This window comes from Lemur catta, chromosome 1 (genome assembly GCF_020740605.2).
Source record: "Lemur catta isolate mLemCat1 chromosome 1, mLemCat1.pri, whole genome shotgun sequence".
NCBI lineage: Eukaryota > Metazoa > Chordata > Mammalia > Primates > Lemuridae > Lemur > Lemur catta.
Window position 1 is genome coordinate 8,218,525 of NC_059128.1, and position 288,358 is coordinate 8,506,882.

At 40.9% G+C, this 288,358-nt stretch overlaps 6 protein-coding genes and 1 pseudogene across 16 annotated transcripts; 2 read left to right on the forward strand and 5 right to left on the reverse strand.

The window, feature by feature from the left end:
- Positions 1–812: 812 nt before the first annotated feature.
- On the reverse strand, positions 813–60,637 carry PAPOLA (poly(A) polymerase alpha). 7 transcript variants are annotated; one of them, XM_045561118.1, is made up of 22 exons: positions 60,412–60,637; positions 46,620–46,793; positions 45,945–46,011; positions 42,040–42,121; positions 40,346–40,455; positions 39,837–39,890; positions 37,266–37,377; positions 35,771–35,860; positions 35,542–35,680; positions 33,934–34,006; positions 32,504–32,624; positions 31,513–31,597; positions 26,292–26,345; positions 25,643–25,762; positions 23,933–24,042; positions 19,826–19,947; positions 15,102–15,244; positions 11,932–12,029; positions 11,483–11,703; positions 7,630–7,692; positions 5,760–5,834; positions 813–2,982 (listed from the first exon to the last, which is right to left on the reverse strand). In XM_045561118.1, exons 1-22 carry the CDS (start codon positions 60,417–60,419, stop codon positions 2,887–2,889), a joined length of 2,217 nt encoding a protein of 738 aa, XP_045417074.1. In that variant the 5' UTR covers positions 60,420–60,637; the 3' UTR covers positions 813–2,886. The 7 variants fall into 7 exon arrangements, with proteins under 7 accessions (XP_045417074.1, XP_045417064.1, XP_045417094.1 ...); XM_045561108.1 differs by having other exon boundaries at positions 11,932–12,032; positions 60,412–60,635; XM_045561138.1 differs by lacking the exon at positions 7,630–7,692 and having other exon boundaries at positions 60,412–60,635.
- Positions 60,638–68,252: 7,615 nt separating this feature from the next.
- On the reverse strand, positions 68,253–126,538 carry AK7 (adenylate kinase 7). 3 transcript variants are annotated; one of them, XM_045561177.1, is made up of 18 exons: positions 126,395–126,538; positions 122,242–122,430; positions 118,485–118,593; positions 114,847–114,941; positions 110,828–110,938; positions 100,339–100,419; positions 98,076–98,164; positions 94,881–94,971; positions 93,626–93,703; positions 93,041–93,190; positions 89,161–89,289; positions 88,315–88,447; positions 81,187–81,315; positions 80,337–80,405; positions 75,654–75,851; positions 71,883–72,103; positions 69,296–69,454; positions 68,253–68,989 (listed from the first exon to the last, which is right to left on the reverse strand). In XM_045561177.1, the coding sequence occupies exons 1-18, from the start codon at positions 126,497–126,499 to the stop codon at positions 68,951–68,953; spliced, it is 2,175 nt and encodes a 724-aa protein (XP_045417133.1). In that variant the 5' UTR covers positions 126,500–126,538; the 3' UTR covers positions 68,253–68,950. The 3 variants fall into 3 exon arrangements, with proteins under 3 accessions (XP_045417133.1, XP_045417142.1, XP_045417152.1); XM_045561186.1 differs by lacking the exons at positions 80,337–80,405; positions 81,187–81,315 and having other exon boundaries at positions 126,395–126,524; XM_045561196.1 differs by lacking the exons at positions 68,253–68,989; positions 69,296–69,454 and having other exon boundaries at positions 72,016–72,103; positions 75,635–75,851; positions 126,395–126,524.
- LOC123644861 lies at positions 72,977–73,132 on the forward strand (annotated as a pseudogene).
- Positions 126,539–130,017: 3,479 nt separating the features above from the next.
- On the reverse strand, positions 130,018–144,706 carry LOC123644867 (GSK3B interacting protein). 2 transcript variants are annotated; one of them, XM_045561234.1, is made up of 3 exons: positions 144,623–144,706; positions 134,255–134,513; positions 130,018–131,775 (listed from the first exon to the last, which is right to left on the reverse strand). In XM_045561234.1, the coding sequence occupies exons 2-3, from the start codon at positions 134,510–134,512 to the stop codon at positions 131,614–131,616; spliced, it is 420 nt and encodes a 139-aa protein (XP_045417190.1). In that variant the 5' UTR covers position 134,513; positions 144,623–144,706; the 3' UTR covers positions 130,018–131,613. The 2 variants fall into 2 exon arrangements, with proteins under 2 accessions (XP_045417190.1, XP_045417180.1); XM_045561224.1 differs by lacking the exon at positions 144,623–144,706 and adding an exon at positions 144,294–144,425.
- Positions 144,707–145,180: 474 nt separating this feature from the next.
- Positions 145,181–218,035, forward strand: ATG2B (autophagy related 2B). 2 transcript variants are annotated; one of them, XM_045561248.1, is made up of 43 exons: positions 145,181–145,403; positions 157,489–157,651; positions 159,445–159,597; positions 160,149–160,251; positions 161,554–161,716; positions 163,168–163,347; positions 167,977–168,073; positions 168,592–168,777; positions 169,890–170,044; positions 170,138–170,243; positions 171,138–171,399; positions 172,659–172,809; positions 173,888–173,980; positions 174,505–174,693; positions 176,491–176,764; positions 178,916–179,018; positions 180,655–180,847; positions 181,140–181,282; positions 185,787–185,944; positions 186,364–186,536; positions 187,019–187,169; positions 188,151–188,350; positions 188,507–188,587; positions 189,981–190,087; positions 190,252–190,344; positions 190,924–190,994; positions 191,459–191,535; positions 191,808–191,978; positions 192,248–192,298; positions 195,034–195,175; positions 196,983–197,185; positions 198,020–198,246; positions 199,002–199,110; positions 200,400–200,594; positions 201,585–201,686; positions 207,004–207,082; positions 207,389–207,596; positions 210,451–210,520; positions 210,856–210,938; positions 211,566–211,687; positions 211,953–212,107; positions 212,731–212,880; positions 216,792–218,035. In XM_045561248.1, exons 1-43 carry the CDS (start codon positions 145,242–145,244, stop codon positions 217,020–217,022), a joined length of 6,285 nt encoding a protein of 2,094 aa, XP_045417204.1. In that variant the 5' UTR covers positions 145,181–145,241; the 3' UTR covers positions 217,023–218,035. The 2 variants fall into 2 exon arrangements, with proteins under 2 accessions (XP_045417204.1, XP_045417213.1); XM_045561257.1 differs by lacking the exon at positions 192,248–192,298.
- Positions 218,036–232,809: 14,774 nt separating this feature from the next.
- BDKRB1 (bradykinin receptor B1) lies at positions 232,810–242,925 on the reverse strand. Its single transcript, XM_045561269.1, has 2 exons — positions 242,840–242,925; positions 232,810–233,894 (listed from the first exon to the last, which is right to left on the reverse strand). The coding sequence occupies exon 2, from the start codon at positions 233,882–233,884 to the stop codon at positions 232,826–232,828; it is 1,059 nt and encodes a 352-aa protein (XP_045417225.1). The 5' UTR covers positions 233,885–233,894; positions 242,840–242,925; the 3' UTR covers positions 232,810–232,825.
- A 9,464-nt stretch (positions 242,926–252,389) lies between these two features.
- BDKRB2 (bradykinin receptor B2) lies at positions 252,390–280,657 on the reverse strand. Its single transcript, XM_045561284.1, has 3 exons — positions 280,549–280,657; positions 257,976–258,088; positions 252,390–255,954 (listed from the first exon to the last, which is right to left on the reverse strand). The coding sequence occupies exons 2-3, from the start codon at positions 258,047–258,049 to the stop codon at positions 254,859–254,861; spliced, it is 1,170 nt and encodes a 389-aa protein (XP_045417240.1). The 5' UTR covers positions 258,050–258,088; positions 280,549–280,657; the 3' UTR covers positions 252,390–254,858.
- Between the last annotated feature and the right edge of the window lie 7,701 nt (positions 280,658–288,358).

Sequence of the window (288,358 nt, forward strand, 5' to 3'; positions counted from 1 at the left end):
AACAGTCTTAAAAGTTAAATTATACTTTTATTAAAAAGTTGTCCCACATTGCAGCCATATATTTTTATATATAGGGAAGGTATTCAAATTTGGAATTTTACAAATGAAATATGAAGGACTACATGTCCCTCAGAATAATGGTTTCCACATAAAGAGGGCCATCTCCCCCCCCCCCCGCCCCTCCAGCTCAAGAAACTTAAGATATCCAAGAGCTGGCCATCACAAATACAAAACAGTTCATTCCTAACCCATTAGTTAAGTTATGCAATGTTGTACATTTCAGGGTTTAAGAAAAGCAATGTCTGATTTGGATTTAGTAAAATAAGAAACAGAATCCTGGCTGGTTGAGGGCTATAATTCTAAATTTACTGAAAAACAACAGTGCCACCTGCTGACATCGGAGATACAGTGCCAAATGCTTTGAAACCCAATAGCTTTGAAAAGGAAGCATACTTGTCTACATGCACAGAATAAATACATAGGTAACATACAGTGTCTACAGACACAAAATAAATATTTTGGAGGTCGGAATAGCTAAAAGTGAATTAACTATATTCATGTTTTCCTCCCTAAAGATTACATGCAAAACAAATACCTGATTATTATGTGACATATAAATATTTTGCTGCTGCTAATGGCTTAGGTTAACCAGAAACCAAACTTTTCCAAGGTAACCAAAGTAAAACCAAAGTAAATTGTTTTGCAAATCTTCACTCAGAGCCAACTATAAACTTCTAAATAGAACCAATAAAGTCACTAAAAAAAAAAAAAAAAAACCCAGAATAGTCAAAAGAAATCAGCCAACTATGGGATTGTGCTGTTTTTTTTTTATTGTGTTTTCAATGGAGAAATACATCATCTGTTTACAAAATAGCTCTTGAAAAATACAAGGAGTACAGATACTATAAAACAAAGCAAACTCCAGTCATGAGACACTACATACATCATGCGAAAGCAACAGTCTGATCTCCAGGTTATGAAAACTAGAATTAAAAAGTCACTACACAGAAAAGGTCCAAGTTTCCAGCTTGGCAAAACTTGGGTGCAGTTACATGAAACGTTTAATAAACTGAATTGTTTTCCCCAATGTGTAAACAAAATGACAAGACTAAATCTGTGCCTGGTAATTTCAATCTAACTCTGAAGCTACACAAAACACACAGACACCTTGTACACTTCACCTGTTAGTATGACCATCTTTTCTCATAGGTGGTGGGAGGAAGGGCAAGGTGACTGTGCAAAGCGTGGATGTGGGAAGCAGAAAGACTGTGTACTAGACATCATAAAATCATGGTGAAAAGAAAGCCTCAATTAATGCATAGCCTAAGGGGGGAAAGACTACACTCCAACTTCGGAAAATTAATTTAGAAGGATGGGGAAGAGTTTAAGTAATTGCAGTTTAACATGAAAAATGCACATGTGATAGAATGGAGCACAATGGAGGATTCATAAACATGCTCATCAGAAAAATCTGTTAGGTTTATTTTGTTCAGATTAAGAAAGAGTGAGTAAGTTTATCAACATCTGGCATCCCTCATACTTTGTAAAGATAGATGTTCTGCTTAATTATGAGAAATTATTTTCTTTAAAGAAAGTTCCTAATCTTTTGATAAAATAAAAAAGTAGTAGAGAGCTGATTAGATGTCAAGTGCTTGTTAGAAATGATTTTTTAAATGCTTCTATATGTAAAATGTACTGACAAACTTTGGTAAATCATTTAAAAATAAAAATTAGTTTTAAAATCTTGGAGAAAATGCCTTTTTGCCCACATGTTTAAAATTGAAAATCAATTTTACTACAGACAGGAGTTCTGTGGAGTGTACAAAATTCCTCTTACTTAGAGATCAAACAGCCATCCAAGATAGATATCATGTTTCACAGGCATTACTTTTAGTCACCCTAAAGTTTCAGCCACGGGACCAAGATTTAGTGTTCTGTGCCATGTGGCCACAGGGTCATTGGTTTTACATCATGGCTTAAGAAAATACTGGCATTCTGTTTCTTATGAAGTAAGTCCTACCTTGTGCATACAAGCAAAAAGAAAAAAGAAGAAAAGGTGGGAAGAGGAGGTGCAAAAAGCTTTTTTTGTTTTGAAGACAACAGATTGAAGGCAAAAGAATACAGAGCTTTCACAGCTCAAAGAAAAATATCTGCTGGCCGATCGCTGATTTGTATGCACTATAAAACAATTCTATAAATAAAACCAATATATCATTTCTTAATCATGACCCCATCAAAACCAAGTTATTTCCTAATTATTCTTTCAATGTCAAATGTACCCTAAAGTTGACATTTCATTTTTAAAGGTTACAGCTACCCCATAGGGACTGAACTAGATGTACTCTTATCCTTTCTCTGAAGTATAACAGTACACCACTGCACAACGGTATCCAATTTGAAGACTAATGGTAAAGGAAATTCTTCAGGAAAAAATGAAAATCCATCAAGCTGAAAATCTAAAATTAGTTCTACTTTCTAATAAAAAATACATAAAAGTGCATCATCAGAATAAGTAATTCTTATGCCAGTTTGTATTGCAAATTTTCTAAACAATGCATCAAACATAAACCCAATCCAGATGTCAATTATGGATACAAATATAGCTTGAGGTGTTTTTTTTGTTGTTGTTTTCGTTTTTTTAAAGGCAGTAATTTTTTGAAATTGTTAATGCAACTGTTGCTAACACAATAATAATAGTACTCCTGGCTTCACATACTAACCTGGACTTCCGATCAAGTGCTGATTAGCCCAGTAAGGGAGGTCACCAAAAAAACCCAAATCCATTTTCAGTCATGTCTAGTCTTGTACCCTCCATTCTCCTTTTTTAGCATTTGAAGACAACAGGTTGAGTTGGCAGATATTGTTTATGGACCCCTGAGGTTGTTTTTACCGATTCAATCTCAGTTTTATTGAATTCTTGATAACAGGAATAGGATTTGCAGGGAGAGCAGGGATATCAGAAAGGTCTGTACTGGATGTTTTCTGAGAATGAAAGCAAAGAACACAACATCGTTCAAAGCACTGTAATTTAATGATGAGATGTATTTTCCATTGCTTTACTTCCTAAGAAATGATGGAACTTTATAATGAGAAAAAAAGTATTAAAAATTTAAATAAAAATACTTTAAAATGTTCTCAAAAATGGAATGCAAATATGACAATTACTACATTTGTTCTATAATTGTAGAAATTTAAGTATGAATATTTTAATATTTTAGCAATATTAAACACTCCTAAGTGATTTCAAATATAGCTTTTAAAAATACATTCCTCTAAGAATCACCTATCATATAATTAAGTTAATGCTAAACTGTATTTACTTATTATAGCACTAATAGCTGTAATATTAACTGGTATTGGAGCACCCCCGTGTGGGAAAATACTTAAAGTTCACCTTATACACAGAAGCAGCAGTAAATTTATTAATTTTTGACACTGTAAATTGTAAAATTAAATCTATATAGCTGACCAATAATTTAATTACTCTACATTTTTAGGTGGGTTTTTATTGTGTTAAATATATTAAATCACAAGATTTCTTTAACATTTAAAAAGAGATGTATTTTAAAATGTTTTGTTATGGAAAATTCCAAACATACCTCAAAGTATAGAGTACTGTATAATGACTCCCCATGTATTCATTACCCAGCTTCATCAATTGTCAAATCAAAGCCAATCTACTGGCCTCCCACCTTCAATCCCTGTATTATTCTGAAGCAAATCCTAGAGATCCTATCATTCCATCTGTAAATATTTCAAGGTTTATCTCAAAACAATAAGAACTCTTTGTTAGATATAGCCACAATATTATCACCTTCCTAGAAATAAGTATGTCCCTAATATCACCAAACACAGTGACATAGTTTTTTAATCAATATAATCATTCTTTTTTATAACTGGGTGGTTTTTCTCCCAATGGCTCTAGAAATCCTTTCTTTAGCAAGAAAATTCTATCCAGGCATGGTAGTTCATGCCTATAATCCCAGCACACTGGGAGCCCAGCACTTTGGGAGGCCGAGGTGAGAGGATCCTTTGAGGTCAGGAATTCAAGCCTAGCCTAAGCAACATAAAAAGACCCCATCTCTACAAAACAAAAATAAAAAAAAAAAATTAGCTGGGCATGGGTGGCACGTCCCAGCTACTCAGGAGGCGGGAGGATCATTTGATCAGGAGTTTGAGGTTGCAGTGAGCTGTAACTGCACCACTGTACTCTAGCCTGGGTGACAAAGTAAGACCCTACCTCTAATAACAAACAAACAAACAAAAACCAGAGAGAAAATTCTACTCGCTCATAAAAATATCTAAGAGGCAAGTATCCATGGATACTAATTATTATAGGGATGAACTCAAGAAGACAAAACAATGAAAATAGTTCTAGAGAGAAAGGCGGCAAACCAAAAGACATGCAATCACAATCACAGGACAGTTTAAGTTTGATCAACAGGTTTGTCTATGTATCAATATTAAGTGCAATACTTCCTAATGTTATTTTAGTTACCCCTCCCAAAGTTTTATTAGATAAATATTATGGAAATAAAAAACACTCAAGAAACTAAACATATTTATGTATCTCTAAAGACTGAAAGTTAACATCCAGCAAAATCACATTTTAGATGATCACAGTAAAGTAACTATATGCCACAAAGTGGCAAAATGATCATTGTATTATCAGTACAGCAGTATTACTAGGCAGCAGTTAGTTATCTCAGTTACTTTGTAGAGGTTAATCAGTTTACTATATACTTAAAGAAAATATTTACTTTGTGTCAGAGTTTGACCCAGACTTTGAGGTTTATTCAACTTGAAAGGATTCAAGAAGAAAACAATTATTTCATAAACAAAATGAAGGTTCACAAATCAATGAAAAAAGATTCCAGATGCCTGCTGTATACTGTAAGGGACTGTTCACAAGTAGAATTGCTCGGACAAGTGAAAAAATAATTCTGAATAACTATGGGTTATACTAAATAACTAACTGAAAACTAGTAGTGAAAACTGAGGCAGAAACACATTTTAAAAATAAAAAGGTAGGCCGGGCGCGGTGGCTCACGCCTGTAATCCTAGCACTCTGGGAGGCTGAGGTGGGTGGATTGCTCGAGGTCAGGAGTTGGAGACCAGCCTGAGCAAGAGCGAGACCTCGTCTGTACTAAAAATAGAAATTATCTGGCCAATTAAAAATATCTATAGAAAAAATTAGCCGGGCATGGTGGCGCATGCCTATAGTCCCAGCTACTCGGGAGGCTGAGGCAGTAGGATCGCTTAAGCCCAGGAGTTTGAGGTTGCTGTGAGCTAGGCTAACGCCACGGCACTCACTCTAGCCCGGGCAACAAAGCGAGACTCTGTCTCAAAAAAATAAATAAATAAATAAAAATAAATAAATAAATAAAAAGGTAATATTAACCCTACAAAAAAGTATACACAGAATGGTTTTCAGTTCTTTCCTAGTTTAAATTTCATTCTTTGACCTATAAATAAAACCTCTATATGAATCCTGTATACATGAGTAGTAAGGATTTAAATGATTTGCAATATTAAATAATATATAAGGGAATGAGTTAGAAACTAGACAGCACAAAAGAAAGATTCCATTAAATCCAGTGCCCTGCCTTAAAACCACAATAAATAAATTTATAGGCCTAGCAAGTACTTACTTTCACAAAGATAATTTTAATAGTCTTCTATGAATTCTCATTTTAATTCAAGATACCACACTAACCTTAAGAACATTTACAAAACTCTCCTTGCTTTACACTTAGTACCTGAGAGGCCAACAGAGAAGCCGCTGTCTGAATAGTTTCTGATTGAGTTGTACTTGTCTCTGTATCAAGCTGTTCCTGTGAGACAAAGAGGATGGGGAGGGGGAAAAGAGACTTAAAAAAAAGAATAAAAGAACATAACTGGGTTTGGTGGCTAATAAAAAAAACAAACTGGAAGACAGGAGGGATCAAGAGAAAGATGTGACTAATTACAAAATCATCTATTAAGCCTCATTATGGGTTATGTCACCATTTCGGATATTTGAAAATTTCTATTTGCCTATTTAAATCTTATAAGGCCTGGTCAAAATATCCCATGACTTTCCAACTAGCTCCAACTTAGACAATAAGCAAACAATAATTAAAGACACACACAGGCACATTATGAAATGTTGCCCAGATGATAATTAACAGAACCTAAACCCAAGGAAAGCTCTTAGCTATGTGAAAAAAAAAAAAAAAAAACCCATTTAATATTGTTAAATAAAATTATCCAGAAGCACAAAAATTGCCTCATGCCTTTATTTAAAAATGTCTCTAAAAGATTTCTCTCTCCTTATGGTTTTTACTCCCCTCCCTCAAAATTAGTGCACTGATTCCACTCTAAGTATAATCAGAAAACACAGGGTAAACCATGTCATTCCATTGCTCAAAACTTGTTTAAGGCAGTGCACAAAAGAATATATAATACACACAAATGAAAATAAACATACTTTAAAACTTCAATTTCTATAAAATACAAATAAAAATAAAACAATGAAATATCAGTTTTCTCTTATGAAACTGAAAAGGGTAAACAAGGTATAAGGAATAGGAATGAAGAAGCGCAGCCTTTCTGGAGGACAACTTCGTAGTGTGTATCAAGTTTTAAATTAAGCATACTATTTTTTCATTAATTTACCCTGAATAAACAAACATGAAAGGATGGCAGGTATTTAGCTACAGTTAATATTACAGCAGGAAAGCACAACTTTCTTTTTTAAATGGAAACAATTGCTAACCATAGGGAATTGGTTGAATAAAATATGATAATAGCCTTAAGATAGCATTCTATGAAGCCATTAATAATAATTTTGTAGATTACATAATGACATTTTTTTCTTTGTTTACAAAGTGAAGCAAAATTAAAAGCAAAAGGCATTGGTGTGTATGCACATATGAGGGCACACACAAAATCTAGAAAGATACAAAGAGAATACATGTTAAAATATCCATCATGGGAATATGGATGACATGGGAAAAGGGAGAGGATATCCAACTTTTCTAAAACAAAGGGGAATAAAGTTAAAAGCCTTCAGCATCTTTCAATTTCTGAAAAAATGAGTCTTTCACATTTTGGAAAAAAACCAATCTACCTCATTCAAGCCCCATGCAGCCCAGCCAAACCCTTCTGCCAAAAACTGCTTCTCTAACTAATCATACCATACTCTTAACCCAATAGGGAGATGGCCTCATCCTGGACTGCCAAAAATCCTACGTATCCTTCAAGGACCACTTCAAATGCTATTTCTTTCTTCCATAAAAACTTTTACAGTTTCTGCAGTCAGAAAGAACATCTTTCCTCTCTTGCTCCTCAGAACCCCAACCCTCAATTGCTTTAATTTTCTTTGATAATGTAATTAATTACATCTACATCTTATCTTCTCAAATTAATCATAAGCTCCTTTAAAGGTATCGAACATGTCTCACTCACCACTATATTCCCTTCAGATTTCAGCATCATAAATTAGCATTAAAAAGGAACAAATACTTCCCTAAAAAGCAATACTGAAAAATATCTACAAGCTATAGCACAAAATACAATCTTCTAGAGACATTTCTATAACATCTTCCGCACTCTTGTGTATGTATTCTAAAGGCTAAATTAGTATACCTTTGTTTCTGTTTTATCATGTCCACTCAAAGCAAGACAGTTAGCATCTTCACTTGTTTCATCCTGTTTTTAAAAAAAAAAGCTTTATTCTCTAAAATGAAAAATTTAGATTATTTGCCAATCAATGCTTTAATTTATATATTTTTTAACTATAAAATGATTAAACCTGTAAGATCAAGTACAGTCTTAAAATTACTGGTTCCTTTTCAAAAATGTTTTTTCAGATTAATAAATTTAATATGGCTTCACAGTAGCTACTAAAATTAAAAAGAACATTAGGAAAACTGTTACTGTAGATCATCACCACCTAAAGTACATTGCTCAAATCACTAAGTTTATAAAATATTTTTTGTAAGGGGGAAAAAAAAAAAAAGAGTTCCCTGATCAAGCAAGTTTAGGAACTTGGCATACTATCACTCTCCCGTTCTGGGAGACTCCATACATATATTAGCACATAAAAAGTTCTGAGAGATTCTATAAACAATACCACTTTAACTTTCCTGAACATAATTAACCACAGAATCTCCCTTCTTGTTAAGACCTATTACCACCCTGAAGAATACAAGATTTGAGAAATGCCTGCCTTGGGTCTCAAAAATCACTTTGACACTATTTTTTCAGAACTAAAATTTAATTTTTAATGTGGCTTTCAAAAAAAAAAAAAAAAAACATAGAAACTGCAGACTAACTTATAGATTAGAGAGAGTTAATATGATATCATCCAATTACAATAAGAAATTTATGTCATGCAAATAAACTTAGAAAACAGTAATATTAAGTCACAACTGGGCAAATCTGAATACTGACTCGATATGTTAACACTGGAATTATTGTTAATGTTTCTGCGATAAATACACTGTGGTTATGTTTTTTAGAAGTCTTTATTTTTAGATACACAGTGAAATATTTATAGTTGAAATGGTATGCGTGGGACGTGCTTCAAAACAATGGGGGAGTAAGTGGGCAAGCAGATAAAACAAGGCCGGTCATCAGTTGTTAAATGTTGAAGCTAGGTGAGGTAAACATGACAGCTCATTGTACTTTTGTACATGTTTGAAATTTTCCATACAAAAATTTTAAAATGTATACAGCTTACTTTAGCTATATAATCTAGGAAATAAAGCAAGCTTTTTTCCTATTTCTCTTTTACATTACCATTATATTCAAAAAGCTTCAGGATATGATGATCATTAAACAGAACTAAACTACTTCACATTATCTAAAACTCTCCAATCTATATACATGTTAGTGGATTACTGAGTGGGACAAGTATTTCTTTCTACTTTGCTAAAATTTCTAATATCAAGTATTTGTTAACAGAATAAAAGGCCCAGTTTAGAAGGGCTTCAAAATTAGGCTATTCATTATATAAACATGATATAATATAGATATTATATAATATTTATGTTATATATAATAAAATTCCTCAACTTTAGTACCATGGGATAATTAAGCCTGGGTTCTAATCCTGCCTCTGACTCTCTGACTGTAATTAGATTTGGAACTGGAAAAGCCCCTAAGCAGCACATTCCTCTGCTGAGAAATGAAGATTAGCCTATGAAATAACCTGAGATCTCTTCTCTACCTTGTAATTCTATGTGCACCAAGGAAATGCCATAAACAAAATCCAGTCTGAGAAATTATACAGAACAAAAAAACTACAGGAAAAAAAGGGACAGGGAGAATCTATATTTTAAAGGAGACTTAAAAAACATCAAACAATTACAAGGTAGGTATCTTGTTTTAGTTCCAGATTTGAACAGATTATTTTTTTTATAAAAATCAATCAGGGACATTTGAGCACAGAATAGATATTTGATGATACTAATGAATTGTTAATTTTTCTAAGTGAGCTAATTTTATCATTTATGCTTTCTTTTTTAGATACGTAATTTTAAAAATTCTAAAAAAATGATATGTCTAGATTCTGTTTTTAAATAACATAAGGGCAAGGGGAAAAGGAAGAAAGAATTAAGGGTACATAGTTTGCCTGAGAGCTCATTACAACTGAAGCTTGTGTGATAGGTACAAAAGGACATTAAACGACTCTCTTTACTTTTGTATTTTTTTAATTTCTATACTAAGTTTTAAAATTCTATATTCCTATTGCTTCTCTAAATCAGATAAGAAACCCAAGTGTCATTCTATCAGGATAAGCACAAATAAAATTGCAAACATTGTGCTGATATAAATTTATTTAGTCAGAGCTTTCAGTGTGCCATCTATAACATTAAGGAAACCAAATGTTAAAACATCTAGAGTTATCTTTACACGTACTTTACTAAGGTAAAAAGAAATTCGAATTCTGAAATGCTCTGACAACTTCAAACAAATATCAGTAGGCACAATGTGTAATTTATACCAAAACTAATACATTCTTAGGTTGCTGTACAACACAATCATGTGCCAGCAGGGCTTTTAATAAGATTCCCAGGCCTAACTCCCAGAAGGTCTCTGATTCAGTGTATCTGGAGGAGGCCCTAAAATCTGTACTAAAAACAAGAACAACAAAAAACCTGAAAAAGTAATTCTAATGTACAACCAAGGATGGAAATCACTGCCTTAAGAGGTAATTACACAGACACAGAAGGGTTTTCAGAATACATCTTCTAAGATAACAGATACAGTAGGGCCCTTCCATATCTGTGGGTTCCAAATCTATGAATTCAACCAACCACCACATATCAAAAATATTTGGGGGGGGAAACAAAAATAATACAATAATAAAAAAATAACACAAATAAAGTACAACAATTACTTACACAGCATTTACACTGTTTTAAATATTATAAGTAATGATTTAAAGTACTATAATATATCCATTTTTCATTCTCATTTTGCATAAGAGTAACAAAATTCATCAAATTATTCATTTTTAGTTAACAGTAGCTATTCCAAAAGCCTTCAGAATAAACTAAGTAACAGAATACTTATAAATTAGAGACAAATAATTTTTCACCGTTACCAATAAAAACATTATAGACTCCATAAGAAACCTAGATTTTTTTTTTCCATTCTAAAAAACCTCTGGTGTGATAAGTAAATTCCTAAATTCTCAGGTAGAAATTACAATGAAATGGGTGCTTTTGGACTATCATCTCTGGGGCAATACGGGATGCCTTGTTAACATGAAAACAACATAAGAGTGATTCCAGGGAGCAATGAAATTGTGTAACAAGACTACTTCTATTTTAAGATTCACACCAAATCAACGTACATTTTTAATGGTTTTCCAAAAATTGTTTCAGACTGTGACAAGGTAAACCAGCTACTATAGAAAGTGCAAGTATTGCTACCAGGTTTCCTGAAGGGCTGAAGGAACTAATCATTCAAGGTCCCAAAATAAATCTGACTTTACAACCTTATTCAGTCATCCATTAAGAATTCCCTGAGATCCTCTAGTATTCAGTGATCCTGTAATACCATATACAATACAGAAACTCCAAAACGCCATCTGGATCACAGAAGCAAAAAACCGTCCAAAGGTGCCATCAAAAAAATCAGTACAAATAAAAGATACAGTCATTAGAGAATAATAAAGATGACATGTAATTCTATGCTAAATTGTGTTACAGAGTACATATGTTAACTACACACATACTTAAAACACTTAAATGAAAGACACAGCTTTATGGAAGAGGTACTTACTGAGAAGAGACAGAAAGGTGAAGAGAAACTATGGCACCAAATTATTACAGACACATCTAAAAATTTTCTAAAAGCTTTGCTGCCTGATCCTTCTCAATTTTGGCTCACAGTTTTCTTCCACTGGACTTAAAAATAAGCAAGCTGGTATTGGCATAGCTAACTAATATATTTAAATATATATATACACATATATATATATATATACCTCTTCTGTTTTGGTTTTCTTGGGACTCTCTTCTTTATGAGGTGAGGATGTCCTTTTGATTCCCACTATAGGATTAGGTATTTTTGTTGCTGCATTTCCTGAAGGTCTAGGTGGTGGGTTTACCAGACGTATTGAAGAAACAACTCTGGAGACCGTAGGCTTTGGTGGTGGAGAAATGGCTGGTTGTGTGGCAGTTTGAGGAATGCTTTCACTCGATGTACCTAAGTAGCAAATATATGAATAAATTCAAAATAAATAGTTACAACATCAAATTGTAAACTTTTTTATTTCTCTCAATTTGATTTCATGAATAACTTTCCATGCAAATAATAAAATGGCATTTAAAAAACAATTAAACCTACTCAACAAACTTATTTTTCAAAATGAAGGCTGAACCAAATATACCTTAAGAATTATTAATATCAAATCTATCAAACCAATCTCCTTACCCCCTGAGCTTTCACTGGAATTTACTTGTGGCACAGAAACTTCAGTAGCCTGTATGTTGGTCATGGATGCTGCTGTTACAGCTGGAGCAGGACTGTTTCTGCTAAAAAAAAAAAATTAAAATTTTTTTTAAATTAAATTTAAAAGCAAATAAAAAAAAAAGTGAAAATAAAATTCAATAATACTTGATATGTGTAGAAGTTATTTTCTAAAGTAAATGATTTAGTTTTACTTCCCATACATATACTTCAGTAATGAACTTTATCTGATAAAATATAACCAATAATCAAAAGCACACATTCTAAAGCATCACTGTCCAAACAGAACTTTCTGTGATGACAGAAATGCCCTGTACTACCATATGGTAGTCACTAGAAAGACAGAACTACTCTGCACTTGAAATACAACTAGTGAGGAACTGAATATTTAATTTTATTTAATATTAATTAAATTTAAATTGCCACATATAGTTACTGGCTAAAACATTGGCCGGAACAGTTATAAAAGATCTATTCTTTTTTTTTTTTGAGACAGAGTCTCGCTCTGTTGCCCCGGCTAGAGTGAGTGCCGTGGCATCAGCCTAGCTCACAGCAACCTCAAACTCGTGGGCTTAAGTGATCCTAACTGCCTCAGCCTCCCGAGTAGCTGGGACTACAGGCATGCGCCACCATGCCCGGCTAATTTTCTCTATATATATTTTTAGTTGCCCAGATAATTTCTTTCTATTTTTAGTAGAGGCGGGGTCTCGCTCTTGCTCAGGCTGGTCTTGAACTCCTGAGCTCCAGTGATCTGCCCGCCTCGGCCTCCCAGAGTGCTAGGATTACAGGCGTGAGCCACTGCGCCCGGCTTAAAAGATCTATTCTTAACTGATTTTGGCTAACAGGCTTACTGATTTGGGGTGTATCAAAAATCGTTTTAAAGTTACCAATAAGAAAATGGTCAAAAAAACAGAAATAAATTTTTATATACAACGTCTAAAGGTTTACGAAACCCTAAAAGACCATACTATAGTCCAGGTAATCAACAAAGATTCTTAAGTGACATGCGGATATTTTAATATTGTACTTTAAAAATAAGTTATTTTAAAGCCTCTGTACTTGCCCCAAGTCTCTCCCCCATTTCCTTTGATTTCACATGCCAATCTCAGCAAAGGAACTTGTTTCCTACTTCACAGTCAAAGCCATTAGCCAGGAATTATCCCAAGTTCTAAGTATAAATTTAAAACAGACACACCTCTTCTTCTCTATATAATGGAATTATTCTTCTCATCATATACCAAAGCCCAATCTATGTTCTAAATCCCACTACCTCAAACGATCACTCCTTTACTGTATCTCTTCAACTGTTCTGTTTTAAATAAATCCTACACATTAGCACTTAAATAAGCTCAAGTTTTTATTACCTCCTGAAAGAAAAATAAAAACAAAAAGTCCTCTGGTTACTTGCTCTCCCCCTCAGCTATGCAGCCCACATTCTGAAACTGGTGAATGACGACGCCATGACAAGGATGAAAACACATGAAGAACTTTGATTTTTTGTACCTAGGCAACTTTCATCACGTGCAGCCATAGAGCAGTTACCTTACTGAAGCTAAGTAGCTCACTGGTACATGAATGTAAATGAAGTCAACAAAGCAAGTGATACCAGCAGGGACAATATCAAGATGGGATAAAGGGATGAAGGGGAGAGAACCCTCAAGGACACAAATATTTAACCACTAAAAAAAAAAAGGAGAGTTGGCCAGAGAACAACCAGATGCAGGAAAAAACCTGAAATAGCTAGCAAAGTGCCTAGTACATAATAAATACTCAGTATTTGTTCAGCAAATATACAACCACATACTTAAAATTCAGTAATTTTATGTACAGAAGTTATTTAATGTTACCTCAAGTAACTAAATTTCAAGACTAAGTTTGTGAAATTACTTAGTACAGTTCGTATGCATATTTTATATACATATGCACAAGGTCAAAGTACAGAAAGGGTTTTACAAATCCCCAAATCCTTAATAAAATGTCTGCTTCTTCACTTAAGAAAAAAAAAAACACTAAAAATAAAAACATAGAAGTTAATGCTCTACAAATTGGAACTATTTTAAAATTAAAGGACTTCAGGGCTGAAGTCTTCAGATTATGCACGATTGGCCTAAATGTACCTCATGTACACAAAGTCCAAAGGGAAGAAAACTGAAATCCATGACACCTCGGCATTTGCTATTTCACACTCATCCAGAGAATCATCCAACCTGTACCTCTGCCATTGGTTATACATTAACTGACAATCCAATTTTTAAAACTGATTTTTAAAAACTGAAATACACATATATTAATAAAGTGCTCAAGTTGATTAACAAAGTAATCAGCATAACCATCAAAGTTTAAAACACTACCAGCATCCCAGAAGTCTACTGTAAACAGTTCCCTATGAAAATACGGTAGCATGTTCATAAAAAAATCCTAGAATACACTATAAAGACTTACAGAAACTATATATGAATATGGCTTTATTGGGTTCTAATTTTTACTGCCACAGACATGTATTCCTTTCATAGTAAAAAATTTTAACTGCTTTATGCTGGGCACGATGGCACGCACATACCTATAGTCACAAGCTATTCAGGAGGCTGGGGCAGGGGGATCACTTGAGCCCAGCAGTTCAAGGCCAGCCTGGGCAACGTTGTGAGACTCCGTCTCTTAAAAAATATCTATATAAATAAATACATTTTAAGTGCTAGTTAAATGCTAAAGAGATACTTAATTCCTCTAAAACAAGTCTAACTAACCTTTACCTTCTCTAGAAGATCTCTAATAGTTTCACAGATACGTTCCCCTGCCACACAGGTATAAGCAATTCTAGGACAACAAAGTGGTTTTGTCCCTTTTGTCTATTCTCCTTAGCACACCATACAGTTCACTGTAGCAGTAGGTGTCTAAATATATAAATTTGGAGAAGTTACAGCACTAACATTCATTCATATCTGAATCAAGACATATGAGTCCCAAAAATAAAACTATGACACATTAGGAAAAACTAAAAAGTACTGCCCCCAAATAGGTATTTTTTTAAAAAATTGGAAGTTGGAATAAAAATGACACTCTTAACAGCAACAAGAGAATATAGCTAATGGGTTTGGCATACAGCCACTCCTCTTCCGTTTCCTCTTCTTCCTTACCCCTGAGAGCTGCCAGAACTGTTCAATGGACTGGTCTTCATAGCACTAGTAGGTGAAGGCACAGACATGCTGTTATCACTGTCCATAGACAAGTCAAGGCTGCTGTCATTCAGAGCTGTCAATCTGACACCTTCTGTTGAATGCTGTAATTAATAAAATATTCAATCAAATATATCTTTATTTCATTCAGATCTCTGAAACATGAAAAACTTCTACTTAATATAATTTCTACTAAAAAACACAAATCACTAAGTTTACGAATATTAGAACTGCCATAATGATTGTAAAAGGCAAAGACCTTAGGAGTCACACATGTCCTAACTTCTAAGGAGGCTTCAACATAACTACAGCTCTTATGTGGGAGAAAAAAGGAGAAAGGAATGGTACATTAAACATACACACTGACTATAAGATACAACAAAAATTAAAAAGCAATGTAATATGAAAACATGTATCTTGAATCAGAGGACTATAAATATATATATACATATATATGATGAAAAAAATAAACATGATACTAACAATGACTCCCTCTGGCTAGTGGGATTAAAAGGATGTTTTTAGATTTCTAATTATCCTACAATGAATATAAAAATTATGAAATTTCAGAAAGTTATGAAGTACAATTTATTGCCATTCCTTACTATTTGTCAATAAAATGAGCCTCTCTCAAAAGCAAGAGATTTCTAGCACTCTAACAGCAATTTAGGATTTTAAGAGAGTACACTTAACAGCATAAATTATCCTGTGAAAATTAAAGCAGAAATAATTTTCTGAAAATTAAACCTAATACCCACTAATGTTGGGTCCTCCTCCTTAAAAACCAAAGCACTCCAAAACAGATAATGTAAGAAAACAAACAAAAAACTATGAATGGTTTTATGAGATTAAAGTTGATTTCTATAGTGACAAAGTTTTAATTTTTGCTATTCAATACTACAATATTACACTGATTCCTTCGGCTTCATTGTTTTTTCAGAATATTCACTTACCTACACAAACATTTTAATGAAAATAATTTACACTGTTGATAAAAACTCATTCCATACATGTGTGTGTACAGGCTCTGCTCTCCAGTTCCCCAAATGACAAGATACTCTTAATCTTTGACTTAGCACTAGAGACACCATTTATGCACATAAATCAAAACTGAGTAAGATGAGATTTGGCAGAAGAGAAAGGAGGAAAGAGTAATGTCATTTGCTTATGAAGTCAGTTGTGAAACAAAAGTATCTATAATAATATTCTCAATGAATATCTCTCTTATTCAATGATGCTTTCCACCAGATATGAGGATTTATTCAGTAAGTAAATTATATTCAATTCTACATAGTTACCTGCCTGACCAGATGACTAAACACCTGTTAAGATAACAGGCCACCGCTGCGGATATGAATGTGAAAGTTTTAACTGGTAGGTCTAAACACAAAACAGCAATCAACTGCTTTGCTTACCTCTGTATCTATATACTTTGGTACCAAGAGATCTTAAAGTCAAATAATCATAAACATTCTACCAAAATTTTTAATAATAAATAAGACAAAGAGCATACTATACAGAGAAACAAACACATATACTTTACAGTCAGACCTAGGTCCAATTCCCAGCTCATACTACATGATGTTGGGCAAGTTTCTTAGTACTCCAGTTTCTCCCATTAGAGATAATACCCACAGGTAGCTGGAACATTAAATATAGAAAAGGACCAGTACAGTCCTTTGCAAATAGCAGTTATTATAATATAAAGAAGCTATTAATGAGAGTCCAAAGAAACCATTCATGGATCTAGACTCCTAGATATTTGTTACTTACAAAAACAAGAAAGTGCTACTTTACTAATGCAAACTTGGAAATAATCTATTAGGAGGGCAGATTTAATCGTACTATAGCCATACAAAGAAATATTAAACCACCACTAAAAATGTAATTTGGATAGATGATCATACTATATTAAGCACAAAAAAGGCGAGGTCACAAAATGGTAAGTTTCATCAAAAACCTTTTCACAGGCCGGGAGCAGTGGCTCACGCCTGTAATCCTAGCACTCTGCGAGGCTGAGGCGGGTGGATTGTTTGAGCTCAGGAGTTCGAGACCAGCCTGAGCAAGAGCAAGACCCCGTCTCTACTAAAAATAGAAAGAATTAGCCAAACAACTAAAAATATATATATAAAAAAAAAAATTAGCCGGGCATGGTGGCGCATGCCTATAGTCCCAGCTACTTGGGAGGCTGAGGCAGGAGGATTGTTTGAGCTCAGGAGTTTGAGGTTGCTGGGACCTAGGTTGACACCATGGCACTCTAGCCTGGGCAACAGAGTGAGATTCTGTCTCAAAAAAAAAAAAAAAAAAAAAAAAAAAAACCTTTTCACAATACATATTATATGTGATAACATGTATACTGAACACCCTGTGCAGAAATAAGCTAAAATGTTAAGAATAACTATTACTCTATTACTGCAAGGTAAGATTATAGTTGCTTAATTTGATATATAAAATTTTTGCACTAAACATTTCTAGTCATTAATGATTTGCTTTATATTCTGGATGATTATAGATACTCCTTTAAAAAATAGAATAAAGAACCTTGCATTAAAACTTACTTTAACTCTACGTAAGGTTGTTCCAAATATCAATACTGTAAACAGTAAGAGTTTAAAAAGGTAATCTAAATCTAGGATTCTGGGAAATCTAACTGCCTCAGTTATTAATGGCTATTTTAATAAAACGGAAACAGCAAAGTTCTAAAGAATATAAACATCTATTTTATATTCACTTCTGAAAACATAAAAAATGTTTATATATTTTTATATGTAGTAAATCTACGTTTAAGTACAATTGCTTTAACCCAATCAAGGACAATAAGAAGGCAAAATGTTTTGACCTGACACTTTAGTTTAAAAATAAAATTGTTTGATGGCAAATTTTACAATAAATAAATGAAATTCCTTGGGAAAAGAACAGTACATTTTTGTCACTTTTTTACATTATTTAGTTAAATCATGAAACCATTAGGTTAAGAAGAGAATAACAATTTTTTAAAATAACATATTTAAACCATTAAAAATTGCATTTTAGACCTTTCCCCACCCAAAAAAAAAAAATCTATGTACCTATCCCCAAGTTGTGAATAATGATGGTGATAATAACAGAAGCTAATGTGAGCACTTACTATGTGCCACGAACTAGTCTAAACCACCCTTTACATCTGTGTTGGTTCACTTAATCCTCACGATATACCGAACAAGACAGGTTAGTATTATTGCAATTTTAGAAATGAAACAAATCAAGAACAAGACGTTTGTTATATAACCTGCCCATCTCACAACTAGGAAATGGTGGAACCTGAGTTTGAACCGGGCAGTCTACTCCAGAGTCCTCGCCCTTAACTTCAATGCTTTTGTACCATATGCCCTCTGTTTTAAGAAACATTATAAAGTTAAAGCCCTTTGTGTATTGATTTCATTCTTTTCCTCCCAATTCCAGACCCAGATAACCCACTATTATCCTGAATACAGTGGTTATCAATTCTCTAAAATACACTTATTTCATATTCTCTACTAATTATACTGTTTCATAAGTTTTTAAACTTGTAAAGTTTACATAACACTTGAAAATGGTACATATACACCTGTACTTTTTATTCAACATATTAATAGATGCAGGCTGGGCGTGGTGGCTCATGCCTGTAATCCTAGCACTCTGGGAGGCCGAGACGGGAGGATCCTTTGAGCTCAGGAGTTCGAGACCAGCCTGAGCAAGAGCGAGACTCCATCTCTACTAAAAAAATTTAGAAAGAAATTAGCTGGACAACTAAAAGTATATATAGAAAAAATTAGCCGGGCATGGTGGCACATGCCTGTAGTCCCAGCTACTCGGGAGGCTGAGGCAGAAGGATTGCTTAAGCCCAGGAGTTTGCGGTTGCTGTGAGCTAGGCTGACGCCACGGCACTCTAGCCTGGGCAACAGAGTAAGACTCTGTCTCAAAAAAAAAAAAAAAAAAAATAGATGCAGCTATAATTCACTTACTCTTATAAGGTATTCCATTATAAGAATAAACCATCTGTTTTTGAAATCACTTAAAGAAAAACTGTAATTGTTATCTGTGCACTACAATTCTAATATGCCCACTATAGTAAGTCCAAATAAAGAAATAAATGGGTCTAAGTTATTCAAAAGGAAACACTAATACTAGAACAACATACTGCAAAAATATTAACTCTGGTAACCTATACTCAGTAATTTTTAAATAATAAACATGTATATTTTATACATTTACCAAAAAAAGTCATTTTTATTTCTTTAAAATTCTCACATAGGGGAGATAAAATAAAAAATAAAAAACTAAAAAAAAGTCTCATAATTTAGTTAATTCGCATATTACCTTACTAATTTAATTTTATTTGCTTTTTAAAGGAAAGTATATTACATGCTGACGTGGAATTTTTAAATGGATAAGAATAAAAGGCTTTTAAAAGAGAATATGGGTGTATACAAAATAAGCACATGAAGTATCACCACTAATCCTGGAGTCTAAAGCAAGTTGTGTCCAAGAGAACTGATCAGAGCAAGATTTCACATAATGGAACTGCTCCATATAAAAGATTTTTTAAATGCTGTCATCTATTTCAAATATAACTTATTAACTGAGACTAAATTCTGAAATACTGATACTCAAGATGCATAAAACATTATGTTAGTAATGCTTTTGTAAGTACTTTCTAAATTTACCTTTTTCTTTTTCTGAAGCACATGATTAGGTAGTAGTTGATGGAGTTGCTTTCTTTTTACATGCATTGCAGCAATTTTCATATCCACCTCAAACATCTTGCTGTTTATTGCTTGCCTATAAACTACACAATTAGGAAATTGTTACAAAAAATAGAAACATTTTAATAAAGGCAGTTAAATTCACTCCAGAGAAACTATTCTAAGTAAGGATCCTTTTGCCATCAATACTGCATATCTGTGAATTTATCAGGTCAAGACCCATCTCTAATCTGACATAATTCAATGCCTGAGCAAACTCTCCTTCTAGCACAAGGTGTACATAATGAATAAAAGCACAAAATACATTAATTTTTTCAGTATAATAATTCTTTAAAAGGCTCTTAAAGTAGTAACTTTAAAGAGTAACTCTTTATGAAATGGCAGAATTGGAGAAAAAGGGTTTCCTAAACCCAGACCCTTTTAAGCTACCATTATTATTTAAAACTTTATCCAAGTATGGAACACATGTCATAAAATAAGTCAAACTTACTAAACTATCTCCAAAACCACCTTTATAAGAATCTGCAAGATAAAATTTTAAGATAACTAATGACATATTTTCTATTATAGAAATAACTCAAATAACAGAGGTCACAGGTACAAAAAGAAAATGCTACAAATAAATCAATCCAAATTATTTAGTTCCAGATGGTGCAAAAAAGGAAAAATTCAGTCATACAAAAAATATTTACTGCATTCACATTGTTCCAGACACTGGAGATATAGCAGTGAACAAGGGACACCAAAAGAGCCTCCCAAAGGCTACATTCTAGTGGGGAGAATAAAGAAAAAAATAAGTAAGTAAAATATAATCTGTGTCGGATGATGATTAAGCACTCTGGAGAAAAACTCAGTAGGGAAGAGGATAGGAAGATCAGCCTAGAAGCTGTATTGACATGTGACTAAAGACTTAAATGAACATGAAGAAGTGAGCTAAGTACCAGGTGGAACAGCATTCCAGGAAGCGCAAACATCAAGAACAAAATGCCCTGAGCCAGAGAACATGCCTGGACTGCTTGAGAAACAACAAAATCACAAATGGGGAAGAGGAAAAGTAGAGATCCATAATTCCTTATCTGCAACTCTAAATTCTCACAAACTCCCAACACCGAAATTTTTCCTAAGAATGGCAAGAACACTCATCAACAAGCCCTGTTCTGAACTATCTGTAGCTATTTTAATGTGAATATCAACAGTTCCCTGAATAAATACTGGTTTTGATAACCAAAAGCTGACCAAGGCCTCACCGGGTAGATTACTTACTAACTTTATTGCCTTTCTAGCTCCAAGACGTATGGATGAAGGATTGTGAACTTATAATAAGAGGTGAGGTCAGAGACATGAGAAAATCAGATCAGGTAGAGGCTTGCACACCACAGTAAGGACACTTGGACTTTTATTCTGAGTGAGATGGGCATCCATTATAGGTTTTAAGCAGGTGAGACATAACCTAGTTTAAAAATATTATTTGGATGCTAGGTGAAATAGTTGAGGGGCATGGGCAGAACAGAAAGGCTATGGCTACAGCAATAATCCAAAATGATAATAATTGTGGCTGGGGCTAGGGTGAGAGTGGAAAAACCAGTAAGTAGCAAAAAATCTCAATGTGTTCTGAAAGAAGAGACAAAAAGATTTTATAATGGATTAATATCAAGTAGAGGAAAAACAAGAGTCAAAGATGACCCTGAAGTTTCTAGCATGAATAATCAGAACTAGAAGTTAGAGGGAACTAGGGGTAAAAATTTATATTCTGAACATGTTAAATGTTTTATTTTAAAAAATTCTAAACGGCCAAGCGCGATGTCTCAGGCCTGCAATCCCAACACTCTGGGAGGTCAAGGTGAGAGGATCGCTTGAAGTCAGGAGTTTGAGACCAGCCTGGACAACAGAGTAAGAACCCATCTCTACCAAAAAAAAAAAAAAAAAAACTTCCATGAAGTATTCCATTAAAATGTTTCAAGATACAGGACATCTAAATATTTCCTTTCTAAAATACCTAAAAGATCCTTGAAAAATCTCGATGGTTCATTAGTATACTCTTTAATAAACAGCTCAACTTTGACACAACGTACAAAACAAATTTTCTAATTCAAATATCTCTCCATGACTTGTTAGTTCATAAATAAAGTTGACACGAGAATCTTTACTTTAGAAAAAGACACTTCGGTGGTGTTTAAGCAGGTGGTACATCATCGTACATATGGCATTTTAAAAATCTATGGGGGTATTTTTGTTATTACATTGATTAACAGTTGCTACTGGCTAGAGACAACAGGTATCCCTCAATGTGGACAGTTCTACCCAGGGAAGAATTGTACCATGTTCTACATTCCTAAACATAAAAAATCTACTTTGTAATTATTTGAACCAAGAATTCAAGTTACATAAAAAATAATGTACTTTAAACTGAAATTTCTAGGAACACAACTCAAATGTGTATCAAAATTAGATCACCTTTTGTTTTATTTGCAACTTTCACTTTTATCATGTCATCTCACCAAAGCCAACACTGCTGGTGCTATCAGAATCACTAGAAGTAACACCTGTATCAGTCAGAATTCACAGATGTCACATTGCTAAGTGATTCTACATAAAGTACAATCACCTGACACTTAAATATGTCTTCTGATGTCATACCTTAAGCACTGACACACTCAAATATATGTTCTTTTCCTTTATTTCTCCTTTATATTACAGTTAGTATGTGACACTGATTTTCTTACAAATTATCACCAATATTTTCTCTCCTTCTCTAAGTAGATAAAAAATTTTTAATGTTAAATCTGAATGTTCTCCGGGGAGAAGTCCTCATAGTGGACAGATAAAAATATCACTTTTAGAATTTTTTAAATCAGAGAGGAGGAAGACAATGCTAGAGAGAAAATGGGGTTAGTCTTTAAGGAAAAGGCACAGATGCATATTCATTATTCTCTTGAAAAGTTGTGCATCTACATATAGTCTTAGATTCTCAACTAAATCCATCAGTTGGTCTTTAGTTAAAACATACTACCTTTTATTTATCTCAGGGTACAGGTCAATCTGAAATGTAGACTCGATCACTCTAATCCCTGCCTATGAATTAACACTTGAATCTGTATTTGACACACAGGACAAATTTCTTCAAGTCACCATAAGTTCAGCTTTATCAATTTCTAAAGTTCAAGATGATTAAGGCAGGCCGGGCACGGTGGCTCACTCCTGTAATCCTAGCACTCTGGGAAGCCAAGGCAGGCAGATTGTTTGAGCTCAGGAGTTCGAGACCAGCCTGAGCAAGAGCGAGACCCCGTCTCTACTAAAAATAGAAAGAAATGATTTGGACAGCAAAAAAATATGTATAGAGAAAAAATTAGCCGGGCGTGGTGGCGCACGCCTGTAGTCCCAGCTACCTGGGAGGCTGAGGCAGTAGGATTGCTTGAGCCCAGGAGTTTGAGGTTGCCGTGAGCTAGGCTGACGCCATGGCACTCTAGCCTGGGCAACAAAGTAAGACTCTGTCTCAAAAAAAAAAAAAAAAAAGATGATTAAGGCAGTCAGACATACACTCAGTCTTTTAGACAACCATATACACTCATGTTGTTTCTAATTTCATAAGGAAATGTGGACAAGCCAAGTTTAAAATGGTTCTACTTAACTTTAAGGTCTATCACAAGAGAGAAAAATCATTTATATGCAGGTTGAGTATTCCTCTAATCCGAAAATCCAAAATCCGAGTTGCTTCAAAATCTAAAACTCTTGAGCACTGACATGACACTAAAAGGAAATGCTCACTGAAGCATTTCAGATTTCAGATCGGAAATGCTCAACTGGTAAGGATAATGTAAATATTCCAAAATCCCAAACAATACAAAAAAATCCTAAACACCGATTCCTAAGAATGTCAGATAATAGATACTCAACCTATATTTGACATTATTGAAGCTAGTAACTAATACAAAGCCATTATTTTGATGATCATTTTTTAATATTCCCAAATAATTTCAACAGTTATTACAAACATCACTATGATGTACATCAAGACAAATTCAAATATGCAAACAACTTAATGTTTTCATTACCCAAGTACAGACATACCTGTGTCTGTGAAAGACTGAATATCATAGGTGAGATCAACACTGAGGTTTTCAGAGTTTTCCGTTTTTTTAAACACTAACCCAATCACCCACATTGTACGAAATTCTTCCCTGAAAAGAAGAAAATTATCACAGTTTATCAGGATTTCATGAAAATATAATCATCAACAAGGCTGACAATCTAAGCTACGTGGGAAAATTTGCAATACAAATATATGAGCAAACTCAAGCTTTAAGCCCAAACTCCATCAAAACTTAAAGTCCTTCCCAACAACCTATCCTCTATATTCCTATTACTATATAAACAATCAGAGTTCCAGGACAAATATCCTCTTACAACTGTACATTGATGGCCAATGTTCTTAATGATTTGAAAGTACCAAAGGCACTGCAATCAAAGAAAAAGTATATTCAAACTACGGAGGGGAAAAGAATAATGCTTTTTAGAAAACTCTGAAACAAAAAAGGATCTTCTAGATATAAAAATTTAACTAGAACTTTATATTTCTTAAACTTTTAAAATCCGATTTAAAAGTCCACATGAACAGAAGCACAGAGCAATTAGTGATTGAGCTACTTCTGGACATTTAATGGTTTATCCCCTGAATGGAGCAGCATATAGTATTTTATAGTAATTAAGACTGCAATAACTGGGCTGGGCCCAGTGGCTCACGCCTGTAATCCTAGCACTCTGGGAGGCCGAGGCAGGAGGATTGCTTGAACTCAGGAGTTCAAGACCAGCCTGAGCAAGAGCAAGACCCAGTCTCTACTAAAAATATAAAAATTAGCCAGACGTTGTGGTGTGCACCTGTGGTCCCAGCTACTCGGGAGGCTGAGGCAGGAAGATCAATTGAGCCCAGGAGTTTGAGGTTGCTGTGAGCTAGGGTGCTGCCACAGCACTCTACTTAAGGCAACTGAGACTCTGTCTCAAAAAAAAAAAAAAAAAGATTGCAATAACTAACAAAATTGTAAAAAAGCTCAAATAACTTTTTTACATGATTAGAAAGGAAAAATTCTTTATAAGAATAGTTATTCCATAACAACACAAACTTAAGGGATCCCTTCACCTACATTTTTAAATCTTTCTTTAATGCTGTTTTTTTTTTTTTTAAAAAGCTCATTACTAATATTCTCCAACCTCTCCAAAGGCAACACAGTATAGGTAGAGTCTCATTAATAATAACAGGAACAATCAAACCAGCAACTGACCTACATAAAGGACCCTGAAAAGGTTAAAGTAAGCCTGCTTTTATTTTATATATTTTCTCAATGGTCCAGAATCAATCACAAATCGGATTTTTGTGGGGTCAAAACAAAATATGTTCCCTTTTTTTAAAAAAAACTAAAAGCAGCAGCAAAGACTGATGTATAGTATACAGCAGCTAAACCAACAACTATTGTACAAAAAGTAAGAAGGAATGTTAAGAAGCAATGCTAAAGATAGTATTAGAGCAGATGAGCAGAATTTGAACTGTAGTTAATGGAATTAGAGACTATTATCAGAAAAGGTTTATTTCAGTGCAAATTCTTCTCAAGAAATAGTCTTTCTCTTCAATGCATCTGGTCAGGAAAAACTTATAAATTCCAAATTTTTTAAAGCCGTATGTAATTAATAGAATAGTGATACTAGTTATAAAACTTGTCTGTAAAAGCTTCTATGAATAAAAGTTGAAAAAAGGAAGAGATTAGATTGAATTAGAAGAGTGCTTACTTGTCAGGATTTTCCTTGGGTGCTGGAAATGACTGGGGATTCACATGAGCCAGTGTAATAAATTCATTCTTTTCCAAGCTTCCAACTAGGATTCGAATTTTTGATTCCACCAAGCCCACCCTGAACAAATGTCACTTAGTATTAATGAAAAGTTTTGGTTAACTTTTAAAAAAAAATCAAATGCACAAAATCAAATGTCCATGTAAAAAAGTAATATGAAGATCATAAATAACTTAAAACACACACCAGGGCAGTTCAACTCGCAGAACTCCCAAAGATAAAACCAAAAGCTTTACGCTCTACCCCAAAATGCTGAACTAGACGAAAAAGAGAACCAAGATACACTTCATTCAAACCAGCAAGGTTATAAAAGTTATTCCCAAAAATATTTAAAGAAAAATCAGTAAGCTAAACCAAAGCACTATAGTTAAGAAGAAATGATACATGGATCTCTATAAAACAAACAAAAAAACAAGTTATATATGCATATGAATCTATACTTCCATTATAAATAGTAAAGTTCCAATTAGGAACAAATCAAACCAAACTGGATGTTTTAAAGACTTCCTCCCATCTCCTATGTGTATTCTGTGGCTATCTGATTCATTCTGATGTTTATTTTTTCTGTAAAGTCTAATCTTATACTCACCATTCTAGGCGTTGTTTTTCTGTTGGTGCACTTGCTAGAAGTACAATATAATGCCTTTGAAGATAAAGACAACATGCTATTTATTTTATTTACGTGCTTTGTGCTGGATATTAAACCATAATGTAATAAGCTTCCTTACAGTTATAGATCAACATCAGTTTAGCAAGGGGGACTAAAATGTCAATATGCAAATAAAATCACATGCTATATTCCACATATTTCTAAGTACTGGCAATTTTAATTCTTCTCAAAAAGACAGTGATTTTGTGAATAATTAGCAAATAAAGTAGCTTAATTCAAGAACGTTGAATAAACAATAACTGTTCAATGACACCAGTAGAGCGCTCTACCTATAAGATTAAAGAGTTGCTCACTAAAATATAACCTATAAAAAATGCTTCAATGGAAAACAAAAAGCCAGGGTTCTAGCCACAAAAACATATAACTAAATATATATATTACAACAGTAACTTCCAAAACAATGTGAAACACATCATACTTTTCAATTCAAATTAAATGGTAGGGAAAATTAAACTGAATACTGAAATTAGGCCCCATGATTTTTCCCAACGATAAAAATTTATTTCTACAACAAAAAAACTGACATCACTAACGTGAGAGCAACAAATCTGAATTCTATCAGAAATTTAATCCCATTCAAATTAGAAAAAAGGTAAGTTTTCAATTGAGAAAATACTATCATGACCAAATATCTAAGTCTTTCTAAAACAAACTATTTAAAACTGAAGTGTAATTAGTAGGGTTCAATTTCCTAAGATGAAAAAAAGTTCAGACCTATATACTCTCCTACAGTATCCATTTTAGAAGAGTTGGAAGATAAACTTCACACCAGAAACTTTTACCTCAAAATGCAAACTGACATCACTAGTATTTAGTATAGATACTAATTTGGAAAATGGCAGTATAACCAAAATTTAAAATTATTTTATTCTCTTAGAAGTCTGAAATCTTTCCTATATTCTCAATCACGTTTTAAAAAGTTTCACAAAAGTCTGACCTAGATTCAGAGAAAAACTACAAAGTATAGTTCAAAGAAAATTCTTCAGCCAAAAATAAAGGACATTTTTAGGTAAGGTTACTAAAGGTTTGGCAACTTCAAGCATTTTTTAACCATATTCCCTTAAAATAGTCCAACTGATTATTTGAAAAATGCTTCCAATTCTTCAGAGCTATGTAACCATGTAACCCTAAACAACTTTTAAGATTTGCGTAAAATGGGATGGACAATAGTACCCCTCTTATTGTGAAGTTCAACTGAGTTAACTTAAAATGTATAAACTTAAGGTAACACAGGTAAATATATAAAAACAAGGTATACACAGATAAGTGAATATGCAGTCCAACTCCATACACCAAAACTTCCTTTACCAGTTTAATTTGTTCAGCATTATTTGGAACAAGCCAAATACAGAGAAAACACAGATGGCCCAAATAAATAAGTCAATAAAAGTCACATAAAAGCACTAAAAGCTCATGCGTCACACATATAGATAAACCCATACTCAGAGTCCTAAATCAAACAAAATCCTAAAAGCTCAGTAACCTGACTTCTAGGTCCCTGAGACATTAAAAACGAACTGACTAAAATTAAAAGGAAAAAAAAAAAGTAAGGGAGATGAGCTTTCTCACGAAAGTATAGCAACTTATAACAGGAGACAACAAAGTATAAAAATCAGACATACATACAAAAACTCAAAATGAAGATTCTTAATAACGACCTGAGTCTTCAACAAAAGCTTAAATGATATACAATATTCTCCATTTATGAAGGGTAAATAAACAATCCATTTGCATCTAATTTTGCTGACAGCCCAAAGTTTAAAGACTTGAAGCCTATACAGTTCAATTTTATTTCTTGCAGAAATCAAAGGAGGGGGGGAAGTATCTACTTTGTACATTTTTTATGCACAAATGTATATATTTACGTATAGGTAAAAATGTTAAAGAAGATCTAACAAGTGTTTATGCTGAGGTTAAATGTCTTTTACTCAGCCACCTTTAAGCAAACTTGAATTGAGAGACATAAAATGCTGTAATAGAAATAACCTACAAATATGAGTGGCTCATCCAAAAAATTGAAAATAAAATTCCAACTTCATTCTGTAAATTTCCTAATTTTTAAGTTTTAAAAATCAGGATTGGTATTCAATTCTTAACATCCCTATCATACCACAGAAACCAAATAGAAGTACATCTAAATTAAATGTTATTTTGTTGTTATACCAAAAAATGTGATCCCCTATTTCATAACTGCCATGTCAAAAAACTACCATGCTGAAGATGTTCCAATGTCTCCATGAAGAGACTTTGAAGTCTTAAAGCAACTGTCATTACTTTTTCCCCAAATTTAAAGTTTATCATATAGTAAATTTACTAAAATTTAACCAATAAAATTTAATGATATAAATATATCCCCAAAGAATCGAAATAAAGTCCTAAGAACACTTAACTTAGTTGCTTTATTACCTAATAGCTATTTACAAAAAATTCTGTAAGTGGGTCTCTGTGCCATTTCATGTTAGTATTTTACCTGGGAAGATCATAACTAAGATGTTGTACAATGCCTGCAATTCTATCTTAATTCAGGACCAGGAGTTACAGTACAGTATCTTAAAATTTTTAAAACAAATTTTAAGGCAAAATTATTTTATATATACTTGAAATGAGAACACTGTGATTTTCCTAAATACCTCTCCTTGTTTCCTAGTAAAAGGTAACATCTGAAATAAGTATCCCAGTTCCTAATGTTAATGATCTTACTGCTACTTATTTAAGTGTTAACTTGAATATCTTGAAGGAGAAATACAAAAAATATTTTCTTAGGACTCCTTAAAAACTTCGTGAAACAACGTTACCCTTTTTTCTTAAGGAACACTGATAACTTTCTAGAAGGTGATTAGTTTACTTTTAAGACAGACAAAGTTTCCTCCATGGTTCTCTCCCTTTCAAGAATGGCAGGTGTATCTCACATGATTTAAAATCCTACACAGGCTGGGAGTGGTGGCTCACGCCTGTAATCCTAGCACTCAGGGAGGCCGAGGCGGGAGGATTGCTTGAGGTGAAGAGTTCGAGACCCCATCTCTACCAAAAATAGAAACAAATCAGCTGGACAACTGAAACAGAAAAAATTAGCTGGGCATGGTGGCACACGCCTGTAATCCCAGCTACTGGGGAGGCTGAGGCAGGAGGATTGCTTGAGCCCAGTAAGTTTGAGGTTGCTGTGAGCTAGACTGACGCCATGGCACTCTAACCCGGGCAACAGTGAAACTGTCTCCAAAAAAAAAAAAAAAAAGAAGGAAAGAATAAAATCCTACACGTAACAAATGATAGTACTTTTAGCACATGCTTCAAAGGTTTAATGAACTTTGACTCAAGGGAAAACTAAGGATTTCAATACAGTTGTATAGCCAATCTTCAGGGTATTTCTTATGAGGGTATGTCTTAAGAATTCAAATTTGTGAACACCTCCCAAAGCCAGATTATAGTCATCCCTGTATCTTAAAGAGGAAAATTTCTGGAGAATTATAACATGGTATGGATAAAATTAGTCCACCGTCATATTTTCAAGTTTTACCAGTATACACAGCTGAAATTCAAATTTTCCTCATATAATTTCTTCTATTTGTTGCTATTTCCTTATATCTAATATGTTTAATTAAAGTTGTTTTTGATAACCTAAGAAGATTTGTTTCAGGAGACGTCAGTAAAGATTAGCAATATAACATCTTTTAATCAGTCAAAGACTGTATAGGTACCATGTGGCAAAGATCAAAGCATAGTTTTAAAAGAAACACTAAGCAAGCTTTTTAAAAGGCACAAAGTTCTAATAATGTGAATTTATTCCAATGAAATGACAAAGTCAAGGTTTGTTCAATTTCAACATTAATTTTTCTTAAAGTGAAGGAAGCCTGTAGGTATTTTCTACCCATCTTAGTCCTATAAAGAAGTGAGGGAGGAATAAGTATGAACCTAACTTTATCTTTGATCCTCAGGACTGAAGACATGCTGATCCTTTTCTGTAAGACCAATTTCTTTATTCTCCTTAGATGGAAGTAATTATGTATTCTTTATATCATACTTTTAAAATTATCAGTATATGTTTATTTAAATGCTCAAAGGTACTTCCTCAACCCAGGTTAAAATAAAAAACAAAGAAAAATTACCTGCCAGATGGAAAGCAAACTTTATGGGGAGTAAGTAATAAATCAAAAGCATTCAGTATTACGCTATTTTACTTTTTACTGACAACATAATGCTCCCAGAACACAATTACTGGCTCCATTATTGCTTTTTCATGCAAAAGATACAGAAACAAAACACAGAGACATCATGAAGGTCATCATTCTTGTTTTTAATTGGGGAAATAGCATAAAGCAATCTTGTTTAGATCACAAAACACAATCCAACACAAGATCAAATGGTCAGGAAAGTTTCAAGCATTAAAAAAATTTTTTTAAATGGGACTTCTGCAAGTTTCAGCCCAGGGCAAATAAGTATGCAAGTCCGTTTTTTTTTTTTTTTAAATAAGATTTATTAAACTTACATTTTTCATCAAAATTAACACAATAAGGCTTTTAACCTGTACTAAGGTATTAAACCATTATATTAAAACCATTAATAAAAATTATTATACCCATTTAAATCCCAAGAAAACTATTTGTAGAAATATTTGAAGGGGCTTTAATAACATTAGAGGAAAAAGGTAAGCCAATAATGTGCTGTTAAGTATTGAAAACATTTAATTGGCTATATAGTGACGTATTATTAGCTTTCTCTATGCTATAAAAAATCTTAATGATAAATAAGTTTCCAGAATTAGATGAAAATATTTAGTTTCTTAGTAGAGAATATTAACTACAGATTTTAACAGTTTACCCATTAGCCAATGTATGCAGACTTACTGTTTTGGTCACGAATGACATATGCCTACTGAACTGATGTTGCTACAAATGTAGTAGGAGTTCAGTTAGATAAGGCAGAAAAATTGTAGGGGCTTCACATTATCTTAACCTCCACCCCCCAAAAAAAAGAGTTTACTAAAACAGTAAGTATGTCCTTTCTGACAAGAAGGAAAAATCTATAGAAGATGTTTAAAGGTAAATACAAAAGATTAGTCTAGCAAGAAGAGGTGATAATAGACACTACCATTAAATCATTACTTAAAGAGAGCAACATGTCCGACATGCCTTAAAATACATACTTGTACTTTTGAAAGAAGTTTGGAGCTTCAAAAAGTTTGGACCACTCTGCCTTACTCAGCAAAATTTCATCTGTGATAGCAAGACCTAGATTAAAAACATATTAAAATGTTTGCATGCTTCAGTCTAACCATCTAGAATTTTAAATAATTTTAATCATACCACATGCACTCACTATAATCCTAAAATGAGAATTTTAACGAAGTTTCATAGAGCATTTTCTCACATAGGTACACACATTTCAAAAAAGCTGAAAGATAGCCAGGTTTCTTCTCATAAAGTACCATTATTCTAAAATGCCATGCTCATGGAATGACTTTTCCTCAAAACTGAAACACTGAAGTTACCTAAGAAAAATTTCCCATATACTTTGTTTACTGCCTTTCTGAAAAAAGGTTTCCTGTTGTTTCTAAAAGTATAGAGGCATCTTCCCATGAAAAGCCTCTATTTAGGCAATAGAAAGAATTTTAAACTTCTAAATTTAAAGCTGGTGGTTGAATAGCTGATTCAGTCTCCTTGACTGCTTTCAGTCAAACCAGTCTTGTTCTAGTTACTTCCCTCAAAGAACATTTGGAATAGCTACACCTTCATATTAATAGTACAACTGGAGTTCAAAAATGGCGAAAGTTTCTTCCAAAATAATGGACAATCTGGCCTCAATCCTGCTCAAAACTCTTCCCAGGATATACAGTCTGCTAAGCATCTGTCACCCAGTGTAGACAAACCATTATTTTTAATTTTACGAGACAATAGTATGGCACTGAACCAGCCTCTGGTGGTTTTCAGTGTTGGTTAAGGTTCCAACTTAAAAAATAAATTGCCTAAAAGGAATTAAATTTTTTTGAGTCAGTTCTCAAATATACCATTATAAATAAACACCAAAATCCACTTCAGTGAATGCCTCTTCAATTTAAGTTGCATAGCTGACTACTGGATCTACAATGGTAGGTAAATCCTTCGTGTATAAAGCAGAGCATAAGCATAAACACTTACCTTGTTTAAACTCCTCAACCATGACCATCCGTGTTGAAACGGACACATTGTACGTGGAGTTCTGTTGTGGGTATGCTGGTGTAATTATAGGCATAAGATGGTACCTATCACTGGGGTTTACCTACATACAACAACAGCCAATCAGTTTCTTCAAGTACATATGCAACAGATACTTGGACTTTTTACCCCTTGTTAAACTGAACCAATGATTAAATTTTATTTCACTCATAGCTGGAGTTAAGAAAGAAAAACCATGTAAGGAGACACTGTTTTATAGGAAATCTTCATAGAATCAGAGATTTGTTCTAAACTAATGATTTGTTTCAACCATGGGCATGACTATTTTGGCAACCTTACTACAAACAGTGTTGTCTGCTGAGCAAAAAAAGGTTCTCTTGGGAAATTTACTGATGTTTAGTTTTTCTTTATTCAACAACAGAAATGGGGGTGTACACACAATTACACTTTAGAGAAATATCATGCTACAAAATGTTCTGTGTAAAACTAATTTTAAACAAGATGAAAAGCTAAATTTTTAATATACCCTTAAGTTATAAGGAGTTCAAGCTTATTGACACATGGTGAAACTACATTATCCATGTTGACATCATTTTAAAGAGATACTGGAATGGTTTATTAACGGTTTATCTGTATACTACGCAAATTGTAAACTCCCGTTCTCTAAAATTAAATGCCCTGAGGTTTGGAAAACTTGAAAAGACATAGTTTGATGTAATTCAAACAGAACTTAAATTTTTTGATATTACAGTAAGATAACAAATTTAGAAAATTAGAATTTCATAAACCTAGAAAGGCTTATTCAAATCCAAATTTCTCTTTATCAATTTATAAAGTACATGTTGTTAATATTTAAAATGAGTAAGCTGTAAATGTCATAATTTCCCAAGAAACAATGGAAGCTCTTCTTTAGCCCAACCTTGTTTTTATAATCTCTGAGATATCTAAACCAATTTTTACAATTACATCATGGTAATTAAAGTGATACTGCTTATAGGTTATCTGCCACATGTAAACATTAGGTAAAAGCTTTCCTAAAACCACCCAGTTTTAACAAAATATTTAGATAAAATAAAAAAAAAAAGCAGGGATTTTTAGTATCCTTTTATTTTTTTTTTTTAGCACAAATGCCCACACAACTTTGACTTACAAGGTAGTTCTATATAGAATAAATTAAAATGTTAGTAAAATTCATATTAAAAACTATGTACAATTAAATGTGGTTTACAGGGTACATAATTATGCTTCTCACATCGGAGGACAATTATAGTTGAGGTTATCTAAAAGAAAGTGTCATATGGACATGTCCACTCATACATAAAAGGGTGGGAAGTCTCCCTAGAGTTTATGTAGATGATTTTTACTTGTTATTGCACAGTGTGAATTTGTAGGGGAAAAAATAATACACTAACCCTTGGGTCCCATACAGGCAAATTAAGATTGCATTCTTCAGGCTGTTTCAATAGCACTGGATTTGGCCATTCCCTGTTTAAAAAGATTGTAGCACTTGATAAGACTATAGGATATTACCAGCTAAACGTATTTTGTTAAACATAAAGCATTTGTGAATGTGATCCTTCTTCATTCATCCTGCCCTCAAGGTACATATAACCTTATTCCTTTCTGTCAACATTAGACTATTCAAATTACTTTTCCCTTAACTAAGAAATTAACTTACTTGCTAGCTTTCTCATACTGAAGTCAAACATGTTCTCTGCTTCTCAAAGAACTGGTAAAGGACTATTTAAACAAAGAAGCACTATCCCAAGATGTCTGATGTGTTTACCTCAACCACGAATAGAATAAATTAAATCCCGCTTGAAAGACAAAATTCCTGTCTTTATAATACTAGTTCCACCCAAAGCCAATTGAGAATTCAAAGATATTTCTGATTATAGTCAAAGGGATATGAATAATTGTAATAATTAGGAAAATAGTTCTCTATTTCATGACTTTAAAGTTTTAATATGAATTAAGTGTAATAAAACTTTGTGGTGTGAACACATTCTCAAGACATGTTCCATAAATGAGCTGATTCAGTCCTTTACAGAAGAGATAAAAACTAAAAAACATTTGTCATCCTTTACATCAAGGTTAGCTTCTCAAAAAATATCTGCTTATGTATGTGTAGCATTAAGAGAAATTCTGACATTCTTTATCACACCTGATTATAAGTCCTACCAAATCCCAAAACACCAGAATGTGTACTGAAAAGTGTGGCACAGTTTGTTCTAAATTATAAATTGTCTCCAATAACTCTAATTTTTATAAAATTAATAGAAAATAACTCAAGCAGAGGGAGGAAGGGCAAGAATAGGAATGGAAGATTTAAATTTTTAAGATCAATTTGAATAAAACCCAAGAACCCACACCTTTTAAGCCAAACCGACTATCTTCTTTTATCTTACTTTTCTTAAAAGAAATCATGGTTGACAAATGTGGACATCTTGAAATGAAGGAATTAAAAACAAAAATCTCTCCTGGGTTAATGACTAATCTCAAAAGGATCATCAATTGCAAGCACATAATGTTAACTTAGTCTTTAAAGGCTTTTTATGAAAATTTACATCTTCAATATTTTACCAAATATAAATGGACAGCTGAAAGCAAAAGCAAAATACAATCACAATAAACTAATGGCCTATAGATTTAGAAGAATTCAAAGAGTGAAAGAAGTGATATGTAGAAGTTTTATGCAAAAGTAACTGACATTCCTGCCCATCAATAAATTGGATTTTATCAGATGTTACAGCTAAACTTCAGAATTTATTTAGAGGGTAGATTTCTGCAAGGAACTACAAATAGAATCTGTCTTACTACTATCCTGGCAGAACTAGGGAAAAGAAATGGAGTTTAGATTGTCCTTTTATATACAATGTGATCTCCCCGCCAAGGCTACCTGAATGGCTACACCATGAACTAAAATTTGAATCTGAAACCAGCTGCAGAAATGTCATAGAAATAAGACTAAACTTCAGTGTCTACAATCAATTTTATTTTAATATAATCTAAACACATACCATTTAGAAAATACCAAGAAAAATTTATGTACAAGAGTTGATGCTATTGCATTTGGATAAAGCTGGCAAGTTCTTGCTACTAGCATAGCCCAGGAAACACCACCGAGGAAACCTAATATATTGGAATAGATGTTGTGGCCTGTTGATAAGGGAAAAGCAAAAAGATAAGTTAGTGTTGAACAAAAGTTTGAATATTTTTAATAAGCTAGCCAACAAATTCTGAACTCACGTTTGGCCCATAGTTTGATAGCTCTCAGAGTTAACCTGAAGTTGTCAATGTTTGGTACTAGATGTAAAATTTCATCGGTTACCCTGCAACCTGATTAACAGGGGTGAAAAAACAGAACATTAAATCATCAAAAATTTAATAATAATATTTCTAAATTTTCTGAGATTGACATCAAAATTAAATAAAATTTTTTACTTGGTAGAATCAGTAATGTTAACTCCATAACAGGCTCCAAAAAAAAAAAATCTAAAACATTTATTTTCTATCATAAACATTGCCCCAAACCAAAGAAAATGAACTATAACCTGCCTAATTTCAAACTTTAGACCCATAACCAAAACTTTCCAGTCCAGAAATACCAAGGAGGGCTCAAACTACTCAAGTTTCCAAGAATTGTTCTTTAAGATCACAGTAACAAGCTATGTTAATTAAAATTGCAAAGTAGTCCTTTTTGAGGCCGGGCGCGGTGGCTCATGCCTGTAATCCTAGCACTCTGGGAGGCCGAGGCGGGTGGATTGCTCAAGGTCAGGAGTTCGAGACCAGCCTGAGCAACAGCAATACCCCGGCTCTACTAAAAATAGAAACAAATTAGCTGGCCAACTAAAATATATACAGAAAAAATTAGCTGGGCATGATGGCACATGCCTGTGGTCCCAGCTACTCGGGAGGCTGAGGCAGTAGGATTGCTTAAGCCCAGGAGTTTGAGGTTGCTGTGAGCTAGGCTTATGCCATGGCACTCACTCTAGCCTGGACAACAAAGTGACACTCTGTCTCAAAAAAAAAAAAAAAAAAGTAGTCCTTTTTGGCTAGGCACGGTGGCTCACTCCTGTAATCCTAGCACTCTGGAAGGCTGAGGCGGGAGGATCGCTCGAGGTCAGGAGTTCCAGACCAGCCTGAGCAAGAGCAAGACCCCATCTCTATCAAAAAATAGAAAGAAATTATCTGGACAACTAAAAATATATAGAAAAAATTAGCCGGGCATGGTGGCACATGCCTGTAGTCCTAGCTACTCGGGAGGCTGAGGCAGTAGGATTGCTCGAGCCCAAGAGTTTGAGGTTGCTGTGAGCTAGGCTGACGCCATAGCACTCTAGGCGGAGAAACAGAGTGAGATTCTGTCTTAAAAAAAAAAAAAAAAAAGTAGTGCTTTTTCACTTAACAACTGATGATATTACAAAAGAGTATCTGGATCAAAATTAATTAGGCTTATATAGGGAAACCTAAATCACTAGCAATAGAGTACAAAGATCAGTCTTTTTAAGTGTCCCAAGTACTATTAATGACAGAAGAAAAGCAGTAACAGTGTAAGATACTAATGAGCAAAATAAACTACCAGACACTTCTCTGTAGTCTCTTAGGTAAAGCACATTTTATTTGACTCACAATGGATTAACAATATGGACATTAAAAGCTCCATTACAAAACTTGAGGTAAAAAACAACTCCTTAATATATGATAAAAAGTGCAACTACACAAAAGGAAGTAAGCTTTGACATACCGTTAAGACTTCTTATGCATCTTATATCTAAATTTTTAAGCAAACTGTCATCTCGTAGATCCAAATCTTCTGGAATAGTCTGCAGTGCTAATCTTGCAAACAAAATATCAATCTAAAACAAAAACAAAACTTAACATTCCATATTTGTCAAACTACTTTTAAGGCATTTCTATTTAAAAAAAAACAAAACAAACAAACAAACAAACAAAAAAACATTTAATTCTCCTTAAAGCCAGAATCTTCTCATCAATTATGAACGTGACAATACCCCTCCCAAAAGCCTAACCTATATTAATGCCTATCACAGGTATTTTAATCAGATAATGTTAAAACATGGTAACATAAAATGGAACTTGTACACCTAATCATACTTAGTTTGATTTATGAAGTTTGTTAAATACATCTACTGAATTTAGTAAGTTTGCTAAATGCATATACTGAATTACTTAAAATGAACTGTTTAGTTTTTTTCCCACCCTCCCTAGCCCTCCAGTTTAGTTCTCTATGAATTATAAATTGATTATATACTAAACAGTACCCAAATATAAGGCAAATATCCTTATATTTAGCCCAAAAATACCTCTCAGTAAAAAGGATCTCCTTATATGAGAACTTACATGTCTATAATACTACAGTATGTTTTTCAAATTTAGTTTTTTTGTTGTATTTGTTTTTTACCCCCAGAACTTAACTTAAAATAGCACCAATTTAGTTTTGAATAGAAACAAACAACAAAACAAAAACACTGGGAACGCTGGGTGTGGTGGTTCACGCCTGTAATCCTAGCACTCTGGGAGGCCAAGGCAGGAGGATCACTCGAGGTTAGGAGTTCGAGACCAGCCTGAGCAAGAGCGAGAACCCATCTCTACTAAAAATAGAAATAAATTATCTGGACAACTAAAAATATATAGAAAAAATTAGTCGGGCATGGTGGCGCATGCCTGTAGTCCCAGCTACTCGGGAGGCTGAGACAGGAGGATTGCTTGAACCCAGGAGTTTGAGGTTGCTGTGAGCTAGGCTGACGCCACGGCCCTCTAGCCTGGGCAACAGAGCGAGACTCTGTTTCAAAAAAACAAACAAACAAAAAAAAAACACCACACTGGGAAAAGCACAATTTACATCAGCCAGAGTTGAGGCTAATTTAGAAGTCTTCTAGAATTCAACTGACAAAATCATTTTTCTTTTTAAAAAGAAAGGTAAGAGGGCAAAGGAACTCAGCACAGATTTGGCAATTATTTCTGAGAATATGATGTCGTGTTTCTAATTTGGATGTTGTTATATAAACAAGCCTTTTACAAATTTACAAAATCACTTTAAAAAGCAGTATCTTCAGAGCATATAATGAAAATCATTTAAACGTACACCTACATGATAGAAGGAAAAAACTGTACAATTATAGAAATAAGTACTTACAGTGTAGAATAATGTTTTCAATTAAACAGATTTCAAAATCTAGTATGTCCCTCAATTTAGACAGAAATAAAAATTAAATGCTCATAAAACTAGGTAACACAAAAAGCAAGTCAGTGATATTAAAAAAATTCTAGGACAAATTATTTTAAAATTTCCTAAAGTATTTTTTAAAATAGCTATTTTCTAATAGTGTTATTTTATATATATATATATACATATATATGATAGAAAACTAACACATTAAATATTTTTAAGTAGCTATGACTTGCATCTCCATCCTGTAAAGTTTACTAAGTTGAGCTGGGTCTCCTAACAAAAAAATTTCCTCTGTATCAGTAATGTTCTTTCTGGGAAAATGAGGCATCACCTTATAATTTATAGTAGAGATTATCTTACATTTATTTAAACATTATTTAAGCCAAAACTATATGAATTTGATAATCTTTTATCAATGTTAACATTTAATGTCTACTTACTAAGGTTAATCATTTGACTTTTCATAAAAGACACAGGTGAGCATTTTATGCAGCAATCCTAGAATCCCATCTTTTTTTTTTTTTTGCAAAACAGCAAATTATTATTCTTTCAGTTTCCAAAACTTTATAATCTTCACTATTACCATCAGTGACTTTCTAGCACCATTATGTACAGGAAAGGAAACAAAGTTGCTTCACTGCCAGTTTTGTTCCAATTACTTTCACTATACACGCTAAAAGCAGCAAGGAGAAATGCACAACACCTCAGCAATTTAACATCATAAATCTTCCCATCAGAAAATATTTCAGCACACATACTCTCAGTGTACACTGTTATCCCAACTTTCAAATGAAGTTAAGGCAAAAATATATTATGTTATTGCCTTAACTGAGACTAAAACTACAGAAAATTTGCATATGGAAAAACTACCAAGAAAACTGTTTTGTAATAGCACTTCAGTCCAAAGTTTCATTACTTCTGTTTTAGCTCCAAATTTCAATTGGTGTTTTCTAAAAAAGACTAAAAATGGTATTTCTACTAAGAACAGTCATTTCCATTAAAAAACCTTGTTATTAACATCACAACCAACTAATTATAAACTTTAAACCAAGTTTTTGCCCTACATCAATCAAAATTAGTAACACCACATAGCAAGAACTGTCAATTTAAACTACCCCTTACCTCTATCCCATCAAAACAGAGTTTGATAACTGGTACAAATGCCTCTTCAACAGCCTGTAGGAAAAATAAACAAATTTAGTGTCTCTGGAACTACACATTAGGCCTCTACTAATTTTAGTACTTTTAAATGAATGTGATACTTGAAATTGTTTAAACATAATTTAGCATAATACCTGACACAAACATACGTTCTCAGTAACTACCTTAAAAACACTAGGCTCTGAAATCAGACCAGAAATCAAGGCTCAAATTTTTGATTTCTGCCACTCATCAGATGTGTGCCTATGGCCAGATGACTTTATATTTATTTTGTTTGCCTCAAATTCCTAATCTGTAAATGAGTTTATGATTTTAGGCTTGTTTTAAAGAAAATGAGAACACACATTAAGTGCTTAGAAGGGTCTGGCAAATTACAACAGCTCAATAAATTATGGCTATACCATAAAATTCACTCAAATGACTAAATAAATTTTATAACTCCTCCCCTTTCACCCCAAACATTTACGCACTCTTAAATCTTTTACTTCTTCCTGTAATTTCAACTTATCATAGAATGAGGTGAAAAAGTCACTTCGATCAACATGTCTTGGTGCAACACACAACGCATCAATATCAGCACCTAAAAAAAATTAAGCCCATCAACCACTAATTAATATTACAAGAAAATTATTTTGCATCTTATCATGGCAATATTTGATGTTGAGAAACTGTATATTATTATACTTGTGAGCCTATAAAAATGCATCACCCTTTAATAAAAATTACCAAACAGAGGAAAAGCATGATTTTAAATGATGCGGTCTGTTTTTTCCTGTAGCATCCTATATTTATAGTGACCTGAGTAAACTGGGAGTCCAAAGAAAGGTGGCTCAGATAGTACTTTCATAGTGGAGAAGGAATTATTCAAGCACACACCCAACATCCAGATGTTATTAGTCATTGCCATATTCATTAGTTAAACAAAAAAATACAGTTTTCCTATATACACTAGATGACTTTTACTTATAGGGTGCCTAACTGACCCTTAAATGGGACCTACAGAATCCAAAGAGGCAGATCATGGTAAGACAACTATCATTAATTTAGCACTTGATAAGAAGACAGAAATGAATACTTCATAGGAAGAATACAAAAAGGAGAATTAAAATCAATTATTTGGGATCATAAATGGGAGAGATAAATGTGGAATCAGGTCAACATAATCAAAAGACAAGGTGCTAAAGCACTACTCTGAAGGCTATTTATTTAGAATATTAATGAATGGGGAGAAGAGTATACAGTGCACAGGACATATCAAAAGCAAACGTACCACTAATGGGACAGAATAATGGAAGCTGGGGAGAAGGACAGACACCAGAACACAGAGAACACTATAATAGCAGATATTTTTAAAATAGTGGTTAATGGGTAAAGAGTACAGCCTCAGACTGCCTGAGTTCTACTAGTTCTGCCATTAGATGCCTGGGAGAAACTATTCAAGCTTTATTGCCTCTTTAAGTCTCTGACTCCTATTTGTTACATGAGAATGAAAGTACCGTGAGGAATAAATAAGATGATGAAGATCAAGAGTTCAGTGCCTGGTAAAGGGAAAGTGCTCAATAAATGTTCCTTGTATATTTTTTATTGTGTATTTATTTGCATAGAGAAAATAACAACAAGTGTAAATAAGAACATAATCAGTGATTATCAAGGGCTGTGGATACACTTTTTTTGGTTTGTTTTTTGCTTGATTGTATTTCACAATTTGTCCATAAAGGAATGGGGGAAAATCCACAAAGTTTTCTTAGAAGCTTTAATTCATTTTTGTTCTGATTTCCAGAGTGATATTCTTCTGGTAGGAAATGATATACAGATAGTGGCACTGTCCAATGTACTTTCCAATGGGAAAAATGTTCTATTTCTTTACCTGTACTTTCCAATGCAGTAACTACTACTCATATGTGGCTATTAAATACGTAAAACGTGACTACTTCTACTAAGGAATTTAATTTTTAATTTTACTTAATTTGAATACTGCTTTTGGACAGTGTAGGTATAGAAGGTGGCATCATATTACCTCTCTCCTAACAAATTCAGACTCCTTGAAGTACTCTCTCTTCCACATCAAGCTAAACTATATGATACACAAGTAAATGGATGGGTAGGTTGTTATAATGTTTAATAAAAAACTATCCCTTTCCAAGATAAATAAAACAATACTTACCTTTTGTATGTACTCCTAATCTGTAAGATCCAAAGGTAAAAATTTTTCCTCCAACATTTTCAATTACAGATTGTGGAAGATTCTGTTGAAGCAAACAAATAACGGTTATTTTGCCAATGGAGCACAGAAGAACTATTTAATACTGTACTTCTTAAAAAAAAAAAAAACCCAAGTAAGATTACAGTGCAAATTTATATAGAGGGCATTCAAACTCTCTAAGTTCTAAAAATACACTAGCCCTTCATATCTAATTTGCAATTCAAGCAATTTTGAAACTTTAAGGAAGTGTTCTTTAGTGAAGACATACATACTATTTTAGAATTTTGCCATATTTCAGGAGACTGCTATAAAAAACTGCTATTTCAGGTAGAAAAGATCTGTAATCCCATAGGAGTAATGTTTTAATCAGGGACTTTACTCATGACAAAGATGTTGCATAAAATAAGTCACAAATGTTAGAATTAACATGTTCTAACTGCTTAAAGAAAAAGATGTTTAATGATTATGCCAAATATCCCACAGCACATTAGAGTATAATTTTATCATATCAAAAGTGACTTGAAAGCCATTACTGCCCAATAATACTTTAGTTTTTAAGATTTCCAAAAGGCTTTGGTTGGGTAATTTCAAAAAGAACTAAACTTACAAATGGTTTGTTACTCAGAAAGAGTAAAACCATCAGTGAGAGGGAGAAAGCAAAGTATTCAAAATTTGTCTTCCAGGACCTGGAACTACTATAAATTACTAAAGTAGGTACTTAATGGCCCTGGTCATAAGAATGATGCCTGCTGAAACAAAAAACAATTTTAATGAATGGTCAATATTTTCTTTTACCTTCTAATTCCTCAGGATACCAATACTTAAGTCTCTTTTCAGTACCAAAACATGTAAGAGGCCACACTTTCTCTCCCTCAAAAAAATAACATAAATGAAGTATTACTTCATACTATAAAAACCCCAAAGACAGGCCAGGCGCAGTGGCTCATGCCTGTAATCCTAGCACTCTGGAAGGCAGAGGTGGGAGGATTGCTTGAGCTCAGAAGTTCCAAACCAGCCTCAGAAGAGTGAGACCCCATCTCTACCAAAAATAGAAAAAATATCAGCTTGGTGTTGTGGCAGTTGCCTGTAGTCCCAGCTACTTGGGAGGATGAGGCAGAAGGATCACTTAAGCCCAAGAGACAGAGGTTGCAATGAGCTACAACAGCACCACTGAGACTCTGTCTCAGCAAAAAAAGAAAAGGACACATATAAATTTGAATAGGACTGAGCACTAATGTCATTAATCTAAGCAATTTTTCTTATCAGGAAAACCAGCAAAGAACTATATGAAGAATTACTGGCCAGGCGCAGTGGCTCACACTTGCAATCCTAGCACTATGGGAGGCCCAGGTGGGAAGATCGCTTGAGGTCAGGAGTTCAAGACCAGCCTGAGCAAGAGAGAGACCCTTTCTCTACCAAAATAGAAAAAATTAGCTGGGCGTTGTGGTGCGCCCCTGTAGTCCCAGCTACTCCGGAGGCTGAAGCAGGAGGATAGCTTGAGCCCAGGATTTTGAGGTTGCTGTCAGCTAGGCTGATGCCACGGCACTCTAGCCCGGGCAACAGAGTAAGACTCTGTTTCAAAAAAAAAAAAAAACGAATCATCAGTTCAAGGAATATACCAAGCACTCAAATCTGAAATGAAACTGTCTATGAGACAGTAATCTGGTTTCACATTAAAAAATTTAAGCTCTGGCCTTGTGTACTTGCATAGGATTTTAAAGTTAAAACTAAACACCTAAGAAAAGGCCTTAAAACATTTTTGTTAACATTTCTCACCCAAGCCAAGGTTACTACCAAGTTCAATAAATGATTAAAAAATACTTAAGCTTAGACATCTTTTGCTCAGCTCAAAGAAATTTCCTTTCCAAAATTTCATTTTCTATCAGAAAGTCTATCAATAAGAAACATATAGTGCATAAAGTCCAAAATTTAGAACACTCTAGTTGCTAAAGTTTAATCAGCTGTTTGACAATATATACACATATTGTTTTAATAAAATATTATAAGTCTGACTAATACCAGAAGACTGTAACTTTTCCTCTAGGTTGACACCCTCTCTTCCTGCCCTATGAGATTTTCTTCTACACTTGGTTCTCTTTCTGTCAGCAGCTAGATTATTATTAACATATTAGAGACAGAAATGATTTCAGGAGTTTTGCAAGGCTTTGTCCTGAAGGAATATGTGAACTTCTTAGTTCACATATCAAAAGCTGCCTCTCCTCAGGAGGGTGTCTCAATGGTCAGTAGCAGCTGCATTCCAAGGTCTCAAGCCTGTGGTTCTCGCCTGCTTTGAATGACAAAGCAGGTTTGCACGGAGCCACGGGATGGGAAGCCCATCAAAAAGACATGCCGCCCAAGACAGATACCTACAACTAAAGCCATTAGCCTAAGGGACAGCTCTCGCTTCACTTCTGAAGAATCTGTCTCAACACACAATAACTAGAGCCACTATGTCTCTGTTTGGCCAAAGTGATAGTTTTATCTTAAAACTTAGAAGTTTGTCCTAAAAAGAATTTGTAACCCTTTGTTCACATAGATAGAGTTAATTAAGGGACCTATAGAAGCCTTTTGGTTGACTTTGAACCTAAAAGGAACTACCTGTTATTATGTAAATCTGTTACCCCTAGCAACCGATCGGTACCTATAAATACCGATGTAAAACTTCAGTCTTCACCTCCAAAATTCAGGGGGATATTCTGAGGTCCTCTGAGCACCCCCCCTTTCCTATATTCATAAACCTATTCTTTATAAACTACATTTTTGCCTCTGCATATTGTTTTATTTCTATTTTCTATTTCCTACTATTTTTTCATCCTTTGCGACCACCCCTGCCTGAGGGACCCAATTCTTTGCTGGAAGACTAGCTAGCTCCCCACATCTTTCCATCAATTTTTCAGTTGTATTATAGATGAAACATGTACTTTGCACTACCCCAAAAAAATTACCACTTACGGTACTTTTTAAAAATGGGTGAAATGAATTCCATATACAACTCTTAAGAATACATTTCTTTTACTAGCCATGGATTCATGAGTTGTGTATGTGTATTCATAAAAAAGTTATTAGAAATTCAGAGAACAATGTCATAAAGAACTAAATAAACAGATATTTAGTTTGAGAGTCTAATACCTGAAAACCTAGATAAAGCTCATTGTTGTAGGATTATTTAAAACGTAACAACATGCTCAAAGATATTAAAACACTTTTAAAGCACTTTTTCAAAGAAACATCTATTATTTCTGTGAAGAGTATAAGTAGTTTATAATTACTAAGTTGCAGCTTTGAAATTTTGCAACCAAAGAGTACTACACTTAAAAAAAAAAAATCACTAAATTCAGATGAGTTCTTGCTTTAAAAGTAACTAGAAACAAAATATAAAATCTGTTACAGGCCAGGCGCAGTGGCTCACACCTGTAATCCTAGCACTCTGGGAGGCCGAGGCAGGAGGATCGTTTGCGATCAGGAGTTCGAGACCAGCCTGAGCAAGAGCAAGACCCCGTCTCTACTAAAAAAAAAAAAATAGAAAGAAATTCTATGGACAACTAAAAATATATATAGAAAAACTTAGTCGGGCATGGTGGCGCACGCCTGTAGTCCCAGCTACTCAGGAGGCTGAGGCAGGAGGATTGCTTGAGCCCAGGAGTTTGAGATTGTTGTGAGCTAGGCTGACGCCACGGCACTCTACCCTGGGCAACAGAGTGAGACTGTCTCAAAAAATAAAAAAATAAAATCTGTTACCACCAGTCTAAACAGGACTCCACATTCAAGACTCTAAATCCACTCAAATAAGAATAGGTTATGTAAGATACTTGTGTTTGGTTTGCAACATACAGCAAATTATTTCATATATAAAAAAGACACCTTACCTTGCTTTCACTGATTTCTCGTATCCACTCTTTTACCAGGTTATTTAATTTTCCCAAAATTAAAATCCTGTTGATAAAGCAATTATCAATCAAGTATCAAGTTGTTATTCCAGGTCATTACTGATTAAGTGAAAAAACAATATTTTAAATAGTTGGCTTCCTAAATTTTAATTTTTAAGTGATTAGAAATGAAGTACACAGTTAGCTATACATAGGCACTGTTACACTGGGTAAGGCATTCCCCTTTGTCCTGACAATTCAGTACTTTAACTACATTAATAAAAACTTAAAAAATTAAGAAACAGGGGGCAGGGGAAAAAAAGAAGGAATAAAAGGGAGCCAGGCAAGGTGGCTCACATCTGTAAACCTAGCACTCTGGGAGGCCAAGGCAGGAAGATATTGCTTGAGCTCAAGAGTTAAGACCAGCCTGAGCAAAAGCGAGACCCAGTCTCTACTAAAAACAGAAAAAAATTAGCAAGGCACGCTGTTGCGCCCCTGTAGTCCCAGCTACTTGAAAGGCTGAGGCAGGAGGATCAATTGAGCCCAAGAGTTTGAGGTTGCTATGAGCTAGGCTGACACCACAGCACTCTAGCCCAGGCAACAGAGTGAGACTCTGTCAATCAATCAATAAATAAATAAATAAATAAAAATTAAAAACATATATATCATATTTACCTGCGCTGCAGTTCCTCTTCCTCTTCAAAAACCCCAAAGGGCTTCAGAGTCTCAATTAGTTTCTGTGTAAGTATGCAGTCAGTCTCCTTGGGGGCTGCTAAGCTGATAGGAGAAGTAATGCCATAGTGCTTCTGTGGCGGCTGTGTTTGTTGTGATCCCTGTGTTGTAACTGGACTATAAATGGAATTAGATAAAAATTACTGCCAAAAATTCTGCAATTTGAAACAAATCAGCATGATTAGAAAAACTACTTTAGTAAAATACATTTCTAAACATAGTTGGTTCCCTCCATACCTAAAACATTTTTAGAACAAAAAGTGACCAAGAGGGCCAGGCCTGGTGGCTCCCGCTTATGATCTAGCACTCTGGGAGGCTGAGGCAGAAGGATTGCTTGAGCCCAGGAGTCTGAGGTTGCAGTGAGCTATAATGACACCACTGCATTGTAAGCCCCAGACAATAAGAGACAGACTATATCTTAAAAAAAAAAAAAAAAAGTGATTAAAAATAAAACAATCCTGCCCCAAGGATTTTAACTTCAATGCCTAAGTAAACTAACCATAAATAAGTATACCCATCAAATATATTGCTAGAGAAAATACAATCCAGAATACAGCAAACTTCTTAGAAATTTTACCTCTTGAAAAGCAGCCAAAACCTGTTATATTAGTATTTCTAAAACACTGATAAACATATTACAAAAATGCCTTTTTACCAATACACAAGACTTCCCAAATGGAATTTGGAATCTGTTTCATAATGAATAAAGCTCACAGATAACGAGGCAAATAGCATAAATATAACAAATACAATTTGAGAGGAAAGAACTATGTTCACCCTAAGCTTGTTACTGATTTTTGGTAAAAGACTTACACTTCGACAAAAATACTAGTCTAACAGGCTTTTCCATTTTAAAAGAAGTTCCAGATCTGTACAACCAATAGGATTTTAATATAACTGGTAAAAAGGCATAGCATGCTTTAAATGCTTAGAAAATTAATTTGGCTCAATTATTTTTATAAAAAAAATCCTGTTTTAAATAATTAACTTTATGTCAATGGACAAGGACTCTAAAAATAAATAACACAATTATTATTTAGAAACAGTTGAATAATATACAAAACCAGCTAAGAGATAAGGAAAGACCTTAACATCTAGATCAGAATTTCCTCCAGATTCCATTCCTTAAGAAAGTGTTTATGGACCAGGCTCTGTGGCCTATATGTAAACCTACCACTCTGGGAGGCAGGAGGATTACTCGAACTCAGGAATTTGAGACTAGCCTGAGCAAGAGTGAGACCGTCTATACATAAAATAGCAAACTAGTGGTGGTACATGCCTACAGTCCCAGCTACCCAGGAGGCTGAGGCAGGAGGATCACTTGAGCCCAAGAGTTTGAGGTTGCAGTGAGCAATGATGACGCCACTGCACTTTAGCCAGGGCAACAAGAGTTAGAGACTGTCTCAAAAAGGGGGGGGGAGGGTTATTTTACATACACACAGAGCTATTTTTCTCCCTGAAGTTCTAAATACACTTTTCTACTTTAAAGTGTGACAATCCACTTAATAACATGACAAGTCTAAGAATCCTAGGCATTGTAAGCCTTGCAACGCACTTACCATACATATCCACTGGGTTCTGGTCTACACTATAACTACTAGACAGTTTTTTAACCTGTCGGGAAGCCCATACTGCTTGTTACTAACTAGCCATTGGCTGTATACCATCTAGTCAATGTTTCCGGATCTAGTTATGTACTGTCTCAATTATAATTCATATTTTATGTTAACATTTACTGAACAAATATGAATCAGATTTATCTCTTGCAGAAATAAATTCACGTCAGATCACTTTCTCCTGCTCCTTTAATCTAAACTGCATAACTATAATTGTAACCGAATTCATAACATCTTGATTACTACATATTTTCATTAATCAACAGTTAACATCAGAGTTCTGCAAAACTGACATTAAAAAAGGTGGCCCTTGGCCAGGCGCAATGGCTCACGCCTGTAATCCTAGCACTCTGGGAGGCCGAGGCAGGAGGATCCTTTGAGCTCAAAAGTTCGAGCCCAGCATGAGCAAGAGTGAGACCCTGTCTCTACTAAAAAAAAATAGAAAGAAATTAGCTGGACAACTAAAAATATATAGAAAAAATTACCCAGGCATGGTGGCGCATGCCCGTAGTCCCAGCTACTCGGGAGGCTGAGACAGTAGGATTGCTTGAGCCCTGGAGTTTGAGGTTGCTGTGAGGTAGGCTGACTCCACGGCACTCTAGCTAGGGCAACAGAGTGACATTTTGTCTCAAAAAAAAAAAAAAAAAAAAGTGGCCCTCAAACTGTCTAACCACATGAGAGCCCTCCTTCGCACTGTACACTAATAGACTGCAGATAATTTACTTAATTATTTTTTGCAGAAGTTTTTTCCCCCAGCTTTATTATCACTGGCATACTGAAATAAAGTATATAATCAACATGTACAATTTGACAAGTTTGGAAGTATGCATCATACACTTGTGTTTCCATCACCTCAATTAAGGTAATAACCACATTCATTGCCTCCAAAAGTTTCCTTGTGTCCTTTTGCTTTTTTTGTGGTAAGAGCACTTAACATGAGGTCTACTCTTTTAACAAATTTTCAAGTGTATGACACCTTATTAATTACTAAAGTATTTAAATGTGAAAAAGACACTCACCACATAGCCTAACATAAATGTATTCTCCTAGGTTATCCATTGCTTTATATCAGTTTTTCCAAGTAAACTATAATCTTTCATGATTATCCAGAGATTATGAATGCTTTTATAAATGATTTAACATGAATAAAGCCATAAATGAAAACAAGTGAAGTGTAAAGTTCATTCTGTCTAGGCTAGACTTGGTTCAAGCAAGGAGAGCTTTCAAGTGAAGTGTAAGCTGAAATTATGTTTTTGCAGCTGCAAGTAATAAACAAAATGTTTTACTCTGTGCAAATAATATGTTTCTCTGCAATTTTTTCCATTATGAAGGAGTTAAATTCATTGCCAGTTCAGTCTGGATCATTAAAAAAATGAGTACCCACTCTCTGCAGAGTTAAGATTGCTCTTATCTTTCCTGTTTTTTTCTTACTCTAATCTTCATTGTCACACAAAAAACAATGCTTGGAAAGCTCCTGTCTACTACAACTATCTCACCAGAATATTAGGATACAGGCTCTGATTTCTAAATGTGCATGTTTTTTTCATCCTAATTTGGCAAAATACTGATGACTACATTGGTTTCCACATAAAAATTTTGATGGGGAAATAAGTTATATGCAAGTTGGAAATTTTTACTTTACTTAAAATGCAGGCACATCATCAAGCTTCAGTATTACTTTTATTAAGATAAAACCACATTTATTCCACCTAATTCGAGAAAGAATATATAAAACATATGTTATATATATGCATAGATATATTCATACAGAACATATAGGTAATTCAAGAACACATATAAAGATAAAACACACCCAAATAAGAAACAAATACATATTTTGAAATTTACAAGACATTTGTGCCTCCAATAAAAATGGCTGAGTGTTAGCCTAAGTGGCTAGACTAGGAATTCCAGGTTGCTAGATGCTTTACATGTCCAAAGTGGAAACATTAAAACTATTGTTATATTTTAAATGGAAGTCAAGTTTTCAAATGGACAAAGTTTTCCCATTTAACTTTAACATTAGAAATTAACTACAGTGATAAGGAATATTTTTGTTGCTGTTCTGTTTCTAACAAAACAAAAATATACAGTCCAATATCAGGCAATTTGGAACATAAGCCTCAGAAGAATAAGGATTCTGGTTTACATACACACAGACCGACTCTCTCCTGGAACCACACACCAGACAGCTATCATTCCCAAGAATGCAAAGCTCTTCCTCCCATTCTTGAACATATCAGACATCTGCCCATGTCTATAATTTTCTAGAAACATTTTTATCAGTATTTAATTTTCTTCAGACATTATTTTACTTTGAAAAATAAACTTCTACAATTTATGTAAAACAATGGAGAACTACACATAGAGCTACAAAATATATGATTCATTAAAATTTCCTTTTGGTCTTCATTATCAAGAACACTTATGAGGCCGGGCGCGGTGGCTCAAGCCTGTAATCCTAGCACTTGGGAGGCCGAGGCGGGCGGATTGTTTGAGCTCAGGAGTTCGAGACCAGCCTGAGCAAGAGCGAGACCCCGTCTCTACTAAAAATAGAAAGAAACTATATGGACAGCTAAAAATATATATACATAGAAAAAATTAGCCGGGCATGGTGGCGCATGCCTGTAGTCCCAGCTACTCGGGAGGCTGAGGCAGGAGTTTGAGGTTGCTGTGAGCTAGGCTGACCCCACGGCACTCAACTCTAGCCCAGGCAACAAAGTGAGACTCTGTCTCAAAAAAAAAAAAAAAAAAAAAAAACAAAGAACACTTATGCTCTCCCTGAGCAACTGCTTTATTGTCACCTCATGAACATAATTTGTATTTACCTTTAGGATAAGGCCTGAATTCTTAGAAGTTCTCTACAAAAATAAAAAAAATTACTGTATTTCCTTAAGTAGTAGTTTAGTACCCTAATTTCCTGCTCTGTTTTGTATCCCTATCCTTATTCTTCCCTTTCACCTACCTCTACTGCAAACAGCTTGCTAGTTTTTAATAGATGACTAAAGCATTCCTAAAGTCTTAAACCTTTCTGGATCAGAGTAAGAGATAAATAAGTACCTATGCATAAGAGTACATATATGGGCCGGGCGTGGTGGCTCATGCCGGTAATCCTAGCACTCTGGGAGGCCCAGGCGGGCGGATCGTTTGAGCTCAGGAGTTCGAGACCAGCCTGAGCAAGAGCGAGACCCTGTCTCTACTAAAAATAGAAAGAAATTAACCAAACAATTAAAATATATACAAAAAATTAGCCGGGCATGGTGGCACATGCCTGTAGTCCCAACTACTCAGGAGGCTGAGGCAGAAGGATCACTTGAGCCCAGAAGTTTGAGGTTGCTGTGAGCTAGGCTGACGCCACGGCACTCTAGCCTGGGCAACACAGTGAGACTGTCTCAGACAAAAAAAAAAAGAATTACAGAGGTACTAAAAGAAAATGAGTAACATTATTTTCACAACCATGCAAGGCACAAAACACAGAAACCATACACAATAACAAATGTGCTTAATTAAAGTATTCTAACTTTTATATAATAAATCATAAGGAAAACTAAAGAAAATCATAAAATGGGAAAATACGTGCAACTTAGGTCAAAACAGTAATATTCTTAGTACATAAAGAATTCTTAAATCAATGATTTTAAAAAAAATAAAAGTTTCACTGCAAATCAGGCAAGTAAATTAAAACAATCATATCGGAGGGAAAAAAAACAAAGTTGATATAATATCTGGTAAAAATGAAACAGGCCAGGCGCGGTGGCTCACGCCTGTAATCCCAGCCCTCTGGAAGGCCGAGGTGGGTGGATTGCTCGAGGTCAGGAGTTCGAGACCAGACTGAGCGAGACCCAGACTCTACTAAAAATAGAAATAAATTATCTGGACAACTAAAAGTATATATACAAAAAATTAGCCGGGCATGGTGGCACATGCCTGTAGTCCCAGCTACTCGGGAGGCTGAGGCAGTAGGATAGCTTAAGCCCAGGAGTTTGAGGTTGCTGTGAGCTAGGCTGATGCCATGGCACTCACTCTAGCCCGGGCAACAAAGTGAGACTGTCTCAAAAAAAAAAAAAAAGAAAAGAAAAGAAAAGAAACAGCTGTGAGCAGTGGCTCGTGCCTATGCTTTCAACTATTCTTGAGGGTGACTGTGGGGATCACTTGAGCCCAGGAGTTTGATTCCTGCCTGGGCAACATAGCTAGACCCGATCTTTTAAAAAGAAAATAAAAGAAAAAATACATACACCAATTTAAAAAGTTTATGTCTGGCAACTTTACTTCTAGAAATCTATCTTAGAGAAACACTAGGACAGAAGATTCAAACTGAAAGCCCTACAGTTCGAAAATGTATTCTCTTTAATCCACAACACATTTTTAAAATATGAAATATTACATAAACACCCGTATTTCCAGCCACTCTTTGGGTATGAGTGCAAGAATTGAAATACAGGCCAAAATAGGGCCCAAATTCCTATACAATTAACAATAAGCTTGAAATGAGCAGTGTCTACCCTAGGGCTATCCCCTGGAAAGCGGGCATGCTTGGTACCCACTCTAATCCTTTGTATATTACCTTTCCTGACACCAGAGATTCTGGAGTTTGACCTTTCTCATAGAAATAACACAGAATGATATTCAAGGTTGTTCACTAAGCACTGTATGCAATGAAGTAAAACAAACTGGAAACCACCTAAATATCCATCTATACAGAAGTGGTTAGTTATAATACATGCTTTTAACTTAATACTATGCCAAATAAAAAGATTGAGGTAAGAGGCCAGGCCTGGTGGCTCATGCCCCTAATCCTAGCACTCTGGGAGGCTGAAGCAGGAGGATCACTTGAGGTCAAGGAGTTCAAGACCAGCTGGAGCAAGAGCAAGACCTGTCTCTACTAAAAATAGAAAAAAAAGAGGCCAGGCATGGTGTACGACTATAGTCCCAGCTACTTGGGAGTCTTCGGAAGGAGGCTCCTCTGAGCCCAGGAGTTTGAGGTTGCAGTGACCTATGATGATGCCACTTCCTTCTAGCCGGGGTGACAGTGTGAGACGGGAAGAAAGGGAAGGAAGGGAAGGAATAAAGGAAGAAAGGAGGAAGGAAGAGACAGACACATACACACAGAGGCTTAAGACAGTCTCTGTTCTCAATGACAGTCTCAAATTTAGTCTAGGATTTTAGATCCTTAAACAACAAATAAGTGCAAAGTAAAAGCTTGAAAAAAATATTAAAGAAACAAAGATAAAATCATGACTATGCTAGGAGAAGGTTAAGGTATACAAACTAAACGACTGGAAGGGAGAAGTCAGTCTAGCCAGGTGACTAACACACAAAAGGAAAGGACAACATCGTTATCACCAATGGTGTTTCCCAAATAGTTAATATTTAAGTATTTTGTAACCTAATTAATACAAAGCTCAGACTCTACTGAGGAATCCCTGCCTTCTAATATTAAGCATTTGGAACAAGGCACTGTCTATGCCATTAACAGGGTCAACTACCTCAAAATTTACAGCTACTACTGAACAGAAAATGCTTTATTTTTAAAACTGAAAGCTTAATTTGCTAGACATTCTTCTTTGGAAGCAATCAGAATAAACTGCAAACTACAATTAATATAATTTATTTAATGTAACAATTCACCACAGTATAATTTGCTGTTTAAAGGTCTTAACCTTAAACATAATGTGCTCCCCAGAAACAGGAAAAAGAACATGGAAGGAAAAGGAATAAGAGATCTCTCTGAAGTATCTCAATGTGCATTAAATATTATTTAATAATTCTTAGCAAAATAATACAATCTTCTCTTTCACAAGTGGTTTAGTATATAATGATAGTAGCTTACAGGCAAGCATACAGCTCCCTAAGATACTATTCTCAGGGTGGTTAATTGGCCCATCACAACATGTTCTGTGTAAGTGGTACTAAATATATTCCGAACTTAGCTATATTCTTTAATACATATTCCAAGTGCACCATCCAGCCAATATTTAGTAACCAGCAGCAGAGCCTCAAACACAGATGATGTAATAGTTTATGCTTAAGGGAAATAAAGTATGATAAAGCCCAAAGTCAAACTTTAAAAGTTCAAGGTTGATTTTGCAGGAAAAGGGTACTTGCTATTCAGTTACTACAGTGGCAGGTTATTTCTCCCCTTCCTAAGAGTACTTTCAACTGCCCCCTTGCCTTCTCTCTCCCACTTGGCTGGAAGAAGTAAAAAACCAGCCAAATTGCAGGACTCCTACATCAACTCGCCATGTACAACTTGAAAATGAAACAAATATAAAGTGCAGAACCTGAAAAAAAGTATAAAATGTATCAGAAAAGAATAGTCAAAAATATACTAAGTCATATACTATATAAATTAACTCCAGGAAATAAAATTTAAATGTATTTAAAACAAATAATACAATTAAATTTCTAATGATCAAAATGACAGTAACACTACTCTTAATCCACAAACTATAAAAACTGTCATAAAATACAAGAAGCCGGTTTCTGGATGAAACATATAGGGAATATAATTTTGGAAGACAATTCTGAAAAAGAAGAGAAGATAGCTAACAAAATCCCTACAGTTTTTCTTTCTCAAATCCTTAAATTTCCACAGATAAGAAAGCTAATAAACAATTCAGCAGGCCTACAATCCAAAGATTTTTTTTAAAAAACAACAAACTACCTTCTAGACATAAGTGGCAAATCTGTGCATGGCTTTAAATAAGTATCTGCACACAAATAAAGGCACTAAAAATACAGACATGCACCACATAACAATGTTTTGGTCAATTACAGACTACATATACAATAGTCATCCCACAAGGTTATAATACCATATTTTTACTGTACCTTTTCTGTTTAGATACACAAATACTTACTATTACGTTACAACTGCCTACAGTATTCACTACAATAACACGCTGTACAGGTTTATAGCCTAGGAGCAATAAGCCATACCATATAGCCTACGTGTGCAGTATGCTATACACCTATGATGTTCCCACCAAGTTTGATGTTCCCAAAACAAGTGTGAGGTAAAACATTACATTCCAAAACTATAACCAACATTTATTGAGCACCAATTCACTACATCATCTCCAAATCTTAAAATCTGACAATCAAAATCTCCCACATGGGTGGGTGTGGTGGCTCACACCTATAATCCTAGCACTCTGGGAGGCAGAGGCGGGCGGATTGTTTGAGCTCAGGACTTCGAGACCAGCCTGAGCAAGAGCGAGACCTCGTCTCTACTAAATTAAAAAAAAAAAAAATCTCCCAGAGTTAGCAGTTATCTTTCCTAAGGGTTATCTACTACACTGGTTTTCATTAACAAAAAAAAAAATTCTTAAAAGGGGCGGGGGGAGTCCATCCCTCCAGACTGTGTTCAAAAACCACCACAGATGTTGCAAAAGGACAACTTACACCACCACTCTTGGAGCAGCTGTTCTCAAGAAGCAGTTCTCAAAATGCAGTTCTCAAGTTTTCAAACTTTTTAGTCTCAGGACTCCTTTGCAACTCTTAAAATGTATTGAGCACCCCAATGATCTTGTATGTATATGGATTACGGCTACCAATATTTACTGCATTGGACATTATAATCGAAAACCTTTTTAAAATATTTATTCATTTAAATAACTAGAAACCCATTACATGTTAACATAAATAACTTAAAAAAAAAAACAACTGTTTTCCAAAACAAAAAATTTAGTGAGAATAGCATTCTCCATTTTTGCAAATCTCTTTGATTCTCCCTAAATCAAAGATGGCTGCATTCTCATAGCTGCTTCTGCATTCAATCTGTTTTGATAAATCATCTTGGTTGAAGCATATGAAGAAAACTTGGCATCAAATTGATATTATAAATGGAAGAGTATTTAACAGTCTTTTCAAATGACTGTGGACAGTCTTCTCTGATATTACACCAGAACTCTGTAAGTGGTAGTTTCTTATATATTAGTCACAATATGAAAGCTAAAACCTTATCAACAAACCCTTTGTACTCTGTTGCATTAAAATCTGGTTTACCTCGCACTTCGAATGTGCCTTTTACCCACGTTTTTATTACATCATGATTCATCATTTGGGAAATAAAGAGTTCACTGAGTTACGTATCTTCCAAATATTAGCACACATCATACAATATCAACAACTATATTCATTAATATCAGAAATATCTTTAAGTATTAGGGAGTTGTCAAGTTCAAAATGAAGAAACAAACTCCAAAATTCTAATTTTTGCTTCAAAGCTCAAATTTTTCACTGGCCACAAATACTGTCAGTTGTTTTCCTTGAAGTGAGAGGCTCACTTTATTCTCAAGTAAATACTCAAGTATGAATATCCACAATTCATCACTTGCGCTTTCAGATAAAATTGGAGCTGCGTGAAAGAAAACACTAGTTTAGCTCACAAATCAAATCATACAAGTCATCTTCCTCAAAACCACTATTCTACTTTGTACTTTCATATTACATATACTTTCCACAGCATACTAAAACGACAAACTCAAGGGTCAAGACTTAATAAAATTAATATTCTCTTACTGCTTCATCAAGGATCCTTTTTTAACTGTGTGCTTCCGCAGTAGTGAAGAAACATAATGACGATGTACATTATGGGCTCTCTGCCTTGATTGTTCCTAAAGCACAAGCACATTACCCACCATTGCTTTTCCATCATCAGTGTAAAAGTCAACAGAATAAGACAGACAAAACATCTCAGGTATTATGAAAATAGTCTGAATCCTTATGTACTCTCGGAAAGGATCTCAGTGGCTCCCTCTCCAAGCATCCACAGATCACACTCTGAGAAGCACTACTACACGGTATAACACCCACCAGCAGGCCCCAGTTCTACCAGTTATGAATACAAGAAACTACTCCAAATTCCTCTTTCTTGTGACAACCCCCACAAACATTTGGGAGGAAAGCTACTGTCTCCCATAAGTCTTGCTAAATATCTTTCAGTACTTCAACGACATTCTACAAATGTGGCATAAATGCTAGACCACTGATTGATACTGGTTACTCTCCTTTATGGTTTTTTTTTTATTACAAGTGTGATAGTCAGAACTGAGTTGATGCAAATAATGATCTTACCAACAAAGTAGAGCAGAAATATAAATATAGTTTCCATAAGGGCATGACACTTTGTATTAATGCAGTGGTTCTCAACCAGAACACATCTGGCAGTATTTGGAGCCATTTTTAGTTGTCACTACTGGGGAGATGGAGGGTAGGGCTTCTGGATGTAGTATAGCAAGTAGGCAGAGGCCCAGGACGCTGTTAAACAGCGTACAATAACAGTGTAGCTTTAAACAGCCTACAATACAAAGGACAACCCCCTCCAAGGCATTTTCTGACCTGTCAAGGGTACCTAGGTGAGAAACTATGTATAGACAATCAAAATCTTTGGAAGCTTCACCACCATGACTCTTAAATCATATCAGCCTTTTCAAAATTATATATGTAGTTACATATGAAATTTAGACAAAATATGGATACTTGATCAAAATGTTTTGTTATACCCTAAACTTCAATAATTTTTATTTAATTGATCCTGACAACTCACCTATGGTCCATGCCACAACCTCACTCACTCATGCATATTTAACAGGACAGGCATACTAAAAATGAAAGTCAAACATAATATAGCTAGGAAATCATAATTTGGCACATTAAAGAAACAAAATTAACGACTGTGGCACCAGAACATGATAGTAAATTAATGAGGAAGTAGGTCTACTTTTCTTTAGGTAGGATTTTGTTTATTGTTTACTTTAAAGGAATTATAGTACACTTAGTGTTAAAAATGAGGAATATCTCAAAACTTGAGTGAAAAAAAGGATAGCTAATGAAAAACTAGCAATATGGTCCAAATTTCAAAAAACACACAGGAAAGCACATATCTGTGTGCAAATCTGTTCTATGTCTTCCATTTTATACATCTGAGCTAACTTACAAAGAATTTGAAGTACTTTCAGTGTTTAATGGAAATTTATACCTTCCCTCCTCAAAGAATGTTACAAAAAATTGTATACAAAAGTACTTTTAATTCCTAGAAATAAGACACATTACTTATGTTATTTCTTCATTGAAGCCTTTTCTTTCTTTCTTTCTTTCTTTTTTTTTTTTTTGAGACAGAGTCTCACTCTGTTGCCTGGGCTAGGGTGCTGTGGCATCAGCCCAGCTCACAGCAACCTCAAATTCCTGGGCTCTAGCGATCCTCCTGCCTCAGCCTCACAAGTAGCTGGGACTACAGGCACTTGCCACCATGCTCGACTAATTTTGTCTATTTTTAGTAGAGACGGATCTTGCTCTTGCTCTGGCTCATCTAGAACTCCTGAGCTCAAGCGATCCCCACCTTGGTCTCCCTGACTGCGAGGATTACAGGTGTGAGCCACCTCATCCAGCCTTAAGTCTTTTAAGGTGTACGTTTCCTATCATTTTTAATACCAACATGATTATCAGAAAGACAAGTCCCTTCTCAAAACTGCAACAAAATGTGAGCTAACAAGGTCAACACGGCATCACTGCAAACATTTAAGTTTATTTTAAATCCTGAGATATGCCACTAAAATCTTTAGATTCGATTCTCCCTGTGCATCTTCTTACCGTTCCATGAAAGGATGACTCAATTAACAGGAACCTTGTAAATTCTAAGATTGTAGATCTGTATATTTAATTAAGCCTAACAAATGTTCTCATCACAGAAAGAATTAAGTGAATAGGCCTCTTAACAAAATGACAGGGGTGGGTGAGTGGGGCTGAGGCATGAGAAGGAAGGCGCCATGAAAACCCTTTTTAAAATACGTAACATTTGAAAGATGTCATTATGGCCTGTGTCAAAGTTAAGAGTCTCACCGGTGAGGAGACACATCCACACACATAAACACACAATAACATAGATGTTATTGTAAAACTAACCCATGATATTTGCAAAAAAGAAATTGTCTTCAATTAAAAAATAAAATAACAACCGTGAGGTACTACATTAAGTGTCTGGAAGGCTTATATAAAGACCTTTATTTTGGATTTAATTGAAGCAAAAGTTTGAGTGTCAATTACATGCTTCATTTAGGGGCTACGAAATGAAGAAAACTTGGTCCCTCCTCTCAACAGGGCACTCTTACACTTCAATCTTTAAAAAACGGAAGAAATGCAGTCTCACTATTTAGGCCTCTACACTGCTGTGTATATATACACAGCAAAAAAATGTGTAATCTACTTTTTGATCCCAACAATGAGCTATCAAATTACATCTCATTCTCAGAAAGTAGAGAGAAAAGAAAAAGACAAAACTTTTTAAAAACCCTCTAAGGAAAAAAAAAAGTAAAACTATAGGCCTAGTGGGGTTAGAAGGCATAAATGTAGCTTTAAGCTACAGAAAAAGTATCACTACAGATGAAGGAAAGAAGGAAGAAGCAAACTGAAACCCAGACACCTCGTCAAAACAAAACGGGGAGAGCAATACGTACAATACGTTCCGGAGGAGGGGACCCCGGGATGCGCCCTCTCCCCTGACGCTGAAACGGCTGGGGAGGACTGGGGCGGGCGTGGGGATAAAGAGCTCAAATTGTGGGGCTCGACTCTCCAGACTGGGCTTCTACCTCGTGCTTATGCACATTCGAACAAGGAAAACAGAAAGTAGGCGCACAATATGGGCATCCTGGAAATGGGCGGAAGAGAGGAACCAGGCGGAGGCAAACCAAGACCAGAAGCATCGAAATGGGCCCGAGAGGCGCCAAGGGCGAGACCGAACCCTGAGTGCGGATGCCGCGTGTAGCCAGGCCTTCTTTCCTCGCCCCCCAGCAGTGTTTTGCTTTTTGTTGTTTTTTGGCTTTTTTTTTCTTTTCCACGGGGCGGAGAAGCTGTAAAATTAAGTAGGGTTAGGGGTTCCTCCGGCGATTCCGGAAGGGGAAGGCCCCGGGCCCGACGGCAGCTGGAAGGGTGGGGGAACGCGGGAACCGAGCAGAAGGGGGAAGTGCAGCGGCGAACGGGCGAGGAAACAGGAGGGGCCTCGGCCCAGCCTGCCTTCCCCCCCGGGGCGAAGGCCTGGCTCACGCGCGCCCCCTCCCCCTTCCCGGACGCCCCCAAGGCCCAGCAGGCGTGCGAGAGAAAACAGAATACAAATCACTTACAACGGCATCGTCTCCTGCGCCGGCACCGCCCAGTCACTTCCCCCCCGCAACCGCCGCCGCTGCCGCCCTGGGCATGATCCACTGAGGCGGGAGGGAGGGGGGGGCCTGCCTCAGCCCTGGGTCCAACCCCACTCCCGCACCCGCTCCCGCCGCTTTAAGCGCTTCTCCTCCTTCCCCTTCGTCCTAACATGGCGCCCGAGCGCTACCACAGCAACGTTCTAGAACCGGTGACGCCACCACGCACGCTATGCGTGCGCCTGCGCACCAGCCACCCGCCGCCGCGAAGCCTCACGGGAAGCGTAGTTCGTGAGGCGGCCAGCAACCGGGCAATTCCCACCGAGACCGTCTCACTCTTCGAGGTGGGTGTCGGCTGAAGGGTGGGAGTGGTCAGGGGGTCTCTAGGCGGCGAACTGTCCCTCCGGCAGGGACGCTTTCGTGGGCGACGCAGCCTGGACGGCGCGAGGGAGAACGCGGAGAGACTCCAGGCTCACGAGGTCCGCTTCCGGTGCATTGTGAGGTCCCGCCTTTCTGCCACCTGAGGTCGCGGCGGCTGCTCTGCATAGAACCGCGTCTGGGGAGGCGCTTCCAGGGGGCTGAGGCGCCCACGCGTCCACTGTGGGCCACCCCGGAGCGCGGGGCTTAGAACGGGGTCACGTGGGAACAAGTTACTCAACCGCTTCATGCTTTGCCCTGCAAAGTAGGAGTAATGCCTACTAGGGTTGCGGTGTCTGTTGGAATGTGATAGTGCAAGACAGGTGTTTAGCACACAGCCTGGTGCAGAAATGTTGCTAGGACTCCCTCTATCCCCACCAGACTGAGTGCCAACGAAAGGAAGCTTTTCGTCTGTTTCATCCACCAGTGTATTCCTGATGTCTTGTATGTAGGCGCTCAAATATTTGTTGAATGAGTACATGTTCAGGATAGGACTGTGATGACAGCGAGTTCTGGAACACGAGCTAATTCTACTTTTTAACAAACGGTGCACTGGAACTTCTTGATAAAGCTGTCCCTTCAATAGAAACATCGATGGCAATAACCACTGGGATTTTAGCAAAGGCTGTTTGGGCCATAATTTACTCGGGGCTGTGTTTCCAGCCCTTAATCTATCTCGGGTGGGACCTGGGAATCTACCTCCTCTCCTCCCCGCCACCCCCGGAAAAAGTTTAAGAAAGTCCCTAAGGCAGAACCTCTACTCTCATATTCCTTCCTTCCTTCTAAGTTCTACAGTGTCACACAGAAGGTTAATGGAGGGGAGTGGGGGAGGAAGGAGTCATAAATATGGGAAAACAACGTTAACCAAAGTTCAAAACTCTTTAAATACTTATTTTATAAGCCTGAGTTCTAAGCCAACCTTAAATCTGTTATTATGCAGCTGTAAAACCTCAGGGAATTTGACAAGGATTTTCCTTTTTTTCACAAAATATCTGGCAGCACTAGCATTCTAGGACTAATGGCTTAGAGTGGGAAAAGCACAGGATCTAAGCCTGTGCTATCCAGCAGTGTGGCCCTTTACCGCTTTTGGCTATTGAGCACCTGAAATGAGGCTAGTCCCCTTAATATGTGCTGTAAATGCAAAATACTCACATATTTTGGAGTTGTTAGCACAAAGCAATGTGAAATACCTCACTGATAATTTTTTATATTAATTACAAATTAAGATAATATTTTGGATGTGTTACATTAAGGAAATTATATAAAATTAATTTCTCCTGTTTTTTCTAACATTCATATGTGACTACTAGAAAATTTTCAATTATATGTGTGGGCCGGGTGCGGTGGCTCACGCCTGTAATCCTAGGACTCTGGGAGGCTGAGGCAGTAGGATCGCTTGAGTTCAGGAGTTCGAGACCAGCCTGAGCAAGAGCAAGACCCCGTCTCTACTAAAAATAGAAATAAATTAGCTGGACAACTAAAAATATATAGAAAAAATTAGCCGGGCATGGTAGCACATGCCTGTAGTCCCAGCTACTCAGGAGGCTGAGGCAGGAGGATCACTTGAGCCCAGGAGTTTGAGGTTGCTGTGAGCTAGGCTGACGTCACAGCACTCACTCTAGCCTGGGCAACAAAGTGAGACTCTGTCTCAAAAAAAAAAAAAATGGTTATGGTGTGCCCGCTGTACCCCATTACTGTGCTAAGCTGGGGGAATGACTTTTCATTATGAAAAATAAAATCTCTGATCCACATAGGTCTTACAAAAGGGGAGGTGGGAGGGTAGATAAATCTATAAGCAAATAGACCAAAAGGATAACAGATTTTTGGCTGGGCGTGGTGGCTCACACCTACAATCTTAGCACTCTGGGAGGCCGAGGTGGGAGGATCGCTTGAGGTCAGGAATTCGAGACAAGCCTGAGCAAGAGCGAGACCCTGTCTCTACTAAAAATAGAAAAAATTAGCTGGGGCTGATGCCACAGCACTCTTACCCTGACCACAGAAGGAGACACTGTCTAAAAAAAAAAAAAAAAGAAGAAGAAGAATGGATTATGATAAGTGCCATAAGTAAATTAAACCGAGGTGATGGAATTATGGGGGAGGTCAACCTCAGATAGAGTAGTGATATCAGTTAGACAAGGCTTTTCAGAGGAACTGACCTTTGAACTGAGACCTGAAGCTAATCCTGAGAGATTTTATCTTTTTGTGAATGGGGTAGGCATAGAAAGTTTTAAACAGGAGTGAAGTTACATTTATAGTTCCAGAAAGACCACTCGGAAAGTGTAGGAAATGAATTTGAACCACGAGAGGTTTTGAAGCTGGAAGATAGGTGAGGGGGCTCTTGCAGTAGTTCAGGTGAGAGATGATGAAGCTTGAAATAAAGAAGTAAAGAAGGAACCAATTTGAGAGAGATTTTAGGAGGCACAGTTAATCCTGGATGTGAGAGGTGATGAAGAGGAAGAAAACAAAGATGATTTCAAAGGTCATGGGAGTGCAGTGGTGACAGTGTATGGAGCTACCAGTAAATGAAATAGGAAGCAGAGGAGGGTAGCTGGGTGAGTGGATGTGATCAGGAGAGTAGTTAGATATGTCTTGATTTTGAAGTGCCTGTGGGACCTTTAGAAATGTCTATAAGGTAGATGAAAATATGCTTTGGGGGCTAAGGAGAGAAATCTGGACTGGAAATAGAGATTATGAACTCTGAAAGCAATAATCATGACTTGGAGTCATATTTCAGCTCTGGAAGGACCACACATAAACCTAGCAACTATTCCAACTCAAATTTCACAAATGAACAATGAGTTAGGGCCAGGCACGGTGGCTCACGCCTATAATCCTAGCACTCTGGGAGGCCGAGGCTGGTGGATTGTTTGAGCTCAGGAGTTTGAGACCAGCCTGAGCAAGAGCGAGACCCCGTCTCTACTAAAAATAGAAAGATATTATATGGACAGCTAAAAATATATATATAGAAAAATTAGCTGGGCATGGTGGCGTGTGCCTGTAGTCCCAGCTACTCGGGAGGCTGAGGCAGGAGGATGGCTTGAGCCCAGGAGCTTGAGGTTGCTGTGAGCTAGGCTGACGCCATGGCACTCTAGCCCGGGCAACAGAGTGAGACTCTGTCTCAAAAAAAAAAAAAAAAGATAAAATAAAGCTAAGGGTGATGATCCAGAAGTGAGAGAAAAATTAAGCTACAAGAGAGAATGGGCAATTATAGGAGCAGAATCTGATTATGTGGGAAGGGGTAGGCTCCAGGGCACAAGTTGGGGGTTGACCTTGGACGGGAGCACAGACAGTTCTCTGTAGCAGAAGGGAAGGCAGAGGTAGGTTTCTAGTCGGAGGATGTAGAAGCTGTCTTGTGATTGCTTGGGTTTTTTCAGCCAACTAAGAAGCAACGTCATGAAATGAAGGCATGAAAATGTTAACTATTATAAAGACTAATGATTTTAAACTGTTCAAAATACATTCTCATTATTTACCTGGAATTTTCAAGTGAAATATAAGGTTCAAAAACAGCGCGGTGAAACAAAAGGAAAAATAGGTAGGTTGGACTTCATCAAAATTAAAGGGCACCATCAGCAGAATGAGAAAACCCACAGAATGGGAGGAAATATTTGCAAGTCATGTATTTTATAAGGGTCTTATATCCAGAATACATAAAGAATTCTTATAATTCAAGAACAAAAAGACAAATAATCCAAATAAAATATGAGCAAAGGACTTGAATATACAGGCACACCTCATTCTATTGTGCTTCGAAGATAGTGCATTTTTTACAATTTGACAGTTTTTGGCAACCCTACATCAAGCCAAGTTTATCAGCACCATTTTTCCAACCACATGTGCTCACTTCATGTCTCTGTGTCACACGATACTTCAATTGTAATTCTTGTAATATTTCAGACTTTTTCATTATTATATCTGTTACAGTGATCTGTGATCAATGATATTTGATGTTCCTATTGAAATTGTTTTCAGGTCCCACAAACCACATCCATAAAAGATGGTGAACTTAATAAATGTTGTATGTGTTCTAACTGCTCCACCATCTCTCTCCCTCTCCTAAGGCCTCCCTACTCCCTGAGACATGACACTATTGGAATTAGACCAATTAACAAGCCTAGAATGGCCTCTAAGTGTTCAAGTGAAAGGAAGAGTTACATGTCTCTCACTTTCAACCTAAAGCTAGAAATGATTAAGCGTAGTGAGGAAGGCATGTCAAAAGCAAAGACAGGCTGAAGCTGGGCCTCTTGACCCAGTTAGCCAAGTTGTGAATGCAAATGAAAAGTTCTTGAAGGAAATTAAAAGTGCTACTCCAGTGAATACATGAATGATAAGAAAGCAAAACAGCCTTATTGGTGATATGGAGAAAGTTTGAGTGGTCTGGTTAGAAGATCAAACCAGCTACACCATTCCCTTAAAACAAAGCCTAGTCCAGAACAAAGCCCTAACTCTCTTCAATTCTGTGATGGCTGAGAGGTGAGGAAGCTCCAGAGAAAAAGTTGAAGCTAGTGGAGTTTGGTTCATGAGGTTTAAGGAAGAAAGCTAGCTCCGTAATATAAAGTTGCAAGGTGAACCAGCAAGTGCTGATATAGAATCTGCAGCAAGTTATCCAGAAGATCTAGCTAAGCTCATTGATAAATGTGGCTACACTAACAGATTTTCATCATAGACAAAATAAAAACAAAGAAAATGCCATCTAGGACTTTCAAAGCTACAGAGGAGAAGTCAACGCCTGGCTTCAAAGCTTCAAAGGACAGGCTGACTGTCTCGCTAGGGGCTAATGCAGCTGGTGACTTTAAGTTGAAGCCAGTGCTTATTTACCATTCCAAAAATCCTAGGACCTTTCAGAATTATGCTAAAGCTGCTCTGTAAATGAAACAACAAAGCCTGGATGATAGCACATCTGTTTACAGCATGGTTTATTGAATTTTTGTCTTTTTAACAGACAGGATCTCACTATGTTGCCCAGGCTGGAGTGCACTGGCTATATTCACAGGCATAATCATCATGCACTACCAGCCTCAAACTCCTGGGTGAATTGATCCTCCTGCTGCAGCCTCCCGAGTAGCTGGGCCTTAAAGTGTGCACCATGATGCCCGGCTTAATTTACTGAATATGTTAAGCTCACTGTTGAGTCTTTCTGCTCAAAAGATTCCTTTCAAAATATTACTGCTCATTGACAATGCACCTGGTCACCCAAGAGCTCTGATCAAGATGTCCAAGGAGATTAATACTGTTTTTATACCTGCTAACACAACATCCATTCTGCAGTTCATAGGTCAAGAAGTAATTTTGACTTTCAAGTCTTATTATTTAAGAAATACACTTCATAAAGCTATACCTGCCATAGATAGTGATTTCTCTGATGGATCTGGGCAAAGTAAATTGAAAACCTTCTGGAAAGAATTTACCATTCTAGATGCCGTTAAAAGAACATTTGCCATCAGTGGAAGGAAGTCAAAATATCAACATTGATAGGAGTTTGGAAGAAGTTGATTCCAACCCTCATGGACGACTTTGAGGGGTTTAAGATTTCAGTGGAGGAAGTAACTCCAGATGTGGTGGAAATAGCAAGACAACTAGAATTAGAAGTGGGGCCTGAAGATGTAGAACTGAATTGGTGCAATTTCATGAAAAAACATTTAATGGATAATGAATTGCTTCTTCTGGATGAGCAGACAGTGGTCTCTTGAGATGGAATCTACTGGTGAATATGCTGTGAGCAATGTCAAAATGACAACAAAGGATTGAGAATATTACATAAACTTGGTTGATAAAGCAGCAGCAGAGTTTGAGAGGACTAATTCCAATTTTGAAAGAAGTTCTAATGTGGGTAAAAAGCGATCAAACAGCATCACGTGCTACAGAGAAATTATTTGTGAAAGGAAGAGTCAATTGATGCAGCAAACTTCATTTTTCAATTTTAAGAAATTGCCACAGCCTTTAGCAACCACCACCCTGATAAGCCAGCAGCCATCAACAACGAGACCTCCACCAGCAAAAAGATTACAACTCATTAAAGGCTCAGATGATTGTTAGCATTTTTTATCAATAAAGTATTTTTTAATTAAGCTATGTACATTGTTTTCTTTAGACAGTGCTATTGCAGACTTAGAAGACTACGGTATCATGTAAACATAACTTTTGTACTGACTAGGAAACCAAAAAATTTGTGCAACTCGCTTTATTGCAATATTCACTTTATTGTGGTGGTCTGGAACCAAACCTGAAATATCTTTGAGGTATGCCTGTACATTTCTCCAGAGAAGATATCCAAATGGCCAGCAAGCATATTAAAATATGATTAATCACCATATAATATTACTGCATACCCACTATGATCGCCATTAAAAAAAATAACTAGTATAGGTAAAGATGCAGGGAATTGGAATGATAATGTAAAATGGTGCGGCTACTGTGTAAAACAGTTTGGTGGTTCCTCAGTAAGTTAAACATAGAATTATCATAGCACAGCAATTCTACTCCTAGGTATCTAGCCAAAAGAATTGACAAGAGGTGTTCAAATAAGAGCTTGTACATGAATGTTTATAGCAGTTCTAGTCACAGTAGCCAAAAGGTAGAAACAACTCAAATGTTCATTAACAAATGAATGATCAAACAAAATGTGATATACTCATACAACGGAATATTATTCAGCTATAAAAAGAAATGAGGCCGGGCACGGTGGCTCACTCCTGTAATCCTAGCACTCTGGGAAGCCGAGGCAGGAGGATTGCTTGAGCTCAGGAGTTCGAGACCAGCCTGAGCAAGGGTGAGACCCCATCTCTACTAAAAATAGTAAAAATTAGCTGGGTGTGGTGGTGCGTGCCTGTAGTCCCAGCTACTCAGGAGGCAGAGGCAAGAGGATCCCTTGAGCCCAGGAGTTTGAGGTTGCTATGAGTTAGGCTGACGCCATGGCACTCTAGCCTGGGCAACAGAATGAGACTCTGTCTCAAAAAATAAAAAAGAAAAAGAAATGAATTACGAATACATGCTATAACATGGGTGAACCATGAAAACATCATGCTAAGTGAAAGAGGTCAGACACAAAAGGCCACACATTGTATGATTCCATTTACATAAATATTTAGAATAAGCAAATCCATGGAGACAGAAAGCAGATTAGTGGTTGCTAGGAGCTGGGGGTAGGGGGAGAGTAAAGAGTGACTGGTTAATGACAAGTTTCCATTTGGGGTGATGAAAAAGTTCTGGACTAGATGATGGTGGTGGTTGCACAGCACTGTGAATGTACTTAGTGCCACTGAATTGTACACTTTAAAATAGTAACAGTGGTAAATTTTATGTTATGTGTATTTTACCACAATAAAAAATAGGGCAGTTATATTAGGTTACATTATTTAAAGGGATGAAATATACATGCCATTAAAATAAACATAAACTAATTTCTCATTCAAGGTAATTCTATGAATTTTATTGGATTTTTTAGAGCTGAAAAAGACCATACAGATTGATAATTTATGACTATATTATAAAGTTTGTTGAAAATATTCAGCAACTTTCTGATTATTACAACTATTAGATTTATCCTATTACATGAATTTTTCCACCTAAAAGTTTACAGTTCTCTCTGACTCATTGGCTGGGATTCTGACCCTGAACTCGAAAGCAACCTTGCAGAAACAAACCATGTCTGAGTTACTGAGACTCAACAAAGCTTAAACTGTTCTAATTTATTTCCATTTCTAACACCATTGGTATTCAGACCATAAGTCATGTAAATTAATTAGCCTACATGTTAGAATAATATATAGTCTGATTTTCTTCATTCTGTAACTTAAATTTCTATAAACATTAGTGTGCAGAGGCAGAATACTTAAAACTGACCAAAGAATAAAATATCAAATCAGTATTTGTCTCATGAGCTATACACAGATGCCTTATCAATTTATCTTTCAAATATAGTTTTAATGAAGTAGTTATTCATTGCCATATAGCTTTTTATAATGATTCTACTTTATAGATTATTTGTTTACAGCAAAAAGGAATTTGGCAAAAAGTTTAAAAGCATTTTTAAAAGCACTTTTTCAAATTACAATGTTACAATGATCTCTAATTCCGTAAAGGTATATGACACAAGATCTTTAAAGTTTCACTGCATTTCAGGATTGTTCTTGAAGAGATATTCTGCCTACAGGTGAAAGAAAAAAAAGAAAAAAGACAAATCAACAGTTTACAAGTTATTATTAGTCATATATTTGTGCTAGTAATGTTTGTAATTTAAAAATAAAAGTACATAAATTTTTTACTTTCAAATGAGTAATAAAAATTTTACTAATTTTTAGTGTGAATGTATTAACTAAGACTGTGAATGTATTAGAAACTATTTCCCAAATAACTAGACATACAGTTTTTATATCTCAACTGAGTTTTGGTTAAGATTCAGGCATATTTTATTTTCACATTGTTAGTTTTTTTAAAAAATTCAATCTCTTACCAGAAAATCAATGGGATCCTCTGGTCTGACCTTACAACACTCATTCAGACCCTGCATAAGAGTTGGCATAACGTAGGTCATTAAATAGTTTCTCAGGGGAACAGACTGAGCCTCCAGCAATTCTCTTTCTTCCCTTTTTACTTCCTCTAGTCGTTTATTCTACAAATAGAACATTTAGGGGTAAAGTAAATGTACAATCAGAAAGGGGAGAACATCGTCACGGAATTTACCCCAGACATATTTATATACTGCTAAAAATGTTCACCAACTTATGATAAGGATGGCATTTTCAACCCTTAGAGAAAAGATGTAAAACACAATAAATAATGTTACAAGATAAACGATGAACTGAGAAAAACTTTGCAACATATTATAAAAAGCTAGGGTATTATAAAGATATCCCCTCTGCTCCCTGTTTTTTCTAGTTGACATTTCTGACCTTGGCCCTACTGGACAGTTCCCTGTCAAGCCCCAACACTGGCAATTACAGTGTCAGAATTCCTTGGGAATTCCTGGAATTGCTTGGGTAGGTTGAGAGGGGAGGAGTTTGTTCTAATACTGGCACAGTGGTTAAATGACAACATGATGCAGCACAATATCCTTCTATCATCTCATTGTAATTATTGAACAGCCATCATGTTCAAGATCCGTATCCCTGTCCTTACACTGATTAATGTATATATTTCAGTAATGTAAGCTTGGGAAGTTAGAGAAATTGATCTCTGAAGCTCTTTCCAGGGTATATAACTATAATTTTTATATTATACCTTTATAACCTCCAGACTGGAGTGCAGTGGCTTGATCACAGCTCTCTGCAGCCTTGAACTCCTGGCTCCAGCCATCCTCCCTCCTCAGCCTCCTGAATAGCTGGGACTACAGGCACGTGCCACCACAACCAGCTAATGGAATTTTCCATGTAGTGGTCAGGAAAAGCCTCACTGGAAAGATGACTTTGAGTAAAGATGAGAGATGGCTGAGGAAGTTGGTCAGGCAGATGACCCACAATACCATTGGAGCAGTATTTGAAGTTGGGAAATACTAGGAGCAACCAGGTCACAAAGGACCCCATGGGCCACAATGAGGAGTAGGGACATTTGTCTAATGGTTATGGACAGGCTGTGAAGAGTTTTAAGCAGGGAAGAGTGGTGGTGGATCTGCATTTTAGAAGAATCACCCGGCAGCAGCACAGAAACAGATTGGAGATGAACAGGAGTGGAGATGGGGAGACTGCCTAATTCCAGTGAGAAACACTGACCCTGATCAGGAGCAGTAGAGAGCTGTGGACAGATTTCAGTGCTATTTTTGGAAGCAAAATCACTTACTAGACTCAGTGATTTGGGCACCAAGGAGAGGTGGAATGAGGCGGAACCCCCAGGTTAGATGGGTAAATGGAGGAAAATCAAATCACAAGGTCAACATGTAAGAAAATGTTACATTTACAGGGATGTGTATGATTATTATTAATATTACTATTTTGAGACGGGGTCTCTGTTGCCCAGGCTGGAGTCCAGTGGCATCATCATAGCTCACAGCAACCTCAAACTCCTGGGCCCAAGTGATCCTCCTGCCTCAGCCTCCCAAGTAGCTGGGACTACAGGCATGCGCCACCATGCCTGGCTAATTTTTCTAATTTTTTTTTTAGAGATGGGGTCTCACTATGTTGCCCAGGCTGATATCGAACTTCTGGCCTCAAGTGATCCTCCTGCTTTGACCTCCCAAAGTGTTAGGATTACAGGCATGAGCCACTGTGCCCAGGTTACAGGTGTGTATTATTATACCACTGACAATGGTTAGTTTTTGTTGTGAACTAAAATAAAATCTTAAGGCTTACCGCCCCCCCACCAGCTGACTGAATGGACCCTCTGGTGGCCAAAGGAATATCCTAAAACTAAATTGCCTGCCAGGAGGAGGGAGGAGACATGCCTCATCATGCCGCCCTCCCTTCTTGGGGACATCCTTTGTAACCCATTAACAGGCGTAAGGGTGTGCAAGACAAACCTACCAGTCCTCAATTTACACAACAAATACATGTCCAGGGTGGCTTACCTCTGATAAACAGCTCCTTATGTTAAAACATTCCAAGCCTTTAGATAAAGCTTCATGTCTTTAATCAATTACAAGTCAAAGAATCTTTAAACCCACCTATAACCTGTAAGCCCCCCCACCGAGATGACCCACCTTTTATGACCAAACCGATGTATGCCTCCCACATATTGATATATGACTTTACCTGTAACCCCTGTCTCCCGGAAATGTATAGAACCAAACTGTAACCCAACCACAGCGAGTCCACTTGCTCAAGACTTCTTGAACATGGCTCTGGTCATGGTCCTCAAATTTGGGTCAGAATAAATCTTTTTAAAATTATTTTACAGAGTTTGGCTTTTTGACATTGTTATTGATACTTAGCAAAAGACCATGGATATCATTTTTAAAATGGCACATATGACCCACCCCCCAAAAAAAAAACTTGTTTCGGGTATTTCCCCGACATTTCTCTGCAGCAGGATGGGAAGTGGAAGTGGCCTACGTGGCTTTGCCAGGCGCCCCTCCCCCAACACAGACGCCCACTCACTCTCACACTCACCCATTCCTCCCAGCGAGCCAACTTCTCTGCCATCTCCACCGCCTCGTTGTGTTCGCGTTGTGCTTCCTCAGCGGCCTCCCTGGCCAGGCTTTCCTCTGCAGCTTTCCGCTCCTCTTCTGCCTTTTCTTCATCTGTTAAACCATAATTTCGAGGCTCCCCAATCTCTTTGATGAGCTGTTTGATAGCAAGTCTATTCTGAGCATCTTCCAGTTTTCCTACATCTTTAAATACCAGGGGAGAGGAGATCAACACATACTTATATTCTAGGGCTGCCTGCAATTGGGAAAATTCTTTATTACTTACTATAAACTCGTGATAGTAAATTATGTAAATTACATTGGGGTTTTCTTTTCTCATTGCCAGCATGGTTCAGAATTTCTTCTCTCACGGGCAAATATCAGACCAGAGTCTGTCAGTCATGGGTAGGAAGATTTGGACTTGTGTCTCTGGGTGCTAACAATCACTGTTGATTGGAGTGGATGGATGGAGGCATGGGTCACCTCAAAAGTAACGAGCTCTCCATCCCTGGAGGTACTCAAGCAAAGACTGGGACAGTTCTTTCACAGGTTTCTACAGAAGAAGGTTCTGCACTGGCTGGAGGCCAGGTTGGATAACCTTGAGTTTCCTCCTGTTTTCTGTATCTGAGGCTCCGTGATTCTGGGATACATTTTCAATTCATAAAACATTAACCATATTAGTTAGCCTACTTGAATAGGAAAATGTCCAAACTCCAGAATATGTGACTAATGTTAATATCAAGATCAAAGAGAAGAAGCAGAAAAATGGCTTATTCATAAACAATGAGATTTCCACAAAGTCACTGGCTTTGCCTGGCGGGTGTCTGCAGAGGACCTTACAGCAGAAGCATTTGAACCGAGCCCCTCCAGGCTTGCCTCTGGGGAAGTGCCTGCCTCCCCCCCACCCACAGCCACTGTTGTGCCCGCCCAGTGTCTGTGTGGCCTTGACCTAGGCTAGACGCACCACCAGGTTCTAACATGGGAAGAGGAGAGGGGCAGAAGCAAGCCCTTAAAAAAGCAAAAAACCTCTCCCTTTCTCTGTCATCGTGGTGTGTGTGGTTGGCTCCATTTCTCACCATGTCTTCTCATGAGACTTTCAGGATCAAGTGATTCCTGGCCGGGAAACAAAAGCAAAATCGTCCCATTCCCCAGTGGCTTTAGATGAAAACTGGCAATAAAATCAGGTACAACTCCAAGAGGAGACACTGGAGAAGAACCAAGCTGAGTCTGTAACGAACTGCACGTAAGATGGTGCGTGTATTTATGCTGCATCAAGGTCACTGTCATCTCACCATCAAGCTGAAAATGTCACCACTATCTGGACAGCTGGACACATTTTATTGGGAAAATGTTATTCTCATTGTTTATATGCTCTGCACTAGTAAGCTAGCTCAGTAAAAAATATGTGAGACCTTTTGTTTGGAAGGAAAAAAGCAAAGAAAACCTTCAAAAAACAAAGTCATATCTGGTACCTTCTTATTACCTGACCTGTGATGGTTAAATGTGTTTTCTCTCTGATTCCTCTGAGTAACCACAAACATGAAGTCACTAAGTGCCCTAAAGTGTTTTGGGAAAGGCTCTATTTTTGGAGAAGGGGCTCGTAGGGAAGAGTTTTCCCCCAGCAATATTCCACCCTGACACTGGAGTGGAGGACCTGCTGACCAGACCAGCGTGGGCACCTGAGCAAACTGTGACCGGCAGAGTTGCCCTTCTAGGAATGTGGAATTGGACAGAGAGAGTCCAGTCCAGCTCTGCGCTAGGCTCCCAGTATAACATGGCAACTCTGGGTCTGTGGGGTGGCCTCAGTCTGCCAGAGGGGCTGGAGAGGAGGGAGGGAACGCTGGCCCAAGGAGAGGACGAAAGAGACACTGACAGAGAAGTGGGGTCTAGATGCAGAGAGAGAATGTGGCTCCCAGGATCTGTCCAGGGCCCCATTCCAGACCCTTCTGAGACCAGCTGCATTCCTGGCCTTGAGACACCCTCCCCCCACTCCTATCTTTGTGACACATTTCTCCCCTTTGTTTTCACGTTATCTCTCAGTTGTCACTGTGGAGATGAGGCCAAATGTCATGAGCACAGGATGAGACAGGAACACAATGGCCACTCATTCATTCCTCCCCGTCATTTCTGTTACTCTCAATGTTTCTCCCTGGGACTGTACTTATCTTTCTTTAAATAATTTTTTGGGCTTTACTGAAAAGGTGACAATCACTACTCTTCTGAAATTTGTTCACAATTCTTTCCTAGTTCTCTAATTGGTGTAAACTAATTTCCATATTAGGAGGTGTAAAATCCTTAGCTTTTACATATAAAACATGTTCAACGTGCAGAAACATGTCCAGATGAGGACAAAACCGAATTGCTGCTGAGGGTACAAAACAGAGAAGAATTTGCAAATTTATAAATTGTTATTTTTGTATTTGTTAATAGCATATCATTTTATAACTTAGTATTGGTAGTAATAACAAAATTACCACTTGTTGAACTCCTTCAATGTGTCAGGCACTTGATGAAGTGCCTTTTTTTTTTTTTTTTGAGACAAAGTCTTGCCCTGTTGCCAAGGCTAGAGTGCGGTGGCGTCATCGTAGCTCATTACAATCTCAGATTTCTGGGCTCAAGCAATCCTCCACCTCAGCCTCCCAGGTAGTTGGGACTACAGGCACATGCCACCATGCCCAGCTAATTTTTAAAAACTTTTTGTAGAGTTGAGGTCTCACTATGTTGTGCAGGGTGGTCTTGAACTCCTGGGCTCAAGCGATCCTCCAGCCTCAGCCTCCCAAAGTGCTAGGATTACAGGCATGAGCCACCAGCCCAGCCCATATCTTATGTCCATCATACGTAGCAACCCTATAAGCCTGCTTCGTTTCCTATTTCACAGATAAGAAAACCGAGGCAGAGCCAACATGGAATCAGCTCTCTTGCCTCCTGCTGGCATTATCCCTTAGCTCTAAGACTCCCACTGCTTCAGGGTCCTCATGCTGTCCCATCTGGCTGCTGAGGGTAGAAAGAAGCCCTAGGAGGCCCAAAGGGTCAGCCTGGCCAGTGAGCTTCCACCAGGCAGGGGCTGGTTGTTTCTCACCAAACCCTGGTGAGGAATTAACATCAAGATCCAGAAAACCAGAAAGGAAGTTCAGGGGTTCACCAGGCCAAGGGGAGTTTTAGAAACAGCTATGTGCCAGGGCACAGGAGATTTGGACCCAGGAACGATAATGATGATGAGGCTGATGCAAGATCATATTTACTGAGTGCCTGGTGTGTGCTAAGCTCTGAGTTCTGTGTTTACAGGAAACAAGGAGGAGTGCCATGAAGCGCTATTTGCTTTTCTGGGTAGCTATGGGGGTGGGCTGGCCGGTCTAAAGGCCAGGAGGGCATCTGTGAAGAGCACCAGTAATCGGCAATATGATAGGGACAGAACACTGCCCCCAAGGAACCTGCAGGAATGGCCCAAAGCAGCCGGCAGCAAAAACACACTTCTTTGAAGTGTCCTTCAAAAAATATGCCAATTTGTCTTACGAATGCATAATATATCTGTGTGTTTTCATTCAATAATAACACCCTCCCACCACCAAATCCCCATGTAAAATGACTCCCCAGGAGTCATGCTCTGTTCATCCTGTGGTTTCCTGTGCCCTGGCACATGGTGCGCTCCCCACCCTCCCTCAGCCCCACGATCCCAGTTGCACATGCACCAGGGTTTGTTGGGGGAGGCGGTTCTGGCTCTCACATTCACCTTACCCCGAAATTCATTTCATACCAATGGGTATCGGGTGGATTTCAATTTCATCAAAATAGTTGAACACAGTCTCATCTTCAGTATTGAGGTCCCGGTAGTTGCTCAGAGCCCGGAGGAATCTGTCCTGGCTGTAGTGGGTCCCCGCCACGATGGTCTCAGGAAGGTTTATCACCCGCTCCTTCAGAAACTCGTCAGAGGCATCCAGCGCACAGACAAATTCTGGGGACAAGGAGAAGCTCCAGAGTTGGCACAATACAGTGGAGCTAGCTAGAAGGGTGCTGGTGAACCCAAACGGTGAATGTCTGGTTACCAGCTGGGACCTCCTGTTGCCACAAATGGCCTGTCAAATTGGCCTTGCTGCCTCTCCTGGACAATAAATACATGCAAATCAGCACATTTCCGCAGACCACCCTATGAAACCCAACCAACTGGTATTTTGTGCAATCTCTTTCCCTCCCTCCCTCCCTCCCTCCCTCCCTTCCTTCCTCCCTCCCTCCCTCCCTTCCTTCCTCCCTTCCTTCCTCCCTCCCTTCCTTCCTTCATTCCTCCCTTCCTTCCTTCCTTCCTTCCTTCCTTCCTTCCTTCCTTCCTTCCTTCCTTCCTTCCTTCCTTCCTTCCTTCCTAATAAAAGCAGCAGAAATCATAAATAGCAAATTTCTGACAACCCTGTGATATCATCGGCTTCCTGGTCAATCCTTCCAGTACAATTATCACAGGCTCCCAAAGACAGCCATGGCTACGAGCAAACTGCCTTGACAGCCAGTTTGCCAAATTAATAAAAGAATGTTCAATACAACAGGGTCAGCGCTTATCAAATTTAACACAGAGATCATATTAATGACGGTGATCATTATACCCACCTGTGATTTTCTTTTAAACTATAAAAGCAAATGTTTCTCCAGCTTCTAGTACAAATTCAATGGGTATTTGTTGAGTGAATGAGAGATTAAAATGTGCATGAGTGAAATGGTTGGTATTCTCAGGTGTTCTCAACAGCAGGACCAGGGTACACTGGTGCCTAGATCAGTGTCCACGTGCGTTGCAAATATCTTGCTACCTATTAGAGCCCAAAAAAACTTGGGAATAATTTGATTTTTACTCTAAAATTGTATTGGTTGAGCACATACTAATGCCATTCTCACTTAGATACATTCTAATAAGCTTTCTTCAGGAGGTGAGAAAGGTAAGTGTACTACTGAGAGCCCAGAGAAGGATGCACCCGTGAGGCATGTGGAAAGCATGTGAACATCATGTGTGTTAACAGGGAAAACAAGGGCTGAAGACTGAGCATGTGGAATAAAATTCTATAAATCCATAATGGTCTGACCAGTTCTGTTCATCTTTGACCACTGGATTTTCATGATTTTCATGAATAGCTACATTTTGAAGAGGAAGAGAAACATCTGAACCCCCAAATGCTGGTATACTACTGAAATCAAAATTATATCAATAAATTCGCTGAAAATTGAATTCGTTTAAGCTCCGTGATGTCAGACATCTAGATGAAAATTTATTTATTTATTTTTAAAAGACAGGGTCTTGCTATATTGCCCAGGCTGGCCTCAAACTCGTGGGTTCAAGCAATTCTCTTGCCTCAGCCTCCTGAGTAGCAGCTGGGACTACAGGTGCACACCACTGCACTCTACATGAAAATTTATTAATTCTGTTAATGACCTAATAATTTCAAAATATAATATTATATCTTTTTTTCCAGAGTGATTGGGAGTTGGAAGATTCCAGTTAATCAAATATTGCAAATACAAACATCTTTGGCTTTCTAATTTTAAAAGAATTTTAATATGATAAAATATACTTCCCTCTAAATGATTTTTTTAAAAATGTCCATTCATTCTCTTTGTGATTCAGAGAGAACTTCAGGATTTTGAATTATTCAGAGTATCTATTGTCGTTGTACTAGCTCACTGTAGATAGCAAGTAATAGATTTCTGCTTGGTAACATTGTACGTAGCAAGGAGGTCCCTGTATGTGGCTATCTGGAGTCACATGAAAGTCTACATTTTAATGAATTTTTCCATATTCGTCACGTAGATATAACTTTAAACTTGTCTCCTTCAACTAGGAGATCTGAAAGAATCAAACTGGATATAGGCTAATAGCAGTGGCAAAATACAATGACGGATCAAGGACAGAATACCACCTGGAACTGGATTCTAGGAATCCAGTGGAATGTTTCATCACTCAAATCGAGCATGGATGCTTGTGTTAATCATATTTTTTATTATCTTGAGGAGGGCCTTACAGAACTGGGGAGAGACTACCCCTCTCAGGGCTGGCTAACACCTAAAGATAGTAAGCAAATGTTTGGGAGAATGCCTCTCGTGTGCAAGCCACCCACGGCCTTTACCTAACTCTCACACACCAAGCCAGTACTTCCCTCGCCCCAAATCATCCCGGGACTAGGACCAGGCACCTAGAGACCTCCCACATAGCTCACACTAGCTGGTCCTAAGCCGTTTTCTCTGGCCTGGCTTCCCTTCCCTGCAGAAACCCCAGTAAAGGCTTCCGCATAGACCTTCCCCACGCTCCAGCTTCTGCCTCCTGAGCAAACCGGAGCTCCCCACGTGGCCTTCATGGCGTGATGTTACCCCTTCTCTTGGGAAATGTAAGTAATAAATTCTTTCAATGGCATTGACCTGTCTGTGTCCTCACTCAGTGACCACCATCAATTAAAATGCAACAGGTACAAATGAGACAATGCTCTGATTTCTTTTAGGAAGATTGAAAATAAAGACAATTTCTGGAAAGACGGTGATTTATTAACAACAGACTGGGGTGGGGAACCTGCAGCCTTGGGGCCACATATAGTCTTCTGGATCCTTGAGTGCAGGCTTTTGACTGAATCCAAATTTTACAAAACAAATACTTTTAATAACGGGATTTGTTCTGTGAAGTTTGGATTTGGTCGAGGAGCCGCACTGGGGGATCCGGAGGGCTACATGTGGCCTTGAGGCCGAAGGTTCCCCACCACAGCGACTCTGTCCAACAAAGAGAGGGCAGCCCAGTGGACTGTGACTGAGAATCATTGATCACCTTACCTGTGTGTCTCCATCTCCTTGTCTTTCACTAACGCTGTGTTCTGGAGGCAGTGCAGTGCGGAGACACACTCGCTGCACAGTGGGTTTGAATTTCAGTTCTCCCGTTTACCAGTGAAATGGACTTGGATAAATCCCTGGGCTTCAGCTTCTGGATCCGGTAGACACAGGTGTAATTCCTGCCTTGCAGGATTGTAGAAGGGCTCAGTGAGTGCCTGGCACAGGACACATTGTTAGTTGAGCCGAAATGTATCATTACCTCAGAGGGAACCTCATGGTTTACCATGGAGTCTGCAATGAGTGAATATTGCCTAGAAGTCATAAACTCTCATAAACTGGACAGACTTGCTCATTTAGAGTAATCAACTTTACTTTTTTTTTTTTTTTTTTGAGACAGAGTCTCACTTTGTTGCCCGGGCTAGAATGAGTGTCATGGCGTCAGCCCAGCTCACAGCAACCTCAAACTCCTGGGCTTATGCGATCCTACTGCCTCAGCCTCCCGAGTAGCTGGGACTACAGGCATGCGCCACCATGCCCGGCTAATTTTTTCTATATATATTTTTAGTTGGCCAGATAATTTCTTTCTATTTTTAGTAGAGACGGAGTCTCACTCTTGCTCAGGCTGGTCTCGAACTCCTGACCTCAAGCGATCCACCCGCCTCAGCTTCCCAGAGTGCTAGGATTACAGGCGTGAGCCACCGCGCCCGGCCCAACTTTACTTTTTAACTTAGTCTGAGGCATATGTTTAAATTAATGGGGGAAATCTGAGACAATCCAACCCTTTGACATTTCACATTTCTGCCGCTGGTTGCAGAGCTCACAGGCAAACAGGCACTGTCCATCCCCAGGGATGACTGCTATCTCAGTCTCAGTGCTTCCAGAAGCTTTTATGCAAGCTGTGTCTGGACCAAGAGGAGGAGATGATTACAGCCACAAACTTGACAGCCGCGAGCAGACCCTGTTAGTTACAGTCTTGTGCTAAGTTGCTGAAAACAGCTGTTCTTATACTGACCACATGACTCAAGATAAACGATGCCCTGTGAGTATATTTCATGCAAACTGACTAAAAACAACGCTTTCTAACGTTCATGGGAAGGTCACAAGAAATGCCTGCTCAGCACCTACGTAAATCCTGTTGCGTAGGACAATTTGTTTATGCTTTGCTTTCAAGAGTACTTTGTGATATACTCTTGATAGACCAAAACTACTGCAGAGTTAACAGTGAAGTGGAAAGCTTCTTAACTGCCCAGTTTCAGTTCAGAGTCTGAATGTCTTCTGGAAAAGATGATGGCATCGCTAGCACCAAAAACAGGGCAGGGAAGGGGCTGTGGCGGCCCAGGCCCTGGCAGTCTCGCCAGCGACCCAGAAGTCAAACCATCAACAGGTTTGCTGCCTTTTGCTTTGTTACAGGACACAGCAGCAGAAACAAATGCTCTCACAGGGATTTCTGTTCATCCCAGAACTTTAATATCCTTGATGTGTATCCCCAGTGCATTATCTAGTTTGCAAGTTTTGTGCCTAAGTGTATCTTTTTCATGTTTTTCTAAAAAAAGAAAAATCTATTTAATTCAAAAAGATTGTTTTGCACAAAAGAAATATTGAACAGCATTCCTCCTTTAAATGTGATCTTGGAGAAATACCTTGAACTTACCAGGTATAATTAACTTATCATAAGGAGACACTTTGCCTCTGGCTTCTTCTTCCTTCTCCTCATCTTCCTCTAATAAAACAAAATATTCATCATCATGTTTATTAACATGTTACTACTATGGATTACAGCAAAATATTCAAATATCTCAAGTAGCAATCACTAATGAAAACTAGCCATAAATAGAACATGTATTTTAGAAATAGCCCAACAACCTAAATGTGCATTAACAGATGAATGATAAAGAAAATACAGTATATACATCCGACAGAACACTATTCAGCCTTAAAAAAGAAGGAAATCCTACCATATGTGACAAGGATGAATCTTGAGGACATTGTGCTAAGTGAAATAAGTCAGTCACAGGACAAATACATGAGCCCACTTATGTAAGGTACTTAGAGTAGTCACATACATAGGATGAAAAGAGCAAAATGGTGGTTGCCAGAGGCAGGGGGACGGAGAAAAGGAGAATTACTAATCAACAGGCACAGCATTTTAATCCAGAAGATGAACAAGCTCTCGAGACCCGATGAACACTGCACCTTTGGTCAGCAATGATTTATGTGCACTTAAAAATCTGTTAAAAGGGTAGATCTCATGTTGTGTTTGTACCACAATGAAATAAAATAAATTTTAAAAAATTTTAAAGTCCAGGAAAAGGAAAAGGAAAAATAGTTTCACATCTGAAAACAAAAAGAAAAAAGACGCACCTAATAAAAGGTGAGCTGAGATTCAAAACTAGTCTCTCCAAGTATTTGTTTATTTTAATTGAGTGACTATTTCTCTGAACAATAGAGTTGCAATTTATCTGGCTATAAATACTCAAAATGAAGGGAACACTCAAACTTACGACTGAAAAGATCTTTTGCTTGATCATAGGTCTTTGGGAATCCATCCAAAATGTAACCTTGATTCCTGCAAGGCATTGATTTTAGCTTTTCTTTCATAAATCTAATTATATATTGATCTTCTATTCGGCCTGATGAAAAGAAAAAATATATTACTGTGAAGTCACATTCTACATAAGGGCTATGTTCTAAAGATATCTCAAAAATTGTTGCGTAGTCAAAGGTACTATTGGAAATCCCTATTTTGCCCTTAAAGTAAAAAATATGTGATTTTGTATTTTGAACATGACATGTGAATTCTAATACACAATAAAGTAGGAGAACACGACAAGCTTTTCTACAATAAAAAATACATGAAAACACTGACGCCTGCACTTTCCAAATGTTCTTCCGGGCTGGGCCCGGTGGCTCACACCTGTAATCCTAGCACTCTGGGAGGCCGAGGCAGAAGGATCGCTTGAGGCCAGGAGCTCAAGACCAGCCTGAGCAAGAGCAAGACTCTGTCTCTACAAAAAATAGAAAAATTAGCTGGGTGTCTTGGTGCACAACTGTAGTCCCAGCTACTCAGGAGGCTGAGGCAGGAGAATCACTGGAGCCCAGGAGTTTGAGGTTGTAGTGAGCTATGATGACACCACTGCACTCTAGCCCCAGAGACAGAGATTCTGTCTCAAAAAAAAAAAAAAAAAAAAAAAAGCTAGAAGTGTCAGTGCAGTTGTTCTTTAGGATAGTTAAGAATGAAACACAGTGAGTGGCTCTTCACTCAGTTTATGGGAGCAATGTGTGAAATTCCATGTGTTTGCTGAGGTATAAAAGTAAAAAAATCTACATCTCATCCAGGCAGTTTGATGTTTGGGGTAAGTGTGGCTAAATCTGAGCATGCATCCTTAAACAGATTAGGAAGGAATAACATAAGCAGCAGCAAATGATGGCTCTTGGAGGAAGAGAATTTCTTGGAAGAAATTTTGAATCTTCAATTTGATCTGATATGGATACATGTTAATCTTCCAAAATCTTTCATATTACACTAATTTATTAAAACTAATGAGTACTGGATTTTGCAATTTAAAGCTAAGTAAGGCATAATAAACTTGTTTAAAATATTTTACGTGATTATATACATATACCCTTTCCAGAATTCACATGTAATCTCTAGTGAACTTTTAAATGGTCAAAACTTGTGTTCCTGGGAATCTTTTCATCTTTTTTTTTAACCTATGTATCCACAGCTACAGATATTCTCTGTAATATTTTGAGTTGCTGAGTGTTTGCTTTGGTTGCATTTTTTATTGTGCATGCAGAATGCACATTGATGCCTACAACCTTAGGTCTATTAGAGGCTAGGTTTATTTTTGCAGTATTAGAAAAAAATATCCTAAATCAAGAGATAACTTTCAAGAATTTTAATAGGGCCCCCAAAAAAGTTGGTGATCTGTAGGCTTATTAGTGATGTGGAGTTTCTACATGAAATTCATGAAAAATGAGGTTTATTTTCTCTTAAATAGGTAGGTAGCTCTGTCCAGCCTAATGTGGATTTTTCATGCTAATCCTGGCAACTCTCTAAGCAGGTAGTCATGGCGAATGCAGGCAGTTAACAGCCTACCAGGAATGGTTCCCCTGTTGTGTATTATTTAGTTTCTCTTACTTACCTACTTGAATACTTGGATAAACCATTCACCAGTTTTAATCCTTTGACATAAATAATTTGAACACTTTGACAAATTACACAGTAGTTCCTTGGCATTGATCTAATTTTAGTGTACTGATAAAAATAAACAAAAACGCTTTTCCTTTATTTTGATGAAGTGATGTAATTTTTACTTTATTTTGTATTGAATTTCAGCAGTTAATTTGAACATTATTTATATGATGTTTGTATTTTTAGGTCTTTAATACAGTGTTTCTACCTCTTATTTGTAACTGCATGCATTATTCTTGAAACTAGGTAAAACTCACTGAATTGCTGTGTAATAGCCTTCTTATTATTGCCTCTATAAATGTATGTTAAGGTAAAAAACAATAGACACTGGTGTGGGTGCAGAGAGATAGAAATGCTTACACACTGTTGGTGGAAATGCAAATTAGTACAACCTCTATGGAAAACAGTATGGAGATTCCTCAAAGAACTAAAAGTAGACCTACCATTTGATCCAATAATCCCAGTATTGGGTATGTACCCAAAGGAAAAGAAGACTTTTCATCAAAAAGACACCTGTATTCGCATGGTTATTGCAGCACAATTCACAATTGCAAAGATATGGAATCAACCCAAGTGTCCGTCAATTCATGAGTGGATTAATAAAATGTGGTATATATATATATGCCACGGAATACTACTCAGCCATAAAAAAAAAGCTGAATTAATACCTTTCACAATAATCTGGATGGAACTGGAGACCATTCTCCTAAGTGAAGTATCTCGAGAAGGGAAAAACAAACACCACATGTATTCACTATTAAATTGGAACTAACCGATGAGCACACATGCGCACATGGGGAAGTAAAACTCAGTGCAAATCAACCAGGGGGAGGAGGGAGGAGGGAAGAAGGGAGGGGAAAAAAACCTACGATGAACACTATTTGGGTGCCGGGCACACCTACAGCCGGGACTCAAGCATTACAAAACCGATCCATGTAACCTAAAACATTTGTACCCCTTAATATTTAGAAATTTAGAAAATGTAAATTAAGGTAAAATAAAACTAATAAAATAGTTCTAGGGTACAGTTGGATCCACATTAGGCGGCTTGTCAAGCCAGATACTTCCTTAGTGAGTTTGGAGACTTGGTCATGAATATCTTTTGTCCTGCCCCAGGCTTTAGATTCTTTGTGACTGTCATGCAGCCTTCAGTGATGATTCCTGCTCCTCCCTGTTATTAGTGATACTGTGTATTATATAAATTTTTAGCATTTACAGGGCACTTTCATTCATGTTCTCTCTGTTACTACCCAAGTTATCTCAGTTGATCCTCCAAGTGGGGGGCAGTTGTTTGTTTATTCTGTCCTTTCCTCCTCTCCCTTTGTTTTTTTTTCTTTCTTTCTTTAGAAACAGGGTCTCCCTCTGTTGCCCAGACTGGAGTGCAGTGGCATGATCACAGCTCACTGCAGCCTCAAACTCATGGCCTCAAATGATCTTCCCACTTCAGCCTCCCAACGTGCTGGGCTTACAGGCATGAGCTACCACCTCCCACCTCTCTCCCATTTTTTAAATACAGGATGAAACAGGTTCAGACCAGATAAGTGATTGGTCTGAAGTCAGGCACTAGGCAAGTGGTCAAGCCATGCTTTGTGACTTCCAGGTGCATTCTTCATCCTCTGATATAACAAAGGTCTTGCAGTGGCTGGTGTATGTGAAACAGTAAGTCTCAACAGCAGAGAAGAACAAACCATAAATTCATGAGTAATGGTTCTGATTACACTTCCACTGCCAAGGCTCTTTTAAGAAATTTTGCCTTGATTGGAGCAATAATAAACAAATGCTTTTTGTTTCCAAACAAAAAAAAAATAGCTTCAAGCCAAGGGTTTATAATAATCCGTGCACAGTATAGACACTAAGATGTTGATACATTTATAGACTTTTCCCCCTAACTTTTTATTTTCAATGTCACAGAAAAGTTGAAAGACTAGTCCAAGGATCACCGGGAATCTCACCAACTAGATTCAATAACTGCACAACACTTTTGAAATATATAAAGTGAGCACTAAGAATCCATAATTAGTGCACTCCATGGTTTAACAAAGTCCTTTTTCTGGCAACACTGTCGGGGCCGATGGATGGGAGTGGAATTATGAGCAGGATGTGGGAGGCCACACTTGGGACTGTGAAACTTGTATTGCTGGAATCACTGAAACCATATGGCAGCAAATGCAGTCTTGGTCGGGAAAGGTGCGCTAACCTCTATGCAGCGGGTTCAAAGGTCTTGTTTTCTTCAGACATAATCAAGGTCCATGTTCTAGCTTCAGGTAAATATGAATAGGAAGGATTTTTGGACAAACTTGAGAAAGAAAAAAATACCTTCTTAAGGTTAAAAGGGATTGAATGAATTATTCCAGTATCATAGGAAGTGGGTGGGGGTGGCAAGGGACGCTCGCTGTTCTAAAGACTTACTTTCTCCCCAAAGACCACTTCCTCTGCTCCCTCCCTCCACCCCTCTTATGTCTCACTGGACAGAGGCTGTGAGCCTGTCTGGCCTCTCTTGCACCTGGGGGAAGAACAGAGTCTCCTGCCAAGGACAGGCCCTTCTTGAGCTTGGGGGACTCCATGACTGTGCTCAGCTTGGCACTGTCTCTACTATAATTCTTGTTCCATGTGATCACCCCCCTGGGCATGGAAAGAGTTCAGTTAGTACTTCACACCACCTTGTTACATTAACTCCTTGGATAAGATTCTTTTCTCTATTAATATTAATAAGTAAGGTTCAATGTTTGCCTGGTCTCGTTAGCCTGAATATCAGAGGTTCTTGCCTCTCCTCCAGGGGGTGGCTTGGTTCACTGCCCCGAGGCCCCTGTTTCTAGCTTTATGTTCCAGCCGTGAGGTTTATGTACATATGGCCATGTACACCTGTGGAGTCCCCTTTTTAAAAATTTTTTTTGTAGAGATGGGGTCTCACTATATTGCCCAGTCTGGTCTCAAACTCCTGGCCTCACGCAATCCTCCTGCCTCGACCTCTCAGAAGCATTACAGGCATGAGCCACCAGGCCCAGCCACACTTGTGGATTCCTAAAAATCTCAGTTCCCCACTCTTTAATGTGGCCTTGAACAACTTCCTGCCACAGGTGTCCTCACAACAGAATGTCTTATCTTGGTTTTCTTGTGCCGACTCCAAAGGTGGGTGCCGAGGCTCTGTTAGACTCTCTAAAACCAAAATCATGACTCCCAAATGTCTTATAGGGGAGGCAGAGGAAATGTATCTCCAAGCATTCACCTGTGCTTTCTATGTACTTCCCTCCCCCTCTGGGAAATCTCTCTGGGATTCTAAATTCCATTTCCTTCCCACAGAGCCCACACCAAAGCAGAAACCAAGACTCAGATAATCGGCTGGTTTAAGTGGACACTCAGGTGTCTGAATACTAAACCATTCTGAGCTACTCAGGAGGTTGTGGTGGGAGGATCACTTGAGCCCAGGAGTTTGAGGCCAGCCTGGGCAACATAGCAAGACCCCTGTCTCAATATTTTAAAAAACCCCAAAACATCAACAAATAAAACCCTCCAAAACACATTTTCTCCATCTCAGGAAACTAGATCAGACTGGCCTGGGGGGTCAAAGAGAAGTACAGGGACAGCCTGGACTTCAGAGGAAGGCGTGAGGGACTAAAGGCCTCGAAGTGGAAGGGGAGAGTGGCAAACTTGGGGACTAAAAACCAGGGACCAGTGTGAACCCTCCTAACACTGGCCACTGTCAAACAGCTCTGGACAGCTGCACGTCCCCAAGTGGACACCGTGGAGAGGGTGGGATGAAGTTAGGAGGAAGAAACTAGGCCCCCAACCACGGTGGAGATGAGCAGCTGGGAAGAGGACCACCTTGAGGAGCAAAGGGTGGAGGCCAGAAGACCAGGGATGGCCGCGGAGGCAGGCACCAGCTGTGCCCCCAGGGTGTGCAGTGGAGTTTACGGAGGGGATTCGCAGTGGGAGAATCTGAAGAACCCATGGAAGAGCAACACAGGAAGGAGCAGCAAGCAGGAGCACCTGTCACCCTACATCTGAGCCAGTGGCATGTGCCTCTGTCCTTCTCTCCTAATCCCCACTTCTCCACCCTGACTCTGGAGGACCAGAAACAGCCACCAGCAAGACGGGAAGAGGAAGGAGGAGGAAAGAAAACAAACATGGTCAAGAGGACGGCAGAGGGAGAAACTCTGTGTTGGGCAAGAGTCCAAAGTACTGGCATATACTGGAATAACCAGTCTGATGGAGGATCTCAGCAGTCTAAGCGTAAAAATGAAGCGGTTTTATCTTTCTAATAACTGCTACAACTTTTTTCCTACGAGGTAGCAAGCTCCCTTAGAGACTGCAGCTCAAAACCCAGTTTGTACGACGGTCAACCATAAGTTAGGGTAGATTTTAAAATAACTAAAAGAGGAATTGGAATGTTCCTAACACAAAGAAATGATACATGCTTGAGGTGATGGATACTCCACTTACCCTGATTTGGTTATTACACATTTTATGCCTGTATCAGAACATCATATGTACACTATAAGTATATACGACTATTATGTACCCATAATAATTAAAAATACAAAATTAAAAAATAAAACTCAGTTTGTAATTATTTGATTGTAATGGACTTCTTCAGCCATGTATAGACAAAGGGGCTTCTCACTTACTATCTCCCATCCAAGTACTAACCAGGCCTGACCCTACTTAGCTTCTGAGGTGAGAAAAGATCAGGCGTGTTCAGGCTGGTATGGCCACAGACGGCTCATTTAATATCTAAGAGTAGCAATGGGACCAGCCTGAAATGCTATCCAAGGGCTTGGAAAGAATGAATGCAGACCTTGAATTTAAAGGGACACCTTAGTGTGATTGTTTGTTCAACAAACTGGTTACAATTAATTATCAAGTGAGTAAGAATATTTTCCCGTTTATTTATATTTCTTCCTGCATGAATTACTGGTCCAATGTTACTCATCCATTTTTTTCCTTTTAAGGATTTAATGATTTTCTTATCAATTTACCCAAGTATTTCGTATACTAAGGATATTAACTTTATCATTTTGGTGGCAAGTATTTTTCTTTCTTGGCTTGTCCTTTATGTTTTAATTAATGATGTTTGACTCTTATAAAATACTTATGAACATGCATTTTACTTTTTTTAGCTTAGGAAGTTCTTTCCTATTCTACCATCAGAGTCACCAAAATGTTAACAATGATTCTTTTTTTCTGGGGGGTGAGATTATGAATGAAATTTCTTTGTTTTTATTATAATTTTCATACTTGCTTTGAATAGCAAACAAGTAGTGTTTTATAAGCATATTAAAAAAATGGCCACTGTTCAAAAATATTGGCACACAGGAGTTCAAGGTTACAGTGAGCTATGATTATGCACTCCACCCTGGGTGACAGAGAAAGACCTATCTCTAAAAAGAAAAAAAGGGAAAAAGGTCAGCGCAGCTCCATGCTATGTGTGCGTTACCTGCATTCTGTTCCATGCTTTCCTTGATGCCGTCTAGGAGCTCCTGAGCATCTTCCACGTTCTCCTCCTCTTCTTCCTCTTCACCTTCTTCTTCTTCTCCTTCTCCTGCATACTTAGGTGTGACAATCGACTCCTACATGCCACAGGGATATTCAAACTGGATGATGTCCTGCTACTAACAAATCATCTGGCAAGTGATCCTGGAAAAAGTCTGGTACCCAAATAAGGAACGTACCCAATGCCAGCTGTCATGCAAAAGTTTGCAGGATGCATCTATATACAAAGATGGATGACAGCCTCAGGTTTTTCTTCCTCTGTTTTTAGGAGAATAATATATTTCTATGCTAATGCCAGCACTGCTTAAGAAGCTACACTTTTCTAAGATATTACTAATACATTGTATCTTAAAGGAAACATATTTTGTAGAAATCAAGAGTTTTAGTAATCATTTATGGAAACATACCTCAGTATTCACCATTCTCAATAAAATTATAAAAAGCAGTTCACAAATAAACATCTGATGATATCCTGAGAAACATACCTCAAGGATAAAAAACCTGAAAACGCTCCAGTCAACAGAGAAGTTGACTCCAGAGCTAGCCCGCATGCTTTAAGCAACAGCTGCAGGTAGACTCAATTCCAAGGGCAACCTATGAATGCTTCTGTCTCACAGAGGCAGCCCTGCGGGGGTCTGTGTTTTCATAACTGGGGCCAATAAGAAAATCCCATTAAAATAACAAATCTGTTTATTTACCATCATGTAGAACTAGTTACTTGTTTATTATAAGACCAAGAAAAGCATTTCTAAAATACAAAACTTCCCAATAAAGTAGTTAAAAGTGTTACCAGTTTGGCTATGGCTTCGGAAATGACATCCTTCAGTTTGATGTGATGCAGTTTGTAGTACTTGGACAGGGCTTCAGCAATAGTGGATTTCCCCACAGCGGGAGGACCCAGAATACAGATCTTGATCGGCTGAAAAAGAATAGGGAACATGTAGCGAGCTCTGAATGATCTGTACATAGAGTGTTTTTTATGTCAGGAATGTGTCTTTGTTAAAGTCTGTGGACCCTGTAGCTAGCTCTCTCGCTCCTTGGGCAAGAGTTCAGAGTCACGGCCCCTCTCCTGCCACCACTGTGGCTGTCCCGGCATCCTGAAACCGCCCACTCCCTAGTCGGATAGTTCACACGGTGGTTCATGGTCATTCTTCAGTAGGTATTTAATAAGTGTGTGCTGACCTGGGCCTGGGGGGTACAATGTGCTCAGGAGCACCTCAAATCACTAATGCATAGCCGGGCTGGTGGTGCATGCCCGTAGTCCCAGCTACTCGGGAGGCTGATGCTGGGGAATTACTTGAGCCCAGGAGTTTGAGGTTGCAGTGACTTATAGTGACGCCACTGCACTCTATCCCGGGCAACAGAGTGAGACCCTGTCTAAAAAAAAAAAAAGAAAAGAAAAAAATTAAAATATTACTAAAGAATAAGTGCTCAGGCATCACACGCTACCAGTTTCACAATGCAGTGCACAGTACAGTGTAATGTACTCGCCTTGTAAAGATAACAAAGAAACAGAAGAATTTCTGGTTCAGCATACAAAGGGCCTAACTTACTGTCTGAGCAACATTGTTTCGGTATTGAACTTTTAACACAGATTATTCTGATTTTTTTAAAAATACTCATTTCTGGCTGGGTGTGGTGGCTCATGCCCATAATCCTAGCACTCTGGGAGACCCAGGAGGGAGGATCACTTGAGGTCCAGAGTTCGAGCCTGAGCAAAAAGCAAGACCCTCCAGCCTGAGCAAGAGCGAGACTCCATCTCTACTAAAAAAATAGAAAGAAATTATATTGACAACTAAAAATATATATAGAAAAAATTAGCCAGGCATGATGGCACATGCCTGTAGTCCCAGCTACTCGGGAGGCTGAGGCAGGAGGATCACTTGAGCCCAGGAGTCTGAGGTTGCTCTGAGCTAGGCTGACGCCATGGCACTCTAGCCTGGGCAACAGAGTGAGACTCTGTCTCAAAAAAAAAAAAAAAAAAAATTAAATTAAAAAAAAAAAGCAAGACCCTGCCTCTACTAAAAGTAGAAAAAATTAGCTGGGCATGGTGGCGGGGGCCTGTAGTTCTTGCTACTCGGGAGGCTCAGGCAGGAGGATCCCTTGAGCCCAGGAGTTTGAGGTTGCTCTGAGCTAGGCTGATGCCACGGCACTCTAGCCCGGGCAACAGAGTAAGAATCTGTCTCACAGAGAAAAAAAAAAAAAAAAAAAAATATATATATATATATATACACACACACACACACACACACTCATGTCTTTTATTTTTTATTTTTTTTTTTTTTTGAGACAGAGTCTCACTTTGTTGCCCGGGCTAGAGTGAGTGCCGTGGCATCAGCCTAGCTCACAGCAACCTCAGACTCCTGGGCTTAAGTGATCCTCCTGCCTCAGCCTCCCGAGTAGCTGGGACTACAGGCATGAGCCACCATGCCCGGCTAATTTTTTTGTATATATATTTTTAGTTGGCCAGATAATTTCTTTCTATTTTTAGTAGAGACGGGGTCTCACTCTTGCTCAGGCTGGTCTCGAACTCCTGACCTCGAGCGATCCACCCGCCTCGGCCTCCCAGAGCTAGGATTACAGGCGTGAGCCACCGCGCCCGGCCACACTCATGTCTTTTAAAAAACACCATTTCATCTGCCAGAAAACCTGCTTGAATGCTAAAGAAGCTCTGTGGCACACATAACCAGTGAGTAAATGTTTATTTCTATCAGAAATCAAAATATCAGTAACAAATGGTCATTTCTCTCAAAATGGCCCAAACAGCTGTGAAACTGAGGCCTAGAATTTTGCAAGGCAAATTTAAAAATTATGCCCATGGAGAGAATTCCCACTGGCAGGGCGTCCACATGCTTAAAGAGTACATCGTCTCATCAGCGAAGCTGCTTATCATCACTGCCGCCATCTGACAGACATGGAAACCACGGCTGCCCAGGAGATGAGCCGGCACGCGGGGGAGGCTCCGGGCGAGGAGTGCTGGCCGTGACCGGTCCTGTCTGATTGGGGATTATGGCGAGGAGGTGCAAGGAGGCAGGCCTGAGATCCAGCTGCCAACTGAGCAGGTTCACCTGCCTCATTTTGTCCGTAGACCAAGGGCGGAGCCTGTCTCCTGGGGTGGGCTCACTTTATCCAGGTACAAAAGCAGAATGCCAATCTATTCATTGACTTATGATGAGAAGTATGACTGTCACTGAACTCGGAACGCTCCAAGTCCACGCATCTGGTACTTTTGCTCCCTCAGAACAAGCAGGTACGGGGAGCCACGTCCACGTCGCTACATGAGCTTTGGTCAGAACAAGGGGAGTTAGATGAATCGACTGCTTAGTGGCAACAGGTGAGTGTCCCTGTCTCTGGAGCATGATGACCTTACCCTGCTAAAGGAACTGGGGTCATGCAAGTACATGACCCGAGACTCCATCTTTTTGGGGTGTCACTGGATGACACTGCTATGTCTACACTGGCCTCGGCAGTGTCTCCTAGTCTATGCTGCTGTGGCTAACCAACACCCCTAGGGATGGACACTCTGTTTAGGTTTTAGATAGACGATTCCTTCTGTCATGTTCTTGTCTGGTTTTGCTAATCAGGAACCATATGATCTCTCTAAAGTCTTGTCATTTTGTCTGCTCTCACTGTGTGTTCTTTACAGTTGACCTGCAGAGGACAACGCCAGCCTGACCTCTGGAGTTGGGTTGGTGTGCCTCAGGCACAAGTACAGCCACCATGAGGATCTTAGATGCTTAAAGAGATCATTGTTTTTTTTTTTGCTAAGTGGTATACCCTGTACTTGTTCTTAACTAGGCATGTTTTTCGAGAAAACATGGTCCTTAGGACACGATAGTGACACTATACTTGCTTATATGGGGCATTCCCATGAACGACAGTAATTACAACGATGATGACACCTGTTACTTATGCTACTTTACAGTTTTCAAAACACTTTCTCATGTATGACCCATTTTTGCCTTTAGAATGCGTCCCTGGCATAAATCTAAAGATGTATGCAGGTGCTGCATCTATCTGACTTCAGAGAGGGAGGTGTGGAGGCCCTGTGGTTAGAAGGGGCTGTTCTAGTTAAGTCTGCATCCTAGCTGGCTGGAATCCCTGAGTAGCTGTGTCACTGTGCGGAAGTTGCTTCATCTCTCTAAGCCTCTGCTTCCTCATGTATAATGTGGAGATGATAATACCTACCTTTCACCATAAAAAATGATAAGTATGTGATGCAATGCATATGTTAATTAGCTCAATTTAGCCATTCCACAATGTATACAGATTTTAAAATATATTGCACATGATAAATACACACAATTTTTATTTGCCAATTAAAATTAATTACCCAGGGCTGAAACAGGCAGTAGGGCACTAGATATAGCCAACTTATATCCTTCTATAGACAACTCTGTGACAGTCACTCTTGAGCTTACTGTCATGTTCAATTTGCACAACAGTTAATACCTATGTTAACTTTAAAATTTCTAATATTCAGTTGACCAGTATTGATTTAATATACATGTAAATTGTTAGACCAGGATAAATTTGTCAAATTTGAAAAACAACCTGAAGTTAGAAATTTGGCCTTTTGAAAAAGAAAATTTTTCATTGGCATAATTACACTAAAGTTTTTATTTACGTTGCTTAAATCAGAAGTTTAAACAGGAAATGGTTATAGTTACCAGTAATCCTCTGCTTTGCTTGTACTCTTTGAGGATATTGTTGATATTTTCCACAAATCCTGTTTGGGCATTCCATCGAATATTAAAATTCTCCTTCACAAAGAGCGCTTCCATTCTTAAGTTGACCAGTAAATGGTCAAGACAATCTTGCTAAAAGATAGAGGAAAGTTAGAGATTTATCTGTTTTGTTTCACTCTGACAGTTGTACCAGACCAAAATCACTAGGGCTATTAAAGGAAAATGATACACATTCACTAAATATGAAAGTCAATCCAGCATTAGGTATTTACAGAGCACTCATTGTGATACTACAATTTGACCTTCAGAAAGAGGCCACAGCAAACAACCCCCAATGTTTGCATAGCATTTTCCATATCAAACAGCTTTCAAGTACATTATCTGACCATGACCTCTGAGAGTTTTTCAGAAAAGAAAACTGCAGAGAAGGGTAGGTTGCCTTAGGGTAGATCTGGTGGTACAGTAGGAGCTGAAGCCAGGCTTTCTGAGTCTAAACCCCTCAGGAATCAATATTATTTAGGAAAACAGTTAAACAACATCAACAACAAAAACCTCTTATATACTGACTGTTAACTCCTTGGTTAGGGCAGCATTTTCTCTGGGTAATTTGTGGATTTTCCCAGGGCCGGTACTTTTACTGATGCACTGTTAGGGGAAAATAGAAATATCATTTGGTTTAGCTGTAAGGTTTTATTTTCTATAAATTTCAAATGAATGTGAACATAACTAAATACAAAATAAAAAAAAAAAAATCCCATCATTAGTGTCAGGTAGTGGACAGGGAGATGAGTGTGGCCCAGGCTTTGTCCTCCAGGAGCTCCCAGTTTGAAAAGGGAGACAGAAGCACACCTGAATAATTACCATGTGGAATGTCTGCAGCTCAGCAAAGGGGATTCTGTGCTATGGTCTGAATGTTTGTATCCCCGTCCCCCAAATTGATATGTTGAGATCCTCACCCCCAAGGTGATGGTATTAGGAGGTGGGGCCTTTGGGAAGCAATTGGGTCATAAGGGTGGAACACTTGTGAATGGGATTAGTGCCCTTATAAAAGAGACCCCAGAGAGCTCCTTTGCCCCCTCCACCATGTGAGGACACAGTGAGAAGGTCCTCACCAGATGCTGAATCTGCCTTGATCTTGGACTTTGCAGCCTCCAGAACTATGAGCAATAGCAATAAATGTCTGTTGTTTTTAAGCTACTCAGTTTATGGTATTTTGTTATAGCAGTTCAAACAGATTGAGACACACTGGGAGTACAGAAGAGAGGCACCTGTCTGTGCAGAAGGTAGGAATGAGGCGGGGAGGAAGGTATCTGAGCTGAACCTTAATGACAAGTAGGGAGTGCCCGGGGGAAGGGCAGGAGAAGGCTGCTCTAGCCGGCTAGCTGGGCCACACGGTGGCGGCTCCAGTCAGAGCAGCCTAGACAGGAAGAGGTAGCCCTCGCAGATCCAGAGCTCCTGGAGTTGGCCAACAGGACTGGTGAACTTGACCATGTCAGTACTTCAGGGTGAGTGTCCATTGACACATGTTAGTATTTGGTGTGTCACTGGTATGTGTCCGAGGTACAATGATCCCCACCTTCTCAATCTGAGCCCTAAGGTGGTGACCTTTCTTCTTTCTGTGCATTTCAAAGAGAAAGTCTATTTTGGTAGTAATTTCTCAAAGCATATACTGCAAAGGCAGATATCACGTTTGGACTTTAAGGATATTCTATTCACATTTTAGGAGTCCCTGTGTTGTTAGCACAACTGATTCTATAACTCCACGTCAGGGGGTAAAACTATGTAAGATGTGTCATCGAAGCCTGGGAGGAAACCACTGTACCTTGACTATGTCTTCCAGGGTCTGAACAGACTCGTCCACAGCAACCAGGTAGTGAACCTTCGGCGTGTGGTCTATTACGTTTTGTATCACTCTGCAGACCAACAGATAAAATGCTCACCAGAGGGAAAAAGCAAAAGAGATGTAGTAAACTAGAATTCCCTGAACACCACCCCCATGGGACAGGCACAGTGTTTGGTGCTTTGATAAGTTATCTCGTGTGACTTCCAGCCAGGTCAGGGTTGGGATTATTTTCTGCACTCCAAAGATGAGGAAGACGTGAAAAAGGTAAGTGACATTTCTCTGGCTGAAGAGCTAGTGGGAAAGTCAGAGAGCCGGCATTTGAAGTCAGACCCACCCAGCTCCTGAACCTGGCCTCTTTCTAGCAACCTGCACTTCCTCGCAACAAGACGACCTGACTCCGAGAGGAATGCAGAAGGAAACCCTGCCCACGCCGTGGCTCTTTTGAGTCTCAAAACGATGCTCTGCGGTAGGTGTTTTACAAAGTAAGACACAGTTTCAGACAAGCTGTGGCTCTTTTAAGGAAGTCACGTAGCAACACAGCGACTGAGCCCAAGATTTCCTGTTGTGAATTGCTAACACTTCCGAGTGCTCACCTCCGTGCCAGCACCGTGCTAAGGGCTGCACAGGTTTTACCCCACTGAATTCTCACAATAACCGGATCATGTAGATATTGTTGCAATACCCCTCTTACAAATGAGAAAATCAGACACCGCGAGGTTAAGTAACTTTCCCAAATTCACGCAGCTGGTGGGAGGCAGAGCAGGGATTGGAACACAAATTAAAGAATTTTGGAGAGCAACAATAATGCATAGAAGTCTAGCATAGTGACCTTATCGATTCTACCTCCATTTTAGCTCCCTTTTCAGTAAAACAAAGATAAATCAAACACCACCTTCTAAATGTCCATCTCACATGTATATTAATTTCTCAGAACACTTTAACTGTGCATATCATATTTGACCTCAAGGAAGAAGTGCTACTTAAAGGGGTCTGTCAAAAGACAAAATTACAACAAATTTAAAGATCTCAATTGGCTTTATTTGTGATTCTAGAATGGCCAACACTTCATTCCATAAAATAGAATAAGTGTTTGAATGAGTTGAGCAGAGGGGATTGGTTTTATAGACAGAAAGGGCTGAAGAAGCAAAAACAAGAACAAAAAGCAAATTGACCATTGCAAAGTTACTTTCCTTGTAAAGCAGGGACAGGGAGAACGATAGAAAGATAACTGGCTGGTTAACATCAGGTTACTTGAGTTTACTTTTTGTTGTGAGGATTAAAACACAGGGACCTTCGTTATCCTGCCTGTTGAAGATGGAAACTGGCCTGTTTGGGCAATTGGCCATCGCTCCTGAGTTCTCAAACGGTCAGATGACAACTAAGTTTCAATTTGGTGACTAGAACTGTAGCATGGGTGACTCCACTTTGATGTCTTGTGTGTTGGAGCCTCGTACGGGAGCTTCGGCCAAAGCAATGGCCTCCTGTACTTTTTGTTTAACAGGCCCTGAGTCCTTCTGTAATGGGAGTGATTTCACCCTCTAATTTATCTGTTTGGAAGTAAGATGTTAAGGACTAAGGCTAAGTACGTCGTTCTAATAATGTAAAAGACATTTTTACATCTTTGAAACCTGTAAATGTAATAATGTAAAATCTCTGCAAAAAAGGGCACATTTTGGCCCCTCCAGGCCCAGGGTTAATGTTGGCTTGAGCAGATCTAGGTTTTGCAGGATCTGAAGCTTATACAATTTAGAGGAAAATTATACAATTTTTAAAATAATAAAAATTAGGTTCTGGGCCTTGGAAGGGACCCCCACAGGTGTGTGGCTCTGAAGTTTAAGCTTCCTTCCTTTCCCGGTAGACCTGTATAATCATGTGAGATCGAGACTGATTTACCAGTGGCCAGTGGGTAACGGGAAAGGTGGGAATCCGGGAACCAGCCCCAGGGAAGCGCAGCAACTGCTCCCTTTCGGGGCGTCAGCCACAGGGGCGATAGAATGAAGTCCCTGGAACCCGAAACGTGGAGATGAGATGGAACAGGGACCTCTCTTAGGGGCCTGCTGCCCGCCCCTTCCCCCTACCAGATAAAGGAAAATCTTGAGTCGCTTCAAGGGAAATTCCAGGCATGCAGCTAGCCTTGCAAAGTAAATGAACCACCTGATAAGCAAGAGGACAGTAACCAGAGTCTCTCAAGCAAGCCAGGGTCACAAGGTGTTTTGGTTCCCTAACTAAAAGATAACAACATATGTTTTTGAGTTGTTTTTCAGAATCCTCCACCCGAAAACTACTATCACATGGACCTCAGATAAGGGGCAAGGAAGGACTGAACTATGACCGTTCTAAATATCTTCCTGGGGGCCTGGAGAGAGTCACACCCACGGGCAAAACCAACGTATAACCTCCTTGGAGTGGTTTAGCTCGGCCTGCAACTTCTGCTTTCCCGAAATGTGCCTCTGCTTTTAAAAACCCTTCTTGGGAGCTAGCAGGGAGTCCAGGTCTTAAGCATTCACTGCTCGTTCTCCTCTCTCAACGCCACGCAGTAAATGTCTCTTTCTCTCATGTCGTCGGTGTCTGGCTTTACTGCACTGGGTGGGCGGACCCCAGTCCAGTTCGGTAACACGGATGAACCACAGACACAGTGAACCGGCTCGTTGACCTAGTGTTTAAGTCGGGGTCTTCAAAGGAGGAGAAAAGTCTCTGGACCTGTCTGGACATAGGGTTTAGATGCTCTGTGTGTATAAAAAATATGTGTCAACTTTACCTACAATTGTCAAAAAAAAAAAAAGCTTCAAGTTTAGAGTTTGCCTTCTGATTTCTGGAGTTTAAGTCTTTAGGCTGGTCTTAGCACTCTTATATGGGACAAAGGAATAAAACCTATGTCCCCAGAATGTACGTATCAAGTTCTTTCTTTTTTAAAATTGGAGGGCATTGCCATTCTGCTGATAAAGTTTCTAAGAGATCATGGACTTGTCATCAGGAGCGTGGACTTTTAGATAGTAGGTACTGCTTTATTAGATGCAAAATGGAGATGATAGTACCTTCCATGCAGGGTTGTTGTGAAGCATAAACATGATAACACATGTAAGGGTCTGAGCACTTAGTACGTGCTCAATAAGTGCTAGCCCACAAGCACATGAATCAATTCTAAGCAGGTCATATCTTCGGGAGAATGCTTACCCTGCCAGATCAAGAACATGAATTCCTGGAATTACATTTGTTCCATCTCCAAAAACTGGTAATGCAGGCATCTCACCCAACCAAGCCATCTAAAAGAAAGAAAAACAAAAGCATCCCACCCCCCAGTTATATGTATATGGCTGTTATATTAATAGCTCACACACAAGTCTACAGTCAGAGGTATCCAAAAGATGTATCTACCCGCTCAAGTAATTCCCTCTAGGAGATGTTTTGTGAATCAGTCCTGATGAGATTTAGGATCAAATTCTACCAAGAGAAATAAAGTGTAACCTTGGGACTGAAATGCTTTTTGAGAAATCTATAATCTCCTCAGTTATATGTAGTAGTCATCTACCTGTTAGCTACATAGAGAAAAAATGTTTTCATATGCATGATCTCTTTAATTCTCACAAAAAGAGAATCAAGTTAACTGGTGGGGGTGAGGGTGGGGGAATAACGACCATCAGTTCTCAGATGAAGTATTTAGTGGATAAAGCATCTGGCAAGAGTTTACACTTGTAGGGAGGCCCCAAACTTGCATTGGGACCTCAATCTTCAGAGTCCAGATCCTTGTCTTTTCTTCTCATTAAGTATTTCGGTAACCAAACAGACACACTGAGTACTGTTTAAGTGTCACATATTAGATTATTTTAAATTGCTGTTAAGAGTGAAAGAAGTGGCCAGGCACGGTGGCTAATGCCTATAATCCTAGCACGCTGGGAGGCCGAGACGGCAGGATTGCTCAAGGTTAGGAGTTTGAGATCAGCCTGAGCAAGAGTGAGACCCTGTCTCCTTTTTTTTTTTTTTTTTTTTTTGTTGAGACAGAGTCTCGCTCTGTTGCCCAGGCTAGAGTACTGTGGCGTCAGCCTAGCTCACAGCAACCTCAAACTCCTGGGCTCAAGCAATCCTCCTGCCTCAGCCTCCCGAGTAGCTGGGACTATAGACATGTGCCACCATGTCCAGCTAATTTTTTCTATATATTTTTAGTTGTCCAGATAATTTCTTTCTGTGTTTTTAGTAGAGATGGGGTCTCTCTCTCTCTTGCTCAGGCTCGTCTCAAACTCCTGAATTCCAACAATCCGCCCGCCTCGGCCTCCCAGAATGCTAGGATTACAGGCGTGAGCCACCATGCCCGGCCCACACACTACCTTGACCTGCTCCTTCATAGTCTTCCTCATCTCAGCACATGGCAATGCCATACTTCCAGCTGCTTAGACCAAAATCCTTGAAGTTACCTTTTACTTTCTTTCTGTCACTCTTACAGCCACGCTTTGAACAATCCCATTGACTCTCCCTTAAAAATATATCCAAAATCTGAACAGTTTTCAGCATTTCCCCACTTCTACCCATGTCTTAGGCGCTACCCTCCTGACAAGTCTCCCTGCTTCCTGCTCCTGCCCTTGTGCTGTGTAGTGTGACCTCAACACGGCAGAAGAAGAGAGTTGTCCTTTTAAACTTAAGACACATTACATTGCTTCTGTGCTCAAACAGTCTAAGAGTTTCCCAGCTCGCTCAGAAATAGAGCCAAAGCTCTCCCGGGCTACGAGGGCCAGGCTCGTGCTGACCCTCCCCTCCCTCGTGGACCTCATTGCCAACGTCCCCCTCATCCTTCAGTCGCATTGCTCTTCTTGTCCCTCAAGCTTAGCCGGCACATTTCTGCCTCAGTTCACTGCATTTATAGTCCCCTGCCTGGAATGTTCTCTCCCCAGAAAGCAGATTAGCCAACTCCTTCACTGCCTGTCACTTTCTGCTCAAATGTCACATCATGAGAAAGACCTTTGTCAGCCTTCATGTGTAAGACACAACCCCTGCCCTCCAACCCTAGCCTGGTACTCTCTGCCTTTCTCCGCTTTATGGTTTTCCATAGTATGTTCAGCATCTGAAATACTCAGTATTTACTGGCTTATTTGTTTATTATACGTGTATCTTTCTCCACCCCCATGAGAACACAAGCTCCACAAGAGCAAGGGCTTTATTATTTTATTGAATCCCTAGTACCTACAACAGTTTTCTGGCACGTGATCAATATCTGTTTCACGAATAAAAGGAGATCCATCTTTTTCTTTATTATGCTGAGTGTGGTGAATACAAATTGCCAATAATGGGAAAGAAATGTAGGTGGTCATGGTCAACATCCATACCTTCTTTCATTTTCTGCTCTTATACTGAACTAGCCACATCCCAAAGCAATCAAAAACACCTTCAAATGGTATATCCCTATGGTAAAACACTTTTAAAAAATCCAGTCATTGAAAAGTCATACCTTAAAAAAGTTGTGCAAGATGCCTCCTTCTGCTCCATACTGAATCCCAGCAGCAACTACGTAAATTGCGAATTTTTTTGCCTATTATATAAAATACAGAAAAAAGGCTGAATGTAATATTATTAATCATAATGCACCAGATTATTTTAGTAGTTAAAATAAGCACTTTAGGAGTTTCAGGAACTCTTTCAGGTTATTAAGGTTATTGTTTAGGATAGAAATAGTGTTCCTTAAAGGGGGAAACAATATCCCCCACACTATTTAGGAATGCCTCTGACCACTAATAAAACTTAATGGAGACTGTTAATTAAATTGAAGCAGAAGTTGTTATTTGTGAAAACTGAATACCTGGAAGCTCTATGCTGAGCACTGAGGGGAAAGGGAGACATAAAAATAGGTCCTTCCATGAGGATCGTTAACTTTTTTTCAGTATAATTTAAGGTTTCATTTAACAGCCACTTTTCCTCATACTCCAGCACGTACATTGGATTACAATAAAAACATTCTCTTTTCACGTAGGTTCTTAGCTCTAAGTTGACCATTCAGCCAAAATTCTTCCCAAGGAAATTTTAGACAGAACTTTCTCACGTTGCAACAAAATTTTAAAAACAAACAAACACAGACAGTATAGGGAATTCCCAACACAAAATGCCAGCCAGGCCTATCAAACAAATGGGAATCCAAAGGGGACAGATGCCACCCCCAAATGTCCTGCCATAGGGCTCCAAAATACTGCCCTGCCACAGGGCTAGAAGGTTCAAAACCCTCCCCAAATGGTGGTCTAGCTCCCCCCACCCCCATTCCCTAGGAACCACAAATGAGCTCCAAATCCAAACCCGATTCCCTAGTTCCACTCAACCTCATTTCAGTCCCCCAAATGGTGTGCCTCTAAACAAACATATATAACCAACAGGAAGGTGTAAAAACCTCCAAAATGGGTAAAATCAGGGGTCTTGGGGTGCATCCTGGGGAACTTACCAAACAAACAAATGGCCATGGTGCCCAGACACTTCCCAAATCTGTTTCCTTCCCCTCAAGGAAATTCAGGATGGTCGGAGCCGTGGCCATTTGGAGAGAAACAGGACTTCCCCAGAGCTACATGGTCCCCAGCAGCTGCTGGGAGAATCCCTCTCTTTCTTACCCAAAAAGATGATGCTCCTGCCCATGGCTTGACCCGGAGCTGTTCCCTGCCTCTTAGCAGTCACAGGGCGCCATTCTACTGGGAAGCTGTTGGCCCACCCAGGGATGCCAAATCTCTTACTGAAAGTTCAGCACTTATCCTGGAGGCTACATCAGAAGAATGATGACAAGTGGTTTGAGGAGAAGGACAGAGGAGTTTATTAATTTGCCAGCAAATGAGGAGGATGGAGACTCCTGTCTGAAATGCCGTTGTCCCCCCAAGGATCTTTAATTATGTAGTAGGAGAGGCAGACACACATAAAACCAAGGAGTTTGGTAATGGGCCTTAACAGAAGGATTTTAATTGACATGGAGTGTCCACTTCACCCTGGAGAAGTAATTTAGGCACTAAAAGAATTTGTTTCAATATTTAACCATTTTTTAAAGTCATCATGGTACTAGCAGATATGCTGTGGGGAAATGAGCTTTCTGACATGTTGAAAAGCTTAAGGCAGAGATAATAGTCAGGGATACCTGGGCACTGATTCTTCTTCCTGTAATGCTCCCCCTACTCATGATCTAGGAATGATGTGGTCTGGATGATATCTAAGTAAAAAACCCAGAGACCTTGTATAATGGTTGGTGCAAATTTTTGTGGATTACTGATATAAGGTCTAAGTATAAGAACGTTTCTTTAAGTTCTACTAAGCATTTGACTCACACACTACTGTAGGCTGCCCTAATTCAGGTCAGATTTTTAAATCTTTGGTTAATTAAATCAGGAGTTTAATCATACCTGAGAGAGAGTGATTTGTGAGAGTGTGTGTGTGTGAGAGAGAGAGAGACTGGCCTCTTCTTGTTAGTTCATCACCAGATTAAAACACTGCAGTTGGTGCCAACAGTGGGATTATTAAATAAAGACCCCTCCCTCACACCATTAGTAGATTTTGGAAGGTTAGATGTTGGTAAAATGAAAAGAGGGAATGATGAATTGAGTATGGAGCCCAAGTAGAGACAGGAAATGCCAGTGTGGGAGAACTGGGGTCACTGAATGAGGTTTCGAGGAGAAATTATGTCATTGCAATTGATCTACATTCTTCCACATCTTGACCAGTGGATAAGCTAGGCAAAAGCCAGGTGACCCAGTTCTTTGGCTTTTCTGAACTGTACTAGGTAAAGTGACAACAGAAGATTCCCAGAAGGATTTTCAAAGCCTATGAGCTTAAAGTAATCCTGCAGATCCTCCCAAACCCCAACCAGATGGGCATGCAGTGGCTTTCCCAGAAGAAATTAGGTAACTGCTGAGGTGTAGGTGGGGGAAGGGAGAGTGTAGCTGAAAAATTGGGAGGTGGGGAAGGGGGCTACAAAACAAGAGAAATAAATCAGAGGCCAAAGATTTTAAATGTGGGTGAGGGGATGGGTGATAAAGTTAAGAAATGTGTCTTCACTCACCTTCCCCAATAAAATAGTTCAGGAGGAAATTGGTTCCAGTTGAAAATTGCTCATTGTAAGTGGCTTTGTTTTAGGATGCTTTGAATCATTTCCCTTATGCATCACTCTGGCTTGAGAATGAAATTTAGACAAATGCACTGGGAACTAAACTGGCTACAATTAGGGTTCAGACAATTCCCATTTTACTTAAATGGGTACATACAATTGTTTTGCTTGTACCAAGAGCTTGAAGGAAGTCTACTGAACGTTCTCACCCTGGGAGACCAGGGATTCTTTAAATAAGTGGAACAGAAGACTTAAGAATGAGACAGCAGGAAGAACTATGCCCCAAGCAAATACCTGAGCAGTTAACTTCCTGTGATTTATGCCGGCGATTAAGAATAACATATTGACATCAACCTAGACCAGGTTCAAGAAGGAGGCCAAAGTCTGGTTGGCTTGTGTGGATTTCGGTGAAACCATATCCCACATCTGGGGATCTTACTGAGCCATAAACACCAAGTTACAGGGAAGAAACTTATTCTTTTGTGTGGTAAAGTCATCAGAGAATGCAAAATTGGAGACACATATATTGAACTTTTTTTTTTTTAGAGACAGAGTCTTGCTCTGTTGCCCGGGCTAGAGTGCCATGGCATCAGCCTAGCTCACAGCAACCTCAAACTCCTAGGCTCAAGCAATCCTTCTGCCTCAGCCTCCCGAGTAGCTGGGACTACAGGCATGTGCCACCAAGCCCGGCTAATTTTTTCTATATATTTTTAGTTATCCAGCTAATTTCTTTCTATTTTTAGTAGAGACAGGGTCTCACTCTTGTTCAGGCTGGTCTTGAACTCCTGACCTCGAGCGATCTTCCCACCTTGGCCTCCCAGAGTGCTAGGATTATAGGCGTGAGCCACCACGCCCGGCCCATATTGAACATTTTAGTCTAATTAGGGTTACAAATATCTGTACTAGATTTTTCAATGGCTATCCTGTACTTGCTAGAGAAAAAAACCTCAAAAGTGTACAACTCACTGATTGGTTATAGAAGGTGTACAAACAAAACATAAACATAAAATTGCAATTCCAACGTGTCATAATTCATAATCGACAGACACGGACATCTTCCATGAGTTGGGTCTTGTGGAACCCAGACAGTGTGAAAACTGTGAGGGCATCAGAAATTATTCTACATGAACAACTCATTGTAAAGTCTCATAATTTTTGGTATTAATTCTTAATCGGCTTTTGATAACTTAGCCTGGCAAATGACTGAGATCATGAATATTATATTCATCTAAAGATATAAGAAAATTGAGTTACTTTCTAAAGCTGCCAGTGACTAAAGATAACTAATAACACTGACACTCAGGAAAAGAGTCTCCCTCTTTTGCTTCAAACAATATTGTGGATTAAAAAATCTACAATTTCTCCTACCACAAATGCTTACAAATGTTAAATAAAATGTCACTAACTTCCTTTCACGTATGGCAGAATTCTCATGAAAATAAGGGATACCCCCAGGGGCCAAAAATAAAGAGAAAACTCAAAGCAAGGGTGCTAAGTGAGAAAGCTGATAGAGTGTGGCAGCCCTGGAGGTTGCTGGTCTCCGTGAGCCTGCGGTTTAAAGTCCACATAAACAGAGGAGGAGAAGCTTTTGACCTTGTCAGGTTGGAAGTTTGAACCACCATAAACAAGGGGCGTTGGACCACAATAAAGAAGGGTTTGTCTACAATGAAATGGTGAACTAGAAAAAAAGGCCCCCTGTGGCAGAGGGAAACAAGGAGACCTCTCAAACTCAGCCAAGGCTCTGGAAGGAGAAAAGAAAGCCCACTTCATCCAGGGATTCCAGAGCCAAGAATTTAGCATAACAACCAGTTTGGGGCAGGGAGAAACCTGGGGCATGTTATGGAGGCAAATACAAAGCCCCCTGGAGGGACCTTCCCTGCCCTGTAAAACCCCAGCAGAGGGGCACCGGCTGGGACAAAGGTGGCTACTTCATGGAAACAGGTGAATGTGAGAGCCCAGTAGTGTCTGTTGTGCCAATTCCCCAAGTGTAAGGTGTGTTCCCAGCGTGATTTCCCATTTCACGCTGACCTACATGAATCCCGAAGGGCCTCCAATTTATCAAAATACTTCAGACTTCTGTAGTAGTACTTTTGAAAGATAGAAAAAAAGTGGGCTAGTGCAAAGTCTAAGAACTCATTTAAATGAGTTTTTTTAGGAGAGATGATGAGTTATAAAGAGATGGATGTTAACAATTCAAAGACATACTATTTTTAAAAATCCATGTAAGAGCCAGATGCAGTGGCTCACACCTGTAATCCCAGCACTTTGGGAGGCCTAAGCAGGAGGATCACTTGAGGCCAGGAGTTTAAGACCAGCCTGGGCAACATGGTGAGATCCCTGTCTCTACAAAAAATTTAAAAATTAGCCGGGCATGGTGGTGTGTGCCTGTAGTCTCAGCTATTCAGAAGGCTTGAGCCCAGGAGTGGAGGTTATAGTGAGCTATGATCATGCCACTGCACTCCAGACTGGGTAACAGAGTGAGACACTGTCTGTGAAAAAAAAAAAAAAAAATCCATGTAAGATTACAAGCTATTTTTAAATTGGAGTTGTATAAATCACAAGAAAATATAATTATGTTGATTAAAAGAAATAAATTTTTTGTAATTAAAAAAAGCCTGCTAAGGATGAACTCACAAACCAAAATTACAAAATATGTGGAAATAATCCACCATAAGTAAAATTGAACTCGAATTGCCTTCAGAAAATAAATTAGCAGAGATTATGAAGTATTTGTTTAAATTGTTGAAAAATGACAAAATGGGAAGCAAGGAAAAGAATGAGATAATAATAAAAAGGAAGAGGCAGGCGGCTGAGCAAGGTAGGCAAGGAGGAGAAAGAATTGGCCATGCCACAGCCGCCCTTCCTGCTGCATGTGTCTGAGCGGAGTCAGGCACAGCTGGGAGGAGAGAAGTTTAAAATTAAATGATAGACTGACGCTTTAGTGTTAAACTGGGCTGAGCTTTTTTAAGAATTGAAAATGCTTTATTAATACCCGAGAATGATCTGAAAAGCTGTGGACTTGGCTGGTGATATTGTCTTAGTGGCAGTTATCGAGAAAAAGAATACTTTTTAAATTTCATTCCTACAATGTCTAATATGTAGAATGGTTACCAGAGTATGCCTCAAAATGTGTAGGCCAAAAATTTAACATAATTTAAAGGTGAAATGGATAAATTCACTTAACGGTGGGAGATTTTTAGTACTGTATACACCTCTCAGTAACTGATAGACTAAGGAGACCCCGAATGAGTAAGGTTTGCAAAATACCATCGAGTAACTTGACCTAAGTAGACACACACAGAACTCTGCATCAAGAGTTTGAAATATACAGGTTTTTAAAGTCCATATATTTTTAAAGAAAAACCTCAAAAAACAACTGGTCTTGTACTATGCAGCAAAGCACCAGACCTGACAAATACTCTCTCCTTTCAGAGACTCAGGCTCCTCGGAGCTCTCTGCTCTGCTAGGCTAGTCCTTGGGCTTCCCTCCTAGCCCTTGCAGAATCCAGTTTGAGCAAGAATTCTTTTTTCTTTTTTTGAGACAGAGTCTCACTCTGTTGCCCAGGCTAGATGCCATGGCGTCAGCCTAGCTCACAGCAACCTCAAACTCCTGGGCTCAAGCAATCCTTCTGCCTCAGCCTCCTGAGTAGCTGGGACTACAGGCATGCACCACCATGCCCGGCTAATTTTTTATGTATATTTTAGTTGCCCAGCTAATTTCTTTCTATTTTTAGTAGAGATGGGTCTTGCTCTTGCTCAGGCTGACCTCGAACTCCTGAGCTCAAACGATCCACCCGCCTCGGCCTCCCAGAGTGCTAGGATTACAGGCATGAGCCACCAGACCCGGCCTTCATGTTGTCTGTTGTAAAGTGGGAGGTAAACAATGTGTACACATGGGCATGGAGTGTGGAAAAATAAACATTGGAGACTCAGAAGGGTTCGGAGGGTTGAGGGGGGGTGTGAGAGATGAGAAATTATTTAATCTGTACAACATACATTATTCAGGTGATGGTTACACTAAAAGCCCAGACTTTACTATTATGCAATATAGCCATGTAATAACACTGCATGTATATCCCTTAAATTTCTTTTTCTTCTTCTGTTTTTAATTTCATCCCACTGTTTCAGGGAACCCCTTAAATTTATACAAATAAGAAAGTTGGCATATTTGCAAAAAAAAAAATTGTGGGATGAAACTAAAACTATAATTGGTGGCAGATGTATGGCCCTAAATGCTTATATTAGAAATAAAGACCAAATATTAATAAACTTAGCATCTAACTCAAGAAGCTAATAAACAAAAATAGCATAAACCTAAATTGGAAGGAAGAAGTAATAAAGGTAATAAACATAGAGAAATTAATGAATTAGAAAACAAAGATACAGAGAGAACTAACACAAGCACAAGCTACTTCTTTGACAACAATAAGATAGAAAAATTGGTTAAGATTGATCAAGAAAGAAAGGGATAAGACCCAAGTAAACCAGTGTTGAAGTTGGAGGGGATTTAAAAGGGCACCCGTTTTCTCGTAGGAGTTCTTAACTGAGTGAAGAAAAAAAGGCAGATAAAGCTCAAAATATCATCTTTATTACTGATAGGGGTTACGCTGGAGGACATGCCTTACGTGAGCAGTGATGATGGGTTTCCTAATCCTGAACTTAGGTCAGATAAGAACTTGCCCAGCCAGTCACAGGAAAACTAGGGACCGCTCCACATGCGGGTCCGCCCCTGTGAAATTTGGGGTATGAGGAAGCCACAGTGCACGACAGCTGCAATCAGTGGGATCCTGGAGGGAAGGGGGCCAAACTAACACGGCCACGCCCCCTAACCCACCAATCAGGTAACTCACCTGGGCTCCTGAGGCGGAATAAGGGGTGGGGCAAGAAGAAAGGAGTATTTAGGGAGAATATTAGGCCCTTCCTGCTGGAGAACACAGGAATGGGAAAACAGTGATTCCACTTCTCAAATATTAGGCTTGAAAAAGGGGACATAACTACAAATACAGCAGAGATTTAAAAAACTGTAAGAGAAACTTATGGACAGCTTTACACCAATTAATTTGAAAATTTAGCCTAAAGGGCTCATTTCTTGCCCGTAAGCCACTGTTAACTCCTTTCCCACAGTCCAAGACAGTTTTGCAAGCAAATTCTACCATTCAAAGGATAAGCTTACTTCCACACAAATTCCAGAGAATAGAAAATATTGTTCCCAATTAATTTTATGAGAATAGTAAAGCCAGGATACTAGAACCAGAAAAAGACAGTATGAAGCAGGGAGATTATAGGCCAATCTCACTTGTAAACTAGAATATAAATGCAAAAATCCCACATATGACATTATTAAAGCAAATTTAGAGCCATTTTAAAAAAATTATAATGATCAGAAAATATAAACATCAAAGGCCAGTGGGATAATTATCTACTACAACAGATTTCATAAATTGCCACTGGAACTTGGTAGATCTTTTCCCCCCAGGGATCATACACAGTGCTCACTGACCACTTAATGGTTTTATTTAAGTGACTTTTGCAAAAACAGATTGATAATTCTGGTTTATTCAAAATACTAATTTAAAAAAAACCCATACTAATTAATGTCAAAATTATTGTATTTTGCATTTTTCTTTTTTCATTTTTTAGGCATACATGAGATTTACAAATAACTGTATTTTAAAATACAATTTTTTTTAATATTCTAAATAATCAGTGTAACATTTCAAGATGGAAGCCAAGTTTGGTATTAGGCAATTCAGAACAATTTAGCAACTTGTATAATTATTAGGGACTCCTCTTTGCCTCAAAATACCAAATAAATCCACCTTTTTGTCTATATAAATATAAATATGCTGGCTGCAGACATCATAACAGTAGATAAAGCCTTGACAACCAGCCCTGGGCGCACAGAGACAGCATGTGCTTTGTTCACAGCTGTGAGGCCAGCTCTCGATCAGTGTCTGACACAGAACAGGATCTAATCAGATATTTGTTAAATAAGTTAAATGATTATTTCCAAGGTTCTATCTACCAGATGAAACATTAGGATCACTGATCAAAAAGGATCCGTGGGATGCCCAAGTTGGCCCGATCAACTTTATCTTATGAATTGTCCAGAAAAGAATGATTAAGAAAACTGGGGAGAAAAGAATAGATTTTCACAGTGAAATTTTGATTTTTTTTTTTTTTTTGGTAGACACAGGGTCTCACTATGTTGTCCAGGCTGGTCTCAAACTCCTGGCCTTGAATCATCCTCTCTAACTCAGCTTCCCAAAGTGCAGGGATTACAGTTGTGAGCCACCATGCCTGGCCTCAAAATTTTGATTTTATCACTTAAAGGACAAGTATAATATTTTTATAATAAAATGGATATTAAGATGATAATATTTACCCATTTTAGACTGTCATTCACCTAAATTAGTTTTGTGTGTGTGATCATACGTTTACAATCAGTAAATTAGACATAAATGATCAAGAAATTATATATTTTAATACAATAACATAGTTATAGAGTTTGGAACTGAAAGAAATTTAGACCATCTAATCTAGTCCCTTTTAAAATTTATTTTAACCCCACAAGTTTAATGACTTGGTTAAGGTCATAAGTTAATGAGTAGAGAATGGGGCAGAATTCCTAATTTTATGTTGTTTTCTTCAAATATTTTATACTTGTAGTGTTTGCACTGCCGAAGAAAATGCTTTTTATAGCAGGGCAGAAGAACTTGGGCTATTCTGAGTTCCTATTGTAATATCCTCTGAGACCACTAGATGTCACCTTAGCACTATTATTACATATCACTGGTCCACTCATGGGAAAGGTGTAATGGAATCTTTAGAAGTTTTGGGGTCCTATGTAAGTTCTATATAAGTTAAATGGGGATAATGCTAGTAGTATCTATGTCATAGAATTTTGAGGATTACAAATGAGATACCTGAGGATTACACGAGACACCATAAGTAAAACATTTAGCACGATCTGGGCGTACAGTAAGCAAGCCCTCAATAATTTCTCAGCTGTTACCAGGGCATTCCCATCATCTCTTCTGATGAAAGACAGGAGAAATGAAATTGTTTTATAGTAGACGTAGGTCAAAATGATCAATTTTGCTGCAACAAAAGGCCAGTAAGCTATTGTTATTGTTTATATGAACTTCTCAGCTATAGCTATGTCTTAATAATCGGTGGCCAAGGTTGTGTCAGGATAAACCTATAGTGAATGATGGGGTTTTGGAGTCAGGAAGAAAATGTAAGAAAACCCCCAGGCTTTGGTGGCTGAGGGATCTCAGTTTGAATTGTCGAAAGGACCAGATCAGACAAGGCTGAGAAGTGCTCAGGACAGTGCTTGGTGGGTCCTAGTTATGTCACCTTGAGCAAATAACCTCTGGAAGCCTCTGTCTTCTTATTTGTAGGATGAAGTTAATATGCTCTTTTCAGACTTGTTTTGAGAAACAAATTCTGGGATTCTGGGAACAGGGTAAACATGGTCCCCTCCTCCCCCATTCCAGTTCTGAGTTGTTTGCCTCTTCTGGGCCAAGTGACTTTCGGGACCCACAGACCCCTTGGTAGACGAGGGCTTGAGTACTGATCAGGGTACTCAGCTGGGTACTGATAAGGGCTTTAAACCCACTGGGCTGGAAAAGAACCTGGGCCAGGACATCCTGGGGTGAGCCTAAAGCTCAGTGATCTGTGTGTGTAAGTATGATGTTTAAAGAGCTGAGATAATGTACGGTAAATCTGGGAGCAGTCCTGGCTATGCAGACAGCCCTCAAAAAAGAGGAAAACGATTACATACCTTGATCAGAATTGAGGAGAAAGAAGCCATTGCAAACTGTTTCAGAAGGAACTTTCCTACCCTATATGCTTTGTAACTCTGGACTTACGTTTTTTCCAAATTTGAGAACCTTTTTTTCTGCATTTATGTGATCCAGAAAATTAGGATGAGGCTTTCTTCTTCGATAATCCTCTTCAGTAAATGGAATCTCATTATCATCCTATAAAAGAGAAAAAGTGCCGACTGGGTGCGTTAGAGCTATGTAAAACTTCTAAGCCCAAAGATGTGTTCTTTTAAGCTCAAATAAAGCTTAAAACTACTGCTTATCTCAACAGTGTGCTACTTTTCTTAAAAATACTTTAGCAAGCCAATTTTTATAATTTAAATTTAACCTAAACCAAATTAAAAGTTTAAATGGAGATACTTTTATTTTGCAGAGACGGAGGCAAGTTTTCACTGTGATTCCATAAAGGTATTAAATAAACAATTTCTTAACAGTTTTTGCAACGTATGTAGTTTTATTTTTATTTTTTATTTTTTTTTTATGTTTTGAGACAGAGTCTCACTCTGTTGCCCGAGCTAGAATGCTGTGGCATCAGCCTTGCTCACAGCAACCTCAAACTCCTGGGCTTAAGCAATCCTTCTGCCTCAGCCTCCCTAGTAGCTGGGACTACAGGCATGCGCCACCATGCCCGGCTAATTTTTTTCTATATATATATTTTAGCTGTCCAGATAATTTCTTTCTATTTTTAGTAGAGATGGGGTCTTGCTCTTGCTCAGGCTGGTCTTGAACTCCTGACCTCGACTGATCCTCCTGCCTTGGCCTCCCAGAGTGCTAGGATTGCAGGCATGAGCCACTGCGCCCGGCTTTTATTTTTTAATTTAAATCATGTTTTTTTTTCCTCTTTTCTACACCGGATCTCCCGATCAATCACATGTGAAGAAGAACATTCCATGTGTAAGTTGTTTTAAAAACAGGTTTCACCAGATAAGATGAAGTATCTGTGGACCCTGGGAATCAATGATGAAAAATATTTCTTGCCAGTCCACTGAGCTATACTTATTCACTCTCTCCCCGGCTCACCCTGCCATGCAGCCCCATGGAGGGATGCATCTGAAACAATTAAATTAAAATTTACTGAAGAATCAAAGGGAAAATTTGACTCTTCCTACCGGGTTATTACATGTGACAACCACAGCCTGTCAGTTCTTCTTGCTCTGGACTATTTGGCTGAATCAGGGTCACCTGGTAACCCCTCTTTACTCACACATGCAGAAACAATTACATAGCAAGGCTTTAAAAACAGATGGATACCAAGGAAAAAAAAATCCATATGTGTTAAGATTCTCCTACTTACTGAAATTAATACAAATGAAAATATCCTATTATATTGACCTTTCTTTTGTGTCAAAGCTGATTCTTACACAGTTTTACGTCTGTTTGGATGCTTTTGGCTACACATATCAGAAAATCAAACTCAGACATGACCTAAACACCAGGGGATTCATCATCTCCCATAGTGACGTCCTCAGCAGGTGGCTCCGGGCATCGGGGGCTGGCCTGGCCCTGCTCTTCCGATGCCCTCTGGGCTCTGCCTCGCTCTGGGTGTGGCTTTCCTCTGCAGGACTGTAGCAAAACTGGCAGCAGCTCCAAGCTTCACATCCAGATGTGACAATGTTGAAGTCTCAGGGATGAACCCTTCCTGGAAGTCTCCTGGCCAACTTTCCTCTGTGCCAGAGACTGGACCAAGCTTGTCTGCTGGCACACAGCTAGGCCACGCACCCCAGGCTCCCTTGCAGTTGGTGTGGCCATGCTTTTAGTAGAAGGAATTTGCAGAGGTGATGAGCACCTCTTCTAGGCCTGGTTCATAAAACTTCCAATGTGTGATTGTTTTGTGTTTCTCCCCTCTCCCCAGGATCGATGAAGGGGTACACAAGAGCCCTGGAAGGTGGCCAAGCCATCAGTGGAAAGAGCCCGGTTTCGAATCAGAGTTGGGAGGAGACTTACTCGATCGTCAGGAACACTTGTTTTATATTTTACATGAGTAAGAAATAAACTTCCACCATGTTTAAGTCACTCCACATTTTGAGGGGTTTGCTACATTCTCACCTCCCAGAGTTGGGTTGTGTGCCCACCCCTTAGCCAATCATTGGCAAGAAGAATGGGATGTCACGGCTGGTTTGGATCAATTAGGATTTTCCCCTGGAGCTGGAGACAGAGGCTTCCTTCCCTGGATCTCACGGGCAGTGTGGATACCTGAACAAATCAAGTCTCCGCTGGCAAGGAGCACAGTGGGGCGGCTGTTAGACAGGAAACCAGCAGCATCTACAAAAATCGAGCATCCACTTTTCTCTTCTGAGTTGCATTATGGAGTCATGGCTTTAAATAAATGTAACTGATCTCACATAACCATATGTAACCATGATGTATCCAAGCAGGAAAGAAACAGCATACCCAGGGTGGGTAATTTGAGGAAAGTTTTAATAAAAGGATTATTTACACAAATGTGAGCAGGGTGTAGGGAAACCACCTGGAGCCAGTAATAGTGTGCTCTGTACCACTCCTAGGTCTGAGAGTATTGAGGGAGAAGGCTACAATCAGAATCTAGAGGTAGAGACGGTGCCCAACAGAAGTGGCTTGGGTTGAGGGACTCAGCCCACCAGCAGCAGAAAGTAGCTGGGGGGATAAATATCCTGACCTCACACTTCTCGATTCCCCCATCCTCTCGCCAGTGCTCCCATTGGCCAATGGGGAGCAGAGGACAAGGTTGCTTGCTGAGCTAGACTACAAGGTTAGAGCAGGGTGGAGAGATCGAGAGAGCTGGGAAAGAGAGCAAGAGGGCAGTGAGCTCCAAGGACACTGTTCGAGGGCTGGGTCCAGCTGTGCCTGAAGTCCTTTACTGGACTCACCAATTATGTGAGTTGATCAGTTCCCCATTTTGCATTAGTCAGTGGGGACAATTAGTCAGGAAGCCAGCACAATGGTCAAAGGACCAGTGATTGCTATGTGTGGACACGTACCTAGACAGTCCGAGGGAAGGGACTGTAACGGGAAGAAAACGACCTGGCCTGCTCCTAGAGATGATGGCACCCAAATGGAGTAGGCGAGTGAACTTTACAAAAACAACGTGAAACCTGCAGTCCTGCCCTAACGGATCTCTCAGTCCATCGGGGGAAAGACAAACAAATAGATGACATTTGGGATAACAAGCGTGATAAGTCCCTAAATATTTCCTTGTTATAAATAATGGATTCCATTGATCCTAACATGCATGTTTTTTGTCACATTGAACATCTCTGAAATTAGACTGTCTTGTAATCAATGGCTTATTATTATTACAGTCAGCCAGGAAGCACTGACAACGTCATTGCTGCTGCACCAGTGACCTTGAACACACTGTTCACATTGTTATCAATTCTAATTGAGTTAGGTACTACTTTTGTTGATTAATGGCCTTTTAAAAATGTCTTTTAAAAGAGTATACTATGATTCAGCACTGAAGTGAAAAGGCATGAATCAGCAGCAAGGCACCAGAACAGAGTGGCAAATGTCAGTGTGATATTAGCAAAGAGAACAAGCAATGCTGGAAGAGTGGCTACAGTCTGTATTTTCTTGCAACATAATGACTGTATGCTTTATAGGAAAGTATCTATAAATAAATGACATTACTTAGGTTTTACACTGAGTTATTGTATGAAGAAAGAAAGGATGTAGGTGTGATTCAGAGACAGACTGAATATGAAGTAGTTTCGAGAATACTATAACCACTCTATTTTGCTTATATTTTCCTTTTAATGTATGCACAAGATGTAAGTGACAAAAATATAGGTCTACATATGTTTAAAAGAGAGCTTTTTCAATATGTTTAAAATGAAATGGATAAGTAAGCATTGCTATAGTTTAATAGGCAGCATTTTTTTTCTGTCCCTGTGACATACAAAACAATGGAATTCCTTAGAATTGAATGTGCTTAGTCCATAAACTCTGTTTAGTGCTTATTATGGGACAGGGCTCAGGAGTGTAAGAGTACACAACTCATTGCAGGAAGTTCCCTCTGCATACAGATTACAAGGTATTCAATATTAAATGTCAACCGTTACGAAAAGGAAAGCTCACACTCTACTTACAGGGTCCAGAGGTTTGGATCGCGCCCAAGTCATCACCGTGGATAGTAAAATAAACACCTTTCGCTTTTCAAAATGGACAGCTTCTTCATTCAGTGCTGTGGAGCCAAGGAGCAGAGGAGTTATTTGCATCCTTGCACAACTTGCTTTCGAAATCATGTATATTGTTAGTTACCAGTAGGGCCTGAAGTTACCCCTTCTTCAAGGAGCAACCAGGAAGATGTCACCCATGATGCTTCTCCTGTCCCCACCACGGTTCTTCCAATTCTCCCTCCAGTTGCCCCATCCCTTCTGAGCTCAGCTCGTAAGTTTGGCCCCTTCCTGTTTCCTGGCCTGTAGATGTGAGCTTTCCCTTTTTTGGAGAGCAGGTGATAGTAATAATCATAGTTGACAAGAATTAGAACAACGCATGGGCTTTGTTGAATTTTCACAACTATGAGAGAGGCACCATTATTCTCTCTGTTTTACAGATGGGGGAACTGAGACACCGTTTGCCCAGAGCCATAGAGGGCAGTGGTGGGGCAAAGAATCCAATCCAGGCCACCTGGCTGCCAGGCTTGTGCACCCCCTGCCATGCCATCTGGCCAGCTGCACAGGGAGGGGAGCTCCTGGGGATGGGGATGACAGAGACCCCAAATCTGAAGGTGAGGCCCTCCTAGGGGTTCACATAAGGCAGCCCTGTTCAGGTAAAGCCGTTGTGGAGTAGGCAATTTGTGGTGGACAGGAAGGTGAGCATTTGATTTTCAAAGGGCTTTTCGCTTTGCAGGAGGGCTACAAGATTCTCCTTGAATGCATTCAGCAAGTCATTCCATGAAAATATTCTTCATGATGTATAATTTTCCAGAAAAAATATCTAAGCTATAAAGTGAAGTCTAATTGAATTGTCAGAGGGTCTAGGTGATACAGTTGTCATGGTATGTTTTTAGGCTCATGAGGTGATTCCCTAAACAATAAGCAAAAATATGAAATGCTGATATCCTGGATCTAATAAACATAATGGATTTCTCCCCTAAGATGAGAAAGTATTATTGAATTAAGTCTAAGAACACTATGTTCACATATTAATCTCAACTTCGAATGTCAATTTTAGTTTCTATTTTTATTCTAATAACAGAAATTGTCTCTTCAATTTAATTTTGCTCTTTTAACCTCTCCCCTGTGCTGTGCTTCAGTTTGGCCTATTTTGTGAATACTTGGCACATTTTGAGGTCCTCTAATTGGGTTATCCGTTTTTATTTATGACATTTATAATGGGTCTAAAACGATATGCTTATTCTATTTTGAACACACCTTTTATCTATATATGCAAATATTTTCTCTCATTTCTAATAATTTATTCCTTTTGCCTGTGTCATCTTGCCTTCCTTTCATTGTATCTGTGAAAGGCAAGTTAAGAAAATTCTACAATATATTAAAACAATTTAATAAAACATGATTAAAATGTAATATATATCCATTGTAATAAAAACAAGATCTAAAGAATGTGCATCAGGTAAAATGACAAAGTCCATACCCCTGTTCTTCACAATCCTACCAACCCTGTGCCCCCAGGTGACTCTGATGGCAGAGAAGGGTCCCTGCCTATACTTTCTTGCAGACACAAACACTCTGTATCTCAAAAAACAGTGCGATTCAGTTAAAACATTTCCTCCAAATAGAGAAGAAAAATTTCCTTAATTATTTAAAGCTCTTTGTTAGAATGAAGAAAGAAGCAGTAAGACACACTCTACATTTTAAAGCTCATGAAAGGAAATGCAATATCACAGTTCGAGGAACGATCAAATTCCCTTGAGGGACCATGGGGTGGTCCTAAGAAAGGGCTGATGCTCATCCGGTACAGCAGGAAGTCGGTGGTCAATGTCTGAAACTCACAATCAAGGGCACCCATGTAGGCATTTTAACGTATTAAATGAGGTTGCTTTTGGGAAGTAGGGATAGAGTAGAAAGGAAATGCAGGGAATTGTTGCTCTTTCCAAGAGGCATTCACGTAGACATTTTTTTTTTCTTTAGAGACAGGGTCTCACTCTGTTGCCCAGGCTGGAATGCAGTAGCTCGATCATAGCTCACTGCAGCCTCCGACTCCTGGGCTCAAATGATTCTCCTGCCTCAGCCTCCCAAGTAGCTGGGATTACAGGAGCATGTTGCTGTACCTGGCCAACTTTTAAAATTTTTTGTAGAGACAAGGTCTTGCTGTGTTCCCCAGGCTAATCTTGAACTCCTAACTTCAAGTGATCCTCCTGCCTCAGCCTCCCAAAGCACTGGGATTGCAGGCGTGAGCCATCATGCCCAGCCCACGTAGGTACTTTCATGTATTAAATGAGGTTGCTTTGGGGAACTAGGGACAGAGTAGAAAGGAAATGCAGGAAATTATTCCTCTTTATTCTAAGCCCTACTGTGCTCTTTTAATTTTCAAGAAATGTCCAGGTTTTATTACAGAAAAAAATATTAAAAACTTAATGAAAATCGCAAGTATACATTACAAGAAAAATAAATTTTCAAAGCTTTGCATGAAACAGTGCTCAGTAAACATTAGCTCTAATTATTATTGTAGGTGGTGCAATTATATATTATCTGTAAATATTTGCAAAGGGACAAAATGCAGAAAGTAGACTTTAAATAAGCTCTTTTCCAAAAGATGACAGTGTTCATGTTTTTTGATTTGTTTCTTACTGAATGAAATTTAGGCACAAAGTTATAAATGAGAAATCAAACATTCTAAGCTCCCAAAGAATCCACACATCCATAGACACATCTGTGTTTCTGTCATCGTTTCCCTGAATATGGTACAGTCATTCCTGAGCCTCCATTCCATTTCTTTGAATTTAAGCCAAAATATAGCTTTGCTGCTGCTCTAATTTAAAGGTTGGTAAAGTACTGCCTGTTTTTGTAAATAAGGTTTTATTGGAACTGAGGGCATTGAGATGTACCGTGCTGTGTGTCTTTTTTGCCTGTTCTGGCTTAAAATGATTATTCAAATAAGCTGATTTGCTTTCCTTTTTGCTCCAGACATAAGGAGGAAATAAATCACAAAAGCACCAAATTGCTAAATACCACCTTGTTCTCTTAGACCTGAGGTCCTTAGTTAGAGTTCATCACATTTTTCAAAGCATTTTCAAAATGCAGGCATTCTCTGCAATCCTTCCCTCACCTTTGCCCTCAGAGGATTGAACTGAATCCTTCCAGTTAGAAATAATCCTTCCCCTCTTAAAGTCACACCACTCTTTCACGTACTTTGTGATGCTGCCCACTGTGTTGCAGTAAGGTTTCCCCTGAGAGGCTTAGGTCTCCTGTCTGACTGCAAGTGCCTTGAGGGTATAATCCTTTCCTTGTTAATCTCTGTATCTCCCCAGTACATTTCGCCCTACCTCCTTAAGCAGTGTCCGTGGAATGAATCAAGGTTGAATGATTGAAAGTAAATGTTTCTTTCTTTTTATTTTATTTTTTTGATGATTAAAACCATTCTCTTCTTCAAAAGTACCTATCCACAAGCACATCCATTAGGATGGATTTCATAGTACAGGTAAGTCTCAGACCAGTTCTTCCACGGCCCTAATTTGCCCAGTGTTCATTAAATGACTCTTCAGCAAAGTAAGCTGCACAAAAATATAGTCCTTGGAGATAAAAGAGTGCACCCCACTGACCAGAGACTGCCCACGTGGCTTCCTCTGCTTGCTGTGCATTCTCAGTGATGTTGTAAATGATAACGTCACACTCCAGCAGGCGCAGGAGAAGGTCTTCCCGAGAGATGGTCTGGAAAAGAAAAGTGACAGTCATTGGCAGCAAGAAGCTAACAAGGTAACCTTAATATATAGATGAAATGACAGTTCCCAAAATAGATACAGTACATTGAAGAGTCCCACAGGAAACAGTTGTGGAAGGATTTCTATTTAAAATGAAATTTTGCTGTCGTCTGTGTATAGTTTACAAGTAACAAAGAAGGTTATGCAAATAGCCTGGAACAGGTGATTAGAAATATTGCATAATGATCTTAGGTAGTAGTTATGCACGCTGTTTAAACTCCAATGCAGAAGGGAAGAATTAGAACACACTGGAAGAAAATGAGTGAAGCATTTATAACTTACTCAAACTCTATGCAAGATTATTTGAGTAATTATATATCATGAATCACTTAGAAGTGCTGATGAGTGATTAATTTGGATAGTTTCACAATCCTCAAGACAGAATTAATCTGTTCTCTTTCTAGATGTAAGGTAGCTTATTACAGTTGACTCTTGGGAATATTTTAAAAATATAAAAACTTTTAATGTTTAAAGATGTAAAGTTTTTACATCAGACATAAGTAGCTTTGGGGATCATTGTGTTTTAACCAGTTTTTCCTTGCTGCATGCATGCCAGCCCATTTCCTAACAGTACAATACTACGGGTGGGTGTTAAGATAATCATAAAAGGACCCTGGATTTGCAAACCAGGTTTGCATTTGTTGCTATTCCCATTGTCCCAAGCGTCAGATATTCCTCAACAGTTTCTTGACCAGTTGCATTAAAGTAGAACCTTTCAGGTCAAACCTGATCTCTTACCATACAACTTGGTTGGAGAACAAAGGAAAGTAGATGCATTTCCTTATGAAAGGATGGGACTGCCCTGGCGAGGTTAACACACCCTTATTAAATTCAACAGCACACACTACTGCTGGCTTCTCCGGCCCTGTTCTCTAGGTCCCTTTGTATCCATCTGCATTAGTTTGCTAGGCCTATGGGAACAAAGTACCACAAACTGAGTGGCTTAAACAACAGGAGTCTCATAGTTCTGGAGAGTAAAAGTCCAAGGTCAAGGTGTTGCAGGGCTGTCACCTTCCGTGGGCTGTGAGGGAATCTGTCCCATGCCTCTCCCCTACTTCTGCTGGTCGGCTGGCAAACATTGCCATTCCTTGGCTTATAGAGGCAACACCCCAATCTCTGCCTTGATGTTCACGTGGCATTCTCCCCATGTGCTGTGGCCACATTTCCCCTTCTTATAAGGACATTAGTCATACAGGATTATGGGCCCACCTTACCAACCTCCTTTTAACTTGATTTCCTCTGCAGGGACCCTGTCTCCAAATAAACTCACATTTGGAGGTCCTGGGGGTTAGGAAGTCAGCTTTTTTATGTGGTGGGGGGGGCACAATTCAATCCATTCTCCAGCCATTCAGTTCTTTATCTGGTCTGAATGTGGAAGAGGGAAGATGCTCTGAAAATATCGATCCAAATATCAACATTTACTTTATTAATAGCATTACAATGTGAAAGGATACTACGTTCCCAGTACACCTGGGACTGATCTAGATTCTGGAATGACACACCAAGGAAAAGAAAAGAGAACACTAGAAGAATAGGAGGAATCAAAGATGTGTGTTCTAGATATGTCCAAAAGAAAGAAGATAAAGCATCTACGATTCCAGCTTGTAAAAGCAGGTAAGAGTGGTGTCCATAGAAAAATATGCATACTTGTTAACTGATGGCTGGATTGATTTAGAACAAAACAGCCACATTTTCAAGACAACAGTGGTCCTGACCAGATGTTGACTGACGGTGTTTGTGCACCCATTTGTTCACCCAACAGACATTTGTGGGCCCTGCTTTTGACCCTAGCGATAGAGGCAAAATGAATAATACATGGCTGCTAATACTAAGGAGAATCCTGTGTGTGTGTGTTGTTAAGAAAACTCTGAGCGAACAATTATAGTCTAATATAGACAAGTCCTTGTTTACATATTTAGGTTTCATACTAACCACATATGAAACCTTTGTATACATTTAAAAATTATAAGAAGGCATACACTCTGGGGCACAGAGCAGCCAGCAAAACAGGCTGCTCTGCAGCCCTTACTCACCCTTATCCAGGCACCCTTGTGTAGTGTGCAACCTGTACAGCTTGGCATGGCCGCCCCAAATGTGGAAAGGGCTATCGTAGATTTCATTTGAGGATTGATGGACTAGGAGGAAGATGTGATTATGTCTCCTGGGAGTTGACATTTGAGTTGCATTGGAAGGGTGAATATGAGCTCACTTGGCAGAGCCTGGGATGTTCAGGGAATAGCAGGCGGTTTGCTGAGCCAGGTAGAGGCACCTTTCACAACCTGCACCAGCATAATGTTTTCCAGCCTCAACTCTCCCTCACCTTTTCTGCCACCTTTGCTTCTTCGCCTTGGCTCCTTAACCCATGCTCTTTCTAGTCCAAAGCACACCATACACTTTCCCAGGGGTTTCCCTTGTGTGGTGTTTCCTTCCTCCCTTATCTGTCTTCCAAACTCTACTTGGCCCTGGAGGCCTAGTCTCAGCCCCACCATCTCCAGTAGGTCCCAGGCTCCCAAAGGAGGCCATCTGCAGACTTCTGAAAGATCTAAAGATCAGAAGAGTTTAGGGGGCCTTAATCTGTTTGGCAGGGAGGGGTTTGAAGCTTCATTTGCCTGGCTCTATAGGTAAGACTGAGAATTCATCAACTGTCCCTTTCAGAGTGCTCTGGGAGCTGCTGTGTGCACACTTCTGTCACCATGTTTGCTATACTGCTGCGGAGTCCCTGCCAGGCTGTGAGCTCCACACTCATCTATGGACCCTTGGGGTGCTCAATACACATTTGCTGAATCAAATTCAGGTAGATACTGAGAGGTGACGGAGATTTGAACCAACGCAAATGGCTGTGAGAATGGGAAGGAGGGGCTGCTAGAGAGTATCACAGCGATCGATGGAGGATTCCATGACCGACAGGATGTAGAAGTCCAGGGCAAGTGAAGAGCCCACGGTGATGGAGCTGTTCAGCTTTGGCGGAGGGTGGTGCATGATGAATGCGATCAAAGATACTGTTAGTTTTCTACAAACATCTCTTTCCTCTTCCTCTTTCCCAACAGAATCCCAATTTTGTTCAAATACTACGCCCTTCTCAGCTTGTGGGAAATTAACTCTATTTTCTGGCTTAAGAGATGAGTCTTATCGATCAAAGTGTAAATGTTTGGTTCAGGAAAGGGCATATGACTATGCAGATAAGGACTACGCAGAATTTGTCACCTAAAGGCTGCACTGCTTCTCAGCAATGGTGTATTATTTCTGATTGACTTATTACCAAAGGAGATTTCTTTCACAGATGGTGATCATGGCACCGCGCTGTCTTAGATAACTGAGGGCAGCATGTGCTTTAAGCACACTATGAAGAAGAATTTTGTGAGTCTGAAAGTCCAAATCAGATCCATCCTTTCCAAGACTAATTTAAATTCTTTGCTTCAGCCAAAAATTTAAAGCAGAGCCAGCACGGCTAACCTCTATCCCAGGAGAAAGGCGCGCCCCAGGCCTGGCACAAAGTGGCCCAGAGGGAATGAGAGGCAAAGAGTAACAGCAGACTGCAGAGGCGTCGGTCGGAAGGTCATTGCCTGTGTCTGCTCCCAGCAAAACCCATCGTACTTACAGAGTAAGTCTCCACGGCGAAGTCGGGCCGCGGGCTTTGCGGCGCGGACAGCGTGCCCACGATCTGGAACGTGCCTTCCTTCAGTTTGGCCAACGAAGCTTCCGGCACACCTGACTTAGTCTCATCCTCCTCTTCCTCTTCTTCTGTAATTTCTTCAAGTGAAGCCCCAACGACACAGTTTGATAGAAACTGCAAGAAAACAGCCGGCCGGCGCCGGCAGGCAGGTTGGAGGCTGGGGGTCGCGGCGTGGCGTCGCGGGAGGCAGGGTGGGCGCGGGCCGGGGTTGGGGGAGCAACGGTGGGGGTGGGGGTGATGGAGGGGATTGGGGGCACGTCCGCACAGACCCCAGACCCCTCTCTTGGCCCCAGATCTGGTGCTGACTCCAGACTCTACCCCAGACCCCAATCCACCTCCCTCCAGACCCCACCTCAGACCCCGGCCTACCTCCCTCCACACCCCAGGCCCTGGCCCACCTCCTCCCAGAATGGCCCCGACCCTGCCGTGGCTTGGCTGAGCAGCCCTCGGAAGTGGTGGGGAGTGTGCAGCTCTCAGGGGGTCTCAGGTGCCCTCCAGGGTGAGCCTGCCGCCAGCAATACCCCCAGAAAGAGCAACAAGAACCTCTGAGCCCCAGAACCTCTGAGCCCCCAGTTCCCTCTGAGCAGTGGAGACAATGCTGTTTACCTGCAGCATCCCGAAGTTTCGGGGCACGTACTAGTGTGTGTTAAATACTGCTGTGATGGTGAAAATCGGTATCCAAGGCAGGAGAGGGGACTGACCTGGGTAGCCGGGCCGTGCCTGCAGTGGGCGCTCCAGCCTGCCACAAACCCGGCTGTCCCAGCCATCCCGTTTCCCTGTGGGTGTCCGCATTGTAACAAAAAGGAGGTTGTAGACTTGTCGCATGTTACCTGGAGTAATTCCTGTCATGATTCTCTTTTTTCCTTCTCTATGTTTAAAACTGGTAATCATCGTGTTTTTGCCCTTTGCAATAAAAAGCCAGTGGCAACTATATAGTTGAAAAACATTTGCTTAAAAAAAAAAAAGAAACTGCAAGAAAACAAATTTCTCAACTACTAAGAACAATTCAGAGTAACGGCAGCCAATCAATGATGATTCTAGGAACCACCCTTTATTGAGGGCTTCCTAGGTGCCACACAGGCAAGACAAATGCTTTGCACACTGTCACCTCCTTTAAGTCAATTTAATTCCCAGGATAACACAGTGAAGTGGACACTGTGAAGATTCCCCGTTTTAGAGACAAGGACTTCAGTCTGGGAGAGCTTAAATAACTTGTTTAAGGATTCTACCCTGCGACAGCAGAGGTAGCTCTGCAACAGGCAGAGCTGGGCTGTCCTGAAGATGTTTCTCTTGTCCAGGAGAAATACAGAAATGTAATATGAGCCACTTAGGTAACTGAAAATTTTCTAAAGCCACATTTTTAAAAAATGACGAGAAACAGATGAAATTAATATGCTGTGTTATTTAATCTAATATATCTGAAATAATATCAATGTGATATGTAATCAATATAAAATTATTAATGAGATACTTTACGTTTTTTTCATACTAAGTCTCTGAAATTCTACGTGCATTTTACACTGACAGTACGTCTTCATTTGGACTAGCCACATGTAAGTGTTCAGTGGCTACACGTGGCCAGTGGCTACCGTATTGAATAATGAAGTTGGCGAAGTTTCTTTTCGTGTTTTACAACAGCTATCCTTGGGAGTAGCTTATGTAATGTTTCAGAGTTTCATTCACATATATGTAAATAATCATTTATATATGTTAATCATTTTATGTTGATTTATATATTAAACATATATAAATAATCATGGCATTAACACACCTTGGGAATAAAAACATAGTAAAATCAAACATACAAGAAGACCCACCTCATTTATTTTAGTAAAAAACAGTACAAGTTAGCATGCCAGGTTGTCAGCTTCAACCTCATATTGGAATATATTTCTCCCAAGTACATTATGTATATTTTCATTAATCTCTGCAACATAAATATTCAGTTTTATTATCCGCTGTCACAGAAGCAGAAATTGGTGCCCAGCACTAAGGTGTTGGGGCTGGGGTGGCATTGCCCAACCAGGCTGCAAGCCTGAAAACAAGAGACACAGCTTTCATTTCTTTTATATGCTTCATATTCCTGCTCCCAGGTTTCCTACAAAAAACTCTACACTTGATCTTGCCCAAAAGGCCAAGCAGCAATACTTAGAACAGATTAACAGTAATTACCTGGAATTTGAGAGAGGCCTGATTAATTAAGGCTATTCAGAAAATTCTGTTACTGAAAGAAAGCTTTTGAAAAAGATCTCTGCTTACTAAAAGACAAAGTTTTATTATAAAAATATTATGTTTTAAAAAATAGAGATCAAAAGGGGATAAAGTAAAAAGTTAGACTCCCTTTCCTCTCTCGTTCCTAATCTTAATCATGTCACCTCTTTTATACAGTTCACCCTTGAACGACATGGGTTTGAACTACGTAGGTCCAATTATTCCCAGATTTTCTTCTGTGTCTGCCACCCCTGAGACCCACCCCTCCTCTTCCTCCTTCTCCTCAGCCTACTCAATGTGAAGGTGACATGGAGGAAGACCTTTGTGATGATCCACTTCTACTTGATGGACAGAAAATTTTTCTCTTTTTTATGATTTTCTTTTTCCTTTTTTTTTTTGAGAGAGTCTCACATTGTTCCCCTGAGTAGAGTGCCGTGGCATCAGCCTAGCTCACAGCAACCTCAAGCTCCTGGGCTCAAGTGATCCTCCTGCCTCAGCCTCCCGAGTAGTTGGGACTACAGGCACGTACCATGACACCCGGCTAGTTTTTCTATTTTTAGTAGAGATGGGGCCTTGCTCTGGCTCAAGCTGGTCTCAAACTTCTGAGCTCAATCGATCCTCCCACTTCAGCCTCCCAGAGTGCTAGGATTACAGGCATGAGCCACCATGCCAGCCCTTTTATGATTTTCTTCATAACGTTTTCTTTTCTCTATTTGTAAGAATGAAGTATACGATATATATAACACAGAATATATGTTGGCTGTTTATGTTATTGGTAAGGCTTCTGGTCAACAGTAGGCTGTTAGTAGTTAAGTTTTGGGGGAGTCAAAAAAGTTATATGCAGCCTGTAGTCCCAGCTACTCAGGAGGCTGAGGTGGGGGGATCGCTTGAGCCCAGGAGTTTGAGTCCAGCCTGGCCAACATAGATCCATGTCTCTATAAATAAATAAAAGTTATATGCAGATTTTCAACTGTGAGGGAGGTCAGTGCCCTGTGTTGTTTAAGGGTCTAGTGTATGCTCTAGTGGCTTTCCATTGAATTTAGAATATAAACCAAACTCCTGGCCAAGGCCACCCATGATCTGGCCCTCTGTGTTTGATTTTGCTTCATTAATTTATGTAATAAATATCTATGGAGTGCTGACCATCTGTGCTTCCTGTTTCGGAGCTGAGTAAGGCTACATTCTGACTTGTATGAGCCCCTTCCTCCATAAAAAATATTCAAAATTACATTTTACGACTACATGCTATAAAGACAAACATAATCTTTGACCTTAAGATTTTGTTTCCTTCTGATTTTAAAAGAAATTAAAACACTTTTCTGGGTTCCTAAAAATCTTCTGGGCCCTGGGCATGGTGCCTGATGTGCCTAATGAAGAAGTCTGCCCTGGGGTTCGGGTGTGCCGCGCCCTAGCCACTGTGCGCTCAAGAGCTGCCAACCTTATTCCCATTTTGGAACTTTGGCCCCAAACAGTGCCTGGTACATAATAGATGCTAAAAAGCCATGTATTGAAGGGATGGGCGATATAAAGATTGGATTTGTTGTCTTGTCTGTTGCCTCCTTCAGATGCGGTGGCGGAGTGGAAAGGGAACCTAGTTTGGAGGCTGGAGACCTGGGATCTATGTCCAGGTCCTGCCCTCAACGCTCTATGATCTTGGGCAAGTCCCTCCCTCCCTCCGAGCCTCAGTTTCCCTTTCATTAAAAGGAGGAGGAACGGCCTGGACCTGAGATTTCCAAACACCTGGGCTCCCAGGTGGGAGCACTTTAGCGGACTGGGGTCCAGGGGGCATTGGCGGTGCCCAGGACGCGGGACCGGGCCTGGGAGCTGAGGGCTGGGGGTCCCGCCCTGCGCCGCCGCCGCCGCTCACCTTCCCGATGTTTTTGCTGCTGTAGGAGTCCAGCAGGTTTATAAACACCCGCTGGATGCGGATAACCTTCTCCGTCCGCACAGCGACGTCCTCTTCTTCACCCATGGCCGGAGCCGCTCTGGTTGCTAAGGGGAAAGCGTCCCCTCGGTTGCCAAGGAGGCGGGGCCGGCGACCCTGGCGGGCGGCGCGTGCGGGCCGCGGTTCCCCGGACGAGCGCGAGGGTGTCCCCGCGTGAGTCCGCTTCCCCGCCGCGCCCCGCTACGGCTGCCAGCCGCCCGCACAGCGCGTGCCCTTGGGAGCCGCCTGGGGCCTCGGTCACAGGGGCCGCCCGATCTCTCTTCCCTTTGGAAGCGCATCCCAGGATGGCTAAAGCTGATGATGAATCCGATGAAAAGGAAAAGCCCCACAGCCCAGGCCTCCTCTGAAATGTGGGGGTACTTAACGTTCCCCTAGGGCATGGCCTGACCGGGGTGACATAATCCTCCGCTGCAAAGAAAAGCTGTTGCCATGGAGTTTCGGGGTCCACGACGCCCGAGCGACAGCGAGCGTGGTTCCCGCTGTGCAGCCAATTCGCTGCTGGTCTAGGGGGCTCCCCGACTTGGAGGCTGTTTGCAGGAGCAGTTCCGGAAAGACCTCCCGGGACGGGGTGGGGTGGGGGCGCCTAGAGACCGTCTTGTACCCTCGAGTCACTCAACGTTCACAAAGGAATGAAATTTAGACTTTTGACCTTTTCAAATGAGAGTATACATGCAGTTGCTGAGATATACCCACAAATTAAAAGATAACATTCAACTTGTTTTTTCACAGGACCACAAAAGTGGTGGTGGACTATGAACATGCTGCAGTTACCTCGGAACAGCCTGATTATACTGAAATATTTTTGTCCTTTAAACATTAACTTGTAAAAGTTAATATTTAATCCATGCAGCAATTTTTTTTTTTTTTTTTTTGTGAGTGTTCTTAAAAAAAACAACAACAAACTAGTTGCTTCAAAAAGTGGAGGTGGCCCAGACAGCTTGGAGGCTCTGGGCTGTCAGGCACTCAGGAGATCTGGCTTTGAGTTCCAGCTCTGCAGACATTTGTGGGAGATTGGGACCAATCTTTTCACTTTCCACAGGCTGTTAAATTGGCTGTAAAACAGGGGTGATATCACTAGCCTAACAGGGCTGTTAGGATTAAATAAGATATATTTGCAAGTATTTTCTGAAGTGGCTTCCAAAGGTGAAATTATTGGTTTTTTTTTTTTTTTTTTTTTCTGTTTTTCTGCAAGGCTAAGGCACACTTCTACAAACGGGGAGGCTTTTTGTTCCATTTTTCTTGTCGCCACCCCCTTTTCTTTTTTATACACACGTCTCATTAAAACTTGTTTTGATAAACTAATTAATGCTTTGAAATTTTGCCAACTCAGTTTGGGAACAGTTGGCTCACAGCAAAATTGTTTTTTTATTATCAACAAGAAAGTGCTGTCAGTTTAAATGTAAAAATATTCATGCAAGACCAGTGCAAAATCTGAAGTAAATATACTTCAGCATTCTTTCGAATGACTTGTTAGTTCTAATATTGTAAAAAAATTGCTTGAATCCTTATTTTCAAATTTTCAGTTTTTCTCTGCATTCCCTATTGATATGCAATTAGCAGGTAAATACTTTGAAAGGGATTCATGCTACAATAAAATACTGTAACTTCCCCGTGTTTCATTCTTATTGTTTATACTACTGGTAACATGTAAATGAGGTTGCTCCACAGTTACAGGGGCTATGGCTTCCAGATATACATTTTTTATATATATTGGTAAGTTAGGAGATTCTATTAATTCTTTTATACCAACTCATCTTTCCTTTGTTATTCCTTCCTTCTCTTAAAATCAGCTTTCATATAACCACAAAGTTCATGTGATGGCTTTTATTAACCTATACTGTATGGGTATAGCTGGCAGAATCAGACTTGGGTTCTGACCCAATTCTACTGCTCCTGGGGGGCTGCTGAGCAAGTCTCTCAATCTATCCAAGTCTTGGCTATGTCACCCATAAGATAATTGAAGGGAAAGTTCTAAAGTCAATGTGGTACATATCAAAATCTCAGTGCTTTCCTATTCTGATCTCCCTTAGCATTCAAACAGCACATTTTGTTGTTGAACACTGGAGAGAGAATAGCACAGTGTGTAATGGAAGGAACTAATGGTTAAGTACACCACTAGCAGCTGATTTGCTGCGTGAGTATGATTGATTCTGGACCTGGAGGCAAGGTGGGAAGACTGTCACTATGGGAAATCAGGTGTGCAGTCTTCTCTCCTCATCATCATACTGCCTCTTCAAGGATCTGGGGAGCAGATAAAATTCAGCAAGGCTTGATGCTTTTGCTAGAGAAACATTCTTCTGCTAGCTTAAATCCTGTCATATCGATTGCATTTCTCCCTTCATACAAGATAATGTAGGAAATGTGGAAAAGCATAACGAAAATGAAAATTACCTTACCACCCACTGATGACTACTATTAAAATCTTATTTCAATTTTACTTGTTACACGATTATTTTTCAAAATATAACATGTATAGTTTTATATCCTGCTTTTTTCATGTAGCCTAATATTTCCCCATCACCATTTTTCTTGGTTTTTAATGGTTGCATACTTTTCCATCAAAAAGATATAAAAAGATGAACTCTTTAAAGCCTTCCCAATTTTTCATTAGAGAAAATGAACATCCTTGTACTTTACCTTTTGCTGAATCATTTCCCAATGCTAGACTGCCAGTTCAGGAGTTAACAACTTTGTAAAGGCTCTATTACCAATGTTTCCAGAAAGACTTCACCAATATACCCTCCAAAAGAATGTAAGAATGCCCCCTCACTAAATCCTTACTGGTATTATATTTATTTATTTATTTTTTGAGACAGAGTCTCACTCTGTTGCCCGGGCTAGAGTGCCGTGGCGTCAGCCTAGCTCACAGCAACCTCAAACTCCTGGGCTTAAGCGATCCTCCTGCCTCAGCCTCCCGAGTAGCTGGGACTATAGGCATATGCCACCATGCCCGGCTAATTTTTTCTATATAGATTTTTAGCTGTCCAAATCATTTCTTTCTCTTTTTAGTAGAGACAGGGTCTCGCTCTTGCTCAGGCTGGTCTTGAACCCCTGACCTTGAGCGATCCTCCCACCTTGGCCTCCCAGAGTACTAGGATTACAGGCATGAGCCACCTCGCCTGGCCTGGTATTATATTTAAATAAGAGAAATCACAAAATTATTAGGTGAACTGGCCCAATTCTTTTTAATTTTCCTGTCTTAAATTACTGGTTGGGTTGAACATATTTCAAGTGGCAACAAAATACATCTGTATTTTTTCCTGAGTTTTTAAATCATATTATTTCCCCATTGTTCTCATCTTTTTTTCTTATTGATTTGTAAGAGTTTTTTTTTCCTTTGGAAGTGAAATCAGGCTTAATTTATCTGGTAAAGTTCTTTCAACAGTCTAGGTAAAATGGAGGTTTTAATATCTATTTTCTCCAGTATATCTGTATAGTTTTACTAATGTCCTCTCTTCCTATTCCTCTTTAATAGTAATAAAAAGAGCAACTCACTTCAAATAAAAATGTAACAACGCAGGATTAAAAAATGGAAACAGAATCTCTTGGAATCAATCATTTATCACAAAATGAACAATTTTAACTTTTAAACATACAATCACTTTTCTCCATACTTAACTTAAAATGAGTCAACAGAATTTTATTCAAACTTTACAAATATCATTTACATTTAGCCTGAGATTAAGCATGAGAAAGTTCAACCTGAAGTTAGACTTCATTGCCCAGTTAAGCATCTGAAAATAAAGCTGAGCATGAATATATATTACCAAACATAATTAAAGCATTCCAATGAAGTTTAACAATGAGTTGTGATGCGAACTGAAATTTAACTTATCCTGGTCCACATGATCTTCAGAGCCTAAAAGTATCTATTTTTTAATAATGATAAAAAATGTGCAGATGACAAATTTATGAAGGTGTGTCCAGATGCAGAAGCTTAGTTCAACATTGTTACAGCAGCTGCTTTAGGTGACCATTAAAAAAACTCCCCAATTCTTATTTTTCAACTTGTACTTGAAACCATGCGGCAGCATGGTACAGTTTATTAAGTTTACAAATATTAGTACTTATAATAAAATATAAAATACAGAGTATCCCTTTTTCAAATATTAAGTCTCTGAATGCTTCCATTCATCCTTTGGTTTCAAACCCATACAATGCACTCATATTACATTGTAGATTTAGCATTGAGACAGAACACTGTACATCTATTGGGGAAGGTGGGGTGCTGTGGGAATACCAAAGCACTACAGTAAACGTTGAAGCAAAAATACTTTCTGAATATATACTGTACATTATGTAAACAAACATTCAGAATAAGAATCAACACAGGCCAAAATATTGTCTTCTAGGAAACCAGAATCTTCTTTTCAATCACACACTGACGATGTTTTTTGTTAAGAAAAGAAATGGAGACTGTTCCTGTATTTGCTTATGTGCTTAGATATCTTGGATACGAGTGATTATTACATTCATTTGCTAATGGTTCGACCTCTGCTCAGTTGGCTGGCTGTTGCCAACACGGAATACAGAACTATTTCCGTCCCTGTTTTTCATTTAATACTAATTAAGTAATATATATTAATAATTAATTCATCTTTATCAATTCCTAATAGTAATATAAAGTGAAGCAGTGAATTTCAAAATTTGTGCAGGGGAAACTAGTTGACAATTTGTTTCCAATAAGGCTAGTAGCAAAATAATTACTACAAAGTCAGTCCAAGCTAGTAGTGAACCCCTGATTTAGCAGGCTGAATCAAAGTTTATAGTTAGGTAATTCTAATTCCTATATTACTGTGCAAATCTAGAATTTCTTATGTAAAAGAGAGTGCTGGCAGCATCAAAGCCCTGTAATTAAAAAATGAAATACTGATTAGGGTTTGAAATGCAGAGATAGTATATGAAGAAATGTGAATGTCTTAATGATGGTATCACAGCAATGGCCTCAGAATTCCTTTAGTGAATCCGAAACTAAGCCAATTCATTATTCAATAATCATCTGAGTCAAAAGCCTAAATTTGAAGCAAGAGATAAAGACACAAAACCAAAGATGCACTTTTCATGACCATATGCAAGAATTTCAAGCTTTATGTCAACATTCTGTACCAGCACCAGTCCCCTCTAAAAGAAAAAAAGCTTAGTCATGACTGTCCATCCCTTTTCAAAGCTTCCAGTCTTTGAAGGAGTGCGTTTCCAAATGCTTCCCGGTAGGCAGGGCTGAGAGTATCCAACAGGGAGTAGACAGTTTCGTGGTAGGGAGTCTGTAAATGATCATCCACCTGGTCAAAAGCATAACCTACCACCTGCAAGAGAAATGCAACAGGGAATTAGTTCATCTTGGTACAGAACGAAAACCAAGTGTTTATATGGGTAATATCTAATGATACTATTTTTCAATACAAGTCAGAATATGCATATTTTTATTACAACCTTTAATATGTAAGCAACTTATAATATATAACATATAGCATAGAAACAATACCAGTAAAACGCTCCTTATAGAATTTTTTTCAAAATTTAAAAGGTTTGATTTACCTTCTCTCTTGATCCTAAAAAATACGTAGAGAAAGAATTTAAAAAACTACACAAAAATAGTATTTCATTTTTGTATTTCAAGACATGCTTCTATTATTCACCCTATTTAATTCCACATATTGAGGGTCCACTATATTAAAGTACTATAATAGATAATATATTATTAGTTCATATTTTAGTCATTATTTATAATATTTAGCTTGTAATCCTTTATTCCTAGAAATTTAGTTTATTAATATTTTAATAATTAGTTTTAATAACTCTTTAACTTTCTAATCAGTAATCTGAAAGGCCATGTTCACCTAATATGTTTATCTGACAGGGAATGAATGCTCAACTATGAGATAAAAGGGAATGTTATTCTGTGGGTTTTCCCCCCTGTAAACACAGCTAAAATTCTTCTCTTTGAAAAAATTATATTAATAAGATATACCATGGTTCCCCAGCACAGTATAGGGTAAAATTAATTTTGTTTTTGCTAACTTGACTAAAGCTTGTAAACTCCTTATATAAATTCTAAATTTTTATGACATTTAAGCCATAGAAGATGAAAGTTTATGTTAGAAAAAAAGAAGCTGAGTATTGTTTTAAAATGAAAAGCACAGGCAGACACCTAAGGAAAACGAATCCCACCTCTTCAAAGTCATGCTCGATCACTGCACTCTGTATAGGTGTAGTACAGTTCTGCTTGCCTTCCTCTTATCCCTGCTAGACTGTGATCTTCCTGGTGGAAAGGGATCATGTCTTATTCATGGTTTGATTTCCAACTGCTGACACAGGATAGTTGCTCAATAAATGTTAACTCAATCAGACTAAAAAACAAATATTTGAGCACCTAGTACATGACAGCTTTTGTGACTGATCCGTATCTTTCCATATCACTTGTCACATAATCATCCCCAAAATCCTTTTTAGTTTTTTAATCTCTGGGTTATGGATAAAGTAGCACGGACTCTGAAGGGTAGAATGACTCACCCAAGATCACTCAAATTCACATTTAAGGCTTCTGACTCTGATCAGAACTTATACCTCACCACAGCTACCTTATGTGAACATACCTTACTATGTTGCCCAGGCTGGTCTTGAACTCCTGGGCTCAAGCAGTCCTCCTGCCTCAGCTTCCCAAGTAGCTGGGATTATAGGCATGCACTACCATGCCCAGCAAGATCCACTTCGAAACATTACAAGCTTTTAGTACAAATTTAAGGATTTGAAAAGGAATGCACAAAAATTAGTCAACTCAGGCACTACTCCTAAAGCTAAGCAGCTATCTGCACGACAGTTGTGAGGGAATTGAGAGTAGTAAAGATGCTAGTCTTGCAATTTACTCTATCAAGAATATATAGTACACATGATTCATCTTCAGCGAACTGAATCTAGTGAAATAAAGAGATTTTCATGTATTTGTTTAACACAATATTATGTGACATTCTTACTTCCTTAGGCCTTGCCCTCTACTTTATGATAATGTGCAACTACTCTTAACAGATACAGAGAAACAGAAAAGTTAGCAACCTTTGACCAAGCATGAAGATTCACTGATTGGTAAAGTTAAAACTAAATTTTAGATTTTCTAATGTCTATCCCTTTGTTTAGTAGGTCAAAAATTATCATAATATGCACATATTTTTTAACAAAAAGTTGCTCTCAGGTGATGCTTTCTACTATTCTAAACTCATGATCCTCATTTAAAGAACATAGAAAGGTCAATCTGCCTAGAAGAGCTCACTCGTAATAAAGACATACTGGTAATAAAGGGCCGATAGGACACTCTTGGAAATTTGGGGGCGGAATGTTCTATTCTGATTTAATTGTGATCTAAGAGCTGGAAAACAGTGACGTCAAGTATGTTGTCTTAATAGAAGAGACATTTATAAGAGATGGATGAAGACCCTTTCAACACAATGATTGCAAAACTCATTCAATGCAGAGAATGCATAATAATTTTGGTGGACAAATTTAGCTATAGGTGAGAAATAAATTAGTTTTGGGGGTGATGATTAAAACAAAGTATTACTCTGCAAATCAAATGTTTCTTCTTTTTTAAAAAATTCAATTTCCACACGTTGATCAAAAGACTCTAAAGTTAATAAAAATCCCTAGGAAAAGGTTTCCTAAAAAAAAAAAAAAAAAAATTGAAAGCTATTGAGTGTTTTCATTTAACACCCTCCACCTCCCTACTACCCTCAACTTTTTGATGAAGTGGTAAAGATATACTTTTATTTTCTAAAAAGAAAAGTGAGTTACCTTAAGTCCTGCTTCAGTGAGCTCCAGGCAGTATCTGTTCCTTTCCTTTGTTTCTACATTGATATAGGCCACATCGTCTGCACAGCGCAGGCTTTTTGAGACAAACATGTTGTTAACAGCAAAGAGAACATCATTTACAACTGCTTCCGCTTCCAGCCTCATGTCTTTCACATCAGTTCCTTCAAAACCATTAAGGTCTGAACCTTCTTCAAATCCTGACATACTGCTTAGCTCCACGGGATTATAGTCTGTTTCCATTCTGCAAAACAGTAGACAAAAAATTTGTTTACTGAAAGACATTCAAAATATGATATGATTACAATTAGCTATGTCTTACAATTGTTACTTAGTATAAAACATTAGCTAATAATTTTTAGGAAAAATATTGCCTAAAACCATTTCTAGCAGTTTTTCACAGCAAAATTACAGATACCTACAGGTTTTCAAAAAAAGGATCCCTCTTCCCCACTTATCCCCAAAAGGTTAATTCTCATATTGATAAACATTTGGAATATTACAGTTTTTAGCTATTTTAAACATGCCTCAGTAACAATCCTGGTACATATTTATTTTAAAATTTATAATTATTTCTCTAGGATAGATATTTAGAACTGGAATTGCTGAGTCAAAGGACATGCTCATTTTAACTTTCAATAGATACTGCCAATTCATTCTTCAAAAAAAGGCTGTATTGATCTATACTCTCCCAATAGACTATGAGGGATGTAGTCTTTTCCTCCACACTCCTTCCAATTCTTTTAAATTTTTGCCAATTTGAAAAGCAAAGAATAATATAGTGCATTGTTTTAATATGCATTTCCTTGTAAACATCTTTTTAGATGTTTATAGGATATCTAGATCCAAGGTCATACAGTTGCAAAAAATAGAAATGGAAATGAACCCAAGTTGTCTGAAATCAGATTCCTTACCTACCACAGTAAAGTAACTCTTAGTAGCTCCTTTTAAGACTTCTGCATTTAGGGTTTTGATTAAGGCCTTCCCCACCCTTCAATGATCACATTTTAAAAAATCTCCTAAATTGTCCTCTAAATTCTATCTGTATTTAACTGTTTGAGCCATCTGGAACTTATTTTGTGTACCTTTATTTTCCAAATTGATAGCCTACTATATTTAGAACTGGCCCAAATGTTATATTTTGAAAAGTATTATTTCTCATGCTAACTTGATCCAATATTACTGTCAGGCTCCCATGCAGTTATAGCTTTTCTTCTGTAACTGGGATTAAAAAGGATTTTCCTGACCATGTATTCTTAAAATTGGAAATGTATGAATAAGTTAATAAATACAAAATTGCTTTGCAATGTAAAAGGAGCTTTACAGAAGGGATATTGTGCTTTCTTTGTACTTGGCAGGCTTTAAAAGTTAAGATTTTCATTTCTCTGATATGGATTAAGCATCCACTGTCCTGAATAAAGCATGACTCTTCCTTCATTCACATATTTAATAAGCATTCATTGCCTAATTACTCGAGTGTTGTGGTCAAGGTCTCACATTAAGGCACAGTCCCTCCCCCTCACCACACTGGAGTTAAACTAGATTAGTAATCAACTCTCTCTCTCTCTCTCTTTTTTTTTTGTTAGAGATGAGGTCTTGCTTTGTTGCCCAGACTATAGTGCAGTGGCTATTTACAGGCGTGATCACAGTGAACTACATTACAGCCTTGAACTTCTGGACTCCAGCCATCCACACCTGGTCCTTAAACTCATTTTTTAATTTTTAATTTTTATTTTTTGAGACAGTCTCACTTTTTGCCTGGGCTAGAGTGTTGTGGCATCAGCTTAGCTCACAGCAACCTCAAACTCCTGGGTTCAAGCAATCCTACTGCCTCAGCCTCCCGAGTAGCTGGGACTATGGGCATGCGCCACCATGCACGGCTAATTTTTTCTATGTATTTTTAGTTGTCCAGCTAATTTCTTTCTATTTTTTTTTTTTTTTTTTTTTAGTAGAGACAGGGTCGCACTCTTGCTCAGGCTGGTCTCGAACTCCTGAGCTCAAACGATCTGCCCTGCCTGTCTCGGCCTCCCAGAGTGCTAGGATTACAGGCATGAGCCACCGCGCCTGGCCTTAAACTCATTTTTTAAAAGGAGCCTTAACAACTTTTTTTCTGACAATGCTGATAACTTTCATGGGCATTTATTTACACCACTTGTCTGGTATAATACATTACACATTCACTTCTTTTTCTGAAGTTATTAACCTGTGCCCTATTTGTGTGATATTCAAAGTCCTTTAAATTAGTGGTTATCTACCTTGGCTCCTCATTACGATCACCTGGGAGAGCTTATAAAATTACAGATGCATTGACCCCACTGCAGAGCAATGAAATCAAAATCTCTGGGAAACAAGTATTTTTTCAGAGTTCCTGGGTGATTTTGCTGTGCAGCCACTACTCCAAATTATCAGCACAAATCTTAGGGAGCTATAAAGTTCCGATAGATGCATGCCATTTGCACATTATAAAAGTCAAAACTATTTGCTAAAGGCAATTTATGATAAGCTATGTAAAACTATTTCAAAAATAACATAGCAAGTATATAAACAATATATTTCTCCAATCCTATTATATTTCAATTAATGATATGTTTTAAGGATCCTTTATCTTGTCTCCCATAGCACTTTGCAGAATTAGGACTAACTATAAATAATACAAGGTAATTATAAAATTACCAATTATTGCTAGAGCAATTTGTCAGGTAATCGAAAGCTAAAATTGACTTACTATATAGGAAAATGAAAATATTTTATTTTCTAAAAATAATCAATATACTGCTTAATATTATACTTGGTTTTACATATAAGAAATGAGCCCATTTTATTTTATTTTTTCAAAGTTAGTTCTGAAGATTTAGGTATGTGACTGCTACTATGAATCTCGATATCATGAATACCAAACATCTTTATTTTGCTTAAGTAATCAAGTACTTCAATTATAGATGTCAGTAATAATAGTCATAACATAAAGTCTGATGCTTATAAAGTTTTTAAAGCAAGAGTCTAATTCACTGCAATTAGGACCTTACTGATGCTGAAGGATGAAGAATCTAGTACTAGAATGGAACAAATCCTCACAGGTTGGTAAAGTAGGTCACAAACTGTTGCTGTGTAATAATGAGCACCAAACTGCAAAAAAATAATAAATAAATAAAAGAGAAAGACACCTTTCCTACGACTGAACTTTTAAAAGATTTTGTCCGAAATGTCTTTAAATGATGACACATAAAATTCAGAACTTTTGATGATACATATAAATTAAAATGATAGACTTTATTGAAGCACTACAAAATTAATATTTTTAGCTATTATTTTAAGGTATTATTACAACTTATCTTTTGTAGATTATAACAGATTCTTGATTATTTACTAATATCCTTTCCCCTGTCTAATACCATGCAGATTTTCCAAGGGCAATCATAATGTCCCCTTTCCATATTAAGTAAAGTAACCAAGCAATGTGGCTGAGATTCACTCCACTTCCCAGTTACAGATTGTTCTAAACTAATCAATACACAAAATTCTTCCCGGTCACTTTAATTCAGAATAGTTCAGTCAGAGCACACAGCTGCAGCTGTTCCTAGCAGCCATCTTGAGATGGGAACACTAGTCCAAGGTCAATGCCTTCAGTGGGAAAAGAACAGAGTTAAGAGATTTACAGAGAAATGCAGCCAGAGCCCATTCCGGTTTTCCAGAGGATAGTTTTTTTCCAGTCCTTAAGGACTCAGATCCTTACATGGGTTTGGTGGTCATTGTGGGGCAGTACCTGCAGGCCTAAATCAGGTGTTTGGTCCTTGCTGGCTTTCCGAGAATGATTCCTGACTACCTTGCTGTGAATGGCACAACTCATGCAATAATGTAGCTTTGCGTACAGCTTGGGAAGCACACAGGTGTTGAAGACATTTGCTTCAGAAATGTCCCTGAGAGCTGAAGCTTCTACTTTTTTTTTTAAATATAAATCTTTAAAATTCTAGTTTCTTTATTTTATTTTCATTTTATTTTCTTTTATGTTTTGAATGATAAACTTCATAGCTTTGTCCTTGGGCATGCATTGGGCACAGTTCATGAAGTGAATATGCTGCATGTGGCCATGGCCCTTTTTGGCATAAATGTTGTTCCCTTTGTCTTTGTCATATTGGAAGTGAGGACACGCAAGTGCTAAATATAGATATATTTTCTTACTTCTCAATGGATGATCTGTGTACCTGTGGAAGTCTGTGCCATTGAGGATGAAGAAATACATGCCTAGTAAAGGGACAACTGCGAGATTATTAATACTATTGACATATTAGAGCTGCTGTCGGGTTACCAGAATGGTTGACTCATTAATGTGATTCCTGTAAAAACTCTTTGGTTTCCCTTTCTGTAGGCAAAATAATTTATCATCATATAAGAAATTACAGATGAACAGAAGTTTCTGTGGTGGAGTGTTCTTTATCAGTGCCGTCTGACACAGGAACTACTAGCCACCTAAGGCTTGGCTAGTGTGATGGAGGGATTCAATTTAAAATCTTATTTAATTTTCATTCATTTAAATGTAAATAGCCAGTGGCTATTGTATCAGACAGCACAGGTTTAGACCTCTGTGAACACTTGTAGATGATATAATAAACTGAGTTTATATTAATATTATGGCTGAAAAACTCAGTAGATGTAAAGGCAATGAATTAAACTTACTTTATATATGAGTAGCAAAATCTGGAAACTGAGAAACAATTGAATCCTAACTACTCTACAGAGGGGAATCAATCATCGTTTCAAATAACAAAAACTATTGCACTACTTCTTACATTTTATAATCTTGTTTATTTGGACTCTGTTTATCATCCAAATATAATCTACTGTGTACCTATATATCTACCATTTTTTCTAAGTGCTAGAATACTAATTAAAGATGTCTACTGGTAGCTTACACTCTAATTTGGGAAATAAGATAGGCACTTGAAATATTTACACAAATATTAATGCACCACACACCATAATTACAACCAAAAAATGTACTTAATTGTGAGCTGCAGATAATTACAGAAAACAATAAGTCTTGGTCCTACTACAAACTCTATCACTAAACTTGTATGAACTTGGATTGACCATATGACCTCATTGGACTCATGATGTTCTCACCTGTATAGTAAGGGAAACGGACAGGAAATTCTTTATTGTTCTAAGAGCTCTGACATTCCATGATCTATGACATAATTGTTAGTTACAATAGGGCTTGACTCATGGAACAGGTCAGTCAAAATTGGTCTCGAATGAGTATTGTTAAAGTGCTATGGATAAGCAGAAAGGTCTTGTGAGTTGTGAAGGAATCTGCATTGGGAACAAACCAAAGGCAAGGGTCTGCACAAGGTGTGGCAGGAACTATAAGGAGACTAGCCTCGCTGAAATACAAGGATAGGTAGGGATGGCCCAATTTGACAAGGTGCTGACACCTAGACACGGGAATTTAATTTTGGCATAACAAGCTGTTTTAAAGTCTTGAGAACAGAAATAGCAATTTCTTTATATTTAAAATAAGTTTCTTATTGTCAGGACATAGTTTGGTCCCACTTTTTAATCTAATCTGGCAACTGCTACCTTTTAATTAGGGTATGCTATGGTTTGAATATTTGTCCCCTCTAAAACTCATGTTGAGGCCGGGCACGGTGGCTCACGCCTATAATCCTAGCACTTTGGGAGGCCGAGGCGGGAGGATCGCTCAAGGTCAGGAGTTTGAGACCAGCCTGAGCAAGAGTGAGACCCCATCTCTGCTAAAAAAATAGAAAGAAACTAGCTGGACAACTAAAAATATATATAGAAAAAATTAGCCGGGTATGGTGGTGCATGCCTGTAGTCCCAGCTACTCGGGAGACTGATGCAGTAGGATTGTTTGAGCCCCAGGAGTTTGAGGTTGCTGTGAGCTAGGCTGACGCCACGGCACTCTAGCCCAGGCAACGGAGTGAGACTGTATCTCAAAAAAAAAAAAAAAAAAGAAAAGAAAAAAGAAAGTAAAGATGAATAAAAATAATTATAATTAGCAACATTTAGAATTTAAGCAAAGCTAAAACCTAGTTTAGTCTTTATTTTTTGTAACATATAACATTGGATCTGTTTAGAATAGCTTTGAGACATATCTATTTTCAAATTAAAAGTTTTAAATCAGACTCATTTGTAGTATTACAAATATAAAGTATTTGTAATTAAAGTAAAACTGGCTATTTTTCCATTTATACACTGATATAACCTAGTAATGATAAATCAAGCCAATAGAATTCTATTGTGCTTTTGTTGATTAAGGAGGAAGCTCAGGGTGAAGTAATACATAGTGCTACTTTGAGTTTTTAAAACTGTAATAAGCAGCAACACTATAACCCTGTAAACCTTTCCTTCAAAACCAGAAACTGTAAATGAGATTCTAAGAAAAGATGCAAAAATTGAATGTTTAATAAGGATTATTTGACACTATATTTAAATAAAGTACATTCTAACCAACATAAAACAAATCAATATCAAAGAGATATAATATAAAAAACTCATTGCTTTCCATTTAAACTCTAACTTGGTTTTATACCAGATTCTGAGCAATATGCTGTTGCCAACACCTTCAAAAATTGGAATATCTTACAATTGCTATTAGTTATTCTGGTGGATTGCATCACCTCATATAAAGTTTCCAAAAATGACTCCTTAAAACAGCATACATAAATTATTTAGGAACCAGCTCTTTCTCCATCTGTTGGTATAATTTTTGGATTATGTTAGTGTTTTAGGGGGGAATTCATGAAACTGGTTAAGATATTGATTACTAAAACCTTTATTCTCTACTTCTTTTATTTTTATTTGTTCCTCCCACCACCCCACCCCATCCCCACCAGTCCTATTCTCTACTTCTCAATTTACTAGACTTTGTTTTATTTTATCACAATGTAAAAGAGCTTCATCCTTGATGACAGAAGAATGGGCACAGAAAGACTTATATACAGCCTGACAAAAGAACAGTGCCAAAGATTTCAAGAGCTGTACAGTGATTACAGATATTCACTTTGGAAGAAAGTTTGACTTTTCAGTTGACATTACAACAGTCAGTTGAGGGCTAGAATGCAGTATCTTAATCATGATTACTTTTATTTGTATCACTCACTACAATCTGGAAAACCCTCTCAATATGAACAAGACATGGCCAGCGTGGTGTGGTGGTTAATGGGCTCTCAAGCAGACTGACTGGGGCTAGAATCTCAGTTCTGCCACTTAGTTTACTCTGAAACTTGGGGTAAGATGTTTTAATCTCTCTCAGTTACACATTCCTTCTCACTAAAGTGAGGTTAACAATGGTATCTATCTTAAAGTGATATTGAGAGAACTAAATGAGTGAATATATGGAAAGTACTTAAAATGGTGGACACACAGTAAGCTCAAGAAATATTATCTGCTAATTATTATATATTAAAAGTATTTAGAAGTATCTTTAAAGAGGAAAGTGCTGACCCTGAAACTCAAGCTGTTTGACTCCAAGTTCGATGCTCTTTACCTTACACAGGGTGGTGGCTGCTGCTGTCTGGTAGCAGCTGTGGGACATGGGCGCCCTGACAACATATTCCTGTCACCTCAGATGTAAGTCTTAAAAAAAGGTCAAAAAAATCTCACTGGCTTTTCTTTTATTTCACATGTTAACATGGATTTCTCTAAAGGACAATTATTTTGACATGACCCATTTAGCCTCTGGTATATAGCTTCTAACCTGTCACTTCAAACTCCTTCATATAATTCTTAAGGAGTTGACAGTATTTGGATAGGTAATTGTTTTCATCTTCCTCAATCAATGAAAAGTGTTAACATTCTGTGATAAGTACTCTGTCTTGGATAAAACACAAAAACAGCACTGTGACTTGGGATGAGTTTATATCCTATTTGAGCTAAAGGTATAGTGACAGGTCCTAACCTTAACATTTATACTGAATTTCTCCTAGAAAGCATAAAATATACAAGGCAACACACTTAAGACTTTATTGAATAGAGTATGTCTGTTTTTGCAAAATCTTCCATTTTTATTTTCCTTTCTGATATTTGAAATTGCAAGCATCCTATGGACAGTCTTAATGTCATTCTACATGCAAAGGAAACTACTTATTTAAGTTTCCAAAAGAAGTCCAAATCATATCTAGTTGTCAGAAGTCCAGTTCAAACCTCCTAAAGCCTATGCTAATTCCTTGTTGGATGAGATCCCACATTTGACTTTTTGTAGCACTTTGTTTATATTCCTTTTATGGCAAGTATTATAATCATTATTTGCAAGCACATCTTACTATCTTCAAAATAAATCCGGAATCCAACTGCTATTAATCATCTACACTGCTACCACTCTGGTCCAAACCACTGTCATCTTTTGCCTGGATTGTTCCAACATCCTTCTAACTAACTGTTCTTGCTTTTTTCACCTTTGGCCCTCCCACTCGGACACCAGCCTACTCTCAACACAGCAATTAGCATGACCCTATAAAAATTTAGGCCAGATTATGTCACTCTTCTCCTTAAACCCATCTCACCCAGAGTAAAAGCCAAAGTCCTTTTTTTTTTCTTTTCTTTTCTTTTTTTTTTAGTAGGAGCTTCTGACTACAGAAAGCCAAAGTTCTTAAAACAGCCTATAAGGCCCTATGGGACCTGCTCCCTCTCCATTCCCTCACTGAGCTTCCACTCTTTCCTTCACTCCCTCCTGATGTTCCTTGAACTCACCAAGCATCTTTCTGTGTCAGAGCCTTACACTTGCTGTTCCCATGCCTGGAAAACAACTCTTCCAGGTACACATGTGCCTTGCTTCCCAGCTTTCTCCAAGTCTTTGCTAAATCATCATCCTACTACATAAAAGAGGCCTTTTCTTACCACCCTATATAAAAATGGCAAATTGCTCCTCTCTCCCCCATCTCCAGTCTCTTTACATTGCATTATTTTTCTCCTACAGCACTTTTCACCATATAGCATACTATTTACTTGATTACTGTTTCCCCTCCCTTTAATAAAATGTAATCTCCGTGAAGGAAGGGACTTGTGTTCACTGCTGTATCCCCAGCACCCAGAACAGACCCTGGCACATAGCAGGCAATCAATAAATATTTACTGAACAAATGAATGAACGTTCCACATTAGAATACACATGCCTTGAGGGTTTTGCCTGATTCTTCTTTACATTTTTTCACATCACCAACTGTAGTTGCTTTCATTTAACAGACCCATAGCAAATATTTTTGGACGAATGAAGTGCAAGGGAATTGAAGTTACTGAGAATACTTGGGATAAGTCTGCAAAGAATGAGGGGCATCAACAATCCAAGCAACTACATACACTGGACAGCACACTGGTTCTAAATGAAAAAGTGGTGTGGAAAGGGGAATCAGATCTTTCTCCATCTGCCAACATTTTGGGCTATGTTAGTATTTCTAAAGCATTCGTGAAACAGTTACCAAGATAGTAAATATTTAACTTTTTAAACCGGTCATCTTAATTCACTTTCTTTAATTAAGCAGCTCAGCCGTACGTTTCAGGGCTCTGTCCAGGACTGTTTAGGTTCACGCCCTACTCATTTAATGTTCCTAACAATTCCTGGACATAAGATATTAATCCGCTCACGCTTGGCAAAGGAGGTGACGTGGGCTCAGAGGGCAGCGGCCGGTTCAAGGTGGCTTGGTTAATAAGGGTCAGTGTCAGGATTCTAACCCAGGACATTTGGCTTCCGGGGCCACAGAACACCGGCACTCAGGCCTTCAGAGGTGGACTAACTTAAGAGCCGGCTCCGCCTCTGCAGGAGTTGCCTCCCAAAAGGCAGAAGCACGATTGCGCAGATCGCCAGAACAGCACAGGTACTTCACGGAGGTGCCCGCGGGGTCAGCAGGCTCTGGTATTTATCAGAGAAAGCAGTTTTGCCCACAAATGCCTCGAAAATCCAAGTTTCCTGGTCGTTGGTGTAGCACACCCAGGATTAAGAAAGCGTATGCGAGAAGCTCTCTGCAAAGTGCAGAGCGCAGTAACGAAGAGGCAGCTTTGGAAACAATACCTGAATGACGCGGGGGACGGATAACTTGCTGACAATGGGCACAGGTCGATATTGGGGGGCAGGCGGAGATGCTCGAGAGGGGTTCCAGTCCTCCCCGTGGGGCCGGCGGCGCCCCGGGTGCCCGTTTCCGGGGTGCAGTGGTCCGACAGAGCCCACACCGGACCCGCCCCCAGACCCCGCTCAGTCCGGGCGCGGGGCCCCTTCGGCCGTGGCCCCTCACGACCCAGCCCGCTGCGTCGCGGGCCGTCCAGAGCGCCCCACGTCCCGCCCGCCCTCGAGCCCCTCTCGGCTGCCGCCCGCCCGCCACAGGCGGCCTGCCGTCCGTTTACCTGCGCAACCCGCGTCCTCCTCTTCCTCCCTCCGGAGGCGACTGGAGCCGACCCGCGGCGCCGCCCCCTCCCTCCCCGCCCTCGCCCGCCTCTCGGAGCCGGAACTGCTCGCGTCCTGGCCCTTCTCCCCGCCCCGCTCCGCCCCCAGTGTGGCGTCACTTCCGCCGGCGCCCGGCCGCGCGCAGGGAGTCTGGGCCTCGCGAACGCGCCGGGAGCGTAGCGTCCCCAGAGTCGGGAGCGCGCCCCGCGGATGACAACAAGTTCGTCGCGCGGCAGCGGTGGCGGTGTCTGCCTCTGCTTGAGCCCCTGCCGCCCTCCGTCGCGCTCCCTTGCACCTTCTCTCTGTGCCGACTAGGACCCCCTCGGGCGCCCCTGGCCTCGGGCAACGGGGACCCCTCCGCGCCTCGACCCCGCCAGGCCTCGCGCGAGCGGCACGGCGCGGGCGATGGGGTCGCCCTGAGGGACGCTTGTCGCCAAGCGGCCATGGAGGGGACGCCCAGGGCTTAGGCCCCGCCGCGGCCTGGGGACGCCGGCCGGGACCCGAGGCGCAGTCGCCGCGGCCTGGAGCCGGAGCCGCCGCCGCCCGCAGCTCCAGCCAGCCCAGCTGCCAGCCCTCACCATGCCGTGGCCGTTTTCGGAATCTATCAAGAAGAGGGCCTGTCGGTACCTCCTGCAGAGGTACTTGGGCCACTTCCTGCAGGAGAAGCTGAGCCTGGAGCAGCTCAGCCTTGACCTGTACCAGGGGACCGGGTCCCTCGCCCAGGTCCCCTTGGACAAATGGGTAAGAGCTGCCGGCGGAGAGCCGGGCGGGAGTCGCTCCCCTGCTCAGGGCGATTCGAACGAGTGTCATCCCAGACTGGTGACGTTCAGCCCCTCCCTGGGGAGTGTTTGGATCCAAGTGTGGGAGGGCACGGAGAAATGTGTTAGAGTGTTGTTTAATCTGTTTGTAGCGAGTTTGCTCCCTCAAATCACGTGTTCCAGAAACTTAACAGATGTAATGGAGTCTACATTATGGAAATAATTGAGTCACTGCTTCGGGGTCTGTGGAAGGAGATGACCAATGCTGTCCCTTGGGATGTGAGAGGCCGCAGCTTTCTGTGGCATACAAACCCTGTTTCATGGGATGACATTCCGGAAAGATTAAGGATGCAGAGGACCTTTGGGATGTCAGAATCCCTAGTTAATTGTTTTGGGCTGGCTACCTGCACACCGCCTTTGCCTTGTCTCCGTACCGCGTTTACCATCTGGAAGAAAGTTAGGTGAAGGCCTCCTTGGTCGGTTGGGCCGGCTTTTGCTTGATTATACGATTGCAAGAGCAGTTTGTGTACCCAGCCTGTGAATGGTTGTGTGGCTCTAGTAGTGCTGTTTGGTTATGCCTCTTTGCTTCACGTGACAGATCGTAAAAGCAGGTGTTGCAAAAGCGCTGAAGCTGCAATTTTCAGACATTTTAAAACCTGCTTTCCACTTGTCATTCAGCGTCTGTGAGTTGACTTATTGTGTCTTACAGGTGTTTTATGTGTATTTGAACTCACCACATGCAGTTGTACCTGCATGTGTTTATTCAGTGTGTAGTATTTTTCTTAAAGTAATTCAGCCTTGGGTTTGACAAGAAGGGAGTGGCTTCTCCTATTTGCCCAACCCCTACTTCCTTAGCCACAGAAAAGCTTAAATTATGATAACACCTTATTATGCCCCTTAATTTGTACTAGAGAGTATGAATAAGTATATAGTTTTGTCACTAATTAGATGACTTAAACTAGGGAGAGTACATAAGATAGTGGAAAGACCCAGTCTCTCACCAGCGTAGTCCAAGCTGCCACAATTAACCAAGTCATGTTGGACATAATAATTCACCTGAGTTCAGTAAACATTAATGGAGCATACACTTCATGCCAGGTACTTTATCAAGGTATTGTATTGCTGTAATTCTCACCAGAAGATAGGCATTCTGATGGATATTTTAAAATTCAGCAACCTATGATTCCATACTTTTGGTACAGTTATGAATAGATTATCTTGAAGGAGGAGGGTTGGACATTTATTAAATGGCTTTGTGGGTGGAGGGACTTTGTATACATTATTTTTTAATGACTTCGTTAACCCTATAAGGTGGGCATTATTATTCCCATTTTACAGATGGAGTTAAATAATTTACTGCAGTCACACATTTAGCAACTGGTTAGTGATAATTCAAACCTATCTAATTCCTGAGCCTGTGCTTTCTTCATTGCATCACATGGCCTCAGATCAAGAGAAAGGCAGTTAAAGTTTATTGAGCATCTATTTATGTCAGGCACTATGCTAGGCACTTTTATTTGTGTGGTGGTTTTATTTAGTCCTCATGGGAAATCAGAGGTAGTGATATTTGAATTTTATAGTTTGACTTTAGTATCGTTGGCAAAATAATTTATGACTAGACTTCATCTGAAGATTATGTTTTTTCTTTATAAGTGTTTAGTCAACTAAAATGATATTGTCAAAGCATCCAGTAAACACTTGCTGTTGCTGATTTGTTTATTTATTTTAGTATGCTATGTTGATTACTAAGAGAAATCTTGATGTGACCCTTAGATATAATTATTCAAAGTTCTGATTCCAAATTCAGTTACTTTTGACGTTTGATTTTAATGACTTTCATGATTGAAAAAAGATACCTATGTTGGAAGAATTGCATCATTGGCCATATTACTAATGTTTCAATTCTTAACTATCAATTATGCAAAGGTTTTTATTGAAATTGGTAAAGACATTCCCTTCCTCCCTGATTTCAATTAGCTATTCTGTTATTTATTTATTTTTTTTTTTTGAGGCAGAGTGCCGCTCTGAGTGCGGTGGTGTCAGTCTAGCTCACAGCAACCTCAAACTCCTGGACTCAAGCGATCCTCCTGCCTCAGCCTCCCAAGTAGCTGGGACTACAGGCATGCGCCACCATGCCCGGCTAATTTTTTCTATATATATTTTTAGTTGTCCATATAATTTCTTTCTATTTTTAGTAGAGATGGGGTCTCGCTCTTGCTCAGGCTGGTCTCGAACTCCTGAGCTTGAGCAATCCACCCACCTCAGCCTCCCAGAGTGCTAGGATTACAGGTGTGAGCCACCACACCCGGCCGTGTTATTCTTGATAATTAATTGGAAGATGTTGTGTGCACACACACATACGTAAAAACTAGATTTAAAACCCAATTTTTCAGACTCACTGTTCAGAAGACGTTTAGATCGGTTGAAGTAATCTTTCTTTGTTTTCAAACTTTTTGTAACCTATGTAATCACTTAAAAAGTAGATGGTGTCTTTAACATACATTTTCAGCAACAAAATCATGGAACAATGGAAACATTTTCAAATAAATAGTTTTTAGTAATAATATTCTCCCCATAGTACAAGTATTCTTGAAAAACAGTTGCTCTCTTTCTCATTATTAAAGTGTTATCTTTATTTTGAAAAGACAGATTAAGTGTGTTTTTGTTTTTTGGAAAATATCTGCTAGGTAGTGTGTACTACTGATAGTCATTTATCATCCCGTAAATGGTTAGCATATTTAGAACTCTGTGTAAAAGGAAGTTGCTTTTCTTTAAATTCAACTCTTAAATACTTGGCCATAAAATAAGGAAACCAGAAAATTATTGTCATTTACTGTTTCTTTACAAAGCTTCTACTGTTTAAAGGTCTGTTTATTATGTAGAATGTATGCAAAAGTAAATTTCAATGTGCTAAAATGGAACATTCAACTGAGGGCACTGCTTTTAATTTTTCTCCATTATGGAACTACAGTCTTTGTACCAGTTTGATATGTCAGACTGGCCTGAATGAGGTGCACATTTGTATATTAAATGTTAGTACAACTTTCTAATCTAAAATTTGAAAAATTTAATATAGAATCTCTAATTTTCGTGTCCCTCTGAATCATCTGATATACTCTTCGATACGTATACACTCCACTATGGAGATCACTACCTTAAACAGGGCTTGAAGTGGAGGGAGGAATAGAGGCAAGGGATTTGGAACTGTTCCATGGTTGGAATGGGCTGTCTTAAAGTTTATGAGTTCCTTGTCCCTAGAAGTGGTTGAAACTGCAGATGTTGAAAGGAGGAAATTCTGTTTGGGTAGGAAGTTGGATTTAGTGACTCACTCCTTTCCAACTCTTTAAGACTGTGACTTTATTTTTATTTTTTAAATGGAATTTCTTTCATGAGTTGATTCAATACATGTATTGAATTCTTAGCATGTGCCACTGTGAGGGGCTGGAGGATATAGCAGTGAATTAAACAAATACTTTTTTCTCACAGGAGCTCAGTATGTCCAGGAGGGTAGACGTTAACAATTTATTACACTGAGGCCTTTTAACTTTAATACTCTGTTTTTGATTGTTACTTATACTTTATTAGTATATATAATAAAATTGTTTTCAGTTCAAGAAACATTGATTACTAGTTGTTTGTAAAATGCTACATAGAGACTAGTGTATTACCTTCTATTTTTTTTGCTTATATTCATGAAACTCATTGATGATAATTAAAATGGCTTTAAACAGAAGAATAAAAACTCTAAGGGACCGTACAGTAAGGCATTTATTTGTTGACTGGTTCAATGAGTAGTTCACTTTAACAATCAGTGAATCACCTGGATATATTTCAAAGGACTAGTGAGGAAAATGTTGCCTGGGTAGATAATAGGGAATCAATTTGACCAAGTAGGTTAAGAATTTTGTCCTACACATATACTGTAGTCGACTTTAGATTTTCACAGAATGAATGAATTTCGAAGTAACTTATGCTACAGGATATAAGGAGTTTTGCCCAAGTGAATATAAGGTTGTACATAAGTGTAACCTATTTAAACATCTTATACTTAGGGAAATTATTTTGTAACTTAGTGGTACAGTATAAATTCTTGAACTGTTGATTCTTTCTAGAACTATTTTCTTAACATTTACCACATTTTTTCTTTTAATATGACTTTTCAATGCTGTAATAAAACTTTTTGAACCATTATATTTAGAAGTTTAAGGTAGACACAAAATTGGTATTTACTGAGTAGAGAATTCCATCAAATCCAGTTTCTCAGATGGTTATCTAATATTGACATCCCCAATTTGCAAAGGCTAACCCATTGCCACTATATACTTTAAAACATTAATATATGCTCATAGCAAAAAATCAAACATTAAAGAAATGTATAAAATATGAAGTAATAGAGCTTAATCCCTTCTCTTCCAGAGATAACAATATTGTACAAAATTTCAGAGTTATAATTGTGGCAATACTTGATACACGAAATAAGCAGTTCTGCATTTACCTTTTTTGTCTTATATGGTAGATCATTTTTTGTGCCAAATGTTCTAAATTAAAAAAATTAATATGAAGGCCGGGCGCGGTGGCTCACGCCTGTAATCCTAGCCCTCTGGGAGGCCGAGGCGGGTGGATCGCTCGAGGTCAGGAGTTCGAGACCAGCCTGAGTGAGACCCCGTCTCTACTAAAAATAGAAAGAAATTATCTGGCCAACTAAAAATATATATAGCAAAAAAAAATTAGCCGGGCATGGTGGCACATGCCTGTAGTCCCAGCTACTCGGGAGGCTGAGGCAGTAGGATCCCTTAAGCCCAGGAGTTTGAGGTTGCTGTGAGCTAGGCTGACGCCACGGCACTCACTCTAGCCTGGGCAACAAAGTGAGACTCTGTCTCAAAAAAAAAAAAAAAAAAATTAATATGAAAAACTCTGAAACACAGGTAGAGGGAAAAATCTTGCATGATAGTAACTTGAGGCTGTAGGTTGGTGGTGAAATAGAAAATATCAGAGAAAGAGCAGGTTTGGCCCCACCCTTGTGGAGTAGTGGGGTGGGGGATGAGGAAGGAGGAAATTGAGATTGGATAGAGAATAAGTTTTACCATATTGGTTTTTAAGGGGGCTTTGAAACATCCAGGTAGAGGAGGCAGTGGGAACTATGGGAGGATTGGATTTGATAAAGATTTGGGAGTTATCAGAGTATCAGTACTGAATAAAACAGTGGAAGGAGATGGAACTGCACCAAGAGCATGAGTATATTAACATGTAGATTAGGTTGAGAAGGAAAAAAAGGCTGATGATGAAACTCAGTTGTGGTAAAGGATTGGAAAAAAGACTGAGAGTGTGAAGTGTTACAAAAGCCTAGAAAAGTTAGAATTTCACAAAGGAGAGTGGTCGTAGGAGCTAGAAATGAAAATTCAAGAAGGATGAGGACTAAACATTGTTCATTGCATTTGTCAGTTTAATGGCAGTTAAGAGCAGTTTCAGAGGAGCTGAGGGTTAGAAGGCAGATAATAGTTTGTGGTTTGAGCAAATCGCTACTTTGATGAAAGAAAGAAAATGGGGTTGATGACTAGAGGGGACATGGAGTCAAGTTAAGGGGTTTACTAGCTTGCTTTTGAAAATAGTAGTGACCATTTTATTAAGCACCCTCCATCTCTATATATGGTATTGGCTGCTTTTACATACATTATCTTACTGTAAGTAGGGTACTAACATTTTTTTTTTTAGGTGAGGTTAAATTGGTATTAGTAAACGGTACAGCAAGATTTGAAACCCGAGGCTTTCTGACTCCTATATTCTTTTCATACATCACACTGCCTCAAAAGATTCAAGAAACCTAAGCTTCTCAGACATTAATAACACTGGGTTCACCTGGGAATTTACTAACATGCAGACTTCTGGTCCCTTCCCTACAGATTTTGGGTCTAGAAATTAAAGAATCTGCATTTTTAATAAGCATTCCAGGAGATTCTAATGTGTGTGGTGTTTGACTACATTTTGAAAAATACTAGTACTAACGGGATGGGGAGTTTTTTTCATTTAGTTTTAAAAGCTTGTTCTATAAGCCAAACCCCCAAGCCAGTACTACGTTTTTGAGAACTATAATACGTTAGCACATGATTTTATTTAGCCTCCTGTAAAACCTTCAATTATGAAAATATATTTCTCTTTTAGTTTTGTTTCTGCAGTGATTAATTGAAGACCTCTTGCAAGTTATTTGATTTTTCTCATCCCCAATTGCCATTGTAAAATGGGCATAAAATATCTAATTCAAAGGGCTATTGTGAAGACTTAATGCAATAACACAGGTATAAAATAGTATGGTGTGTATCCTGTGTGTAGTAGATGCTAATTAAATGTTAATCTAAATCAGCTCTTGAAAATTTTTATGGTCTGTTTTATCTCTGTTTGAATTCTGATACCTTGTTTTAAACTAACAAGGAATTCTTTTCTTAGTTAATCATATGGAATGACATATTAAAAAGGAACAAATAATTTAATGCTTGCTGTTCTTCATATTGTCAAACATACCTTGAATTCCTAACAGAGCTCATCATTGTACTAGGTAGGTGCTGTAAAACATAAAGAACAATGGCCAACATTTAAAAAGTATTGACTTGGTACCAAGAACTATGTTGGTAGCTTTATATGTATTATCTCATTTATGGTCATAATAACCTTATGAAGTAGGTACTGTTTCTATTTTATGGATGGGGAAATTGAGACTTGGAGGTTAAGAACTTGTTCAAAGCCACCCAGCTAGTAATTGACTGAGCTAGGACCTGAACCTATGCTATATCTTAAAGAAGTAGTCTTCAAACATGTTTGCTCAGTTATCTCTTAAATTTTCCTTTTAAAAAATTTCATATTCCCTGTATATTTTAAAACTGATTTTTTAAATTATAAGTTTAAATAGTTGTAGAGGTTGACTTTTGTTGTGTTGTAAATATTGATATAAAACATTGTGAGGCTGAGGTGGGAGGATTGCTTGAGCCCAGGAGTCCGAGGTTATAGTGAGCTATCTATGATTGTGCCACTGCACTCCAGTCTGAGCAACAGAGTGAGACATCCTGTCTCTAAAAATATATATATTTTTTCACCAGGTAGAATCTAAATACCCACCATTATCCATTTAAAAATGCTTGAACAAGCTCTTCATTAATAGTTGGCAACTTAACATTGTATCTTTTCCCACTGAACTCCTATGTCCATTTTACTTCCTCTGCAAAATTCTATTGTAATTTATATATTTTATGCTTAAGTCTTTTATTGTTTACATGTCATTTTTCTATAATAAAAACATGTATATAAACTGAAATTGATCATATTAAACATTTTCCTGTTACTATTAGGCTTTCTTTTGCATTAAGTGAATATTTTTTAGTATAACATTCAATTCCTTTACTGATACTTCAGTATTTTTTTTAAAATACAGTATTATTTTCTTTTTTTTTTTTCATTTTATTATTTATTTATTTGAGACAGATTCTCACTCTGTTGCCCTGAGTAGAGTACTGTGGTGTCAGCCTAGCTCACACCAACCTCAAACTCCTGGGCTCAAGGATCCTCCTGCCTCAGCCTCCTGAGTAGCTGGGACTACAGGTGCATGTCTCGACACCTAGCTAATTTTTATATTTTTAGTAGAGACGGGGTCTCGCTCTTGCTCAGGCTGGTCTCGAACTCCTGAGCTCAGCAATACTCCTACCTTGGCCTCCGAGAGTGCTAGGATTACAGGCCTCAGCCACCATGGCTGGCCCTAAGTTATTTTCCTAATGGATGCTCTAGGGCATGCCATATTCACCTAATCAGTACAGTCATGCTATTGCATGAAAGGAATACATTCTGAGAAATGCTTCATTATGCCATTTAGCTGTAAGAACATCATAGAGTGTACTTACTCAAACTTAGGTGATATAGCCTACTACACACCTAAGCTATATGGTATAGCATATTACTCCTAGGCTATGCACCTATACAGCATGTTACTGTACTGAATACTGTAGGCAATTGTGACACAATGATATTTGTGTATCTAAACATAGAAAGGGTACAGTAAAAATATATAAAAGATTAAAAAAATTATACACCTGTAAAGGGCACTACCATGAATGTAGGTTATAGGACTGGAAGTTGCTCTGTGTGAGTCAGTGAGTGAGTGGTGAGTGAATGTGAAGGTCTAGGACATTATTATACACTACTATAGACTTTATAAACTGTATACTTAGGCTGCACTACATTTATAAAAAATATTTTTCTTTCTTCCATAATAAACCTTATTTACTATAACTTTTAAAATTTATAAATGTTTACATTGTTAAAACTTTCATTCTTTTGTAAGAGTACTAAGTATAGCTTAAAACACGTTGTACAGCTGTACATAAATATTTTCTTTTTTTTTTTTTTTTTTTTTTTTTGAGACACAGTCTCACTTTGTTGCCCGGGCTAGAGTGAGTGCCGTGGCGTCATTCCAGCTCACAACAACCTCAAACTCCTGGGCTTAAGCGATCCTTCTGCCTCAGCCTCCCGAGTAGCTGGGACTACAGGCATGCGCCACCATGCCCGGCTAATTTTTTCTATATATATTTTTAGTTGTCCAGATAATTTTTTTATTTCTATTTTTAGTAGAGACAGGGTCTCGCTCAGGCTGGTCTCGAACTCCTGACCTCGAGCGATCCACCTGCCTCGGCCTCCCAGAGGGCTAGGATTACAGGCGTGAGCCACCGTGCCCGGCCAATAAATATTTTCTTTATATCCTTATTCTATAAACTTTTTTCTATTTTTAAAATCTTTAATTTTTTTTATATTTTAAGGGTTTTTTTTTTTTTTTTTTTTTTTTGTAAAACTGAGATATACACATACATTAGCCTAGGCCTGCACAGGGTGAGGATCATCAGTGTCACTGTCTGCCACCATCACATCTTGTCCCACTGGAAGGTCTTCAGGGGCAGTAACACGCAGGAACTGTTATGTCCTATGATATCAGTGGGTTCTTCTGGATACTTCCTGAAGGACTTGCCTGGGCTGTTTTATGGTTAACTTCTTTTAATATAAGTAGAAGGAGTACACTCTAAAATAATGATGAAAGTATAGTAAATACATAAACCAGTAACATTTATTATCATTATTGAGTATTATGTACTGTAAATAATTGTATGTGCTATACTTTTATTTGACTGGCAGCGCAGTAGGTTTGTTTATACCACCGTCACCACAAACGTGAATAGTTTATTGTGTTAAGAGGTCATGATGGCTACAATGTCAGTAGATGATAGGAATTTTTCAGCTCCATTATAATCTTATAGGATGACTGTCCTGTAGGTGGTCTGTCGTTGATCAAATGTTGTTATATGGCATTTGACTGTATCTCCTTCAGATAATCCTTAGGCTTTAAGTATTAAGATTTTCCCTCTGGATTGTGTTGTAAATACAATTATTGTAAGTGCACAGTTGATCAAAACAATATAAATAGGCATTTTGATAATCAAATATAAAAACTTTCATTGGAAATAAATTTCTTAACAATATAAATGGGTTGTGTTTCCCTCCTCTCTAATTAGTTAATGCATCTGTAGGTGAATATACTTACAGCAAGAATTCAGCGGGGCTCAGCATAAATTTTATTCTAAATTTTGAAAATAGATACAAGCTTGAGAAATACTGATGTCATAAGTAAGTAGATGAGAATTGAGGGATTTTGCAGTAGCAATATCACTTAGTTCTTTGAATTTCTTTGAGTATCATGCCCCCAAAAATGTGTAAGATAGGGAAAGAACAGAAAATGTACAACTGGTCCTGTCTGGAGGTTTATATACCTTAGACACTACAGTAAGAGAGGATTTAGGAAAGGAGAAAGATACAGCTTTTTTGGCTAAGTGGGAGAAGGAAGATTGTATGAAGGGCAGTGGGACAGGAGACTGTATGTAATGCCACCATTGTATGTGCTATTCTCAGTCAATTTTAGGAAAGAATATATTTGGAGCTTAAGGATCAGGATGTTTATACCTTAAAACCGTCTATACCCATGTACTCCTTGGAAAGAAAGTCTTTACGATTACACAAACCCCAACTTAAGGAAAGCCTTTTAAACTAGTGATCAAAAATAAGTGCTGAGCCAATCCAAATCTCACTATTCAACACTAGGGTGTAGACAAGGAAATATAATACTCCCCTATGCAACATAGCATCCAGGATGTACTTTACATATAAGCTGGCGTTGAATAAATACTTGTTATTTTAATTTAAAAAGTACATTGTAGGCTGGAAGGCTGGGTGCGGTGGCTCGTGCCTGTAATCCTAGCACTCTGGGAGGCCGAGGCAGGCGGATCATTTGAGCTCAGGAGTTCGAGACCAGCCTGAGCAAGAGCGAGACCCTGTCTCTACTAAAAATAGAAAGAAATTAGCTGGACAACTAAAAAAAAAAAAAATATATATATGTATATATATATATATAAATTAGCCGGGCATGGTGGCGCATGCCTGTAGTCCCAGCTACTTGGGAGACTGAGGCAGTAGGATTGCTTGACCCCAGGAGATTGAGGTTGCTGTGAGCTAGGCTGACACCATGGCACTCTAGCCAGGGTGACAGAGCAGGACTCTGCCTCAAAAAAAAAAAAAAAAAAAAAACGTTGTAAAAAAATTTACATTGAATTGTTCTGCTAATTGCATTTACGTTCATTCTACCTTCTGTTACAGTGTTGTTTGCACTACCACGCCACTGAAATTGCTTTCATTGGGATCACTAAGGCTTTAATATCACTGAATCCAGTGGACATTTAAAAATCTTTGACTTTTTGTTAGCTTTTGTTGCATTTAACTACCCAGAAAGGCGCATATTGTCTTTCCACAATTTTCTGGGACATGAAGTTCTTTTGCTTTTCCTTCCGTCTCTGTTCATTCTTTTTTGTAGTTTTGTTTGCAGGGTCCTCTTTCTTAACCCATTTCTTAAATGTTAGTGTTTCTTAGAGTTCTGTCTTAGGCCTCCTATCAGTTTATGTAAGTTCCCAAAGGCATCTCTCCTCACCCTGTGGCTTCAGTTACCCTCTAATGTTATGCCCATCTGCATCTCCAGCCCAGATGGCTCTCCTGAGCTCTAGACCAGAAAATGTAGCTGTGTCCTTGACACCTCCTCCTAGATGTCTCCTTAAATGTACTTTGGAACTGAACCCCTTGTCTTCCTCCTAATCTGCTTCCCTAGGTTCCTGTCTCAGTAAGTGGCACCTCTATCTAAGCAGTCGCCCAGGCTGTAATCCTGAGTGTCATTCTTAATTCCTGCTTTTTACCCCTCATCATGCCGATTAATTCTCATATTTCCTAAATACATTACAAAACTCCATCCACTTCTAACTGTCCTCAGTGTTGCTGTCCTTGCCAAACCAATTTTTCTAGCTTCTGCTACTCATAACAAACTCTCTGCCTGTGTTTGCTTTTCTTCAATTCATGCTGCACATGGCAGCAAGAGGGGTCCACTAAAAGTTTGAATCCCATCATGGCATCCTTGCTTAAATTCTTCAATGGCTTCCCATTGCCCTTAAGATAAAGTTCGGACTCTTTAACATATATTACAAGGCTCTTTGGATCGTACTCTCCCTTATCTCTGTAGCCTTATCTCTGGCTCTTTGCCCTGGCACACTAAAGCCTAAAGCAACTTTTGTTCCCCCTCAAATACTCTGTGTAGCAAATGTGTGTGGTTGTACTTCTCTGACTTGTGCTTTCTTTGAATCCTTTCACATGCTGTTGTCTCTGCCTGGACCACTTTGCCTGGTTAACTCCTTCTCAGTCTTCTGATCTCAGTTTAAAATTGCACTCCTTCAGGTGGCCTGCCTTGAATGTCCGGGATAGGTTCTGTTACGTACTCAAATAGCACAGTGTACGTCCTCTGACATACAACTCATCACACTTTAATTACGCATCTCTTTCATGGTATACTATCTTATAAGCTTAGTGAGGACTGGGAGTCATCTTTATCTTGGTCTCTGCTTTCCTTATCTCCAGTGCCTGACACGTGTGGGCATATTTGACATCTTTAAGTTAACAATTTTGTGTTCTTGCGATTTCAAAATTAACTTGGTTTTTCTTCTCTTTAGTGTCTCAATGAAATCCTGGAGTCGGCAGATGCACCTTTAGAAGTCACTGAAGGATTCATTCAGTCAATTTCTTTGTCAGTTCCATGGGGCTCCTTGCTACAGGATAATTGTGCACTGGAAGTGAAAGGGTTAGAAATGGTCTTTCGACCAAGGCCTCGCCTAGGTAGGTGTGTTATATGATTCTGTTTTATTTGTTTCTATTTTTATCCTTTAGAGATTAGAAAAGTAACCTGGTAGCGTTAAATTCAGTATTTGATTCATTGCTTCATATTTGTAAGGTTTTCAGTTGATAAAATAGTAGGACTTGGGTCTATGTAGGGTACGATTATATCTTTCGAGTTGCTTGTTTCCCTATTTATTCATAGAAACTTTAGTAAAAGAGATGATTTGGTGTATGTAATTATTTATTACCAATTATCTAAAGTGATTTCTGTTTTAAAGATTTGTGTTGTAAAGATTAAAGTATTGTGTCAGAAAGCAAGGAAGGGTACTCAAAGATTGATGGAGAAATGTCAAAAGGACACAAAATTGGGCTTCAAGGGGCTTCCATTGGCCAAATCTGGGACAACTTGAGTATTAAAAAGAATAATGACAATAATGGATTATAACACACTAAATAAAAAGAAATCCCTAAGTCCACACTGATACAAATAAATAAGTATGTGAGGTGGACCGGGAGAAGGAATGCTTTTCTTTATTGTAGAATGCCTACTTATAAATGTAGAAAAGATGATAGAATTGATAATCTAGGTGGAAAGGTATGTTGGTATGAAATGGTAGAATTATAATCCCAAGTGCTGCCTAAAACACTAGAGTTTAACTTATGCTTGGTAGAATTATCGTGACCTATATTTTAAAAATTGATAATACATGTATGGAAATCCTTTCTAATAATCTGGTATTTAATTTATAGGAATATTCTATATTTTAACCATGATGAGTAGATATAATATTTCCTTATAGAAAATCACACTTTTAAATATTTTCCCCTTATTTTAAAAATATTCCATTAGAAGGGTTTTTAAATTCCATTTTGGAAGGCAGTAATTCTAGTAATCTCTGTCAGTTTGTTTTGAATAAGGAGGTGTGATAGAATTTTCTCACGAGGGAAAATCTGGAAATGCGTTTTCACAGTTCATGTGTTTCCTCCTCCAAGGATGCTCTTCTATTTTATCTACATTTATACTAATTTCCAAAGTCCAGATCATCTGCTGTCTCTGCTAGATTTCCTGTTAATTCCCTTAGCTAAAAGAATTAACTTGTTCTCTTAGCTTTCACAATGGTAAGAAAGCTCAGTAGTTGCCTACTAATTCTTCTTAATCATATCTTCTTCCACTATATTATAGGTTCTCTGAGGGCAGAATTCATAATTATTTTTCTATCCCCTACAACAGGGTTAGTAAAGTATGGTCTGTAAGCCAAATTGGGCCTCACACCTGTCTTTGTAATATTGTTATACTTACTTGTTTTATTGGAATACAGCCATACTTATTTGTTTATTTACTTTCAATGGCTGCTTTTGCACTAGAATGTGAGAGTTGAGTAGTTGTGATATAGACCATATGGCCTACAAAGCCTAAATTATTACGATGATTTACAGGAAAAGTTAATCCTTGCTCTATAATATTTAGAATGGTACCCTGTATGTGTAGGATTCCTATTAAATACTTGTTGAATGAATTCATGAATTAATATTTGGTAAAAATATAACATGTCATGAGAACACATGTTTCCAGACTTTTTTCTGTGATTTGTTTTTTTTTTTCTTCTCAATTATAAGGTAATAGTTAAATCTCAAGAGTAATTTTGAGAATGTTGTTTGCCTGAGTGGTAACACCATGATACTAATATTCTCATGGGGAATTAAGAATTCATCTATTTGTAATATGGCATTTTGAGAAATGGCATTATTGCAACTCTGAGAAATTATTTAGGATTAATTTATATTTTCTGCAGCAACTGGTTCCGAGCCTATGTATTGGTCAAGTTTTATGACTAGCAGTATGCAATTGGCAAAAGAATGTCTTAGCCAGAAACTAACAGATGAACAAGGAGAAGGAACCCAGCCTTTTGAAGGACTTGAAAAGTTTGCTGAAACCATTGAAACAGGTTTGGCATTATTAAGCATTTTCAAAATTTTAGATTTTGTTTAATAATTTAGTACCTTTATTTAATAAGCATTGTATATGGCAAATCCACTGGAGTGTTTTTTTTTATTTCTTTTTTTTTTATCTTATCTTACCCAAGGCCAGAAATTAGATGCATATAAAAGAGTGTTTTTTAAAAGAATTACTGTTCTCACTTTAGAACTTCAGAATTGAGGTTATTTAGGTTATTTAAAATATAGCATTAAATTTAATTGCTTGTTTCTTTTATACCTTAGTTTCTCTTTTGCTTATTTTGTTATTCTTGCATAATAAAAGGATTAGAATCTAACAGTGTTAGTCATTGTCTCAAGTGTCTGTTGAGATGTAACATGGGTAAATGCTCAGTAAGGCAAAATATTTATTACAAAATCTAGGATTTGGGGATTTGAAAGGAAAGAAAGTCAGCTTCTTTGTTTTGTAAGTTCTTATCAAACTAATATTTATTCCTTTTATTGGAAGTTTTTATTTAGTTTTATTTAGTCTCTTACATTGACAATTACTTGTTTACTCTAGTACTAAGAAGAGTAAAGGTAACTTTTATAGACACCGTTTTGAGAATTGAACATGTGCCAGAAAATTCCAAAACTGGAACTGCACTTGAAATTCGAATAGAAAGGTAAGAATTCTTACACTTGAAAACAAATGACCCTATTGTAATTCTCATATTAAATTTTGGGATGCCTTTGTGAGATTAGAGGTGATGATATTAAATTAAAATATTGCAGTATTCCATAATTTCAGAGTAAAGTGTTGCTCTCCAAGTTATGTTCTAATCCCATTATTGAAAACTTAAAGTACAGTTGGGGTATAATTATATATAATCCTATGTTGAATTCAAAGCAAGTAATTCTCTTTTAGTTACCATCAAATCAAAATAATAATTATTTAGTTGCTGCTAAATTTAAGGCACTCCTGTGGGAGAGTGTCTGTTTTTCATGTGAACAGTGCAGTATTTATGCATGTTCCATTTAATATGAAAGATTTTTGCTTTGCCCTGCTTAACCTAAAGCTGCTTTAGTGAGAAAGGCTAAGGCTACTGTTTCATCTGAGGATTCTGAGAGGATTATTTTAAAATCAATATGTGCAATAGTGATTTACTTCAAAAGATACAGACACGTTGCTTTTGATTTTCTTTGTATGGCCACCTGGAGCCCCTATAAATAAGGTCTAAAACAGGGATTACTTTACATACACACACCTGGGTGTTGATCTGAGATATCAACTGTTCATTTGTGTCTTAATGCTGCATGAACTGCCAACAGAAATGAGCAAGATGAGGCATGCACACTGAGCACCAAAGACACTTTGTGTATGTATCTACTGGGGGCCTTTATGGAATTTTAAGCAGACATGTTATGCCTTCTGTCTTTCACAAAACACACCTATTAGTAAAATAGTTATTATTAACAGATCTTTGAATTAGAGTACATTACCTTAAACGGTATATTTAAAAAGTATCTAAAATCTCATGCATTTAGAAACACATTCTTTTTTTCTCCCAATATCTATAGATCTATGTCCAAGAACCGCATTCTGTATTTTAAGATTAGTTACACAGGAGAATTAAATGTCATTCATGTCAGGCTTGTGACTTGGAGCCAAATACTGTCTTACTGTTACCAAGAGATGTTTTGTGGAGGAGTGCAGGAATTGTTTTCCTTGAAGCTAGCTTTAGGAAGTTATTAATTTTTTCCCCAAATTTAAGCTTCATGAAATTATCTTTCTTGATGTTAAATTCTGTTCATGTAAATACTTAACTGTAGTAAAGCATGATGCTGCTGACCACATTGTAGGCATATTCTAAGCAGTGCTAGCACTTCAAAATCACTTTAACTTTAAAAAGTGGTGCACATTTCTTATTGCAAACTGATTGTTCTAGAAGGTTTGTGTAAATGTTCTCTTTGTTTTTAAATTTCAGAACTGTATACTGTGATGAAACTGCTGATGAATCCTCAGGAATTAATGTACATCAACCCACAGCTTTTGCTCACAAGTTACTTCAGCTCTCTGGAGTGTCTCTCTTTTGGGATGAATTTTCTGCATCAGCAAAATCTTCCCCAGTGTGTTCAACTGCACCAGTGGTAAGAAAAACAAAACAAAAAACCCAAAAGCATAATCATGGATTTTTTAAAAGGTTTAAATGAGGGCTATTACATTTTGCTAGGATATATGTGTTAATGAGTCTTTATCTATTTTGGGGATTAGCACAAATATTCAGTAATGGGGATATATATTTCCGAGTACTCATTTGTAATTAATGCGTTTCCTACCATTGTGCTGTGTATTAATTGAAACGTTGGATACTGTGTCTTGGGGGCAAATGGTATACAGGTTGAGTATCCCTTATCTGAAGTGCTTGGGAGCAGAGTATTTTGGAATTCAGAATTTTTGGATTTTTGAATATTATCATATGCATAATGAGGTATCTTGGGCATGGGACCCAAGTTTAAACACAAAGTTCATTTCTGTTTCATGTATACTTTATTCATATAGCCTGAACATAATTTCATACAATATTTTAAATAATTTTGTGCATGAAACAAAGTTTGACTGTGTTTTGGCTACCACCCATCGTGTGTGGTCAGGTGTGAAATTTTCCACTTATGGTGTCATTTTGGTGCTCAAAAAGTTTTGGATTTTGGAGCATTTTGGATTCAGGATGCTCAGTCTGTATTAACATCTAATATCATTTTATAATAAAAGCAGAGGAAATCAAGCAGTGTTCATATTTACCTTACATAGTAAATATATTACTGAAACTTTATCTTACAAATCATATCTTAAAAAAGCTTTATAATTAAGGGACTTTGTTGCTTCATTCCAAAAGCAGAGTTCTTTTACAAATCAGTCATTCCATAATTTATCTTTTATGTTATTTCAGAAATCAAGTTTTAGAAAATTATAGTGTCTATTAGGTTTTCTTATTGCTATAACTTGAATAGATATTGTTCCTTTTAAATAAAGTCCTTTTTCATGATTTGCTTTTATTAACAACTTAGTATACTAACATGTTACTGTGTTTCATTTTAGCTATACAATACTGGTTTATCCATTGTAACATAATATATATGATACAGTTGTTTTTTTTTTTTTTTGAGACAAGAGTCTCGCTCTGTTGCCCAGGCTAAAGTGCCGTGGCGTCAGCCTAGCTCACAGCCACCTCAAACTCCTGGGCTCAAACAATCCTCCTGCCTCAGCCTCCCGAGTAGCTGGGACTACAGGCATGTGCCGCCATGCCTGGCTAATTTTTTCTACATATATTTTTAGTTGTCCAGCTAATTTCTTTCTATTTTTACTAGAGATGGGGTCTCGCTCTTGCTCAGGCTGGTCTCGAACTCCTGAGCTCAAATGATCCACCCGCCTCGGCCTCCCAGAGTGCTAGGATTACAGGTGTGAGCCACCATGCCCGGCCTATAATATGGTTTTACATGTCAAATATTTTGTTGTTAAGTTGACATTTATATTTTACATTTCAATTTATTTATACTAAAATATTTTAAATAATTTCTTTATTTTTATTGCATTATTATAGGAAACTGAGCCAAAGCTGTCACCTAGCTGGAATCCCAAAATTATTTATGAGCCACACCCACAACTAACTAGAAATTTACCAGAGATTGCACCCTCTGACCCAGTGCAGATTGGAGGGTTAATGGGTAGGTTGGAGTTGAGTCTCACGTTTAAACAGAATGAAGTACTTCCCGGAGCTAAGGTCAGTGTTTATTTTATTTTCTATAGCAAAAACAAAAATAAAAGTATAAATGTTCTTTAATCTATACATGGTGACCCACTTACTGATTACTATAGATTTTCGTGTAACTAAGGCTGCAGTCCCCAACCCCTGGGCCGCAGACTGGTACCTGTCCATGGCCTGTTAGAAACTAGCCGCACAGTAGGAGGTGAGTGCATTGTGAGTGAGTGAAGCTTTATCTGTATTTACAGCCACTTTCCATCCCTGGCATCCCAGCATAAGCTCCTCCTCCTGTCAGATCAGCAGAGGCACTAGATTCTCCTGGGAGCAGGGACCCTACTGTAAACTGCACATGTGAGGGAGGAAGGTTGTGCTCTCCTTATGAGAATCTAACACCTTATAATCTGAGGTGGAGCTGAGGTGGTGATGCTAGTGCTGGGGAGTGGCTGCAAATACAGATTATCATTAGCACAGAGGTTTGGTTTTTTTTTTTTTTTTTTAAGACAGAGTCTTACTCTGTTGTCCTGGGTAGAGTGCAGTGGTGTCATCATAGCTCACTGCAGCCTCAAACTCTTAGGCTCAAGTGATCCTCCTGCATCAGCCTCCTGAGTAGCCGGGACTACAGGTACATGCCACTGTGCCTGGCTGATTTTTCTATTTTTTTAGTATAGGCTGGGTCTCACTCTTGCTCAGTCTGGTCTCAAACTCCTGAGCTTGAGCAATCCTCCCACCTCGGCCTCCCAGAGTGCTAGGATTACAGGTGTGAGCCACCATGCCCGGCCCACAGAGAGGTTTGACTGCACAATAAATGTAATGTGCTTGAATCATCCCAAAACCATTTCTCCAACCCCAGGAAGGTGGAAAAATTGTCTTCCATGAAACCGGTCCCTGATGTCAAAAAGATTGGGGACCACTAAACTAAGGTACCTGCTATCTCAGAGTTAGCATTTTTTTTTATGTCAAAATATTAAAGGGGTACAAATGTTTTGTTATGTTGATAGCTTTTGTAGTGCTTGAGTCAGGGCCGTAAGTGTGACCATCACCTGAATAGTGTTCGTTGTACCCATTAGGTAGGTTTTTGTCCTTGTGCTCTTCGCCCCTCCCCCTGCTTCATTTCCAGTGACTTGTACAATGACTTCCCTCTGTGCACATGTGTGCCCATCTGGTCCAATTTATTAGAGAGTACATGTGCTGTTTGTTTTTCCATTCTTGAGATACTTCACTTAGGAGAATGGTCTCCAGTTCATCCACATTCTGCAAAAGGCATTAATTCTTCCTTTTTTATGGCCGAGTAGTACTCCATGGTATACAAATACCACATTTTGTTAATCCACTCAGAGTTAGCATTTTTACTGTCAGCTGGTGGCTCTGTCTTTAAGTCACAAAATTTATGTGAGGACTGCCTTTGTCCTATTGCTTCTACTCAGGTTTTATAAAGAGCTGTCTCTTACACTTGCTCTCCCCTGTCTTAACAATTCAGAAACAAAATACCCCTCCTTTTTCTATTAGGCATGGTGTCATTGGTTCAGATAACTAGAAAGGTATTAAATAGTCTCTGTCATCATAAACTTAAGAAGTTTAAAGGAAAATAAATTTGGAAAGGAAGAAGTTGACTATAGAAGATGTTTATTTATATATATAAAAATATTTACCCATCTATTTTGAGCAGAATAACTCATTTTTATATAGTTGTGAAAAGAGATTGACTTTTCCATTATGCCTCACAGCTTTTTGAAGACAGTATATAAAAACAACTGTATCTGTGTCTTAGGGAACAATATTAATCAGTCTTTTGGAGAACCAGGAAACTTGAATTTATTTAGTCAGTCAAAAATGAATTTGTCAAGCATTATTTTCAGACTTTGAAAACAAGTTTTCTATATAATCTCTATAAAATGTAGTTTAAATTAAGAAGATACCTGGATTTATTTATTTTATTTACTGATCTACCTAGTTGTAGATGTTCTAGTGACTACTGTAAGCCAGGCCCTGTGCAAGTTCTTGGGACAGATGCAAAGACGAGTGGAATATAATCTTTGCCTTAGTAAAAGATGCGGTAAGGGATGTGGACATTGCTATGGGAACGTGGAAAAGGGAGCCACTAAATACGTGTGAATATACATAAAAAGATTTTTAGAGGATTGAATAATTCCCAGAAATCTTTCCTTGGATTGGAACACTTGACAAGAGTTGGAGGAGGAAGGGGAGGAGGAAACTGATGATTAGAATGAAGACATTCCTATTACTGATTCATTACTCCCCTCTCCCTTTGTTTAGTGCTCTGTCCTTCTTCAGCTGGTACAAAATCCTTTCACAAGGTCTTAAACCTCTTCATAAAATAGCACAGTGAGATTGTTAATGGAGCAGATAGTCAAAAGTGTGTGTAAACACTCCGGGGAATCCCCTGCTGTGGTAACATCCTTGGGAAACTAAGACATCTGTGTCTTGGGGGAATGTACTCGCTGTTTAAGAAGAAAGAACCATAGCAGTGACTTTTATAGTTCTGTTTTGGTTAATTATGTATAGTCCTCAATGTTTGCGTGTTTCGATCAATGTAAACTCAAACTCTTGCACATTATGTATAGATTTGTGTAAATGCCTTTTACAATAAAACATTGTACATTTGTATAAATGTATAAATGTATATTACTTTTAGAATTCTGATTATTAGATAACAAATGAACATCTGGAAATATTGCATGGTGGCATTGTCTGCCAGCTAGTATTTAATATTTGGAGATATTACCATCCTTTCCTATACAGTAATTTTTGTGTAATAACTTGAGTATTTGAGTACATTTTGCTCTTATTTAATGCAAATGATACTAAATGGAAAAACAAAAGTTCTGGATATTAGAGCATTGAGAAACAAGAAGATCTTATAACAATACAGCATAGACAAAGATGCCATTAAGTAGAAGTGCTTAAAGTGTCACATCTTTAGTCTCTTTCTGATATTCACCAGACTTAAGTCTACCAACTATGGGTTCAAAATGTTATGAAATGTTTCCCGGTTTTTTCCTTAGGTCTCAGAATAGTATTCCCTTCAGTAGTAAATCTGGTGTTTTATGTATTCAGTTTTAGCATGTGTTTTTGGGTATGCATTCATATGAAAATAGGGGACTACTGGTATTGAATTTAGAGATGTTTTGTCTCAGTTACCATGTTACAATTGAGTTGTAATTTGTTTTTTAGTTCTGTTCTTTTATGTTTTCAAAAGAAATTAATATGTACTTTGTTCTTTGTACGCCAAACTCAGAATGTATAAATCATGAAATATTTCTATGAAAATTTTAATTTCTATGAATTAGAAATGATGATTGTCTATTCTAATGAAGGTCAGAGATTGTGATTTCAGTAATAATAAATTAAAAAACAATTTTTAAATTTGGCATATAATCAGAAACACATTTTCCCACTCCTCCTAGCCTTAATTACTTGTTGGTCTGGTACATCAGCAGTCAGTATGGAGTTCACAAAACAAGCAGTCTATGGGCAGAACAGAGGAGCTAAGCCGTGGAAGGAGGGAGGGCTTTCCATCCAGATCAGCCTAGGTTAAAACCCAGATCTGGATCTGTTACATGGCCTTGTGTAAGTCACTTAATCTCTTTGACTTGTTTCCTTACCTGTAAATCAGGAATGGTAATAAGAATTAGAGGAAATACATATAAAAGCACTTAGCATGGAACCCCAGTGCTCAAAAATAAAAGTGATAATAATGATGATTATTATTAGGGAATGTATTCTTAGTTCATGGAAGTTTCTCAAAGTCACTGTATAATTTATTTTTTGTTTTTAGAATCAGAAGGAATTTGTTTTTCTCTCGAGGAAGAAGCTGTTTTCCAAATATAAATGTGTTTTATTAATTAAATTATTTTTCAATTACAAAATAGCACAAAGATAATAGGAGTCAGTGTTAGCATATTAGAAATAAGAGAAGGTAAATGAAAAGTAAGGCAGGGATATTCAACTTTTTAAAGTGTAGTATAAAGAACAGAGTAATTGCTTTTTTCAGAGTATATAGGAATCAGGAAGAGATTGGGGTGGAGCTTTTATTTCTAGGAGGAAAAATGGGCAAAGAGTTGAAAAAGAGAAGGGAAGTCTACATAACTACGATCTTCCATCCACATCTCTGCTGTGGCTTCCACTCCCATGCCCAGGAGAGAGCAGGCTTTGTGGAACACAGTAAGCATTTGGGAGAGGCACACTGTTGGCAGAGAAGGTCCTCACATGCTCTGCTACAGAAGGCAATCCATGGTAGACTCATGAAAGCCGACTTTATTGGCTTTTGGCTTAGTCTTTTGAAAGTCAATGAATACTGTACTACTGCTACCTTAATATTTTTTCTTGGAAACTGTCTTATAGCTTCCTTAAATACCTTACATACTTAGAAGACTTAAAGAGACAAAAAGTATGACATTGGACTTGCAAACATGGAATTTCTCAGGTGGATTTTCCCCCTTAGGATGACAGTTTGGTGACCTTTAAGTCTTTTCATTTAGATTGTGTGAATTAGTAGAGAGACTCTTAGGTGAAAGAATCCAAGGCTAAAGAATCTGTAGTCATCTCAGTACATGAAAACATACCGATATTTATGGTGGTGAGGTTATAAGGAGTATTCATCCTAAATGTTTTTTTTTTTTTTTTAAGTTGGATGTTGATGGACAGATAGACTCTATTCATCTATTCCTGTCACCAAGACAGGTGCACTTGCTTTTGGATATGTTAGCAGCTATTGCTGGACCAGGCAAGTATAACTGTTAATTATTACCTTTAATTTTTTAAAACTTTTAAATTAAAATATATAAATACATACAGGAATGTCTATTATTTTTGAATATGTGAAATCAAAGGTCTATTGTAAATAAGTCCTGAATAGTTAAGTTTGACTGGGTTTTTTGAATTGTGTTACCATGGAACAAGTTTGCATTCAGATTATTTGTGTCACATTCTTAACTTTTTCAAAATTGTTCTGATTTACTTCTGTGGTTGGGAATAGTACTTCATACAACTGAGAAAGTATAATTCTTGAACACAGTAAGTAGCACACATTTAAAAATATTTTTAATGACTCATCTGTCAGAGATAAGATTTGTGATTCCTGGCTAGTTACTTAAAGCCATTGCTTAGATCACTCATTAAATAGCAGTGGTTTTGCACTGGTATTAAGTTGCTATTGGTATTGAATAAATGTGTTCTGGGAAAGAAATGCTTAAGTAACTCCAAATTTAATTACTGTTTTGCTTTCTTTTTGTATACTTGTAGAAAATTCTAGCAAAATAGGGTTAGCTAATAAAGACAGGAAAAATCGACCAATGCAACAGGAAGATGAGTATAGAATTCAGATGGAATTAAACCGGTATTATTTGAGAAAAGATTCCCTCTCTGTGGGTGTTTCTTCAGAACAAAGCTTTTATGAGACAGATGTGGCCCGTACACCTTCTAGTCGTGGTAAGCAACTCAAACAGTTGATATCAGAATCATATGTTATCATCATAGAAAAATTAAACTTAATTTTGGCTGCTGTAAAAAAGAAGTTTAGTATTGAAAGAACAAAAGATCCATACTGTAAGAAAGTTTTAGTTTATAAGTTGATCAAACCACAGCATTATAGTGGTACACTGGTACACAGGTGCTGTAGTATCTTTTTTTGATTGTGTAGTTTTGTAAATGATGATTTATTCTAAGGAAAGTCAATTTACAAAAATATAAATTTGCAGAAGTTAAATTGGGAGTAATTATTTTGTCAAATTATGTGCTCACATAATGATTTATAGTAGATCCTTTTAAATAGAAAACTTTTCTTTACTAATCTTTCCATCAGTTATATGTAAATATACTCTTTACCCAGCTTACTTTACATTATAGGTATTTAAGCACTAATACTGTAAATAATAAGAATCAATTTAAATATGGAATGTTGAACCAAATAGAAATTAGAGGCTTCTTAAGAAATACTGGCCATAATAAACTACATTTGCATTCAGTCTCCAGAAAAAAGGAACTGAAATATAAATAGAATTCTAAATAATGTATTTGGCTCTTTTCTTTTTCTTTTTTTTTTTTTGAGACAGAGTCTCGCTCTGTTGTCCAGGCTAGAGTGCCATGGCGTCAGCCTAGCTCACAGCAACCTCAAACTCCTGGGCTCAAGCGATCCTTCTGCCTCAGCCTCCCAAGTAGCTGGAACTACAGGCATGCACCACCATGCCTGGCTAACTTTTCTATATATATTTTCAGATGTCCATATAATTTCTTTCTATTTTTAGTAGAGACAGGGTCTTGCTCTTGCTCAGGCTGGTCTTGAACTCCTGACCTTGAGCGATCAATCCTCCCGGCTTGGCCTCCCAGAGTGGTAGGATTACAGGCGTGAGCCACCGCGCCTGGCCATGCCAGTAGTATCTTGGATTCAAATAAATTACTGCATTGGAAGTAACATGAAATTTGGGGCATCACTCTATCTCATATACTCTGAAGGAAGAAGACTGTATTAACATACATTATTTTACTTTAAGACTTGAATTGGTAGAATTATAATACAAGTGACCAAGTTTTATTCTCTCTAGAAGAAGAAGTTTTCTTCTCCATGGCTGATATGGACATGTCCCATAGTCTCTCTTCTCTTCCACCCCTGGGGGACCCCCCAAACATGGACCTTGAGTTATCATTAACTAGTACATATACAAATACCCCAGCAGGATCTCCATTAAGTGCTACAGTGGTAAAGTATTATTTAATTTTTCTTCTATCCTTGAAAAGTTGCTTCTAAAATTTTACACCTTATTTATGTGCTTTAAAATAAAATCTTTTATAGCTTCAGCCAACTTGGGGAGATTTCCTTGATCACCATAAAGAACAGCCAGTAAGAGGGTCAACATTTCCATCTAACCTAGTCCACCCAGCAACTTTACAGAAAACAGGTAAGTAAAGTAAGACATTTGTTGTTAGCTTCCCTGGAATTTTTTTAAAGTTTAAAAATTAAAAACAATTTTTTTTCTTTTTTTTTTGAGACAGGGTCTCGCTCTGTTGCCCAGGCTGGAGTGCAGTGGTGCGATCATAGCTCACTGCAGCCTCCAATTCGTGGGCTGAAGCAATTCCCTGCCTCAGCCATCTGAGTAGCTAGGACTACAGGTGCACACCACTAGGCCTGGCCTCAATTTTGTTTCTTTCTAAAAAATGCCATTCTACTTCTTTTCTTTTCCTTCATAATTTTTTTTTTTTTTTTGGTTTAGGCCATTTAACAAGGTTTAGAAGGAAAAAGAAACATTGTCAAACAATTCACTGTGAAGTGTTTTAGAAAAGTTGCTCATTCATTGTATTCTTTGTGTATTTAAATACAATAATATTTTTAGTGAAAAAGTATACTATAAGTTTCATATTATTATTGCAGTTTAGGAATCTCAGTCAACTGTCTAGTTTTTGTTTCACTGATTACATATTCCTCTAAAGAGAACCTCAGATGTTTCTTTTCTGCAAAATTTAATTAAAATAGACACAGGCTTAAAGGAAAATTTGGTAGCAGCTTTTTGTTAATCTTGACTTTTCCAATACAGTGTTATTAATGGAAAAGCTTTGTTCGTACGTTTATTATTGTAATGCATTGTTTGGTACTTCAAGTATCAAGGATCCTGGATATAAGATACAGCAAGATAACAGCATATTTTATTTTACTTAAATTAATTGTTTAATATCATTCAAACTGTCATGGGATAACTGTTTTTTAAAGCTAATAAATGAGTACATGTTTTATAATTTTGATATAAGAGATTGTTTTTAAGTATTTTAAGTGTATAATTTTAACACATGTATTTCAGCACTCCCGTCTAGATCTGTTTCAGTGGATGAATCCAGGCCTGAACTTATTTTTAGACTAGCTGTGGGAACCTTTTCAATCTCTGTGCTTCACATTGATCCTCTGTCTCCACCTGAAACGTCACTGAACCTTAATCCGTTGACACCTATGGCGATAACTTTCTTTACTTGTATAGAAAAGATTGATCCAGCAAGATTTTCAACAGAAGATTTTAAGTCTTTCCGAGCAGTATTTGCAGAAGCTTGCTCACATGATCACCTTAGGTAAACTCATATTTGTTAATGATCTTTGAAAAAGAACCAAATGTGGACTTTTGTATCCCTTTACCTACCTATTAACATCTGTCTTTCTCATTCACATTTTATTTGTAAATGAGTGAAATGAATGAAGTTTTTTTGCAATGCTGCAAAAATGTTTAGTGCAGAATCTCTCATTCAGGTTATTTGGTATGCAGAACAATGTAGATATAAGATCTAGATAATCTGTAGTTTTCTAAATTATCTCTTTAGCTCCCTGTCCTCCTCTTGTCAGGTTTCTTAGGCCACCTTTTGCCATCATTCCTATTGACACCATTACAGTGATGAGAACAGTTCTTACCATCACTGGCATTAGCAGAGATGACAATGGTGGTGAGAGTAGAATGAACTAATGAGAAGCAACTTGGAAATGGTCCATTTGCCACTGGCCATGGGGTGGGAAATAACACCAAGGCTGACTCTCAGATTAGATGCTACATTTTCAACTTCTGCTTTAAAAAAAAATCAAAACTGTCCTAATAGTGATCCTTTCATGGGTTGAGGAGATAATTGAATGTGTACGTATAGTATTGTTAATGTACAAGCTCTCTTTATTAACATGAAAGTGATCTATAAATTATTGAATGATATTTTATACAAGGATTTAGCACATATTAATACTTAGAAAATACTTGGAGCTTTTATCTTTTTAATGTTTTTGAAGTATTAAAATTGATATGCAAAGTAGTTTTGACACCTAGTAAAAGAACCCTGCAAGTTAGGACCATAATATTTATAATTAAACTGTAAAAACAATTTTTTTCCCTTCCCATTTTTGCCAAGGTTTCAAATATCGGCCAGTAGAAAGTATAACATGAGCCACAGAAACTAGAGGTAGACTTCATTTGAGCCTGGCTGACTGAGATTTTTAAAATATTGCATGATGTTTTTAGATAATTCTCAGAAGCTATTTCATATATTTTACAGATTTGTAAGATTTTATCCACTGCAGTGTAAATTTTAAAATGTGGAAGAAGGAACAGCAGTATTGGGAAATAAATATATCCTGGAAAATTTCCCATCAACAAAACTGATTTCTTTATTTTATGTCAGGGAATGGGAAATTTGAAGCATTATTTAATATCCTTAGGAATATTAGTTATTGCTAACAATTTGAACTTGTCAGATGAATAATGGTTATATGTTAACATCTGTTTACTATTGTAATGATACATTGTTTAATTTAGAAGTGTGAATACTCTTAAATGCTGTATTTTTTATAATAGATTTATAGGTACTGGCATCAAAGTGTCCTATGAACAAAGACAAAGATCAGCTTCCCGATACTTTAGTACTGATATGTCCATTGGGCAAATGGAGTTTTTGGAGTGCCTATTCCCAACTGATTTTCATTCTATTCCTCCTCACTATACAGAGGTAAATATTGGGTATTTTTCGTTTAGATTTATTCTTTAAATCTATCTTTTTAATAATTGTATGAATAATAGTTTTCTTAAGAAATATATAGGAAGTTATATAGGAGGAGGTGTATTGTCTTTTTTTTTTTTTTTTGCATTTGTGTTCTTTTGAAACAGATTTTAAAGTATGACATTCGAAGCCATTATGAATCTGTTAGAACTTTAGACTTGACTTGTTAGGAGTGGCAGACAGGTTAGAGACAGATGACTTCATTTCACTCATTTTCATAACACTCTTCATTTCAGAAGAATTCTATTATTGAATAAATATTAATATTTATTGAATGCTTGGTGTTTGCTAAGCACTTTTCAAGACGAGTGAAATGTCTTTTTTTTTTTTGAGACAGAGTCTCACTCTGTTGCCCAGGCTAGAGTGCCGTGGCATCAGCCTAGCTCACAGCAACCTCAAACTCCTGGGCTCAAGCGATCCTCCTGCCTCAACCACCCGAGTAGCTGGGGCTACAGGCATGTGCCACTGTGCCCGGCTAATTTTTTCTATATATATTTTTAGTTGTCCATATAATTTCCTTCTATTTTTTAGTAGAGACAGGGTCTCGCTCTTGCTCAGGCTGGTCTCAAACTCCTGAGCTTAAATGATCCTCCTGCCTCGGCCTCCCAAAGTGCTAGGATTATAGGCGTGACCCACTGCGCCCGGCCAAGTGAAATGTCTTGTATTCATTTACTGTTATCTTATTTTCTTTCCTAATATAAAAGTAACCTAGAAAAACTTTTAAAAACTGTCAAAATAACATTTATTACTAGTACTTTGCCCTTATATATGTTTTAATTTTAAAGCACTTTCTTGGGTGTTAATTTATTTGAATCCTCATCTACGTTTTGCAGATGAGATACTAAGTATCATAGAAGTTAACTAACTTGTCTAAGATTCACATTGCTAGTAAGTAACAAAAATGAAATTTAAAGCCAGCTTTTCTGACTTCAAAAAGCTCTTTTCTCTATTATATTGTCACCTGTATTAATTTGTGATTAATTATAGCTTATCTTATATTTAATTTATTTTCATCTTTATTTTTAAGCTTTTAATGTTCCTTTCCAAAGAAGGAACGGATTCCCATCCCCCTGTGTGTCTTCAGCTTCATTATAAGCATTCTGAGAATAGGGGATCCCAGGTAAGAGATCTGTTTGTGTAATTACCAACTGTAAATTTTCTTTTCCTTTTTTTTTGAGACAGAGTCTCGCTCTGTTGCCCGGGCTAGAGTGCCGTGGTGTCTGCCTAGCTCACAGCAACCTCAAACTCCTAGGCTCAAGCGATCCTACTGCCTCAGCCTCCCGAGTAGCTGGGACTACAGGCATGTGCCATCATGCCTGGCTAATTTTTTTCTATATATACTTTTAGCTGTCCAGATAATTTCTTTCTATTTTTAGTAGAGATGGGGGTCTCACTTTTGCTCAGGCTGGTCTCGAACTCCTGACCTTGAACGATCCGCCCGCCTCGGCCTCCCAGAGTGGTAGGATATCAGGCATGAGCCACTGCACCCGGCCTCTTTTCCTTTTTTTAACCATATCCAATTTATTGGGACTACCTGGAAATTTTCATTTGATATATATTGTCACAAGTGTAAGGTTTTAACCTAGTTTCATATTATTTTTAGTGATCACATTAATCCCCTCCTTTTTTTTTTTTTTTTTTAAGGGTACTCAAGCAAGACTTAGTTCAGTTCCTCAGAAGGCAGAATTACAAATTAAATTAAGTCCAGTATGTTGTGAACTGGATATCAGTATTGTGGACAGGTTAAATTCCTTGCTTCAACCACAGAAACTTACTACAGTAGAGATGATGGCATCCCACATGTATACTTCATATAATAAGCATATTAGTCTGGTAAGTATTCAAAAAGTTGCAAATACTAATCATAATATAGTTAGCTAAGAGGTTTATTGGAATAATTTCTGGGCTTAAGTATTCTTAATAAACTATATATTATTAAAACCACATTATTTGTAATAATGAAAAAGTGGGGACATATTTTATGTCTTGGTAGTAGACTAGCTAAGTGACTTTCGATAATATACTGAATGAAATTATGCAGTCATTTTAAATGATGGTCATGAAGATGGTATAGCAACATGAAGAAGGCTCATCAAGAAGTATTAGATGAAAAAGTAAAATATATTATTCCACATAAACTTTTGTGATAACTATGCAAATAAAATTGATATATATAAAAAGAATGGATAGAAATATGTCATTTGCTAACTTTGATTGTGTTATAGTAGAATTAGCTTTCCTTTATTTTTCTGTGTTTATCTGAATTTTATAAACTGTGATTATAGTATCTTCATAAAATTTTATCTATTTACACATTCAATAAACTACTTGACACACCTAAAAGACGTAGCCCAAACAATATAGGATACATATGCTTTTGAAAATAATCTATTGAGCATCACATTATATCACTTTTACTTAGATCTGGTGCCTGAGGTCTTTTCTAAGCAAATTAAATAAGCCAGATTTGCAAGAAGTTTATTAGGAATTTTAGGGCTGGAATTTGGGTGCTGTAAGACCAGAACCAGACAGAGACAACTTTAGTTAAAAAGAAAAGGAAAAAGATATTTTATTTTTCTGCTTACTTTCTTCTCCCTTAGTGGTGAGTATTCACATTAAAATTAGCATTCTTTTTTTTTTTATTGTCAGCAGTTGCTAATTATTTTATGTTATTGTGGGCTAGTCTCTATATTTGCTGTTAGCTATAGATGTATTGGGATGATGATTTAATCTCTTTATTTTTGCTTAAGAGTGAGGGTTAGCATTAGAAAGTCAAATAGGAGAGACAGAATAGCTTTGTTAAAAACCCAAGTCTAGTATAAGAAGGGAGCTTTCTAATTTAAGAGGTTAGAGACTGATTCAAGAAATTGAGGAGTCCACTTTCAGTGGACTAGAGCTTTATTAGTTTGAATATATTGTAGAGAAAAATTAGAAATAGGTGTCTATTTGAATGGCATGCTCTTTGACCCTTTCATTGTAACATGGCTTTGAGTAAATGGTACATACATTGTGGTTTCTTAGAGCCATTTGATGAGATCATACCCTTGGATTGGGTAGGAGCTCAGGGTGAGTCATTTAGTGCATATTTATTTAGAACCTATGATGTGCCAGGCTCTGGGGTTAGTCCTGGAAATACAAAGATGAGTTAGAGAGAGGCTTTTGTATTTGGCATAAATCATCTGATTTCACATTGTCTTTAAAGTAGCAGATGGTAGATAAATCCTTCAGATTAAATGTTGGACACTATAGTGATTTTTAACCATATTGAATTTGTCAATAGGCTGATTTATATACTTCTTTTTCAGTTTATATTAATAGTAAGATATATATGCATCTGAAGCACCTTTGTCTTCACTTTGGTTCAGTTTTTATCTTTATTTATTTTTGTTTTTGTATAATATGTCAGGGTTTAACTTTTGCAGCAGTTTTCACTTTTGCCAATAATTGTTGCATGATAAAATTTCATTACACGAAACTAGTATGGTAGTAGTTAATTTGAATTGTATTTTAATGCATTATATTGAGTGGGGAAATAGTGATTATACATACTGTAATGTTGAATACGAATGTCATTTGTGTTTACTTACTGAATTTAATATTTTGGCATATTTTTGATGTTTTATGTTTTAGCACAAGGCTTTCACTGAAGTATTTCTAGATGATTCACATAACCCTGCAAATTGTCGGATATCAGTACAAGTTGCCACACCAGCATTAAACCTTTCTGTTCGCTTCCCAATACCTGATCTTCGATCAGATCAAGAAAGAGGACCGTGGTTTAAGAAGTCACTTCAGAAGGAGATCCTTCATTTAGCATTCACAGATCTAGAATTTAAGACTGAATTTATAGGAGGATCAACTCCAGAGCAAATGAAATTGGAACTTACCTTTAGAGAACTGGTTGGTAAGACAGTGTGCCTGTGAAAGAGCCAGGCTAGATGCAAACAGCTGCTGCTGAAACTTACATCACAGGAGTATCTGACAGCCCCACAATATAGTAAAATTAAAGACCCTTATGTTAGGAAACAAGAGCAACAACTTTTTCCCCCATATTGTATGTAGATATGTGATATAAGTCATTTAAAAAATTATTAAGGATGATGATTTAGTCACTTTGTTAAAATACTTATTTTCTATTCGGGAATGCAGTGCTTTAGTCTACACTTTTATTCCCGCCTATCACTTATTTGTTGTAGGGCTTGTAATAGAATGTATTGAGAGCCCTGTATGTTAGGTACTGTGCCAAGCAGTTCACACACATCTTGTTCCCTTCAATCATCGTAATCACCATATGCTTATTTTTTCTAATTATAATTTAATAGATGAGGTAATCCATGGACTTAGAAGGACGTATCTTCCAAGATCATGTTGTAGTAAATGGCAGAATCAAGATTCAAACCCAAGTTTGACATGAGAGCTTGAGCTTTCAACCATTGTACTAACTCATCTCATGACTTTTCTTTCTAAAACCTGTTTTGTGTTCTTCTGTATTACTTTCCTTTTTTTGGTGCAAAGTTTTACTTTGTAAACCCTGTTTTAGGTTTTTCTGCATTACTTTTCCGTTAATGAAGGGGAAAAAAATTATATGTACACATACACACACACGTATATACATATAAACTTACATTGAAGCAAGTCTGTGAAGAATGCTGGAAGATCTTTCATCTTGTGGTTCCTAAACCACCTGTCTCTGCCACCCTCCCTCTGGACCACACTCCACTGCCCCACTCCTGCTCCTGCCTCCACTCCCACTGTGGGAACAGGCTGCAGGAGTGTCCCTTCCCTTGTTAAGAGTTTTACATATCTTAAGAGAGATTTACAATTGACTTTTGCCAAGTAAGACTTCTTTTTTTTTTTGAGACAGAGTGTCACTTTGTTGCCCTGGCTAGAGTGAGTGCCATGGCGTCAGCCTAGCTCACAGCAACCTCAAACTCCTGGGCTTAAGGGATCCTATTGCCTCAGCCTCCCGAGTAGCTGGGACTACAGGCATGCGCCACCATGCCCGGCTAATTTTTTCTATATATATTCTAGTTGGCCAGATAATTTCTTTCTACTTTTAGTAGAGACAGGGGCCTCGCTCTTGCTGAGGCTGGTCTCAAGCTCCTGACCTCGAGCGATCCACCCGCCTCGGCCTCTCAGAGTGCTTAGGATTACAGGCGTGAGCCACTGCGCCCGGCCAATTAAGACTTCTTGAAAGGGCCTTTAGATCTGATTGTCCCTTATTCATTTGTAAAATGGAATGAAAAAACATGGATAGAGTTATTTTGGCTAGAGGTAATTCTTACAGTGCTTGCTACAAAATACACATTTAAGAAATGTGGTTATTTATATTTCTTAGAGCCATTTGATGAGATGGTACCCTTGGATTGGATAGGAGCTCAGGGTGAGTCAGGGTGAGTGGTAGATTAATTGCATAAACTTTTCTTTTCTTTTTGAGACAGAGTCTCACTCTGTTGCCTGGGCTGGAGTGCTATGGCATCAGCCTAACTCACAGCAACCTCAAACTCCTGGGCTCAAGCAATCCTACTGCCTTAGCCTCCCAAGTAGCTGGTAGCTGGGACCACAGGCATGCGCCACCATGCCTGGCTAAGTTTTATGTATATATGTTTTTAGTTGTCCAGCTAATTTCTTTCTATTTTTTAGTAGAGACAGGGGTCTCACTTTTGCTCAGGCTGGTCTTGAACTCCTGAGCTCAAGCGATCCGCCCGCCTCAGCCTCCCAGAGGGCTAGGATTATAGGCGTGAACCACCGCGCCCGGCCTAAACATTTCTTTTATGAAGAAATAATTAATAGCACTCAGTATGTAGTAACTGCATTATTTACTATGTTATGATGATGCATCTTATACATTAAACATTGGTACTTCAGAATTTGAGTTTGAACACAAAACAGCATCTTTATTTGCTCATCCTGTCTACCACATGTACACATGAAATAGGAACAAATGAATAAATGCTGTAGAACTTAATGCTGCATTTTGTTACTGATTGAGAGGATCTTTTTTTTTAGCACTTGAGAAGAAATGCTTTTCAGTAAATCAGTCTTGTTTTATTAGGGTCATTCCAGGAAGATAAAGGAGAACCATCTATAAAGTTTTTCCATGTGTCTAGTGGAGTAGATGGAGATACAACGTCATCGGATGACTTTGACTGGCCACGGTGAGGAAGCAAATATATAGGCTTAATGGGATTTAAAGTATCATCCTTTAACCAACATTTTGGCATTAAATTTAAGCTAAAAATATTCAGCCTTGATGAGAGAACCCAGAGGAAGATGGACAAGTCAAATAAAAAAAACTGTTGATCACTACTCTATGAAATCTATATGTTAAGAGAAGGAAGTATAAAATTTATTTTTTGATCTCAAGTTACATAGTCTAAATAGAGGGCAAAATAATCATTTACCATTTTAAAAACACTTCAAGTCTACAGTAGAAGAGATATAAGGCACCATTTACTTGTCAAATGAATGTTACAATCAGTTATTGCTTTAGGACAGGGTTTTTCAAATCTGGGGAGCTTTTACAAAATACTGATTCTTGTGCCCTACTCTAAGATTCTGAGATAGGGCCTGGGCATCAGTGTATTTTAAAAATGATACCAGGTGATTTCAATATGCCCCCGGACTTTGAGATCCACTATTCCAGGATTTCTTAGGCAGGAGGAATCCTTCTTTAAATTACATTAGCCTGATAGTAGGCTTGAATCATATTAATATTTAAAAGAACTTATTTTGCTTGATATAATGATTCGATATTCTATTTAACACTATTTGTAGACTCTCAAAGAATTGAAATGATCCTTTTTGTGCATTTTCCTGCCTGCCTTCTTTTTACACCTCCTCTGTACTGTGTATTAGACCTATCAGAGTCTTAGGACAGGCATTGTAAGTACGTGCCTGATAATGAGCATGTGTTTAGGGCACAAGTTTTCATCATAAAAATTGGATCTACTTCAATTAAGTAATTTGGAAGTACCATTTACATTAGGACTTCCATAAATTAGGAAACAGTTTGTTATAGTTTACTAGAACCAATTGACACCACCTACTTAGGAAAAAAATTATTATAGATGCAACATAGCTATTTTGTTTGAGGGTTCCATGCCTCATCATAAGAGTGGGTTGATATGGTGATAAAAGGAGAATAAAAAGCCTGTGCTTAGTGATGTCCTACAGATTTAGGAAAGAATGGGATTTCTCTGGAGCAAAAGCTCATTAGCTTTTGTAGTCAAGTCAAAGGCTGCATTAACTCAGTGGTATTTAAGTTTGTGGCTACAAAACAGTAACACAAGCCCTTTTCTGTTGAAATTCCTGGAGGAAAAAATAAATTTGTTTTTGCAGTTCTAAAGCCATTCCCTAAATCAGTTTGTGTTTTTTCCATTTGAACAATTTATATAGCATGGGGTTTCTTACGTAGGCATGTATTCCATTAAAGCAGAACAGACTGTATGTGAGAGGGTTTGGTTTAATGATAACTATTACAGAATTCTTAAGTAAAGTTTGCTGGCTGTTAATGAAATTTCAAAATAATCTTTTTGCCTTCAAAAGGTCAGATTTTCAGTAGCCAAGTGTGAAATGTTAATATCCTTCTTTTATGTACTTGTTTTAGTTCCATACTGTTAAGTTTACAACACATTCATACGTGGGTTATGTTAGATATAATTAGACTTTGTAGAGAAGTTTAATCCTATCATTAAGATTCAGTCTGTAGTCTTTGTATTAATTTGCACAAAAGTGAAAGTTTTGTTGTTTACACTTACATCTTGGTCTTTTTTTTATTGTTGTTGCTATCAGAATTGTACTGAAAATAAATCCACCAGCCATGCATTCCATTTTGGAGAGAATAACAGCTGAGGAAGAAGAGAATGATGGTCACTACCAGGAAGAGGAGGAAGGAGGTGCTCATTCCCTGAAAGATGTTTGTGATCTAAGAAGACCAGCCCCCTCTCCTTTTTCTTCTCGTAGAGTAATGTTTGAAAATGAACAGGTAAGATAAAAGTGTGAGCAAGCAACAGAGGAGCACTATTGTCCTCTGTCATATAGGAATGCTTTTAATTTTTTATCTTTTACAAAATGCTTTGTATGTCATTCCTGGTAGGTTTTTAACTCCAAGATTGAACAATATGTTTTCCTTGATGCATATTTTCCTCAGTTAAATGTTACATGCTTATTTATTTGTTCACATACCAAGTCCTATAGATATGTGAAGAAGATGCTACTACTATTTTAAACATAAAATAGTTATTTGATGCCATTTTTTGCACTAAACTATGTTTTAGATGGTGATGCCAGGAGACCCTGTAGAAATGACAGAGTTTCAGGATAAAGCAATCAGCAATTCTCACTATGTGCTGGAACTTACGCTACCAAATATTCATATAACACTACCTAATAAGAACTTTTATGAGAAGCTTTATAATAGGTAAGTTTAAACACAGTTATTTGCATCTTTGGAATCATTTTCTCTCTAGCTGCCTCCCTGTTTCCTTCTTCTCCTTTTTTCCCCTTGCTGTAAATACCATCTACCATCTCAGTGTACTTTGTATGGTGTTAATGGTGACTATGGTACTGTTACCATTGTGATGTGCTGTTGTTAGTACGGTTTCCTAACCAGTGTGTCTGGTGCCCAGTTACTGGCATGTGAGATACTTATTTCCTCAGCCCTCAGGTTGGCTGACTGCCCCCTGTCAGCCTACTGCAGGGTACCGAGCAAATGCTATCTTTTCTACACGTTCAGTGACATGAAAAGTTAGGGGATACTTGTGCAGAGGGCTAGCAGATACTGGGGTAGAATCAGAATCCTAGAGTCATTGTACAAGGAACAGCTTTCCTCAGCATTCAAAAAGGTATTTTGTTGGAATTCTAAACTCTGACTTACAAACTTGTGTATAAAAATTTAAATTTATTATATTTAAATAGCCCTCAACATATATACCAAACAAATATGTTGAAATAAATGGAATTCTAGGTCCTAGACTCTGATGACCTTGGACAGTTGACCTAGGCTCTATAAGCGTCAGTTTCCTTACCCGTAAAATGGAGATGATATTGGTTCTGCCTCAAACGGTTGTTGGGAGGATTAAATGACAGAACACTTGGAGAATCTGAGAACAGATCTGCCATATAGTAGGCACTTAGTAATTGTCCTTTATTGTAATTCCCACCCACTGAAGGGATTTCTTCTATAGTATACCTGAAGGATGGTCATTTGGGTTTCCTAGAAAAAGAAGTCCTAGTGTTTGTCATCACCAGCTTCCCACATGTAAACAAGTTATTCTGATTTCCACTAGTCTTCAAAAACTTCAAACTGTGTTTCTGATGTAGGTTTTCTTGGTATCAGATATCCCTGGCCCTTTATTCCTTAACTGATTGCCATTGACCATTGGTCTTAGAAAATTAAGTTCCAGGAAGGATCTTAGGGTCCACATTAGTTCAGTGGTCTTAAAAATGACATTCACAAGACAGTCCATTAGAGTATAAGAAGAAAATGTTAGCACTGCTATTTAAGTTAAAAAAAAAAAAACTCCTTTAAAATTTATGTTTTTTATATTTGTTTTATAATCTACATGGTAAATAGTAGCACCCAAATTCATATAAATTCACATTAGAGGGGTTCACGAATTGTTTTTAGCTGTTGGGATTTGTTTATACATGATCTGAAGTTTGGAAACTGCTAATCTCTAGGCTTCTCCCCTTATTTTATAGTTGAAGGATGTCTGCTAAGAGCTATTGCATGTGCAAGGCTAAGATGGAGGGAAATGAAATGACTCCTTCAAGGCCCAGCCCAGAGGTCAGAAGGGCTTGGCTTATTCTGTATTGATTGAGCAGATTGCTTTTGGTTAAATCAGGACATCAAGACCAGTAATACATACCTTAAACATTCAACTTATAAATGTATATTCATTCACTGCATTTCTAAATATAGGACAAAGCCTTTTCTTTGTTTGTTTTTTCAGAGACAGGGTCTTGCTCTGTTGCCCACTCTGGAGTACAGTTGTGTGATCATAGTTCACTGCAGCCTTGAACTCCTGGGCTCAAGTGATCCTCCTGCCTTAGCCTCCTGGGTAGCTGGGACTACAGATGCATGCCACCACATCTGGCTAATTTATTTTTTAAGGGATGGGGTCTCACTATCTTGCCCAGGCTCGTCTTGAATTCCTGGGTTCAAGCAGTCTTCCCGCTTCAGCCTCCCAAGTTGTTGTGATTGCAGGCATAAGCCACTGCGCCCAGCAAGGCCTTTTCTTTGAGTATGAGCCACTGATTGCAATTCCACTTTGTCTTTTTTGCATAAGATATATACCCGAAGGCATTGCCTTCAGTTTTTAGTTCCAATTTCTTTAAGGTGGAATAAAAAAAAATACATTTTCAACGTGATCAAAGTACAGAATCCTTAATAAGTTTTTAAGATTCTTTTTTTACCTCATTCTGCATACTTGAAATTAGTCAGCATAGCGTTTAATTAAACTATACTTACGGTAACAAATAAAAGCAGATTTGATGCCAAACACAATTGATCCTTGGTGAATATATAAAATATCTAACTCAACTGATAGGAGCAGAAGTTCTCAGGTGAGAACTCTATAGAGAGCAGTCTACCAGCAGCATGCAGTTAGCACATGGGGGACATCAGTCATTGTGCCAGTTGAGGGTGATTGGGCAGTTAATTGCTTAAATCAGGGAATTAGATTATCTGTTAATCTGGGTAGTTTGTTAAACGGGCATTGTAACTTTCTCACCAACAAGGACATTCTATATAGCTATAATTCAACCATCAGAATCAGGACGCTAATATGGATACCTACTACTATGTAATCCTCATACCCCATTTGAGTTTTACTAAATGTCTCAATACTGTCCTTTTGTCTTTTTTTTTTGAATCTTTTTCTTTGAGCAGGAGTTATAACCAACTCTGCCTTTACTTCATACATTTAAAATAGCAGTTTATTCCTGTAGTGCTTTGGTCAACCGGCTCTTTTTAGAAAGACTATTTCAGGTACAGGAGAATTTTTTCTATGTCAAAAGTCCTTTAATATAGAATATAAAAAAATAATTCTAACTGGTTTTATAAATCAAATATTTAATGAGTGTCTGTGGTATTTCAGGCTCATGGACACAGAATCATGGTGATATATGTCTTTAAATATATTAAGTATTTTTTTCTTTCTTAATATTAGAAGTACCATCCAGTGTTTTATAGTATTAATGGTGTCAAGATGGTGCTTAGACTAAAATATCAATAAAGAAATGTAGTAAAATTATGTGAAACTTATATTTACAGGTCATATATCATATATATATACTTTATTTAAGGCAATAGTTTTCTTTTACCTTATAAGAAGATAAGAGAATGCTGGTAGAGAATAAAGTAAAGGAAGAGCATTTCCTGAGGAAATTCTTCATTTCATACCTTCATTATTTAAATGCAGTTTAGGCCAAGATGTGGATTTATACTCTTTTGTTTCTTTGTCCTGTAATATGCCCAAAGAAGCAGTAAGCTGCATTTGTACCACTGAGTTTTGGGGCATAGTTGTCAGTGTGTCTGAGATACAGCATCTTTCTGTCCTTTATCCCTGGTATTCTTAACATAGTGATGCTTCCGAAGAGAAACCTTTTTGGGTGGGGATTATAATCTACTGAGCGTCACAATAGATTATTCTGTAAATTCAGATTATAATCTACTGTGACTCTCAGTACTGTTTATACTTTCTAGGGCTTCAGAAGCTCAGGAATTGGCCTGGGAAGTGGCTTCTCACAGGAGGGGCAGGGCTGGCTCAGCACTTGGCACCTGGCGTGGTGTTCACACCAGGCTTTATGGTGAGCCTGTGCTTTGGCAATCCTTCCATGTGAGTCACTCACCTGTCCTCTGCTTATCGACTGTCAGTGCCTGTTATGTGACACCACTGTGCTAGACACAGAGAGAGATGATGAGACACAAGTCTCTCTGTCGGGGGCGTGCAGTCCAGGAAGGGGAAATGAGGAAACACAGGAGAGTGTTACGGGAGCTGTGATCTAAATAGCTATGTGTGAAGGATGTGCTGTGGGTCCAAATCTGATAGAAGGCTTCCTAGAGGACACTGTAAAGTTTGCAATTTCTTAAAAGCTTAGAGGGTGAGTGAGGGGAAAAGGCTTGGCCAGAGGAGAATCTGAGTAGTGACGAATATTTCTTTGAAAAAGTAGGTTGTGGTAGTAGCCTAGCTGAGCCATCTGTCAACCCCATTGGTCGCCGGTATCAATTGGGTTAGTCTAGCTGGTCTGAAAGGTTTTCCTCTCCTTGTTCCCTACTCCACATGCATTCTTCATCTCATGACATCTTCCCAGTGAAAGAAAAGAAAGCGGATATCTCTAGAGAAAGAACGGAATTGGAAGGTGGACATAATCTGGACTCTAATTCCAGCTCTGTGTGACCTTTGGCAGGTCACTTACCCTTTATGAGACAGTTTCTTGAAGTGTAAAGTAAGAATGATGATTCTCCTCTAGACGCCCCACAGGGTTGATGGGAGGGTCAAATGAGAGGATGCCTGATCAGTTCTGGTTTACAAAGTGCTCTCCTATGTGAACAGTCTTCCTTTTGTTCTTTGTGGGTTTTTATTTTTAATTGGCTTCTGTCTTTAAAGTGTATTCAGAAGTACAATATGAATTTGTAATTGGTGCATATAACACAGGTAAAACTAGGCAAGTATCTGTGCAGGCATCTGTGCAGATTCCTTTATCACTGCCCTGCATTACAGCCATATCAGTTCTTTTCTATTGAAAGAACACGATTGTTCTTTTTGTTACTGTTTTTAAAATTCTTTTACAGGATCTAATTTCCATTTCATCATTTAAAAAAATTATTGTTCATGTGATCTCTTAAAAGGATACTTTAGTTTGCCTTCAGTTGAAGTAGCAATTATTATGTACTTATTTTTCAACTTTTGTCTTTATAGGATCTTTAATGACTTGCTACTATGGGAGCCAACAGCTCCTTCACCAGTGGAGACATTAGAAAATATTTCCTATGGTATTGGGCTTTCAGTAGCCAGTCAACTGATTAATACCTTCAATAAAGACAGTTTTAGTCCATTTAAATCTACAATTCACTATGGTAATATATTTTTAATTTGTTCTGTATTAATTTGTTCTCCATTAAAATGCCTAGTTTATCAATTAACAAAGTAGTAACCTTTTCAGTTGTAGACTTAAAAATATTTCTTTTAGTATGTTTTTCATTGTGACTATGTTTTATAATTTCTTTTAGTAGTTTATAAGACTATTTCTCCATTTCTGTCTGTAAATTGAGAATATCATTATCACTTAAATATGTTTAGAATAATAGTATGCACATTGTTTGAAATTCAGGACTAAAAAAGAAAAACATAGAAAGTATATTTTTATTGTCATACCATGTTTGTTAGTAAAAATAAGCAGGTTATAAATATAAAATATTTTTGTGATAATCTTTAAGTTCCTGTTTTATTTTAATAAGCTATCAGAATTATGTAATTGTGTGTTAATTTCTCATAGATGAGGAGAGTGGATCTGAGGAGGAAACTTTGCAGTATTTTTCCACTGTTGATCCCAACTATCGTTCCCGTAGGAAAAAAAAACTAGATTCTCAGAGCAAGAACTCACAGAGTTTTCTCTCAGTTCTTCTGAATATTAATCATGGATTAATGGCAGTGTACACAGACGTGAAGGTAAGGTTTACAAATCCAAAGTGTTTTTTCAAATGTATTTTAGATAAATCTGCTATGATATACATCCAGTGATTGAAGTAGTTTGAGATTGTTTCAGTGACTGATGAAGACAGTGTTCTGAGGCGCACTGTGATGACAGCAACTTTGAGGATTTAGGTTTCATTGCAGGTCCAACTTTGTGTGGCGCTCTCTTTTGAAAATAGGTGCTAATTTTCTGCTCCTGAGGGTGGTGACTGGTAATTTATCTGTGATGAAGGAGGATGAAGTACAGGGATTCATTTGGCAGAAGAGGTCTCACATGGTATTTATTTAATAAGTTATTTGGTTTTTAGTACCACTGTATTAAATAAATCAAGATTAGACTGCTTTGCTGTGACGTGGGAGATTTTCCTAAGCTGAATCAAGAAGGAGCATCCCAAGGGACATTCTTACTTTTCTGTGTTTAAGTAATGACATCTATGTTTTTCTGACTTTTTTACTAGCAAGATAATGGAGATATGTTGGAAAACAAACATGGTGAATTCTGGTTAGAGTTCAATAGTGGTTCATTATTTTGTGTGACAAAATACGAAGGTTTTGATGACAAGCACTACATATGCCTTCATTCTAGCAGTTTCAGTCTATATCACAAAGGTAGGAAAAATGTATATTTTGTTCACTTCTGTTTAGACATGCTTAAATTTCTTGTTTAATAAAGAAAATCTATTGAGAACAGAACTTTGATATTATGAACTATTTTCTGTGGGAGATTCTGATCCCATTGTCAAAATAATACTGTAAATTATTAATAGAAGTCAACTTTATGTTCTTTTTTTGTAATAGCTTTATTGGGGTATAGTTCACATACCATACAATTTACTCGTTTACGGTGTACATTTCAATGGTTTTTCATATTTCGTAGAGTTGTGAAACCATCACCAGAGTCGATTTTAAAACATTTTCATCACCCTGAGAAGAAACTTCATATACTTTAGCTATAACCCTTTACCGCTCCTAAGCAACCACTAATCTATTTTCTGCTTCTGTGGAGTTTTCATATTCTGGAAATTTCATATAAATAGAATCATACAATATTTGGTCTTTTGTGACTGGCTTCTTACATTTGACATGATGTTTTCAAGGTTCATCCAAGTTACATCAGTACTTCATTACCTTTTATTGCCAAATAATATTCCATTGTATGGATATATTATACCTTACGGATCTGTTTATCAGTTGATAGGACTTTATGTTATTTATTCCCTCTCAAGGAATATTCCCTTTTGATTTCAGATATAGAACTTTTTTGAGCAGTTACCTCAGTTACCTTGTGAATGGAAATGAGATGCTATATTTTCTCAATGTTTATGAGATTTTCTTATTTAAATTTAATCTTCCTGGCATTTCAGAATCCTAGCTTGTTTTTTTCTCCCCCTTAAGTTGTACATTGTCAGTCATACCAACATTAGTAAAGAGGAGTGGATTATTAATGCCAAGCTGGTTTTTGGTCATTATGCCTCCAGGATTATGTTATATTCATTGGAAGTACATAGATTTTTGTTTGGAATTTTAGAAGTCCATGAACTAATTTCGAGTAATCATTTTGTTAATATTTTTACCTCAATGTGGATATAGGGATAGTGGATGGAGTGATTCTTCCCACAGAAGCACGACTGCCCAGTTCATCCCGCCCACATTGGTTGGAACCTACTATTTATTCCTCTGAAGAAGACGGCCTCAATAGAGGTTCTTCAGATGGTGTTGGAGGAGAGAGTTCAAATATGCTCTCTGTTGCAGTTAAAATATTGTCTGATAAATCAGAGTCCAATACAAAGGTTTGTGTTTTGTACTTTAATACCATTAATACCTTGCTGTTGATTTGATTACTAGCTAAAAATAATTGCATACTAGGCAGTACGTTTTCTTGGAAAAACTTTTGGGTTATAGGGATACATGGTAAATACAATTCTTTGTGTTGTCGTTCTCTGTAGGAGTTTCTCATTGCTGTAGGACTGAAGGGAGCCACTCTCCAGCATAGAATACTTCCATCGGGGCTTAGCTGGCATGAGCAGGTAAAGGAGCTGTTATTTGTGTATCACCTTATTTTAAAATTTATATTGACATATTATACACACGCTGAAAAGTTGACAAGTCATAAATGTTTAGCTCAGTAAATTATAGTGAAGTGAACACTACTGTGTAACCACCTTCTTAGGTTAAGACACAGAACATAATTATCATGTCAGAATGTAATTGATTTTTTTTGCCTTGAGATGTGGTCCTAAAACTTCAGTGATGGAATTGTCTTTCATGTCATTAAAGGAAGGAAAGGGACTTTGTGTCAAAGGACCTGTAGAGTGCCTGGCGTAGAGGAGCAGTGAAGGGTGTGTTGAATTGCTTTTATAATCAGAAGTTCTTTAAGTGCCGTGATTTCCATATTGTTCCCTAGGCCAATAATATGATACTGCTTTAAGGCATTTTATTGGGATTTCTGGAATTAATTTCCACTTGAATAACTCTTCGTGGTAATGAAATACAGTTGGTTATTTTTCGGAGGAAACTTTGAGTAAGAAGTTAATTTTTCTTTATGTGAGAATGAAAATTAGTGCACCGATTCTTTTTCATGTTCCTTGGAAAGAGGAACTTTTTAGTTGTGCTGGGAAAAAAGTAATTTTAAAACTTGAATGTTTTCAAAATGCTTTTCTCATGAAAGCATTTAGGAAACAGGAGATCTGTCTGTCTGCTTGGTAGGCGTGGAGAAATGGTTAGAATGAACACTAACTGGCCGCAAGGGAGAGGTTTGGCATAACCTCTTTTTTTGCTCAGATTAGAAGTACAAGAGAATAGGTGTTGGTGAGAGGGACTTTAGACTGAGGTAGGTATAAATTAAGGAAAAAGAACTTTCTCCAACAACGAGTTATATAGAAAACCAGATTTTCCCCCTATAATGGGTTATATAGAATACCAGATATCAATCTGGTTTTAAGAAGTTTTCAGCAAAATATATTTTTTCAAGAATTGTTCCAAGCAAAATAATATGAAATTATATTATGCATATTTTGTTACTAATTTCATAAGGTACGGCTTTCTAAGGTTTCTGTAGCATTGCAACTGTTGGATGTGCCTCTTCATTTCAAATTCTAATTTTGCAATTACTTTTTATTGTATATATTTTAAGATGTACAACATGATGTTTTGATATACATGTACATAGTGTAGTGATTACTATAGTCAAACAAATAAAAATCATTACCTTCCATAGTTAACCTTTTAGTGAGGTCAGGGGCAAATTCTTTTTGAAATGAATTTCTTCAAAATAATGATATTTTTCTTTTAGCATTATGATTTCCAATTTAATGGTTGCTTTGACTATGAGATACTCTGTTTTACATTGGTATTAAGGATATTATATCAAAACTTTTTTTTTCTTCTAAAGCAGGGAATTTTATATTTTTGTGATTGTAGATTTTATACTTCTTAAATATTGCTGATGAACCTGTTTTGGGTTATAATCCTCCAACTTCGTTTACAACTTTTCATGTTCATCTTTGGAGCTGTGCACTTGATTATAGGTAAGTTTACAAATGGACCAAAATGAAGTCTTATTGATTAAAATATGTAAAAAGTCTTGGAAAAAAAACCCATAATTCAGTAGAGTTAACATTCAAAATGTTTTTTTAAGAGGGTTTCTGATGTTGTATCAAACTAATCCTCAGTTGTTTCTTTTTGATATTAGGCCCCTTTATTTGCCAATCCGATCTCTTCTTACTGTTGAAACGTTCAGTGTTTCTAGTAGCGTTGCGTTGGATAAATCTTCTTCTACTCTCAGGTACCTGTGTAAACTTTATTGTATACTAAATATAGCTGCTCAAAACATACTAATTGATGTCTACCTAAACCATTTTATTAAAGTCTCCATCTTTTTTAAAAATCATTCTTTTACTAATAGTCACATCCTTTTATCCAAGTTACTCAATTTTTCTTTCTCAGGTGACTCACTCCATCTACCCTTTCATTATTGCATTTTATTTTTAAGGAAAAAATTAATTCTTGAGATTCTTAGTTTGATTTTTAAAACATATAGTAAACTTCACATAATATTTGACAGACTTTTATCTTTATAATTAAAACCTTGTGAATTTGGACATCTATTAAAAAAAAATCCTGCCCCAAATTTAGAATTAATTTCAGCAGATGACTTAACCTCATTCTTTACACTGTTTAAATATTCCTAGCACTCATGGACAGTGAGTTTTAAAAAAAATGTTAGATGACAATTATGTTAGAAACAGCGTATGATTTTGATAATGTTCATAGAAAGAATGGTGCAGTTAAGTATGTAGTGATCATGTGGTATAATATTTATACCTTAAGTTTTTCAGACGTTGGTTTATCTTTCTTGCCTCAGAATAATCTTGGATGAAGCTGCTTTACATCTGTCTGACAAATGTAATACTGTCACTGTAAATTTGAGTAGAGGTAAGTGTTGAAAAACAAAATCCAGTGTAGATATATGCTGCTTTATTTTTTGTGTGTGACTATTTTAAAGCATTTTAAACTCTGAGGTAATGCCACTGAACTAAGGATCTTATTAAGATCCTTAAAGATTAAAGGATCTTTAAATACATAGTGATCATGTGGCATGTATTCAGAGTTCAGTTTTTGAGATACTGGTTTTTTAGTTTGAAGTTGTAATGTTCTTATAAGTTAAGTGTACCAAATTACTATATATACTCAAAATATTAGTATAAGACAAATTTTGTTTCTAACTAAAATAAAGTGAATTGTAGGATTTTTATAGAATAAAACTATATTTCCATTGCATTATAAATATGTGTAGCACTCTGCAAGGGATTTTAGAGAAATGCCAGTTTTATTAGGTACCGGTTAGATATGCATTTTTTGAAAGCTGCACTCAGACATTTTACTTTTACAAATTATAGATTATGTTCGTGTGATGGACATGGGACTCTTGGAATTAACCATAACTGCAGTGAAGTCTGATTCTGATGGAGAGCAAGTAAGTTATTAAAATAAATGGAAATTTTTGTTTGAGTCCTGTTTCTTAAGATTAAAAAAATTGGATTTACCATAAAATCATTTTTCCATTCACCTAATTTTGGTCAAAAAATAGATAAAATATTTTAAAATTAAGATTGAGTTATTATAAATACATTTTTTTCTGTGGCAAGACAAAAGATCATATATTTAATTTAAATCTATGCAAAAAAAGAAGTTTTCTTCTCTTGTGTGGAAGACATTTTCGTACTTTTTTTCCTGTCTCTTGTCCAGACTGAGCCCCGCTTTGAGTTACACTGTTCCAGTGATGTTGTCCATATCAGAACATGCTCAGATTCTTGTGCTGCACTAATGAACCTCATTCAGTACATTGCAAGCTATGGTGACCTGCATGGACCTAACAAGGCAGAAATAAAGCCTGGAGCCCCTCAAAGAAAGTCAAAGGTAGAGTCAGCAATGTTATTCCTCCAGTCCCTGCCATGTCAGTGACATGTTTATATCAGTGAGATCTTCATGACAGTCATAGGGTAGAAAAGAAACTTGAAAAGTCATCTGTCTATCCTTTGCCTTCAGCATAATGGGGTCTGGAAAGGTGATTCCATGGGCCGTTTTGGAAAGGCCAGTTTTACTGTTTGTTATTGTTTCCTAACATTAATCTTTTTCACTAACATAATACTTTTTTCCAGAATTAAGTTATTTTCATCTGTCCTCAGGGAAGAAAGAAAACATTTATCACGGAAGAGCTTGTTATATGCAAGTTGCAGGTAAAAATGCTATGAGAAGATATTAGGTCATTAAATATGAAATTTTGAATCAAAAGTGTAATTTATTATATCTCAAACAAGAAGCAGTACAATTAATCAAAGTATGCACCTAAACTGTTAACACAGTTTTGCCATCTTAATGGTAGCTTGTTTATGCCAGCAATGAAGAAGCCTGGAGAGTGAGTGGCGTTGAAATTGCCAAAGGCATTTTCCATAGCTTATTGAGAATTGAAAATTTTTTCTTGCAAGAAGTGGTCCAAAGCCCGGAAGAAGTGCTAGTCAGTTGGTGCAAGGTCTGGTGAATACGGTGGATGACAGAGTTTCCACATCCAGCTTCTGTAGTTTGAGCAGCGTTATTTGTGCGACATGTGGGTGAGCATTGTCTTGCAAGAGGATTGGCCTGTCTCTGTTGACCAATCTTGGCTGCTTAATCTCAAGCATCCTCGTCATTTCATCCAGTTGGTTACAGTAGACATCCAGTATAATCGATTGAACAGGTTTCATGAAGCTGTAGTCAGTAATACCAGCACTGGACCACCAAACAGGCATCATTAGCTCTTTCTGATGAATATTTGGTTTTGGACTATGTTTTGGCACTTTGTCTTTACACAACCATTGTGCTAAATGCTTGTGATCGTCAAAAAATCCATTTTTCATCACACTTACATACAATACAGTGTAGAAATGGTTCACCTTTATGCCATGACAGCACAGAAAGGCAAGCTTCAAGACAGTTTCTCTTGTGACACTCCTTTAATTCATATGGGACCCGTCTATCTAACTTCTTTACCTTGCCAATTTGTTTCAGATAGTCCAGTATTGTTGGAATAGTAACATCAAACCTTTCTGCTAATTCACACGAAGGTTGAGGTGGATTCACTTCCACTGTAGCTTTCAGCTCATCATTATCCAGCCTTGGACTTAGGTCACCCATGTGGCTCATTTTCAAGATTAAAATTACCAGAACAGTACTTCTCTAACCATCATCGTACTATGCCTTCATTAGTCACAGCCTTCCCAAACACTTTGTTGATATTTTGAGCTATCTGTGCTGCATTGGTTCCATAACAGAACTCATATTTGAAAATAACATGAAATTTTTACTTATCCATGGTTTCACAAAAATTACTCTAAAAAAAAATTTGAAAGATAATCACAAGCCAAACCATGCATTTGCAAGACTGAGGATATACCTTCACAATAAAAATGAAACAAGAAATATCTAAGTGAAGTGTCAGAGATATCAAAAAATTGGACATTTCATACTTAATAACCTTATAGATGGCAGGCATTAGTATTGTTACCAGAGACTTATTTATATAATCATATCTTCGCTATTTGTTGTCTCTAAGACTATCCAGTTTTCATTATACTTTCTCATCTATGACTTTCTTTTCCTTTCATGACAACCCAGTGAGGTAGAGAGGTTCAAGATTAGTATCTCTGTTTTACAGACTTTTGAATAAGACCCAGAGAATTTAGATGATTTCTCCAATTAGTAGCAGAAACAGCAACAAACCCAGGTATTTTGGTTCCCAATTCAATACTTGCTATGCCTCAAGTGTCACCTTTCTGACCTCCCTTATATCCAGATTGAACAATGTCCAATTTTTTTTTGGCATTTTTTCCCAATGTTATTCTTCTTCATGGCTCTTCTGTGAACAGAATTCTCAGTCCCCTAAGGTTATGGGGCCTCTAATTTACTCTCGTAAGGGCCTATTGAGGATTATCTTACACTTCGTTTGTGTTACACTTCTGTTTGCTCCTGCTGTATTCTCACCGGTAATAAGGTGATTTATGACACTCCCTCTCTACTGTTTATTCTCTTTTTAAAAACATTTTCCAGTTTATTAAAAGTCATTTTAAATTATCCCTTTCAATTTGCATATTTTCATTTTAGAGTCATGTTCTCATTTAAAAAGTGTGGTCTGGATTTAATGAACCCATGGTTCACTAACCAAAATGGTTAAGTAACAGTGCTGGAATGGAACCTTGTGAATCGCCATTTAGTATGTCCCTTCCTGTGTATGCCTCCTGCTGTCCTTAGGTGTCCCAAGAAATGACTTACAGTGGCTTTGTTTCAAAAGGGTGAAGGTCATCGCAACCATCAGATTTGAGTAGATCAGACTTATTTCATTATCCCCTCTGTCCCAGCTTTACTGCAGTTTTTATTTTATTTTATTTAACTTTATTTTTTGTAATATTTATTTATTTATTTATTATTTTTTTTAGAGACCGAGTCTTGCTCTTGCTCAGGCTGGTCTCGAACTCCTGACCTCAGGCAATCCTCCCGCCTCAGCCTCCCAGAGTGCTAGGATTATGGGCGTGGCCACTGCACCCGACCTACTGCAGTTTTTAAAAATTTCCCTCTTTTTGAATGTATTGCCTCTTCAAGGTCCCAGTTCACTGTACTGGCTTTGAGGTGATGATACATTTATTTCTGTTTGCTAGTAGTTGTTAGGGTGATAACAGTGATACTAAAACTTGAGATATAATAGCTGCTGGACAGAATATAGAAAAATGAGTAGGTTCCTGTTTCTCGAACTCCTGGCCTCAAGTGACCCTGCTGCCTTGGCCTCCCAAAGTACCAGGATTACAGGCATAAGCCATCGTGCCTGGCCTCCTGTTTCTGATGTTTTTGTAAAATATAGTGTATTTCTAGGCTAAAATAATCGTAAGTAGTTTGCTCCTTTAGAGCATTTGCAGTTATTTTTAATTAGGCTTTTTTGCTATAGGTAGATCCTAGTGGTCGGTCGTCCTCACGTGGTCAAGTCCTTCCTGAAGCAGATCAGCAGATTTTGCGAGATCTGATGAGTGACGCGATGGAGGAGGTCGACGTGCAGCACGCCACTTCAGCTGTGAAACCGCAGGCCAACGGTAAGGTCAGGGCTTTTTCTCTGGGAGCACTGATGTTGTAGTTGAGGATTACATTATTTGTGTTCTCGTAAATTTAATAAGTAACTTGTCAAAGAAAAGATACGTCTGAGTTTTGGTGGATGTCTGTTAGTCAATCAGCTCATGTTTATTTTGCATCTAGTAGTAGATAAATACCTCTGTCTGGGATGGTATGGGGGATACAGAGCAAGTGGAAGACAAATCTTATGTTTTCTGATAGCTTATGGCCTGGTAAGACCAATGGGCACTAGACTGATGCTGGTACTGAGACTGATTCATAAATGGTATAAGGAAACACTTCAGATGTGGTATATGTACTCTATCATTGTTTGGAAATGATTGGAATAATTTCATTAGACTTTGGTGAAAGTGAGATGAGTTGGCTTTTAAAAAGTGGATAGGATTTAGGTATATAGAGAGGAAGAAGGTAATCTTGGCAAGGTCATTAACATCAGCAGAACACAGGCAAAGGCACGCATGAGCCTTAATTATTTACCCATGACATTCAGGCTGTACTAGAACAAAAGTTCCCTTCTTACTAAAGAGAATTAGACAATATATTTGGGTAAGCAGAGAGAGACCAGGTGATTAGAGATCCTTGAAAGCCAAATGGAAGCATCTAAATATTTTAAAGCATCTGTTTCAAAAGTATTCTTTCTAATTGGATGGACATAGCTACTTTTACGTATTGTGAAATCTTAATTTCAAAACATTATTTCATGGTATTGTAGAAGTTTAGCATTAAATGTTGCTTTCATTCTAATTAAGGATAAATTAGGACTAAGGAAGCAAATTGGAACTTCTAACTTCTTATGTACTGAGTTATTTGTGATAAGCATTAGCAGCTATCTTAATTACAATAGAAAGAATATTTAATGAATATTTACTTAGTGGCTTCAATATACAACTTTCTGTTCTAGGCTCTGGGCATTTATAAGGATGAGTAAGTCCAAGGTGCTGCCATAGAAGAATTTAAAATCTAGTCTGTGAGTCTCTTGAGGCCAAAATACCACTTTTTTCATCTTAGTATTCTCAGCCCCTTCATAGTGCTTGTTTGAATGAATGAATGGAGAAAGAATTAGTGACTCTACTATGTGTTATAAAAGTGTAAAAATATATGTTCATATACAGATTTTGGTGCACATGCAGTCTTTTGTGAACTTCCAGTTGAGATAGCTGCCTGAGCTATTTGGGTGTCCGGTACCCCAAGAAGTAGTTTTCTATTCATTGCTTGGAATCACTGCCTTCCTCCCCCCACCTAAAGCTTGCTCAGCAACTATTCTGCCCTCCCTGTAGCAGAGATTTCCTATAGTTTTAGGTAAGGCTCTGCTAAATGTAACTTTTCCCATCCTCTCGTAATATTGCCCAAGAGGTTCCTTCCAGAGCTCCACCCATAGGACAGAATTTTCAAGGTGAAATCCCAGCTAAAGCACAACTCCAGTCAGCACTAACCAGCTGCTGCTGAATTCCTGGGCTTCTCCTATGCCAAATGACCGGGAGGGAACTGTCTTTACTTTATGACACTATCATTTACCATTTTCTTAGAGAATTTCAAATTTATCATTAGTCTTTTTATTAGTGGTCTTTGATGTATTTCTGCCACTTGCTGAAGTGTTTTTGGGCAGGTTACTTAAGCTGTCTTTAAGTCTCAAATGCATAAGGTTATCTTAAGAAATGAGATATTGCAGGTGAAAGTACTTTAACATGTATTTGACACATGATTAAAAAAACTTAATAAGTGTTACTGATATTTCAAAGTGTACCAAAATGTTGTAATCTTTTTATTTAGGTGTTTTGGATGAAAAATCTCAAATTCAGGAGCCATGTTGTTCAGACCTCTTCCTGTTTCCAGATGAGAGTGGGAATGTGTCCCAGGAGTCCGGCCCCACTTACACCTCATTCACTCACCACTTGATTAGTGATACAATGACAGGTGTGCCCGCTGAAAATGATGACTTTTGCATTCTTTTTGCACCAAAAGCAACCATCCAGGTAATACATTGATAATATTATGGAGGACTTAAAATAATGTTACAAATTGAATTGACCAAAGCGTACATGAAGAACATTCTTTAGGTTTTGTTATCACTTTATAATTCAGAATTACTTTGTTTTGTAATTTACCATTGATGCTTTGTAAATGGTTGTTGTGCTTTACTATTTCTGTGACACATCTCTCAGAGACTCAGAGAAAAGTGGTCTATATTTGCAAAATTTCCCACATAGATTATTGAACTAAAGATATACTGCACAGACTTGTTAGTCTAAGAACTGAGAAAGATAAGATGTGGTTTGTATGAAGGCTGATGGTTGTGGGGGATAGGTGTGTGTATTTTTTATTTTTGGAAACTGTCCAGTGGTAATTGTTCCTTAAATGACTATTTGTTTACTAAGGTCTGAGAATCTTCTGATTAAATTTAAAAAATCAAAACAATCAAACTCAGGATAAATATATTATTAGAAACATGACAATTTGATCAGTATTTTGAAGTTTGTCAAGTTTTGGTTTGGAATGAGGTACTGACTTTAAATTAAATGATAAAATACACACACACAAATCTGTGCCTTTTTATTATCAAATAGTAAAAGCCAAATTGTAAACTATAAAAAATCCATATGGAGTGATTTGCATAGAACAGAAAGAGTTCATTTTATGGTTAATAAAGCAGAGTATCTTCTGTGATGATTAATGTCAGTAATTACTACCCCATTTTATATATTGATATTATTAAAAAGAATATAGAATTAAGAAATCCCCTTGAGATATACAGCATAATCCATTGTTTCTAATGAGATAAGAGAGTATGTGTTACCTGTTTATTTTAGGAGAAAGAAGAAGAACCAGTTATAAAAATCATGGTTGATGATGCAATTGTGATAAGAGACAATTATTTCAGTCTGCCCGTTAAGAAGACAGATACAAGCAAAGCCCCATTACACTTTCCCATTCCTGTAATTCGATACGTTGTTAAGGAAGTTTCTCTTGTTTGGCATCTTTATGGAGGAAAGGATTTTGGAACAGTTCCTCCTACTTCTCCAGCTAAAAGTTATATGTAAGTTAATTTCTATGTAAGTTGGCAAGACTTTTTATATCTTTTTATAGAAAAATACATAGAATTTTTCATTTTAAGTATTATAAATAAAGTAGTATTAAAAACTATATAATTTCACTGTCACTCTTACAGTTTTCCATTTATGAACTTATTTGTATTTTTACTAAAATGTTGACATATGGTTTCATTCAGCAAAAATTTTCAGCTATCTACTATATGTCTGTTCACAAAAATGGCTAAGACCCAGTCCCCGCCCTCAGTCCCAAGGGGAGAGACAGTCACGTGAGTGAACGAGGGCAATGGGGTACAGTGAGTGTGTTAGGAGGCAGGGTGTCCAGCAGGGTGTTGAGCGGAGAAACTCTTCTGACTTTGCTATAATTCTTTTCTGTACTAACTGGGATTTCTTGTACTTCTTCTCTGACTATAAAGGGTTTCTGTAGTAACAAGAAACTTGTAAGGAGGTCTCATTTCTAAGTGTGTCCTGTGATATGGACCTCGGCATCATAATTAGCTTTTTCTGTAGTTCTGAATATTTGGCAAGCAGGTGATTACTCTGATGGCAGTAACAAAGCACATGTTTTCAATATCTCCAAAGTATAAAAGATGTGGTTTTCATTTGTAGTAATATTTGTGATAACATTCTGATAGTTCTATAATCTTATTTTCTCTTTTCATCTTATCATTTTTCTTGATGTCATTTATAGGCTTTTTTTGAATGTTCCTTTAACAAAAGGTTTTCTTTTGCTTATTTTTAGTAGTACCCACAGTTCACCTTCTCACACACCCACAAGACATGGACGTAATACGGTATGTGGGGGAAAAGGAAGAAACCATGACTTTTTAATGGAAATACAGTTAAGCAAGGTGAGATGGCATGGAAAATCCACTTGGGTAGGTGCATTAGTGGGGATTCTTTGCTTACCCACCACAGCATGGTCTTGAGCCTTAAGTCCCAGCCCTCTGGATTAGAAAAGTATAAGAATCTTGTACAAAACTCTTACCTTTCTTTCTTTCTCAAGTGTTCTGAGAACACTAAGGTATTTTTGTTTTTATTTTCCCAGGCTAGCCCTAGAGCAGTGGTTCTTAGAGTTGAGCGAGCTCAGGATCCCCTGGCGGGCTTACTAAAACAGATTCTTCCCCTATCCCCACTCACCCAGAGTTTCTGATTCAGGGGGCCTGAGTTGGGTGCAAGAATTTGCACTTTTAGGTGGTGCTGATATTACTATTCCCAGGCCACTTGGGGAACCACTGCCCTGGAGTACCTGCCTGGAAAGGGCTGCATTTGGATAGTGCATGTGACAGGTCCTTTGTGAATGTCTAGAAGCCAGTAGGGCCAGACCACTGATAGCATCATGTGTGCTCAATTCTGTCAGCATATCTCAGATTGTACCAAGTGTCATATTTTAAGATAGCATGTAAATATTGTAGTGATGGCAATTCCATATATTTAATCATATCTTTACCCCCTTTTGGAACTTAACCCTCCCTCCTTTGATTCATTTTCAAGCAATTTTGTAGGTATGCAAGATAATTTTATGTCTCATTCCTGTTGAGGATTTTCCTGGAAAAGCAAAAGAAGTTTTACCAAGGTCAAATGTTAGTCAAGCTTATCTGTGTATGATAGGGTACACATAGAGCAGTCTCCCCTTATCCGTGGGGAATACATGTTAAGATCCCCAGTGGGTGACTGAAACTGCAGATAGTACTGAAGCCTATATATATACTATGATTTTTCCTACACATGCATATCTATGATAAAGTTTAGTTTATGAGTTAGACACAGTAAGAGATTAACAATAATACCTAATAAAATAGAATAGTTATAACAGTATACTGTAATAAAAGTTATGTGAATATGGTCTTTCTCTCTCAAAATTCTGTAATATTTTTGGAACTTGGTTGACCATGTTTCAGTTACTGAAACCGCAGATAACTGAAACCTTGGAAGCAAAACCTCGTATAAGGGGGGATTACTGTGGACCAAAACATAAATAAGTGAACAAGTGAAGGAATGTGTTGTTTAGTTCTTTGAAAGTGGAATTGTAAGCTGAGGTAGAATTCAAAGAAAACAATGAGTGATATTTTGCATGTTAGAGAGGAATTCTAATTTCAATGTAAGGATTGCTCTGCATTCCTTCTCTTTATTTATTAAGGTGAAGTTTCAGCATGAAGTCTACCCCCCATGCAAACCAGAATTTGATTCCAGCCTCTTAGAACACCCAGTCTCCCGGCAAGTGTTCATTGTTCAGGATCTGGAAATTAGAGATCGTCTGGCAACATCACAAATGAATAAATTTTTGTACCTGTATTGCAGTAAAGAAATGCCTCGAAAAGCTCATTCCAACATGGTAAGATTTCAAACCTCGTTTTTTTTGTTGTTATATTTGTTTTGGAAAAGTGTTTTTATTATATCTAATTGCAGGAGAATTAGAGTGGGGAAAATTACTGGATGTTTTCTCTCATTTTAATATGAAAAATCCTTTTAAGTGTGCTGCTTAAATTTTATGTTTAAAAATTATTTTGCATGCCGCTTCTAGAGTCCATTGACTATAATTGCTAATAAATCAGAAGTCTATAGTGATCTGTGCAAAATATCTAGTATTGCTGAAAGTATTCCAGATTTTGAACACTTCAAATTCTAGTAACATAGAAGGACTTCAGAGGTTCTTCCTGGAAGCTGACTTTGGAATGTGGGCCTATGGATTAGCTTCAGGGCTCGGTAAACTCCTTTGAGCCTGCAAGTACATTATCCATTTGGAATTTCTTCTCTAAAGAGAATCCGTATCCTTCATCAGATTCTTGAAGGAACGTGTGACCCAAAAAAGTCTCATTCAGACTTTTAAGGAAAACGGGTAAACAATTCTCCTTTTTGTTCTCATAGGCTAGGAATATGTTTTTTCCTTGATTTCTTTTTCTTTTTTTTTTTTTTGTTTTTTGAGACAGAGTCTCGCTTTGTTGCCCGGGCTAAAGTGAGTGCCGTGGCGTCAGCCTAACTCACAGCAACCTCAAACTCCTGGGCTTAAGCGATCCTGCTGCCTCAGCCTCCCGGGTAGCTGGGACTACAGGCATGTGCCACCATGCCTGGGCTAATTTTTTCTATTTATATTTTTAGTTGGCCAGATCATTTCTTTCTATTTTTAGTAGAGACGGGGTCTCGCTCTTGCTCAGGCTGGTTTCGAACTCCTGACCTCAAGCGATCCACCCGCCTCGGCCTCCCAGAGTGCTAGGATTACAGGCGTGAGCTACCGCACCCGGCCCAAGATTTCTTTTTCATTTTAAATGAGAACAAGTTCATTATATTACTGGGGAAAAATCCTTTTCTCTTTCTTGACTTAAAGTTGACGGTGAAAGCCTTACACGTGCGTCCAGAGTCTGGCAGGTCACCACAGGAGTGCTGCTTGAGAGTGTCGCTGATGCCGCTTCGCCTCAACATTGACCAGGTTCGTAGCGTGAGCAGGATTCATGCCGTCACAGTTAGGTACATACCCCACGTTCAGAATGAGGGAATGATAATGTTTGTTACTGTTGGACCTTTATGCAAGTTACATAATTAAAGCAGACTTCTGATAAAGAACAGGGCAAGTTCATTAGATGTTTGGAATCTGAACTCTTGGTGAGTAAACATTACTTTGTTTTTGTTATATCATATATTTTAAAAACCTTTATGTATGTTATATTTCACACACACACACACACACAAACACGGGAGTAAATAATACTGCAGACACAATGGATGGAGGCAGAAATTAGTATAGCCAGATAAAGGTAGGATTGTTCAAGTTTACAGTCACAGAGCTCTCTAAATGTGCTGAAAGTCACTAGTTTTTTTTTTCCCCTTTAAAAAAAATTTTAATAGTCTTAGGGGGTACAAGTTGACTTCTATTACATGTATACATTGTGTAGTGGTAAAGCCTGGGCTTTTGTGCCCATCACCCAAATAGTGTACATTGTACCCATAGGTGATTTTTCATTTCTCACCCCAACATTATAGCTGATATTCCCCAGTCTCCTACTCATTGTCTTTGTGACATAGGCCTTAATGCCTGCTTCTGTTCTTGCTCATCCTTACCTATTAGTACATACTTCTATTCGGGTATACATTTATTTTCAGAGAATATTAAAGGACGCCCTGATGGATTGATTGATGTAAGGGATTATGTCTTAATCACAGCATCTGGAAGAGAATTCTTTCTGCCCTGGGAAGGATGACAAATTAGTAAATTGGTATACCTGAAGAGGTCACAAGCAATAGAGATTTAGGGAAAGGCATAAAAAAAATCCACTTTCCCATATTCTAGCAAGCATCCCATCAAATTCGTCTGGCTTTTCTTTGACCCAGAGAGCTACTTAAGACATAGTTGATGCCTCTTTGAGAAACTTTATTCAAGATATATAAAAAATATGATGCTTTATGGTGGCTTAGTGTAGTGGCGAAGAGCATGGGTTTGAAGCAGACCTGGGGCTCCAGTCTTAGTTCTGTAACTTCTAGTTGTGTGGCTTTGAATAAGTTACTTACCATCTCCAAGCATCAGTTTCCTCATTGATATAATGGGAGGAGAAATAGTAATACATGTATCATAATTTTTTAAAAATGAAGATTAAATAGTGTGTGAAAAACATTTAGCTTGGTGCCTGGCACACTATGTTAGGTCTCAATAATGTTAACTGTTGTTATTATTAACTGAAATGTGTAACAACTGCAGAACATAATGGAGTTTTAAAATAATATGCTTTGAAATAACAAAACTGTCTTGATATACATTATGTTGATGTGAGTTCAGGTTTGGAAGTAGAGTATTTGTGGGGTGGCATTATTCATTTGCTCATATAGTATTGATGAATGTTCATTAGTTATTTAAATAAAACTTGAATAACTATTAAAAAGCAAATTAGCAGATATTTCAGGAGTGAGCTTAAATAATATTTATATTATAAACAAAATATAACTGTAAAGTACAGAAGTTTAGTATAACTTTACATTAGTGCTTGTAGCTTCTGAGCCGGGTCAGACTTGCCAGTGAGTACTTTAGAGTTATGTTTTCTCATTATGAGAAGAATATCTTTTGATATCTCCATTTAAATTTATCTATTAGAAAAAGCCTAGTAGAAATATAATGAAATATATATATAGGAAAATTAATCTGTGGAAATCACCAGTGTGAGCAAGACTTTGAGTAAGATACATGTTTGTGGCCTGATTTTATCAACCTTAGCAAGCCCAATTTTGATTAGTAGACTTTTGTTTTAATATATGATATAATTTCTTACTTAGAACTATAAAGCATTATGATTTTAAAATGGAGAAATATTAATCTTAGAGAAAACAGGGAAATAAATTTTATGACTATGTTGGGGAAGTATGGGAAATAATTCCCTAGATGTAAAACCCAGGAAAACAAAGGCATGCTACAAAGATGTATACCTTAATGAGGTACATTACCTTATAAAAAATTCTTTCTAGTTTGCATCTTCTAAGATTGACATACCATATTTTAAGATAGTAAATGATCATCTAAGTAGAAACCCAAATATTTTTGTTCATTTTTTCTTGTGAAAACAAATCAGCTGATGAATAATAATACATTGAGTCATATTTTTCCTACCAAGCACATCCCAACCTATTCATCTTAATTGAGCCACAGACATTAAGTATGACAGCAATACACTATTTTCTCCTGTTTTTAAAAAGCTGCATTGCTGTTGAAATTAAGTGCAATTGCTTCCAAAGCTCAGTGTTCCCATGGGGTAGGCAGTAAACAATGCAGATGGAATGAGTCCCATCTGGGGGGTAAGTGGATGGTGGAGACCATACAAATAGGCAGTTTGAGATCTGAAATATGAAGGGGGCCAGATTTCCTGACTTTCTCAGTCTAGTGTTCATTTTACTATTGTACTACCTAGAAATCTATGTCGGGAAGATGTGTTAATTAATTTAAAACCATTTGCTGAATGCCTACCTTGTCCCAGGTTCTGTAATAGGATGCTGGGGATACAAAGATGAATAGGATGCCTGTGTCCTCAAAGATCTCTGTATAGTGGGGAAGACTGACATGAACAGATAATTTTAATATCTGTGGTGCATACAAGTGAGGACGATAGGCATAGGATGGTGTGCCTGACCAGAAGAAAGCTCCTTAGCTGGGCTGGGAGTTTGGAAGGGTGAGGGATGACCAGGAAAGGCTTTCTGGAGATGGTGACTATGAAGCTGAGTCTTAAGGAATGCAGTGGAGTTAGGCAAATTAAGGTTTTTGTAAAGATTCTGAGGTCCTAATTCTGGCTGTGGATTGGGATTGGGAGACCATTCTGCTAAGTAAGATAAGGAGGTGCTCAACTGAGGCTGAGTAGGGTGAACATGAAGCTGCACCAATTTGCACGTTTGTGTTTTTCATCATCATTGCTTTGTTGCTTAAGTATGACTTGAAAAGTAATTCTTTAAAGACTTTAAGTCATATTGCACTATTAATATCCTTTATCATAGGATCTTAAAGCTAGGCATAAATATTTTACTGTCAAAATTTAGCACAAGTATAATGACAAAATTTTTTAAGCTTTAAAACAATTGTATTGAGGTATAATTTACATGTAGTAAAATGTACTACTTTTAAGTGTTTAGTGGAGCTGCGGCAGATTTATACACTTGAGTAGCTACTACACCAGTTGAAACAGGGAACCTCTTCTTTACCCTATAGAGTCTGCACATGTCCCTTTGTAGTCTGTCTCCACCACCCCAAAGCAACTACTGATCTTTTGATTACCATAGATTAGTTTTCCTCTGTTCTACAGCTTCATATAAATGGAACTGTATTTAGCTTCCTATATTCAGCATTATGTCTGTGAGGGGCATCTGTGTTACGGCATGTCAGCAGACTGCTGAGTAGTGTTTTACCGTGTGGGTACACCATCATTTGTCTGCTTGCCTGCTGGTGTACATTTGGGTTGTTTTTGGTTTGGGTGAATAAGGTATCATGAAATGTACATAGAAGTCTTTCTATGAACATGTTTTCATTTCTCTTGGGTAAATAAATATATATATTTAAAGTAGAATTTCTGGGTCATAGGGTAGGTATACATTTAACTGTCATAAGAAGCTGCCAGATAGTTCTCCACATTGGCTGTCACATTGTACATTCCCACCAGTCACCGATGGGAGCTGCAGCTGCTTCATATCTTGGCCAAACTTGCTATTGTCATCTTTTTGATTTTAGCTGTTACATGTTCATTGGTTTTAGTTTGGATTTCCCTGATGACTAGTAGTGTTGAGCATCATTTTGTATGCTCATTAGGTGCTTGTATATCATCTTTTGTGATTATGAAGTGTCTGTGTCTTGCTAGTTTTAAAATTGACTTATCTTTACTGTGTTGTAAAGAGTTTAGCATAAATACCAAAATTTTGAGAACATTTTAAAAAGCTGGTAATTGTCATCCCTTTGTCTGTTGTTTTGTACATTTGTGGTGAAAAATGTGTAGAGACCATTGTTTCTTTAGTCTTTTTTTTTTCTTAAACAGTGAATTGATGACTGAAATTTCCTGTTTTTTTGAAGGCAGTCTTGGAGTCAAAACATTTATAGCATTAAAATAGCACCATCTAGTGGCCAATGAATATATTTTAGATACTATTTATTAACAGGTATTTGTTATAGTGTAAATAAAATATAATATATATTAAATGTGTGTAATGTAAAGAATATATAAAAAGTACACATGAATATATGTGTAAAGCATAACAATATATTGAACAATTCATGAACCTGCTACTCTGCTTCTAAACCAGAACATTCCAGTCCTGTCAAAACTCTCTGCTTGCTCTGCAGTCCGCTGCTCTGTCTCCCATGTGCCATGGCGCCTGGTATATACATCTCACCTGCATCATTTATACTTGTCGTAAATGTGATCAGTAGGCAATCACGTCCTTTGGAATTGCCAGTCAGCCCAGTGTGCTACCAGATACTTTGACCCTTTACGTTTCATTTTGGTCCAGTATTAATGTTTTATATTAATTTAGGATTTTTTTTTAAATGGAAGGGAAGATTAAGAAAGAACAGGCTTAGGCATTTAATTTTTATATCTTCCCAAATGTATTTTGGGTTTGAGTGAGGTAGGCAAACTGAAGCTGCCAATAATGGGCAAATATGGCATGTGTATATAATATTAAGACAGAGCCATATGTCTTTTGTTTGTAATTATATAATTTCAAGGAGACCGCACTGAATGGACAGTTTTATTTGTTTTTAATTTTTATTTTGAATATCATGTCCAATGATGCAGTGTATTAGGACAATAAAATTTAGTGGTAAAAGTAGAAATAGGTCATCAAGAACTTTCAAGGCATACAGATATCCAGTACATGCTAGCTACTGTTATCATTGTTAGTAATATTGTCACTGCCAATTCACAGTGAGAGCTAATGGCAAGAAAGAATAAGAATGCTCTATTTCTAAGAAAACAAAAACGTACTTTGATTGAGAAATCCTTCCTAGCTTTGTAATCTTTAACTTCTGTTTCTCAGTTTTCACCTCTATAAATTAATTTCCTCATAGAGTTATGAGAACTGGCAGGGAAGAGTGTGTGTGTGTGTGTGTGTGTGTGTGTTACAGGAGGAGAATAGGAATAATGCCTGACACAGCATAAGGATTCAATAAATTATAGCTGTATTTGAATTATAAGTAAAATATGAGAGTTTAAAATACTTTGTTTCATAGTTTTAAAAATAGATGACTTTTGTTTCCTTTTAGTTATTATTATATCTCTTAATTTTAGGATGCCTTGTTCTTCCTGAAGGATTTCTTCACAAGTCTTTCTACAGAAGTAGAGCTTCTAATGACTCCAGATCCAGAAGGTATTAAATATGTGCAGTGTGAAAAGGCTATGTCAAATACTTGGATTGATTATGATTATTATGAGGCTTTTTAAAGTCTGTACTTAAAATCTTTATCCCCATCTATATAGGTGTTCTGGTTTGTTAATTTATGCAAATATAGCTATGTAAAAGTAATAATTTAAAAGGGGAAAGCAGATTTTCTCTGTAACAGAAATTGTATTTTGATTAAATGAAACATAGCAAAGCAAGTTAAATCAAGATTGATTTAAACCGATATCTAAAGAAGCATACCTAATTTTTCAAATGTACACATTACAATTTCAGTTAAAAAGTCTCCTGGAGCTGATGTCACCTGCAGTTTGCCAAGGCATTTGAGTACCTCAAAGGAGCCAAATCTAGTTCTTTCTTACCCTGGGCCAAAACAACCTTCCCAAAATGATAGTGCCAATTCAGTGGAAGTGGTTAATGGGGCAGAGGAGAAAGACTTTTCTGCTGAAGAAGCATCATTTAGTGATCAGCCTGTGTTTTTCAGGTAAATAATTTAATTTTGATAACAAATGAAGTTATTTTACAGTTTTGAAGATTATTCTGTAATGTGTATGTGTACTGGTATTCATGAGGTGATATCAGCTTTTCTTTTCACTGACAAATAACCAACTGCTGTATTATTTGTATGTGGTCCCTTTCCAACTTGCACCCCTCATTTTTTTATACATTGTAACCCCAGTTGAGGATTCGTGTCTGTATTGATTCAGCAGCAGGAATTTCCTTTTCCTCCCAGCTTCTTCGTTTCTTCCCTCTTATGTTCCCCTCTTCCTAGCAATTGTCAAGGTGTATTTGTACCCCCCTAAACATGATGTCATCCTTTTGCCTTTTTTCCTTTACACACCTCAACTTGGGCATTCCTGCCTTTTCCCTTATGGGAATTTTCACCTAGTTTTCTCCGTCTGCCCTTCCCCATCGCTGCTGTGTCTTTCCTGACCCTTCCGTCCCTGGCTACGTGAACACCATTGGGAAACCCAGGTCCCCTCTGCTGCTGCTGTCTGCTGTGACTACTGCCCAACTGCTCGGCCAGCTGGAACGCACCACACTGGAGTTTATTTCTCATTCCCAGACCCATTCATTCTTCCCATCTTTCTTTCCCAGCCCTCGATGGTAGGGATGGTGCCTTGGCACTGTTGGAAAAAGACTTTGTAGGTCAAAGCCTCCTTGTGAGGGACAATTGTCTATCTTCCCTGGTTTTCTGTACCCCTCCCCTGGACATCCAGGGTCCCCTCTTTCTCTCTGTCTTTTCCTCCAGTTTCTGAGATTAGACTTTAGGTATGGCCCAAAGTGGGCAGTGTTACTATTTGAAAGTGTTGCCATGTTTTAAATATGTTGTAAACAGATGAAAACAGGAAAAAATAATGGAATATGGGAATTGGAATAGATGATCTCTGGTGGTTCTGACTCTTTCTACCACAAAAGAAGAACCAACCTCTTCTATTAATTTTCCACATTGATCTTTTATTTAAACTATTTCCTATCAAAAATTGTATATCTTAAGTGATAATTTGAATTCTTATATTAATCATATATAAACTACCAATTTGGTTTTTGTAAACATGGGCCTGAAAGCAAGAAATTTTACTTTTTTTTAACCTAAGTGAGTAGGGTTACTTACTTAGGTTAAAAAAGTACACAAAGCCTACTTATTTAGGTAAATACTTATTTTTTTAATTAGACTATTTAAAATATTGAGAATAGCTTATAGATTTTTATTTCTACTCTCAAAAGTTCCTGGAGGGTCTAGGACATAGTGGTGCTAAACAGTGATATAGTCCAAATTCTGCACCTTATAGATAAAGTAATGCCCAGAGAGGTGAGATGATTTGCTCAAGACCACACAACTAGTGGCCGAGCCAGGACTAGAACACAGGTCTTCTTATCCCCAATCCCGAAAAGCAAGTGCATTTTTCAGTGATGTCATAATAGTTCCCCTCCTTCCCCATAAACATGCATTCAACAAATATTAATATGTATTGAACACTTATTGTATTCTAGGTGTTGTTTTAGGCACAGTGAACAAAGTAGAGAAAAACCTTTACTTAATTGAGCTTACAAGCTGAGCTTACAAATAATTAAAGTAAATGGTTTGTCCTAATATATGTGCCATGGAGACAAAAAGAGTGGGAAGGGAATGGGGGGTATTGAGAGGGTATTGCCCAGAGAACCAAATGATGATAGGTATTCAGAGGATAAGGGATCACCTGGGAGCCCATGCTTCTTGTAGCAATTGATGTAAATACAGCATTTCCAGTTTATTGTAGGTTAAGTGGAATTTTGTGAGATGGCTTAGGATATAACCACCAACATTAATTCTGTGGAAAAACATGTGTTTCACGTTCCAGACATTCAGTTTATAGTCAACTTTTGGAAGCCAGCTCGTTTTGCTTGATGTGTCCCATCAGTGTAGAGTCAGCCTTCTGCCTCCATGAATTCCTCATCTGAGATCCAACCAACTGTGGTTGAATACTTTTCAAAAATATTGGGGGAAAAAATACAACAATGAAAATACAAATAAAAAATATAGTATAACAACTATTTACATAGCATTTACATTGTATTAAATATTATAAGTAATCTAGAAATAATTTAAAGTAACGAGAGGATGCGAGTAGATTATATATGCAAACAGTACACCATTTTATGAAAGGGACTTGAGCATCAAGGAGTTTGGTATCCAGGAGGGTCCTGGAACAAGTCCTCCTTGGTTATTAAGGGACGACTGTGTAATTACAATTTTCTTCTCACACGGTTCCCAATATTTGTTTGTTGATATTCTATTTGCAAGTATTAATTTTAGGAATTCTGAACAAAATTCACCAATGTAGGTGGTATTTTAAGCATTTACTGATGAAGGCATTGAGGAGCAGAGAGTTTAAATTACTTGCCCATGGCTGCATCCCATTGATAAAGCTGAGATTCATGCCCAGGTTTTCTGACTCTGCTTCACTAGAGAACTTACCTCTTCTCTTTTTGTTTCTCAGTAGTGATTATCTGGTTTAATCTTGAGGTTGCTTTTACTCATTTGTTATTTGTGTGAACTGAGAATATGTACCAGAATAAATTTTTCTAAGAGTAAATATTATTTCATAACCTAAGAAAAGGTTTTTGTGAGAAAATGTAAATATAATAATTTATGAGATGATTAACATCTTTTCAGTTATATTACATTAAGAAAAGTAGAGCTGAAGACATTCTTTTTCATTTTAGTCCTTAAGATAGTCATATTATTTATTTTGTGGTTTTGTTTTTATTCTCCAGCTGAACAAATTAATTTGTTTCTAACTTCAACTATTAGTAATTTGAAATATAAATAACTCCCCTCCTTTCTTTATCTTCAGAGAATTTAGATTCACATCAGAAGTTCCCATTCGACTGGATTATCATGGCAAGCACGTATCAATGGATCAGGTTTGGAAACTACACAAATATACTGTACAAAATATCTCATTTGTTTTTCTAATGAACTCAAGTTTTTTTTTTTTTCACTTTGTTTTGTCATAGTTTATATATATTTTTGAAATGAAGTGCAAGCTTTTTAGATTTGTTTTTAAAATAAATATCAAGTACCCAGAGTAAAATTTGCTATAAATTGGTATGTATTATCAGTATAAATATTTTTGCTGTAAATATTTTAAGTGTTTTAGTGTTGGTAATGAGTATTGATTTGACTTTCAAGTTAAAAATTATTTTAAATGTTGAGTCTTTTAATTTACAGATGAATCTGGCCTTTCTTAATTTTAAAGGGTACGTTAGCTGGGATTTTGATTGGTCTGGCTCAATTAAACTGCTCTGAACTAAAGCTGAAGAGGCTTTTCTATCGTCATGGGTAAGTTGATTTATTATAAGAAGCTTTAAGGTGAAGTTGTTTTACAACAAATTAAAAACTGAGTTTTCTTAGCAAGCGTACATAACTTAATTTTACACTATTGTCTGCAGAGAGCTCATTTTTAGAGGACCCTTACTGATTAGGTGCTAATTTTATTATGAGGGATTAGAAACAATTTGAACAGAGCTATTTCAAAAATAGCTATAGTTTAGGATGCTTTTAATAATTTCCTAAAGTTGTAAATTACCTTATTCAGTGAAAAGACTGGAAATTCACAAGATTGTAGTGGTTCTTAGTAGCAATTAGTGGCAATTTATAGACTTGGGGTTAATTCTGTGCCAGAGCCTTATATATTCAAGAAGTAAGAAGAGTGGAAAAACACACTTGTACATATTACCTAAGCCTTGTAGAAATTATTTACTTTATAATTGGGTTGGTTGTATATTATATATAAAGAGGAATTCAGATTGGGAGTGAAATGATAATATATAGCTGTTTTTGGAGCATCTGTAATATTTGTCCTTATAATTCATAAATTTTCTTTTGTCTTAAGTTAAAAAACCCCAAACTTACCTATGTCTGTAAATTTATTTCTCCTTCCTATACACTAATAGTCATTTGCTGTAGTTTGCTAGGTGTTGACAAATTGTTGTCATATGCAATCACTGAATGGCTTAATGACATTAAGAAGAATCAGTTACCAGGAATACTGGGTGGTGTTGGGCCTATGCATTCACTAGTACAATTAGGTGAGTTTTCTTTTTTTCTTTCTTTCTTTTTTTTTTTTAATCAAAAGAGAAGTTATTTTGCTGGATCAGTTATTCTTAACCCTTTTAGGATTGTAGATGACTTTGAGAATCTATATGAGGACCATCAGTCTAGAAAATCTAGATGTGTACTCACACACATAAAACTTTGCCTCCAGTTTCAGGAGTTAAATACCTCAGCATTAGAATGATAGCAGAGGTCTGAACTCCAGCATTCATATTGATTTGTGTGTGTTGACTGTTGTAGTGCAAGGCCTAAAGGACCTGGTCTGGTTACCAATAGAGCAGTACCGGAAGGATGGCCGTATCGTTAGAGGATTTCAGAGAGGGGCTGCTTCCTTTGGTACCTCGACAGCAATGGCTGCGCTGGAACTCACAAACCGAATGGTTCAAACAATACAGGTATCTTTCCTTAGACTATCTTATATCTTAATCTGTACAAAGAGGAAGCGCCATTGTAAAACAGTTGGGTTATTCTGTTTTAAAAACAATACTGTGAAAATACACAGAATGTTGGGAGTAGATGTAATACTTTATTTGTAAAGATTTAATGTCATGCTTGTTTTATTGCTTAAATGTCCAGTGTTAAAAAATTAGTAAAATCGAGCAGTGGAATACAGTGTCAGATTTGTTTGCCTATTTCAGGTTAACCATAACCATTAAGTTTACAGAGGATATATTTCACCACAATTGTATGAAAATATCATAGCTAAATTTAAAGAAAACATTTTAGATTAAACAGTAGCAGTATTAAGTCTTAAGCTCCATAGACTGACATGGGAACGTTGAGTGTTGAGGGACTAAAAAAATCAGGTCAATCCGGATGTAAGTTTTTAATTTACAGTTTAATGTTCTTGTTATAAAAGTCACAAATTCTTGTTGTAAAGAATTCAAACACGTAGAAGTATCTGTATTAGGGCGTGTGAGTCCCTCTCTTCTTCACTCCCTGCAGGACGTGCACTGTGGGTGCGTAATTCTCCAGACTTTCTTCTAACTCATTTCTTTCCCTCTGACAAACGATCCAGGCGGCAGCGGAGACTGCTTATGACATGGTGTCTCCCGGTACCCTTTCCATCGAGCCCAGAAAGACCAGAAGGTTTCCTCATCACCGACTAGCCCACCAGCCAGTAGACCTCAGGGAAGGTGTGGCCAAGGCCTACAGTGTTGTGAAAGAGGTAATTGAATACTCGCGTGGACGCGTCAGAACCCAATTGTGTGCTTCCCCAGCTTTCACCTAAAGGGCATTCAGTGGTTTTAGTCTGTTCCAAAGAAACCCTGAAAGTGGAATGGGAGCTGCCACCAATAACACGTGCACTATCTGTGTGGGGTGAGAGAAGAGGACTAGGTTGTGACAGGCTCACATGGAGAGTAGTGACCGTGTGGATAGACTGGTGCTCTTTCTTTACATACAGAAGCACGCAGAGGATGAGAGAAACACACACCTGTGTACTTGCCACCTGAATTTAACACATATTTACACTTTGCTCTGTTTACCTCAGATTTGTTTAAGAAATAGAACTTTTCAGGTAATCTCCTACCCTGATTCCATTCCCATGCCTTCTCTATTCTGAAGGTGGTACATATTTTTTCTGCATATATTTTTATAGTTTTATTATATAAGTATGTATTCATAAGCAAAATATACTATTGTTTATATTTTAAAAGTTTGCATGAATGGTGTCATGTGTATCATTCTGCAATGTATTTCTTTCAATATACATCCATATTGATACATGTAGATCTAATTTCAATGGTTTTATGTATTTCATTTTATGAATATACCATAATTTATTTTCCTATGGGTGAACATTTAGTTCACATTTATTCCCCTGAAACACTGCTTTGGGGAATGCTCATCTAAATGTCTTTTTGTTCATACGTGCAAGAATTTCTTTAGGGTGGAATTGGTGAGTTGTAAATATTGAAATCGACATTTATTAAGCAGTGCTAAATTGCTCTCTGACATAGTTGTGCTAGTGAACCCTGGTTTTTTCCTGGGTATTGTCAGGGGCCTTCCCTGGCTTAATCTTTTTGACATTCTTTTTAATATGACATGAAGTTTGAGGTCATTTTAAGATTTGTGTTTTAGGATTTCATTAAAGATATTTTTCGCAATCATATTCTGACAATAGTCAGAAGTGCCTGGGATACTGGTCTGTTACCTAACAGAAATGGCCTCTGTGGTTCCAGATGGTGGGAAGGCCACTGAGGTAGGGCCCCAGGAAAGGTATTAATGGATAAATAAAGGTGAGACCAGTGGTCAGTGGGGAGAATAAAGAGAGATAATTACCAGACAGACTTGCTCCACAAATGTTAGAACTGGGCCAGTTATCAGTAGACATATTAGAAATCGGATTTGTAAGACTGGTAACTGGGTTCCAGGCATGGCATGGGCACCTAGCAGCAGGATATGAGAGCACTTTAATGTGTAGCAATTTGTAACATGCTTGCCTAATTTAACCTATATTCATTTAAAAATAAATGTGTGCTTACTTTGTGCCAAATGTATAGTTAACGATTAAGATAGGCAGTATTCCTAACTTACAGATGAGAAAACAGGCTCAGCAAGAACAGTGACCTCCCCAGTGTACCACAGCTTGTAGGTAATGGAGAGGATTGGAACCTGGGTGCGTGGGTCTAGTTTAGTTCTCCCTCTCTACAACTCAATTGTCAATAGGAAGAATGAGGGAAGGGAGGGCGAGAATAGTAAGCAGGGATTGAGGTGGTGCTTGATTAGACTGAATCTGAATTCTCTAATAATCATTTTTTAAATAGACATTCCTAAATGGTGATTAATGTTTCTTTGCATTTTAGATGTTAGTCAAAGATGAAAGGAAGTTATCTCGTGCTTCACAGATAGGCTCACCCTTTAGAGCAGGGTCAGTAAACTAGCCTACAGGTCAGATGTAGCCCTTGACTATTTTTATATGGGCCTTTGAGCTAATAATGATTTTTGTAATTTTAAAGGGTTGTAAAAAGAAAAACCAAAACAAAGAAGAATATATAACAGAGACTATGTGGTCCACAAATACCTACTCTCTGGCCCTTTACAGAAAAAGTATAACAGCCCCTACTTTTTATAATTCTTTCCCGACCTGGGCTGGGTCACCTCTCCTTAGGCAGGCTGATGGTCCTCTGCTCCCGGGAGGTCACTGTATTGATGCTGAACTTAGCTTGGACATCTGATCAGCACAGTGCACTGCAGTTCTCCTTCCTCAGCCTCCTGAGTAGCTAGAACTATAGGCTTATGCCACTGCACTGGGTTAATTTTTAAGTTTTTTTGTAGAGGTTGGATCTTGCAGTGTTGTCCAGGCTGGTCTCAAGTTCCTGGCTTCAAGAAATCCTCCCACCTTGGCCTTCTGAGTAGCTGGGATTATAGGTGTGCACCAGTGCACCCGGCCATAATTCTATTTGGTGGTAGTCAGGTAGTTGTGAGGGTGGCGGTAGTTAACTAGGAATTATTTGTTGAACATTTATTGTCTTCCAAGCTGTGTCAAGCTGTGAGGTTGAATTATTTCATTTAATTCCAACAATCACCATAGAAGGGAGGCCATATTTTAATTCCCCATTTAAATGACTTATCCAAGGTCATACAGCTAAGTGATAGAGCTGAGATATGAATTTACTTGTGTTGTTTCCAAACTTGGTGGTGTTAGTCATTATACAGCAATAAACTAACACTTGTTCGTTGGTGCTGGGATAGGGAGGGGAAGGAGACGATGCAGGGAAATGTATAAATTATGAACACTTTCTTCATTGTACTCATGGTTTCTCTTATCGGCTATTATCTTACAGATCAGTGGTCCCCAACCTTTTTGGTACCAGTGACCAGTTTCATGGAAGACAGTTTTTCCATGGACGGGTGGGGGGAGCTCAGGTGGTGATGCAAGTGATGGGGAGCAGCTGTAAATACAGACGAAGCTTCGCTCCTTCGCCGGCTGCTCACCTTCTTCTGTGCGCCCCCCCAAGTTTCATGGAAGACAGACGGGGGGGGGGGGGCGGTGCAGTGGAGTCTGCGGCTTGGTCCCTAACAGGCTGTGGATGGGTACTGGTCCGCAGCCCAACCCTGGAGTTGGGGACCATAGTTTTAGTTAGTTTTTAAAATAGCACTTGTATTTCTTTTAGTTTTTCTGGATGACTTCTTTTTTTTTTTTTTTTTTTTACTCCATAGTATTGCATGTTTTCACCTGCCGCACTGGGTAGAAATGATACTTTTGTTAACTTGCCAACATGATGGCTGGATTCTGGATTAGAATGAGGTCCTCAATTTCCCTGGAGAACACAAAGTTCCTTTATGCTGTCCCCATCACTGAAGCTGTCACAGTGGAACATTGCGTTGTGGCCTGGGGATTTCTGAGTTAGATAAATGGTAGAGATTTGGAAGCCAGGTGACGTTTTTACTGCATTGGCTTGAACCGCACATTTATGTATTCAGCTTCAAAGCTTACCAGTCATGATTATTTTAATGTTATATAGTTATAAGAAAGCTCAAAAATGCTACTGAAGTTTTGTTTCTAATTATTAAACATGTTCCTGCTTTTATTCTCAGAATTTTCTTTTTAATCCAATGAAATGTTCTATTTGGTTTTTATCTTAATTGAATGTTACAATTATTTTTTCTAATACACAGCCAGTAATTTAAAACAAATTAAATAATTTCCTAGAGCTTAGAAATCAGTTTTCTTGTGTTGAATCAAAGGGAGCTATCACCATTTCTTCAGTGAGTATATTTATTCAAGAAGCTTTGTTTGCTAAGTTTGATTTAACTGGAATTGATTAATAGTGCCGGCAAAGCTACTCTTAGATCATTACATATTTCTGTAATCTTCCCTATGTGAAATTGTAGTTTAGCTACATTTTCTACACACCAGTGTCACAACAAAATACTAAATCCTAATAATTTCCTCTTTCCCTTAAAATTAGAATTTTCTCATAAAAATAATTATCCTGAGTTACTTCAAAAGCACAGTGTTTTTAATCTAGTTCCACACATAAGGTTGATGAACTGTACTAAAAGCGTGTATTATAGGATAACGTAGAGAGTCTGCTGACCAGTAACTTCCTCCCTCCCCGCCCGCCTCTGCAGGGAATCACAGACACGGCTCAGACCATCTACGAAACGGCGGCCCGAGAGCATGAGAGCAGAGGGGTCACTGGTGCCGTGGGGGAAGTTCTGCGCCAGATTCCTCCGGCGGTGGTGAAACCTTTGATTGTTGCCACGGAAGCAACATCAAACGTGTTAGGTGGCATGAGAAACCAAATCAGGCCAGATGTCCGGCAAGATGAATCACAGAAATGGCGCCATGGGGAAGACTGACGTCTCCAACAAGACTCTCTGCGAAGATGATGAGAGTGCAGATAGGGCGCATAGCGTCCCCGTGCAGCTTTAGAGGAAACTCATTTAATGTTATTGTGCTTATCTCAGGAACAAAAGCATTTTTAGTTAAATAATTTAATGTCAAAATAACATGCAACCAAAAACTTCTGCCATTTTAGGGCTAGTTTGGTACTTGCCTGTAGAAATGTTTGTGGCTAGTGTCAAAGGTCCTTAAAGCATTTGCTGCCAAGTTAGTGGAATGCTCACTTTTATTAAAATGACTGTAATTCTCCTTGTTACAGATATCATTGGAAACCTCCTTTTAACACTATATGTGTAACTCTGTGGAGGTGATTTTTCTCAAGGTGCAGAAAGAATTACAGCTTCAAAACTTGCATTGAGAATGAGAGGCAAAAGCCACAGGGAAGCAAAACAAATAGGATTTTCAATATAATATCAGCGTGAAAAAAATAACCTACTCTGTTGGATTTAGTGTTCATGCACTTGAGAACAACATTATTTCCATTTACTCAGAAAATCCTTCTGTGGGGGTTTGAGAAAGTGAATGTCACAGACGTGTTCTGTTGTGTTGCACTTTATCCTGTGTGTGTGTGTGTGTGTGTTTAGATTAATACAAGTCATGTGCTATATTCTTCATGTGATTTACAGTTATACAAAATATAAAGCGGAGTAAACTTGTCTGAAAGTTTTTGACAAAGGAAAGTAATCTAAATGTAATAGCTTCTTTATTTTAAGTGTAAATGAAAATGTCCATTCTGTAGTGAACTGGGGCCCATATAATTGTTTGTATGTTCAACTTTAAGCAGGTAGTGCAAGCTTGTTAGGAATGTGGAAGGGGAGATTGGAAGTGGTTTTTACTCTTTTAAAATTAAACAAAAATCCTCCAAATATGCCCTAGTCAACTATTTTGACGTACCATTTTTACTTGGTTAACAATGTACATTTTGATAACGTGTCAGGAATGAATAAAGTATTTTTATTTAAAGGTAAAATTGTTTTATGCTTCCATGAATATTTTGCTTTTTTTAGAGCATATTCATAGATGCACTACTATGATTTACCCCAAGATATTTGGGAATACTTTATCACAGTTGATTTTGGTTAATATCAAGTAAATCATTACCTGAATGATGGGCAGTCGTTCTCAATCCCTGACTTTATTGTAGCAGGAAGAAAATATGGAACTTTGTATTTCTCCACTGTTTAAAGTTGCATGATTTGACTTCTCATTTTCAAGAGTGGGGGAATATCATTGAGGTGAATTTTGATTTCAAAACTTCATTTCAGTTTGGGGTTTGGAAAATGAAGTTAAATCAATTTCATTCTCAAAAATTTCTAAGCAGGAAAGCAATGTAAACAAAAACACCAAACATCTAGAATTTATAAAAGTAGTGTTACGTAGCATTTAATTTTAGTTTTGCTTTATTTCTTTTTTACTGCTAAAAAACTTAATAAGGCCTTGCTTAGAGTAACCACCTGTTTAAGCATCATGTTACTTTGTTACTTGGTTCCTATTAAATGGAGTCCATGTAGAGGGTGGTCCTGACTAAACACTAACAGGAGTTTATTGTTGTGATAGTTCATCCTGCTTCTGGGGCACATTCGGACCACCCTGTTCATGGATTCCAGTATTCTCCATTTGCTTTTATAATGAAACATGCTGTGTGTGTCACCTCGGTATGATTAATCAAACTGAAAAACACTTAATCAAACTTAAAAAATTAAAATCTCTTTTAAATTACTTTTCACAGTTATACTTAAGTTCAATTAGATATAGTACAGAGAGAAATAATAATCCTCTTCTTTGCACTCCAAATTGTGAATGGTGGATGGACCCTTCTAACAAATTATTTACAAATCCCATTTAAACATATATCTTTATAATGTGATCTCCATGGTTCTTTCTCTGTTCTGCCCTCCTATACCTGCTGTGGATAGAATCATCATTTGGGGACACAATCCTTGTGTCTAAAAAAGATTGTTCTCAAGGGTCTGTGCAGCCGAGATACTCTTTACTTAAGATGTTTGTAAGGACTTATCTATATTTGAACACTTCTACATTATTAAGTATCCTTAATTTTTTTTTTCACAGTGTCTTTCCAACTTTTGTGTTACAATGACACAGTAAAAAGAGTATTGGAAGACTCCTTGGGTTGCCAGATCTGTGACTTACCACATGGATGACTTGGCCAAGACATCTAATCTCTCTAAGCCTCAGTGACCCTCTGGATAAATGAGAGGGTTTCCTACAACAAAGCTCAGTGGGGATTTTTGGATGATTAGGCCAGTGCGTGTGTGAGAATGATGGTATGTGATGTAATGCTTAGTAGAGTGTTCCAGACCCGTGGCGCCTCAGACGGGTGGGATTGTTGAGTGAGAGCACTCTGGTCACATCACACACAGAGCAGCTGTGGGCTACTCTCGATCTGGGATCTCTCCAGGGAATACATTTCTGAACTGCCACGTGCTTGTGTGGCTGGACTTTGATGACTGGAGGAGCCTGCACAGGTCCGCTTGTTGCTACGTTGAGTCCTTACAGTTATCTCCCCGCGGAATCCAGTAAGCTCCATTGAGGTCTGCCAGCGAGTTCCAGAACCCCACGGGGTTATCAGCACGTTAAAACCACTTTGCATCACAAGGAGATAGGCAGCCGGGGCCATAGCTCTGTCTCCCTCTAGAACAGAGCTGATTCAGAACCCCTAGCTTTCCCTTCCTGTCTACCCCTAGATCGCCGTTACTTACAAGGGGAAGGTCCACTGAACATTGCCTAGTAGGATAGATAAAACACAGTGTTTCTTCTAGACATCATAGCAATAGACTTTCCTTTTCATGAAGTTTGGGTACAATTTGGATCCTCACTTAAGTATATATATTTGACATCAATATTTTCATAAGGCAGAATTCACTTTAAGAAAAAAGCTCTAAGTAGCAATGTGCCTAAGGTGACAAAATACTGAGAAACCAGTGCTTCCTGCCTCCTTCCATGTGTTGCTTTTCAAAGCTATAAAAAGCTTTTAGGGACTTTTTAACCATCTCCTTTGAAAACTGTCCTGTAGGTTTAGTGCCTTTGTTTAGTTTCAAAAAGTCCAAACAGCTGTGTCTGCTCCTGCAGAGGCTGCCTGTCCACAGGCATCGTTCCTCACTCAAGCGTCATTGATCTGGGGCCTGTGCATCGTGCGTACCCTCACCAGAGCAGAGAGACAACAGGCAGAGGAGAATTTTAAAGCAGTGATTTTAAATGAGGAATCCACAATTGCACTAAATGGCTTCAGGATTAACTATTAATTGTCTTAACATTATTTTAAGTTTTATGTAAAAAGCTGTGTGACTTGGCTTAAGAGAAATCACTCTGCTTTGCTTTGCATCAATGTTCTTACACCTGCAGTAAGTATCATTCTTCAGAATAGCAGGGGTGTGGTGGGACCTTGAGCTTCTCTCCCCTTGGTCCCTTCACTTCCTCTGGACCGACTTAAGACATTAGAGAGAATGTCTATCAAGTTCTTCAAGTTCCTTGAAAGGGACTATACAAACACAAAGTGTGATATTCTTTTGTATCTGCAAATGCATCAACTGGACATACCAACTGGTATCAGATAGAATAAATCAAATATAAATTTTTGAGTCTTATGTTAAAAAGGAAAACTATTTATATAGTGCATAGATAATGATGGAAAAAAATTTTCATTATCAGGAAATCTTATTTTTGTTTACTGAAAGATGTAGTCACTTTTTTCATGTAAGGATAATAGTGCTTTAATGCCAACTTATTTTTATTTGAACATTTTCAGGATCATGCTAGGCACACTGCATCCTTTAATAGACATTATCTGTACAGTAAGTATGTTCTTTTTGTCATAGTGCCTGCAACTCAAGATAGAAGAATCATTCCAACACACTGCCATGATAGGCCTTCTTGGGGATGAGAAATTTAAGTTAGTTTCAACAATTTATATTTTGAAATGTCATCAGTTTTTGTAAACACAGGTGTTAGAGGAATACTTTGGCCCCCTACAGTAATTGTTGGCCCCTGGGTTTCAAGCATGTCGTTTCCTAGTAAGCACAAGAGTGCTGTCTGCTGTATTTCAAGAGATTAGAAATGTGATGTCAGCCGGCTCAATTATGTCTCTAATGCTCCGGGTGGTTGAAATAACAGCCCGTCCCTTTAAAAAAATGTTTACTTTGCTGTTTCACGTGTATTTTGTATATATGAAATGGCAGCTTCCAATTTCTAGTTGGATTTGTCTTGCACTGTTTGTATAACTTGCTGGTCACATAGGACTATTTGCTTTTTCCCTGAGAAATTTGGTAGGGACATCTAGTTCAGCTTTTATGTTGATTCATCCTGACTTACTTTAGACATTGAATTTATCTCACTACAAGTAAAAGAACATATGTGTATACATTGACTGTCATTGTTTCCTAATTTTCCTAGTTTTGGCAAATTATGGATGTGAAAACTTTAAGAATAATGATGCTGTACAAGTATTTTTGTGGAAATGTAACTTGTTAGTGTGACTATTTAAAATGTGAAATTAAGAATACTCCAGAAGAAAATTAAAATATTCACTCTTTGGATTTTGCCTTAAAAACTATTATCTTTTACCAAGAACTGTTCCCAATGCCTGTATAAAATGTTTTTTTGGGGTAGGGGGTAGTAGATCTGTTTCAGACTCTGTTATTGGGAAATGATGTTCCCACGGTCCTGGTACTTCTGATGGCAACACTTTGCTACCACTTTCTGAGATACACAGTGTCTATAATGTTAAAACCTGCCACTTCCCCCCTTTTGGATAATAATCACTATGTTAGTTATCCCTACAGTGTGCACTTGTGGCAAATACATCTCTTAGTTTGGGTCTTGTGGAGCTAGATTAATACTGGATAAACCAAAAATGGTTTGCCTCCCTCAGTCCTGGCCACGAAAGCAGTTCTTTCTTTCTCTCTCTCTCTCTGTTTCCCCGTGCCTCTCTCTCTCTCCCTCTCTCTCTCTCTCTCTCTCTCTCTCTCTCTCTCTCCTCTCTCCACACACACACTTACTTTTGCCCACATTCTATTGGTCAGAATTCTGTCACATGGTCACAGCCAACTTCAAGGGACCCTGGGTAATGGTGTCTACCTGTGTGCCCAGGAAGGCTGAGTACCTAGCCAGACTCTGCCACCTATAGCCCGTAACCAGCCAATTTAGAATCTGAATCCAGGAAAGTCTGACCCAGGCCCATGTCCTTACTCTATTGGAATTACAGTCAGCTGCATTCAAGATAATTCGTTGTTGCTCGAGGTAGGATTTTTGTTTTCCCTCTCCTGGGCTTGTTTATATTCTTGAAAGCAGTTCCACGTGGAATGTGGAATGAATGACATTCAGCAAACTTGTGCTGGGGCATGAGGCAGGGTTACACTGGTTCTCGAAACTTGTCTGCACATTAGAGTAACAGGAAGACCTTTTAAAAATTCCAAAGCCCAGGAGGCCACACCAAAGACCAATTAAATCCCGATCCCTGGGGTGTATCTTTAAAGCTCCCCAGGTGACTCTTGGTGCTCAGACAAGTTCAGGAACCACTGGTCCCGTGGCTAAGAGTGTAGATCTTAGCGTTAGGCTACCTGGGGTTCCACTGCTTGTGAACTGTGTGGCCTTGGGGAAGTTCCGTAATCTCCCTGTGCTCCAGTTAGCTTCTCGGTAAAGTAATCGGGTTGTTATGAGTATTACATGAGTTACTGTATGTGAAGTGCTTAGAACAGTGTCTGACACATAGTAAGTCCCACGTAGGAGATACAATTGTTACTGTTTCTTGGGCAGAGCAAGGCCCCATGCTAAGGAGAAAAGATAAGAGTCTTTGCTCTCAGGGAGCCCAGAACTCAGTGAGAAGACATCTAACTCTAATATGTATCAGATGAGACAGCTACTTATTCCAGCCATTTGTTCTTTGCAATTGTAAATCAATCTGCTTTGCTCCCAGGAGATTGAGTCCTGTTTCATGAGGCTGAGGAAAGGAACATAAACCACTCAGAGCAGTTTTAGGTTTGGGATTCCTGGTTTTGAAGATGACCACCTGGTCTCCTCATGTCCCACGGCCATCCGGACATCTGCTTCCCTGGCATTAAACAGTTGGGGGATCTGGGGGTCTGGCTCCCCTTTTAGCCTGATGTTCAGGATTACCTATTGCTGGGAAATTTGGTCTGAGGGGTACATCTTGGGTGGTATTTGGAAATCGATTTCAAAGAGGGTGTTGGAGGCACAGTCTTTTGAGTTTTGGGGTAACTGGGAAAAACGAACACTAGCACATCCTTACAGTTAGAATTTCTAAGGCTACCAGAAGAGGACACGATATTCTTTTAAATTTGGATTCCACTGAGGCACAGAGGACAACATGACTTCTCAGTGCAAAGTACTAACTTTGCTTCTAAAACCCCAGTGTGAGCATTTTGTCAACCCAGGTGTGGCTCAGTTTTTTTCAGTGACAGAGACTTTAGGGCAATACCTCCAGAAAACACTTAACATTTAGTACAAGTTAAGTGAAAAAAAAAAAATCCTCAAAACGGTACTATTTTAACTATAGTATCAATTTTATAGCTCCATAGTCAGAAATCACTTCATTCAATAAATACTTCGAAGGCCAAATAAATGTCTCCCTCTTGTCTCCATTTCAGTTTAAAGTTTTACTTCCTATTTCTGGCCCCCTTCAGGACATACTATTCTCTTCAAAACCCTTCTTCATTCTTCCTACCAGATTCCCTTTGACCGTGACCTGGCCTTTGTGTCCTACTTGCTTTGGTACCAGCAGAACTGGAGTTCTAGCCAATTCTCCACCCTGCCCCAACGGTTCACCTCGAGCAAGCCCCTTGCCTCCACTGCACCTCAGTTCCTTGTGAGTGCATCTGTTGGACAAATCACTACGGGGGAAAGAAACAGCAAGTCAAGGACGTGGGACACCCATTGACAATCTGGGCGGTTCTTGCCAACTGCCCTCCCGTAGAAGTTTTATCTATGGGCAGACCACCACCAGCAAGGTTTATCATTTAAAAAATTTTTCCTTTGAAGAGATCTTTAAACAACCCCCATTCAAGAGGGATCGTTGCCTCCTCCTGTTCACGAGCTCTGTTTCGCGTTGGAACAGATCTGTTGTCACCCATGGAAGGGTTTGCTTTGAAACTGTGTGCAGAATTTCTGGGGAAAGAGCAATCTAACTTCGGTGCCAGCAGGGGGCGTCCTCTCTCTTCCAGATGGAAATTTGGTTTGGGCTCTCGTCCCCTGCAGAGCCTGGCGTCTGAGCCTGGGCAGAGTCTGCCCGCACACCATGGGAAGGCCTGGGAAAAACCCTAACTATCCTAACTTTCACAAGGCGTATCTGTGACAGCTTCCTCTCGGTGGAGGAAAGAAAAATTAAAACGTCATTTTATTTTATAATTAATTTCTCCCTGTAAATACCGGGCTGGGTGAACACACACCAGACCCTCTCTCGAGCCCTGAGGCTTGTGAAAGTTGCCCGTAGTGGAGCTCTCACAACAGGCTGATAACGGAATATTTGGGGCATGAGAGAATTCGGACAGAGATCTTTTGCTGTTGTTTTCTCTAGGGGGTACCTGTGGAAGCTTCTCTGCTAGATTCCTCTACTGGAAATGCAGCCCTCCCCTCCTCCCACGCAGGGCACTCACCTGGGCACAAAATTTCGGGGGGAGCACATCAGTAATCAAACAATAATTTAATACAATGTTTTTTCAAAATCAAAACTAATGCAAAAGCATCCATGATGAACAAATTCTCAAAATTTTACATAAAGACAGGACTCAGGCCAGGTGCGGTGGCTCACGCCTGTAATCCTAGCATTCTGGGAGGCCGAGGCAGGTGGATCGCTCGAGGTCAGGAGTTCGAGACCAGCCTGAGCAAGAGCGAGACCCCATCTCTACTAAAAAAAATAGAAAGAAATTATCTGGCCAACTAAAAAAAAAAATATATATATATATATGTAGAAAAATAATTAGCTGGGCATGGTGGCACATGCCTGTTGCAGTCCCAGCTACTTGGGAGGCTGAGGCAGAAGAATTGCTTAAGCCCAGGAGTTTGAGGTTGCTGTGTGCTATGCTGATGCCACGGCACTCACTCTAGCCCGGGCAATAGAGCGAGACTCTGTCTCAAAAAAAAAAAAAAAAAAAAAAGGACTCAATGCTGTACCTCCATACTCAAGTCACTCCGCTCAGGGTTGTCCTGGTCCCGTTGGATCCTGTTTGTTGTAAAAATGTTGGCATTTTGTTCATTGCAAATGAATCCCGTTCTTCCCTTCCGTCCCCCTTTCCCAGTCTTACCCTTCCTCATCCACGAGATCGGCTGTAGGACAGTGACAGGAAAAGAAGCCACAAGGCATTGGCTGAAGGTGTAAAACACCAGGGAATGACACCAGAATCAATAATATTGACTTGCTGGAAGCCAATGTCAGGTTTTGAACTTGAGAAGAGATTCCACTCTGATGAGATCAGTAGATGCTTACTGTGTGTGCAATGCATGCCGGAGTTGGTTCTGGCTCATTTTGCAGGTTGACTATTTAGTCGCTCCAGCTATTGTTTGTGCGACCCTCCCGCTCCCCTGCCAGCGCGTGCCTCCAAGCCCCACTTTGTGCATTCTTTCTTTCCCAGCACCACGATATCCCCCTTCCCTTTGTGGGGTTCAATCCTTCGAGGGCTGACGTCCCACCACCTTCCAGAAGCCTCCTCAGACAACTAGACTTTCCATGAGGCCATTGTTGAATTACTGGATCAGATCAGCTAAAATGTGGTTCTCAGCTAGGGGAGGGGGTGATTTCCCCCCCTAGGGGACACTTTGTAACATCTGGAGACATTCTGGTTGTCACCACTGGAGAGGGAGGTTGCTCCTGTCATCTAGAACACAGAGGCCCGGGATGCTGCTAACCATCCTGCAATGCCCAGGAGAGCCCCTGCAACAGACAACTATCCAGTCCGAAATATCTGTAGTGCTAAGAAACCCTGCATCAGAACTCACTAAGATATTACCAAGGATTTTGTGAAAAGTCTCCCAGGTCTCAGATTCACAGTTTACCATTGAGCTTTCATATTTGTGCCCAAGGACTAACAGGTGTTTGGGACTTGAGTCCTTTGTGGTAAGTGATGGGCAAGATAATAGGAGCTGGGGTGCGAGGACACTCCTGTCTTCCCTAGTGAGTTCTGAACTAAAGAGGCAGACAGAGGAGTCAGCGCACAGGGACAGCCACATCATCTTTGTTACTGATATTGGGCTTGACTGGAAGATGTCACCTAGGTGTGTGGCCACAATGGGCTTCTCAATTCAGAATCCCAGAATCAGGCCCAGGCAGTGCTGACAACTCCCCCTACTGGGGCAGAGCCTGGAACTCTATGCTGACTTCATGCCTGAGAGAAGACCACTCTGCAGACAGGCACTTCCAAAAGAATGAGAATGGAGGAAGGAACTGAGATCTATGGGCTTAATTCCTGTTTTTGAAATTGGTCAGTCAGAGAAGTCACTCCTCTTCCATGGAAAGGAGTAAAGCATGGGGAAGAGGCCAAGGGTGTAGGGAACAATCTCTCTTCATTGAAACCTGATGAGTCAGGATGGGCTGGGTTCTGCTGCAGTGACAAACAGCCCCCAACTCTCTGTGGCTTCAAACATAAGTTTATTTTCTCTTCATGCTACATGCTCAATGTAGGTTGTAGGGGACTTTGCTCTTCTCAGCGACTCAGAGGTCCAGGCTGATGGGGTCTTCAGATCTTAATGACATCACTGTCTTAACACAAGCCTTCCAGGATTGGTACAGCAGAGAAAGAGAAAGAGTGGAGAACTAGGATCTTGTGTCTTCTTCTGCCCAGAAGTGACACACACTAACCCATCAATGGTTTTTAAGGTCAGCCTCATGCCTGCTGCATCCTCCTGCTTGTTCTCCAGAAGCAGAGCGGCCAGCTGCCCAGCTGCTGCTCACAGATGCCTGAGTAAGCTCCGCCAAGTCCAGCAGAAGAGCCACCCAGCTGAACCCAGCCCAAATGGCTGACTACAGAAGTGTGAGCTAAGGTGGCTGTTTGAAACCACTAAGTTTCAGGGTGGTTTGTTATGCGGCAATAGATAACCGACATATTCTGCAAGCCATTATCCATATTCCAGTGAAAGTGTCTCTCTGAAATGCAACTCTGAATGTACCATTCCCTTGTTCAGCCTCCACTGACTCACTTGGCCTGGAGGATAACAGTCACCCCTTAGCCTTGGCATCATTCTTCCAGCCCTTGATTTCTTTGGCTGGGAACTTGGGTGAGAGAAAGGCTGCAGGTGGCCAACACCTCATTGTTCTACTTAACTTCAAGACCCAACTTAGGGCACCTTCTTTCCTTCTTGAACTCCTCCTAGGCAGATTTGGTCACCCCATGATTACACATCTCATACTGAGGAATGATCTCTTTTCTTATCTGCCTCCCTGACATGCAGTAAGCTCCTCAAGGGTGAGTGGATCCTTGTTGCAACATCCTGCTAAAAGACCCTGCAGCTTTGCTGGGACCCCTCCAGTGATAAGGAACCCACTGTTATCCAAGGTGGTCAGTTCTATCATGGCACAGCTCTGTGTGTCAAAAGGCTCTTCCTCAAATTAAGCCAGAATGCATTTCTCGAATTTTTTCCCTTTTGGCCCTATTAGGGTCATACCAAGTGCATTTGTTCCTCCCTCCCCACAAGTCTTGCCCCCTGTATATAAGCCCCCTCAGGCCCTGTGTCTAGAGGGTGTGCTGTTGGGTCCTCTCACCAGTCTGATCCCTTTCTTCTGAATTAGCCAAGAGCTGGACACAGTACTCCTCTTGGACCCTGCCCTGTTCTAAGGTAATGGGATATCACTTCCCTCATTTTAGACATTATACTCCTATTAATGCAGCTTTTAGAGCTGACAGATATTTTGGCAGCCACAGTACACTGAGCTCCCTGTTACTAAAACCCTGGAATGTCTCCCCCTCCTACTTGCTGAGCCCCAGGTGACCCTTTCTCATACTTTTCTGTCCTCTGAAGCTCCTGAAAATTAGGCCCAACTTCCTAGTCATGCCTAAAATCCAAACCCAGCCACAGGGAGTCTCTGCCATCCTCGAGGCCACCGAGACGGTGAGATCCCTGGCACTCAGGCCTCTTCTCTGACCGCACAGCCTGAGACCTGTCACCAGAGCCTCGTGGGCATCATGGGTCTGGACAGAGCCCTGCCCCAGAGCCCAGCTCACCGGGTCACTATGGACCAGTCTCCGCCTATCTCTGGGCCTTGGTTTTCTCATCTGTAAAATGAAGTGGTTGAACTTAATGATACTTTCTTTTTAAAGCTTTTTAGTAGATTCACATGCAATAATACAGACAGATCCCTTGTACTCGTGACTCAGTTTCTCCAATTGTAACATCTTACACAAGTATGGTATCATAACACAACCAGGAGATTGACACTGATACGATTTTTTGTATTTTACTCAGGTTGCCCCACTCTGGTGCAAGCTCGTTTTGGTGATATTTACAGCCTCTTCTACTCACGGGAGGAAACATGTTTGTTGTGTGCTTGCTGCGGGCAGGTGCCGTCCCGGGGCTTCACGCACTTGTCTGCCTTTCCTTCCCTTTCTTTGCTCATTACCTCTTTCCAAAAAGGGTATGAGGCAGCCCATCAAGGTACTTAATTTTCACAACCCAATGAGGTACAACTGCCCTGCTTCCCCGTTTACAAGGGGGCCGTGAGCTTTTGTGACCCGGCCAGGCCCACACAGTGGTGGAGGGGACCGGAACACAGCCCGCCTGCCCTGGAGCCCCAGGCCCCTCTGACCTGCCACGCTGTGCGGTCAGCAGCCCCATGGTGAGGCCCTTCTTGGACATAGGGCTGAGCCTGGGGGTTCGGGGAGGCATGGGGGAGCTGAGAGGGAACCCAGAGGGTGTGGATAAAGGGGCGGGCCCAGGGAGGCCCACGCGGTGCCCTGCCTTGGGCCCTTGGGCTACTGGGAAAGGGGAACAGCAGGAAGGCCTGAAGGTGTGCAGAGGCCAGGGGGAGCTCAGCTGGGAGCCAAGGGTTCGAATCAGCCCTGGCTGGATTCCCAGGCCCCGGGGGCTATGGTGGAAGTGGGGGGCAGGGAGGAATATTTCCCGGGACTGCTTCCCACCTGTTCCTCTTCAAGTTCATGACTCATCTCCGGAGAACAAGAACCTGCCTGTGGCCATTGCAACATCAGGGAGTTTCCCGGGGCTGGGATTTGGAGGGCTTAGAGCGGCTCAGTCCCAGTGATGGATGGTGTGATGGATGGGGCAGGGGTGCACTCACTCCCTTTCCCACCCCTTTCCCACCCCTTTCCCACCATGCACAGCAGTAAGGCGAGATATGGCTGTTGATCCCATGATTTGGAGGCCCAGGGCAGGCCTGAGGCTGGGAGTGGATGGGAGAAACTCCACATCTCTCTCTACTTGGCCCTTCTCGGAGAGAAAGTGGGAGCCTAAATGGGTGCTGGAGCCAGGGATGCTGGAAGATCATTTGGTAACACATCCCTGCACCCCAGGTGTGAACGCCACAGGTGTGGCCTGAGCCTGGACCCAGGTATGGAATGTGCCAGGTTAGCCTGTCAATCAGATCCGCAGGAATTCAAAACTATTACCTTCTCCCACAGCATCGACCCTTTTAACCAAGGCAGGAATTTCTCTCTCTTCAAATGAATAATTAACCTTCCCAACACAAGGGCAACAGTTCTCCCTGTGCGGGGGCTGCCAGTCTCTCTCCCGCCGGGGGGCTGTTTGCTGGGCTTTGGTGAATGTCACTTACCTGTGTTCCATAATCAGGTGTCTGACCGATCAGAGACCATGTTTGCAGTCTACCGTTGAACTGCGGCCTGCGAGCCACGTTCTCTGATTTCGCCGGCCAGCACATTCCTCTTGAATGTGCAATTGTTTGTGCAAACCCTTGACAGGATTTTTATAAGCCAGAAGCTTAATGTAGGCAGAGAGAGGAGCAAAGAGGGCGTGTTTGGGTCGGTTTACGGGGAGAGGAGGAGAGAGCAGGGAGTCTTTGCACTTCCCAGCGCTCTGCTCCTGCCCGGTCCTGCCTGTCCTCGCCACTTCGCTGCGAAGCCTTTGCCCACTGAGTTCCTGCCTGGGGGCTGGACGTCACAGTGGTGTTGGAGTCCTTCAAGCTGGGTGAATCCCACCTCTGCCCTTTGGGCACATGCTGCCTTCCTCAGCCTCCTCTTCCTCACCTGGCAAATGGACATAATGGAGTAGACCTCACACGGGAGTCGGACGGTTAAATGAGACGATGAGCACACTGCTCCGCGTGGCTGCTGTGGTTCCCGGTGGGGGCACCTGGCCATGCGGGTGTGATGCCGGTGGGAGGGTGCCCTGTCCTCGGGGGGCTCTGCTGCTCAGCTCCCCGGGGGAGCCCCGATGGCCAACCCAAGGGGACCAGAGGTCGCCATCTCTTTTGTTCACTGCCATGCCCTCAGTGCCTACAACAGTGTCTGACCAAGTAGATGCTCAGTCAGTAAGTATCTGCTGAATGAGTGAGCTCAGACTCGGTGTTGCTAGACCTTCCAGATGTTCAAGGGCAGCTGGAAACCTGTATTCCCGGGTGGAAGTTCAATATTGGTAACCTACTCAGACTAGCTTTTTTACACATCATGTGGTCCAGATTAAACACACATGCAGGTTTGATCCTACTTGTTGGCCCTAATTCTGGCCATCTGAACCACACTCTGCTCTCCAGGAAACCTGCAGAGGCTGGAGCTGATCCCGGGGTTGTCACCGATGAGGTCCTGGTGGCCCAGCCCTGCCAGCCTCTCAGAACCTCTGTCCAGGCTCCAGGAACCCTGGCCCACATTCCAGTTCTCGAATGAATATGAGTTTTGCTGCTGTTCCAAGAGCACCAGCCCCTCCCGGGTAGCTGTGGAGGCTGCTCATCCCCTGCCATGTGCTGTGATCTGGTCACCACACCCTCCCCCGCCCCATGGAAACAGACCTCAGGTGGTCTCCTGGCCTCTGCTGCCTCCTCCCGTGGGCCCGGCAGCATCCTGCCCGGTGCGGGGCCCAGTGGGCCACCCACCCCTGCTGACCTCTCACTCCCTTCACTGTGCTGTCTCCAACCCCTTCTTCCTCTGTCGACTTCAACTACCTGGTGCCATGGCCACACCTGGTCCTTGTCATCTCCTGCATGGCCCTCCTTCTGGAATGTCCCATTCAAACATTTCTGCTCTGCGGCCACAACTTCCTACCCTTCTTGCTCTGTCATCCAGGTCCTCCCACTGCACCCGTCCTTTAACACACCAGAGTCACTCTACTTCCCTCACTTCCCGGGCTCACTGCTCCCCGCCTCCAGCCATCCCTGTAGTCTGACCAGTCGCCCCAACTCCTGAGACCTATGGCTGTCTATCCGGCAAACCCCCCTGGAGCAATCTACCGTCTGCCGTTCGCCTCCCGGGCATTGGTAGAGTAAATGCACACGACAGAGTTGTGCCTTCTAGCTTCAGCTGGGCCCTCAGAGACCCCCAGAATCCCTTCCGTTTCTGTAGTGAGTTTTCTCTGCCCACTGACCACTGTAGCCCTAACATGTCCTTCGTCTTCCAGCCCAAATCCTGCCATTACCTGCCTTGTCCTCTACCAGCCTTCGGCCTGTCCCTCCTAACCCACGAACGCACCTGCCTCTGGGCCTAGTTTGCTTCTCCCGTCTGGAACCCTCCTTCCCCCTATTTTGCTTGGCCAAGTTCTTTGGGATTTGGCTGCCAGCCACCCAGACAGGAGCCCTCCTCTGTGTTCCCACGGCCTCCCTCACCCTGATGGTGGTGGTTACCCTGCTCTGTGGCACTCTCCTAACTACTGTCCCTGTTGACGTGAGCCCATGGAAGGCAGAGATGTTACCAGGCTCACCACCGGGTCTCTGGTAGCAAGAAGCATGCCGGAGCACTGACTGTTCACCGAGAATACTCACAAGTATTCCTTCCTGAGCAGCCCATGGGTTCCCACCTCTGTGTTCTGGCTCTGTCCCCACCAGCGCTTCCTCGATGTCTCCACGACTCCAGATTCCACCCTCGGTTGGAGCCCAGCTCCCGGCTGAACCCCGCTTCCCCGATAACCTGAGTGGGGGCCCACCTCCGTTTCCTCTGGATACTCAAGACGCTGCACGTGCAGTGTGTTCGTGCCGTTCCTCATTTTCTTTTTTATGCCATAGGATTTGGATCCACGCAAGTTCCTGTGGATAGAATCTCTAGCTATAGCATCTCTGATTTCTTCGCAGTTAGCCTAGAAAGCTTCGCATGGACAAGTGGAAATGTATTAAGAGACCCTGACTGGATACTTGTATTAGTTTCCTATTGCAACTGCGACAAATGACCACAAACTCGGTAGATTAAAACGACACGAATGTATTCCCTAACAGTGCTGGAGGCCAGCTCCAAACTCAGCTTTGTGGGCTAAAGACAAGGGGTTGTCAGGGCTGGTTCCTTTTGGAGGCTCCAGGGAGAATCTGTTTTGTTGCCTTTTCCAGCCTCTAGAAGGTGCCTGCAACCCCAGCTCAGGGCCCCTCCCCAACCCCACCCCCTGCGTCACTCTGTCCGTGGTCACATCTTCTCTGACTCTAAGGACCCTTGTGATTATATTGGGCCCAGATAATTCAGGGCCATCTCAAGACCCTTAGCTTAATTATATTTGCAAAAATCCCTTTACCATCTTTAGTAACATTCACAAGTTCCAGGGATATCTTTGGGGGTCTTTATTCAGCCCACCAAATTGTACTTATTACGTCATAAATAATCGATAAGAAAGCCAGGCTTCTTGGTTCACTGCTGTTTTAATTCCGCCAGAAACGCTGGAGGATTTCTTTCCTATGGGACGAGAACATTGGAGAGAGACTTCTAGGGGTGCATTGTTTATAAAGTTCCCTGACCTTGGTCCTGAAGAGCCGGCCCACAAAGACGTAAATCACCGGATTCAGGCAGCTGTTGATGAAAGCAAAGAAGTTGGCCAGTTGCAGGCCCAGGTCGATGAAGTCCTCCCAGAAGCAGCCCCTGATGGCTCGCACCTGGAACAGGAACTCCAGGAAGGCAAAGAAGTGGTAGGGGGCCCAGCAGACCAGGAAGGTAGCCACCAGAACGAGGATCAGTGCCGTGGTCTTGCCGTCCTTAGGGACCCTGCCCTGTATCCCCCTGACCTCCTCCCGCCGTCGCAGGTTGGCCAGGATGTGCCAGTTGAAGAAGACGATGGCGGCCAGAGGTAGGAGGAAACCCAGCACGTTCAACTCCACGATCCTCGCGAAGTGCCAGGCCTGGTGGGGGAGCTGCAGGACGCAGGCGGAGACGTTCAGATCCGGGACGGCTTCGATGGACCGCAGCAGGAACGTGGGGACACTCAGGAGCCCCCCCCCGGCCCAGATGAGCACACAGGTGGCCTGGGCCTGCCTCCGCCGCCGCCACCTCCGGCTGGCCATGGGGTGCACCAGTGCGTGGTAGCGGTCCTGGCTGATGGCCACCACCAGGAAGATGCTGATGAACAAATTGGCCTTGATGACCCCGTTGACGACACGGCAGAGGAGGGCTCCGAAAGGCCAGTTGAATTCGTTCCAGATGTTCTCCGCCCAGAAGGGCAAGCCCAAGACAAATACCAGATCGGAAGCTGCCAGGTTGGCCAGGTAGATTTCTGCCACGTTCAGTCGCCGCCGGGGCAGGAGGAAGACGGACAGGACAAAAAGGTTTCCCAGGAGGCCGAAGCAGCAGACGGTGATGATAAATACCGGCAGCACTCTGTGCAGCAGGTCCCAGGCTTCCGGAGCATTGTCACAGGACGTGGCATTGGGAGGGGAGAGCTGGCTCTGGTTGGAGGACTGGAGCTCTAGGGGGGTCCAAGTTGCCATCCACAGTGACCTGAAATGAACGGCACATAGAATAAAACAGGAGGCAGCAAACTAAGGCCCGCGGGCCAGACCGGCCTGCCGCCGGTTTGGGATGGTAAAGTTTTATCGGCACACAGATACGCCCGCTCATTTACCGATGGTCTATGGCTGCTTTGGTGCTACAGTGGCCGAGCTGGGTGCTTGCCACAGAGACTGTCTGGCTTGCAAAACTGGAAATATTTACCGTTTGTTCCTTTCGAGGAAAAGTTTGCTGACCTCTGGTTTAAAGGAAAGGCCCTGAGTCCAAAAATCCTGGTACAACCACTTGGTGTGAACATCTTAGATCCATTGACTTTTACTTTCATTTTAAAAAATTAGAGTAAATCGAATCCCTCTTGTGGGACTGTGGTGCGAGCTGGTGATAGTACTATGGGGTGCTTAGCACGGTGCCTCGCGTAGAGGAAATGGCAAACGGAAGGTGGCCTTTAGTCTTATTAACAACCATATAAGTGTTACTACTGACAGTGTAACAGATGTTTAGTGAGCACCTACTTTGCACCAGCACTTTGCTAGGTGCTGGACATACACAGGACAGAGCAGCCTCAACCTCACGGTGCTCACTGACCAGAGGGGACGTGGACATGGAGACGGTGGTTGTGACCTGAGATGGAATCAAAGCCTAGGAAGGGGACAGCCAGCAGGGAACTAATCACTGGCACGGGGACCAGTGGTGTGGACAGGGTGGGGACAATGGTGGAAGGCTTCCAGAATGAGAGGATTCTTCCGCTGGGCTTCAAAAATATGACTAATAAAATTAGAAGAATAACAACTAACATTTATTAAATGCTCTCTGTGTTCCAGGCACCATTCTAAGTGTTTCACATTTAAGTGTTTGCTCATTTTATCTTCCTAGCAGCCCTGGGAGGTGGAGGCCGTTGTCATCTCCAGTTGGCCGATCAGAAAATTGAGTGCTGGCCGGGTACGGTGGCTCACGCCTGTAATCCCAGCACTCTGGGAGGCCGAGGCGGGCGGATCGTTTGAGCTCAGGAGTTCGAGACCAGCCTGAGCAAGAGCGAGACCTCGTCTCTACTAAAAATAGAAAGAAATTATCTGGCCAACTAAAATCTATATAGAAAAAATTAGCCGGGCATGGTGGCGCATGCCTGTAGTCCCAGCTACTCGGGAGGCTGAGGCAGTAGCATCACTTAAGCCCAGGAGTTTGAGGTTGCTGTGAGCTAGGCTGACGCCACGGCACTCACTCTAGCCCGGGCAACAGAGCGAGACTCTGTCTCAAAAAAAAAAAAAAAGAAAATCGAGCGCTAAGACCTGAGTCACTTGTTCGGGGTCACACAGCTGGTCCGTGGTGGAGCCTGGATTCAAACCCAGGCAGCCTGGTTCGAAAGCCTGTACCATCAGTTCTGCATGTGATGTCCCCCCCTGGCAGGTGAGTGAGCCAGGCTCAGAGAAGTCAACCAGCTTGTCCAAGGAGACCCGGCTGGTGAGTACCGTGCTGGGCTGTGGACCTCAGCTGCACGACCCCACGGGCCACGCTCACAGCCACGCTGACTCGCCTACCACCACCCCGTGTGAGTTTTGGGGGGAGAGGGATAGGGAGGCGAAGAAACCCAGCCCCTTCCCCAGGCCAGACCACCCCTCCCAGCCCTCTGTGGTCCCACGAGGGCTAGATCACATACTGTACTTGTGGATTTGGGGTCTCCTGCCAGCAAAGCAAGGGACCCACAAAGTCCCATACACAGAGCGAGCAGCTGCCTACACTGTGGCATTTCTGGGGGCTCCAGACAAGCCCCAGCACCCCAAAATCCTTCTCCAACCTGGGTGAGTTAATATACGCAAGTGCCTAGCAGCATTCCTGACACGGCATCAGTGCTCGGCAAACGTTAACTGTCGTCATCACCATTGCTATTGCTCAGTGACGCTTCACATTCCTTCAGCTGGGCAAAGCCCCACAGATTCTAACAAAAGATATCGTATATGACAAAATTAATCTTGGAAGAGTCTATTTGGCTGTGTGACCTTGGGCAAGTCACTTCATGTCTCTGAGCCTTTCCTCATCTGAGGAGGGCATGATGACATCAAGAGGCCCTTCTAGCTGTGACATTGTCATATCACTCACACTGAGTCATTCTCACTAGAGTATAATTTACTGGTTGCTCCAGGCATTTAGCCACTGAATAAGTATTTACTGAGCACCTACTAGGTGCCAGGCACTGTTCTAGGTATTTGGGACATGGCTGGGAATAAAGCCGGCAAAAATCCCTGCCCTCTTTGTGCTTATAGCCTAGTGGGAGGACAGAGTCAATAAATAATAAACATACTAATAATAATGTTGGCAGGTGATGGCAGGGGGTGGTAGCAGTGGAGGTGCTGAGAAGGCGTCAGGTCCTAGATATATTTTGAAGGTAGTACCACCGTGATTTTCAAGGGTTTTGGCCTGGGCACCTGGGAGTATGAAGTTGTCATCAAGTGAAATGGAGAGGACAGACTGAAGATGGGGCAGGATTTGGGGGGAATATCAGGAGTTCTCAATTCTGGACTTGTGAAGGTCCAGATGTCTATTGGACATTAAGAGGGGATGGCCAGAGGGCAATTAGATACACAAGTCTGGTGTTCAGGGACAAGGTCTGAGACCATGAGGCATAATTGGGAGTTGTAATCTCACAGATGATGTTTAAAGCCACAAGACTGGAGGAAATCACTGAGGCAGAGAGCAGACCCCGAGAAGAATAAGCTGCCTGACTGCCCGTCGACATGTCAGCGGAAAACTTGGGGAATTACAGTTTGGTGGCTGTGAAATGCCCAGAGCATGTGGAGGAGGCTGGATGCTCTTGCTACAATGGTTTTGTCATTCTTTGCAGGGCATAAATTCACAACTGTATGTTTATTTTATTATTGGTCAATACTTTTAAAATTTGTGATAAACCCTTCTGGAAGTGATGAGCTAAAAACCAAATGTTTAATGAAAATTTAAGTACTGAACTTGTGTTTCTCAAGGAAGTTGATGGTGATTGTAACTTGCACAAAATGTTGGCTTTTGCATCACTACGGGGGCTGTAGCGATTTCACCGAGCACAAGAAAACCAAAGACTCAAAGCTGCCGGTTTAGAAGTTAGTAATTTTAAGAAGATTGTGCTCTAAGACACTGATTTCACCCATGTAGCAGCAAAAGGTGCGGTTGTAGATTGCTCCGAGAGGCATGACTTTTCACTTAGATCAAATGCCTGTTCTTTAAGTTAATTCAGCTGTTCAGTTCCAGCTTTTCTCGTGCACATACAACAGTGGCAGTGATGGCTGGTGGCCTGCTGGCTCCATATGAAGAACTTCACAGACAGTCAAACGGTGCCAGTTTACTATCAGTATACTCAGAGTCTTCAAATCAAAACACCAGTGAACTCTAATCACAATTCAATTCTTTTATCCAATTCATGGCATCAAAGCAGAGCTTTTGGAAGTTTGTTCTGGCAAAGTGAAACAACGGACTTTCTTTGAATGCTGTTCTATATTAAGTTTAAATGTTTCATACAGTTTTTATGGTAAAAAGATAAAAAATGATAAATCCATATAGGGTACTTACCATGAATGAAGCTTGCGGGACTAGAAGCTGCTCTGGGAGAGTCAGTGGGTGAGTGGTGAGTGAATGTGAAGGCCTAGGACATCATACTACTACAGACTTTATAAACACTGTACCCTTAGGCTACACTAAATTTGTTTTTTTTAGCTAAACATTTTTAAAATTTTTGTAGATTTAAGGAGTACAATGAATTCTGTTACATGTATATGTTGTATAGTGGTAAATACACTAAATTTTTTTTAAAAAGCTTGTCTTTCTTTAATGGTAAATTAACCTTAGCTTACTATAATTTTTTACTTTATAAACTTTTAATTTTTAAAAATTTTTGACTCTTTTATAATAACAGTTAGCTTAAAATACAACACATTGTACAGATGTACAATAATATTTTCTTTCTTTATATCCTTATTCTATAAGATTTTTTTCTATTTTTAAAGTTTAAATTTTTTTTTTTTTTTACTTTTTAAACTTTTTTGTTAAAAACTAAGACAAAAACACACACGTTAGCCCAGCACTGCACAGGGTCAGGATCATCGGTATCACTGTCTGCCACCTCCACATCCTGTCCCACTGGAAGGTCCCCAGGGGCAGTAACTCACGTGAGGCTGTCATCTCCCATGGTAACCATGCCTCTTCTGGGTACCTCCTGAAGGAACTGCCTGAGGCTGTTTTACAGTTAACAATTTTTTTTATAAGTAGACAATGTTCACTCTAACATAATGATAAAAAGTGGAGTATGGTAGATAGGTAAACCAGTGATGCAGTCATTTATTACGAAGTTTTATGTAGTGTACACAATTGTATGTGCTAGACTCTTATACAACGGGCAGCCTAGTAGGTTCGTTTGCACCAGCATCTCCACAAACAGGTGAGAAATGTGTGGCACTTCGACGTGACAATTTTTTCAGCTCCATCATGATCTTATAGGACAACCTTCATACATACAGTTTGTCGCTGACTGAAATGTCACTGTGTGGCTCATGACTTCACACAGGTGTATGTGTATTTAAAGACTTGTTTGGAAAATATTTTTTGACTAGAGCTACTTCATAACCTCATCAATGTAATATAATCCATTTGTTGGTATCTATGTCTTTCTTTTCTTTTCTTTCTTTCTTCCTCTCTCTCCCTTCTTCTCTCCCTCCCTCGCTCTCTCGTTCCTTCCTTCCTTCCTTCCTTCCTTCCTTCCTTCCTTCCTTCCTTCCTTCCCTCCCTCCCTCCCTCCCTCCCTCCCTCCCTCCCTTCCTTCCTTCCTTCCTTCCTTCCTTCCTTCCTTCCTTCCTTCTTTCCTTCCTTCCCCTCTTTCCCTCTTTCTCTCTCCCTTTCTTCCTCCTCCTCCTCCTTCATCATCCTCTCTCTCTCTCTAAATACATGATTTTCAGGGAAATAATTTCAACTAGACTAGAACCACTTTGTAACTCCATCAGTGTCATAGGACCGATTTGTTGGCATGTGCACACATATACTTCAGGTTGTTTCTGTTCCTGACACGTGCCCCCCAAGAGAATTTTCACTGTCAGGGTGTCCCGGCAGTCTGGACAACACCTGGTGCAGCCACCCTTCCCCTAGCTCACCTCTGCTGCCAGGCAGGAGGGTGAGGTCTCTGCTCCAGGGGTTGGAAGGTGGGAATCTGGGCTCTCCTGTGACTGGTCGGGTTTTCTCAGAGAGGAGGGGGCGAGGTCCTGAGCTGAGGTGGGAGGGTAGGGATGAGGGGGGTCTGAGAAGACAGAGGAGGGTGTGGAGTACTCACTCATGGAGTGGGGACTCACAGCAGGACCGGCAGGCCATGGCATCAGCGGCCCTGCTGAGTTTGTAGTGGCGGATGCAGGTGAGCCTGATCTCTCAGCTGTGCGCCTGGCCTCTGCCATGCCCAGCTTAGGGCACAGGTGCTTAGCGCTGGATCTACCACTGCAGTGGGCTGCTCTGCCCAAGCCCCCTCTCCAGGGCACCCGCCCCACTGCTGGGACACAGGCTCACAGCTGCATCCCTCTCTGAGCATTGTCCTCGGCCTCCAGCAGCAGCCTTGACCAAGGGTCTGCCCCTCCCAAGGGCAGCCCGTAGCCAGCGACTGGCCAGCCCCCTAGCCTTGATTTGGGACAATTCTATGGGGCCACCCCCTCTGGAGCACCCTGTGGTTTCAGCTGGGGCCTCAGTTGCAAGTGCCTGCCTGTCAGCTCCCTCTGCCCAGAGCTGCCTGCCTCAGTTCCTGACACGTGACCCCCAGAGAACTCCACAACACACCGCGGCATGGAATCCCATCTCAAAATCTGCTTCCAGCTGTGCGCTCTAAGGCAGCTGGGGTTGGAGTTTTGCCAAGTGATTACAGAAAAGCAAAAGAGGGCTGAGGTTTAGACGGACACATAGAGGAGGAGGCCACGTGAAGATGGAGATGGAGATTGAACTGATGCCTCTACAAGCCGAGGAGTCCCACGGAGGGCCGGCAGCCCCCAGAAGCAAGGAGGGGCAAGGCAGGCCCCTCCCCTGGCATGTTCGGAGGGAGCACAGCCCTGTCGACACCTTGATTTCAGATGTCTGACCTCCAGACCTGGGAGAGAATGCATTTCTGTTATTGTAAGCCACCAGGTCTGTGGTCTTTTGTTATAGCAGCCGCAGGAAGCCAACACGCCCAGCAAGCCTGCCTTCTTAGATGCTTGGTGGGCAACCCCAGCGCCCCCCGTGCTGTACAAACTTTGAGGAGCTGCTTTCTCAGATGCCCACTGGGCCACAGGCCATTCCTTCCCTCGACACTTCTCTGTGTACACTCAGGAGGCCCCTGAGGAAGACCTTGTTTAGTCTCAGCCCAGCCTCCCCCAGCGCTGGGGCTTCCGCCCAGACTTAACCCTTCAGAGTGTCAGGTCTGTGCTGGGCTTTAGGTGACTTGGTCCTGACGACGTGCCTGGGAGGAAGGATGGGTATTTTTGTCCCCAAAATACGGATGAGGAAACCAGGAGGAAACCAAGAGAAAACCAAAGTGAAGTGACTTGCCCAAGGGCACATGGTGACGTGAGCCAGTCTGTCTGTACACGGCTCTTCTAGGCCCAGCTTGGAGTCCGGGCCTCTGTCACACGGCAAGCTGTGGCTACACAGAGGACGGGCCTGGAGTCAGAGAACCTGGGTGTGGGTCTCCAGGTCACCATTTTGTGATTCTGGGCAGGTCAAGTAACTGAGCTGCAGTTTTCTCATCTGTAAAATGGGAATAACGGTGGTTCTTGCCAAGGGTCATTTTGAGGCAGGAATGAGACCACTTATGTAAAATCTCTTTGTATTTTATGGGTCACAGTGCATCACATATAAGGCTTTAACAGTGGTAATCGCGGCAACAATAGTAATAGTAATGGTGATAATAAGGATGATGACATAAAGTGTCCTGGTCCCTCTGAGTGGAGGCCACCTCCCCTTGTGTGGGCCACCACAGTGCTGTGACACACGGTTGGGAAGCACCCACGGAGACCCCTTTCTTCTCTTCCTGAGCTATGGAGCAGTTCAGGGATGACCTGGGATCCAATGCGCTAGGACACTAAGGTACTAAATTCCAAAAGGCTGCACCCCACCAGGGCCTGGTTCTCAGCTATAAGATTCCCATCTGTCTCCAGCCTCCAGGCTTTCACCACCAGGAGGTGTAAGAAGGAACTGGAAGAGAGAGAAAGGGATTCATTCTGGAGACCGAGAGCCACAATGAGGTCGGCTTGGCTTCCCTCCTTTCCTTCTTGAGGCAAATGTCCCTTGACATTGGAGGTGTCCGTGAACACAGAGGTGGAGGCCCGTGTCTCTGGGCAGTGCGGGTGCATGAGCATGAAAGGATGGTTCTTGGGGACACGGGAGGGGCCCTGGCTCCTCTGTCCTCTGTGGAGAGCACAGAGGTCAGCGGGCTGTCAGCCTGCCCAGGCCCTCCCCAGACCACAGGAGGGGCTTTGCCCCGGGACGCAGGGTCAGCCAAATAACGGCCCCCAGAGATGCCCACGTCCTAGTCCCTGGGACCTGAAAATGTGCTGCCTTTCATGGCAAAAAGGACTTTGTGGATGTGGTTAAAATAAGGATCTTGAGATGGGGAAAGGATCCTAATTACCGGGGTGGGCTCAGGGTCATCACAGAGTTCTTACAAGAGGGAGGCAGCGGTGTTGAAGTCAAGGGAAGTTCGAAGATGCTGTACTGCTGGCTTTGACAACAGAGGAAGGGGCTGCGAGCCAAGGAATGCAGGCGGCCTCGGGAAGTGGGAAACCACAAGGAGCGATTCTCCCCCAGGTCCCCCAGAAGGAGCAGAGCCCTGCCAGCACCCTGACTTTAGCCCAGGGAAGCTGATTTTGAACTTCTGATCTCTAGAATTGTAAGGTAATCATTTGTGTTGTTTTAAGCCAGTAAGTTTATGGTAGTTACAGCAGCCGCAGGGAACTACTACGGGGGCAAGGCTGCCCTCCAAGGAAGTCGGGGATCACCCCCTAGATGGGGGCTTTAGCTCAAGCCTGATCAGGTCAGGGGACACTGCCCTCCTTCCCCCAGGGCCTGGGCATGGCTGTGGCCACTGCGGCTGCAGCAGGAGTCTGCTGAAGCTGGGCTTATTTTTAAAGGGGTTTTCTTCACCAGCTGCTGCCTATGTTTATAAAGTTGGCCAGGGAGAAGAGATCTTCCTTCACCGGTTCTTAGCTTTAGCTCTGATATTTGCCTGGCACATAGTAGGTGCTCAGTAAACAGGAGCTATTGGTTTTATTAGTGATATTTGATCCTATTTGAAAAACTCAGAAAATGCATTGGGTGGATCTACTAGAGATGATGATGCTGTCATTCCTCTGTGATATTTTCTGAATTCTGCACATTTTATAAAGCCTTGACATGTGCTACTTGGAAGAGAGTGTGACTTTCCTAAACAAATTATCTTTCTTCAAATTAACTTCAATTTCAACAGTGAGGTGATGGTAAGGCCATTGGAAATACAGGCACAGATGTTAAAGACTGTCAGCGTGGTCACATAAGATGCCATTTTCAAGCCACAAATAACCCGACTAGTTCTTGGCCTTATGAAATGCTGTAAGCCATACTGGAAGGACTAATTTGATTTTTATAAATCAGAATTTGTAGGCTGTAACTAGTCAGACCCCTGACATGTTTCATTTGACCTTGATACAAGGAACTACTGCTGGGACCATCCCAAACTGTTCCAAACACTTTCTCTCCTCCTGTTCTGGAAAAGCAATTAAAACTCAAACTAGGCATGGAAATAAAAGTCTCTTACGTTGATCTAGAATTATTAAAAAGAAACATACACCCACAGAAGCGGAAAATTTTGCCAGTATCTAGGCGTACAAGGAAGCTTTTTGTTTGTTCTTTTTTTCTAAGAAACACAGATTTCCTCTTATATTCCCATAAGAGAAAAAAGATGGTCATTTACTTACTCAGGCAGAAAATGAAAGACTCACAACTTCAGCTGGATTTTCTGATGCTGAGAGCTGCTTTCAGAGGTGTTTTCTGTTCTGGGAAGCTTTGTGGAAATGTGGTTGTCTTAAATTATATAACCTCCCCTCCCATGATGTCACCGGGGGGATTGCCGAAAAAGTGAGTCTTTCAAGACAGAGGAAGCAAGCTGGGATTTGGAAAGGAAAATCTACTTTCCTCTCCCTGCGCACTTTGGGGATGGTGAGAAATTATTCAGCTACTATCTCCCTCTTTACTTTGATAACATCTGGGGAGACTCCCAATGCTGTCCAAGAGCCATAGTTGGCAAACGTGCCCTAAAAACAAATACTAGCATCACTACCTTGCCCCCAAAGGCTCGCAAAACATTGGTGTGCATTGAGGGATGACGTTTGCCCCATTCACAGTCGGCTCCTGAGTGTCTGGGGTTCTGCAGCAGCTCTTGTGGGAGCCAAACTGAATGTCCCGTTTTGGATTTTGGTCATGAAGGATACCTTGCCAGGAATCCATCAGCGTGGACTCCATTGTGCAAATGGAGAGCTAGGAAAGTGTTTGACTCATGCAATGCTCAGAGCTGAGTAAGGTCAGATGCACTTTTCCTTAATCTTGCTTGGCAGTTCCAAAGTCCATTTTTGATGTAAGCCTGCATATATCAAGTTGAAGTGCTGCTCAATACTTCCAGTTCCAGACAGCAAGAAATTTCTGGCTTTCTTTGAGCGTCAGGCAGCAAGACCCTTCAGCTGAATGCCATTTACCTGCCATCTTCACTCCTAAGAACTAAGATATTTCCAGCCCCTTCCCTACAGCAGGAGAACCATTCATGCCAGAATTCGGGGCTTAAATTCTGGCTTCCAGAAAGGTGATCCCCCAAATGTCCGCGATAGAAGATTGTCACATGTGTCCTCAGAATCTGGCCTTTTTCTGTTGCTGACACCTGAGTGGGGACAAACTGCACTTTTAAATTTTCTGACGGTTTTCTCCTGTTGCTGGAGATCTTAAAATTGCGAGGCAGGAAACATAATTAATATTCTGAGGATAAGCAGCAGACGTGTGTTTTAGGGAGGAAGCTGGGATTCGTCTTAGGAGAAGGTTCTTTCCTACCCGGAGAGACCTTTTCAGAGGACTTTTTTAGTCCCGCAGATGTTATGCAACTGTCTCCCACTGTTCCAGGCTAGATTTTAACCAGAGAAGGCTCCAGATGCCTGCCTTTCCCATTGTTTAGTAACGTAGGTCGGGGTCTGGCTGGCCAGTGGTTGGCTTTTTCTCCGCTCAGTCTGAGTTTAGACTGGACGGTTTCTGAGAAGCATTTGTCAGGAGGCGATGTCGCCCTGTCCCGTAACTATTTACTCGTCAGAGAGTCTGAGGCAGCTCTGCCAGCAGGAGGGGTGTGCAGGTCTGACCTTGGCTTTGCCTCACGCAGGAAGACAGACCGTAGGGAGAACTGTCCCGAGCATAGTGGGGCCGTGGGGGCTGGCTTCCTCACTGCCACACACATGCCATTATTGAGGACTGAGTAAGCTCCGCTTCGGAAATGAGTCTATGGTGGCCTTGCCAAGGCCCTGGGGTCCCCACCCCGTGGGTGGAATGGTAAGTTTATTTTTTTAAGAAAACAGCCTTTCCCACTGTTGTTCACTGGGGATCAGGAACGGGAAGCAAGCCCTGGCCCAGGGGGACAGAGGGTCTCCCTCCGCCTCTGGGGCTGTGGGGAGTGGGGCAGAGGGCAGGGTGAGGGGACCCCACGTCTGTGAAGGGAAACTGGCCCCTGCAATGTGGCAGAAGACAGGAGGGGCTGCGCAGCGGGAAGGCAGTGGGGACCCTCTGCTGGGGATTTCCTTGCTTGCCTTTTCTGCACACAGTTCCCTTTGTAGTCCCATGCTCTGGGAGGCTTGGTTCAAACTTATAGTCTGGTGTGAGCTGCACTTGGTAAACGTACCCTAGGTACTTGGATAAAGAGGTGGCCAGTGGAGGACCCGGGGCTGCCTTCCAGAAACAGAGGACAACTCGGCCAGCTCAGTGGGACAGGCTAACCTTCCCTGGGGGTGTCTTTGATGCCAGTGGGGGGCACCCTGGGCAGGCGGACTCCCTGCGGTAAGTGAGGCCGTGGGCTGTGCTCGATGCGTGTTCACAGGAAGGCGAGCTCTGGAGTTTGAGATGCACAGGGACATGTGGTCTCAGTCCTCACTGTGACACAAGGGCCACTTTCCAGGTCTCCAGGTGCTCAACTCTGGAGTCATTTTCTCCTTTATTTTTCTAGTCATATCCAACAGGTTCTTCAAGACGAAAGACTCTAGCATATGTCACTCAGCACATGTCGACAGGAACGCTGACATGCTGGGCACCTGCAGGGTTCTCAGTCCTTTCAGCAGTATATGATGTACCTATTATTATCACAACTTGCAGATGAAGGAAAGAAAACCACAGCTGGGCAGACGTCTTGACAGGATGAAATGCAGCATCGTATTAGCTTATTAAGTACGAAATGTCTGATTTCCTTAAGTACTAAGTTTGGCAGTTGATATCTCTAACATTTCACTTTGACACTTCTTGTTTTATTTTTATTGTGAAGGTACATCCTCAGTCTTTCAAATGCATGGTCTGGTGTGCGATTATCTTTCAATTTTTTTTAGAGCAATTTTTATGAAACCATGGATAAGTCAAAAATTTATGTTATTTTCTAGTATGAGTTTGCTGTGGAACAAATGCAGCGCAGACAGCTCGAAATATCATCGAAGTGTTTGGGAAGGATGTGGCTAATGAACACACAGTACATTGATGGTTTGAGAAATTCTGTTCTGGTGATTTTAATCTTGAAAATGAAATACATGGGCAACCTGAGACCAAGGTGGATAATGAGCTGAAAGCTGTAGTGGAAGCGAATCCATCTCAATCTACACGTGAATTAGCACAAGGTTTGACGCTACTATTCCAACAATATTGCACCATCTGAAACAAATTGACAAGGTAAAGAAGCTGGATAAAATGGTTCCGTGTGAATTATTAATAAACAAGCATCATAAGAGTAATTGTGTCTCGAAGCTTGCCTTTCTTTGTTGTCATGACATAAAGGCAAACCATTTCTACACTGTATTGTTACATGTGATGAAAAATGGGTTCTTTTTGACAATCGCAAGCATTCGGCCCAATGAGAAGTTCTGTTCTGTTATCCAACAATGATTGGATAAAGATGAAGTGCTGAAACACAGTCCAAAACCAAAAATTCATCAAAAAAAGTTCATGGTGTCTGGTGGTCCAGCACTGGTATTATCCACTACAGCTTTATGAAACCTGGTCAATTGATGACAAACAATGTCTACTGCAACCAGTTGGACAAGATGATGAGGATGCTTGAGATTAACCAGCCAAAACTGGTCAATAGAGACCGGCCGATCCTCTTGCAGGACAACGCTCGACCACATGTCACACAAACAACGCTGCTCAAACTACAACGGCTGGACTTAGAAACTCTCTGTCATCCACCATATTCACCAGACCTTGTACCAACTGACCACCACTTCTTCCGGGCTTTGGACCACTTCTTGCAAGGAAAAATATTCAATTCTCAACAAGCTATGGAAAATGCCTTTGGTGATTTCAGCGCCACTCGCTCTCCAGCCTTCTTCGCTGCTGGCATAAACAAGCTACCGTTAAGATGGCAAAACTGTGTCGATAGTTTAGGTCCACACTTTGCTTAATTGTATTGCTTCTTGTCTGAGATATAATAAACTATAATTTTGATTTGAAATAGGACATTTCATATTTAATGACCCAATACTTTTGGTGGCTGAGGCTCTTATGCCTCTGTTCAGGGCTGTTTGCAGTCACACCTTTCTTGCTACTACGCAACGCACAAAGTCTGCAATAGAGGACTTGAGACCAATCTCCTGTACTTTTATTTCTTTTCTTTCAGTCTATCCTTCTGCCAGATTAAAATTCCGGAAACACTGGATTTTGTCATTGCACAAGGCAACGGCCCAACTCCTTGGAACTCACAAACTCCACTGTGGTCTTGCTGTAGTGCCCAGGGCCACTCTCTGTGGGGAGTGGGGTGAGTCATGGGCTCCTGACGCCTCCTGGAAGCGCCTGCCTATGCGTGTTTGCTAAGGACGGCCGCCCACTCCCGTCTCCCCGGTTAGCGCCCATCCATCATTCACGCCCTGGCGTAACCCTCTGCTCCTGTCTAAGCACAGGGTTGAGTGTTTGTCCCCTTATTCTACAAACACGTGTGGAGCACCGACCTGGTGCCAGGCAGCTGCCACCTTAGAAGAGCATGTGGTGTCTGGCACACAGGAGGCAGGGAACGGAGGGCGTGAGAGTAGGGTGTCAGATGTAAGGGAAATAAACGTAAAATCCTAAGGGTAGGTTTAACAAAGCACAGACACTCAGAAATCCACAGGAGACGCTGTCGGCTTGAGCACACCCTGGGCTTTCAGGCTGCTACACGTGCTACCCCCGCCCGAAGCCCGAGGCGATGGCCTGGCAGCCAGCCCAGAATGAAGAGCTCTGGGTGCCAGCTTGGGGGGAGAAAGTGCCCACTTGGCAGAAAAAGCTTCACTGGGCCAGGGGTTCCATGGACCAGGAAAGTTAAAAAAAAAACTAAGTTCCATATAAAACTCTCTGTCCCTGCATTGCCCTGCTTGGGAGGTGAAGGCGTTACCGCCTGGGCCGGGGCTCACCAAAGCCTCCTCCTGGGGGAGGCTTGACAGTCCCATGAGTGAACACAGTCCCAGCTCAGCACGCGGGAGGAAACCTCCCCAGGGGCAGCACTCGGAAGGGACTCCCGACCTCGGGAGCTCCCCCGACCTCCTCGCTTTGTTTAGAACGTGCCACGGCCTCCCCCACCTCAGGGCCTTTGCACTGCCTGTGCCCCCTGCTGGGAGCACTTTCCCACGGAGAGCCACATGCGTGCTCCTCAGGGCCTTCCGGTCCTCACAAACCCCCTTATCAGAGAGCCCTCCCCTGGGACAACCTCTCCTCCTCTTGCCCCGCTTCATCATCCAGCCAGGATTTTTTTTTTTTTTTTTTTTTTGGTGAACCTTTAGGAAACTCTGCAGAAGTAAATAATGGCACCAAAATAGCCAAAAAATTGAAAGGTGAGTCTTGCAGCTCTAGCAAAAAATAATGCCAGGACTGAGCCGCAGAGAATAAATTCTGGCTCCTTATGGTGCGGACAGAGATAACTAGTTCTCAGTGGGAGGCAGTCTCTTCTTCCTTCATGAAACATAAGATGACAGGTCAGACTCAGGCCCTAAGAGATGCCCAGAAGCGGTCAGGAAGTTCCCAGTCTCATGGAATTCTACATCACTGTTTTGTCTTCCTCCAGGTGGAAGATATCAGTACTTTGTGAACAAACCTGACTCCAAAGGCAAGACGCTGCTCCTTAGGGTCTGATTTGGTGGACAGGTGGAGGGTGTGGAGTTACTCAGCAGGGTTTAAATCCTAGCTCCATCATGGTTGAACGGCGGCAAACCTGGATCGTTTTTTATACCACTTCCCGGAGCCTCGGTCTCCTGATTTGCAAAGTGGGCGCTTTGCAGAGTTTGTGAATCACACGAGATAGTGTGGTGAAGCAGCCGGCTCTTGGTAAGCACCCAGCAGTGGCTGCTCTGATTTTATCATTTTGCCGTTGCACAAGATAGCGATAGTGTCATGACAAGGGGGCCACACAGGCTGTTCTCTGTCTTGGCCAGAACTGAAGAGAAGAAACAGATGCTCCTTGCTGGCCAGCGAGTGGGCCATGAAGGGTGACTCAGAGTGGAGAGGCGTCTAGAGGAGGCTCAGAACCCCATCATTGGCCATCCTTCAGGGCTGTCTATAGACAACCTCCCACCTAGGTACACTGGGTGGCTGGGCTGTTTGGAAGCTGAGAATTGGGCCCTGTGACCTCCTTTTTAACTGTGTCTGAGACTCCCTAAATCAGCCCACCTCTGGGGCCTGGGGAAGGAAGAGAGAAACAGGGTAGCCCAGCCTTTGGAATCATCGCTCCAGTCTTTGCCTCCATCTCTGCCTTCTCTGTGTCCCTGTGTGTTCTCTCCTCTTCTTAGGAGGACACCCATCATTGGATTTAGGGCCCACCTAAGTCTAGGGGGACATTGTTTAGGTTGAGTACCCCCTTATCTGAAATCCTTAGCACCAGAAGTGTTTCAAATTTTGGACTTTTTCAGATTTTGGAATATTTGTATTATGTCAGTTGAGCATCCCTCATCTGAAAATTTGAAATGCTCCAATGAGCATTTTCTGTGAGCATTATATTGGAGCTTAAAAAGTTTCAGATTTTGGAGCATTTCAGATTTTGAATTTTTGTATTAGGGATGCTCAACTTGTATAACCTCATCTTAACCTAATTATTTCTGCAAAGACCGTATCGTCAAATGAGGTCACATTCTGAAGTTCAATGTGGACGTGAATTTTTTGGAGGGGACACTATTCAACCCACTACAGCATGTGTATCTCACTTAACCTTCCCAACACTCGGTACTCATTTGGTAGATGGGAAACAGAAACTCAGAGAAGTTAACCAGAAGCAGCAGATCTGAGATGTGAACCAGGAACACGGCACAGGTTCAGGGCAGCCCCGCTCATGTTGGTGCTGCCCTTGACGGTCTCATTATCTCTGAGTGAGACGGGCAGACATCGCATTATCTCTCCATCTTACAGACAAGGAAACTGAGACCAAATGTGGCGGGAGGGATGATAGGAAAGTGGCTTGCCAAGATCACATGGTGAGTAAGTGGCGTGGTAGAGACTCCAGGCCTGGTCCCCAAAGTTCTTCCCCTACAATGCTATATTATGTCTCAGTGCAAAGTAGGTGAAAGAAGCCAGACACAAAAGGCATGGGGATTCTATCTCTATGGAATGTCCAGAACAGGCACATCTGGAGATGGAAATGTCAGTGGCTGCCAGAGCTGTGCAGAGGGAGGAAGGGGAAGTGACTGCTAATGAACATGAGACTTCTTTGGGGGTGATGAAAATGTTCTGGAATTAGATAGTAGTGATGGCTGCATGACTGTGTAAATGAATAAAGGCTGGAAAAGGTGAACTGCATGGCAGGTGAATTATATCCGCCAGCCCCTGGGGAGGCGATTTTGCAGGAAGCAAGTACTCACAAGGCCTGGAAGAGGCAAAGTCTGTGTATTGTGGCAGAAACAGCCCAAGCCTTGGCTCATAAGCTCTTCATGCAAGAAGGCACCTTGAGATCTATCTCTGTGACAGAATTTGCATCCTCTGTTTGTTAAAGCACAAACACTTGGAGAGCTTGTGGGGCTTCCAGAGCACCCTCTTTCAGAACTATGTGGCCTGAGCAAGTTACTTCCCTCTTCATGCCTCAATTTCCACACCCTGCACTGGTGATCACGCAAACTCCTGGAGTGGCCGGGGTGAAGTCTGTCAAGTGCTCAGCGCAGCATGAAACATTTCACTGGGGCCCCTTTGACCTAGGACTATTTTGCCTCAGCCATAAAACAAAATCATAAAAAAACCACACACAAACAAACCATTAAACTTTCAGCCATTGCTATTGCCAAACCATGACCTCCGTTGCTCATCCCTGACCCCCACATCCTCCCGGGGTTTGGGCGAAGAATCAAAACTGCGTGAGGCTTTGGAATGGGTCAGCATGGGGTAACAAAGGCAATGGAGCACATTGCTGGGTTCTGCAAAACGGAGACTGCACCTTCTGAGTCACGATGACTGTGCTCAATTGGCTTCGTAAGTCAGCGGTGGCATCGTCACTAGCATGCACTCCCATCATCAGCTCACCTGGTGTTTAGTGTACACTCTGCACCCTGCCCTCACCTGCTCTGGCCAGGGCAGACTCAGGAGCTGGGCCCTTGCTTGGTCCCCTGAGGCCCACACAGGTCTCTTCCCCTGGTGCCAGCTCTCTGGAGCGAGGAGGGTCGGGAGTGGAGGGGCTGCTCCTGCTGCCTTCCTCGGTGGGGAGGGGAGAGTCCCCCAGCCCATTTCTGGCTGCTGAGGGCCCTGCTAGGGTTTCCAGGCATGTGGTTTCCCTCTGGATTGCAGACTTTCCTGAGTTATGCAAACATCTGTGAACAAAACCACCTGGAGGAGTGAGCTCTGCAGGCACTTGTGAGCAACTTCCTCCACGCTCAGGGTGCTCTGGGAGGGGTGCAAGCTGGGTGGTAAGATGGGCACTGGAGGGGAAGGGACCATCTCCTGGGCTCTGTCCAGGCACCTGTGTCCAATATGGCTGGAGCGTACAGAATGAGCTGGGAGTAGGAGGAAGGAGACAGAGAGAAAAGGCAGGGGCCAGCAGGGTCTTAAAAGCCACATTGTAGCTGTGAAACTTTATCCTAAGAGAGGTGGGACACTATTGAATTATATCCACCTATTATATCTAAGACCCTATTGAAGGGGTTTTCTTTGGAGAATGCCTTCATCTTAACAGCCATCATCATCATCAGCAACAGCAGCAGCAGCAGCACAGATAACATGTGCTCAATGCCAACTATGTACCACGCACTGTGCTCGACACTTTCATACATTAATCCTCTTAGCAGTTCTATGAGGTTGATACCATTATTATCCCCATTTTAGAGCCAAGGATACATAGACTTAGAAAGGGTAACTGAGATACCCAAGACCACACTGCAAATAAAAGCCCAAGGGAGAACCACAGGTGGAATCCAGGTCTGTTCTGTGTCCACAGCCTCCCTAGGGTGTGTTTGCATTCTTACAAGACCACATTGGCTGCCGAGTGGAGAATAAGCATTGGAAGTTGGTGATGGTTAATATTGGAGGCAGGGAGACCAATAAGAGATGGTGGTTGGTCATCTCTTAGAAAGGAACGGATCCAGGAAACAGAGTGAGTAGACTCTAAAGGAGGTGCTGGGCCACCAGGTGGGAGGGAAGAAAGAGAGGGCACATGGAACGAGGAGCCCCGGGTTTCTACTATGGATGGATGGATGGATGGAAGGAGGAGGGCCATTTATGGAGGCAGAGGATGCAAGTTTTTTCCAATGAATGAGTGAATGAATACATGAATAATGAAGGGATCCCAAATGGAATGGGTAATGAGTTCCCCATCACTGGGAGTATGCAAGCAGTGGCTTTTAAAGTGGATATTGTAGAGGATACTCCTAAGGTCAAATGGTGGGCACTCAATAAACATATATTGCATGAGTGAATGATTGAATCACTGCTATCCCTATAATTCTAAGGCCACACAGGGTCCCACGGGCACCTGACAGGAGCTTGGTAGAGAGTCACTCACGTAGGAATGTAGGGTAGGGGAAATAGTCAAACATTGTTAATATTTTTCTTACATCATCTTTCTTAAATTGCTACTTGTTGAGGATATTTGAGGAGGCGCATTTCATAGATGTTGATCAGTATACATATTGGGTATGCATAGTCAACATTGTTTCCCTGTAGGAACACACCATCACAAAAGCTTGGAGACCACTGGTCAGGCTGAACAGAAAGAAACGGAATCCCCCCCGGGCTTCTGAATGCCCAAGGAAATGTCCCAGAGACAAAACTCAGGGGTTTGGGGAGTTGTAACAAATGACAGAGCTATGCAAAAACTCCTCATCCATTTATTATGCCGTACAGAAAAGACACGTTTTCACGGTTCATCCATTTTCTCATTTGTTATAAATGTAACAGCTCTTGGGGTCTGTCACAGGACCACGCCCTTTGTCAGGGCATCAGCACAGCACAGGGCTCCCCTCCTGCAGACTCAGTTGCACCTCAGACCACTCGCGGACCCCACGTGACCACCAGAGGGTAGCTCTGCTCCTGGGAGACCCTCAGACCACCCCGCTCCGCCCTTGAACGACTGCCAGTGCCACACAGCAGCCTCCTGTCTTTCGTTCACGATGTGGACATCGCTTGGCTTCAACCTAGTACTAAATATTCTGTCTTCTCTCTCCAGCTACAAGTGTGTCCGCGAATCAGGGCAGAGGGATGTGGCTGGTGGGGGAAAAAGGGTACGGTGGGGAGGGAATCCTTTGACTCTTTTTGTTTTAAAATTCAGAGTTGGATGGGTCAGGGCGTATGGGCTCTTAGCCATCCAAATCCCCCTCGCCCTCCAGGGTGCAGCCTCTCCGGAGAGAGCCAGGCAGCTAATGAATACTCACTCACCGAGTGAGCGGTGCCGCCGGGCGCTGCCGCGTGGGATGCCCCCCAGCGACCTTGTTCTAAGCGGCTTGGGTGGTACGTGCCTCTGCACCGCCCCGCGGGGCTTGGCACAGCGCTGGCCGCAGCAGGCAGTTTATAGAGACGAGTAGAAGAAGGAAGAAATTCCCCAGGGAGGAGCTGGGGCTTGGGGCAAGGCCAAGCACGCTGGTCCAGCAGGACACCTGGCCCGGGGCAGAGCCGCGCGGAGCCGTGCCCACCCCGTGGTGGGTTCGGTGGGAAATGGATGGCTGGGCAGCCGCTTGGGGGTCTCTGTTTAGCCCGGTCATGCTCATCGTGTGGGGGCCTTGTCCCCAGAGCCCTTTGTCAAGGTCGCGTGTGCCTGCGCTCAGACTACCCAGCCCAGACACCGGCCTCGCCTTTAGGTAACCCCCACTGCTTCCTACTCACTCTTCTTGGGGTCACACTGGGCCACCCTCAAACCATTGACTGGCCCCTTGGCCGCTGAGACAGGAGCAATCCCGAGCAGTCTGGTCAGAAATCCCTCCGTGTCATCACACAGCAGACGGTGCAGGGGGCCTTCTCCCCAGCGCCTGCGTGCGCGTGCGGGCAGGGGCTCAGGGTGACGGGAAGGGAAGGCGGGAGGGGGCTACGGAATTGAGCACCTGCTGTGTGCCAGACACAGACAGGCGCTTTACAGTCCAGCGGTCCCCAAACCTTTTTGGCACCAGGGACCAGTGTCATGGAAGACAATTTTTCCGTGGACCCGGGTCGGGTGGGGTGTCTTGGGTTGGGGGAAGGTGGCGCGGAGCTCAGGCAGTGAACGGCGCCTGTCTTCTAACAGGCCGGGGACCGCACCAGGCCACAGCCGGGGCGTTGGGGACAGAAGCTTCACACCACCACCGGCGTCCAGCACTGATTCTCCTCTGCAGAGCTGTTTCTAAACCTCAGTGTCTTTTCCTTATAATACATTTATCCCAGTTCCATGTGCATCATAATGCCTCACATTTACACAGCACCTTTCGATTTTCTAAGTACTTTTATGCCTATAGCTTCTTTTAATCCTCACAACCACCTCATGTTACAGAAGGGGAAACTGAGGAAGGGACGAGGTGATTGTGCAAGTAGCTATCAGCTGCGCTGGGACCGTGGGCTCCTTGGCCCCTCTGCTCTCTGTACCGCCCATATGCCTTGGTTGACACGTGATAGAACAGCCTGCTGGTGGCTCCAGAGCCCAGTCATCCCCACACTGGTTTTCTAGTTCCTTGAAGACAGAGACTGTCTTCTCTTTCTTCCCTCTTGCCTAAGGCATTCAATGCTGCGTATACAGAAAGTGCTCTATAAGTGCTTATTGGGTTCTTCGCTTGCACAGACCACCTTGTCCACTGGTGAGGAGACCCACAGAATCCTGTCTCCAGGTTCTTACCAGGGATTCTTCAGAGTTTAACCTTCATTAATACAAAGTCCGAGCTGGGTGGATTAAAGAGACCCAGGGCAGTAACTCAGCCAGGCCGCGCCTGTGCACTCGGCCACCGCACCGAAGCTGGGGCGGCAGTTCTCCTGGGGATCCGAGCAGTCTTACGGGGGCAGCGAGGGAAGCTCAGACATTCCTGTCCCTGCCCCCAGGCCCCTGGCCCCCTCCACTCCCGGGGAGCAGCAGGCTGGGTCCAGTGTGGCAGCAAATGGGAATGATAATGCCGTCGTGTTTGTGCACGAGGCCACCACATCCTCATAGCCCTGCTTACTGCAATTGGGCAGGACAGGAATTCCTCTCCTGTGTTTTCTGGAGACACCGACTCATTGCCCAAGGTCATGCACGGGATGCTTTCTCTGCCTTCCTGGCCCACGCTGAACAGCCACTGTCTGTCAGTCCTCACACGAATGAACAGTAGCCCTGGTGGCGTCAGCTCACGGCCTGCTCCCCGCCCCGTCCTGAAGTTTGTGGATCTGGCGCTCCACGGAGACGGAGGTGCGCAGCGTGCCCATGGAGTTCTCTATCTGGGTGGGTTCTGACCTGCAGCCCCACTTCTGGCACAGTCCGCAGTACACCTCCCGAGACTTCTTCCGGAAGCGCTTGCCCACGATCACGTACACCAGCGGGTTGAGGCAGCTGTTGCTATAGGCCATGTAGGAGCTGACCTGCGTGAGGATGTCGATGATGTGCTCGTCCCAGCAGCTGGAGAGGACACGGAGGCGCAGCAGCGTGTCCAGGAAGGTGCTGATCTGGAACGGCAGCCAGCAGATGACGAACAGCAGCAGCACGGCCAGCACCAGCACCATGGCCCTCCTCTCCGTCTGGATCTCCTTGAACTTCTGCATCTCGTTGTTCCGCAGCACCTGCATGATCTGCACGGTGCAGAAGGTGATGATGCTCAGAGGCAGCAGGAAGCCCACGGTGTTCAGCAGGATGTTGGTGAACACCACCCAGGTGCGGGACGGGTAGCTGATGATGCAGGCGGTGACGTTGTAGCCCTCGTCTCTGTAATCCTTCATAGTCCGGAACACCAGCATAGGTGAGCTTAGGAGCAACGTGCACCCCCAGATTACCAGGCTGTAGAGTTTGGCCCAGCGCACCCCGCGCATCCGGCCCATGGACATGGTTTTCACCAGAGCCAGGTAGCGGTCGATGCTCACCAGCATCAGGAAGCAGATGCTGCTGTACAGATTCATGTAGATCATGGCGTTCACCACCCGGCACAGCACCTCCCCAAAGATCCAGTCGAAGTTGTTGGCGATGGTGATGGTCCAGAAGGGCAGCCCGCACACCAAGACCAGGTCTGCCGCGGCCAGGTTCCCCAGGTAGATCTCCGCCACGGAGCAGCTGCTCTTGTGCAGGCAGAAGACACTGAGGACAAAGATGTTCTCGAGGGCAGCCAGCACGAACACAACCCAGAGGAAGGGGGCCTGGATGGTGTTGAGCCAGCTGAGCCACTCTTGCAGCTGGTGGCAGCTGTTGCCCTCGTTAAGAGCAGGCACTTGCGAGGTGAGGTTGAGCATGTCAGCGCTGAAAAAAAGTGGAAAAGAGGCTGTTAGACCTCGAGGTCACAAAAGGAAGGCGATGGGGTAAGATGGCTCGTCTATTCAGCAGACAGCATCCTGAAGGCAGCCAGGACGTGGCCAAGTCGGGGTGCAACTCAGGCTGTTTTCTGCAGCCCGTGCTGAGACTCGCATCCCTGTACACCTGACTTTCCCGGGCCTTAGAGAGCCTCCTCTGCTCCTTGGGCCTCAACTGAGACCTCATGTTCTTCATCTGGAGGCTCCACTGGGATATTTCCTTGGCCAGTGTCCATCAACAGCACTGTGATCATGAGTCTTGGACCCTGGACCTCCTTGCAGCTTCCGCGATGGGAAGATACACTGCACATTCCTTCCTTATCACCCGGGCCCCTTGCAAGGGAGCTGGTTATCTTTCAGCCTCTCAAAGGCTTGTCATAGATGAGTAATTTATTAGAAGAGAGAGATGATATCATTCCAGATGGAGAGATTCTACCCTGGCTCTGAGATCACAGCCCACCTTCCCACTCCCTGTCTGCCCGGGCAGTCTGCCTCTTCTGGCGAAGGCAGCAGAGTCATACGTCCATACCCTCCGTCCGGGAAGTGTTGGAGATGATCAGAGGTTGCATGGTGGAGAAGGGGCGGGGCCGCTGGAGCCAGACAGTCCTCCTGGCTTCACATCCTGGCTCCCTTATTTATTGGCGGTGTGACCTAGGGGAAGTTACTTAACTTCTCTGCACCTCAATGACCTAACCTGTAAAATGGGACTAACAAAGTCTACTTCTCAGAGTTGTGGTGGGTATTGAGACAATGTGCAAAAAGCTTCAAGTGCTGCACATGGCTCAATAAACATTAGTAATTGTCTATTTTGGGGAACCTGTTAAAGTAACCAGTGTTAAACCCCAGCACAGAGTTGGCAGGTTCTTGCTCCTGTGTCAGTGGCCTCATCATTAACCCACTAGCTTCTCTTTTACTCTTAGGCAAAACTCAGTGGCCAAGGGGCAGAAGTGTTGCCATTAAGGCTAATTCATCTCTACCTTTAGCGAAGTGGCATAGGGTTTGGGCAGACATGGGTTCCAGTCCTAGCTGTGTGGTCTTGGGCAAATTGCTTGACCTCTCTGAGCTTCCATTTTGCTTTTTTTTTGGAGTAGTGTATTACTCTCTTCTTGATTGACCTTGCATGGCTGTTGCAAAGTTCAAATCATGGATATGAAGACACATTGAAAAGCCCAAAGCAGAGCCCAGTGGGCAGGACTGGCCGGGCGATTTCCTGGTACCTGTGTGTGGGAGCGGGAAGGTAAAGGGCTCTTGTGGGGAGGCCCGCTGCTGGGCAGCCCATGGAGAGGAGCTGAGCGACCATCACGAGAGAGATGCTGCTGACTGTCTCTGGGATCTCCCAGCAACAGCCCCTCTGCTTCCCGGAGCAGCTGGCTGGCATCCTGGAGCCAGACCGGGCTTTTGATTCACCCATCCATCCATGCTTCGTCCCTTCAATGTTCCTTCAGCATCTGCCCTGTGCAGAGCTCCGCCCTGGGTGCAGGGACGCAGAGAGGGGTAGCATCTGTCCCCTGCCCTGCCTGAGCTCCTGACAACGGTGGCCCAGTGTGTGAGGAGTGCTGTGTGGGGTGTGTGGGGGAAGAACTGGGGTAGAGGCGGTGAGCAGAGGTGGGGAGGTGACTTTGGAGCTGGGTCTTGAAGGATGAGAAGCATTTCAACAGGGGACGAGAAGGAGGAAGGGCAGACCAGGCGGGGGCACAGCTTGAGCAGGGGCACAGAAACGGGAAGCTGCTGGTGTGTTCTGGAAGGTGGCTGTAGATGCTGGACAGGAGTGAGGCTGAGTAAGGGAGTAAGAGTGGTCGTCCCTGGGCGCTCAGAGGTGAGGCTTTGCCTCTGAGGACTTTAAGGAGGTGGTGATGGGATAGTTGTTCGTTCAACTGTTGTCCAGAACATGAAGACCGAGCTGTCCTGGGAGTTCCCCAGGTTTTCTGTTCCCCACCCCTAAATAGCAGATGAGAAATCCCTTTGGCTCACCTGAAAGAGGCCGTGGTAGGCACAGAGCCCTCATGGACAGACACGAACATGGGTATGTTCCAGGTGGAGGACATTTGAACTCAGAGTGGGACGTGAGTGAGGCCCCGCCTGGGCTAAACAGAGGAGAAAAGATGGTTAGATTGGGGGGAGGGGGCCACTGGGGACCATAAAACACAGGTATCTCCACCAGGGAAGGGCAGTGGGACCTGCTGAGTCCTTCCGGTGACACATGCTTGTGAAATACTTACCACATACTGGGTGCTAGGGACATAGTGGGGAGGAGGTGGCAGACATCACCCAGTCATTAAATAACGGCAAACTAATCTAAGTGCAGTGAAATCAAATAAAAGGTCCTGTGACAGCACAGAACTTGGGGTCCTGGGCCAGCCTGGGAGGATTAATAGACATTGCTGATGAAACCCGAGGATGTGCAGGAATAAACAGGGTGAGAGGATGGTGGGGAGAGAGAAGGAGCACGTGCAAAGGCCCTGAGGCAGGAAGAAGCTGGTGTGAACATGTGTTAGGCCCTGGCAGCTGCTGCGGAGGCAGGGTGGTGGAGGGGCAGGGTGGAAACAGGGAGACCTGCCAGCGAGGGCTGCCCTTTAGTCTGACCTGGGCTGACGGAGACAGAGAGACTGGATCCCAGAGAGTTTAGAGAGTAAAACTGACATGCCTGGTGCTAGACTGGACATGGAGGGGATGGCATGAGGGTGAGGAAGGCAAAAATGTTGCCCCCAGGGGCTGCCGTCTCCTGCAAAGAGGAAGAAGGAAGGGCTGATTTGGAGGAGGAAGAGCATGTGTTTCAGCTGGAACCTGTGGAAGGTGAGGTTCTTTTGAGACTTCCAGGGGGGATGGGGGAGGCCATGGGGCCCAGCGTGGGCCTGGAGCTCAGGGGAGGGGTCTGTGATGGAGGTGAATTGGACAGGAGGTCTCGAGTGGCTTCGAGCCTAATAAGGGAGACAGACACAGATGAGTACTTCCGGTCCCTCGGGGTGGTTACCCATACAAGGTACTCTGAGGTTCTGAGCCCGGGGCCTTGCCCGAGCCAGGTGGAAGGTGTAAGCCTTTCTGCCCAGTGGGCTTCCATTGGATGCTTGTCTCCCTCTTCACGTCTCACTTCCCTCCCATCCTGGGAGGGAGGCACTGGCTGTATGCTTGCCTTGAAGGGGAGGAAATGAGGTGCAGACAGGTGGGGTCACTTGTCTAAATCCCATGGCTGGGAAGAGCTGGAGGTGGGACTAGAACCCTCCTCTGGAACGGCTTCCTGTTCCAAACTTCACGCTCTCTCACGGATCCCAAGTGACCTTGTACTCCTGTCTAGGAAGGGTGTGAACAGCTGTGGTCCATGCATGTGTGTGTGCGTGTGCATGGGTGTGTGTGTGTGTGCATGGGTGTGGCCACAGATCGGCCCTACTCTAGCTTTCAGCCACTTCTCAACCAGAGAAGTGCGCGTGAACAGCGGCCCCCTGGGCTGCCAGAGCGCTGCTCTCCTAATTCAGTTGCGGGAGGTGGAGACCAGGCAGTGGATGGTTCAGGGAATTTGAATACATTTTTTTAAAGTGCTGAGTCAGCAAACAGGAAGTGCCGTGGAAGATAGAGAACCAACTTACAGACCCCTGAGCAGAGCTGAGATCAGGATCTGGGACTGGCAAGAGATGCAACGAGCAGCGGCATTTTCCTGATCCTTCCAGGAGGGGAGTTGGAGCAAGGGAAGAAAGACCTAGCAGCTTCCTTTCTGAGGGGCCCTCCTTCGCTCATGGAAAGAAAATTCAGCTGGGGGTCAGAGGTCATGTGTTTGAATCATTCATTTTAAAAAACATTTGGAAGATTATCAAGTGTGTATCACATACTGGTGATTCACAGGGAAGAGTGAAGACAGCCCCCCTGCCCCCCGGGGCTCTCTCCCTAGCTGAATCCTGCAGCCCAGGAACCTCAGCCCACATGGGACGCAGAGAACTCAGGTCCTCCCAGCTTGGTTCCCTGGAGGTGGTGCCCAGCGTTCCCTCCCCGACCTCTGTTAGGGGCTGTCATGGGTCTACCTGGTTGGGTGTCCCCAGATCTGGCCACCTCAGCCCAGCCGGAGCCTAATTGCTTGCTAATGGCTGCAAACATTGCTCTCATTTTCAAAACAAAGCAGAGGGCTTTTCCCTCTGGCTTTCTCAGGATGTCCAGAGAGTAGGCGGTTTAAAGACCTGGGAGAATTTGGGAGTCTGAAGCCACCATCCTTGGTCCTTGTTCCTCCCCCTCTGCTTTGGAGGCATGCCCTGGGGTGGGGCCCCCTGGCTCCCCACTGCCCCAGAGGACCACACTCTGGGCCCTTTGCCACCTGCCATCCCTTTGCGTTTGGCTGCTGGGCACCAGCAGGAGCCTGGGAGGGGAGTGTGGGTGGAGCATGGGCTCCTCCCTGGGGGCCTGACCAGAGTTCACTGCTCCCACCAGGGCGGGAGGCTGGAGGGGGCCAAGGCTTTGCTGTGCCAGCCCTGAGGCACCCTGAGGTGCTGCCTGCTCCCTGTGGCGCTCCAAATGCTGTCTACACCGCTGTAAATAGCCCCTCTATTACCAGTTTGAAGGTGCCCTCTCTTTCCTACTGGGACCCTGACTGACACACCCCAGGATTATAAAATCAGATGTTGGGGACTGTTTAAGGCACCCTGGGGAGGGGTCCTGGGGCAGGGTGCTCTGCAGGGGGAGGTGCTCTGAGAGGGCCCCCCTGAGGGCTCTTCATCTCTCTGGGCCTGGGTTTCCATCTGCAGAGCCAGCAGGCTGGACCCGGGTCCCTCGCAGACTCTGATCCTCGTGCCTGGCATGGCATGGGAGGGGCAGGAGATGACTCTGCCGCTGGGCTTTCCCCCCCTTGGTTTTTAAACAGATGCTTTAGAAGGAACAGCTAACGTTCTGATTCACTTGTACTCTTTCCCCTTCAGAGTTCTGTCCAAGAAGACTTACTGTAAAAACATTCCCCTTCTTTTAATTATGCAAACACTGGATCTGGGTGCTGTCAGGGGTACCTTCCACTGCAGGCTCAGAGAGTCTGTGCTGGTTTCCCAGGAACCCAGGTCTTAGGGCCTTTGAAGCTGTGGCCTCCACAAAATGCACAGTGTCACTGTCTCAGGGGCCACGTTTGCATTGTAGGGACCCCCCAGCTTGTAGCCAATGACAGGGCTCAGGGCATGTTGCCCCCAAATAGAGCAGCAGAGAACGGCAGATGCAGGAAGGACTCTGGGACCTTCCCCGGAAGCAGGCCATCAGACCCCACGTGAGAGGCGCCCTCCCCACCCCAGAGGAAAGCAGCGGCCTCATCTCCGAGACACGGGCACGGAGAGGAGTGGGAGTGATCGGGCCCCGCCTGTTCCCCGTTCACTACACTCAGCTGCTACCCCTGTGTCCTGGCACGTGTCTCGTGACGCTCCGCTCTTCCTCAACCCCAGCATAAAACGCTCAGGTTGAACTGCTTCGTACGAAGGCTCCCATGTCATGTAAAACTGATACAAAACAAATTTGTATGCTTTTCTCTTGCTCATCTGTCTTTTGATACAGGGGCCCCAACCAAAAACTCTCAGAAGGGGAGAAGGAAAAAATATGTTTTCTCCCCTACATCAGCTTGTGTCCCAGATTTTATGGCTGTGTGTTAGAGCCAGGAAGCATTTCACAAGGCAAGGAGGTAGACCGGATGGTAAATAACCTTGAATCATTTAGTGATTCCTCTGATTAGGCCAAGGAGAAAGTCCCAGCATGGAGCTGGTGTGTCTTCAACATCTCTCTATGTTCACAGTCTCCCCTTTCGTCAGAGAGAGAGCAGGCTCAGAGCCTGGCTGGTCCTCCGAATCTAACCAGATGTCAGCAGCATTGGTTATATTCCATTGCATTTATTTTTTACCGATAACTTTTTTCTTTTATGACAAACAATACTTATTTTCCATTTAAGTTGGTGATATGAAATCACAGTTCAAAACTAAGTCAACGTTAAATAAATCTGTGGTCCTCAACCCCCGGCTGTGGACTGGTACCAGTCTGTGGCCTATTAGGAACTAGGCCTCACAGCAGGAGATGAACGGCAGGAGAGCGAAGCTTTGTCTGTATTTACAGCCGCTCCCCAACACCACCTGAGCTCCGCCTCCTGTCAGATCAGCAGCGGCATTAGATTCTCATGGGAGCAAACCCTACTGTAAATTGTGCATGCGAGGGGATCTAGGTTGTGGCTCCTTATGAGAATCTAATGCCTGATGATCTGAGGTGGAGCTGAGGTGGTGATGCTAGCACTGGGGAATGGCTGCCAATACAGATCATCATTAGCAGAGAGGTTTGACTGCACAGAGACCAAAATAAATCAATTGCTTGCAGACTCCTATCAAAACCCTATCAGTGAGTGGAAAGTGACAATGTAATAATAATAAAAATAAAGTGGACAATAAATGTAATGTGCTTGAATCATCCCCAAACCATCTCCCCAACCTCAGTCCATGGAAAAACTATCTTCCATGAAACTGGTCCCTGGTGCCAAAAAGGTTGGGGACCGCTGAAATAAATAGTTGCACAGGTGATGCAGAGATGGCAGAAACTGGGAATGTGATTGAACAAATGTGGAAAACACAGTCCAAAATCATCTAGCTGGAAACTTGCATTACAAACAGCCTGGTGGTTAGGCGTAAAGGCTGGAAGCAGACCTTGAATTGAGTCCTCCTCCATGGGACTCATTGTTTAATCTCATTGTGCCTCATTTTTCTCAACTGTATAATGGGGGCAGTATAAAAACAGCCCCTGCCTCCTGGGGCTGCTGTGGGAGTAGACGAGTCCACGTGTGTGTCTGAGGTACGGAGCACAGTCAGAGTGTTCGAGAGTGTAAGTGGCTCTTCCTGCACCGCCCAAGAAGGCTCGTCTGCTCCAGCCTCACCAGGGGCTGTAGGATCTTGGGGGAGGCCCCTCCACCTGCTCTCCTGCTCACGGACCAGCTGAGGCTCGCAGACACTGATTGCACAGCTGGATGGAGAGACAGGTGTTGCTGGGACACTACCAGCCTGTCCATCCAGGGGAACCCTCGAGAGTTGAGCTGTCTCTGATGTGGTTCGAGGGTGGCTGTTCTCCTTTTGCATCTCCCCTCAGTGGTAGCTGAGCACATGTGTGTGTGTGTGTATGTGTGCATGCATGTGTGCATAAGGTGTGAGGTATGCGTGTGTGTGTCCCATCCTATTCAGTTTCCTCAGAGGCGACAGCCCTGCCTTGTTCATTTTCCCACCCTGCACCGTGCCGGCTACTGTGTTTTGCACATCCCAATCTCTTGAACAACATGTGCTCCGTAAGTAAGTAAAATCCCTCAGACCACACAGCGAGCTGGAGTCCAGGCCAGAGCTAGAAAGCTCCGAGGTCTGCGAGTCCCTCTTGGACACCTTGCCAGCACAGATGCTTTCCTCTGCAGTCTGGTTTGCACGGTCCCTGAGCCAGGACGCTGTTTACAGACGGTCACAAAGGTAAGCCTCGGGCCAGCACCTGTGGGGTGAGGGAGGGGGCGATGGTGCCACACAAACCGTACCAGCCTCTACGGTGGAAGACGCGCGTCCCTGAGCACAGAGTTTCCAAGGAGACTTTTTCTCCTTTTCCCTGAAAAGAAGGCCAAAGCTGGCTGTGGACTCTTTTTTTTTGAGACAGAGTCTCACTCTGTTGCCCAGGCTAGAGTGAGTGCCGTGGCATCAGCCTAGCTCACAGCAACCTCAAACTCCTGGGCTCAAGCAATCCTCCTGCCTCAGCCTCCCGAGTAGCTGGGACTACAGGCATGCGCCACCATGCCCAGCTAACTTTTTCTATATATATTTTTAGTTGTCCAGCTAATTTTTTTCTATTTTTTTAGTAGAGATGGGGTCTTGCTCTTGCTCAGGCTGGTCTCGAACTCTGAGCTCAAATGATCCTCCCACCTCGGCCTCCCAGAGTGCTAGGGTTACAGGCGTGAGTCACCGCACCAGCTGTCTGCAAACTCTTAAAGAGAGCTGAATCAGAAAACCTGATTCAATCCTAGACTTGTGGGCCCTTCCAGCATTTGGAAACTTTATGGGCCTGGAATGTTCTGGAAACATTTTTTGGGGGGGAAACCAGGAGGAGCCTTGAGAAGCAGAGCCCCTCACCCATCTTCTCTGCAGGGAGCACGAGGCCTGCTTGTGTGAGTCTGCTCACCTCAGACACCCTGGGGCTTATTTACTTATTTGTTATCTTTTTATTATTTATTTATTATCTTCTTATCATTTATTCTTGTTCACTATAATTAGATTACGCTGATTACCATGGTTCATTTCTTTCTGTATATTGCACTTTGCAGTTTTAATAAATGGGAAATTTCATCTGACATCCTAATACTACTCTTTCCCCTTAAAAAAATAACATCTCCCTTTAAAAAAAGATGATATTACCACAGTAAAGAACATTTAAAACTAAGATTAAGATCTACCTGAGTTCTATGCTTAAGCACAGATCTTTTTGTATTCCATATTCAACCATCTTCTCGTCTCCTGCAGGTTTACCCGGAACATATCAAGGGGATTTTTCACTGTCGTTCCATGGTTGTCATGACCCCTCTAAAAAAAGGCATCGTATTTGTTTATTGTCACTTATTAAACTGTTCCTTTATTCTAGTCCCCTTTTATTTCATCTGTTTCCCTAGTGCTCCAGCCATGGGGACGCACTCCCTGTCCCCCAAGGACATTTCCCACATTCCCACCTCTGTGTGGCCTTGGCTGCAGCTGCCCCTCTGCCCGAATGCCCTGCCCCGTGCTGCGTTACTGACCCCTGCACGGCCTCCTGCAGGTTCTCTGCGCCGGTCAGCGTTAGGGGTCAGCCCGGCTGGGCTACAGCCGCCAGTCATTCAATATCCTGCTAATCTGGGTGTTGCGGTGAAAGAGCTCTGTAGATGTGGTTAAAGTCCCCAGTCAGCTGATTTTCTTGAGAGAGATTGTCCCCCATTCTCCAGACGGGCCTCAGTCAATAATTTGAAAGGGCCTAAGAGCAGATCCGAAGTTTCCCAGAAGAAGAAGAAATTTAGCTTGTGGACAGCAGCTTCAGTCCCTGCCTGAGGGTTCCAGCTCCCCTTCCTGACTTGCCTAGCCCTCCCCTGCAATCACATAAGCCAGTCCTTGCAATGAATCTCTCAGTACGTATCTCCTGCTGGTTCTGTTGCTCCGCTAGAACCCTGACTGACACACTCCTTGAGCAGGGGTGTTCCCTCCTGCCTCTGCCGTGACATTTATTGTAGGGCTGCTTGTGTCATTGCTCCTTTCTTTCTGTCGTAGGTGCTTAATAAATGGTTGCTGACTGACTCCTAGAGGCCAGAGTGATCCTTGCTTCTCCTTTTCTCCCCAGCAGACGTATCTGCAGGGTGCAGGCAAAGGGAAGCAGGACTTAGCCTGTGCCCCACCTGTTACATCCTCAAAGCCACACTGAGTAGTTGATGTATCATATTCCCACATTCCGGATAAGAAAGGCAAGTCAGTAAACTAACCTGAGGTGGTTCTAGCTCACACAGCTCATCAGAGGCAGGTCCAGGATTCAAACCCATGTCTGCCTGAGCCCAAATGCCAAGTCCTTTCTCTAGCACTGGACCAGCTCCCACCCCGTGAGGTTCTTAGTGCAGGGCATATCCTGAGGACTAATTGAGGGGTCGGTGGGCTAGCAGGACCGGCTGTCCTGGAGGGGGAGCTGGGACTCACATCCCTCCAGGGAAGAAGCTCTGAGTAGGTGGCTGCCAGGGGACAGCTCAGCTCCAGGCTCAGCTGGCCGCAGAAATGGGGGCCGCTGGGGCCTCAGCAGCATAGCTCAGGGAAGTCGGCAGCTCCCTGTGGCTCTTCCCTGCCCCTGGGCTCTGATGGGTGTTCAGCCACTGGGATGTTTGATGCTGCGGGTCTCTCAGCCTTGCCAGCTACCTTGGGTTTGGGGCTTGAGCCAAGTTTGGCAGGCACAGTGTGTGTGTGTGTGTGTGTGTGTGTGTGTGTGCTCGTATGTATGTATGTATGCATGAATGTTGGAAGAGCATGAACCAGGTGCCTGGAGATGTCCCCAGGGGGTTGGCACTGCAAGGGTCCTATGGTTTCATGACTGAGATCCACACCTGATCAGAAAATCCCAGCTCCAACACTTATTAGCTGCGCATAATCTTGGGCAAGCAGCTTAACTCCTCAGGGCCTCAGTTTCTTATCTGTCAAATGGGAATAACAGCACCTACTTCATGGGGCTGACGTAAGTATAAAGTACCTTAATGACTGTAAAGCTCTTAGAACAATGTCTGACGTTTTAAATGCTTCATAAATGTAAATGTTTCCTTTCTCTCTGTTTGATGTCAGTTTTCTGCAACAATCTTATAAAAGAAAAGAGTTCTGGTGCTTAAGAAGAAAATCTCTGGCTGGGCATGGTGGCTCATGCCTATAATCCCAGGATTTTGGGAGACTGAGCCAGGAGCATAGCTTGAGGCCAGGAGTTCAAGACCAGCCTGAACAATATAGCGAGACAACGTCTCTCCAAAAATTAAAAAATTAGCTGGGCATGGTGGCAGGCACCTGTAGTCCCAGCTACTCAGAGAATCTCTTGAGCCCAGGAGTTTGAGGTTGCTGTGAGCTATGATCACGCCACTGTGCTCCACCCTGGGGGTCAGAGCGAGATACTGTCTAAAAAAAAAAAAAGAAAGAAAGAAAGAAAGAGGAAATATCCAACCTACCAACCTATCCCCACCATCTCTTTTACAGAGAGGAAAACTGAGGTCAGAGAGGTGATGAGATGTCCAAGGCCACACAGCAAGGAAATGCCAGCCTGGACCAAGAGCCCAGGCTCTGCCTGCTGGAGTGGCCTTTTGGGGTCTGACCCAGGCCAGAGGGGCTCACGGGTCTGGGGCCAGGTTGTAGCCCCTAGGGATATTGCTCCGGGGGCATCTCACTTCAGCATAGGATTGTGGTACTGGGCATATTTGTCTTTCTTCCACCCTTGGAAATTCTTGCCAGATTAACCTTACAGAATCCTGGACTATTAGGCTGGGAGGGGCTCTTGGACATTATTTCATCAGACCCCCACACATTACAGAGTGAGCATTCTCCGGGGACACACAGCCAGTTAGTGGCTGAGCTCAACCTTGAACCCAGGTCCTGGAGTCCTGGTACCCAGGATCTCTGTTCTTTTATCACCCCACAGTGCCCCCTCCCCAGGCAGAAGGCGGAGCAGTGAGTGTGCTAATACCGTCTGGCTGTCAGAGCCAAGCCCTCATGCCCCAAGGCCACGCGGAGGCGCGGCTGGCATACACGACTCAGGAGCAGTTGCCTTGCGTGATGGCAACCATGCCCTCTCCCCACATTCCTGCATGGCTCAGGTTTCCTGTCGTGAGCTCATACGAGATTTATAACGGGAGGAAATAGAAATCCTTGCCAGAGAGCAAAACCCAAAGCCACATGAAAAGGGAGTGTGTTTCCCAGAAAAGTGATTCCTCAGGAACAGCTCAGGCTGGGACGTGAGCCGTGGCTGGGTGTGCCCAAGAAGCCTGCTCCTCCTGCAGGCTCTCGGGCCCCCGGAAGATCCCCGATGCCCGGGGTTGGCATAGGCCCTGCTGGGGCAGGAGGAGAGGGCGGCTGGCGGGGCCTCTGCCAAGCTGGCCGCTGGCCCGGCTCCCCCATCACGGGTGAGCGTGTGCTGTGACCCGTCTTCCCACCCCGCCCAGTTTACAAAACAAGGGGGAGGAAAACACAGTGAACAGAGAGCCTGAGCCAGTCCCCGAACAAAAAGAATCCTTCGTGTCATAAAGTGGTTCCTGCCCTGCGCAGCCAGCATGCAAGAGGAGTGTCAGAGAGCACGGAGTTTAGGGCGGGAGGGGTTTTGTCCCTGCAAAGTCTGTGGCCTGAGACTTCCTACAACACGCCCCCCTCGTTCTGAAGGGGCTTATATCACTGCCCTTTCACCTCCTGGGAGTGGCCTTCTTGCCCCATTCGTTCATTCATTCATTCAATAAACTTCTATTCCCAGTGTGTTTGCCACTCTCAGCGAAGCCATGGATATGGTGGGCAAGACAAAAAGAATTAGGACACCAAGCAACATTCTAGTGCCATTCTTCAAGGGCCATTTCAAATGTCACCTCCTCTGAGAAGCCTTCCCAGACCTCTCAGCCAGCAGAGATCCCTCCTTTGTTTGAAACTCTATAGCAAAGATGTGGAAGGAGTATTGTCTGGGGTCAGAGCCTTGGGACCAGGTGTGCCCTTGGGTAAGTGCCTTGACATCTCTGAGCCTTCACTTCTTCATCAAGAGAATGAGGGTTTGTAATAGATGATTCTGGAGACCTTTACACAAACACATCCTTAAAGAAGGGGAAGAAGCAAGCTCCCCATCCTGAGAAGCATGCAAGCAGAGGCAATGGGATTGGCACACTGACTTTTCAGAGGTTTGTCTCCTCACTCCTTGCCATCCAAAGGTTCTCATGGAGCTGGGTGGAATAAATCAGTCTCAGAAAGTTCCCCTTCACCACATGCAGCACAGAAGAGGTGGCTCCCTGCCTATGTCCCTGCAGCCTCTGAAGATCCCTGTCCTGGCCCTGCCCCGTCCGTCCTGCCTACGTCAAAGCTTCGCCCTAGCCATGAGGACAGAGCCAGGACTTCTGTCCTCTGTCCAACTCCACTAGGGGAGGTGGAACCCCTTGGAATTGAGGGAGTCCACCTTAAGAATTCCAGAGCTCTGGGTTCTGCCAATGCTATGCCTTTTTTTTAGAAAGGAGCAGGAGGGAAGCACGTTTCTTCAAGCAGATCTGCAGAAAAATGGGCCCCAAATCTCTCAAGACTGGAGAAGCAAGGCCGGGTGTGGTGGCACATGCCTGTAGTCCCAGCTACTCAGGAGGATGAGGCAGGAGGATGGCTTGAGCCTAGGACTTGGAGGTTGCAGTGAGCTATGATGATGCCACTGCACTCTACCTGGGGTGACAGAGCAAGACTCTGTCCAAAAAAAATAAAAATAAAAAAATAAAAAAAGACCAGAGAAGCAGAGAGGATAGAACAGTTGATCCCTGAGCCCCCAGCATAAGCATTCACATCATGCCTGCACTCAGAGTCAGACAAACTTAGGACATGTCTTGGTTTTGCCTCTATGAGCTGGATGCCCTGGGGCAGGTGACTTAGCCTCTTGGTAAAACGGGGATAACGTCCGCTGAACAGGGCATTGTGAGCACTAGTGACAGCATATTAAGTGCCTGCAATGTATGTTCACTTCTTTTATTTTGTTTCCACACTTCTAAGCACATTCAGATAAACCCCAGCAATGTTGGGACTATACTATCACCCCTGTTTTACACATGAGCAAACGGAGGTACAGCCAACAAGACTAGCCTTGGGCTTTGGACCCAGGCAGTCTGGGCCAGAACCTCAGCTTGCTTTTTTTTTTTAACTTTTTATTATGGAAAATTTTGAATATATACACAAGTAGATAGACTAGCACCGTGAAACTCCGTGTGTCTTTCACCCAGCTTCAATAATTACCAACTTACAGCCAGTCTTTCTTCTATACTCAAAGCTACCCCACCCCTCCTATAGTATTGAAAGCAGATCCTGCACGTCTATCATTTCATCTGCAAATGTTTCAGTATACATGCCTAAAAGCTAAGGACTCTTATTTCAGACAGTGCAATTAGACAATCATTATCACAACTAAAAGAAACTAACAATAATTCCTTACCAGCATCAACTACCCAGGCAGTGTTCCAATTTCCAATCGTCTCATAAGTTTCACACTATTTCTTTCCCCCACATTTCATTTTCTTGAATCAGAATCCAAATTACTTCACACACTGAGCTGGGTGATATGTCTCTTAAGCTTCTTTTCATCTGCAGGGCCCCCTGCTGCCTCCTGCTGTCTTTTCTTCCAAACCCCAGTTGCTTGGTCTACAGAGTTTGTTTCCCACCGCTTAGAGCAGTGCTGTCCGATGGAAATATCACATGAGCTACGGAAGTAATTTTAAATTTTCTAGTGGTCACATTAAAAATAGTAAAAGACATGGGTGAAATTAACTTTAATTATATATTTGATTTAACCAAATATATGCAAAACGTGATCATTTTAATATGTAATCTATATAAAAATCATTGAGTTATTTTATGCTATTTTTTCCAGCTAACTCTTCAAATTCCAACACTTACTATACGTCTCAAGTTGGAAGTTTGAAGTGCCCAGGGCCACGTGCAGCCAGGGACTGAGCTCATTGTGTGCTTCTCAGAGCCTGTGATATTGCGATGTAATAGGACATATATATTTGGTCTTTGACCCTGGTTCCTGACACAGAGCTCCTAAAGTCTTTTATTCTAATGAGGAGACTCTTTGTGGGCTCCTGCAAATCTTCAGGGTGGAGTCTGGTCCCCAGAAAGACCAGCACAGTAAGAAGCTTGGAACTTTCAGCCCCACCTCCCATCCTCCAAGAAGGAGAGAGAGGCTGGACGCTGAGCTAGTGATTGATCATGCCCAGGTGATGTGGCCTCCACAGGAACCCCTAGAAGACAGGGCTTGGAGAACTTCCAGGCTGGTGAACACAGGGAGGTGCTGGGAGGATGTTGTGCCCGGAGAGGGTACGGACGCTCTATGCCCCTTTGCCACATGTGGCCCCATACCTGTGCTCCATTTGGCCATTCCTGACTGACATACTTTACCATAAATTGGTAAACTCAAATAAAAGTTTCCTTGATGCTGTGAGCTGTTCTAGCAAATTATTGAAACTGAGGGGGGGGGTTGTGGGAACCCTTGACTTATAGCTGGTCAGTAAAAAGCATAGGTCACAACCTCCATCCCCCACAAGCCCTCTTGTACCAACCACTCAAATACTCAAGCAGATTCCTTCTCCTCCAGGAAGGCTTCCCAGACAGCTGATTCTCACTGGCAGTCCACTCAGATAACCCCGGCACCCTCTGCACTGTCTGTCTTTATAGTGTGGCTATGGTGGTAAAGGACAGCCAGGCCTGTCCTCAGGGGTCTGCCTGGTGGTGGGAAATGTTCCAAGGTGGGGGGCCTGGAAAGTTCCCTGGGGCAGATGATTCCTGAGACCTCTGCCCTGTCCATGTGTACCAGGTGACCTGGGTTGTAGGTGTGGCTCTCGTGTATAGGTCCCAGCTTGGCTTCTCCACTAGGACAATGTGGCAAGGGGTGCTGCACTTTACAGTTTACACTATGGTGGGTTTGCACAGTTCTTTCCCCGACCCTCACAACTATCCCACGAGGGACTTGTTTTGCCTGTTTTACAGATGAGGAAACTGAGGCTTAGCGGGAGGGAGTGATTTATCCCAAGTCACAGACTCTAAGTGGGGACCCAGGTGACTCCACACACAAAACCTCCCAAGAGATGAAAAGAACTAAGAAGGAGCAAGTTGATTGTGGTCACGTGTCTCAGGCAAAGTTGCCTGGAGGAGCCTGGGGACTGGGGCTCCGAAGGGGCTTATGAGTGCCCTGCCCGAGCCCCAGTCACCTAGCAGTTACTACGGGGCCACCTTCTCAGAGCCCAGGGGCCCCTCGGACACCAGGGTCAGCCTCTCAGGTGCCCTGGGTGGCCAAAGGTGAGCTTGGGGCTGGGCGACTGGGAGGGCGGGAGTGACAAGAAGCCCTGGGCTGGGCCCCCGGTCCTCGCTCCTCTTCTCTGGACCTCGGCTTCTGCATCTGCAGGACGGGGACAGTAAGAGCGCCCACCTCTCAGGTCGTCATGAGGGTGAAACGAGCCAGTGCCGTCACATGCCCAGCCCAGGGGCTGGCACGGAGCTGGTGGCCATGCTCAGCAGCTGCCATCGGTGTTGCTCTAGCTATTGTTATTATTAGACTCAACATGTGCCTTTGAGAAGGCAGCTTTCTCTCTCTGGGCCTCAGTTTCCCCATCTGTAGAGCAAGGGAGAGTGTAAGGTCCTTTGTACTAAAATTCCTTAAATGCTACAGATTTAAGTCCTAGGACTATATACGGCTGCCCATTCAACACCACGGCCCCCTCATCCCTTGGCCTTTCTGGTTCAAGGCACATATTTTACATTTGTAGGATGTGAGAGTTGCTGGAGGTGCCGACTGTATGTCAGATCTGTGGGCCTAATTTTCTCTTACTCCTCCAAATGACACTGTGGGAGGGGTTGTACTGGGTGTGACCCCAGACAATGTTCGGGGTGGAAAATGAACTTCAGAGAGGGCACTACCTGAGGCCACCCAGGCTCAGACCACCCAAAGTCTGTGCTTATTCTACCCCACCAGGCTGTCTTCTTCTTGTAGGGAGGTGGGGGAAACAGAAGAGTACTGCTATTTCTCTTCCGTAATATGTCGCCTCGCACTCCCTCCAGCCCCCCAGGGACTGTAGTGTCCAGCTCAGCAGGTAGGAGGGGTCTTGAGACTTGGCCGGAGCTGGGGCACAGCCTGCACGCAGAGCCCTGGGCGTTACCATCTCTGGTGCTAACACAGGTGGAAAATTCCCACTTCCTGAGCTGGGATCGGGGAGAATTTCTGACATGCATGAGCTTGCCTACTTCCCCTTGTGTTTCACATTTTTGGAGCCAGAAACAAAATCCTCCAAGATGCCCTGCCTGGCCCCCTGTGAGTCTACCTGTGCCTGCCAGAGGGCACCCCAAGGCGGCCCACCCTCCTGCACGCTCTGCCCCGGAGCCAGCTCAGGGGAAAGTGGGAGTCACAGCTCTGTGCCTCTGTGTACTGGCAGCCTATTAACCTCTCCGGGCTTGTATCCCTATAGGTAAAATGGCATGGCTTGTTAGTAGGTATTCAATCAACATTAGATTACTATAAAGAGGAGTTGGCATTTGATGAGGCACCAGCTTCCCTGTCTCCAGGGATCCGCCTTGGACTGTCTGCTCTGCTTTACTGCAGGCATCCTTGGAGCCAAGGCAACATACAAATAATCTAGTTTGCAAGTGTTTAGTGGGCCAGTCAGACTGAGGGAGGCAGGCAGATGGCAGCTTCGATGTCGTCTCTGCGTAGGGTCAGGCAGGAGAAAGTTGAGTGGTTCCCAAACCTGTCTCCAGAAAATTCAATTTTTGGATACTCTGGAGATGCAAATCCAGAAACTAAGAAGATGTCCTTTCCTTTTTGCATGGCATTTCCAAAAATAACGAAAGGACAGGAAAAGTTTCATGCACTGAGATGTTCATCACCATGTTAATGAGGGACATAGAAAACAACCTAAATGTTTAGGACCAGGGAACTGGTTAAATACATAATCCTAAATCCATGCAATGAATATTAGGCAGGCAGGAAAAAATGATGCTTCTAAGAGTTTGCCAAAAATGAGAGACTACTTATGATACCATGTCTAGGGAACAAAATGCTGGGTACTAAATTGTACATACAACATGGTTCAAAAATCTGGAAGGCAAAATACCAAATTATTACTGGTGGTGGTTGTCTTTGAGCATGGGTTGCTTCTGAGTTTTCTTTATTCTTTGGAGTCATTTCCAAGTTTTCTATGATGAACACATATTGCTTATTTTTTTTTTTTTTTGAGACAGAGTCTCGCTCTGTTGCCCGGGCTATAGTGCCATGGTGTCAGCCTAGCACACAGCAACCTCAAACTCCTGGGCTTAAGCAATCCTTCTTCCTCAGGCTCCCGAGTAGCTGGGACTACAGGCATGCGCCACCATGCCCGGCTAATTTTTTTTTTATATATATATTTTTAGCTGTCCAGCTAATTTCTTTCTATTTTCAGTAGAGATGGGGTCTCACTCTTGCTCAGGCTGGTCTCGAACTCCTGACCTTGAGTGATCCTCCCACCTCGGCCTCCCAGAGTGCTAGGATTACAGGCGTGAGCCACCGCGCCTGGCCCACATATTGCTTTTGTAATAAAAATATTTAAATAAGCCAAGTGTTTTTTTCCATTAAAAAAATAGGAAATGAATTATGGGTTAGTTTATGTAAGAATGTTAATCAGCCAATTTGCACTCAAAGGAAAGACCTTGCTTACCTAAAAACTGGTAAATAAATGCACAATCATGTTTTAATTTAAAATGAAATGTTTAAAGCATTTGTGAACTGCTTCTTCAACGATTCCCTGTGGTACCCAAACACCAGCTCTGAGCAGGTGGGGTCAGTGGGCTGCTGAAGACCTGGGAAAAGCCACCGGCTGGGAGCTGGCGGGGGGATGCTCTGGGATGAGAGATTTCCTACTGGGCTGCAAAATCCACTCGTTATCACAGGATTCAGCCTAATTTCATAACTCGATGTCCCTGTCAAACAAAGGAAAGAGACAGGAGCAAATTCTTCTCCAGGCTTTGGTCTCCATCCTTATTCACACCTCCAGCAGTGGGGTTATAAGTCTTTGAGTGATTTTTTTCATAAGGGCTGCAGGACTGGCATTTTTTGTGAACCTTTCACATTTAAGCCTGTCTTTCTGCAGCCTTTGCTTACGAAAGACCATTCAGCATCACACTGTTTCTCTCCTAAGTGCACAGATGCTTCTCTGAGGGTCTGAGGCATCGTAGCCATCTGAAGCTGGCCTGATTTTTCTTGCTCTGTAGGTTTCTGTCCAGAGACACGGGATCATTAGCAAAAACCCCCTGAGGAACTGGGGTCAGGATGGAAAGGAGACCTTTCCGGGGGCTGATGGAAACGCCGAACAGGCAGATCGTGCCTCCCCCGCACTCCCTTGACCCAGGCTGGGATGCTGGGCCCACGTTTGGCTGCAGGCTGCTGGGGACCACCCAGCTGAGCAGCACCCAGTGATCACTGTCCATCAACTTACTCTAGTTCTCTGCTCAGCACAAAGCACCTCCTGACACATCCCTTCTCCAAAGAGCCAGCTCTTGGCTTTTTCTTAGCTGGCTTACTGATACTAACACTTTCCTTCTTTCTAATTAGTCATTTTGTGTTTGTCACGATTATTTTCTTTCTTCTACTTTTTCTGGTCATTTTTAATTATCCAGTTTATTGAATTGGACATTTAATTCATTTATTTGCAATCTTTATGGGTTAGTAATTTAAAAAATATAAAGATATGAATCCTCCTTTGAATAGGGCTGTGGCTGCATCCATAAGTTTGACAAGTAGTGTTTTCATAGTCATTTTTCTAATATCTATAGTTTCAGTTTTGATGATCTATCTTTTTGATGGAAGACTTTTAAGGAAGAGTGGTTTCTAAAATTTTCAAGTGGTTTGTGATTTTTGGTTTTTATATTTGACATTAATTTCCACAGCATAGTCAGGTAATGCAGCCTGTAAGAATTCTATATCTGGGACTATACTGACTTTGTTCTTAGGGTCTACAACAAGATCAATTTCTGTAAATGCACCTTGGAATAAATATTTCAGGAGTGTAGATTCTTTGTAGGGTACAGTGTAATATATCCTGTTTCTACTCTTCTAATAGTTATCTTTAAAATTTTGACAAACATGGTAAAACCTATATCCATATATTAGCATCAAGAGTAGAAAAATAATTGTTCTTCTTCTAGATAAGATAAAAATTTTAGCATACATCTTATTCTTCCTTCCCTTTCTCGTCTCACTTTCAGATTTAGTTGAAATAACATGAAATTTTAGTTCCAGATTATCATCAAATTGTTTATGTCCTTCTATTCTAAGCAGCCTTTCTAAACAGTTGTCAAGCTTTCTAATCACGTTACAACCGACTTACTGGCAAAAGCCTTAGATTCGTTTCATTAATCATAATTTTTCAGTAACATGCCTTCCCTTTTCTGGAATTATTTAATGTGATTAATTTCTCATTTGGCTTGAATGTTTAATCAAGTCTTTTTTTTTTTTTTTTTTTTCAGAAAAAAAATCCTCCCCGACCCTTCCCCAACCAGGATCTGAGTCTGGGTGAGCAGAGACTGTTTTCAGGTCCCCTGCCGCCCTGGGGCCCAGCACAGAGCTGGCACACAGCAGATGCACAGCGAAGGCGCTTCCTCAGATAACCACGGATGCCTCCGATGACCTCAGGGCCTGCTAGGCTCCCTGCGGTCCTATCCTCTCCCTCCCTGCCTTCTTGCTGCACAGGCTCGCGGTGCAGGCACAAATATGTGAATTTGTATCACACTTTCCCACTTCCCTGGCCATGTTCTTGCACTCTGGCCATTCCCTTCTGGTCGTTGCTGTTCGGAGAGACCCTAGAGGTTCCTTCTCTCACCTGTCACTTTGCTAGCAGGCAAAGTGAGGTCCAGAGAGGGGCCGAATGGCACCACCCTCCTCCCATCACAGTCAGAGATTGACCCCCCGCAGGTGTGTTCTTAGTGCACAGCAGGTGCCAAGCCCAGGCCTGGGTGCTGGGTGCTGGGGCAGAAGCCCCATCTTTCCCCTCCAGAGGCTTCCTGCTGGGTATGGGAGGCAGGACGCAGCTTGGTGCTTCCCAAAACGTTTAGGCCCAACTCTACCCGGAGGGGAGCTCGCTGTGAGCTGTGTGGAGGCTGGGAATTCTCAGGGAGGGGGTTTCTGTCCTTCCCTGAGAGGGTGGGAGGGGCAGTGACAGAACACAAGGTGCCAAATTTCTCTGGGCAGTGGGGATTGAGAGGAGGGGCCTGGGGATGGCCTTCGGGTCCAGAACGGACCCTTTGCTAAGATGGCTTGTTTCAAAGTATGGTTCAAGGTCCCCCTGCTTCAAAGTCCACAGAGATATTAACAAGTCCAGACCCCAAATCAGAGTCCCCGGAGCAGGGCCCTGGTATCTGCGAGAGTGACCGGGTTCCAGGTGATTCTGATGCACAAGAAGATTTTGGTCTCTCCCCGGCAGACCACACGGGCCCCTGGAGTGTGGCCACTTGGGAAACCTGCAGGCAAGCGGAGGAGAATGGCCTGTTGGGCACAAGTCAGCACAGTGACAACAGTGATGGGGCTGTGCAGGAGTCCAGCACTCTACAGTTTATAACACCTCATGAGACACCTGTCAGGCGCTGCTGGTTTCCAGGGGGTGCTCAGGGGCCAGTGTCTGCCATGCCCACCCCTGGGGGCAGAGATCAGACAGGCCCAGAGATGGTGATGGTGGGTGGCGTGGGACAGGCCTGACTACACCTGAAGTTTGAGCCCTGGAGGGAAGTGTGAGCAGGGCTATTGCTGTCACCTCCTACAGGTGCATCGCCTGGGAACATGAGCATTCGCACAGTGGGGGCCCTTTTCCCTGGGAACCCCTCAAGCTGCGAGGCAGACACAGCACCTCTGACAGTCCCAAGCCCTTGTTCCTGCCTCCATAGACCTTCCTTCTGCTACCTGGGCACCCACATTGTGCCTGGCACCCCACTTACTACACCAGCACCATCTGAGTGAAGCCTCACAATGGTGCTCAACAATAAGAATGATTGTCCCCATTGTACAGGTGAGGAAACTGAGGCTCAGAGAGCTTCCCTGGTTGGTAAGGACACAGTTGGGATTTGAACCCACAGCTGTGTGCTGTGGGATTTGAACCCTCCCTTGTGCTGTGATGATTTGGTGGGGGAGGGGGTGTCACAATTTTGTAGCCTCCAGGACCCTACAGAGCCTACTTTGATGACAGAATAAAGAAATACCTGACTCCTTAGGTTTGTTCTGGAAGGGAACCTGGGTGGGGTGTGTTTTGGGGGAGCAGGGCCTTAGGTCCCAGGAAAACCAGAGGGACTCAGAGGCGGCACTGACGATTTCCCACTTTTCGTGGAGGACAGAGGAAACAGCTGTGGGCACTTAGCTCAGAGAGGACCCCTAAGGACTAGAATCATGCAAACTGCAGAGGATGGAAAGTGCGCGGTCTGAGGAAGTGCTTTCTAACCGCCGAGATGGAATCGGCTGCCTTAGAGTGAGCTCCCCGGCCCTGAACGCATGTTCACTACGGCGAATACTCATGGCTCAGGGATCCCTGGGCTGAGAGTGATGCATTCAGGGTCTCAAGTCTTAGCAGGTTCTGACCGACTCATAACCCCAACGCCTTCTGAATTCTCAAAGCAACATGCAGATCTGCTCTGCGTGCTTTTTTAAAAGAGCAGTTTCATGTTCACAGCAAAACCAAGAGGGAGAAGGTACAGAATGTTCCCACATACCCCTGCGACCCCAGCATCCCCCGTTGTCAACATCCCCCTCCAGAGTGGCACGTCTGTTACGACAGATGAGCCTAGTGACGCATCATTAGCACCCGGAGCTCATAATTGCCATCAAGTTCAGTGTTGGTTTTGCACACTCTGCAGGTTGACAAGTGCGTGCCGACACGTATCCACCATCAGAGTAGCGTGCGGAAGAGTTCCACGCCCTGAAGATCCACTGTGCTCTGCCCATACATCCCTCCCTTTCCACTGACTCCTGGCAAACTCTGATTTTCTGTCTCCATAATTTTGCCTTTTCCAGAATGTCACATGCAGTTGGAATCACACAGCCTTTTCAGACTGGCTCATTCACTTAGTAATATGCTCTGTGTGCTGGGTGACTGGCATTCATTTATTCCTTCATTCCTTTAACCATTCATTCTTCCCCAGACACTGCCCGGCACTTGCTCTGTGCCAGGCACGGTTCTCAGAGCAGAGGAGAAAGTTGTGAATAGATGGACAAGGTCCCGGCTTTCATTCTGAAAACCAGAGTCCCCTGGTGCTATGGTCTGAATGTCTGTGTCCCTCCAAAATGCAGACACTGAGACCCAATCCCCAGTGTGGGGGTATTAAGAGGTGAGACTTTTGGGAGGTGATTAGGCCATGCCCACCCCCAACCCCAAGCAATGGGACTAGTGCCCTTTAAAAGAGTTTTGATTGTTGAAGACGTGTACATAGAAACAAAAATTAAAAAAATAAAAGCGGCTTGAGGGAGCTTGCTTGCCCTTCTGCTGCCTGAGGACACACGGAAGGAGCCGTCAATGAGGAATGGGCCTCACCAGACACTCAGTCTGCTGGTGCCTTGATCTCGGACTTCCCAGACTGCAGAACTGTGAGGAATAAGTGTCTGTTGTTTATAAATCGCCCCGTCTACAGTAATTTCTTATAGCAGGCTGAACCAGCTAAGACACCTGGCAAGTCTGCAGGGTTTCCCTGCCCCGTGCAGGTGGGCCCTCCCTGAGCACAGCAGCTCACCTGGGGGGCAGCCCTAACGTCACTCTCAGACCCCCGCAGAACTTTTTATGGAGCAGTCGCAGCGGGGACCACATGGCACAGCTATTTCCGTTGCTGGGTGCCGCTGGCCAGCGTAGGCCGAACTCACTGTGCAGGCTCAATCGTCCAAACCTCCCGGCCTGCGTCCCAGAGAGGTCGAGGCTTTCCCCTGGACGCTGAGCAAAGGGCTGTGCTGAGGTTATGTCCTCGCACGGACACTCAGTGTCCCCATGTGCACAGTGAGGGGCTCGGAGCGCGTGATTGTGCGGTGTTGCCAAGTTCAGGGCAGGGCTGGGATGAGACCCTGGGGTCCTGGCTGTGGGGCCAGCACACAAGTCTTTTCATTTCCAATGTTTTCCAAAAACCCCTTCTCCTGCCTGTCCTACCCCAAGCAGGAGGAAGACAGAGCGAACTCCTTCTCCGAGCTCATGGGGCTCGCCCCTGTGGAATGTCCCCGTCACCCTTGCTGCTGCCAGGGCCAGAAGGACACAGCACGGTTTTTCTCCAAAGGAGCTGGGTCAGGGGATATCAGCAATGACCTCGGGGGTCGCTCACCCTGGCCCCGGCCACCCAAGCCCTTCTCCCACTCACAGAAAGCGTAAAAGGTGAGATTGGCCCGGGACTCCCCATTGCCCCACACCTGGGCCAGAGCTCCCACTTCCTGTGACTCAGTGGGGCACATTCTGACCTGCCTGGAGAGCGACGCCCACTGCCCACCCCACCCAGGCTGTGAAAGCGTCTGCTCTCGGCAACTCTAGTGACGGCCACCGTTTATGGAGTAGCTACGACACATGCCGTGCTTCACCGCCAGGAGCCCGTTTGTAGCTTTGCATAAAGAACTGCCGAGTTTCCCTATGGCTCAGGAGACCTGGACAAAATCACTTGCCCAGCAAGGTCCCCCGCAAAGTGACAGCAGAGCTGGGCCCCCAACCCAGGGCTGGGTGCAAAGCCCATGCTCTAGCCCACCCCTCTGCCGGGACAGCCAGGACCACAACGGGAGGGACGCAAAGCCTGTCTGAAGTACAGTCACCACCACCAACCACCCCGGTGCACCTCAGCCAATATTCACAAACTGTCTCCCGTCTTCTGTCTGATTTAACCTCTGCCCTCCCCAGGGAGCGGGTGAGCAGGGTACTTTGCAGACAGAGAAACTGAAGCTCAGAGAGGTTGAGTAGCTCGTCCGGGTCACACAGAACCAGTGAGTGGCACAGCCGTGAGTGACAAGCCAGCTTCTGGGGTCCCACCCCACATCCAACCCCGCTACACCGCACGCTCTCCTCGCTGCTTCAGACCAAAGTGTCCACCCAGAGTCTACGGAAATAAACCACTATAACCCTCACACACTTAACACCTCGCTTCAGGGACAGGACAAACCCACAACAACCGCGCAATCCTCCTGCCGGGAACCCCTCTCCCCGGATCGCTGGTCAGACCTGGGGAAAGAAGGAACTTTTCCCAGCTCCTCAGAACCAGAGGAAACTCCTCCCCACGCCTGGGAGTCATCCCCCCTGCCGCCCTCCCTGCGTGCGGGACGGCTTGTCCTCCCTGCGAAGGTGAGGTGGCTCTACTGGCCCTTGCCTGGCACCCACCTTGTCCGGAGCAAGTCGCGTGGGCACTGCGGTCGTTCCCTCGTTCGAGCAGGGCTGCCTGGTGTCCCCACCCCTCCACAGAGCGAGGAGCCAGAGCTGGAGTGGCAGCGGGAACAGCTCATCTTTCAAGGGCTGGATGGTGATGTCACCACCCTCTTGGGCACTTCCTCCCTCCACCTCCTGCTGAGCTGCACACTGTCGGGAGCTTGAGTTGGGCGGGCTGCAGACGCCAGGCAGGATGGCCCCAGCTGCCCACCCCCCACCCCCCAGACCAGGCAGGATGGCCCCAGCTGCCCACCCCCCACCCCACAGGCCAGGCAGGATGGCCCCAGCTGCCCACCCCTCACCACCCAGGCCAGGCAGGATGGCCCCAGCTGCCCACCCCCCACCACCCAGGCCAGGCAGGATGGCCCCAGCTGCCCCCCAGCTCCCGCTCCCAGTCCCACCTACCCTCTGAGCCTTGGGGCCCCCCTAAGCCTCATGGAAGATTTCCGCTTTCACCCCAGGAATGCTCTGCTGTGTAGACGGGCTGCCCCTTAGAGCCTTGGGGCAGCAACAGCCTCCCAGCTGACCATAGAGTGGCCCTGAGAAACTCCACGTGAACAAATTTGCCCGATGTTACCTTTACTGCTGACCATTTCTTATTTCCCTGGGGCGACCGTTCTATGTCTGAGTTTTAGGTGTAAACAGTAGGCGTTTACACAGAGGGTGTAAACAGAAGGTGGCCAGGTAGGCAGGGGGAGTTCTGAAATTCCTCTGTATGCCACGTGTGCCGCCCACAGGTCACAGGGGCAGAACCCCGGGGATCATCGTCCCAGAACATCCACCTTTCCCCACTCCGTTTTCCGGAGGGGCAGTTGAGTGTGAGCCCCCGAGGCATGGCCGTTTCCTTGGAGATTTTGAAAAGCAGTTTCCTCCAGTTTGGCTCTAAGACTTACTAACAATCCACGCCCTTAACACTCCCAGAAGCTGAGCTGGTAGGAGCTGGAAAGTGCAGGGACTTCCAGAACTTTTTAAAAAGTCTTAAAACCCTTCTTCTAAAGAGACCAGATAAGAGTGGGCCCGGTGAGCTGGGGGGTAGATATGGGTGTCACAGCCCCACCTGCCCCCCCTGTCCCCGCAACTTCTATGAGTCAACAAACCAGTGATCACGTCCAGTCCCATCATCACGGAGATGGGGAAACCGAGTCCCCGAAAGGTTTACGGGGTGGCCGTGGCTCTATCCCTGGCCTGGCTGTGAACTGCCTGTACACTCTTGAGCGGAGTCCCTCCCCGACCTGCTGCGTAAGTTGACTCATCTGTGCACCAGCCTGTTCAACCACATTGGGGCTCCTTGCCCTGACCTTTCTGGACCTCCCAGTGAGGATAGAAATCTGTGATTAGGCTTCCCAGAGCCCGCGAGCCCTCTACATGGTGTGTGTGTGCTTTTCCCAGGGGTCCTCATCAAGTTATCAAAGGGGTCTACGATCTAAAACATGTGGAGACCGATAAGAAGAGACAGAGACCTTCTGATATCTCTTCCAGCGTGGACATGGTAGGCTTCTGCATCTAAGAGTTGAAAATCCTTGAAGATCTGAATCCAATGTTGATGCTTCTGGAAATACCATTGACTGAGAAAGTTCCAAAAGGCATCTCTTGAGCCAGACTTGAAGTCCTTGCTAGAGGCCGGTCAGTTTGTGAGCAGTTGAGCAAGTCCACACTCCAGCCACTTTGCTTACTGCCTCTCACGCTCTGGGCCACTATGTATCTGCCCTAATCACATTGGAGCCAGGTATCAAACAACAATAGACAGCCCCTGTAACCTGGAAATCACAGAATTATTCAAATTAGCCAATCCACAGGGAGCCCAGGAAACCTCGCCAACCCCACTCATGTGCCATATAAGCCACTGCCTGTAGTTCCAGCTTGCTGGGACCCTGTCCCACGTGGCCCTATCTGGCAGCCTCTCATTTGGAGCTGTAAGAAACAAAACGTTCTGCCTTTTATCTATTCATGTGTCATTGCATTGTGTCCTGCCATCAAAAGAGTCTTCAACTCTTGCAAGACAATTACCCACTCTTCCATTCATCTAACTTGCATCTGCTCACCCATCTACCCACACGTCCCTCCACCTACTCATCCATCCATCCATCCATCCATCTACCTACCTACCCATCCACCTGCCCACCTGCTCATTTATCAGATACCCACACAGCCAGGCAGTGCACTGTCAGGTAAGTGAATGAATCAGACAAACCCATCCCTGGGGGAGTCTGTACTGAGGCCAGTCCCCTGCCAATGGGCAGAGCCAGGCTGGGGGATCATTTCCAAGTGCTCCTTATGGACTCAGTAGCAGCCCTCAGTAGTTTATATCTGGGTTAGCACAGCTCACTGAGAAAGTTTGGCTAAGCCTTCCTGCACAGTCCCTGCTGCTGTGGCCAGACCACACCCCATCACCACTCGGTGGCCTTGGTTGGGGTCTATAAGGGGTGGCTCAGCCCTAGCAGATCTCAGGGCTCTAGCCAGCCCAGCTGCATTCAGGGAAGACTGAAGAGGGATCCAGTTATTCCTGTAAAACACTGATGGCCTCCGCACTAAGCAGGGCCCCTTCACGTGGCATGGTAAGAATCTGCCAGTACAGCCTGCCCAGCCACGCCCAGCCCTCTGAACCTTAGTCCCACAGAACACCTTCAGGTTCCTGAATGTAACAGGATTGCACTTGACACTGGACCTTTGCACATGCCGTAGTCTCTGCCTGAAACGCCCTTCCTTTGCCTTTGCCTGGTCACGCCCACTGTCCTCTTAGGAGGCTCCCTGAGGGCCTTCCCTGAGGCCTTGGTGAGGGACCATGTCCCGTCTGCGCTCATCAGCCTGCCTGTCTCCTCCCACAGCCGGGGACTGTTCTTGGTGGACTGAGAACAGCGCGAGGCAGGTCTCTTCCTTATGGTGATTTATCACCTGGAGCACAGTGGGCCCCTTCGGGCGGAATGAGGACACAGCCCAGTCTAGGGGGAAAAGCCCCCGATCCAAGCTCACTGGGGTGAAGAAAAGGCCAAATAAAACAGAACAGCACAAAAGCAGGCTACAGACATGTAGGCACACATGTTTGTTTACAAATGTCCAGCCTGCACCTCAATGTTCCGGAACATTCTCTCCACACGTCTGTGTGTGAGCCAGAGGTCCGTCCTCCCAGGGAGGCCATCATCCATCGGCCTCCAGGAGTGGGCTGTGCTTTTGTCCAGAACTGCACGGTACTGAGCAGAACGCCGCTCCCTTGTCCTCTGTCACTCAGCAGCTGCCCTGCAAAGGGCTGACCTGGTGCACACGCCTGAGACAGACCAGCCACAGCAAACTGGACAGTGGAGTCGGAAGGTAAGTGCTGGTTTTGATTCACGGCAGAACACATGCAAAGTCCGCCTGGTTGGCACTGACGCCCACACTTAGAAGCCCCATAGAGCACCTCCAGCCGACGTGCCCGGGACTGCCCTCCCGGCCTGCCTGCCTCTGGCCCCTCCCCAGAGGCCTCCAGCACAGGCCAGAGCCCTCCAGCCCCAGCTCCGGCCCCTCCTGGCTGCCCACTGCTGAACCGCCCTGTGCCAGGCCCTGTCGCAGTGCATGACCCAGGTTAGCCCACCTTATGCCACTGACACTTCACAACAAGCCAAGGAGGGGCTTATAAGTCATCATGCCCATTTCACAGATGAGAAAAACAGAGGCTTAACTTGGCCTACATCCTGCAGACTGTAAATGGCAGAGCCATGATTTGAGCCCAAGTCTCACTGCATAGCTGTACCTCTCTCTTTCCCCTAAAGGAAGATGCAGCTTTTAAAACAACTGATCATATACCTAATATATACGTCTAGTTTCTCTGTTGATTGAGCTGAAAAAGGTAAAATGAAAATCACCTGAAAAGTGCACTGCCTGGAGGTGTTTAAGAATTTGGTGCCATGCTTACATAAGCTGACATTTGTGTATGATACAATATGCACAGTGTTATGGATGTCTTTGCTTCGATACATCCCGTTCTACACAAATGGGATCATGTCATATATGCTGTTGTTTTAAACTGTGAATTTCTCCCTTTCTGTCACTCTTTTGCTTCCCGTGCTGCCCTCCCTCCCACCACCCTTTCCTGAGCACCTCACCAGGGTGCATGACAGCCGGGCCAACTCAGAATTTGTGGGGCTCAGTACAAAGTGAAAATGTGGGGCCCCTTCTTCAAAAAGCGGAAAAGAAGTGCTAATAAAGCTTTTTCCTTTCTTCTCTCTCTAGACTTGTCATGGTGGGTTTTTTAATCTGCAACTTAATGTCGTTCTAAGCAAAGAAAAATCAAAATGTAAAATTATTAGCCTGCATTATACCATTCATTATTATATTACTCAATGCCAGTTTTAAACTCAAAGATCAGTGCATTTAACTTGTGTGCAAAATCACTGAAATTATGCAGCTTGTATTTCATAGCTTGCACGTGGGTGTGTCTCTTGTTCCTAACCAGGTCCGTGAAAACGCTGCAGAAAACAAGCTCGTCTTGCTTTTCTTCCCCTTCTTGCTGTGTGTGTGCACGTTCCATGGACACGCCTTGCCTTCTGTCACTGGGCAGTAAGGGAGGACTGGCAGGACCAGGCGCTCGGGTCCTGTCTTCTCTCCTTCTGCACCAGCAGCCTGGAGGGAGTGGTTGGCCACGGCAGGGAAGCAGCACCAGTAAGAAAGGATGTGACAGGGTTCCTTGGCCTTGGTGCCTGTGAGACTGGAGCGAGTGCTCTGTGAACACCAGCCCTCACCTCCACCTCCGGGGTATCAGAGGAGAGAGGAAATGTCCACCGCCTCGCCTCGGCCTCGGCAGGGACTTCCCCAACTCGGAGCCGTTTTTCCATTCTAGCACTTAGGAAATTGAAGTGTGTACGATTAACCTGCCATTGTTCTTCTCCCCCTGAAAGCTGGTGTGTCTTATCATTAGAGGTGCCTTAGTATTAAGGAAATATGCAAAGTCCTCTGTAAAGTTTTATTAGATGGATTTGGAATAAATAAATGCTTAAAACAAGGGAAGTCCTAGCTCTTCCTGGTGCAAAGACCTTCAGAGGCGAGAGGAGAGAGAGACTCGAGGGGGCCGGGTGGAGAGGCGAAGAGGCCAGTCCTTCCTCTGTCCACCCGTCTGTCCCTTTGCTGCCCTGGGAGGCAGATGGCGGGGCCCGGTCCTGGGGGTATGACAGGTCTCTGACCATCCCCGGGTTTGGGGGGAAGTAGCCCTCAGCCTGGCGGTCAGCCTGGCTGTGCTTCCTACCTCTGTCCTTGGCCCTGGGCTGTCGCCGGCAGGTCGGGAGAGGTGGTTACTCACTTCCTGCTGCTGGGATGGCTGGCTGGGGGCTTCCGAGGCTGGAAATCCTCAGCGGGTCAGGAGGGGAGGCTAGTTCCTGGCATCCCTTGGGCCCCTCTTCTTCTGGGACTCACAACTAAGCCAGAATCCCAGGGAGCTGGCTCTGCTTGCCGGGACGTAGAAGTGCCCTTCCCACCCCCATCGGCCTGCCCTATCCCAAATCCGGGTGCCATCCTATTGGCCATCAGTGGTGGCACGGGACGCCTCAGGGAAGACACACTGGGGAGGGCGTGGCACCTGGCAGGAACCTTCCACGATCTGGCTCCTGTCCTGTCTGTCCACCAATCAGCCCCTTCTCCCACCCAGGTCTCCAGCCCCCCGGAGCCCCGTTCCCACTCACGCTGTGCTCTGCCCCTGCTGTTCTCTCTCCGGACTCCCTTCCCCACAGCTCTGCAGACCCCACCCCAGCGCTCGCCAGCCCAGCACGATGCCCCGTTCTCTCCGAGCTCCTTCCCCACAGCACCTCGCTGTGGTCTGAGCTCTCTCAAGTGCCCTGTGACCTGTCTTCCTTCAAGGCTATAGGCCGAGGTCCTCCTGTCCTCTGGTCACTTGTCACCAGGGTGGGTCTGGGCACATGACTCTAATCTCCCTGTCCATTCATGTCCTTTTGTACCATGGAGATAACACCGGCTTGCGGGTTGTAAAAAGGAGATGAGATGACTGATACAAGGCAGCCAGCAGAGGGACAGGCGCATGTCGGGGACTGGACGGCACAGGACCAGACCTGCCTTCAGGCCCAGGGCTGCTCCTCATGATCTGCACGGACTCGGGTAAAACGGAAATACTAACGAATCCATCAGAGGGCTGCTGGGGTGGCCACGTGGGGATCTGCGTACGGCTCAGCGCTCTCCGGATTCTTCCTCTTTCTCAGTAGGGGCCCAAAAGCACGCCCCCGGACTTTTTACAAAAATCAAGATAAAATTCACATAACATAAAATTACTCATTTTTAAGTGTACAATTCAGTGGCATTTCAGTACATTCACAATGTTGTGCAACTACCACCTCTATCTAGTTCCAGAACAATTTGTCAGCCCCAAAGAGACCCCACAGCCATGAAGCATCACCCCCACTCTCCCTCCCCGAGACCCCTGCTGGCCACCACCATCCGCTTTCTGTCACTGCAGATTTGCCTATGCCGGCATTTCATATGAACGAAATCTCACAATATGTAACTCTCATGTCTGACTCCTTGCACTTAGCAAAATGGTTTTGAGGTCCATCCACATTGTAGCATGTGACAGTACTTTATTCCTTTTTTATGGATTAATAATATTTTATTATGTGGATATACCATGTTTAATTTATTCATTCACCAGTTGATGGACATTGAGGCTATTTCCACTTTTTGATGATGGTGAATAATGCAGCTATGAACATTCATGAATAAATCTTTGTTTGAGTCTCAGTTTTAAATTCTTTTGGGAATATTCCTGATGAACTGCTGGGTCGTAGGGTAACTCTTTGCCTAACTGTTTGAGCAGGGACCAGGCTGTTTTCCACAGGGGCTGCATCATGTTACATTCCTACCAGCAATAGCCCCGCTTGTCCTTCCCACCAACCCGCAGGTTCAAACAAACACTTAGCCCACTGATCCTGGAAAGCCACTTTGGCCCAGGGGACATGTGGGTTTCTACCCACTCAGCGTGCCAATCCATTGTCACCATGAGCGCTGGCATACTTTCCCTCCCTTCTGTGTGCAGAGTATGTCATAGGTCACTGAGGGGCATTCCCATGCGCTATTCATTTGACCTTAAGAGGTTGAGTGACCTGCCCAAGGTGGCCCAGCTAAGGAGTGCCCACGTTGGAGCGGGAACCAGCCCTCCGTCAGCGCTCTGGCCAGCACCCTGCAGCTCCAGTGCTGAGTCCGCACCTCCCAGGGCGGGCCAGGCTTTCCCTGGGAGCTGCCTGCACTCCGCCTTCCCCGTCCAGGCTGCTGCTTCAGTCAGGCCCTGATTTAGCCCCAACAAAAATGCCAGGGCCTCCCTGGGAGAGAGAAGTGCTCTAAGTACACAACATTCTGGGCCACATTCCTCTGCTTGGGGTGACGTCACTTGATCCACAGGCCAAGTGCCCTTCACTGTTGAGCAGTTCCCCTTCCGTTCACCTTCCGTTCTGTTTTCTGAGTGCAGCCCCCTGCCTGCTCCCTGGCCGGATGGCTCAGCTCAAGGCACCCTGAGGCCAGCCCCAGCCCCCTCTGGCAAAGCATGATCACCCAGCCCCCATGAGCTGAGCACCTTACTCCGGCCGGGCCTGCGGGCAGGTTGCTGGGTCATCCACAGACCACACGGACAGCTCCCAGGTGGGAATTGCACCTTACTCCCGATGGGGAAACTGAACTCATGGCCCTGTCTCCATGGCCACTGCCCACCCAGACCCTGCGGGGACCCTGGCTGGGTTCCCACCTCCCCTCCCCGTCCTCCTACCCTTTCTCCACACCCTCCACACAGCTGCTGGAG

Coding starts and splice junctions, on each gene's coding strand:
- PAPOLA (XM_045561108.1), bottom strand. Junction 31,598..32,503: donor GGTTGAGGAGTTTAAACAAG/GTAAGTGTTTAT, acceptor TTTTTAATCTAG/GTCTTGCTATCACAGATGAA. Junction 12,033..15,101: donor AGTTCTGGCAGCTCTCAGGG/GTAAGGAAGAAG, acceptor TTTTTTTTTTAG/CAGAAACAGTCCTGCTCCAG.
- AK7 (XM_045561177.1), bottom strand. CDS start 126,499: ATGGGTGAAGAAGAGGACGTCGCTGTGCGGACGGAGAAGGTTATCCGC. Junction 80,406..81,186: donor AGCAAAAGATCTTTTCAGTC/GTAAGTTTGAGT, acceptor TTGTTTTATTAG/AGGAAGATGAGGAGAAGGAA. Junction 68,990..69,295: donor AGGATCCCATTGATTTTCTG/GTAAGAGATTGA, acceptor TTTCACCTGTAG/GCAGAATATCTCTTCAAGAA.
- LOC123644867 (XM_045561234.1), bottom strand. CDS start 134,512: ATGGAAACAGACTATAATCCCGTGGAGCTAAGCAGTATGTCAGGATTT. Junction 131,776..134,254: donor TCACTGAAGCAGGACTTAAG/GTAACTCACTTT, acceptor TTTCTCTTGCAG/GTGGTAGGTTATGCTTTTGA.
- ATG2B (XM_045561248.1), top strand. CDS start 145,242: ATGCCGTGGCCGTTTTCGGAATCTATCAAGAAGAGGGCCTGTCGGTAC. Junction 170,244..171,137: donor AGCAACTTTACAGAAAACAG/GTAAGTAAAGTA, acceptor CATGTATTTCAG/CACTCCCGTCTAGATCTGTT. Junction 211,688..211,952: donor GCATTCACTAGTACAATTAG/GTGAGTTTTCTT, acceptor TGACTGTTGTAG/TGCAAGGCCTAAAGGACCTG.
- BDKRB1 (XM_045561269.1), bottom strand. CDS start 233,884: ATGGCAACTTGGACCCCCCTAGAGCTCCAGTCCTCCAACCAGAGCCAG.
- BDKRB2 (XM_045561284.1), bottom strand. CDS start 258,049: ATGTCCTCCACCTGGAACATACCCATGTTCGTGTCTGTCCATGAGGGC. Junction 255,955..257,975: donor CCTACCACGGCCTCTTTCAG/GTGAGCCAAAGG, acceptor ACTTTTTTTCAG/CGCTGACATGCTCAACCTCA.